We start from the raw sequence: 203,635 nt of genomic DNA, 5'->3' as shown, positions 1-203,635 counted from the left end.
CAGCAGCAGTGTCCCCATCTGGGATTGAACCCACATCCCTCCATTCAAGAGTCCAGAGCACTAACCATTACTCCACACTGCTGCCCTACTACTGTTCTGAAGTGAAGTGAAGTAGTGATAAAACTTCCATGTTGTATGATTGGTCCTAACTCAGGAGATAAAGCTATTTTTTTAAACCAATAAATAAACAAATAAACCACTCAGTGTGCCTCAAGACACTCTCGCGATGACAAGTCACTTTTGAAAAGACTGAATAAACCATTTTAATTTAAGTTTGATGATGGTGAGTTGTCAGGTTACAAACCAGTACAGGCTGTTCTCTTAGGTGGAGTTCTGATATGCAGAGGCTACTGTACTAACAAGAGCAGTCATGTAACAAGGTTTTACTTTTATTTTACACCGGTACCCATCTCAGATCTTGGCAAGCTCTACTAATCACGTCATCCTCTCAGATGCTCCTCTTTCCCATTCCTTGCTCCTTCCTGGAACTCTGGGTACTGGAATAACAGTTTTAACCTGAGGGGCAGGGCACCCACTTACATCTGTCCTGTCTGTGAGATTATTACAAAGTGCCTGCATAAAGGTGTAGTGCTAGTGGCACAATGGTGTATTGAATAGGCAGAAAGCTTCAGGCAAGCATCAGGCCAGCAATTGCCCCTTGGCTTCACAGAGCAGGAATGTGAGCTCTTCAAATGCAGAAATATGTGGAAGATGTGCACAGAATTCACATAGCATGTTAAGGTTGTATGTAAACTAAACCATTGAGTGGCGTAACAGAAACGTAATGACAAACATCCATGACTTTCTGACCACAACCAAAGCCAGGATTTTTGCACAACTGAAGTTGGGTGTCACTTTCCTCTTTTCTCAGGATTCTCAAAATCTTTTGTAAGCTTAGTTCCGTTAGAATTAATATGCAGACAAACAAATGACAAAAAACATAAACAGCTGTATGCATACAATTAAAGTGTGAATTGAAAATATGAACTTGTGGGTTTAGTAATAAAAAAGTGTGATTCAGCATGTAGAATCCAGTTGTCCCTCAATTGAACAAAGCAGAGATTTAGAACAGATTCTAAGTCAAGCCATGAAATTTAGAAAGTTTATCTCCAAATTTAATTCTCGGATACACCAATTTCAATAAAGCAAAATAAAAAATGTAATGCAAAGTTCAAACTGAAGAATGCTTGTGTTGTGTCCTGCCATGTCTCCCATGTTGTGATTTTGAATTAAGCGATGCACACTGGTGCGATTTGGTTAGCTCTGGGCAATCCATGGAAAGTGGGAGGTATGTTACAAACCATCATATTAACTTCTTCAGGGAATTTATATATTGTTAAAGCCTATACAATACGATGCATATAGTCTGTATTGCCTTTTTGTTATTAATACAACAGGTAGAATAGGAAACATTGACAAGGGTGCTTAGTTTTATTAAATTGGTATTTGTATTTAAAAAATCTATTCCGAAGTTGATGTTCTTGTCGAGTTGTAGTAGGTAATAATGTCATTAACTTGGACACATTTATTCAAAAGCCTCATATTAAATATGCAGAAATTGAGATTTCAAAGGCAAACTTGGTGGGCCAATAGTTAAAGCAAAGGGCTTTGTACCAGGAGGCCCCCAGTTCAAATCCGTGCTGAACCGCTGACTCAATGTGTGTGACCCTGAGCAAGTCACTTAACCTCCTTGTGCTCTGTCCTTTCCATGAAATGTGAAACCCAGGTCCTATTGTAAGTGACTGTGCAGCAGCAGCAGTTGTTGATGCTTAGCTCACACCCTAGTCTCTGTAAGTTGCTTTGGATAAAAGCGTCTGCTAAATAATTATATTATTTATTATATTATTCTATGTTCAAATATTTAACGGAGAGGATAACTTTTTTCATAATATGGTTGACACCAGAATGTTTTTTTTTTTTTAATTATTTTTGGTTCTAATTCTAATTCTGGAAGGGAAAGGAATAAATCAGGGTAAAATAGATTTTGCTACTACCGGTACCTGTATCTTAAAAATATGACAAGACAATAAATGCAATGGAACAGGTTGTGAAATTTCCTTACAAATACTAGACTGAATTAGTGTCACAAAACCATGAGATGTGTCATTACATCCTGTGCATATTAGAGCCATGTTACACAATTCAATGTTTACTGTAAGCTGTGGCTTTATTTTATAAAACACTAGCTGAAGTACCCGATGTTACCTGGAGAAATTCAATATTTCATGCATGACAAATTGGGGAATGGTAGCCTTATGGTTTCCTATAGGTTACCGATCTTGGGTGTCGCACAATGCGCTCGGACCCCTTTCCCTTTTTTTAACTTTTTTTTTTTTGTTGCCATTTTTAAATTTTTTACAATTTTTGTTCTTTTTATTTATTTATTTTTGGTTTTGTGGGTTTCATTAATGATACATGGCTACTGTAGTGATCCAGCAATGGGGTTACTAAATAAAGTACCCCGGAGGTCAACATTTTTGATCCAAACATAGCTCTCGACCTTCCCCTGGATGAAAGAGGATGCCATGCAAAGTTTGGTTGCACTGGCTCCTGCGGGGTCCGAATGCATAAAGGAACAAAAAGAAAGACCGACAGACAAACTTTCTTCTTTATATATTAAGATATGGTAGGGAATATGTAACAGGGTCAATAATGGCCTGTTATCCTTCACATATTTATTTTGCGATTGCATGTTTCATTATTATAATTTTACATGTTTATGTGATTTGTGCCTTATTGAATACAGACTAATTAAATTATTGATAGTTTTACGCACATGAATATAAATACTGTAGCCCACATTTCTTAGAAACAGGACGGCCATCCTGGGGGTTTGTGTACGTCTGTCTTTTGTCTTGGGGTTTTGTTTGTGCAGGATTGAGAATAGAGAGTAACAGATGAAAGTGAGATCGGCCTGTAAATGGACTTTCCTACCGATTATTTGAAATATTGAACCCGAGCGAATTAAACATTTTTAGCCTGTCGGTAGCCACCCGAAATTGACGGTTCTGTAATTAACGTGAGATTTTGTCATACTGATTTTTCTTTGTGAAGTTCCCTCCCTTGCACAGACATTGTGTGCATGTGTGTGTTAGAAGCCCTTTTCAATGTGAAATATTGCAGTTTACACTTGGTTGATTAAAATAACTATTTTGACTAATTATATTCATGATGACTACCTGTCAATGGAAAATGTGTACTGAGTAATTCCTGGTGAATTGAATAGTTGTGGTCTTCTATAAGGATCTTGAATAATGTGTTGACGCTACTTTTAAACGTGCTGTCCAATCAATTAATTTCCATTGATTTGGTATGCCTGTGTGTTTTTCCTGGTGACACTGTTCACTGTATTTTAGATCTGAATAAAAAGAACCTGATCAATTATTATATAATATTTTGCTCTGAGCTTTCAAAATATGCTCTGATATTCAAAATAACCCCTCTGTGTTTTAAATCTTTTAACCTATGTTTGCACGCCCCTTGTCTGAGGGGGTGTTACAAATGGTTTACAAATAAAACCAAAAAACACTCATAAGAAGTTAAATAATTATAGGTGGTTTTATATTATTAGTAAATCCACCTTTACACAAGAAATACTGGAGCGGTTTGTTCCTCAACTCCATCACCAAGGCAAGTAAAATGGAAGAGAATAGATGAAGAGGCTCATAAGGTAGTGAGTATATAGCTTTTGAAAAAATGGTATCTATATTTGATTTTAACACTTTTTATAATAATGAACAATTAAAAATTTCTATTTTTTGGGTGGAGGGTATACAGGTGATCCATAGTTCTATGGCAATAATTGGTTTAAGACGTACTAACAAGGATATCAGAGTCTATACCAGTAGAAACCCTGCTGGGTCCTATAGCTGTGTCACTGAGTGGCATGTGAAAAAGAATGATGGCCTGACAGAACCTATTGACCACAACAAACCAGGGATGAAAAGGCAATCAAATTAGCTGTACAACTTTGTGTCACTTTCCTCTTTTCTTTGACTTCTCAAAATAATAGATGGGATGTTGTTAGGTTGCCTTTACAGTATCCACACATTAAAAACAGAAACGTGGTTGGTTTTTAGTTTGTTTGTTTTCCAAAAGCTAAACAAAAATACTTCTTCATTGTATGATTAATAGGAAGCTTTTGTATTCCACTTGTCAATAATAACTAGAATTCAGCAATTCTGTAGTTTGTAAATCTTTATTGTGTGCAAGAATTTAACATCTATTTACACATTAATGCTGTGCAGAAAATAACCACTGAACAGAGAAAACAATTCCAAGCACATACACAAATAATAAAATAAATAAATAAATACATATTATTTTAAGAAAGTACATTTATACATTTAATACAAAAATATTTTCCTTTTGATTTACCACAACAAAGTGAATCAAAGTCTTCCCAGCAAAAAGTGCCATGAGTTACAGATTTCACCCAATAACAAGGGAGTCAGTTTTGACAAGACAACAATAAGTGTGCCATTGCTCTTTATATTCTAACTCTCATATTCCACACGTCTTGCTAATTCACTGGAGTTGATTTTTTCATTGAACAGCTCATCAAACCTGGCATTCTGCTTGGAAGTGAAATGATTTTTCCAGTCACCAACAGTACCTGAAAGAAATAAAGTATTTGAATGTATTATTTGCATAAGTCAATGAATACCCTGTTGTTTTGGGCTTATTAATGGTCTCTCTTTTAGCATTACACTGCTTTAGTTTTAGTTCAGTGGTGATGCAACTCTTACCTTTCCTAAATATCAGCTTCTTGTTGGAAGTCAGTACACAGACCGTGTGGTTTGGATTCACTTTCTCCTTCTCTGCCTTTTCCTTCATTTCACTGAAGGAAGATTTCTTTGAAATGTCTTTGACTTGCTCTTCAGTGACATTGATGCCCAAAAATGTGCTGATCTCCTTGACATATTTTGGAAGATCCTGTGAAAAACATACATTTGACAGTTTAGTTTTACATTGAGAGAATGGCTAAATGTATTAGTGTTAATTGATTGAATTAACCCCAGTGGGATAGCATGGAAAAGAAAAAAAATCAGACCATCATGTTCAAAAGAATCTAAATAATGTTTTCTAGAAATTTCCCCAACATGCATCTGCTATAGAATATATAACAGGGATAGTTCCAGTTAATTTGATTCCTCAAAGTGACTTTTTAGTTGTTGATGATTTAGTTCTACCCTAATGTAAGACAATATCAAATGGATGATGACCATGCCTGTGCTCCATTTTGAACTCACCTCCTTTAAGGACTCGTAGTACAGAACAAGGACATTTTCATCAGTTTTACTCTTTTCCCAGCTAAGGACATGGTCAATCCAGGAACCGCACACAACTGCAATACAAATACAGGCAAAGCAAATTATTGTATCGAATTAACATTTTTGCATCATATATCATGTCCGACATAAAAAATAAAATGACATGGTGGTAACTATTTTAACTACATACAGATTTAATTCATGTTCTTCATATTTTTCCATGTCTATCTAAACATTACTCATATTTACCTTCTCCTTTCAAGAACATTTCTAAAAAGGTGGACCATTTCTCAATCTTGGGCAGATTGGGGTTCTGCTTGTAATAATGGTACAATGAAACAGCGGTGTCCTTAGGATTTCTGATCACATAAATCATCTGTAAACAAGAACAAGATAATAGTTTTAGTTTGTGTGATTCAGACACAAGCTCAGAGTTAATCATTTTGCTGTTATACTTTGCATTATTATTATTTTATGGTCGTGTTATTTGATAAAGCAATACACATAATGGCTGTTTTCTGTTACCTTGCATTTTTTCGTTTTGAACTGCACTGGGATCATTTCATAGTTGAGATGTGTTGGGATGAGCCTCTTGTTGGGGAGGTTTCTCAGCTCATCGAACTTGGAGAGATCTCCGAACTCCAGAGGTGATGTCAGTGTCACTTTGCTAACCCCATTGTCTTCATTGTGGCTGTGGTACAGATTCTTCATAATCTCTGTAAGCCAGTGCGTGCCTAGGAAGAGTTTCAAAACACACATCAGTCAAGTAGTCTGTGTATACTGATCTACCCATTTCTGATAGACCAACTTTTAATAGTTTTTCAAAGTACATGGGAAGATATAAAATAATATTCCGAAATGTGTCTTACCTGATTTTGGATAGGAAACTAATAACACGTCGTCTTCTCTGGCTTCAAAGGTGTCCAGGGACTGAAGGAGCTCTTTTGATACTCTTGTAGAAAATGGAATGCCATTGAAGGTGTGAATGAGCTCAGTCTGTTCTGGCATCTTGTGATGAATGTCTTTAGAGTTTGTCAAATGTCTTCAGAAAGAGCTTGATACTGCGTTATCTGGCTCCATGAGAAACATTTCTCTCTTTATATATCAATCTTTCAGCTGGGAACCGGAAACTATCAGTGATGTAAAGGAATGTTTTTAGAAACATACCAGAAGGAAATGGTGTAATCAAGTCTCTGTCGTAAAGATGATGAGGCATTTAATACTACCACTAGATGTGAGGTGGATATTCACAAAACTTTTTGTTTTAAGGAATGTTTTCTAAAGTACTTTTTTTTAAAGAGCCCATTTTATTTAAATCAGGTTCATGAAATGTTTTTTTTTTCCCGTCTGTTTCAAAGAGTTTTTTCTCTTTGTTATTTCTGTCACAGATTGGCTTGGTGGGTGATGTTTGGCCAGAAAGGACATAGACACAGAATGATGAGTGAAGAGCTGATGCGCTGATTTATTAAATAAACTAACAGTTTGAACAAAACGAAACACTGAACAAACAAACTGGCACGTTGGCCAAAATAGACAGACATTAACCTCAGAACAGTAAACAAACAAACAAGTATCGCGTGGCAGAAATCCAACAAGAGTAGCAATTGTTTAGTTTTTAAAGTTCTACCTCCATCTCTCTCACATTCTCCACTCTGAACACCAACCCTGTGTGTGTGAAACACTGACTCTTTTATGCAGCTGTACCGAGACTTGATTGCTAATCAATCAATCAATTGAATATCGGCACAGTTTGCACATGAACTACTTTTTATATCCACCAACAATAACATAAAACACAAAAACTACGCACAGGGGTGAAGCACCCCACCACATCTTCATATAATTGTTGTTTAAATGTACAGTTTAATCTATGATGTTTTAATTACAAATACTATCCTTAAAAAAAACAATCATAAAACTGTAACCAAAAAAAGTGCAAATCCAGGGCTGAGTTAAAGTCCCTTCTGTGTTTTATACCCACACCTAAAATTATAATTCCATCTATTCAAATAATATCTTACTTGTTATTATTATTTTCTAAGCAGATGCCCTTATCCAGGGTGACTTACAATTGTTACAAGTTATCACGTTATTTTTACATACAATTTCACATTTATATAGTTGGGTTTTTACTGGAGCAATCTAGGTAAAGTACCTTGCTCAAGGGTACAGCAGCAGTGTCCCCATCTGGGATTGAACCCACATCCCTCCATTCAAGAGTCCAGAGCACTAACCATTACTCCACACTGCTGCCCTACTACTGTTCTGAAGTGAAGTGAAGTAGTGATAAAACTTCCATGTTGTATGATTGGTCCTAACTCAGGAGATAAAGCTATTTTTTTAAACCAATAAATAAACAAATAAACCACTCAGTGTGCCTCAAGACACTCTCGCGATGACAAGTCACTTTTGAAAAGACTGAATAAACCATTTTAATTTAAGTTTGATGATGGTGAGTTGTCAGGTTACAAACCAGTACAGGCTGTTCTCTTAGGTGGAGTTCTGATATGCAGAGGCTACTGTACTAACAAGAGCAGTCATGTAACAAGGTTTTACTTTTATTTTACACCGGTACCCATCTCAGATCTTGGCAAGCTCTACTAATCACGTCATCCTCTCAGATGCTCCTCTTTCCCATTCCTTGCTCCTTCCTGGAACTCTGGGTACTGGAATAACAGTTTTAACCTGAGGGGCAGGGCACCCACTTACATCTGTCCTGTCTGTGAGATTATTACAAAGTGCCTGCATAAAGGTGTAGTGCTAGTGGCACAATGGTGTATTGAATAGGCAGAAAGCTTCAGGCAAGCATCAGGCCAGCAATTGCCCCTTGGCTTCACAGAGCAGGAATGTGAGCTCTTCAAATGCAGAAATATGTGGAAGATGTGCACAGAATTCACATAGCATGTTAAGGTTGTATGTAAACTAAACCATTGAGTGGCGTAACAGAAACGTAATGACAAACATCCATGACTTTCTGACCACAACCAAAGCCAGGATTTTTGCACAACTGAAGTTGGGTGTCACTTTCCTCTTTTCTCAGGATTCTCAAAATCTTTTGTAAGCTTAGTTCCGTTAGAATTAATATGCAGACAAACAAATGACAAAAAACATAAACAGCTGTATGCATACAATTAAAGTGTGAATTGAAAATATGAACTTGTGGGTTTAGTAATAAAAAAGTGTGATTCAGCATGTAGAATCCAGTTGTCCCTCAATTGAACAAAGCAGAGATTTAGAACAGATTCTAAGTCAAGCCATGAAATTTAGAAAGTTTATCTCCAAATTTAATTCTCGGATACACCAATTTCAATAAAGCAAAATAAAAAATGTAATGCAAAGTTCAAACTGAAGAATGCTTGTGTTGTGTCCTGCCATGTCTCCCATGTTGTGATTTTGAATTAAGCGATGCACACTGGTGCGATTTGGTTAGCTCTGGGCAATCCATGGAAAGTGGGAGGTATGTTACAAACCATCATATTAACTTCTTCAGGGAATTTATATATTGTTAAAGCCTATACAATACGATGCATATAGTCTGTATTGCCTTTTTGTTATTAATACAACAGGTAGAATAGGAAACATTGACAAGGGTGCTTAGTTTTATTAAATTGGTATTTGTATTTAAAAAATCTATTCCGAAGTTGATGTTCTTGTCGAGTTGTAGTAGGTAATAATGTCATTAACTTGGACACATTTATTCAAAAGCCTCATATTAAATATGCAGAAATTGAGATTTCAAAGGCAAACTTGGTGGGCCAATAGTTAAAGCAAAGGGCTTTGTACCAGGAGGCCCCCAGTTCAAATCCGTGCTGAACCGCTGACTCAATGTGTGTGACCCTGAGCAAGTCACTTAACCTCCTTGTGCTCTGTCCTTTCCATGAAATGTGAAACCCAGGTCCTATTGTAAGTGACTGTGCAGCAGCAGCAGCAGTTGTTGATGCTTAGCTCACACCCTAGTCTCTGTAAGTTGCTTTGGATAAAAGCGTCTGCTAAATAATTATATTATTTATTATATTATTCTATGTTCAAATATTTAACGGAGAGGATAACTTTTTTCATAATATGGTTGACACCAGAATGTTTTTTTTTTTTAAATTATTTTTGGTTCTAATTCTAATTCTGGAAGGGAAAGGAATAAATCAGGGTAAAATAGATTTTGCTACTACCGGTACCTGTATCTTAAAAATATGACAAGACAATAAATGCAATGGAACAGGTTGTGAAATTTCCTTACAAATACTAGACTGAATTAGTGTCACAAAACCATGAGATGTGTCATTACATCCTGTGCATATTAGAGCCATGTTACACAATTCAATGTTTACTGTAAGCTGTGGCTTTATTTTATAAAACACTAGCTGAAGTACCCGATGTTACCTGGAGAAATTCAATATTTCATGCATGACAAATTGGGGAATGGTAGCCTTATGGTTTCCTATAGGTTACCGATCTTGGGTGTCGCACAATGCGCTCGGACCCCTTTCCCTTTTTTTAACTTTTTTTTTTTTGTTGCCATTTTTAAATTTTTTACAATTTTTGTTCTTTTTATTTATTTATTTTTGGTTTTGTGGGTTTCATTAATGATACATGGCTACTGTAGTGATCCAGCAATGGGGTTACTAAATAAAGTACCCCGGAGGTCAACATTTTTGATCCAAACATAGCTCTCGACCTTCCCCTGGATGAAAGAGGATGCCATGCAAAGTTTGGTTGCACTGGCTCCTGCGGGGTCCGAATGCATAAAGGAACAAAAAGAAAGACCGACAGACAAACTTTCTTCTTTATATATTAAGATATGGTAGGGAATATGTAACAGGGTCAATAATGGCCTGTTATCCTTCACATATTTATTTTGCGATTGCATGTTTCATTATTATAATTTTACATGTTTATGTGATTTGTGCCTTATTGAATACAGACTAATTAAATTATTGATAGTTTTACGCACATGAATATAAATACTGTAGCCCACATTTCTTAGAAACAGGACGGCCATCCTGGGGGTTTGTGTACGTCTGTCTTTTGTCTTGGGGTTTTGTTTGTGCAGGATTGAGAATAGAGAGTAACAGATGAAAGTGAGATCGGCCTGTAAATGGACTTTCCTACCGATTATTTGAAATATTGAACCCGAGCGAATTAAACATTTTTAGCCTGTCGGTAGCCACCCGAAATTGACGGTTCTGTAATTAACGTGAGATTTTGTCATACTGATTTTTCTTTGTGAAGTTCCCTCCCTTGCACAGACATTGTGTGCATGTGTGTGTTAGAAGCCCTTTTCAATGTGAAATATTGCAGTTTACACTTGGTTGATTAAAATAACTATTTTGACTAATTATATTCATGATGACTACCTGTCAATGGAAAATGTGTACTGAGTAATTCCTGGTGAATTGAATAGTTGTGGTCTTCTATAAGGATCTTGAATAATGTGTTGACGCTACTTTTAAACGTGCTGTCCAATCAATTAATTTCCATTGATTTGGTATGCCTGTGTGTTTTTCCTGGTGACACTGTTCACTGTATTTTAGATCTGAATAAAAAGAACCTGATCAATTATTATATAATATTTTGCTCTGAGCTTTCAAAATATGCTCTGATATTCAAAATAACCCCTCTGTGTTTTAAATCTTTTAACCTATGTTTGCACGCCCCTTGTCTGAGGGGGTGTTACAAATGGTTTACAAATAAAACCAAAAAACACTCATAAGAAGTTAAATAATTATAGGTGGTTTTATATTATTAGTAAATCCACCTTTACACAAGAAATACTGGAGCGGTTTGTTCCTCAACTCCATCACCAAGGCAAGTAAAATGGAAGAGAATAGATGAAGAGGCTCATAAGGTAGTGAGTATATAGCTTTTGAAAAAATGGTATCTATATTTGATTTTAACACTTTTTATAATAATGAACAATTAAAAATTTCTATTTTTTGGGTGGAGGGTATACAGGTGATCCATAGTTCTATGGCAATAATTGGTTTAAGACGTACTAACAAGGATATCAGAGTCTATACCAGTAGAAACCCTGCTGGGTCCTATAGCTGTGTCACTGAGTGGCATGTGAAAAAGAATGATGGCCTGACAGAACCTATTGACCACAACAAACCAGGGATGAAAAGGCAATCAAATTAGCTGTACAACTTTGTGTCACTTTCCTCTTTTCTTTGACTTCTCAAAATAATAGATGGGATGTTGTTAGGTTGCCTTTACAGTATCCACACATTAAAAACAGAAACGTGGTTGGTTTTTAGTTTGTTTGTTTTCCAAAAGCTAAACAAAAATACTTCTTCATTGTATGATTAATAGGAAGCTTTTGTATTCCACTTGTCAATAATAACTAGAATTCAGCAATTCTGTAGTTTGTAAATCTTTATTGTGTGCAAGAATTTAACATCTATTTACACATTAATGCTGTGCAGAAAATAACCACTGAACAGAGAAAACAATTCCAAGCACATACACAAATAATAAAATAAATAAATAAATACATATTATTTTAAGAAAGTACATTTATACATTTAATACAAAAATATTTTCCTTTTGATTTACCACAACAAAGTGAATCAAAGTCTTCCCAGCAAAAAGTGCCATGAGTTACAGATTTCACCCAATAACAAGGGAGTCAGTTTTGACAAGACAACAATAAGTGTGCCATTGCTCTTTATATTCTAACTCTCATATTCCACACGTCTTGCTAATTCACTGGAGTTGATTTTTTCATTGAACAGCTCATCAAACCTGGCATTCTGCTTGGAAGTGAAATGATTTTTCCAGTCACCAACAGTACCTGAAAGAAATAAAGTATTTGAATGTATTATTTGCATAAGTCAATGAATACCCTGTTGTTTTGGGCTTATTAATGGTCTCTCTTTTAGCATTACACTGCTTTAGTTTTAGTTCAGTGGTGATGCAACTCTTACCTTTCCTAAATATCAGCTTCTTGTTGGAAGTCAGTACACAGACCGTGTGGTTTGGATTCACTTTCTCCTTCTCTGCCTTTTCCTTCATTTCACTGAAGGAAGATTTCTTTGAAATGTCTTTGACTTGCTCTTCAGTGACATTGATGCCCAAAAATGTGCTGATCTCCTTGACATATTTTGGAAGATCCTGTGAAAAACATACATTTGACAGTTTAGTTTTACATTGAGAGAATGGCTAAATGTATTAGTGTTAATTGATTGAATTAACCCCAGTGGGATAGCATGGAAAAGAAAAAAAATCAGACCATCATGTTCAAAAGAATCTAAATAATGTTTTCTAGAAATTTCCCCAACATGCATCTGCTATAGAATATATAACAGGGATAGTTCCAGTTAATTTGATTCCTCAAAGTGACTTTTTAGTTGTTGATGATTTAGTTCTACCCTAATGTAAGACAATATCAAATGGATGATGACCATGCCTGTGCTCCATTTTGAACTCACCTCCTTTAAGGACTCGTAGTACAGAACAAGGACATTTTCATCAGTTTTACTCTTTTCCCAGCTAAGGACATGGTCAATCCAGGAACCGCACACAACTGCAATACAAATACAGGCAAAGCAAATTATTGTATCGAATTAACATTTTTGCATCATATATCATGTCCGACATAAAAAATAAAATGACATGGTGGTAACTATTTTAACTACATACAGATTTAATTCATGTTCTTCATATTTTTCCATGTCTATCTAAACATTACTCATATTTACCTTCTCCTTTCAAGAACATTTCTAAAAAGGTGGACCATTTCTCAATCTTGGGCAGATTGGGGTTCTGCTTGTAATAATGGTACAATGAAACAGCGGTGTCCTTAGGATTTCTGATCACATAAATCATCTGTAAACAAGAACAAGATAATAGTTTTAGTTTGTGTGATTCAGACACAAGCTCAGAGTTAATCATTTTGCTGTTATACTTTGCATTATTATTATTTTATGGTCGTGTTATTTGATAAAGCAATACACATAATGGCTGTTTTCTGTTACCTTGCATTTTTTCGTTTTGAACTGCACTGGGATCATTTCATAGTTGAGGTGTGTTGGGATGAGCCTCTTGTTGGGGAGGTTTCTCAGCTCATCGAACTTGGAGAGATCTCCGAACTCCAGAGGTGATGTCAGTGTCACTTTGCTAACCCCATTGTCTTCATTGTGGCTGTGGTACAGATTCTTCATAATCTCTGTAAGCCAGTGCGTGCCTAGGAAGAGTTTCAAAACACACATCAGTCAAGTAGTCTGTGTATACTGATCTACCCATTTCTGATAGACCAACTTTTAATAGTTTTTCAAAGTACATGGGAAGATATAAAATAATATTCCGAAATGTGTCTTACCTGATTTTGGATAGGAAACTAATAACACGTCGTCTTCTCTGGCTTCAAAGGTGTCCAGGGACTGAAGGAGCTCTTTTGATACTCTTGTAGAAAATGGAATGCCATTGAAGGTGTGAATGAGCTCAGTCTGTTCTGGCATCTTGTGATGAATGTCTTTAGAGTTTGTCAAATGTCTTCAGAAAGAGCTTGATACTGCGTTATCTGGCTCCATGAGAAACATTTCTCTCTTTATATATCAATCTTTCAGCTGGGAACCGGAAACTATCAGTGATGTAAAGGAATGTTTTTAGAAACATACCAGAAGGAAATGGTGTAATCAAGTCTCTGTCGTAAAGATGATGAGGCATTTAATACTACCACTAGATGTGAGGTGGATATTCACAAAACTTTTTGTTTTAAGGAATGTTTTCTAAAGTACTTTTTTTTAAAGAGCCCATTTTATTTAAATCAGGTTCATGAAATGTTTTTTTTTTCCCGTCTGTTTCAAAGAGTTTTTTCTCTTTGTTATTTCTGTCACAGATTGGCTTGGTGGGTGATGTTTGGCCAGAAAGGACATAGACACAGAATGATGAGTGAAGAGCTGATGCGCTGATTTATTAAATAAACTAACAGTTTGAACAAAACGAAACACTGAACAAACAAACTGGCACGTTGGCCAAAATAGACAGACATTAACCTCAGAACAGTAAACAAACAAACAAGTATCGCGTGGCAGAAATCCAACAAGAGTAGCAATTGTTTAGTTTTTAAAGTTCTACCTCCATCTCTCTCACATTCTCCACTCTGAACACCAACCCTGTGTGTGTGAAACACTGACTCTTTTATGCAGCTGTACCGAGACTTGATTGCTAATCAATCAATCAATTGAATATCGGTACAGTTTGCACATGGACTACTTTTTATATCCTCCAACAATAACATAAAACACAAAAACTACGCACAGGGGTGAAGCACCCCACCACATCTTCATATAATTGTTGTTTAAATGTACAGTTTAATCTATGATGTTTTAATTACAAATACTATCCTTAAAAAAAACAATCATAAAACTGTAACCAAAAAAAGTGCAAATCCAGGGCTGAGTTAAAGTCCCTTCTGTGTTTTATACCCACACCTAAAATTATAATTCCATCTATTCAAATAATATCTTACTTGTTATTATTATTTTCTAAGCAGATGCCCTTATCCAGGGTGACTTACAATTGTTACAAGTTATCACGTTATTTTTACATACAATTTCACATTTATATAGTTGGGTTTTTACTGGAGCAATCTAGGTAAAGTACCTTGCTCAAGGGTACAGCAGCAGTGTCCCCATCTGGGATTGAACCCACATCCCTCCATTCAAGAGTCCAGAGCACTAACCATTACTCCACACTGCTGCCCTACTACTGTTCTGAAGTGAAGTGAAGTAGTGATAAAACTTCCATGTTGTATGATTGGTCCTAACTCAGGAGATAAAGCTATTTTTTTAAACCAATAAATAAACAAATAAACCACTCAGTGTGCCTCAAGACACTCTCGCGATGACAAGTCACTTTTGAAAAGACTGAATAAACCATTTTAATTTAAGTTTGATGATGGTGAGTTGTCAGGTTACAAACCAGTACAGGCTGTTCTCTTAGGTGGAGTTCTGATATGCAGAGGCTACTGTACTAACAAGAGCAGTCATGTAACAAGGTTTTACTTTTATTTTACACCGGTACCCATCTCAGATCTTGGCAAGCTCTACTAATCACGTCATCCTCTCAGATGCTCCTCTTTCCCATTCCTTGCTCCTTCCTGGAACTCTGGGTACTGGAATAACAGTTTTAACCTGAGGGGCAGGGCACCCACTTACATCTGTCCTGTCTGTGAGATTATTACAAAGTGCCTGCATAAAGGTGTAGTGCTAGTGGCACAATGGTGTATTGAATAGGCAGAAAGCTTCAGGCAAGCATCAGGCCAGCAATTGCCCCTTGGCTTCACAGAGCAGGAATGTGAGCTCTTCAAATGCAGAAATATGTGGAAGATGTGCACAGAATTCACATAGCATGTTAAGGTTGTATGTAAACTAAACCATTGAGTGGCGTAACAGAAACGTAATGACAAACATCCATGACTTTCTGACCACAACCAAAGCCAGGATTTTTGCACAACTGAAGTTGGGTGTCACTTTCCTCTTTTCTCAGGATTCTCAAAATCTTTTGTAAGCTTAGTTCCGTTAGAATTAATATGCAGACAAACAAATGACAAAAAACATAAACAGCTGTATGCATACAATTAAAGTGTGAATTGAAAATATGAACTTGTGGGTTTAGTAATAAAAAAGTGTGATTCAGCATGTAGAATCCAGTTGTCCCTCAATTGAACAAAGCAGAGATTTAGAACAGATTCTAAGTCAAGCCATGAAATTTAGAAAGTTTATCTCCAAATTTAATTCTCGGATACACCAATTTCAATAAAGCAAAATAAAAAATGTAATGCAAAGTTCAAACTGAAGAATGCTTGTGTTGTGTCCTGCCATGTCTCCCATGTTGTGATTTTGAATTAAGCGATGCACACTGGTGCGATTTGGTTAGCTCTGGGCAATCCATGGAAAGTGGGAGGTATGTTACAAACCATCATATTAACTTCTTCAGGGAATTTATATATTGTTAAAGCCTATACAATACGATGCATATAGTCTGTATTGCCTTTTTGTTATTAATACAACAGGTAGAATAGGAAACATTGACAAGGGTGCTTAGTTTTATTAAATTGGTATTTGTATTTAAAAAATCTATTCCGAAGTTGATGTTCTTGTCGAGTTGTAGTAGGTAATAATGTCATTAACTTGGACACATTTATTCAAAAGCCTCATATTAAATATGCAGAAATTGAGATTTCAAAGGCAAACTTGGTGGGCCAATAGTTAAAGCAAAGGGCTTTGTACCAGGAGGCCCCCAGTTCAAATCCGTGCTGAACCGCTGACTCAATGTGTGTGACCCTGAGCAAGTCACTTAACCTCCTTGTGCTCTGTCCTTTCCATGAAATGTGAAACCCAGGTCCTATTGTAAGTGACTGTGCAGCAGCAGCAGCAGTTGTTGATGCTTAGCTCACACCCTAGTCTCTGTAAGTTGCTTTGGATAAAAGCGTCTGCTAAATAATTATATTATTTATTATATTATTCTATGTTCAAATATTTAACGGAGAGGATAACTTTTTTCATAATATGGTTGACACCAGAATGTTTTTTTTTTTTTAATTATTTTTGGTTCTAATTCTAATTCTGGAAGGGAAAGGAATAAATCAGGGTAAAATAGATTTTGCTACTACCGGTACCTGTATCTTAAAAATATGACAAGACAATAAATGCAATGGAACAGGTTGTGAAATTTCCTTACAAATACTAGACTGAATTAGTGTCACAAAACCATGAGATGTGTCATTACATCCTGTGCATATTAGAGCCATGTTACACAATTCAATGTTTACTGTAAGCTGTGGCTTTATTTTATAAAACACTAGCTGAAGTACCCGATGTTACCTGGAGAAATTCAATATTTCATGCATGACAAATTGGGGAATGGTAGCCTTATGGTTTCCTATAGGTTACCGATCTTGGGTGTCGCACAATGCGCTCGGACCCCTTTCCCTTTTTTTAACTTTTTTTTTTTTGTTGCCATTTTTAAATTTTTTACAATTTTTGTTCTTTTTATTTATTTATTTTTGGTTTTGTGGGTTTCATTAATGATACATGGCTACTGTAGTGATCCAGCAATGGGGTTACTAAATAAAGTACCCCGGAGGTCAACATTTTTGATCCAAACATAGCTCTCGACCTTCCCCTGGATGAAAGAGGATGCCATGCAAAGTTTGGTTGCACTGGCTCCTGCGGGGTCCGAATGCATAAAGGAACAAAAAGAAAGACCGACAGACAAACTTTCTTCTTTATATATTAAGATATGGTAGGGAATATGTAACAGGGTCAATAATGGCCTGTTATCCTTCACATATTTATTTTGCGATTGCATGTTTCATTATTATAATTTTACATGTTTATGTGATTTGTGCCTTATTGAATACAGACTAATTAAATTATTGATAGTTTTACGCACATGAATATAAATACTGTAGCCCACATTTCTTAGAAACAGGACGGCCATCCTGGGGGTTTGTGTACGTCTGTCTTTTGTCTTGGGGTTTTGTTTGTGCAGGATTGAGAATAGAGAGTAACAGATGAAAGTGAGATCGGCCTGTAAATGGACTTTCCTACCGATTATTTGAAATATTGAACCCGAGCGAATTAAACATTTTTAGCCTGTCGGTAGCCACCCGAAATTGACGGTTCTGTAATTAACGTGAGATTTTGTCATACTGATTTTTCTTTGTGAAGTTCCCTCCCTTGCACAGACATTGTGTGCATGTGTGTGTTAGAAGCCCTTTTCAATGTGAAATATTGCAGTTTACACTTGGTTGATTAAAATAACTATTTTGACTAATTATATTCATGATGACTACCTGTCAATGGAAAATGTGTACTGAGTAATTCCTGGTGAATTGAATAGTTGTGGTCTTCTATAAGGATCTTGAATAATGTGTTGACGCTACTTTTAAACGTGCTGTCCAATCAATTAATTTCCATTGATTTGGTATGCCTGTGTGTTTTTCCTGGTGACACTGTTCACTGTATTTTAGATCTGAATAAAAAGAACCTGATCAATTATTATATAATATTTTGCTCTGAGCTTTCAAAATATGCTCTGATATTCAAAATAACCCCTCTGTGTTTTAAATCTTTTAACCTATGTTTGCACGCCCCTTGTCTGAGGGGGTGTTACAAATGGTTTACAAATAAAACCAAAAAACACTCATAAGAAGTTAAATAATTATAGGTGGTTTTATATTATTAGTAAATCCACCTTTACACAAGAAATACTGGAGCGGTTTGTTCCTCAACTCCATCACCAAGGCAAGTAAAATGGAAGAGAATAGATGAAGAGGCTCATAAGGTAGTGAGTATATAGCTTTTGAAAAAATGGTATCTATATTTGATTTTAACACTTTTTATAATAATGAACAATTAAAAATTTCTATTTTTTGGGTGGAGGGTATACAGGTGATCCATAGTTCTATGGCAATAATTGGTTTAAGACGTACTAACAAGGATATCAGAGTCTATACCAGTAGAAACCCTGCTGGGTCCTATAGCTGTGTCACTGAGTGGCATGTGAAAAAGAATGATGGCCTGACAGAACCTATTGACCACAACAAACCAGGGATGAAAAGGCAATCAAATTAGCTGTACAACTTTGTGTCACTTTCCTCTTTTCTTTGACTTCTCAAAATAATAGATGGGATGTTGTTAGGTTGCCTTTACAGTATCCACACATTAAAAACAGAAACGTGGTTGGTTTTTAGTTTGTTTGTTTTCCAAAAGCTAAACAAAAATACTTCTTCATTGTATGATTAATAGGAAGCTTTTGTATTCCACTTGTCAATAATAACTAGAATTCAGCAATTCTGTAGTTTGTAAATCTTTATTGTGTGCAAGAATTTAACATCTATTTACACATTAATGCTGTGCAGAAAATAACCACTGAACAGAGAAAACAATTCCAAGCACATACACAAATAATAAAATAAATAAATAAATACATATTATTTTAAGAAAGTACATTTATACATTTAATACAAAAATATTTTCCTTTTGATTTACCACAACAAAGTGAATCAAAGTCTTCCCAGCAAAAAGTGCCATGAGTTACAGATTTCACCCAATAACAAGGGAGTCAGTTTTGACAAGACAACAATAAGTGTGCCATTGCTCTTTATATTCTAACTCTCATATTCCACACGTCTTGCTAATTCACTGGAGTTGATTTTTTCATTGAACAGCTCATCAAACCTGGCATTCTGCTTGGAAGTGAAATGATTTTTCCAGTCACCAACAGTACCTGAAAGAAATAAAGTATTTGAATGTATTATTTGCATAAGTCAATGAATACCCTGTTGTTTTGGGCTTATTAATGGTCTCTCTTTTAGCATTACACTGCTTTAGTTTTAGTTCAGTGGTGATGCAACTCTTACCTTTCCTAAATATCAGCTTCTTGTTGGAAGTCAGTACACAGACCGTGTGGTTTGGATTCACTTTCTCCTTCTCTGCCTTTTCCTTCATTTCACTGAAGGAAGATTTCTTTGAAATGTCTTTGACTTGCTCTTCAGTGACATTGATGCCCAAAAATGTGCTGATCTCCTTGACATATTTTGGAAGATCCTGTGAAAAACATACATTTGACAGTTTAGTTTTACATTGAGAGAATGGCTAAATGTATTAGTGTTAATTGATTGAATTAACCCCAGTGGGATAGCATGGAAAAGAAAAAAAATCAGACCATCATGTTCAAAAGAATCTAAATAATGTTTTCTAGAAATTTCCCCAACATGCATCTGCTATAGAATATATAACAGGGATAGTTCCAGTTAATTTGATTCCTCAAAGTGACTTTTTAGTTGTTGATGATTTAGTTCTACCCTAATGTAAGACAATATCAAATGGATGATGACCATGCCTGTGCTCCATTTTGAACTCACCTCCTTTAAGGACTCGTAGTACAGAACAAGGACATTTTCATCAGTTTTACTCTTTTCCCAGCTAAGGACATGGTCAATCCAGGAACCGCACACAACTGCAATACAAATACAGGCAAAGCAAATTATTGTATCGAATTAACATTTTTGCATCATATATCATGTCCGACATAAAAAATAAAATGACATGGTGGTAACTATTTTAACTACATACAGATTTAATTCATGTTCTTCATATTTTTCCATGTCTATCTAAACATTACTCATATTTACCTTCTCCTTTCAAGAACATTTCTAAAAAGGTGGACCATTTCTCAATCTTGGGCAGATTGGGGTTCTGCTTGTAATAATGGTACAATGAAACAGCGGTGTCCTTAGGATTTCTGATCACATAAATCATCTGTAAACAAGAACAAGATAATAGTTTTAGTTTGTGTGATTCAGACACAAGCTCAGAGTTAATCATTTTGCTGTTATACTTTGCATTATTATTATTTTATGGTCGTGTTATTTGATAAAGCAATACACATAATGGCTGTTTTCTGTTACCTTGCATTTTTTCGTTTTGAACTGCACTGGGATCATTTCATAGTTGAGGTGTGTTGGGATGAGCCTCTTGTTGGGGAGGTTTCTCAGCTCATCGAACTTGGAGAGCTCTCCGAACTCCAGAGGTGATGTCAGTGTCACTTTGCTAACCCCATTGTCTTCATTGTGGCTGTGGTACAGATTCTTCATAATCTCTGTAAGCCAGTGCGTGCCTAGGAAGAGTTTCAAAACACACATCAGTCAAGTAGTCTGTGTATACTGATCTACCCATTTCTGATAGACCAACTTTTAATAGTTTTTCAAAGTACATGGGAAGATATAAAATAATATTCCGAAATGTGTCTTACCTGATTTTGGATAGGAAACTAATAACACGTCGTCTTCTCTGGCTTCAAAGGTGTCCAGGGACTGAAGGAGCTCTTTTGATACTCTTGTAGAAAATGGAATGCCATTGAAGGTGTGAATGAGCTCAGTCTGTTCTGGCATCTTGTGATGAATGTCTTTAGAGTTTGTCAAATGTCTTCAGAAAGAGCTTGATACTGCGTTATCTGGCTCCATGAGAAACATTTCTCTCTTTATATATCAATCTTTCAGCTGGGAACCGGAAACTATCAGTGATGTAAAGGAATGTTTTTAGAAACATACCAGAAGGAAATGGTGTAATCAAGTCTCTGTCGTAAAGATGATGAGGCATTTAATACTACCACTAGATGTGAGGTGGATATTCACAAAACTTTTTGTTTTAAGGAATGTTTTCTAAAGTACTTTTTTTTAAAGAGCCCATTTTATTTAAATCAGGTTCATGAAATGTTTTTTTTTTCCCGTCTGTTTCAAAGAGTTTTTTCTCTTTGTTATTTCTGTCACAGATTGGCTTGGTGGGTGATGTTTGGCCAGAAAGGACATAGACACAGAATGATGAGTGAAGAGCTGATGCGCTGATTTATTAAATAAACTAACAGTTTGAACAAAACGAAACACTGAACAAACAAACTGGCACGTTGGCCAAAATAGACAGACATTAACCTCAGAACAGTAAACAAACAAACAAGTATCGCGTGGCAGAAATCCAACAAGAGTAGCAATTGTTTAGTTTTTAAAGTTCTACCTCCATCTCTCTCACATTCTCCACTCTGAACACCAACCCTGTGTGTGTGAAACACTGACTCTTTTATGCAGCTGTACCGAGACTTGATTGCTAATCAATCAATCAATTGAATATCGGTACAGTTTGCACATGGACTACTTTTTATATCCTCCAACAATAACATAAAACACAAAAACTACGCACAGGGGTGAAGCACCCCACCACATCTTCATATAATTGTTGTTTAAATGTACAGTTTAATCTATGATGTTTTAATTACAAATACTATCCTTAAAAAAAACAATCATAAAACTGTAACCAAAAAAAGTGCAAATCCAGGGCTGAGTTAAAGTCCCTTCTGTGTTTTATACCCACACCTAAAATTATAATTCCATCTATTCAAATAATATCTTACTTGTTATTATTATTTTCTAAGCAGATGCCCTTATCCAGGGTGACTTACAATTGTTACAAGTTATCACGTTATTTTTACATACAATTTCACATTTATATAGTTGGGTTTTTACTGGAGCAATCTAGGTAAAGTACCTTGCTCAAGGGTACAGCAGCAGTGTCCCCATCTGGGATTGAACCCACATCCCTCCATTCAAGAGTCCAGAGCACTAACCATTACTCCACACTGCTGCCCTACTACTGTTCTGAAGTGAAGTGAAGTAGTGATAAAACTTCCATGTTGTATGATTGGTCCTAACTCAGGAGATAAAGCTATTTTTTTAAACCAATAAATAAACAAATAAACCACTCAGTGTGCCTCAAGACACTCTCGCGATGACAAGTCACTTTTGAAAAGACTGAATAAACCATTTTAATTTAAGTTTGATGATGGTGAGTTGTCAGGTTACAAACCAGTACAGGCTGTTCTCTTAGGTGGAGTTCTGATATGCAGAGGCTACTGTACTAACAAGAGCAGTCATGTAACAAGGTTTTACTTTTATTTTACACCGGTACCCATCTCAGATCTTGGCAAGCTCTACTAATCACGTCATCCTCTCAGATGCTCCTCTTTCCCATTCCTTGCTCCTTCCTGGAACTCTGGGTACTGGAATAACAGTTTTAACCTGAGGGGCAGGGCACCCACTTACATCTGTCCTGTCTGTGAGATTATTACAAAGTGCCTGCATAAAGGTGTAGTGCTAGTGGCACAATGGTGTATTGAATAGGCAGAAAGCTTCAGGCAAGCATCAGGCCAGCAATTGCCCCTTGGCTTCACAGAGCAGGAATGTGAGCTCTTCAAATGCAGAAATATGTGGAAGATGTGCACAGAATTCACATAGCATGTTAAGGTTGTATGTAAACTAAACCATTGAGTGGCGTAACAGAAACGTAATGACAAACATCCATGACTTTCTGACCACAACCAAAGCCAGGATTTTTGCACAACTGAAGTTGGGTGTCACTTTCCTCTTTTCTCAGGATTCTCAAAATCTTTTGTAAGCTTAGTTCCGTTAGAATTAATATGCAGACAAACAAATGACAAAAAACATAAACAGCTGTATGCATACAATTAAAGTGTGAATTGAAAATATGAACTTGTGGGTTTAGTAATAAAAAAGTGTGATTCAGCATGTAGAATCCAGTTGTCCCTCAATTGAACAAAGCAGAGATTTAGAACAGATTCTAAGTCAAGCCATGAAATTTAGAAAGTTTATCTCCAAATTTAATTCTCGGATACACCAATTTCAATAAAGCAAAATAAAAAATGTAATGCAAAGTTCAAACTGAAGAATGCTTGTGTTGTGTCCTGCCATGTCTCCCATGTTGTGATTTTGAATTAAGCGATGCACACTGGTGCGATTTGGTTAGCTCTGGGCAATCCATGGAAAGTGGGAGGTATGTTACAAACCATCATATTAACTTCTTCAGGGAATTTATATATTGTTAAAGCCTATACAATACGATGCATATAGTCTGTATTGCCTTTTTGTTATTAATACAACAGGTAGAATAGGAAACATTGACAAGGGTGCTTAGTTTTATTAAATTGGTATTTGTATTTAAAAAATCTATTCCGAAGTTGATGTTCTTGTCGAGTTGTAGTAGGTAATAATGTCATTAACTTGGACACATTTATTCAAAAGCCTCATATTAAATATGCAGAAATTGAGATTTCAAAGGCAAACTTGGTGGGCCAATAGTTAAAGCAAAGGGCTTTGTACCAGGAGGCCCCCAGTTCAAATCCGTGCTGAACCGCTGACTCAATGTGTGTGACCCTGAGCAAGTCACTTAACCTCCTTGTGCTCTGTCCTTTCCATGAAATGTGAAACCCAGGTCCTATTGTAAGTGACTGTGCAGCAGCAGCAGCAGTTGTTGATGCTTAGCTCACACCCTAGTCTCTGTAAGTTGCTTTGGATAAAAGCGTCTGCTAAATAATTATATTATTTATTATATTATTCTATGTTCAAATATTTAACGGAGAGGATAACTTTTTTCATAATATGGTTGACACCAGAATGTTTTTTTTTTTTTAATTATTTTTGGTTCTAATTCTAATTCTGGAAGGGAAAGGAATAAATCAGGGTAAAATAGATTTTGCTACTACCGGTACCTGTATCTTAAAAATATGACAAGACAATAAATGCAATGGAACAGGTTGTGAAATTTCCTTACAAATACTAGACTGAATTAGTGTCACAAAACCATGAGATGTGTCATTACATCCTGTGCATATTAGAGCCATGTTACACAATTCAATGTTTACTGTAAGCTGTGGCTTTATTTTATAAAACACTAGCTGAAGTACCCGATGTTACCTGGAGAAATTCAATATTTCATGCATGACAAATTGGGGAATGGTAGCCTTATGGTTTCCTATAGGTTACCGATCTTGGGTGTCGCACAATGCGCTCGGACCCCTTTCCCTTTTTTTAACTTTTTTTTTTTTGTTGCCATTTTTAAATTTTTTACAATTTTTGTTCTTTTTATTTATTTATTTTTGGTTTTGTGGGTTTCATTAATGATACATGGCTACTGTAGTGATCCAGCAATGGGGTTACTAAATAAAGTACCCCGGAGGTCAACATTTTTGATCCAAACATAGCTCTCGACCTTCCCCTGGATGAAAGAGGATGCCATGCAAAGTTTGGTTGCACTGGCTCCTGCGGGGTCCGAATGCATAAAGGAACAAAAAGAAAGACCGACAGACAAACTTTCTTCTTTATATATTAAGATATGGTAGGGAATATGTAACAGGGTCAATAATGGCCTGTTATCCTTCACATATTTATTTTGCGATTGCATGTTTCATTATTATAATTTTACATGTTTATGTGATTTGTGCCTTATTGAATACAGACTAATTAAATTATTGATAGTTTTACGCACATGAATATAAATACTGTAGCCCACATTTCTTAGAAACAGGACGGCCATCCTGGGGGTTTGTGTACGTCTGTCTTTTGTCTTGGGGTTTTGTTTGTGCAGGATTGAGAATAGAGAGTAACAGATGAAAGTGAGATCGGCCTGTAAATGGACTTTCCTACCGATTATTTGAAATATTGAACCCGAGCGAATTAAACATTTTTAGCCTGTCGGTAGCCACCCGAAATTGACGGTTCTGTAATTAACGTGAGATTTTGTCATACTGATTTTTCTTTGTGAAGTTCCCTCCCTTGCACAGACATTGTGTGCATGTGTGTGTTAGAAGCCCTTTTCAATGTGAAATATTGCAGTTTACACTTGGTTGATTAAAATAACTATTTTGACTAATTATATTCATGATGACTACCTGTCAATGGAAAATGTGTACTGAGTAATTCCTGGTGAATTGAATAGTTGTGGTCTTCTATAAGGATCTTGAATAATGTGTTGACGCTACTTTTAAACGTGCTGTCCAATCAATTAATTTCCATTGATTTGGTATGCCTGTGTGTTTTTCCTGGTGACACTGTTCACTGTATTTTAGATCTGAATAAAAAGAACCTGATCAATTATTATATAATATTTTGCTCTGAGCTTTCAAAATATGCTCTGATATTCAAAATAACCCCTCTGTGTTTTAAATCTTTTAACCTATGTTTGCACGCCCCTTGTCTGAGGGGGTGTTACAAATGGTTTACAAATAAAACCAAAAAACACTCATAAGAAGTTAAATAATTATAGGTGGTTTTATATTATTAGTAAATCCACCTTTACACAAGAAATACTGGAGCGGTTTGTTCCTCAACTCCATCACCAAGGCAAGTAAAATGGAAGAGAATAGATGAAGAGGCTCATAAGGTAGTGAGTATATAGCTTTTGAAAAAATGGTATCTATATTTGATTTTAACACTTTTTATAATAATGAACAATTAAAAATTTCTATTTTTTGGGTGGAGGGTATACAGGTGATCCATAGTTCTATGGCAATAATTGGTTTAAGACGTACTAACAAGGATATCAGAGTCTATACCAGTAGAAACCCTGCTGGGTCCTATAGCTGTGTCACTGAGTGGCATGTGAAAAAGAATGATGGCCTGACAGAACCTATTGACCACAACAAACCAGGGATGAAAAGGCAATCAAATTAGCTGTACAACTTTGTGTCACTTTCCTCTTTTCTTTGACTTCTCAAAATAATAGATGGGATGTTGTTAGGTTGCCTTTACAGTATCCACACATTAAAAACAGAAACGTGGTTGGTTTTTAGTTTGTTTGTTTTCCAAAAGCTAAACAAAAATACTTCTTCATTGTATGATTAATAGGAAGCTTTTGTATTCCACTTGTCAATAATAACTAGAATTCAGCAATTCTGTAGTTTGTAAATCTTTATTGTGTGCAAGAATTTAACATCTATTTACACATTAATGCTGTGCAGAAAATAACCACTGAACAGAGAAAACAATTCCAAGCACATACACAAATAATAAAATAAATAAATAAATACATATTATTTTAAGAAAGTACATTTATACATTTAATACAAAAATATTTTCCTTTTGATTTACCACAACAAAGTGAATCAAAGTCTTCCCAGCAAAAAGTGCCATGAGTTACAGATTTCACCCAATAACAAGGGAGTCAGTTTGACAAGACAACAATAAGTGTGCCATTGCTCTTTATATTCTAACTCTCATATTCCACACGTCTTGCTAATTCACTGGAGTTGATTTTTTCATTGAACAGCTCATCAAACCTGGCATTCTGCTTGGAAGTGAAATGATTTTTCCAGTCACCAACAGTACCTGAAAGAAATAAAGTATTTGAATGTATTATTTGCATAAGTCAATGAATACCCTGTTGTTTTGGGCTTATTAATGGTCTCTCTTTTAGCATTACACTGCTTTAGTTTTAGTTCAGTGGTGATGCAACTCTTACCTTTCCTAAATATCAGCTTCTTGTTGGAAGTCAGTACACAGACCGTGTGGTTTGGATTCACTTTCTCCTTCTCTGCCTTTTCCTTCATTTCACTGAAGGAAGATTTCTTTGAAATGTCTTTGACTTGCTCTTCAGTGACATTGATGCCCAAAAATGTGCTGATCTCCTTGACATATTTTGGAAGATCCTGTGAAAAACAATACATTTGACAGTTTAGTTTTACATTGAGAGAATGGCTAAATGTATTAGTGTTAATTGATTGAATTAACCCCAGTGGGATAGCATGGAAAAGAAAAAAAATCAGACCATCATGTTCAAAAGAATCTAAATAATGTTTTCTAGAAATTTCCCCAACATGCATCTGCTATAGAATATATAACAGGGATAGTTCCAGTTAATTTGATTCCTCAAAGTGACTTTTTAGTTGTTGATGATTTAGTTCTACCCTAATGTAAGACAATATCAAATGGATGATGACCATGCCTGTGCTCCATTTTGAACTCACCTCCTTTAAGGACTCGTAGTACAGAACAAGGACATTTTCATCAGTTTTACTCTTTTCCCAGCTAAGGACATGGTCAATCCAGGAACCGCACACAACTGCAATACAAATACAGGCAAAGCAAATTATTGTATCGAATTAACATTTTTGCATCATATATCATGTCCGACATAAAAAATAAAATGACATGGTGGTAACTATTTTAACTACATACAGATTTAATTCATGTTCTTCATATTTTTCCATGTCTATCTAAACATTACTCATATTTACCTTCTCCTTTCAAGAACATTTCTAAAAAGGTGGACCATTTCTCAATCTTGGGCAGATTGGGGTTCTGCTTGTAATAATGGTACAATGAAACAGCGGTGTCCTTAGGATTTCTGATCACATAAATCATCTGTAAACAAGAACAAGATAATAGTTTTAGTTTGTGTGATTCAGACACAAGCTCAGAGTTAATCATTTTGCTGTTATACTTTGCATTATTATTATTTTATGGTCGTGTTATTTGATAAAGCAATACACATAATGGCTGTTTTCTGTTACCTTGCATTTTTTCGTTTTGAACTGCACTGGGATCATTTCATAGTTGAGGTGTGTTGGGATGAGCCTCTTGTTGGGGAGGTTTCTCAGCTCATCGAACTTGGAGAGATCTCCGAACTCCAGAGGTGATGTCAGTGTCACTTTGCTAACCCCATTGTCTTCATTGTGGCTGTGGTACAGATTCTTCATAATCTCTGTAAGCCAGTGCGTGCCTAGGAAGAGTTTCAAAACACACATCAGTCAAGTAGTCTGTGTATACTGATCTACCCATTTCTGATAGACCAACTTTTAATAGTTTTTCAAAGTACATGGGAAGATATAAAATAATATTCCGAAATGTGTCTTACCTGATTTTGGATAGGAAACTAATAACACGTCGTCTTCTCTGGCTTCAAAGGTGTCCAGGGACTGAAGGAGCTCTTTTGATACTCTTGTAGAAAATGGAATGCCATTGAAGGTGTGAATGAGCTCAGTCTGTTCTGGCATCTTGTGATGAATGTCTTTAGAGTTTGTCAAATGTCTTCAGAAAGAGCTTGATACTGCGTTATCTGGCTCCATGAGAAACATTTCTCTCTTTATATATCAATCTTTCAGCTGGGAACCGGAAACTATCAGTGATGTAAAGGAATGTTTTTAGAAACATACCAGAAGGAAATGGTGTAATCAAGTCTCTGTCGTAAAGATGATGAGGCATTTAATACTACCACTAGATGTGAGGTGGATATTCACAAAACTTTTTGTTTTAAGGAATGTTTTCTAAAGTACTTTTTTTTAAAGAGCCCATTTTATTTAAATCAGGTTCATGAAATGTTTTTTTTTTCCCGTCTGTTTCAAAGAGTTTTTTCTCTTTGTTATTTCTGTCACAGATTGGCTTGGTGGGTGATGTTTGGCCAGAAAGGACATAGACACAGAATGATGAGTGAAGAGCTGATGCGCTGATTTATTAAATAAACTAACAGTTTGAACAAAACGAAACACTGAACAAACAAACTGGCACGTTGGCCAAAATAGACAGACATTAACCTCAGAACAGTAAACAAACAAACAAGTATCGCGTGGCAGAAATCCAACAAGAGTAGCAATTGTTTAGTTTTTAAAGTTCTACCTCCATCTCTCTCACATTCTCCACTCTGAACACCAACCCTGTGTGTGTGAAACACTGACTCTTTTATGCAGCTGTACCGAGACTTGATTGCTAATCAATCAATCAATTGAATATCGGCACAGTTTGCACATGAACTACTTTTTATATCCACCAACAATAACATAAAACACAAAAACTACGCACAGGGGTGAAGCACCCCACCACATCTTCATATAATTGTTGTTTAAATGTACAGTTTAATCTATGATGTTTTAATTACAAATACTATCCTTAAAAAAAACAATCATAAAACTGTAACCAAAAAAAGTGCAAATCCAGGGCTGAGTTAAAGTCCCTTCTGTGTTTTATACCCACACCTAAAATTATAATTCCATCTATTCAAATAATATCTTACTTGTTATTATTATTTTCTAAGCAGATGCCCTTATCCAGGGTGACTTACAATTGTTACAAGTTATCACGTTATTTTTACATACAATTTCACATTTATATAGTTGGGTTTTTACTGGAGCAATCTAGGTAAAGTACCTTGCTCAAGGGTACAGCAGCAGTGTCCCCATCTGGGATTGAACCCACATCCCTCCATTCAAGAGTCCAGAGCACTAACCATTACTCCACACTGCTGCCCTACTACTGTTCTGAAGTGAAGTGAAGTAGTGATAAAACTTCCATGTTGTATGATTGGTCCTAACTCAGGAGATAAAGCTATTTTTTTAAACCAATAAATAAACAAATAAACCACTCAGTGTGCCTCAAGACACTCTCGCGATGACAAGTCACTTTTGAAAAGACTGAATAAACCATTTTAATTTAAGTTTGATGATGGTGAGTTGTCAGGTTACAAACCAGTACAGGCTGTTCTCTTAGGTGGAGTTCTGATATGCAGAGGCTACTGTACTAACAAGAGCAGTCATGTAACAAGGTTTTACTTTTATTTTATACCGGTACCCATCTCAGATCTTGGCAAGCTCTACTAATCACGTCATCCTCTCAGATGCTCCTCTTTCCCATTCCTTGCTCCTTCCTGGAACTCTGGGTACTGGAATAACAGTTTTAACCTGAGGGGCAGGGCACCCACTTACATCTGTCCTGTCTGTGAGATTATTACAAAGTGCCTGCATAAAGGTGTAGTGCTAGTGGCACAATGGTGTATTGAATAGGCAGAAAGCTTCAGGCAAGCATCAGGCCAGCAATTGCCCCTTGGCTTCACAGAGCAGGAATGTGAGCTCTTCAAATGCAGAAATATGTGGAAGATGTGCACAGAATTCACATAGCATGTTAAGGTTGTATGTAAACTAAACCATTGAGTGGCGTAACAGAAACGTAATGACAAACATCCATGACTTTCTGACCACAACCAAAGCCAGGATTTTTGCACAACTGAAGTTGGGTGTCACTTTCCTCTTTTCTCAGGATTCTCAAAATCTTTTGTAAGCTTAGTTCCGTTAGAATTAATATGCAGACAAACAAATGACAAAAAACATAAACAGCTGTATGCATACAATTAAAGTGTGAATTGAAAATATGAACTTGTGGGTTTAGTAATAAAAAAGTGTGATTCAGCATGTAGAATCCAGTTGTCCCTCAATTGAACAAAGCAGAGATTTAGAACAGATTCTAAGTCAAGCCATGAAATTTAGAAAGTTTATCTCCAAATTTAATTCTCGGATACACCAATTTCAATAAAGCAAAATAAAAAATGTAATGCAAAGTTCAAACTGAAGAATGCTTGTGTTGTGTCCTGCCATGTCTCCCATGTTGTGATTTTGAATTAAGCGATGCACACTGGTGCGATTTGGTTAGCTCTGGGCAATCCATGGAAAGTGGGAGGTATGTTACAAACCATCATATTAACTTCTTCAGGGAATTTATATATTGTTAAAGCCTATACAATACGATGCATATAGTCTGTATTGCCTTTTTGTTATTAATTGGCCTAATGGATTGAAGGTAATACAACAGGTAGAATAGGAAACATTGACAAGGGTGCTTAGTTTTATTAAATTGGTATTTGTACTTGTCGAGTTGTAGTTGGTAATAATGTCATTAACTTGGACACATTTATTCAAAAGCCTCATATTAAATATGCAGAAATTGAGATTTCAAAAGCAAACTTGGTGGGCCAATAGTTAAAGCAAAGGGCTTTGTACCAGGAGGCCCCCAGTTCAAATCCGTGCTGAACCGCTGACTCAATGTGTGTGACCCTGAGCAAGTCACTTAACCTCCTTGTGCTCTGTCCTTTCCATGAGATGTAAAACCCAGGTCCTATTGTAAGTGACTGTGCAGCAGCAGCAGCAGCAGCAGTTGTTGATGCTTAGCTCACACCCTAGTCCCTGTAAGTTGCTTTGGATGAAAGCGTCTGCTAAATAAATATATTATTTATTATATTATTCTATGTTCAAATATTTAACAAAGAGGATAACTTTTTTCATAATATGGTTGACACCAAAATGTTTTTTTTTTTAATTATTTTTGGTTCTAATTCTAATTCTGGAAGGGAAAGGAATAAATCAGGGTAAAATAGATTTTGCTACTACCGGTACCTGTATCTTAAGTATGACAAGACAATAGATGCAATGGAACAGGTTGTGACATTTCCTTACAAATACTAGACTGAATTAGTGTCACAAAACCATGAGATGTGTCATTACATCCTGTGCATATTAGAGCCATGTTACACAATTCAATGTTTACTGTAAGCTGTGGCTTTATTTTATAAAACACTAGCTGAAGTACCCGATGTTACCTGGAGAAATTCAATATTTCATGCATGACAAATTGGGGAATGGTAGCCTTATGGTTTCCTATAGGTTACCGATCTTGGGTGTCGCACAATGCGCTCGGACCCCTTTCCCTTTTTTTAACTTTTTTTTTTTTGTTGCCATTTTTAAATTTTTTACAATTTTTGTTCTTTTTATTTATTTGTTTTTGGTTTTGTGGGTTTCATTAATGATACATGGCTACTGTAGTGATCCAGCAATGGGGTTACTAAATAAAGTACCCCGGAGGTCAACATTTTTGATCCAAACATAGCTCTCGACCTTCCCCTGGATGAAAGAGGATGCCATGCAAAGTTTGGTTGCACTGGCTCCTGCGGGGTCCGAATGCATAAAGGAACAAAAAGAAAGACCGACAGACAAACTTTCTTCTTTATATATTAAGATATGGTAGGGAATATGTAACAGGGTCAATAATGGCCTGTTATCCTTCACATATTTATTTTGCGATTGCATGTTTCATTATTATAATTTTACATGTTTATGTGATTTGTGCCTTATTGAATACAGACTAATTGAATTATTGATAGTTTTACGCACATGAATATAAATACTGTAGCCCACATTTCTTAGAAACAGGACGGCCATCCTGGGGGTTTGTGTATGTCTGAGAATAGAAAGTAACAGAGGAAAGTGAGATAGGCCTGTAATTGGACTTTCCTGCCGATAAGTATCGGGCTGATTGTATGCCGGTTTAAATAATGAACGTGAGTGAAATTTTGCAATTTAGCCTGTCGATAACTACAAGATATTTTTTTCATCATTTACACTTACTTTTGTTATCTTCGTGATCAGATGCAATTCATTATACACTAGCTTTAAGCAGCATCTATCAGGGTTACCTACCAAGGAAGTTCCAGAAAGTCCTGGTGGATTACACTACTAATAAATCTGTTGCACTCCTGTGGACTAAGATTTTGACTGGATCATTTTTATATCATCAACCTAAAGTGCTGGTATTTTAGCTCTGTTCGTAAAAGGATTAGATTTGCTGAAGCTACGGTTATGTAAGAAAACTTGCAAATAGAAAACATATAGTTTTCTTATATGTCAAACATAAAATGCACTGCTGGTTGAAAATGCAGGCAAAACTGAAAAAACAAAATATATATTACATTGTGAAGCACTTATTTGAATTGTGAAAACACATTGCACAGGAATTTAAAATCATTGTGGCACTGGTGGCACTGGTGACAGCAGACTTGCAATTTGTTGGACTAACAAAGGCTGTTCTAGGAAGAGCTTGCCTCAGTTTAATTAGGTGGCACATTGAAGGTTTTAAGTAAGTGTTGGGTACTAATATCTGTACGTGATATTAGTAACAACAAAAAGCACATTTCCAAGTAAATAAAGTAATGCCGAATAATTTTTGTGTCATTTGTTTATTAAATACAAGAAAAAAATAACTACTTTTTTAGTGCTTTCAGTTTACTAGTGTTATTGATTATAATTGAGCAGACTGGGTCAACAGTCAGAGATGAGGCATTTTTCAGTAATCAGATATCATAGGCAAGCCAGGTTGTCAAAAGAACAGGATTATAACAACAAACTAGGAGGCATGTAGGCCTACTGTACATTGGAGCAATTAACCACCTCAGGTTTAACAGGTAAAATGATATAATTACCTACTTAAAGGTCTGGCTGGATGTATAATTGGCTCAATTACACAATTTAGAACAGGGTTGGAACAAAGACCAGGCGTGGAAAGTCCAACTTTGGCAACTCTTGGTCTACCCAGTGGTTCTCAACCCTGGTCCTGGGGCGCTCATGTGTCTTCTGGTTTTCATTCCAACTGAGCTCTCAGTTACTTAACTAGACCCTTAATTGAAATAATATTTTGCTTAATTCAACCTTTTTAGTTTGTAGCTCCTAAGAAGTTGCAGATTTCAAGTTACTTATTAAAAATGCTATAGCTAACTTGAAATCCACAACTGTTTAAGAATGAAAACAAGTAAAAAAGGTCTAAATAAGCAAACTATTAAAAATTGGTCTATCAGAAATGGGATTGATCAGTATACACAGACTACTTGACTGATGTGTGTTTTGAAACTCTTTCTAGGCACGCACTGGCTTACAGAGATTATGAAGAATCTGTACCACAGCCACAGTGAAGACAATGGGGTTAGCAAAGTGACACTGACATCACCTCTGGAGTTCGGAGATCTCTTCAAGTTCGATGAGCTGAGAAACCTCCCAAACAAGAGGCTCATCCCAACACACCTCAACTATTTAATGGTATTTTAGCTTAGTTCGTAAAATGATTAGATATAGTTCACTCCTAGTCTCTGGGTAAGTTGCTTTGAATAAAAGCATCTGCTAAATGACTAATTAAACTAATTATTATTAATAATAATAATAATAATAATAATAATAATAATAATAATAATAATAACAACAACAAAAAGTGTAAAGTATTGCATGCAGGCAATAAAAATGTGCATTATAAATAGCATATGGGAGATAGTGAAATTGAAGAAGGAATCTATGAAAAAGACCTAGGAGTTTAAGTTGACTCAGAAATGTCTTCATCTAGACAATGTGGGGAAGCTATAAAAAAGGCTAACAAGATGCTCGGATATATTGTGAGAAGTGTTGAATTTAAATCAAGGGAAGTAATGTTAAAACTCTACAATGCATTAGTAAGACCTCACCTAGAATATTGTGTTCAGTTCTGGTCACCTCGTTACAAAAAGGATATTGCTGCTCTAGAAAGAGTGCAAAGAAGAGCAACCAGAATTATCCCGGGTTTAAAAGGCATGTCTTACGCAGACAGGCTAAAATAATTGAATCTATTCAGTCTTGAACAAAGAAGACTACGCGGCGATCTGATTCAAACATTCAAAATCCTAAAAGGCATAGACAATGTCAACCCAGGGGACTTCTTTGACCTGAAAAAAGAAACAAGGACCAGGGGTCACAAATGGAGATTAGATAAAGGGGCATTCAGAACAGAAAATAGGAGGCACTTTTTTACACAGAGAATTGTGAGGGTCTGGAACCAACTCCCCAGTAATGTTGTTGAAGCTGACACCCTGGGATCCTTCAAGAAGCTGCTTGATGAGATTCTGGGATCAATAAACTACTAACAACCAAACGAGCAAGATGGGCTCCTCTCGTTTGTAAACTTTCTTATGTTCTTAATGTGTATAATAGATTGATAATAAATATATATGCAGTCAAAAATGTTTAGCAAATAATACAAGGATAGTACACAGCGCTTTCTATGGAATGCTTTTTTAAAATTATTATTTGTGTAACGCTATGTCTGGGGGCATTTTGTTCTTTTTTATTAATTTTTTTGACGGCCAAATGAGGCAGGCCGCACTTGTAGTGCTCTAACAAATCCTGACATGTTTTAGTAGTCACTAAAAGGCCTAATTGGAAGTCAGACAGAAACATTTAAATATACCCTCCCATATTTTAATATTAATTAAGTTATTACTACCAGAAAGTACTACCATGGAAACTACCCTATGGATGACTTTCTAAGCTGCATGGAAACTCAGCCAGTGTTACACAATTCAGTGTTAATGTAAGCTGTGGCTTTATTTTATAAAATATATGGTAAGGCATAGTTTACAAATAAAACAACAAAATACTGTTAAGAAGTTAAATAAATATTGGTAATTTATGTTATACTGTTTGTAAGATATTTTGCAGAAACACAGACACACACTCACACACTTTGACACAGTTTGACACATTTAAGGAAGTCCAGACATTCCACACGTTATAGGAAGTGCACGTCTAAAACATTGTACGACTTTAAAGGGTGGCTAAATCACCTTCTCACGCTAAAAAGCTGTACAATTGACCATGCATGGCAGTGAAAAGGTGTTATTTATAGGGATTTAAGCATTTATTTTATGATTCTAAACCAGGGGTCTCCAATCCTGGTCATGGAGGGCTGGTGACCCTCCTGGTTTTTGTACCCGAAATGCTTATTAGAAGCTTAATTACACCTGTTTTAAATAATCCTGATCTTAGCCTTGTGAATGTGTTTGCTGTCGGTGACACATCAGAGTTGTTGCAAGATCATGGCTGTGTTGAGACTTGAAATAAGTAGGAATTGGGTGACTGTTAGAAAAAACAGGACGGGAAGGCGGAGTGGTCAAGATACTATTACTAATGCGATAGACTTATCAAATAGATATCAAGTACTGGGCCCTGTTCTGCCCTCTCTCCGCTGCTGCTCCTCCAACCCCTCTAACCTCATCCCTCTGCCTCTCCCCCCTCCCGCACACTCTCTGGTGCACTCTGGAACTGTCACTCTTCTACTAACAAAGCTGATTTCATCTCTGCCTTTGCCTCCCACCTCTCTCTTGATTTCCTTGCTCTCACTGAAACCTGGCTGTCCCCGGATAACACTGTAACTCCTGCTGCCCTGTCCTCTCTCTACGTCCTGTCCCATATCCCGCGTCCCACTGGACGGGGAGGTGGGACTGGTCTTCTCCTTTCTCCCTCCTTACTCTTTTCTGTCGCCTCTATCACTTCCCTCCTCAAAAAACCTACCCTCGACCCCACCTCCCTCCAGAGCTACTGTCCTGTCTCCCTCCTACCCTTCCTCTCCAAAACCCTCGAGCGGACTGTACACCGCCAGCTCTCTGCTCGACCCTCTCCAATCTGGCTTCCGCTCTGCTCACTCCACTGAAACCGACCCTCCTATCTGTCACCAATTCACTAAAGTCTGCCCGAGCTGCCTCTCTCTCCTCTGTCCTAATTCTCCTCGACCTCTCTGCTGCCTTTGACACTGTTGATCACTCTATTCTACTACAATCTCTCGCTGACCAGGGGATCTCTGGCACTGCTCAGGCCTGGTTCTCCTCCTACCTCTCCAACCGCACTTACCAGGTAGCCTGGCGTGGAGCAACCTCCACACCTCGCCCTCTCTTAACAGGAGTCCCCCAAGGGTCAGTCTTGGGTCCTCTCCTGTTCTCTCTCTACACCCGCTCCCTGGGCCCCCTCATCGCATCCTATGGTTTCTCATACCATTTCTATGCTGATGATGCTCAGATTTTCCTCTCCTTCCCCACCTCTGACTCCACCATCCCCTCCCGTATCTCTACCTGTCTGTCTGCTATTTCCTCCTGGATGCCCTCGCATCACCTCAAACTCAACCTCTCTAAATCTGACCTCCTTTTCTTTCCCTCCTCCTCCTCCCCCTCCTCTGATCTCTCTATCTCTGTTCCTCTGGAATCTACCACACTCTCTCCCTCTTCCTCCACTACGAACCTCGGAGTCACCCTGGACCCCTGCCTCTCTTATTCCCAGCACATCTCCACTCTGGCACGCAATTGCCGATTCTTCCTGAGCAACATCCGAAGAATCCGACCCTTCCTCACCAACTACGCCACCCAGCTCCTGGTCCAGGCCTTGGTACTCTTCTGCCTAGACTACTGCAACTCCCTCCTGGCTGGCCTCCCTGCGTCCGCCACCCGTCCGCTCTAGCTCATCAGAACTACGCTGCCCGCCTGGTGTTCTCTCTGCCTCGCTTCTCCCACGCAACTCCACTACTCCACTCACTCCACTGGCTCCCGATCACCGCTCGCACCGAGTTCAAGACTCTTGTACTAGCCTGCAGATGCCTTGACCAGACTGCACCCAGCTACCTCCAGACCCTCATCTCTCCCTACACCCCCACTCGACCTCTCTGCTCCGCCTGCACTAGAAGACTGGCTCTACCTCCTCTACGCTCCCCTGCCTCCAGAGCCCGCTCCTTCTCCACCCTCGCTCCGCAGTGGTGGAATGACCTTCCTACAGATGTCATGACTGCCCAGTCCCTGACCACATTCCGGCACCTCCTTAAGACTCACCTGTAGAACTCCTCTGTTTTTCCCCTGGGACACTCATCACCCTTCCTTAAATGCGCTTTACTTGCTCTTATCTGCCCCCTATTTTACTGCATTTAATCCTGTACTTCAGAGTACTGTAATCTGCCAAGTGTTTAATCTGTAGTATTTTGTATTTAATCATATCCTGATGTAACTATCACTGACACTGTTATCTGCTGTATTATTGAATTGTATTTTGTCACACTTGTACTTACTTGAACCAAAATCATTGTATTTATCTTGCTCTTAATTGTATTATTACTTGTACTGTGATACTTGAAATGTATTTGCTTACGATTATAAGTCGCCCTGGATAAGGGTGTCTGCTAAGAAATAAATAAATAAAATTAAAAAAAAAAAAAAAAAAACAGAGAACTGTGAGGACTGTGAAACAAGTGAAATTAGAAGGGAGTTGCTGCTCGTGGGTGACTCTGTATTAAAATGTGTCGATAGTGATTTCTGTCGTAAAGATCCCCTACACAGGGTTGTTACTTGCCTCCCTGGTGCTAAAGTCAGGGACATTGAGTCGAGAATATCCAGTTTATTAAAAGTTAATAAAACAGAGCCTGTGGTAATTGTACACGCTGGAACAAATGATATATGGGACAGAAAATCAGAGGTATTGAAAGAGAATTACAAAGCACTAAGAAACTGAAAGAATCGGGAAGCGGAATCATGCTGTCGAGTATATTACAGAGGTAGTGTGGTCCAGTGGTTAAAGAAACAGCCTTGTAACCAGGAGGTCCCCGGTTCAAATCCCACCTCAGCCACTGACTCATTGTGTGACCCTGAGCAAGTCACTTTATCTCCTTGTGTTCTGTGTTTCGGGTGAGACATAATTTTAAGTGACTCTGCAGCTGATGCATAGTTCACACAACCTAGTCTCTGTAAGTCGGCTTGGATAAAGGAGTCTGCTAAATAAACAAATAATATTACCTGTTAGTGATAAGGGGGATGAACACTTTAGTAGAATTAAGGCTATAAATACTTGGCTGGCTAACTGGTGTGCAAAAGAAGGGTTGGGGTTTATCAATAACTATGACTGCTTTTATGGGAGGTCTAAGTACTACAAGAAAGATGGACTACAGCTAAATACGTCAGAGGCAAGTAGATTAGCTGCTGATATTGAAAATAATTTAGTAAATTATTTAAATTGTAACTGGGGAGGGGAGGTTGTTTACAGAGGACTGCTATGAAACAAAACAGAAAAGAATCTAATATCTAACTGGGTTTATTACCCACTGCTTTTATCACTCAGCAGGTTCAGAGGTGTATGTTCTAGTAATTTGTTCCATATCCCTGTGTCACAAAGACGGCCAGAGTGGGTGGCGTCAGACCAGAAAGGAATTCAAACAGACAGACGGTGGTGATGATGAGCTGAGTGCAATGGCTGCACTCAGCGTTTATTAACAAATAAAAGGTTTTAACACAAAACAAAACAGGACACGGCACTATACGCCAAAATAAAGAGACAAACAAAAACGGACTATACAGTAAACAGACGGACAGACACACAAACAAACACGGTGAGTTTTAAATAAACAAGTATCGTGCTGGTCCTACCAGCACGTAATAGCAATTGATATTTAAACTTTTATTTCTCCTTCTCTCTCACCCGTTCTCCACTCTCGAACACCCAACCCTGACTGACTAAAAATGTGCCTATTTATACTGTTGTGCTGGGATTCAATTACTAATTAATTATTCACTTGAATCCCAGCACGTGAATTAATTCTGTGCAACCCCGTGCTCACATATTACATTTAACCAGCACGTGAAGTGATTTGTGCCCTCCTCGTGCCTAAATATAATTATACACTTTTTAAATACACGTGAAACACAGACCCGTTTATATCCCGTGTACCAATCTATACACCAACATTAACACACGCACGCAACATACAACACAGAACACAGAACACACAAATGCACACAGGGGCGGGGCACTTTGCCACATATACCCCCCCTTGTGCGCAGCACACATGGCCTCAACGGCCACCTCCCCCCTTAAATACCCAGCAGTCCAGGCCAAAGTCTTGGGCTGGGAAGGGAGGCTTCAGTGGGCCCATGTCTGGAAATGCTGTCAGCTCCCCTGCCGGTAGTGGCACGGCTGACAGCATGCTGGTCCCGTCCTGCAGCGAAAAAGCTGCGGGGGCAGGTGGTCCCCCGACCTCCCCCTTCTTCGTAGCCGGCAGCTCCCTCCTGTGGGGCTCCGGCCACAAGAACTCCTGCAGCGAAACTACTGCTGGGGAAAGTGGTCTCCAGACCTCGTCCCCCTTCTTCGTGGCCGGCAGCTTCCCTTTCTGGGGCTCCGGCCACCGTACTCCCTGTGGAGGTACGGGCAGCAGAGGCAGCTCCAGCTCCTCTGCTCCTGGCGGTGGTGGAGGCAGAGGCAGCTCCAGCTCCTCTGCTCCTGGCGGTGGTGGAGGCAGAGGCAGCTCCAGCTCCTCTGCTCCTGGCGGTGGTGGAGGCAGAGGCAGCTCCAGCTCCTCTGCTCCTGGAAGTGGCAGAGGCAGCTCCTGCTCCTCTGCTCCTGGAAGTGGTGGTGGCGGAGGCAGAGGCAGCTCCTGCTGCTCTGCTCCTGCCGGTGAAGATGGTGGAGGCAGAGGCAGCTCCTGCTGCTCTGCTCCTGGCGGTGGTGGAGGCAGAGGCAGCTCCTGCTCCTCTGCTCCTAGTGGAGGAAGCGGTGGAGGTGGCGGAGGCAGAGGCAGCTCCTCTGCTCCTGGCGGCGCTGGCTCCCTCCGCTGTGGCGGCTGGGCTGGTGCGCGCCGTGCTGCCTTCAGCCGCATGAATAGAGGCTGCTGGGGGACACCAGCCTCCTGCCCCTCTCCCCCCAAAAAATTTTCAGGGGGTTGGGCCTGTAACTCCTCCCCTTTCGGCTCTTGGGGCTGAACCAGCAGGCATTTTCCCTCTGCTGGTGGCTTGGGTCCCAGAGCTGTGGAAGCCCCGACTTGCCTCCCTTTGGGCTGTGGACGCACCGACTCCTCCCTTTTGGGCTGTGGACGCACCGACTCCTCCCTTTTGGGCTGTGGACGCACCGACTCCCCCCTCTTGGGCTGTGGACGTTCGGGCTCCCCCCACTCAGGTGTAGGACGTTCGGGCTCCTCCCACTCAGGCGTAGGACGTTCGGGCTCCTCGCACTCAGGCGTAGGACGTTCGGGCTCCTCCCACTCAGGCGTAGGATGTTCGGGCTCCTTCCACTCAGGCGTAGGACGTTCAGGCTCCTTCCGCTTGGGCTGTGGACGCTCAACCAGCAGGCATTCACCCTCTGCTGGTGGAGATGGGGACAGCAGGTACTCACCCTCTGCTGGTGGAGATGGGGACAGCAGGTACTCCTCTGCTGGTGGTCCTGCTACCTGGGCTGCTGTTCCATTTATGGTTGCCTCCAGGTAGCTGAGGACAAACTCCACACCTTCCTCCAAGGTGTTTGGGGTGTGGTCCTGCTGATATGCCTCCCATCTCTCACTGTCCATCATCCACAGGGCCCGGACGACTATGGGCAGAGACTGGGCCTCCAGCCCAGCATTCTCCAGGAACCAGCCCCGCAGTTTGATGGCGTCTTCTGCCATTGACTTTTTTTTTTTTTTTTTTTTTTTTTAAATCCAGACCCCTCCTGGTCTGATGCTTGGAGGCGCGGCTATCCCACGAAGACACCACGTGTCACAAAGACGGCCAGAGTGGGTGGCGTCAGACCAGAAAGGAATTCAAACAGACAGACGGTGGTGATGATGAGCTGAGTGCAATGGCTGCACTCAGCGTTTATTAACAAATAAAAGGTTTTAACACAAAACAAAACAGGACACGGCACTATACGCCAAAATAAAGAGACAAACAAAAACGGACTATACAGTAAACAGACGGACAGACACACAAACAAACACGGTGAGTTTTAAATAAACAAGTATCGTGCTGGTCCTACCAGCACGTAATAGCAATTGATATTTAAACTTTTATTTCTCCTTCTCTCTCACCCGTTCTCCACTCTCGAACACCCAACCCTGACTGACTAAAAATGTGCCTATTTATACTGTTGTGCTGAGATTCAATTACTAATTAATTATTCACTTGAATCCCAGCACGTGAATTAATTCTGTGCAACCCCGTGCTCACATATTACATTTAACCAGCACGTGAAGTGATTTGTGCCCTCCTTGTGCCTAAATATAATTATACACTTTTTAAATACACGTGAAACACAGACCCGTTTATATCCCGTGTACCAATCTATACACCAACATTAACACACACACGCAACATACAACACAGAACACACAAATGCACACAGGGGCGGGGCACTTTGCCACACCCTGTCACCTCCGTTAAACCACATGCTCCTGAAAATATTATTTTACGTCTGGCTTTTTTTAATGTTAGCTCTCTGTCAAATAAAGCACCCCTGATCAGTGAATTTATCATGGATTATTGATATTTTATCTTTAACCGAAACTTGACACTGAGTTGATGACATGTTTCTTTGATCGAGACTTCTCCTCTAAATTACTCTTTTCTTCAGAGTGCTCATCTGACTGGTCGGGTAGGTGGACTTGCCACATTCTTCCACACTGAACTTAAAATAAAACAAGAAATCTTGAAGGGATATTCATCCGTTGAATTATTAATGCTAATTATTGATAACAAATTACCTGTTCTTATTGTAATTGTATATCATCCACCCAAGTCTAATTTACTTTTTATTTTTACTGAATTTGGTGATTTTTTTTTTTTTTTATCCATACTGTCTAACTATGATAGGGTTCTTTTATTAGGTGACTTTAATATCCATGTGGACATTGATACTGATTCTAATGGTTCAGAATTTTTGAAGCTATTGGATTCTCTAAATTATGTACAGCATGTTAGAGGTCCTACTTAGAATTGTGGGCATACTTTAGATCTAGTGATTTCTCGTGGTTTGGATGTTCAAAATATAGTATCTTCTGACCTTTCTATTTCTGATCATCTTGCAATTTATTTTGAGATTAAACTACCCTTAATTGTAAAGAGCCAGGCTTATGTAATTAAAACTCGGGTAGTTAACTCATTAACAGCAACAACGTTTTGTGAGGCTTTAATTTATTGCCAGTTGCTCAGGCTGTATCATTAAATGAGTTAGTTGACATCTATAACACCTCCATGACTAACATGTTTGATACTATAGCCCCAGTTAAAACACAGAGGGTGTTTTCCAAAAGAAGCACTTCATTGTTTAATGATTTTACTCGGAAACTGAAATGTGATGGTCGTAAATTGGAATGCAAATGGAAGAATTCCAAACTGCATGTTCATTATCTTGCGTGGAAAAGCCACCAAGTTAAATATAAGAAGGCTTTGTCCCAGGCTAGATCTTTATACTATTCTAACGTGATTGAAAAAAAAAAAAATCTATAGATAAATGAGTAAATCCACCTTCTATTACTTCTACCTCTAATATTGGTTACATTTTTAGTTGCACTGAGTTTTTAAAATTCTTTCAAAATCAAATTCTTGACATTAGAGATCAGATTTTACAGACTCCTTCTATTATGGACCTTTCCTCCTACTTTGAATTAACTAGACCTGTTAAAGTTATGATGGAGGCTTTCTCGTTGGTTACTTTGCAAGAGCTGACAGTGTTACTTAGCCATGAGACCAACCACTTGTGCCCTTGATCCTATTTCTACTAAACTATTAAAATATGTATTTAGTGTTGCTAATATAAGCATTTTAATTATAAATGAATCAAATTCATTTGGTATAGTTCCCTCTGCACTTAAGGTGGCAGTGGTTAAAACCCTGCTTAACAACTATAGGCCAATTTCCAATCTTCCAATTTTAGCCAAGGTCTTGGAGAAAGTTGTTGCCAATCAATTACTCAAATTTTTAGCTTGTAATGCTTTATCTTAGAAATTTCAGTCTGGATTTGAATCTGCACATAGCACTGAGACGGCTCTTGTTAGGGTATTAAATTATCTTTTGATAAGCTCTGACTCTGGCTTTCCTTCAATTTTAATTCCTCTTGATCTTAGTGCTGCCTTTAACACCGTGGACCATTCCATTCTATTAAATCTGCTTGGGAGTTTAGTGGGTTTGGCAGGCGGTGTCCCTTCTTGGTTTAGGTCTTATATTTCCAATAGGTTTCAGTATGTTTCTGTCGGGGAGATGAAGTCTGATTTGTCAGAGGTTGACTGTGGTGTTCCTCAGGGTTCTGTTTTAGATCCTGTTGTTTTCATTATATATGTTACCATTAGGTGATATTATCTGCAAACATGGAGTGAATTTCCATTGTTACGCAGATGATACTCAGCTGTACTTGTCTTTCAATCCAGACAATCTCTCTACTGGGGCGCTATTAGCTGCTTGCTTTTCAGACATGAAGTGTTGGATGTCACAGAAAAAGCATCTTTTCATCATTTGAGAAATATAGCTAAACTTCATTCTATTATTTCTGTATCTGATGCTGAGAGGCTAATGCATGCCTTTGTTTCATCGAGAATCGACTATTGTAATGCACTTTTTTCTGGGATTCCAAAATATTTGGTGTCTCACTTGCAGCTTATTCAGAATTCTGCTGCAAGAATTTTAACTAAAACCAGAAAAGGTGAACATATTACTCCTGTCTTGGCCTCCTTACACTGGCTTCCTGTGCAGTTTCGAACTGATTTTAAGATTTTAATTTATAAAGCCCTTAATGGATTAGCACCCAGTTACTTACAAGAGCTGTTGATCCCATACATTCCTAAACTGAATTTTAGATCTCAGGATGCAGGGCTCGTGGTTATTCCGAGGGTAAATACAAATAGTATCGGAGGAAAGGCCTTTTCTTATGAGGCTCCTACATTATGGAACGCTCTGCCTGAAGCTAGGAATCTTGCTGTTTTTAAGTCAAGATTAAAGACTTATTTATATACACAGGCCTTTTTATTATTAGTTTTTTTTTTGTTTGTTTTTAAATATACATGATTGGAAATGTATTTACTTTTATTTAAAATAGTCTTTTTATTATAATCTTTTTTATGCTATTTTGATGTTTTATTGTGCAGTGTGTATTATGTTTTCTGTAAAACACCTTGGGGTCTATGACGTAAGGTGCTATATAAATTAAATTAAATTAATTAAATAAATAATTGGTCCAGTTAATTAATTTACGGTACAGTTGGAACAAAAACCAGGACATCAGCCCTCCAGAACCAGAATTGGAGACCCCTGTTCTAAACTGTAGACTCTTAGAGTTTAACAGCAATTATAATATTTAAACAGTTATTTTTGGTTGATTTGACATTAGTTTAAATGTATTTCTCTGTACAATAATAGTGGAAAAAATCTAACGTAAACAATTATTTTATGGAAAAACTTGTACATTTTCAGTAAATTGCAGTTACTTTTACTGAAGGGACCGTAAATTGGTTTACAGTATTCAATTTCATTTTAACCGCATAATAACAGTGACATTTTTTTACCGTACACAACAAAAAGTCAGCGATGAAAATGCCATAAAACTGTATCTTCTTATATTCTTTGACTTCTCAGAATAATATATGGGCTGTGCATCAAACTTGGGTCCCTCAAAAAGTGTTGACAGATTTCACCCAATAACAAGGTAGACAGTTTTGACAAGAGATAAAATAGAAAAACACAATGCTACAGTATTGCAGCAGTATATTTACAGGATTGATAAGCAAGAAAATAGTATTCACTACTTTGAACATTACTGAACTGAATGTCATATTAACAGAAAACTTCTCTTTGTGTGCTATAAAACATTAGGTTACGCATGTAACCATGGTTCCCTGAAAGAGAAGATGACCACCAACCAATACTTTTGGGATATGCCTGCTACAGGTCAGATATTTACTGAGCATTTTATATCAGAGCTACCGATAGGCCCCTCCGGGGAGTGACGTCCTCAGTCCCATCTCCCGAGGGAACAAACAGTCACTTCACCGGGCTGACAACCTCTTTTGGATTGAACCCGCGGAAGCGAATGATGCGACCACGCAAGGTTTGGTGGTCGTCTTCTCTTTTAGGGAACCAGGGTTACATCCGTAACCTAATGTTCCCTTTCAATTCGAAGACGACCACAAACCAATACTTTTGGGAAAAGTATACCAAAGCCATAGCAAGGGAGCGTGAGCGGAGACAGCAGACAAGGGACGTCTCTCTACCACAAAACTAGACTTTGTGGTGCGAGCGTGTAACCTCAAGGTCACTTGTGTCTAATGAAGTCATAGAGGGATCTATCATATTAAGTCGGTAGAACCTGGTGAAAGTATGTGGAGTAGCCCAGCTAGCTGCAGTACATATATCAGTCAATGAGGCTCCTCTAAAGAGGGCCCATGATGTAGCCACTCCTCGGTTAGAGTGCGCAGCCACCTGCCCAGGAGGGGGTAGGCCGGCATTAGTACATGCAGTCGAATCTGTGTCCACAATCCAGTGAGACAGCCGCTGCTTCAAGAGGGCTTGACCCAGGGTGCTTACACCATGACAGACAAAGAGCTGCTCAGACTGACGCAGAGCTTTTTTTCTGCTACATAACATCTCAATGCCCAAACCGGGCAGAGGGAGTTTAGTCTCCGATCCTCCTCTGAAGAAAACGGAGGGGAATGGAAAGCCTCTAGTTCTACTGACTGATTTAAGCGGAGAGCCGTAACCACCTAAAGGAGGAAAACGGGGTCCGTATGTAGCGACACCCTGTTTCCATCGTCCCAAACATGCATACAGGAGCTGTACACCGAAAGAGCCTGTAGCTCACTGACTTGCTTTACGGAGGAGATGGCTAACAAAAAAGCTGTCTGCATAGAGATACTTCAACTCTATGGAATGCATAGGTTCAAACTGGGCCTTAGTGAGAGCCTCCAATACCACATCCAGGTTCCACTCGTGGAGGACGTAACCGTCAAGCACCCTGAGAAAATAGGTCACCAGGACATGGTTAACATTCTGGATAACATTAAAACAACACTACATCACATTCAACATCGAAGTAACACATATTAACTTAAAAGTGTTTTTTTTTTATTCTATAAAAACTAAGAATTTGATAACAGTGTTGCCAGCACCAAAGTGAAACAGTCATTGCTAAATAGTTTTTTGTTTTTACACCTCTCATCAAAAACATTAACACAGCATTTCATTTTTGGTTCAGTTGCTGTTATAAGGTTACTGAAATGGACCTGGGGCTGATAACAGAAGTACTTGGAGCTCACAATCATTGTCACAATGAACTTGCAGCTGCTTCTAGTCTCTCTTAACGTGCGTTTCCCAAAACCCCAGATGAAAGTGTAGCTTGTTCGTGATGTTCACGTGCATCGGTACACTTTAAATCGCTTCTTCTGGTCTTTGTTGGGAAACACATTTAAAACTAATTAATGGAGTAGCCTATATATAAATAATACAAGTTTTCTTGTAAGTCAAACAGAAAATGCACTGCTGGTTGAAAATGCAGGCAAAACTGAAAAAAACAAAATATATATTACCCAAAATGAGGTAGAAATATTAATTAATGAATTAGAAATAAACAAGCATATATTACTCTAGAAACTAAAAAATAACATAACGAATCAAACAAAAAATAATTAGTGGGAAGACATTTCAATGAAAGTAAATACTTCAAACACTGGTCCTCCGTGAGATGGCAAAGAGGTTTGCAATAAATGGCAGGATTTCGCTTATGTGAAAGTTTACTGTAACGAGCCAACTATGTGGACGTCTGCAGTGTTGCTGACGTATCAACTCAACTATCCTCTGAATACCAGCCTGTGGCAGGGTGGAAGCCCTGTCGGTGTAATGTGTGGCTGTGTGTGGGGAATATTGGGTTGGCAGGGAGGGGTTAAATTCCTCCCTGCCAGAACACACGTGGGAATGTGTCTGGGGCCATGTGGCAAAGTGGTTAATAGTGCACAGGTGTAGAGGTGATGCAGTGCTCAAACAACGACAATAACAGTGTTCATGGTCCAAACAGTTCTTTTAATTGTTGTCACGGTTTGGCACCGTCAAATAATAATGTTGGCAACTACACAGCAATGTGTAATCGCACAGCTAAGCAAAACAGCGTTTCAGTCCTGAGATAATAATACAATAATACAAGCACAGCTCTGCGTCCTTTCTCGCGGTGCTCCAGTGCTGGTGGTGAATACACAATTATTTTGAATCCGGGTTTAATGCGGCTGGAACAGTGACAGCTCCCGGTTGTTAGCCGTCTTCTAAATACAAATAAACAGTGGTTAACAAAACAAATACAAACACTCACAGTTTTGTTTTACAGGGTTTCCTTTACAGGTCCTTGCAGTAACCAAAACAGGAACAGATTGCATCATCGCATTCCATAAAATACCCTTAGTTACGTCCCCTCCGATAGCTAGTTCGATCACGTCTCCTCCAATCCATGACTGACACATCGCTTACCATACTAGGGCGATGACTTCTGGTATTGTGACTCCGCCCCCTTCCTGGATGTCCAGCTTCTGACTGACCCTGGAATAAACTGCTGAACCATCCGGTAAGAGGCACACTGTTACTGTTATACAGCGCCCTCACAGGTCAGGAGGGAGATTGTTCACTAGGTTTCATTCACTCGCTGTCACAGGCCATAACGGAATAATTGATGATTAATCAGGCTCCAGCCACAGGTGTATAAAAAGAGGAAAATCAGTGGTGTTAATGTTAATGTTGGTGTTAAGGTTGGTGAAGGTGTGTTTTTCAAGTGTTTTATCTAAACCTTTTATTTTAGCCCTTGTGCCTGTTTATTTGTTAGTGTGTTATTAAAAGTGCGCAATAGCGTTTGAACTGCAGCTTCCTGAGTCTCTCTCCCTGATGGAAACATGCCTTGCCAGTGACGCTACCCTGTCACACTCCCACACTCTCATGCTCCCACAGTGCATTACAACCTCCACGAAGATGTCAAGATTACACCAGATCACTCGTGAACTCAAGTAGTAGTTCAAGAGTGACTGGAGTTACGATGGTGTTCAGGGAACACTGCAGTTTGCAAACATTGCACTTACGACGGTCTTACGATGCTGGTTAGGTTAAAGTTGCTTTTTCAAACGGGCCCCTGTTCTAGTATTACTTTCCTCCTGCCAACAATTCACATTTGGAGTACAAATGTCTGGCAAACTAACATTTTCCAGCTTCAATGCAACTAAAATAATGGATGCTGCATTCCTCCATACTGCTGCTCAAAATGATAGAAAGCCACACACCTAACATTGCTTACCTTGTATTCAGCCAAGAACCTTTTCAACACCAACCTCTCAATTACTTAACAATCAAGAAGCAACAAATTACCCTATCAACAAGAAATATTTAAAATATTAGACAAAAAAATAATGTACTCTGTAAAAATGCAATCAATTCTATCAATTTTGTATTGGTATTTTGTTTCAAAACGAAAATTCATACAGAAATTCAAATCTATTTTATAATATCGATTTGGTTTTCAGGGAACAGCAATACATCTGATTAACCATTAAACATGGTTACAACAATAGTTCAATGGTAAAGCTTATCTATACAAAGGAACTTTGAATGTTTTATTACTTCATTTCCAGGGATTTTGCATAATGTAATAAACTACTTAAATCAATATTTCATAAGCTATTACAAAAAAAAAACAAAAAAACAGAATTGTAAACTTTGTGACAGAACAAGGTCTATATTAAGAAATCAAAGCAGTGGAAAGCCAGGAAATAGATCATGAAATTAAATAATTTGTCCAAAAGCCTTAAAAAAACAACTGAATTTGGAATTATAGACGTTTTAGTAATAAATGAATTACTCAATCAATAAATTAATCAATCAATCAGTTAATATACAAAAAAGTAAGCATTAATAATTAATGAACAGTTTAATTTAGAACAATTTGTTGGGTTGAGACAAACATATCCATGAGTTATGCATGGCTTGTGATCAGTTTAGCAGTTTAAACTTATCTTATACATTTGTTACAAGGTGTCTTTTTTGTCTATTTGTCATTCTTGAATTTTGGCTGTATTGATAGAACAATGTATCACATATGTTTTCTAAACAAATCTAAATCTAAGGTCTGAGGACAAATTCCTCAGACCTTGGATACCTTACATTGTGAAGCACTTATTTAAATTGTAATCAGAAATCGCAGGCAAGCCAGGCTGTCAAAAGAACAGGATTTTCACAACAAACTAAAATCATGTGGGAGGCATGTAGGCCTACTGTACATTGGAGCAATTAACCACCCCAGGTTTAACAGGTAAAATGATATAATTACCTACTTAAAAGGTCTGGCTGGAAGTATAATTGGCTCAATTACACAATTTAGACCAGGCTTGGAAAGACCAACTTTGGCAACCCTTGGTCTACCCAGTGGTTCCCAACCCTGGTCCTGGGGAGCTCATGTGTCTTCTGGTTTTCATTCCAACTGAGCTCTCAGTTACTTAACTAGACCCTTAATTGAACTAATAATTTGCTTTATTCAACCTTTTTAGTTTTTAGCTCCTAAAAAGTTGCAGATTTCAAGTTACTTATAAAATGTTATAGCTAACTTGAAATCTACAACTGTTTAAGAGCTAAAAACAAGTAAAAAATGTCTAATTAAGCAAATTATTAGTTCAATTAAGGGTTTAGTTAAGTAATTGAGAGCTCAGTAGGAATGAAAAACAAAAGACATATGGGGTCTCCAGGACCATGGTTGGGAAGTCCTGGTCTAACCAGTGAGTAGATCTCACTGGCATGCTCAAGACAAATCGTAATACTATATTAAGGAATGTGACCAGTATTAAGGTTTATGAAGTTCACATGAGACCTGGTATTATTAATTATCAATTACACTGACCTATGGTCAAGGACATGTAAATAAAAATGACAAAGCAAACATTTTATTATCATGTATATTCATAAACCTTTTCACAGTCGAGCCAATAAAAACACCAAACTGTTACTGATATTTCTGATTAAAGTTTGGATGACTCAGATGCTGTGACGTGCAAAGCAATCTGTCTTCATTTATGACCGAGGATATGAGAATCTATATATACTATATCAGAAGTGTCATGATTATGTTGGCACAGCTTGTAGCAATAGTAAGTAGTAGGCTTTGTGTTAAAGTTAATTGTTTTGCATGTTTAGTTACACAGCAATTTAGGAATGCAAACTGTAAATTAAATTAAAATGTATTGAGTTTATTCTTGTCCTATCCTAACCCCTAAAACATTTTATGTTGTATTTTTAAATTATTATTTAAAACAGAGCTTTTATTTCCAAATGTTTTCCATTGTGCCTCATCATCTTTACTGTAGTGTTGATAACACCACTTTCTTCTGGTACCAGGTAACGTAAGAGTTAAGCTTATTCTGGAAACATCAGAACATTCATCACAACATGACAGAGCAGACTGAGCTCATTCACACCTTCAATGGTATTCCATTTTCTACAAGAGTATCAAAGGAGCTCCTTCAGTCCCTGGACACCTTTGAAGCCAGAGAAGACGACGTGTTATTAGTTTCCTATCCAAAATCAGGTAAGACACATTTCAGAATATTATTTTATATCTTCCCATGTACTTTAATAACTATTAAAAGTTGGTCTATCAGAAATGGGTAGATCAGTATACACAGACTACTTGACTGATGTGTGTTTTGAAACTCTTCCTAGGCACGCACTGGCTTACAGAGATTATGAGGAATCTGTACCACAGCCACAATGAAGACAATGGGGTTAGCAAAGTGACACTGACATCACCTCTGGAGTTCGGAGATCTCTCCAAGTTCGATGAGCTGAGAAACCTCCCCAACAAGAGGCTCATCCCAACACACCTCAACTATGAAATGATCCCAGTGCAGTTCAAAACGAAAAAATGCAAGGTGAACTTTGAAAAGTTATAGTCATTAGGTTTGAATTATATTACAAAAACAAAAATAACAAAGCAGAGAATAGTTACTGTATGTTAAGAATGTATTTTTCTAATGTATCACTGTTCATATTAGAACTTCAAAATAGTTAGATTGTTTTGTATTTCTTTACAGATGATTTATGTGATCAGAAATCCTAAGGACACCGCTGTTTCATTGTACCATTATTACAAGCAGAACCCCAATCTGCCCAAGATTGAGAAGTGGTCCACCTTTTTAGAAATGTTCTTGAAAGGAGAAGGTGAAGTTCATCTTTTATACTACTGTAGTAATATATTATATTGTGAAACACATATAAATGTTGTCATTCACAATTCTGTCTTATATTTGGATTATATAATAATGTACTGTATCTTTCTTTTGCAGTTGTGTGTGGTTCTTGGATTGATCATGTCCTTAGCTGGGAAAAGAATAAAATTGATGAAAATGTCCTTGTTTTGTACTATGAGTCCATGAAGAAGGAGAGTTCAAAATTACATTTCATTTGGTTATTCTGAATTGTTTATTCCACAAAGAGTTAAAATACCAATAGTTTCAATAATTCTGTTCATTGTACAAAAAAAAAAATCCCGGAAATGGATCACTGTGTAACAAATTTTTTATTTTTTTTTGTTCCTGGGTAGTAAGTATTATTTCCTAATTGCTTATGCCTCAAAAGTATAGAAAATGGTTATTATTCCCCACAAACTTTGCTTTTGTGACCAGGACAGTGATATTTTGAAATGTACCTATTTTCCAGAACATTCCAGATAGATTCAGTGCTGAGTAAACTTGGAGTAACTTCTAGAACTTTCCAGTAATATAAATAGTAGTATAAATACAGGGGCCTTAAGCCCATCAGTTCAGTTTAGTTCCAGCTGCCTAAGTGGATACATATCTGCATTTTTCTGAGATGGCAAAAAGGTCATAGGAGACTTCAAAATGGTGGCGTTCCTGATGAGTCTCCAAGGCAGTTTTACCAAGTTTCCCTGCTATCTTTGCCTTTGGGACAGCAGGGACACCAAGGCGCACTACCACAGGCGGGACTGGCCACAGCGGACTGAGTTCTCTGTGGGGAGGAACAACGTCAAGTGGGAGCCACTGGTGGACCCCCGGAAGGTGCTGATGCCACCACTGCACATCAAATTTGGCCTTATGAAACAATTTGTCAGAGCTCTAGATAAGGAGTCGGCAGCCTTCAAGTACCTTCAAGACTTCTTCCCTAAGCTGTCTGAGGCAAAGGTCAAAGCCGGTGTCTTCGTTGGACCACAGATAAAGAAGATCCTGGAGTGCAATGAATTCCCCAAGAAGCTCACTAGTAAGGAGAAAGCGGCTTGGAACAGCTTTGTCGCAGTGGTTTGGGGCTTCCTGGGCAATCACAAGGTCAAAAACGTGGAGCTGGTTGAGACTCTGGTGAAGAACTACGGCACAATGGGCTGTAGGATGTCCCTCAAAGTCCATATCCTTGATGCTCATCTTGATAAATTCAAGGAGAACATGGGAGCGTACTCGGAGGAGCAAGGCGAGTGCTTCCACCAGGATATACTGGACTTTGAACGCCGCTACCAAGGACAGTATAACGAGAACATGATGGGAGACTACATTTGGGGGCTGATTCATGAAAGTGATTTACAGTATAATCGTAAATCTCGAAAAACTACTCACTTCTAAATCTTCTGTAGTCATTTTTGTATTACTTTAGTATAAATACATGTTAATTTGGATTCATATGTTGTTTTTTCTGACGAAAAGACACAAATTCGCCCGTTTTCTCATTGAAAATAGATACATTTCAAAATATCACTGTCCTGGTCACAAAAGCAAAGTTTGTGGGGAATAATAGCCATTTTCTATACTTTTGAGGCATAAGTTAGGAAATAACACTTACTACCCAGGAACAAAAATTGTGTTACATAGTGTAATTCATCTTAAGCAGAAAATGTACTGATAAGAACAGAAGCTTGTGTTTCAGTTGGCCAGCAGGTGCTAGTATGCAGTGCTAGTATGCAGTGCATTCAGTTCAAGGGAATTGCCAATAAACAACTTACCAGAATTTAACAAATATATATTTTTATAGGATCTTCCAAAACACGTCAAGGAGATCAGCACATTTTTGGGCATCAGCATCACTGAAGAGCAAGTCAAAGACATTTCAAAGAAATCTTCCTTCAGTGAAATGAAGGAAAAGGCAGAGAAGGAGAAAGTGAATCCAAACCACACGGTCTGTGTACTGACTTCCAACAAGAAGCTGATATTTAGGAAAGGTAAGAGTTTCTTAATCAATGTGTTTATAATTATATCATTAATAATAAAAAAAAAAATGATATGGTAAAAATTACATTTTGGCTTGTATCTTTGTATTCTGTATACTTAGGCCCAAATTTATAAAGGGAAAACACAGACCGCAAAAAGCCACGTAATGTGCGTGTTCAGTATGGCCACACTCAGCGTCAAAATAACAACCTATTTTATAAGACTGATTATGTTAAACAGATGATTCCACAATCAACCAATTTAAATACCCCCCTAGTGTGGAAGATACTATGTCCGACTCTTACAATTGATTTGTCTTTCAGGAACTGTTGGAGACTGGAAAAAACATTTTACCAATGCGCAGAATGTCCGGTTTGATGAGCTGTTCAAGGAAAAGATGAACTCCAGCATCTTAGCAAGGAGGGTGGAATATGAGAGAGAATAGAAAGAGAAAAGTGATACAATTCCATATGACATCCACCATTGTCATTTTTCGTATTTTATGTTTGCCTTTGCTGACACTACTTTATTATTGTGATTCAGGGTCCATATCAGGCTATGCACTTTACTATACAGTAGAGAGTCAATTATCTGAACTAATTGGGTCCAATACTAGTTTGCATACTCGATTTGTATGGATAATCGAACAGGTATTAATAACAATTACTGTACCTTTAATAATGTATAGAATAAAGTTAACATACACAAGTACCTACTGATGATATATAGCTAGTAACCTATTCTATCACATTAATCCTACAAAATTACAAAGCTTTACAAATCATTAAATTAATGCAATTCAGTAAAACTTTAACACCTACAGTTAAGGTAATGAAATACTGTAATTGAACGTACCGTATACCAAACTTTGAAATTAAAGAATACAATTCAGTACAACTTTGACACATTAGGAATCATTCAACTTAAATTCAGTAAAGTATTACTTTGATACTTGCTGTTAAGGCATTGTAATAACGTGCAATTGAAATGAATAAAAGTTCTTAGCTGCTCAATAACATAGACAGGATCTCCAGCCCTTACTGTCGAAATAGAAGAAAAATCAAGAACGAGGTGACTGTTTTAATTTGCTTAACTGCAGAAATTTGAAGCACACAATGCTCCATCTAAGGTTTTGGTGGTCTGAATAATTCTGTAACTCTTCATTTGCATTAGTCTGCTGGTCCTTTTTTTGGCTCCTAAATCTTGTCGCCGTTTTAGCAGCAAAACTGTGTGCGCAACACACCAACGTAATTCATCACATGATCACAGGTGCGTTCGGTTGATTAGACAGTATGGTTGATCAAAGATACGATGTACAGCTCTGGAAAAAATTAAGAGACCACTGCAAAATTATCAGTTTCTCTGGTTTTACTATTTATAGGTATGTGTTTGGGTAAAATGAACATTTTTGTTTTATTCTATAAACTACTGACAACATTTCTCCCAAATTCCAAATAAAAATATTGTCATTTAGAGCATTTATTTGCAGAAAATGACAACTGGTCAAAATAACAAAAAAGATGCAGTGTTGTCAGACCTCGAATAATGCAAAGAAAATAAGTTCATATTCATTTTTAAACAACACAATACTAATGTTTTAACTTAGGAAGAGTTCAGAAATCAATATTTGGTGGAATAACCCTGATTTTCAAGCACAGCTTTCATGCGTCTTGGCATGCTCTCCACCAGTCTTTCACATTGATGTTGGGTGACTTTATGCCACTCCTGGCGCAAAAATTCAAGCAGCTCGGCTTTGTTTGATGGCTTGTGACCATCCATCTTCCTCTTGATCACATTCCAGAGGTTTTCAATGGGGTTCAGGTCTGGAGATTGGGCTGGCCATGACAGGGTCTTGATCTGGTGGTCCTCCATCCACACCTTGATTGACCTGGCTGTGTGGCATGGAGCATTGTCCTGCTGGAAAAACCAATCCTCAGAGTTGGGGAACATTGTCAGAGCAGAAGGAAGCTGTTAAGTGAATGAGGCCCCTGTGTAAATCAAACTACTCTACTTTTTTCTGTATCAACACCAGATGGCACTCTCCATTCCTGTCTGACCACTGCTGGGCCCTTATTTCAGGAATTCTGTTTACAATTGTAAGATTTTTAAGTAATAGAAAACCAAACTTGAATTTTTTTTTTTTTTTTTTTAAGAACTTTTGTGTTGAAATAAAAAAAAATAAAAAATCTTGAACTCTTTCAACACAGCATACCTATTAAAATGTAATAACTACATAGCATATTTTGTATGACTTTTTCAATACAAGTTACTGAAACTATGTATTTGGTTTTAGTGTTTCCTTTTTGCTAAAATGTTTGTTTAATGAGTTAAAACTAAGTAATCATAAGTGCTGGTATGTGCCTTGGTACAGTATATACTGTATATTGTTAGGCACTATTGACTTTTAATAAGTGTTCACAAACCTTTTTTTAATAATAACTAGAAGTCGCAGCAACTTTACTACTTCCAAGAAGTTATTGTTAAATTTAAGAATTTTGATTGGTTGCCATTCAGTCAGTTGTAGACACCACTTTCCATAGGCCTTTTTTATTATTTATTTTTTTTATTTACAAACTTGACATTAACAACACGTTTGACCTTAAGGAGAGGTCAAAGGTCACGATCAAGGTAATTTAAGTAGCACCCATATGGGCTCCTATCTGTGTTCCACAGTAACCATGACTATCTACACTCTGTAATGAGGTATATACTAGTTTTACATTTGACCTAAAGGAGAGGTCAAAGGTCACAATCAAGGTAATTTTTGAATAAAGCATTGTGACAGAGAGCGAATTAATCCTAGTCAACAATCTCCCTCCCGATCTGTGGAAAGAAAAAGAATAATAATAATCTGAACAGCAGCAATAGGCTTCCCAGCCATGGGCTTGGAAGCTTAATAAACTGTTTCAAATATATAAAAAGTTTTGACCGCTCTTAGCTGCAAGATATCGTGCATCTCTATAGGACAAAAACCTAACTCCGTTTTGGAGCATTGACTACAAACTTGTCAGGAACTTAACTAATAAACAGGACAGCTAAGCTGTTTAGCTGTTAAAATATAAACACACAGTTCATCCACACAACAAAAGGCTTTCCACACAGTATCTTATTACTTAAGATTGAGCACATTTATCAACCGGGCTCGCCACACAGCAGCCCTGAGCAGACTGATTGCTCTCTTTAAATATCCTGTGGCACCTGGCTCTAATTTACAATAATAGCCAGGTGCATGTGATAATTAACAAATAAATGATAATTAAACAATAAAACAAATACACGTTTTTAGGCAGGGAGGATATTAACCCCCGCCCTAAAAAAGATAACGTTAATTCATCTTCAGTCAGTCATCTTCACACAAACTGCATCCAGGCAATGGGCGTGACAATCTATGGTGGATAGTTTTTTTCAAGAGAAAGATCATGTAATTACTGTATTCACTTTTGGAAAATGGAGGAACTAAACGTAATTTCGGTGAGGAAGAAGTAAGAAGACGGTACAGATTAACACCGGGTACCATAATTAAATTAACAAATTTACCAACGCTGTTAAAAGTCTGTTTAACATTGAGATTTTTCGCAACGAGCAGCTATCAACAAGTAGTCGAAGACATAACTGGGGTTGATAAATCAACCGCCAGCCGAGCGATACACTCCGAGCATAAAAATGGTGGGTGGTGATCGTGCGTGCACCAAAATTGCAGTGTACTTACAGTAGATATGTATGAAAATGTAATATTTGGTGGAAGCTTGGTTTAGTTGATTCTCTGCAGATAATGTAAACATAGATTATACTTTTACAGATGCCTTTATAATCTATTTTTTGATGTTTCATATTGGAAAAACAGTTCACTGACACACAATAATTTCCAGAGGCCAAAATTATTCAGAACATTTATTTGAATGCTTGTTGAATCTACCTACAATGTCCAGCTGGTGGTGCCAAACAGCTTATACTGTATATACAGCTACGGCCAAGAGTTTAGCATCACCTAGAAATTTGGGATTGAGGCATAATTTGAAAAAAATAAAATAAAAAGAAAAATCTATATGAACATAATTTAGATATTTTATTTAATGTAATTAAAGAAACTACCAAATGATATTGCAAAAGTCTACCGGAAGCCATAATAGTAGTATAGTATTTCATGTTAGATTTTCAAATGTCACATTTTTCAATATTTGTCAGTTTTTTGTTAAGTATCTGGAAAACTACAAAGCGATATGTAATTCAATATGTTAACGTAACATTATCCAGCAAAATGTGTTAATTGTATAGGGTGATGCAAAATGTTTGGCCATAACTGTACATTGCCAGCAGTTTAAAAGGCAAGAGCGTTCTGTAATACTGGTGGTTTACAGTTGTTTGTGTTTGTTGTGGAAAAGCCTACTGTACATGTGCTCTTATCTGTGATTTATTTAGCAATATTCAAATTCTATTGTGATAATACAATACATACACACTGAATTTCATATACTGTGCAAAAGGCTGGATTAGGATATTGGTTGCACACAGAGCACCTTTCACAGGTATTTGTCATCTTCAAAGTACCCAGGAACAATGGTGTCTTTAAAAAAGGGGCACACTGCATTATTGTAAAACTTTCTCATTTTTTTTCTTGAACGTGCCGATTTATTTATTTTCAAAGCACTGAAAAGATAAGTTTGTCAGCAGAAACAACAGAGCATATCATTAATGCTCACATGATGAATGGGCCCACGTTCTTTCACTTGCCATCATAAAGGATGTTATAGATCATAAAGTGCTGAGTGGAAGTGCACCTACTTCACAGGTTTGATACTTCATCTAATAATGTCAAATTCAGTACCTGCAACTGCTATTGTTGTTTTATTAACAGTGGTCTGGTATCACATTACAGAAGTCCCAATGCTCAATACTTGTAATTCTAAAATATTTTTTGTATCAGCTCACATGTTCACTTGGAAATGTATTGCTGTGTGTACCCAGAAGTCTCAAATTATATATTATCATTACCTGCATCATGATCAAAAATGCAAATAATGTAGTCCACAGTTGAGCAATAGGGGACGTACTAAGAATGTATTAAAATGTAAATAGTTTGAACGTGATCTTACTTTATTTTTATCTATTTATTTCCCTTATATTTTTATTCTGAGTGGTCCTGATTTGAGTTGCTCTGATATTACGTTTTTCCTCTGAATCTGTTTGCCTGGTTTTGAGTTTGCTTGGCTAATCCTTCTAGTTGCATGCACATTGCATCTGCTTATGGGTTCCATTCAAATAATGTGACAATGTGACCTTTATTCTTGCCCTGCCTCCTCTAAATTCACTACAGAGGCAGTGGAGAAAATAAAGAAAAAAACACAGGCAACTAGAAAGATAATCCAAGCACGCTCAAGGCTAGATAAAAGCAGATGTACTGTAGAGTAAAATGATGACAACACAATATAGGACAAACACAAATCAGAATCACTAAAAGGTAAGAAATAAACAACAATGTAATTAACCTATAAAATGTACACAAGCATACACAAATAATGTGCATACAGGCATAATGGAATTAATATTCTAAAATAGAATCAGTACTCATGAATCAAAAAGCAACAGAGTCAGCAGGTCTCAAAAAACTTAATGGCCCATATGTCATCATCAATACTACTGCACACCAGTGCTCAGAAAAAATACTAGCAACCTAAAAAGATAAACCTAAAGTAATCTTCAATTCATGGCACAATGTTTGATTAATCTCAGGCAAATGGGAAGGCCTGAGGTTAGATGGACCTCTTACTTGAAAAGCTGGGCAATATTGACCAGGATGGATATTGCTCAAGAGAGGGGTTGGGCCTGGTCTGAATAACACAGAAGGGGCTTCACACAATTGTTTAAGCTTGCCAAATTTATGGATTGCAATCCAACTGCGGCCCTATGGAGTCAGCTTGAAGCAGATCTAATAGTTGGCTGAGCAGTATAACAATGAAAAAAGCTGTTGATGAATTATTTATGCCATGGCTGCACAATACCTGATTTATGACTTTTACATAGTTAAACCAAGTTAATTTGATAGGGGTTGGATAAGGGTTACATGTGTAGGTTTGGAAGAGCTTAATGTGAGACACAGAGTAGAACGCGAGTGAAAAGGAAGGCGAAAGTAAGATTAGAACAAAAGGTAGGAAGCATTTACAAAGAGAATTGTAAATGCATGGAACACCCTACTAGGTAGTAGTATCTACAACACTGGGAACATAGGCCTTGATGGGCAGAACTGCCTCTTCTCATACTCAAACATCATCATGACTGTCACCATCCACATGACTACAGCATGTGTGATGTATTGATATTGTTCTTCAAATCCTTATACCTCAGTCTACTAAATAATTCACAAGTTTTATCTTTGAAGACCACATTTTAATTTAGCATGATTTAATTTAGCATCACGGCCCAAGCTGTTACTGGCAGGATGGAGACTCAGAAGCTGGAAAGCTGCAGTTTAAGTGCTAGAGCACACATTTAGTAACAAACACAAATAAAACAGGAACAAACCAACAGGGCACAAGGGTCAAAATAAAGATTTTAAAACAAAAACACAACAAGGATACAACACAAGAATGCCAGGCTGCACTGCACCTTCACTGACTTTCCTCCTCAAAACACCACCCCCTAAACAAAGGGTTTTCTCTCCCTTTATGTACACATGTGGCCATTCCACAATTAGCACTAAATTACCTAATTAGGGAATGGCCACATTCCACCTGTGATTGTTAGCAGGGATGGATTTAACCCCATCCCTGCCAAATGTACATTTACATTTTGCACTTTCGCCCTGCCACACTACCTTATTACATATGCACTTGAACATTAAGGATAGACACCTTCAGATGCCTTTTTTTTCAACAGAACACAACCTTTTCATAAGATTCATCCATCCTGACAAATAAATAGCTACTCATTATTCGACAAGGCATGCCTCACCATCTGCCAAACATAATTATTCAGAAATGGTAGATGTTGACCCTGAAGGGCAGATCCTTTTTTCCAGATTTAATTAAAACTGGAGGACTGATTTTGTAATCATTCTTTTGTTCAGCATGCCTCTTTAAAAATAAAGCTGGATAATCTATATATTATATATATATATATAGACATTCACATTGGAAAACTGAATACAAATGTCTTTACCTACATTGCAGGTCAAATACGTTTTACAATTACAAGTCTGATATTCAGTAGCATGGTTCATTTAACCTGTAAAGTAAAAATGTAATGGTGTAAAAGGTTATTTTTGGGGGAGTTAGCAATCAGTAAATGTGTAAGAATTTAACATAATATAAACACATTTTAGTGTTTATTTGAATTATTTGAAACTATACTTGAGGCACAAAAAGCTGTGTTTGAAAGTTGGTATAATATTTTTTAAATAATTAAAAAATAATTTATGCAGGACGTTGCGGACGAAAGCCCTTCTCCAGACTACACAGCTGATGAAGAGCTTTTATCTGAAATGTCCTGAAATATATTAATTTTTAATCAATTAAACCTTCTATGTACATCCATTTTTTAAAAAATGCATTGATTTAACTTCATTTAAAACAATATAATCTTTGCAGGAGAGCTAATCTTTTGCATTTAACAATTAATGGATCCCAGACATGCAATAAGGAAGCAGTCTTAATAGGAGTGTCTCCCTGTGTTGCCCATCTGTTTCTATAGCTACCTAGGTTTGTATAAATATGTCTGTTTGATAATACGGCATATATCATGATATCGCTATTGCATCAGTGTCATGTAAAGGATTAATAATAATCTATATAATAATCCTTATATTATTTCTCTTTAGACACCTTGCTCTTATTGACCTGACATGTACTTCAAACACAAATAGAAGCTGTACTGTACATGATTTCTGAAAATATTTAATCAATGGGGATGGGTCGATTTACTTTTAGCCAGGAAAAATGCCTTTTAGGACGGGGCTGGCTGATTTAAATCAAGTCGATTTAAATCACTGATTTAAATAACTTGATTTTTAAAAAAAAAAAATAATTGATTTAAATTATTGTTTCATTTACTACCTACTTTATATAGTTTAAGGAAAAGACATGTATGTTTTAAAAACCCTTTATTAACACAAACATTTAAAACTTTTACCGTATGTAAACTAACACACTTCAGGCTGTATTTTGACCACAGCACAGGAACTTTAATAACTGAACACACTATAAAAAGCAAAGTAGTCCTAAGCAACAACTGCGTGTGTTTGGACTGACACAGAAAGAGGAAATCAAAGAAAGAAAAGTAAAAGAAAAGAATGGCTGTGATGAGTGAGGGGGATTTTCTCTGGCGTACTCTCCACCGGTAAATTATTGTAGTTCACATTTAGAGGATGCCACAATGATAAATAATTTGCTTTATTTATGTATTCATTTAAGATTGAGTAATTTAGTTTGGTATGTAATTATTCACAAACCACCATTTCCAACATCCTTAAATTTACAGTTTGGAGCTACTGTAGAGCTACAACTACGGTACTACAAAAAAACATAATTAAAAAATAATAATAATCAAAAATATCGAAATAAAAAAAAATTCAAATATATATATTTTTTAATCTAAATAATCGGCAACCCTGTTTTAGGGAAATATATGTTCATGCATTACACAAAGTGGCGGTCTATTTTTTTTTAAAAATCTATTTTTTCATACACCCTGTTTTATATTTTCTGAAACGGTTCGTGTTATTGGTAGATAATAACTTTTTTTTATGTTGAACTGACAGTAACTTGACCATTCGATTACATGTAAGTCCAAAGTACATGTTTTTTTTATTATTTTCCTTTTTGCTATATAGAAAGGTCAAGGTTTCTATGGTCGCACCAGAATTAAAGGAGCAACAATAGGTGTGTTTACACTAGCACATATACTCCGCAACGACAGGCCAAGAGTTACGATTCTACAACATTTCGTTTGTGTGAACGCTACCGAGCACGTTCCGGAATCGTAACTCTTAACCCCTCAAAAGTTGAGTTCGTATTCCGCAACGAGAGGACAAGCGCTACGATTCTGAAGCATTTTGTTTCTGCAAACGCGCTGAGGACATATTCTGGTAAGATTGGAGAAAACCCCCAGCGTGCACTGCACGCCTACCAACAACGTCATTACAGTGCTGCTTTTGAATCAGAAGAGGGAATACAACAACATTTTCGACTCAAACCAACTAAATAAAGTAAGTGCAACTTATTCTCACATATATATATATATATATATATATATATATATATATATATATATATATATATATATATATATATATATAAATAAATAAATAAATATATATATATATATATATATATATATATATATATATATATATATATATATATATATATATATATATCTCATTATTATTATTATTATTATTTTTTCAATTGTATTGTTGCTCACCTTTCCAAAAGTTCTTCAAATGGTCACCCAGCGTCCGTGGCTTTCATTGAAGACATTCAAAATATGGCGCTTGATGATGTCGTCATTACGGCTTAACGTCACCTACGCATGCTTACACTTCGGACCTGGGAGAAGTGCCATGCGCTATTTCAGAATATTTTGTACCGGGTAAGTATAGTATGCTCACCTCAAACAGGATTCCCTTTTAAACACCTTCAAACATCATGGCAGCACAGACCATGACAGTTCCATTGGCAAGAAAAGACACTTGAAAGTTCCTGAGTGATATCTGTACTGTGACACTACAGTATTTTCTGAAACACAACTAAAGAATGTAACTAGAATTACATACTGTTATAAGTAACTTAATGAACCTTGATAAGTAACTGAAAGTTAGAAAGATATTTACATGAAGAGCTTTTTAAATAAACTTGCTATTTGTAGACAATTTGTTGATACTATACATAGTACATGTTTAAGATTTATTTCTGACTTTAAGATTTCTGCTCTTTGCTATAACTGTATCCAATAAATTGCTGCTATTAGTTGAACTTTCCATTTGTCCAGTGTGGGTGTTCATAGTAAGTTGATCGATCTTTCTAAACTTAAATAATATTTCCTCAATTGTTCCTACAGTCTTCACCCTGCAGGGTCCTGTTATGTCTACAGAAAAGACAAGTCAAGACATGCCTCATAAACAAAGGAAATGAGCCCTTTAATAACATTACATATTTTTTTTCCACAGATTCAATAAGCTAAAATGTCAGTCTTTACTTGAAAACCTGAAACATGCAGCTCAATCATAAACACTTATTTTTTTTATATTAAACAATATAAGCCCAGCAATAAAAAGTTTAAAGGAAGCCGGTTAATTTAGTGTTCTATTCTGCTAGTTTTTATTTTTTATTTTTATATATTCAATCATCACTAGATCAAAGTAGCACATACTGTAATTGTAAAATGGTTTACAGCAGCTGTAGTGGAAAGCCAGCATACTGTGGACACACAGGAAGCAGGTTATTGCTAATTACAGGATGTCTTTCTCTGCGATATTAAACTCGGGAAATGATGTCAAATGTATTTTAATTTGAATACAGTAATGCAAAGATTATTTGAAGCATGTTATAGTACCTTTTAAATGTTCATTTTATGCTTACTTTGTCAGTCCTGTGGATGGGCACTACTTCAATGGTGATAATACACTCATTATTTGAGAAGGGGTGGGTGGTATATTTCCAAGTGGTGACGACAGTGGGTCTAATGGAAGCTAACCCAAAGTGCATGTGTATGCCCAGATGCCATGGAAACTGTCCAACTAGCAGTAATAATTCAGGACAAAACTGATGCTGTAAGTGAAGCTGGTCCAGGTGGTACCTTATGTGGCCGTATTAGTTGCCTTATTAAAACGTGTCTGCTAACACACAAGATGATTGCAGCAGGTTGACACTGTGGGATCGGATGGCTTCATTTCAAGTGGATCAGCATTATTTAAGCATTTGCCAAATGCTGTTAAGCTTCGTTTAGACTGCTTAGAATATAAGAAGTGTTTGGGAATTGTACGTTTCCTCCTTTTCTTTTTAGTCGCAGAAGTTGCAGTATAAGCAATACAGTTTACATCATTTTGCTGTGCTGTTTCCTATCTTCACTTGGAATCATTTTCAGTACTTTTTTGGCACTATGAACTGCTGAATTATGAAGTCTGATCTACCCTGATGCGTGGTGGTACTGTATATTTACATTTTTGGCTGCAATCCCGGAATAGGGTCTACATTCATCTTATTAAAATATAAACAACTCTGAAAAACGTCACTATCTTTTTGTATATTGTAGCAGCAAGAAATCAAACAGAACAGCATTTCACTTGTTTTTGTTAAATGTGTATTGTTATTATTTTTAGGATTACAACTTTATAATAACTGTCGCCTTGACTAGTGTGTAGATTACATTATATTTGATATTTTTATTTATCTTTTTATTCTTGACTGTGGTCAGGCCCATGGGTCTTTAAAACTCATCTCTCAATACATAATTTGCAAATGTTTCTAATAAACATGATTCTAAGAACTTAACGTTATTAACCATTTTAGAAAAAAAGCTAACCTGAGTGTCATTCTTCTCCATTGACAAGGTGGCAGTATTTGATTGACAGGTTCTATTGCAGTGAGCAGGTAAATCATGATTCCTGCAGTTTTTTAAAATGAGTTGCACTTTTATTTCCAGTATGTAAATTATGTATGGAAAACAAAGAGTGGCAAAACTTAAGGCAAGGTAAAACATTGTATTATTGAAAAAGAGTGCATGTACAACATCATGAAGGTTAAATTGTGCTACAGGATATTTAATGCTTAAATGATTAACAAAACACCCTGAGTTATTTAAATCATTAAGCATTTACATTTACTACAAAGCAATTAACCAATCTTAGTTCTCCACCTGTTGAAAACACTCAAAGAAAGGTAAAAGAAAGAACAGCAACTTTTAAATGTTCCTGTGACAGGATTGACAGAGGTTTGAGACTCAGAGACAGTTTGAAGTTCAAAATAAAGCTTTTTAATAAATAAAAAATACAAAATAAACCAGCACAAGGGCCAAACAAAAAGGTTTTAAACACAAAATAGACACCAAACAAAACTTACAAATAAAGGTTTCCAGGCTGGGCGTTGCCTTCACTGGATTCAATAACTAACACAACACAAACAAAAACACTCTTCTTCTCCTTCCAGAACTCTCCTCCTAACTGGGAGGCTGAGGCCTCCTTTTATGCCAGGTGGCTAAGTCCATAATTGAATAATTAATTGACTGATTGCTCCCACCTAAAGCAATCAATCTGGGCAGGGAGGAGAATTTAACTCCTTCCCTGCCAGTATTTCTAAGGGCAGAGCCCTGCTCTGCCACAGTTCCATTAAATGACACTGAACTGAAGTGTTCATACTGTAGGCAATGTAGGGCAGTAATAGTAAAGTTTTTGACTGGATATAAATATCAACATTTCACACATTCTTTCTGAAAAGAAATGAACTAGCTTAAAGTGCAGACTAGTTATGTGACCCAAGTACAAAACAAATGTGACCCAAGCTGATTATTGGCTCAAATATTAATCACAGTAAAATCTAATGAGATTCACAGGTCCGGCAAAAAAATCATCCCTGCGCTAATATTCTCAATAAACATATTAGATGACTGAAATAAGAGTGTTGGTGGAAAGATGAAATTGAAAACTAAGCGGGTGGTGTTGAAATATTATATCTTTGGAACTGCCTCCAACATATTACTTAATTTGTGAGCTGTTCCTTATAATCTAGTTCATAACATCCAACCTGGAGCACAGCTGAAAGCAAAGGTTTCTTAAGCAGCAGTGTCAGTATCTGGGTCCTTTAGACTTTCTCATTCAGAAATACCTCAAGGTTCTCCTTATTAATGGCACTTCTTTAAAATCACCATAATGATCAAATGGCAGTAAATATAGAAATGATACATCCTGATTGAAACATATTTGCCTGTGGGCAGGGTAGGAAATGTATAGTGATTCATGTAAGCTGTTGTCTTGCTGTCTCATGTGCAGGGCAGGATAGATGGACTAAATTAAGCAGAAAACAAATAAAGTACATCATTATACTACACATAGTATGTCTGGGTTATTGTCTGCCAGAGGGGGTAGAAATGCCATAAAGTGGCTAAGATAAAATATGTGAGTATGTATTTCTAGGTAGGAAGAATTATGGGCATGGTTTGGAAAATATAATTCTTTAAGACATAATGTTATATTTCCTTAATACAAGAGGAGACAATGTAAAGAGGTACCAGTTATACAATTATCTGCATATTCCAAAAGATTATTAAGAGAAGAAAGGGGGTGGGGGAGGCTAGTTTATGCTGCTAGTAGTAACAAGAGATTAGAAACATGTAAAAAGTATATACTGCACTTTGCATAACATGACTATCCAACACTGCATGCATTAGTCTATGTTGTATGTTTATTGCGAGTGGAGAATGCTTGGATATGTTTTGCGTGCCTTAATCATCCCAGTAATTGGATCAATAAGCTATAAATTAAATCTAGGTCAGCCATCCTCTATACTCAAAGACGGTCCTCTATACGGTCAAAGGAACTTATCACAGTGAAATACTGGTGGTCCAGTGGTTAAAGAAAAGGGTTTGTAACCAGAAGGTCCCCGGTTCAAATCCCACCTCAGCCACTGACTCATTGTGTGACCCTAAGCAAGTCACTTAACCTCCTTGTGCTCTGTCTTTCGGGTGAGACGTAATTGTAAGTGACTCTGCAACTGATGCATAGTTCACACACCCTAGTCTCTGTAAGTCACCTTGGATAAAGGCGTCTGCTAAATAAATAAATAAATATTGCACACTGCCAGTCTGTGCATTACTTAGAGGGCACAACCTAGTCTGGCAGGCACTCAGAATATTAGGGCTGCAGAGCTCTGATTAGTAGTGAGATATAAGATACGTGTGATTTAATCTACAAATGCAATTATGTTATTGAAGTTTTAGGTTATTGAAGTTTTAGAACAGTTCAAAGGGATACTGTTGGTCTTCAACAAATGCTATAGAACAGTTTATGAACGCATCTTTTGTTTTGTTTTAACAGTCTTCATTTTTCATTAAGGGGCAGTCAAGTTTAATTACAACTGGGCAAACAGTTCTCAATTGTGACATACAGGCATACATTGGGAAGGACAGAAAGACAGCCTCTATTAACCCTATATTCTGATAATATCAATAATTGGTGAAAGAAAGTACTTAGCAAAATTCACCACATTTCAATATTAGGCTAGATATATAAAAATATAAGTATGACATACAGTCAAACTGACAGACAAGCTCTTCTATATACCTCAAGATAATGGTACACATGATAACCTGTGCTTAAGAAAGTCCTGAGCAAGTTTCAACACATTAGGATAAGAGTTGTTCTAGATATTTGTAAAATTGTAAAGCGTATATATATTGTATGTCTTTAAGTACAGTGGCATGCAAGTCCACATGCCTCCACTATATTCCATATCTGGATATGCAAACCACGGAGGATGTAATACAATAGTATTTTGGGGTAAATTATATTGTGCTTCCAGGCCTTTTTTTAAATATGATGTTTACTAGTGAGTATGTTAAGAATCATTTATGTTACAGCTAAAAGTACTATAATGGATTACATTTATAAAGACCGAAATTAATCACTTTTCACTGCTGCGTAATGTCATCTGGCTGGCACGGAAGGGAACAAATTAGATGATTGAAAATGACTGATGTCTGCAAAACTGAAAACCTCATTAAGTGGAAGCCATATATCATATTTAATTGAAAAGGAGTGTGTGTGTGTGGGGGGGGTCTTACTGCCAAACTATTTAAAATGATTATTTTATGCTTTCTGTCTATGCTATATTTTTTACCTTCTTTTAGACAAGACATTTGGTATGTTTGCTTTTCCCATGCTTAGAATGCAATGTTTTGAATATGCTGCAGCATGCTTTTACATGCTTGCCTGTGCATTACTATGTAATCACTATGCTTTTACTATAATATTTAATGAAGCTTCATCACTGTACAACATAATTCACACGGACACTACTATCACTGAATAGATAGTTTAAAAGGTTAACAGTGTGTATAGTAAGAAAAGGAAATGACAAGAAATGTTTAATGCTTTAATTACTCTTTTGGATCTTATCGGTATTCTTTATATTCTCGGTACACTATGGGTTTACTCTGGTATTCTGTATTACATTTTAAATAAAGATATGTTGAAAAAAAATATTCCTTAGGGAAATAATAATTTGTATGTAATATAAAAATCATTAAATATAAAAGCTTCAAAAATATGAATGATGAATTTCATATTGGTCTCCAAGGCACTCAAAAAAAAATACTTTTAATCATAGGCAAGCACAGTAAAGCTCGTAAAGGCATAATAAAGCATATTAAAGACTGTGGTAAACCATGGTACATTATGGTAAAAGCATATACTCTTGGGAAAAGCATTGGGAAACTGCAGAATTACCACGGTACACTTTTACTGTATATACTAGATATGTTTTGATGAGAGTATTTGTCACTAGCAGGTTTATTTCAGTGGATTTGTTTTAAATAGTTGGTCTCAGAGATCTGAACGTTTACAGCCCTATGGTAGAGCAACAGATGTACTGTATGTGACTGCTTATCATCTGTCCCAAACAAAGCTTAAGGAGGGACACTTTCCAAATCTATATTTAGGAGGTGCCCTGACCTTAAAACATGCATACCTTTGTGGCTATGCCTTCAGCTACATTAACATGTTGTCACAGCATCTGCCTTTTTAAGGTCTGGTAGTGGTGGGGTAGTGGTTTCTTTTCCCATTCAATGTCCCATTTGTAGGTATGGTGAAAATCAATCCATAAAATACCAGTCTTGCTGTAGGTTTTACAAGTTTATACCTTTTCAGCTCTGAAAATCCACAATGAATGAATAATTGCAATTACAGATGATTTAATGAACTGTGATGGGCGCTCAGGGCCGGAGTTGGCCGGAGACTACATTTGGGGGCTGATTCGTGAAAGTGATTTACAGTATAATCGTAAACCTCGAAAAACTACTCACTTCTAAATCTTTTGTAGTCATTTTTGTATTACTTTAGTATAAATACATTTTAATTTGGATTCATATGTTGTTTTTTTCTGACTTTATGTGAACGAAAAGACACAAATTCACCCGTTTTCTCATTGGAAATAGGTAAATTTCAAAATATCACTCCTGGTCACAAAAGCAAAGTTTGTGGGGAATAATAGCCATTTTCTATACTTTTGAGGCATAAGCAATTAGGAAATAACACTACTACCCAGGATCAAAAATTGTGTTACATAGTGATTAATTAGTAATTGAATCCCTGCACAGCTGTATAAATAGTTGCACAATTCAATCACTCAGGCTTGTGTGTTCGGGAGTGGAGAACGGGAGAGAGAAGGAGAAAATAATTAAAAACTAAAAGCAAAACAAATGCACATGATACTTGTTTTGGGGTTCATCCACCATTTGTTAGTCTGTCTATTTGTTTTGGCCACCGCGCCGTTTGTTTTGTTCAGTGTTTGTGTTTTGTTAAACCTTTTTATTTTACAATAAACCGTTGCATCAGAGAAGTTTCATCACTCACCAGTCCTGTCTGTATCCATTACTTCCTGGGCTGATGTCACCACTACAGCCTGTTGTCAAATGTCTCTTGATTACATTTGTAGCATGTAGAAAATCTAGGTCATGTCACGTTGAAATGAAATATAACAAGACATGTTACCAAGCTGGAATAGTTATTCATATGCAATTTAAATACAAAGGTTGTATCAACTGTAGTTATTGTTTGAAAATATTACCAAATAATATATGGCTGGATTCACATTTAACTTTGAGATGTTTTAACTGTGACTAGAGTGACACACACCACACCAGGATTGTCTGTTTTATTTTATTTTATTCCAAGTATACTAAAAGTTGGTTCATACTACAATAGTGCAACCATCCCTGAGGATTTCTAATCTCTTGATGTGCAACTGTCTGGCTACCCAAGGGAGACTGTCACCTCCTAGTTCAGTCAGGCATGATCATGTGTGATGAAAAGCATGGTCAACCAGGGTCAAGCCCAGTAAATTCTTAGTATAAGCTAAATATAGTGACATAACAGAAACGTTTCAAAATATAAATTTGGCTGCCATTATAATACCCAATTAAAAAACATTGAAAAGAAAACTTTACCCATTACCCAATATTTAAATATCCATTACCTTGGAGTTATTTACAGAGGCAATGGTTTCAGTAACTGTTTTGACAGTTACACAATAATAACTAAAGTTCTGTTAAAAGGTGCAATTGATACTGATATTAGATAAAGTATCAAGGGTCCCTGAGTGGCTTACATGGTGAAAGCACAGCTGTGCCGTGTGCAGGGAGAGTCACACATTTGCATCCTGGCTGTGCGAAGTCGGCGGTCTTCTCTGGGGATTCCAAAGGCAGCGTCAGATTGGCTGTGGTGCTCCCGTGGGTTAGGGAGGCAAAACCAGCAGGGACTGTTTCCCCTCATTGCGCTACAGCAAACCCTGCTGGCTAAACACCTAGTTGCTCAGGCAGAAACCTGCAGGGCTGGCCCTTGTCTTCCAGAGGCCGGTAGCTCGCCCCACATACGCTCTCGAGTTCCTGGTTGTAAAAGAGGAAGCTGGCTTGGTCGTGGGATTGGACGACACAGATCAGTTCTCCTGAGCTGTGTGGGGAATTGCTGCAGTTATGTAAAAAATAACTGGACATCCCAAATTGCAATCAACCACTGTCTACATTCAAATAAACAACAATAAAACAATAAATCATTTTAAAAAGCAGGAGATATTGCAATTTGCAGTAGCGACAGGAGATTTGCACACACAATGCCTTAATAGAGGGCATTCTCTCGATGTATTCCTGTATCAACACGGTACACCAAACTTTGGCTTAACAAATCAGTATAAATTACACTGCACTATAACCAGCCGCAGGCTATTTACACACTGCCCTTGCTGCACAAAAGGACTTTGCTGCTCTTCCTCTGACATTTTTTTGTGAGGTTTGATTTTCGTGCTCCACAAATCTCATACAGCGCCTACTGCTCTCTGTAGTAACTCACCTCACCTCTGAGCTGTAAGTGCAGCCGCTAAATACCCCGATGCACAGACGGCTCTCATTGCGACCCTCATTATCATGATTGCAGCTCATTATTTGTGTGTGTTGAGTAATTTGTATTGCTCTTAAGCTTACATAGGCCGCAGTGCAGAAATCAACCAGAAGACATAACCTCCGTCGGTTTGTTGAGTGATGGATCAAAAAAGTTGTTGAATAACTAATGTCCCAAAAAAAGCAAATGTCTGAAACGTATGGATAAAAATGACTTCAAAACAAATTCTGATTCTTTCAATGAATACAATATGACTGACTGTAAACTGTGAAGCTAGAGCAATATTAATTATACTGTACATGATGAGTGACAATGAATACATTTGAGTAATGGACTGTGATTCGTTTTTCAGCCAGAGAATTAATGATGACAAATAATGAACATGTAAAAAAATGAAGGCATGAAAAAGGGCTTTGTAAATAATCATGGCAAATACAAGGAAAACAATTTTGCAGGAAAGCAAATGAAAAATATGCACGACAGCACATGATTTCCATTACATGAGAGTAGATGTTAAAACTTCATGCTGATTTGAACTCGGCTATCGCCAAGATAAGCACCAACTAAGATGTAGCTTTACAGTAAACTAATGTGATCCATTTGCATCTCCATCCATCTGATGATGTAGCCTGGTGTTGATGGCTGAAGTGTAATGTTGGCTCCAGAGATCAGCTTATTTTGCCTCCCCAGCGCATCAGCACACACAACGGCTGTGATGCTGGCTCCGGGGATCAACCACAGAGCAGTCTCCCCAGCGCATCAGCATGACAACCGTCTGGATTGAGCCAAGTTGGGTACATCTCTGGGGTCTTCAAGTGGGGCACCTTCCGTCCTCTGTGTTTCATCGACAAGAGGGCTCGACATTGATTCTGGCGCCCCAGCGTCACCCCCCTCCGTCCCCCACTCAACTCAGCCCAGCTTACTTACACGTACATCAGCGTTGCTTTCTTTCTATTGTGCTTGAGATCCCCAGCCAGAATCTTTCCGTCTCAACCAGAGCCAGTTGCTGCTCTTCTCTGCTGCTTCAGATAAGTTCTTCACTGTGCGATGCAACTCTTGGCCACCAAACCCAACATCTCTGAGAAACCGGGTTGTAGAGTGTGCCACAATCCTCGACAACCCACCTCCACTGGGTAAACCTAGACTCTCCATCCTCGCTGTTCCACTTCAGCAGCTAGTTGAGCATACCAAAGTTTCTTCCTCTCATACGCCTCATCCACAGCATCCTCCCACGGCACAGTTAACTCTACCAGGTGAACAAGGCGTGCTTCATTTTCCAGTCTCGAGCAGCTTCCAGTTGTCCTGGGCGAGGCTTGGTTTTAACACCTTTTCTTGGTGGTTGCTCTCCTGGACGGAGGAATATTGTCTTTTGTGTGTAATGTCTTGATGGAACTGGTGGCAACTTATTGGTCGTGTTACCCTTGTCTTCCAATGCTAAGGCCAAACATTGCAGCACCTGGTCTGGCACCAAGTAAACCGTCCTTGGCTAAGACCCACCTTGCATCCTGTCAAAATGTGCTTTAACGTTGCAGGTGATGAACACAAAGGACACGAGGGATCCTCACCCACCCAGAGGTTTAGGTTCTGTGGTGATGGGAGAACATCATATGTTGATCTGATGAGGAAACTGATCCTGCTCTGTTCCATTATCCATAGGTCTTGCCAGCCAATCTTGCGTTGTTCCACACTCTCCCATCTCATCCATTCTCCCTGCTTGGCCTGGGAAACAGCCTTTACACACCTCATCCTGTCTTCCTGCTTTTGCTCCCCGTTGCCTACCAGCTTCCTCTGTTGAGCTGGGGTTACCTTGTGCCATGTAGGAGGAGCTGAACTGAGACCCTCTCTTCCATGCTGAACTTGCCCCATAATATCACTGATTCTAAGGGCAGCCTTTGCATCTTCCACGGCTCTCTTTGCCACCCACTTTCTTCCAGTTTTCAACACAGGTGCTGCCTCCCTTACGCATTTGTCACGTGAATCTACTAATGTCATTTCCAGTTGAACCTTGGCGCACTTAAACTCCTCGGTTAGAACAGAGACTGGTAGCTGCAGTATTTCCTTTACCATAAAGTCACACTCTGCTGAGGCAGCGTGGAACTCCCAACCATTTCCTGACTTATGAACTAATTAAAGCTTCCTGCTTCGTAACTGTTGTCAAAGAAACCTTGTACACAGTCTGTGGCCACAGCAGCCTTGGCAGTAGACCAAACTGAAAGCACCAGAGTTTCAGTTTGCCTGGTAAAGTGCTGCTGCCTATGCCCTTCAACCCTTCCATTGCTTGTTGTCTAACTTCTCCCACACGAACTGTGTCCTTTAGATCCCCATCGTATCTCCCAAGACTTTTCACTGGCTTCTCAGACACTGTTGGTATTGCCTCACCATTAATGTAGAACCTTTGATTCAGAATATTAAGCAAATGACAGTGTGATTTTATACCTAAACTCCTGGGATCAACAGAACATGAATTGATCATATTTTGTATCTGTATCACACTGTGTAACCCAACCACAAGCTGTTGTGGGAAAGCATATACTGTAATTTATCTCTTAATAATAACAGTTATAATAATCATAATTTAGTTTTTGTTACTTTATATTGCTGTAGAGACTCTACCTTCACTGTATATAATTTTTAAAACATTTTTTTTTTCTTTTTATTAATTTTTTGGTTTTGTTGGTTTTTTGCTGAAGTGATCCAGCAATGGAGTTACTAAATAAAGTACCCTGGGGGTCAAAATTTTTGATCCAAACATAGCCCTTGAACTTCCCCTGGATGAAAGAGGAAGCCATGCAAAGTTTGGTTGCACTGGCTCCTGCGGGGTCCGAATGCATAAAGGACCAGACAGACAGACAAACTTTCTTCTTATACATACATGCACATTTATATATATATATATATATATATATATATATATATATATATATATATATATATATATATAATGGAAGCACTGTAGGATTGTGTACATTGTAAAGGAGGTATCCTTAACTGTAAATTCTTACCTGTTTTAATAACACAGTAAAGCAATGAGATTTTTAGGAGTTCAGTTTAGAGTTTACTAGTACTCAAGAACATATTATTTATTTAAATGGAATAAGAAGAGCATGTGCTCATGTGGAGAAAGCAAGGCTGGCACAACAGTTTAATTAGAAAGGTAGTCGTTCAGCTTGATGTGTAAATGCCACAAAGAATGATCTCTTACTGAAAATCTGTTTGCCTTCACAACATGAATAACAAGTGCAATTCATCCTGGTTTCATTTTGGATTCACGCTACATTAACCAGACTGAAATGCAACTAGCATTTTAGCAATTAAATAATAATAAAAAAATGTTATAATTAAAGAATACAGCTGTTCCAGATTGGACCAACTCTGCATAGGAGAGTGAATGTGGTACCCTGCAGTACCCAGTGGAAATCCACCATCTTTATCAAATTATTTATGTTTGGCACAGTGCCCAAATATGAAGTTGATTTTTTGTCAGCTTCCAGTGTTGTTACAGGTTATTATTACACATCTAGAATTTGTACAAAAAATATTTCTCCACTTACCTAAAATGTTTTGAAAATTGGAAGTAACTAAGTTGAAACAAACCCACTTTGAGAATAAGTAGGCTCACTTGTATTCTGTGTCACTGAAAGAGTCCTCCAAAATCATTATCATTACAGTAATTAGTTTACACATAATAAAAGAAACTAACTGTATTACATGTAATACAGCTATTAACAAGATGGTAAGGGGTCCGATCCTGGATCCAGGCTCTGATCTGAGAGGAGCGTCAGTGCTCTTCGAAGACTAAAGTCATGGCTTTGTAATTCATTGAATAATATAGCTATTTGCCACAGTCATCGTTCATGACAACATTGTGCCAACAATTTATTGTTATGAATGATTGCCGCAAGAATGTCTTTGGATCTTTTAATTAGACGTACAAGAGATACAATGTTTTGCTATATTTGTTTGTTAAAAAAAATATTGTATTTCAGATAGAATAATCTTCATGCATGCCACAGCTATTAAACTCTTAAACTCTCCTCCCACCCTCTTTTGAAACCAAAGCTATGCCACTGGACCAAGCCCACCTTTCACTAAATTTTCTTCAAGTAACTGTATCTCCCTTCTGCGGTGTTGGTGGTCCTCCATCACCTGGCCTTGGTTAACCTCTGACCAACGTCGGAGGTCGCACCTTAATTGAGAGCGGCTCCTGCTATACCAGAAGGCGAGATCCTGGGCCAAACAGTTTAATCAATGCAATTTCAGAACGCTATAAGGAGTGTGGCACAATGCAGATTTAATGAGAGGGATGAGAATTGCCCTTGAAATATATTTCTAGAAATGTTGAGGTTTCCCCACAATTTAAATACTTAAGATAAATACAGCACGTGGTAGAAGCACAGCTTTACATGAATCACTACCTCTTACACCAATGAGGACCATGACTCAGCTACTGAGCAACACACATGTGGTCCGTACTTTTTGCTGCACAGTGGCTCAGTATAATTTGGGGTTTTCCATGTGTCAGTGTTATTTATTTTTTATACACTGTCTTTATTTAAGTGTCTGGTCTCGCCAACATATAGACCAATCAGGAACACCCTGCGCCATACTGTAATGATTTTGCTATAAAGTGCAGGAATACTACTATAAGCTTCCTTTAGCCATTTCCTGTATCCCACTTATAATTCAGCAAAAGGGTTCACCAGATGGTTAATATAGCAAACAGACAGGGCTGGATGAATTTGTCCCTTGATTTGTGTGTGCAACAGTAGTTATATTTTCATATTTTCAACTGTTGATGTTTGAACTGTTGAACAGAATATGCATAATGCTATACTGTACATAAACAATAATAATAATTAAAAAAAAAAACTTTCATTTTCCATTATGCAGTGCAGAACTGTGCATATGCCCCCCAATCTGACCTCTATTGTTTAATTGTTAAACTCAATTGACGGTTTAATGTGTGTGTGTGTGTGTGTGTGATTTCCAGAAGAGAGGACTGGAAAACAAAAAAGCTCATTATGCTTAAATTAATACACTTATTTTAATAGATATTTTCTACAGTCTTTTTTGTTTCTTACAAAAATCAAACCTTACTATTAATGTGATTTGTACCCTGTCACGAAATCCGCGTGTTCAGATTCCTTTACGTACTCTTTTTTATTTGCTCAGCACACACTCTTATCTCAGGGGAGACGTTAGGAGACAGAGATGTTATTACTCCTAGTGGGATATAGTTCGTGCTCTGGACCCACAGTATATCCAGATGACTAATATAGAACTCAAGAAATTGACAGACTCATGTATTTAAAGTTTTTTACGAAATCGGAGTATGATTAGTACTCGCTCGGTTTATTAACGGTTAAATATTGGATAGAGTAGCTACAGGCTACGTCGTATCCCCAGCTGACAGACACACTGGGCTGTCCAGTGTCTTAACAGATATCAACATTAACACTTTAATACATGTATATATGTGTTAATCAAGGCCGACAAGCAGGCCAAGAACACGTCACCTAAAGTACCCAATGGTCTATTTCAGCACATTCAACAAAACTCTCTCTTATTTCTAAAACACAGCGTGAGTCCCTTATAGCAATACATGCAATACATGTGAGATAAAATAATAATAATTGCTTAATGCTTACCCTTTAATATAAATCGTAAAAGGATATGGCTGTCTTCACCAGGCAAATGAAACTGAATTCAATCAGCTCAATTGTGTCGGTTTGCAAAAGATGGACCATCTTGCCCTGTCTGGGATGAGTGTGGTACTCCATTGAAATTACTCTGGAGTTAAATAGGTTTTTCGTCTCATTGGAATACATGGGACGCCTCAGTTAAATCCAATCATTTATCAGGTGGGACAGTTCTTATCCATTTTACAAATAATAGTTTTCAAAAGATCCGGACTAACTTTTCAGAATTAATAGGTGTCATGTACTCAATAAATTCAATATCTCATTTCTTGTCTAACTCCAAACCTATGATCTCATTTCTTTGCTTTCCTCTGAGCCCCTCCTTTATCTGAAAAGTTAAGTGAACCAAGGTTCCCAGGATCTTGGTTTATAATATAATATAAAAACACTACTGCATGCAAAACACTATTTTTATATGTGTTATTGTCACAAAGACGGCCGGAGTGGGTGGCGTCAGACCAGAAGCAGGAAGTAAACAGACAGAGATTTGGGGTTTTGGTGAGGCTGAGCGCGTGATCGCGCTCAGCATTTAATAAACAGAACAGAAAATAAAAGGTTTGAACAGACAAAAAACACTGGACACGGCACTATACGCCAAAATAAAAAGACAAACAAAACGAACTAAACAGTGCACAGACAGACGAACAAAACACGGTGAGCAGATTTAACTATTTACGCTTTTACAATACACAATTACCTCCGTCTCCAATCCCGTTCTCCACTCACCGAACACCTAACCCCGAGTGACTAAAAATGTGCCTATTTATACTGTTGTGCTGGGATTCAATTACTAATTAATTATTCACTTGAATCTCAGCACGTGAATTAATTCTGTGCAACCCCGTGCTCACATATTACATTTAACCAGCACGTGAAGTGATTTGTGCCCTCCTCGTGCCTAAATACAAATCTACCTTTTTAAATCACACGTGAAACACAGACCCGTTTATATCCCGTGTACCAATGACTATACACCAACATTAACACACGCAACATACAACACATAACATGCACACAGGGGCGGGGCACATTGCCACATATACCCCCCCCTGTGCAACGCACACATGGCCTCAACGGCCACCTCCCCCCTTAAAAATCCAGCAGTCCAGGACAAAGTCTCAGGCTGGGAAGGGAGGCTTCAGTGGGCCCATGGCTGGCCATGCTGTCAGCACCCCTGCCGGTAGTGGCACGGCTGACAGCCTGTTGGTTTGCTCCTGCAGCGAAACTGCTGCTGGGGAAAGTGGTCTCCTGACCTCTCCCCCTGTCTTTGTAGCCGGTAGCTCCCTTTGGTGGGGCTCCGACCACAGTACTGCCGGCAGCGAAGAAGCTGCAGTGGGAGCAGGTCTCCGGACCTCCCCCACGATCTCCGGCAGCGAAACTGCTGCAGTGGGAGCAGGTCTCCAGACCTCCCCCACGATCTCCGGCAGCGAAACTGCTGCAGTGGGAGCAGGTCTCCTGACCTCCCCCACGATCTCCGGCAGCGAAACTGCTGCTGGGGTTGGTGGTCTCCAGACCTCCTCCCCCTTCTTCGTGGCCGACAGCTCCCCTTGGTGGGGTTCCGGCCACAGTACTTCCTGCTGCGATGCGGAGCAACTAGCAGCCCCAGGCGATGCGGCGCGGCTGGCAGCCCCAGGCGAGGGTGAAGCATGGCAGGGAGTCAGGACCAGCCGGGGTGCGGGTGTTGGCCCTCTTCTCGGCCTCTGCGACCAGGCGATTCTTCCCCATACTTCCCTCAGCAGCCTATGCAAGGGCTGCGGAGGGCCACCAGCTTCACGTCCTGGTCTTTCTGGTGAAGGGAGAGGCAGATCCTGCTTCTCTCCTCCTGATGGTGATGGAGGCAGAGGCAGCTCCCGCTCCTCTCCACGTGATGGTGGGGAAAGTGATACCAGCAGGCATTCATCCTCTGCTGGTGGGGGAAGTGATACCAGCAGGCATTCACCCTCTGCTGGTGGACATGGCGGAGGCAGAGGCAGCTCCTGCTGCTCTGCTCCTGCCGGTGGAGGTGGCGGAGGCAGAGGCAGCTCCTGCTCCTCTGCTCCTGCCGGTGAAGGTGGCGGAGGCAGAGACAGCTCCGGCTGCTCTGCTCCTGCCTGTGAAGGTGGGAGCAGCGTGTAGTCTCCTGGCGACGGAGGTGGGAGCAGCGTGTAGTCTCCCCCTTTTTCAGGGGACTGGTGCTGCTCTGCCTCTCTTGCAGGGGACTGGTGCGGCTCTGCCTCGGAAGGGGAAACCAGCAGGCATTCTTCCTCTGCTGGTTGTGCTGGGGAAACCAGCAGGCATTCTTCCTCTGCTGGTTGTGCTGGGGAAACCAACAGGCATTCTTTCTCTGCTGGTTGTGCTGGGGAAACCAGCAGGCATTCTTCCTCTGCTGGTTGTGCTGGGGAAACCAGCAGGCATTCTTCCTCTGCTGGTTGTGCTGGGGAAACCAGCAGGCATTCTTCCTCTGCTGGTTGTGATGGGGAAACCAGCAGGCATTCTTCCTCTGCTGGTGAAGGTGGGTCCAGCAGGCATTCTCCCTCTGCTGGCAGCTTGGTTCCCAGGGTTATGGAAGCCCCGACTTTCCTCTCTTTGGGCTGTGGACGCACCGACTCCTCCCTTTTGGGCTGTGGACGCACCGACTCCTCCCTTTTGGGCTGTGGACGCACCGACTCCCCCCTCTTGGGCTGTGGACGTTCGGGCTCCCCCCACTCAGGCGTAGGACGTTCGGGCTCCTCCCACTCAGGCGTAGGACGCTCGGGCTCCTCCCACTTGGGCTGTGGACGCTCAGGCTCCTCCCACTTGGGCTGTGGACGCTCAGGCTCCTCCTCATAACTGCGGAAGGGACAGTTGGCGAACAGATGATCCTGGTCGCAGAGGAGGCACCCCGGCATTGGCTTGTTAGATCGCCGTGGATGTCTGGCCCTTAGGCGGCACTCCTCCTCCCTGTCCTTCACCTCTTTATCCTCCTTCCATCCCATTTTATTTATTTATATATATATATATTTTTTTTTGTAATCCAACACTTTTTTTTTTTTTTCCTCAAAAAATGCGGTTCCTGCTCTGGCCTGAGTCCTGGAGGCGCTGTCGATCCCACGCAGGACACCACGTGTCACAAAGACGGCCGGAGTGGGTGGCGTCAGACCAGAAGCAGGAAGTAAACAGACAGAGATTTGGGGTTTTGGTGAGGCTGAGCGCGTGATCGCGCTCAGCATTTAATAAACAGAACAGAAAATAAAAGGTTTGAACAGACAAAAAACACTGGACACGGCACTATACGCCAAAATAAAAAGACAAACAAAACGAACTAAACAGTGCACAGACAGACGAACAAAACACGGTGAGCAGATTTAACTATTTACGCTTTTACAATACACAATTACCTCCGTCTCCAATCCCGTTCTCCACTCACCGAACACCTAACCCCGAGTGACTAAAAATGTGCCTATTTATACTGTTGTGCTGGGATTCAATTACTAATTAATTATTCACTTGAATCCCAGCACGTGAATTAATTCTGTGCAACCCCGTGCTCACATATTACATTTAACCAGCACGTGAAGTGATTTGTGCCCTCCTCGTGCCTAAATACAAATCTACCTTTTTAAATCACACGTGAAACACAGACCCGTTTATATCCCGTGTACCAATGACTATACACCAACATTAACACACGCAACATACAACACATAACATGCACACAGGGGCGGGGCACATTGCCACAGTTATATATGAGAGATGTTCTTAATATATGACATCATCTTCTAATTGATTATATTATGCTAAATTAAAGGTATGTGTTTCCTTAAACCTCATGTTGTTTCATCATTTTGTTAATGAGTCAGTTTTGATTCCATATACCACTGTCTAACAGAGTATTTGACAAAAGTTTGTCTCATACAATATTCAAGTCATTTAGTTTCACTAAGTTTAAGTGGTAATAGTTTTCATTACAATTATTTATCCCTTAAGAGATGCACTGACCAGGCTCTGTCCTGTACCTGACTCTGGGAATATGTTACTGCTAGCAGTTTCCACAGTCTCTTGTTTTTTTCCAAGGTCAGAGTCTGTGCAAACACTTTTTAGATTTATGACCTATAAAGGTCTGTTAAGCCATAATTTTTGCATATTATTTCAAGATATATTCTTATCTGTGCTAAACCACTAATTCCATAAACCTTAACACTCCATCTCTACGAGGCTTGCAGCTCTGTTGAAGTGGAACCCAAGGACATTCCTTCTTTCTAGATAAGAAGACAGGTCCTGTTTTCACTGCAGCAGTTTCAAATCACCACATTATAAGGAATCCGTCTGCCATCATTAGACAATAGTATAATGGATCAATAACAAGGTACATTATAGTATATTATTACAAACTTAACACAAAAACACAACACAACACCTTTTACATTCTATAATTCAATGGATATCATAATGTCTAGAGGTCTTATTGTTCAATAGAATGAGAAATAAACTTGTACCATTTTCCCATTTAAGTAAATCGAATACTGCTCCAGGTTTTAATCTTCTTATCAATACAGCAAAGTCATGAACAAGCAATACTACTTGTCAGTTTTAAATAATATGTTTTCTCATTATAGCAAATACTTAAAACATATTATTAATCTTATGAAATAACTGTTATGAACTATAAACAGTGTCAATTAGCACTGAACCTGTTTCATTATAAGATAATCTTTCAATTAATTTACCTCTGTTTATCAGTTGCTATAATATTACTTTGGTGAATCCCTCTTAAGATTTAAATCCAAATATAGGCCAGTATAACTGCATTCAACTAGGCTTGACCCTTCTCTTTGTTCATACAAAATCCAGCCGAGACAGGATTTTTTTCTCAAGACCTCTGGCTTGTTAGTTAATCTTTTGGTCATAAAGAGTCTCTTCTTATCTTGTGTTTTTAGGGCATAAATTTGTAGATTAACGTTCATTTTTAGCCGGAATGGTGCTTTTTATCAAGCGTCATGCTTTCTGAAGATAAGATATACTAGTGGTAAATCGTTCATTATATATATATATATATATATATATATATATATATATATATATATATATATATATATTTAAAAATTCTCAGATTACTAAATGTTCAATTAGAACCATATGTAGACTGACCTATTTTATGGAGCAAGAGAGCCATCCACTGGTGGTACAAGGATACTTTCTTTATCCTTCCTAATATCTTTGACACTTCATTTTATAATACATTCCATATTTAAAATCGCCTAGTACATATTCAGCATATCCATATGTTCTCAGCAGGATTCAGCTTCTGTACCAGGTTTCGCTCTTAGTTGTTTCCACAAGAAGTCCCTTGATCCAATGTTTCTCCATCACAGGTGTGGATTTCCATGGCCTGACTTCATTCCTATAAGATACTTGGACACGTTTAGCTGTAAATATTATTTCTATATATTTCCTTTTGTTCGCACAGAGTCACTTTGCGAGGTACGCCTTCCATCCAGAACACTGAAGGAGGCCAAAACTCACTGTTATTCATATTTTCTGGTATCCAATTACTGTTCTGCCTCACATCATCAGTTGGCAGACACAATACAACTGAATCTGATTCAATTGATGAACCAACAGCTGTAGCTACTGAGATCCTCCATGCAAAAGGAGTCAATATTTTACTATATGGAATAACTAGTTCAGCGTCACCTGCGACAACCCCAGTAGTGCTGCATGTAACAATTATTGAGCTCTCCAGAGAAATCTGGTGCTGACAGTCGGGTGAGGGTCGTTGTTGCTGATTCAACTAATTTACCATTTAAAATAAAACAAGTGATGAAGCAGCTGCTTGGATTTGTGATGACTGCTGCTTTTCTTAGACTCTGTGAAGAACAGCAGTCATCACTCCAAGCTGCTGTCTCTTCAGTTGTTTCACTTGGAATGGTAAATCAACGCCAATGACCCTCTCTCGTGATGAGCTTCTTCAAATAAGTGCTAGCCATTATGTTAGCTATTCTGTGATGACCATACAGAAATCTTTGTGTTAAAACTTACATACAGTGGCTCTCAAAAGTATTCACCCCCCTTGGACTTTTCCACATTTTATTGTGTTACAACATGGAATCAAAATGGATTTAATTAGGAGTTTTTGCCACTGATCAACACAAAAAAGTCCATAATGTCAAAGTGAAAAATAAAATCTACAAATCTTACAGATTTCCAAAAAACACTGAAATGACGTGTTCATCCCGGTGAACAGAAATGATTAGGCAAAGGAGCATTGTTTCCCCCCCAGTGAGGTGGTGGTGGTAATTCGAAAGCACAGCAAGACTGAGTTTGCGAAATAGGTGTGTGTATATATATATATACACAGTATATATAATGTATGGTAATAGGTTTGTAGATTAACCAATGAATGTACCAGGCACTTGTACTATAGATTTCCTGCCTGAAACCTCGCAAGCTTTCTATAAATATTTACACATTGATTAAATAGCTTATTTTTCTGTTTCGTTTTATGAAGTCCTTAAATACCGGTACATTATTAGCATTGGGTAAGTGACTTGAAGATTGAACAATCAAAGAAGTATTAAAAAATAAATAAAACACACCAGTATCCAAAATATTATAAAACTAGCACAAAGAAAAATAATAATAATAATAATTAAGCAACTAATGACGAAGAACATATCCAAAGGAGCAGTGCTCAGGTTTTACTAAGAGCTTCAACAAGACCTACTGACCTCCTGGCCAATGGTTTTCTCCAATGGTTTTGTGTGTTAAAAATAAACTTTTTGCCCTGCAGTACTTTTTTGTTTTCCTTCCAGCATTCTGGCCTCACAGCTGAGCAGATGGAACAGTAGTCTTTTGTTAAGGGCATGGTATAGACAAACTGGAGGGTTTGATTGACTGCAACGAATCTCATCATGTGACTACCACCAGAACTGTTCATGCTATTCACCTCTGTGTTTAACATAATTTACTTCCTGAACACAGGATTCTGTTTTCAAGCTCTTCAAGATCTTTTACATGAAACAATAACTTTAAATGGTTTTGTCAGCAGAAGCGTAAAAGCCAGGGACCTTCGGATCTTGAACACAAGAACTTAGTACCAAAGTAAAGCAACTTCATTTTAAAGGCTAACATGGGCTTATGCTTATGTGAGCCTGATACTACTTTGAATGTCTCACCAAGCTTGGCAGTGTTACCTCCATCCCATAGTACACTTCCCTATATACAAGGTTGGACAAATGACTTCAAGGTTTTCCGGAAATATTTTCAGTTTTTGTATAGAGAAGCACAGCTCAGTGTGACTGCATGTTTCCTTTTTGTTATTTGTCATTTATTTGTGGTCTGTTTCTCTTTTAGAGGATGGTGGGTCCTTCCTGTCCTACATAAAAAGTTGCTAATTGTGTTGTGATGCACTATAACAATGGTATTAAAGTCACAGTATTTGAAAAAAAACAAAAAAAACACATATACTCAGCAACTATGGAAAAGACCAAGCTTTAAAAGTAATACCACAAGCCATTTATCACAGCAAACTTAATGCCAAGGACCCAGACAATCATGCATAATGTAAAACAGAAATGTACATGCGATTTCAGAACAACAAGTAGACCACTCAGAATTAAACACACAAGGCTTTCTCCTCATTTTCATTCAACTTCTCCCATATAAAATGGGAAAACCCGGTGGGGAGCATGACGGACGAAATTGAAATGGTGGACATGACAAATGACTGCTTCCTAATGCAATTTGTCAAGGCGCCAACTAGAGGGGAGGCATGCCTTGATTTAGTCTTTTCAAATAACGAAGACAGAATAACTAAAGCACAGGTCAGATAGCCATTGGCAAACTCAGACGACAACATGGTCTCATTTGAAGTGCTTTTTAAAACCCCAAAAGATGACTAAAGCTAAGGTTTACAATTTTAGAAAAGCAAACTATGAAGGCATGAAAAAGAGAATAACAAGTAGATTGGTGTAAAATAGAGAAAACATCCACAGAAAAAGGATGTTTTTTAATTACATCCCAAAAGTTGACAAATCTAAATCTAAAACAAAATGGCCAAAATGGTTTAATAGATCAATTAAAAAAAATATTCAGCGAAAAAAGGCACTTTACAGAGCGTTTAAAAAGGGACCAAAAACAAAGTACACAGAAAGAGTACTTGGAACTGCAAACGCAAGTCAAAAAGGAAGTTAGAAAGGCCAAGAGAGGGGCTCCCGAGTGGCACATCCAGTAAAAGCACTCGCTAGAGTGCAGTATGCGCTCTATAGCCTGGACGTCGCGAGTTCGAGTCCAGGCTATTCCACAGCCGACCGTGGACAGGAGCTTCAAGGGGGCGGCGCTCAATTGGCCGAGCGTCGCCCGGGGGGAGGGAGGGTTAGGTCGGCCAGGGTGTCCTTGGCTCACCGCGCACCAGCAACCCCTGTAGTCTGGCCAGGCGCCTGCGGGCTTGCCTGTAAGCTGCCCAGAGCTGCGTTGTCCTCCGACGCTGTAGCTCTGAGGCGGCTGCACGGTGAGTTCGCAGTGTGTAAAGAAGCGGGCGGCTGATGGCACACGCTTCGGAGGACAGCGTGTGTTCATCTTCGCCCCTCCCGAGTCAGCGCAGGGGTGGTAGCGGTGAGCTGAGCCTAAAAAAAATAATTGGGCATTTCAAATTGGGGAGAAAATAATAAAAACTAATTGGCAACGACTAAATTTATAAAAAAAAAAAAATAAAAAAAGAAAGGCCAAGAGAGAGATAGAGATGAACATTGCTAAGGGGGCTAAAACCAAAATATTTTTCCAATATTATAACAGCAAGAGAACATTCAAAGAGGAGGTTAAATGTCTAAGAGATACAAATGGCAAAATCATAGACGAAGAAAAAAAAATAGCAAATATATTAAATGATTACTTTTCACAAGTTTTTACAAAGGAGGATATGGACAACATGCCTGTGGCGGAGTGTCCCGCCCCTCTGTATTTATTATTATTTATATTTTTGTTTGCGGCGCAGATAAAAGCGCCGCGTATTTGTTATTTGTTATTTATAATTTAAAACCCTGTGAGGATGCGTGGCTGATCAGCTACTGATTATTTAACTAGCTGACAGTCATGCATCCTTACTAAACTCGTGCAGACTGTGGCCGAGGGGTAATAAGATAATTAACAGCTAGTTAACCCCTCGGCCAGAGTATAAGAACCTGCAGCTGTCCGTGCTGCGGGGGTGAGTGTACAGAGGAGAGTACGGGAGAACACGGGAGAGCGAGCGAAAAACAATTGCTATATTTGGCCATCACACCTTTTTGTTTTATGTTTTGTTGTTTTGTTCAAATCTTTTGTTTTGTTTATTTAGTTAATAAAAATCAGCTGAATGCTGTTGCGTTCAGTTTCACCCGCCCATCCATTGTTTTGGTTCAGTTACTTCCTGGTCCGTGACGTCACCACACCTCACCACTGCAAGCCATCCTGCCACAATGCCCCACATGTCAACCTCTTCCTATCCAGTTTTAAATAACTTTAGCATAACAGAGACAGAAGTGTTAAAGGGACTAGGAGCTCTTAAAATAAACAAATCCCCTGGGCCGGATGAGATCCTCCCAATAGTACTCAAAGAAATTAAAGAAGTTATTTACAAACCGCTAACCAAGATCACAAATGACATTTAATAGAGAAAAGTGTAAGGTGCTGCAAGCAGGCAATAAAAATCTGCATTATAAATATCATATGGGAGATACTGAAATTGAAGAAGGAAACTATGAAAAAGATCTAGGAGTCTATGTTGACTCAGAAATGTCTTCATCTAGGCAATGTAGGGAAGCTATAAAAAAAGGCTAACAAGATGCTCGGATATATTGTGAAAAGTGTTGAATTTAAATCAAGGGAAGTAATGTTAAAACTTTACAATGCATTAGAAGACCTCGTCTAGAATATTGTGTTCAGTTCTGGTCAGCTCATTACAAAAAGGATATTGCTGCTCTAGAAAGAGTGCAAAGAAGAGCGACCAGAATTATCCCAGGTTTAAAAGGCATGTCGTATGCAGACAGGCTAAAAGAATTGAATCTACTCAGTCGTGAACAAAGAAGACTACGCGGTGATCTGATTCAAGCATTCAAAATCCTAAAAGACAATAGACAATCCTATAGACAATGTCAACCCAGGGGACTTCTTTGACCTGAAAAAAGAAACAAGGACCAGGGGTCACAAATGGTAGATAAAGGGGCATTCAGAACAAAAAAATAGAAGGCACTTTTTTACACAGAGAATTGTGAGGGTCTGAAACCAACTCCCCAGTAATGTTGTTGAAGCTGACACCCTGGGATCCTTCAAGAAGCTGCTTGATGAGATTCTAGGATCAATAAGCTACTAACAACCAAACGAGCAAGATTGGCCGAATGGTCTCCTCTCGTTTGTAAACTTTCTTATGTTCTTATATTCCTCTTCCTCCCCTCCTCCATCTCTACAGCAGAAGCAGCCTCCCTTTCCCAAGGAGGGGAGGGGTCACCATCTGGCTTATCTTAAGAGAAGAGACCATGCACTAAATAGATGGAATCCATTGATGACTATAAAGCTAATTTTCTTTTTATTTACGCAGCTAAACTTGCAATAAAAATGATCAAACTTGTCTTAATCTTTGATGTGTCTGAAAAAAATGAATACTTTTTACAGTCTTAAGTGTCTGAAGAGGGCAAAGAACTTTCGTATAGACCAAAAGTAACAAAATAAAACCTTAAATATTATGAAATCCACCCTAGAATATGTCTTGTAAATGAAATGGAAAAATTAGAGCTCTAGCTTATTCTGCCTTTTCTAACTTAACCAATGTTTTCATGTCATATGGTATTAGATGTAGTCACAGCCAAGTTTAGTTTCTTACTTCTTTTTATTCAAATGTTCCACAAGAAAAATAAATACAAGTGAAAACAATACTAATAATAATTTACAGTTTATTTAAAAATACAACCATTACCGTTCTCAAAATAAATAAATACATGCTTATTCTTTATTTATATTGGTCTGTTGCTGCACACATGTCACATGCTTGCATAGTTAGTATGTCAGAGCTCCATGAAGCATGGTACCAAGAATTTCACATTTCCAGAAACATATTCAAATTGAATATTACAAAATGAAAACCAAAAAGAGTAAATTATAAAGTCCTTTTACAATACAGTAAACTTCTATAAGGGTCAGTAACTAGAAAACAAAATTGGACTGTAGCAAGCATGGCTAAGAAACTAAACATAAAGAGTACAGACAATGTTCTCTTAAGCATGAACAAAAACGTTAGTTTACTTACCGTAACCCTGGTTCCCTGAAAGAGAAGACGACCACCAACCAATATTTTAGGAATATGCCTGCCTTAGGTAGGTATTCCCTGAGCATTTTATGTCAGAGCTGCCGATAGACCCCTCCTTGGAATGACGTCCCCGGTTCCACCTGCCGAGGGAATAAGTAGTCATTCCGCAGAGCTCACTTCCTCTTTTGCATCAAACCCGCAAATGCGAGTGATGCGACCTCGCAAAGTTTGGTGGTTGTCTTCTCTTTCAGGGAACCAGGTTTATGGTAAGCAACCTCATGTTCCCTTTCAATTCGAAGACGACCACCAACCAATACTTTTGGGACAGTATACCGGAGCCATTGTGAGGGAGCATGAGCGGACAGCATATGAGGGACGCCTCGCTACTGCCAACTAGTGTTGGTGGTGTGCGCGTACAACCTCAAGGAACCTTGTGCCTAATGAAGGCTTAGAGAGATCTACCACATTAAGTCGGTAGAACCTGGTGAATGTTTGCGGCGTAGCCCAGCTAGCCATAGTACAAATGTCAATGAGGCACCTCGAAAGAGAGCCCATGACACAGCCATACCTCTTGTAGAGTGCGCGACCTCCCTCCTAGGTGGTGGGGCTGGCATTTTTGTACGCAGTCGATACTGTGTTCACAAACCAGTGGGCCAGTCGCTGCTTTGAGAGGGCTTGACCCAGGATCCTTTCACCATAACAAACAAAGAGCTGGACAGAGTGACGCAGCGCTTTTGTCCTATCCACATAACCTCTCAATGCCCTCACTGGGCAGAGGGAATTTAGTTTCCTATCATCCTCTGAATCAAAGGGAGGGGGATGGAAGGGCCAAAGTGGAGAAACTTCCTGTGCGCGGGACAAATAGAGACGTGGAAATTTGCATCCTTTTGGTTCACTGTTGTAAACCAGTCGCCTGGCCGGACAGACTGGAGAATGTGACGGTGTGCATAACTGTTGTGTACGGTGGCGAGCACCCAAGTGGGGGCTGCCTGGGGCGGCGTTGGGACTACCTCCGAGATTGCTGCTCTGTTGGAATCCCACGTCCGGCTCCCTCCCGTCGTTGTGGGTAGGTCCGGTTGTTAGCTGCTGCGGAAGCCTGAAGGCGGTGCCTCAGTCATCATACGGGGCAGTGGGGATCGGAACCATCAGAGTCACCGTGCGAGTACGGCGGACGCCAGCATCTCGTTCTCTATCCTACCGCAGCCACTTCAGCCGGGTAGATACACAGGCTTGAGTGGCTGCGGTAGGCAATCAGGAGAGCAGTACAGGGAAGCGCACAGTGCTACACCAGGGTGCAGCGTGGCGATAACCTGGTTCTAGACCGCGTGCAGTCACACAACGGGGCAGCACGTAGCATATACTGGAGTGGAGCACAAGCTCAAGGAGCTGTGGCGCAGAGCCGTAACTAGTGCGGGGCAAGCTGTGGTGGGCGGAAAAATGACTTAGTTTAAAAAATAAAAATAAATTTAAAAAAGGCCAGATTTATTAACCCTGTGCTCACTCTAATTTCATGACTAAAGTCATGATGATGTTCCTTGTCATATCTCAGCTTTCCAATCACCAATCTTGGGTCATAGCCATGACTACGGTGAATGTCCCAATGTAACTGGTTTAGGCCCGCGGTGGGTGGGACTCGCCTCCATTACAGCCGCGTTCAATGAGGAATGGTATTGGGACTTAAGGCTGGCAGGGGAGAGTGTAGCATCCATGGGGGAAGGCAGCAGCAGGGTTGGTAGGTGACGTAATCACGCACGAAGACATAAGCCTGATATATGCCCCTTGCAAAAGAGCTGGCTCTTTTGTACAGCGGTATCTGCGCTATGCTTTAGTGTGAGAGGTCCCGGGTTCACGCCCGCCATCCGCCTGTGTGTGGATTGCCTCGTCCTGTGTGATGCACTTGCCTGCATTAAACAAGATCTCTGCAATATAAAGCATAAATTTTTTTACTTTATTAATCTTAATTTCCATTGAAAAAAGTGACACAAATACCAAAGATAATTTTAATTTTGGCATCATACCTCCCTGTAGTATATGACAACATCATGATGTTTTAAGAATACAGGTATGCTCATGTTTAGCAACACAAAATTGGATCAAAGAAAGTTATTTTGCTCTAATGTTTTTCATAAATTAAACCTCAATGTTAAATACTATGTTACTTTTTTGCAGATAAACATGAATATCAACCAAAAAATAAACTATGGTTTGACCCGGATGGCTTAAGGGTCACGTCAGACCAGGAAGTAAATGAGAACAGTACTGGGGTATGGAAATGCTGATGCGCGAGTTTAATAATAAATAAACAGTTTGTGCAAAACAAAATGGCACGGTGGCCAAAACAGATTAACACAACAGATACAGAACCAACAGGTATCATACTGGTATAAAACTAGCACGGGTACCAATTGCTTTCTAGATGTATTATTTTTTTCTCACATCTCTCGTTCCGCCTCTGAACACACTAACTCTGATGAGCGGCTGATCTGCTCTTTATATATACGTGAAGGTATCATTTTTCATTCATTTGGAGATGGTCACATTATGCATGTGTTTTAGCTGGATGGGGGATCACAGCAAAATGACAAGAGATATACTGTAATAGAAGTTCCATTTTCAAAAGAGGAAGTGGCTACTTCTTCAGTGACTGGGAGGAAGTCAAACATTAAAGAAAATGCAGTTATGAAACCTCCTTTGTGCAAAAACAGTTTCTGCCAATATTGGTGAGTGAAGCATTTACAAATTCAATGAGGAATGGTATTGGGACTTAAGGCTGGCAGGGGAGAGTGTAGCATCCATGGGGGAAGGCAGCAGCAGGGTTGGTAGGTGACGTAATCACGCACGAAGACATAAGCCTGATATATGCCCCTTGCAAAAGAGCTGGCTCTTTTGTACAGCGGTATCTGCGCTATGCTTTAGTGTGAGAGGTCCCGGGTTCACGCCCGCCATCCGCCTGTGTGTGGATTGCCTCGTCCTGTGTGATGCACTTGCCTGCATTAAACAAGATCTCTGCAATATAAAGCATAAATTTTTTTACTTTATTAATCTTAATTTCCATTGAAAAAAGTGACACAAATACCAAAGATAATTTTAATTTTGGCATCATACCTCCCTGTAGTATATGACAACATCATGATGTTTTAAGAATACAGGTATGCTCATGTTTAGCAACACAAAATTGGATCAAAGAAAGTTATTTTGCTCTAATGTTTTTCATAAATTAAACCTCAATGTTAAATACTATGTTACTTTTTTGCAGATAAACATGAATATCAACCAAAAAATTAAACCATGGTTTGACCTGGATGGCTTAAGGGTCACGTCAGACCAGGAAGTAAATGAGAACAGTACTGGGGTATGGAAATGCTGATGCGCGAGTTTAATAATAAATAAACAGTTTGTGCAAAACAAAATGGCACGGTGGCCAAAACAGATTAACACAACAGATACAGAACCAACAGGTATCATACTGGTATAAAACTAGCACGGGTACCAATTGCTTTCTAGATGTATTATTTTTTTCTCACATCTCTCGTTCCGCCTCTGAACACACTAACTCTGATGAGCGGCTGATCTGCTCTTTATATATACGTGAAGGTATCATTTTTCATTCATTTGGAGATGGTCACATTATGCATGTGTTTTAGCTGGATGGGGGATCACAGCAAAATGACAAGAGATATACTGTAATAGAAGTTCCATTTTCAAAAGAGGAAGTGGCTACTTCTTCAGTGACTGGGAGGAAGTCAAACATTAAAGAAAATGCAGTTATGAAACCTCCTTTGTGCAAAAACAGTTTCTGCCAATATTGGTGAGTGAAGCATTTACAAATTCAAATGACTATTTTCTATTTTTTTACATACTAAGTATTTTTACTTTGTTGAACAAATAAAACAGTGCTGTTGTTGTACAAAAAACAACACTACCTGCCCCACTATAGCTATTCAAGCAAATCAAACCCTGAAACAAATACCTGTAGAATTAAGACAATGGCCATCTTATCTACTTCATGCCATTTTGGCCAGGAACTTTATTAAAACTGACATGGAGCATTCAAATAGTAAAAGAACATTGAAATAAAATGAAATAGCCATTAATAGGAAATGTGGACCATTCAACCTTATTCTTACCATTTCTTTTTTTATTTTTATTTCAGCAAAAGTGCAGCAACAGTTTCTAATTGTGGAGAAAACTGCCATAAAGACCACAGTGGTATTCACACTAAAAGATGTGGCCATTCACTGCAATGCTAGATTCCAGTAATCTTGTACATATAAATGTAATAATCACTTGTATATTTACAGATTAAAACATATCTTAAATACATTCTGTTTTTATGTTTACTTATTTTATTAAAATATTATTTAAATTGATGTTAATTTTGCATTTAAATCTAATCAAACTGAAAGACATACAAACCTGGAATGAGTATATTTTCTTATTGTATATATTAGGTGTTTTTTTTTTTATTAAGTTTATAAGTAAGAAACCAACATGAAGCCCATTAAAGTCCAAAGATGAACCCCATTAGAATCCCATGGGAACCTCATCAAAATCCCACGAGATTCTCATGGGAACTCCATCACAATCCCATTGGGTTACCAGAATTTTCTTTACCCATGGGAATTTTCCATAAGGGATGACCAGAAGTTCAAACAAAGAAAGCTGAAATTCTCCACTCAAGAACTTATTACTCAAAGAGAAGAGGGTGTGGAAAAGTCAGATAAATTATTTGGAGTGTAAACCGTATCTGTAAATCATAGAAGAAAAAATGTGGGCACAGATAACTGACCATGTAAATGATGCGTCTGCTGTAAAACGAAGCGTCTTGGACTATCAAAAGAGATGGCAGGACGAAAGACGCGAAGTAAAAAAAAAAAAAAGCAAAAAAAAAGTCTGCTAAGAAATAAGTAATAATAATCTACCTCGAGAAGCTATTGGTACTGGCGGTGGCTGTTACACTGGGGTTTTAACAGCAGCAGAGGAGGCTGTACTACATTTATATGGTCTTTTACTGTTGTGTTTGTGTATATCTTTCTATGTGTCTATATATCTACCCATCTGAATTATCATGAAGTGACTAGATCGTGGTGGCAGAATTACATTCATATGCAAGCAAAGATTTTTTTTTTCTAAATAACCACAAATCATTTCCGATTAACATTCAGCTGGAAAAAGGAATACGTAAATTAAAGCCCCCAAAATTAAAAAATTAAAAAAACCTCAGTGTTATTATAAATATGTGCTGTACATGATATCTCGTGTAACCTACAATACTGGGCTACTGTACTACAGTATCATGTTTCTTTAATGAGAGAGTCTGCTGTGTATAAAAACAAAATACAATTAAAAATGTTTTAAAAGATTTCTCATTTGTTTTTATTATAATGAAAATGACATCAAACAGTATATTCCTTTTATTTATTTGTCACTTATGTTTTTTTTTTATTATTATTGACAGCTTTAAATTATATCTAACCAACCCATAATTCTTCTATGGTTGCCAATACTGTCTTATAAGGGACATCCATTATTTAAATAAAAATGTTCCTGTCTTATGCAAACTAATACATATCACTTCACATTTCATGGATCTAAGGCTTCAGAAGTCACGTAATGCAATGCAGAATCAGTTCTGTGATGCTTTTGTTGACACAGCGACAAACACTAGCAGTTGCACTATTCCCTTTCACACAGAAAGCATTTAAAGTTGTTTCTAGACTGCATTAACACAATTGTAAAGCTCTAGACAGTGACACAATATAATAAAGAGAAGCCTAAATTACTCTAAATTCTTCACATTTGAAAACCTTGGGGGAAATTCACTGTTCGATGGTTATTACGTCTATGACATGCATGTTGGCTCTGTATTCCCCTCACGGTTACGTTTCTTGCACATCTGGTTAAACTAGCCTCCATTTTGTCTATTTACCTATCACATGTGCAGTGTGTTGACTGTACTTCTGTACTCCACTTTGACCACAACAGAAAAGAAAAGGTGGACTCAGGTACCAACTTTATAACCAAACTGCTTTAGAATAAAGATGTGTGCCAGATTTAAAGAGCAAGATACAGTGTATGCATGACACTTGCCAAATCACTCCCATAATTTCCCATTCCACCTCTGACAGTACTTGCACAATAGGCTCCATAAATTTGAAAGAACTGGGTTACTGTATTTGCCTTGGTGCCACTGTAATTATTCTATGAAATGTCATGAACTATCAATACTGTATCATATCTGTGCACTATATATTCACCTACTAAATAATGTATCAAAAGCAACTGAATCCATCAATATCACCTGTAATATTGACAGGCATTTTAAAATATAAAGTTGGGCATGATTTTCTAGAATAAGATTGACTCATTTCAAAATCAAACCTTAAAACAGATAAAAGAAAACATGAAGAGAAACAACAAGGTGATGAGTGGATCTGACGTAAAACCATCAGCTGCCCTGGAAAAACACCAAGAACCACATTTCCAATTATAGAATCATTTAAATGATGTGTAAGGGTTCCTTCAGTTCAATACAGCCTGGATATAACATTGAATGAAAAACCTCTTTCCTTGACTCAACTTCTTGTACAAAATCACATGCATTTGTCAAAAGCCTTATTCACATGCCATAAATACAATTCCCATGATCTCATACAGTACCAACCACAGACCTTATTTTATTTTTATTTTTTTTTACAAGAAATTCACTTTTTTTAAAAAAATTGTACCCTTGTTGGTGTACATAATCATTTTCCTGTATTGTCGTTCCAAAAATAAAATTCCAAAAAAAGGAAATAATATAAAACACACTATTACAATACTTAAATATAAAAAACAACAACAAAATATGCTACTTTACAATTTCAGAGACAGCAAAGGTGTATATGTGCTTAACAGTATTCGTTCTGCTTATTATCCATTAAGGCTTCCAAGTCCCTTTGAATGCACTTTCTCTTAATTCCTGGCCACTGAAATGGTTGCTTTGAAGAACACTTGCCAGAGAGTTAGCTCTACATTGGTTTCTAAAGTTGTTTTTTTTTTAATGTCAAATACAGTAAATCTGTCTGGTTTACATATACACTTGTGGAGGCTCAGTGCAAAGTCAGTATCAAGATTTTCCCATCCCAGCATTTTAACCTCTGCACAGAGTTGTGCAAACAGTCACTACTGTATGTATCAATCATTACTTTTTTTTTTATCTATTACAAAGGTTTTTTTGCACTCAAGTAACATATACATTCAGATTTACACAAGAAGAACAAAAATATTGTGAATGGGGCAGGAGGGCTAATTTGACCTTTTGCCTTGCAGTAATTGAGTTTTCACCCTCTAGTTGGGAAGACTACTGGAAAAGGGATAGTCACTGTGACATTTCTGACTGCAATCCAAGTAACAAAACACATACTGGTTTTAAGCACTGTGTTCTACAAGACTTATATTTAGTTTATAGAACATTCTGTAAATTGTACATCGTTTCCTATTAGCGGGAACAGGATTTTCACAACTTCAGAAACTGATATTTACTATACACATGAGGTAGGCAAAGTTTTTTTTTTTTTTTTTTTTACCTGAAATGTCACCTTTTTCTTATTTTTGGTATAGTAGCATCTACCAGCTAAAGTAAGTGTTTTCCCAGCCAACAAGAAGCACATAAGCACATGTACACCTTCAAATTGAACAGAAATGATTACATACTGGAAATCATACAGAAAACACAGTACCTCAGAACACTTTCTGACAATATGCTGAAGTGCTGGTTGGTATTATAACTGAATGTATTTGTATTTGCTTGCGATTGTAAGTCGCCCTGGATAAGGGCGTCTGCTAAGAAATAAATAATAATAATAATAATAATAATAATTCTGGCACTAGCCTGAACACTGCTGGAATGGCCTAGTTCCTGGCAACATTATTATCTCAACGGGCCGAAGCCCAACATCTGTTTATTAGCCTTCAGAGTGTTTACTGGAACTGGAAAAATACATAAACAAGATATCTTTAATAACTCCTTAATTGTAACATTTTACATTTTGAGTATCACTTAATTTCACTTTTAACATATACCAAATCTGTCTGTTCTGTGTCAACACAGAACATGGGATTGTGACATACAGAGTCGGTTTGTTTCAGCAGGCAACCCAGTTTAATGGTATTGCTTAATGCTCAATTACTGTAGTTTAAGTAAAATAATTTTAAGACAAGATTTTACCCACACATTACAGTATTTGCCTATTTATGTGTTTCAAGACATGTTGAAATGGTATGGTGGCTCATTGAGGACATAAAAAAACTAAAAAGTGTTATGTCGAGATCACAAGCTAATTTATCTTGTGATCTCGACATACCGGTTTGAAATATCGAGATATAATTTATCTTGTCATCTCGACATACCATATTTCTATTTTTTTTCCTACTGTCTTTAATGAGCCACTGTAAAATAGTAACAGATTTTATTAAATTATTATTTTTCGCTTGTCATAGTTACTTGCTTACTAGTTGGTTTTAGAACCCCAGATGACCAGTATCTGGATGCACTACATTTGCTTACCTAAAACTGACAATCAATGAATGACTGTTCAGCTACTACATGTGTGTACTGAAGCAACTCAGAAATTAAGCAATACATAGTAGCACTACGTAAATGTACTGTCATTTTTGACCATGTAATCCAGCTTCCCAGCTTCAAGCTGACCAAAGTGCAAAGAAGTAGAAAAGCCTAACTTTTGAGTTCAAATGGATTTCATTAATCCTATTCTATATAATACACTTTACATAATTTTTTAAACTGTTTAAGTCTTGTTCTGTCAAGCCTTGCGCTTGTAAGTATGAGCTATGTTGTTACCATAAAGTAAAAACGACAAACTGAACAGTCTCCACATTTTTAAATTTCTGAAATCAATGTTCCTGTATTTTTCTAGATTTCTTTCGATTTGTTTTATTCCTTTGTTTTTTGTTAGCCAAGAAGAGTACAGAAAGTGTTTTTCTTTTTAATGTGATCATTGCCCCTCCATTCAAATTAATTTATTTCTAAAAAACTTTCCTTGGATATTATTGCAGTTATGACAGACAATGACGTAATGCAAAGTTCAATACTGGTTATTGGCACACGTTTGCTGAACTGGTAATCCTGTCTGTGAAGCATTTTCTAAGCTTGGATCCTTCTATCAAATCAGAGAAAAAAAAAACCCCAAAACAATCCATGTAACATTAATGCAGAATTAGAAAAATATATTGGTACTGTAGATATAGGCCTATACGCCACAAAAAGCACCTATAGTATGTAGTAAGGCATTTGCAAACAAACAAATCAAAAAAAAGAATACACACATTTTTGGCAGAGAACTGAATGCGGATATGTTACAAGAACCAACTCTAAAATGAATGTTGTCTATAGAGCACAAATCTGTTACAGTTACTACTGCTGGTCATAGAATATGGTGATCCTGTTTACCAATCAGCTACTAAATTACTTCTATTTTACAAAAGCTTGACATGTTATTTAATATGCAGATTCGTGCATTAGTGGTAGTACTTCACACACCATTGTAATGTGTATTCTACTTTAACCTGGCTTTCTCAGGTTGCCAGATGAAAGCACTAGTGGGTATTTATGATATTTAAGTCTTTGAACAGTCAATCTCCACAATATCTGTTTCTTGCCATATGACAGTTCCAGAAGGACTGGTCCAGTGGTTAAAGAAAGGCTTGTAACCAGGAGGTCCCCGGTTCAAATCCCACCTCAGCCACTGACTCATTGTGTGACTCTGAGTAAGTCACTTAACCTCCTTCTGTTCCGTCTTTTGGGTGAGATGTAGTTGTTAGTGACTCTGTAGCTGATGCATAGTTCACACACCCTAGTCTCTAAGTTGCCTTGGATAAAGGCATCTGCTAAATAAACAAATAATAATAATACTTATGCTGTCACTCGATATAAAATGGACATTGGTACTTACTTATTTGCATATCTTTCCCCCCCATTTCTGACTATGAGTATAAGCTTTCAGATTTAACAATTTTAAAACGAAGCTTTCAAGATTCTTTATTAGTTTACTTTGCTTGTTCAGATTGATGTCTCTGGGGCAATCTTGGAAAGAGTTGTTACAACTAAAGAGTTTATGCTGGAGTGAAAATAAAATAAAAAAAATTACTTACAGTAAGCTGTCCTTACCCTGACCCGTCAGCAATAACATAATGTACTAGCTAAAATTAGTCCTTGCACAGTGAAGGCCAAGCTATTTTCTCAGTAGTTAATTTTTTTTACAGGATCCCAAAACTGGCATTCACAGTTAAAAAAAGGAATTTTAAAGTCACACTCTCACTCATTAAAATGACCTTCCCTTATCAACTGAAGAAATATGTCCAAAGGAAAGGCCAATGCTTGTCATCCATGATAAAATGCAATGAAAAGTCTAGCCCACTTCTTCATCGCACCGGCCAACTTGCAGTCGTAAAGTGCCGCTTTGGTGGAGATGCCAAAGCTGAAGAAACTCCTCTGGCATGGCGTGGAATCCAGAAAAAGGCATAACGTTATCATAGTAGTGATGGCTTATAAACCTCTCCTGCAAGTCCAACGAGAAAGGCCAGAAGCCATAGAGTGTCACTTCATCACAAAGTCCGAGAGCCAAGCTGACAAGGAACATGCCAGTGGATAGACGCTTGGCATGGATCCCTCTGCTCTTCCAGAACTTCCCCACATTCCTCAAGAAGTCTGGGTTGGCAAAAAGGACGGTTTGGTTGGCACTGACATCAGACAGAGTGTGGTAAACTCGTATAGAGGGGTCAGTTCCAGGCTTCATGGAAAAAGCAGGCATGTAGATGAAGCTTGAATCATAGGCTTTGACATATTCCACAAACGCTTTCCTGGACCAAAGCAGGTTCCGAAATCTGTAATAAGTTAATAAGGAAAAGGAAATGAGTCAGGTTGTATTAATTACAATTGTGAAATGTTCCAATGTGACCATTTAAATATAACTAAACACTGCAGTCATGTATATGGAGCTGATTCATTATGGAAATGTCAATGTAGGTGTAGCACAATACAAATCGATAAATTGTGCTATGGAACAGAAAAAAAAATAAAAATCGCTGCATTTGCCTCTGACCGTGTTTCATTTAAATTGGGCCCACAGGGTTAAACACTAATTGCAAACCATAGTTCATCAGCAATGCCAGCAGCTGCTAATCCTCTAGCTTCATTTCTTTTCCTTTTAGAAATTCAGTGTCCAGAGTTTAAACAGTCACACTGTTATTTTATATTGCACCATAATGAATCCTCTCAAGGTCTTCAAAGTGCACTGTCATTACTCTGTCATTTTAGCAAATTAAACTGTCACAAGAACACAAGGTGGTCATATGCTTTTGAGGAGAAAATAAAAGCTATGCTTGAACACATCACATTTATACAGCTACGCAGATACGCAGCCCCAGGTACCACTGAATTCATTTGTTTGTCTTTCTAATACAGGCACAATTGCGCCTTGCCGTGTTATTAATGCAAAATGACTGGCATCATGATGTCAAACAGACCAAATTTGAATACAGGTGGTGTTTTGCTTCCTAAGCTATACTGTAACAACAGGGGCCAATGAAAGCTTTCCATAAGAGTCAAGCTTCAGGTAATGCAAGGTAATGCAAGATATCACTACAAATTGGGAAAATAATTCTCCACTTGAACCAGGAGATCTTCATTTTCTTATTCCCTCTTCCCCCTCCCATCTCCAACATGCAAATGTCTTGAATATCTACATATATATTTCTTCTATTGCTCTGAATCAGGAAAGAAATATTTTACTTTCTGTATCGAGCAAGTTGGAGTATTAAATAGAAGCAGTACACTGGCCCGAATTACATGTACCAACCAAGCATGAAAACATGTTTTCCAAATCAAACAACACTGTCCGTGACTGCCAATCTACTTTCTACTTTAGAACATAGTTTTTGCCTATAAGACAGTAGAGATTCTTTGAATATGTGTCTGTAGAACATCTGTAGTGATCATGTAGCTTCAATGTGTTTCCCTGAATTTATATGAAGAAGCATGAAAGTTTTCTGCAGTCCTTATTTATTGTATTACCATATTTTAAAAAGGGCAAAATAACTTAAAAATCAATGTAAAAAAATATGCATGTCTGACATTTATCCCCACCACAGCTGTAAATACACAAGAAATTTTACAAATGAGAGGAGGCCATTCCGCCCATCTAAACGCGTCCGGTTCCTAGTAGCAGATTGATCTCAAAACTTTGTCAAATTTAGGTTTTAAAGCATAAAACCATTTCTCCCTGTGACAAAATGTCTCCTTTCCTTCTGTCCTAAGACTATCTTGACTTAATTCAGGTCCTGGTTTCTGTACTGTGCTTGAAGTATTGGTTAGGGTTAACTCTCTCAACTCCTTTTAAGATTGTAAACACTTCAATCATGCCCCCCCCCCCCCATTATTCTTTTTACTAGGCTAAATAAAGTAAATTCTTTAAGACTATCTTCATAGCTCATTCCTTTAAGCCCTGGGATTAGTCTGGTTGTTCTTCGTTGGACTCTCTCCAGGACCATAATGTCCCTTTGGTCTTGTCTGCAGTACCCTGTCCCCTTCGATCATAGTTTTAAAAAATGTAGCTATTAGAAATATGAAAAAAGGAGATTGCCTTGACCTTCAGCAACTGTATGCAAATGTGGAAATGTCAATCTGACATACAGATAGACAGATAGGTGCCTTCATAAAAACAGTAAAGAAAATTCACAGCGCTATATTTGTAATACTGAGCAATTTGGCGTGGATATGCTTATTTAGCAGACGCCTTTATCCAAGGTGACTTACAGAGACTAGGGTGTGTGAACTACGCATCAGCTGCAGAGTCACTTACAATTACAGCTCACCCAAAAGACGGAGCACAAGGAGGTTAAGTGACTTGCTCAGGATCACACAATGAGTCAGTGGCTGAGGTGGGATTTGAACTAGGGACCTTCTGGTTACAAGCCCATTTCTTTAACCACTAAACCACACAGCTTCCTATATATGGAATCATTTTCTGTATCAGTCATGTTTTCAGTCACGTTCTGGTAACATTTTAAAGCTCACAAACATGTCTCTCTCCCAGTACAACTGGCACACCAGAGTGTAACAATTAACCAGCCCCCTGCAACACCTAGCTGTCAGTGGATGTAGCGGGTTATTAATTTGTGGTCTAGAAACAGATTACATTTAAGGAACTCAACACGTATATGTTTATAGGATTCCAGCTTCCTACTGAAAATGCAATTCAGTACGCCATCTGAAACAGACTATTGTAAACAACCAGGTCGTATTTTCTTTGGAAGGCAGACGCTTTTTTTGGAACATGCAATGAATACGAGTCCATAGTTTAATACGAATGGGAATAAACAAAAAAGCAATAGTTAATAGCTACAATACTACGAGGATACTGTACTTAGGCTCTATTAGATCCTCAAAAGAGAAGAACTGCTTCTCCAATTGGTTCTTTTTTGGGGGATCCAATTTGAGTGCAATGTAAGTGTCGTCCTCACTACATAGAAAATTGACCTCTATTACGGCAGAATTTACAAGCATTCAATTATAGCCATAAATGATTTTGCGAGTCATATACGAATACTTAATTAATCAACAGTTTGATAATCAAGCCCAAAGTACTCAAATTTGAAGAACATATAACTGAATTCAACCCAATCATCTATTAGCTGAATTCAGGCCTAAATCATATTTATAGCTGAATTCAGCCCAATCATACTATTAGCTGAATTCAGGCCCAAATCATATTTATAGCTGAATTCAGTCCTATCATATTTCAAGAACATAAAAAAACACAAGACACAAGATCTGCTTTCTACAGTGGAGAGAAGGGAAAACTATGGACAAATATTATTAACTGCTGTCACCCAGGAATCAGATTATAAAATTAAACATAAGCAAATGACCTTTGTCTGTATTTCACATGACATCCCTATGTCATGTGAAGCAGTCTAATTCAGAAACAAGTCTTGCTTTCTTGAAATCCCCAAAATATACCAGACATCTAAAGAAAAGTTGAATAAGTGGTATTTTAACTGAATGTGCTGCTCTTACGTCCAGGCCTTCCACATGTTTTTACTTGAAATCCTCATGCACGCACGTTCACAGTTTCTCAAGCACACAGCTGAAGAGATGCATGCTGCAGTATAAGCTTAAGAAGGTCACAGGAATGAGAATGCAGGGTAAGGAAATTTAAGATATGTGTTATTGAGATTTACCGCAGTCCCACACAGACCTTGGTTTGTCTGGAGCACAATTAAAATGCTAATTTCCATTTAATTAAAAAGAAACAAATAGTTGCAAACTCAATAAAATACAATGGCTCAAATTGTGTGACAAGGAGTCATAGTATTTAGTCCACATTCTTAAAAAACACAGGCAAGTATTCCTGTAGAATGAACACAGGTACACATATACTGTAGGACACTTATCTATTATCTATTATCTTCTATGAAGACCCTCAAGCAGACAGCATTGCAAAGCTTTCCAAATGTTTGTCTACCTGTAATCAAGGACAGTCAGTGTCCTTTATTTAGCATCAAGAAGCTGAGAGGGTTGCAGGGGGTTGAAATACCACACCACTTGTATTACTTGTATTGTATGTTTCTGAGAATAGGCTACTGTTCTACTGACAGCAGTGAATTTGATCCCCCCCCCCCCCCCCCCCCCTTAAGCTTGATGAAGGGACCGATTGTTTCTCATGGCAGTCTACTTATAGGTGAACTACTTCACTGCAATGTCCGCACTTTCAGAGATTGACTGTTGGTAGGTAGATAATAAATACTTCAAGCATTTATACTTTCTTAGTAACTTTTATTCACAAAGAGCTAAAATGTATTTCTCATATTCCAGAAAAATTCAATGAAATGATGGCAGGGCTATTACAATGCTAAAACATTTAATATGCTTTAAAAGTACACCATCTGCACTCGCTGGCACAGTTATTCAAATCTAAATGAAAATGCAGAGTAAAGACGACACTAATCAAGGCATTAGTCAAATTGTTTTTCTACTTGCCTAGCTCAGAACTAATGAACATTACTTTGGTTTTGTATTAATGGCCATCAAAATGACCAATCCAGATACTGGGACTGCGTTCCTGAGTAGCACAGTCTGTTCTGCAGACCACGAGTGAACGAGCACCTGATGTAAAACACAAACAATACCTTACCGCTGAGCCTCAGGAAGGGGTTCAGAATATACATTACATGATTTTGCTTGTTTTGCAAAATTGACCCCAAATCAGCCATAAAGTTTCTTAGGTCTGTGTTCGGTGAATAAGAATAAAGGTGATCTTTACCTCTTTTCAATAATGCTGGGGTTGGCTGTCACCAAGTGTGCCTTGGTCCCAACATCCTCTGTGTACTGCTTGGAGAGTGGAGGGAGATTGCACCTGTATAAACACAAGACAGAACTTAGAGAAGGCAGAAAAAACATTCTTAGAATATTTGGGAAGCATAGTAACTTTTAGCCATAACTGGGTGATGGTTTAACACCCCAAAGGTTGTAAGAATTCTGCTTTAGGCATTTCACAGAGACTCCTTATAAAAGTTTACCATAGTGAAAGCACTGCAAACTGTGTAAAAGCATAGTGAAACCATGGTAAACCATATACTTAGGATCATTTGTGAAGTTTTTTGTCTTTTGTCTTACCATGCATGGAAATATTGGTACACTGTGGGTACTATGGTAGGAATTAAGTGTTAATAACTGACTTGGAGAGCCTTAACTGGCACATAATGATAATGATAATTGTCATTATCTGCCAATTAAGGAATGACACTGAGGTCATTAACACTATCATAAACCATATAACTGCCTTTTTTAGTTATAAAATATACTTACTTACTAGATTTAACATCAAAAGTCTGAAACAATCGTGATTAGTCAGAAATCAATGCCGAAAGAATTGGTAATTTAGAAAAAAGGATTATTTTATTTGTTTAATATTAATAATTAGTAATTCAAAAGAGAAATGTTATTTAGCCTATAAAGAAATTATTACGTTAAAATGTTGTTTTAAGTAACAACCCTTTTGTTGGCCAGGGGCCGTTTTCTGCTTTGTGGGCTTGTTTTGTACCTGCTGCAGCAAGTAACCCAGACAACTGTTGTTTTTTTTCACTTCAATGAGATACCCTGTCCAGATGCTTGTTTGATTAATTTTTATGATATACAGATACTATTTTGTGAGTTTTTATCTCAGCACTGGAGAGGATTTGTAATGCAGTTACATTAATTGAATAATTTGTAACTTACTGTAGTTCACTCAGCTTTTCTTCCTTACTTATTTTTTCCCCCTGAGGCCCATTTTTCAAATTTCAACCAAGTAGGTGTGCAGGGATGTTTGGGGTTTTAAGTAAAAACAATGTAATGTACAGTGTTTACAGTATTTAAACAATGTAATGTATTTTTAGGTCTGTAGTGGGGCAGACCTGTTTACACGGTGAGTTGTGTATAATTCCTGAGTGTTTATTTGAGTGTGTCCTGTTATTATAGCTAACCTAGTTTAATGTAAGCTCCTGAAATGTTATTGGGAGACCCATCCAGCTTAATTATTATACTGGTCAATGCAGGGTGCATGAATGTAATTCAGGGAGGTGAAGTGACCTGCATTCAAGATGGGTCTAGGATGATTTACTTTGTACTAGTAGTATTACAAACAGAGCTGTCAAGCCCCTATATGTTAACTTTTAATACACCAAACATCCTGTTTCCTCGTTTGTTTACACAGGGATGAGGTTTTATGTTTATACTAGCAGGCCTTTGATGGTGAGGATCTGAAGACTAATCAACTCTAGTAGATGGCAGTGCTGGACCTTCATTCAACTATGCAAACATTGGTGAATATTGGTGAAAATAAAAAATAAAAATCACTGAACTGAGACCCACCCCCTATTGAGATAATAACAGAAATTGGATTTTAACTTTTGTAAAGTTGTCAATAGTACAGTGTCTGTATGTATGTGTTATTCAGTTGCTAGTTTTATTGGGTTATATTAACCACGGTATCCATACTGTATGACTGTGATAAGTTGTGATAAGTTGTGGATAATAAAGTACTAATAACAGACTTTTCAGGTGGCAGAAGTTCTATTACAGTATCCGAGATCTGCTGATAAACAAATACGTGCTTTTATCATGGTTTCATATTTTATAGAAAAGAGCTTATCTGCTTCCTGAGCTTAAAGAAACGCTATAATGAATGCTAAATTATGACGATGTCAAACAGGAGTGCCCTTCATACTACCATCAAAAAAAAAATTTTTGGAAGAATAAAATGGATGGAACAGAACAGACTGATATTATCAGTAAGGCTGTATTTTTTCATGGAGTTTTGGGTAAATTTGGGTGAAATTTACCCATTGCCGTGTAATGTGTAGTTCCCACATTTCTGAAAGAATAGTGTACATTAAAATAAATACAGCAAACGTTTGCTTTATTGATACACTACCTGTAGCCGGTTTAGTTTGCTTCCGGTACGTGATTAAACACATACAACGGCAAGATTTATTTACATTTTTTTAATTTTGTTTGATAATTCGCTGGTGGTAAAAATAGAATGTCTTTGAAATATTCTGCAGTTTAGCATTTAATGTTGTTCAGGTAAGTATTTAAATATTTAGGAACATTTACTGTTTAATAACTGTAGAAAAAAAATAGTGATGTATTGTGAAATAAGCCATTTTTTACCATGAAAAAAATACAGCCCAGATTTTCAGCTTCACAAAATTAACATTTCCTAATTTCCTTACTATACAGAAGGGACCAGCATGTTAGTATATCTAATTAGTATAATGGGGTTAATAACATCTAATTATAAAGTCTGTTTACCGCATGATGAAATCTGTTTGATCAATGTGTTTACCGCAGCCACTGTTCTTCAGGATCCCACCGTTGCCGACTACAGAGCACCTCTTCAAGGGCAACTGCAATGGACTCTCCTATCAACACAAAGCAGGCCCTTTTATTAAGAAACACCCCTGCTTCTCAGTAACAGCAGAAGGAGGCCATTTAAATCAACACTACTTAGGATGCATGGGTCTTTTAATAAATTGTAAACCACACACTCACTCTTCTCTTTTCCGAGAGCATGGGCCCTATTCACAAAACTTGTGGTTCCAGTGCTGTTAAAAGCTCACGGCTATATTTAATTGACATAGTCTTAAGTGATCAATTAATGTAGCTTACACAACATGACATAATTCTTTGATCATCATTGATTCAGTTTTAAATTCAACAGAAATCTTTTGAATTCTCAACCATGCAGGTGAGAAATGACAATACAGTTTGTGCAAACGCACCTGCTTTTGAACCTTGCTTACTGTGTGCATAATCATAGAACTAACAAAAGAAACTTAATGAATTAAATGACAAACATTTAAACCAAATTTTGTTCAATGTTTTTTGTGTGCAGAATTGCTGTTTTGTGCCGAACTCTACCCAGTTACAGCAAGACATACGAATGAAAATACAATTAGAAAACAATTGAAATTGTGGTTAATACAAATACAGAGGCAGCATGCTATGGTAGTAGCGCTGTTATTCCTGAAAAAACCCACTTGACCCTGTCCTTTTTTTTTTGGACATGGGTTCAAAGTGCCGCACCACTGGGTGTTATCTTGTAGTAATTAGGAGGGGCTATGCTAATATTTCAGATGTCATGCACCATAAGAACCTCATGAAACATGCATTGCAGTAAAAAAAAAGTTGTTTACAATTATTCTGTAAGATCTTAGAATGCTACTACAAAAACATGGATTTAGTTACCTAATTGTGGCCCACCCAGGTTTACAACTGATTCCCTCATAGCACACATAGATTTGTTAATGTGCTGTGCAGAAGTTGTGCCAATACAGTATGCTACTGCTACTGTGATACTACCAAATGCATTGAAGTTTATTTGTTTAGCTATGTACTATCAATATATGTTTTATGCGGTTCCCCCTCTTCACTCAGCAATGTGACCATCAGTATCAATACTTTCAATGTAATATGAATTTCAAGTTAAAACAATCCTCTTTGCCCTTTCCCTGGTTGGCATTGTTTTTTTTTCCCCTTGATACTGAAGTTCATTGCGTTATTTCTTCTGAATTGATTCTTCAATTTGTCCCTGCAATTTGATGCATTTTGACCCCTGGAATATTGTTAATCTAGAAAAGTAATGTGTCCTAGAAAAATAATTGTCTATTCTATGTACCAAAAGTCATTGTAAAAATATGCTACACAGACGGTAGCATTGTAGTAGTCATTTTGCCACAGGGTTAACTTCTATCCTTTAATGTCTATCCTTATTGTGTAAACTTTTAAACTACTGTTTCCTGAATGTCACTTCTTTAAATAAAGTATGTAAAACAGAATGAGTTACAAATCTGCCATCTCATTAAGTGTGCATCTGCTTTGCAGCTAAAAAGTGTTTGATATTCTCTGACACTAACTATACTAACTTATACTTATACTAACTCAAAGGAATGTCTCTGTGATACACTGTATTTCAAAAAACAAGGTATGAATATTGCCCCCTGCTCAATACAAGTTGAAAATATGTAGGCTATAATGTATAAAACAGATTTCATTGTCATTGGTTACAAATTACTGTCCTGGGCTCTGGGCCTCAGTTCTGGTCACCTTGAGAAAGTACAGCAAAGAACAATGAGGCTAATTCCACTACTAAATGGTAAAAGCGATATTGACAATTTTCTAATTCTATACATTATTTTTTTTTACACAAATGTTTCTGAATTAAGGCAAACAAGTTTGAATTGTGCCAGGGTACATCTAAAAAAGAAATATATAAATAAATTAAACATAAAATGCATTTGTCCCGTACCTTTATGAAGAGAGAGTAGGTGTCATTGTTGACTGTGAGTGAGTGGAATAACTCTCCATCATACCAAAGGTTCTTTCCCAGCGGAGTGTTCTGCTTTGTCACTGCAAAGAGGTTCCTGGGGTCACAGCACTCCTCCACTAGCTTCCTAAAAAGGGGAGAAACAAAAGAGGAAATTACCTTTGGAAATTCATTAGCAAAAGTTTAGCTAACACCCCAACATTGTAATGCAAATTGCTCCCTGAAGAGGAATGGCACAAAGTGAAATTTGTTGTTTTTCTGCTAGATTCCACCATCTGTCACTAATACACTAAAAAGATACACTTGCAAGTGCTACTCAAAAATTACCAGAACAGAAATTATTATTATTATTATTATTATTATTTATTTCTTAGCAGACACCCTTATCCAGGGCGACTTACAATCGTAAGCAAATACATTTCAAGTGTTACAATACAAGTAATACAATAAGAGCAAGAAATACAATAACTTTTGTTCAAGCAAAGTACAAGTGTGACAAACAACAATTCAATAATACAGCAGATAATAGTGATAGTTACATCAGGATATGATTAAATACAAAATACTACAGGTTAAACACTTGGCAGATTACAGTATTCTGAAGTACAGGATTAAATGCAGTAAAATAGGGGGCAGATAAGAGCAAAATAAAGCACATTTAAATGAAGGGTGATGGTGTCCCAGGATACAAACAGAGGAGGTCTACAGGTGCTGTTTGAAGAGGTGAGTCTTAAGGAGGCGCCGGAATGTGGTCAGGGACTGGGCAGTCATGACATCTGTAGGAAAGTCATTCCACCACTGCGGAGCAAGGGTGGAGAAGGAGCGGGCTCTGGAGGCAGGGGAGCATAGAGTAGGTAGAGCCAGTTCTAGTGCAGGCGGAGCGGAGAGGTCAAGTGGGGGTGTAGGGAGAGATGAGGGTCTGGAGGTAGCTTGGTGCAGTCTGGTCAAGGCATCTGTAGGCTGGTACAAGAGTCTTGAACTGGATGCGAGCGGTGATCGGGAGCCAGTGGAGTGAGCAGAGTAGTGGAGTAACGTGGGCGAAGCGAGGCAGAGAGAACACCAGGCGGGCAGCAGAGTTCTGGATGAGCTGGAGCGGACGGGTGGCGGACGCAGGGAGGCCAGCCAGGAGGGAGTTGCAGTAGTCTAGGCGGGAGAGTACCAGGGCCTGGACCAGGAGCTGGGTAGCGTAGTTGGTGAGGAAGGGTCGGATTCTTCGGATGTTGCTCAGGAAGAATCGGCAATTGCGTGCCAGAGTGGAGATGTGCTGGGAATAAGAGATGCAGGGGTCCAGGGTGACTCCGAGGTTCTTAGCGGAGGAAGAGGGAGAGAGTGTGGTAGATTCCAGAGGAACAGAGACAGAGAGATCAGAGGAGGGGGAGGAGGAGGGAAAGAAAAGGAGGTCAGATTTAGAGAGGTTGAGTTTGAGGTGATGCGAGTGCATCCAGGAGGAAATAGCAGACAGACAGGTAGAGATATGGGAGGGGATGGTGGAGTCAGAGGTGGGGAAGGAGAGGAAAATCTGAGCATCATCAGCATAGAAATGGTATGAGAAACCATAGGATGCGATGAGGGGGCCCAGGGAGCGGGTGTAGAGAGAGAACAGGAGAGGACCCAAGACTGACCCTTGGGGGACTCCAGTTAAGAGAGGGTGAGGTGTGGAGGTTGCTCCACGCCAGGTTACCTGGTAAGTGCGGTTGGAGAGGTAGGAGGAGAACCAGGCCAGAGCAGTGCCAGAGATCCCCAGGTCAGCGAGAGATGATAGTAGAATAGAGTGATCAACAGTGTCAAAGGCAGCAGAGAGGTCGAGGAGAATTAGGACAGAGGAGAGAGAGGCAGCTCGGGCACACTTAAGTGAGTTGGTGACAGACAGGAGGGCGGTTTCAGTGGAGTGAGCAGAGCGGAAGCCAGATTGGTGAGGGTCAAGCAGAGAGTGGTTGGACAGGAAAGCAGAGAGCTGGCGGTGTACAGTCCGCTCGAGGGTTTTGGAGAGGAAGGGTAGGAGGGAGACAGGACGGTAGTTCTGAAGGGAGGTGGGGTCGAGGGTAGGTTTTTTGAGGAGGGGAGTGATAGAGGCTTTTTTGAAGGCAGAGGGAAAGATACCAGAAAGTAGAGAGGTGTTGAGGAGGGAGGAGAAGAAGGGCGAGTAGAGCAGGAGCAGCAGCTTGAAAGAGGTAAGTGGGGAGGGGGTCCAAGGCACACGTGGTGGGTTTGTGACCCTGGAGCAGGGAGGAGAGGTCAGAGTCTGAGAGGGGCAAGAAGGTGGAGAAGGACGGCGAGTTAGTAGGGGATGTAGTGGGTGTAGGGGTTGGAGCAGGAGGGGGTGCGGGGGAGAGAGAATATAAATGTTAGATGCATGCATTACATTCACAATTTTAAAGTCAATCACATTAAAACCTCACCTAATTGACATATTATTCTATCTTCTCTTACAATTCAATAGGGGTACCCCCGTATAAAGAACAACAGGATTAAGATTGGGGCTTCTGATGTTCTGTGTTTTCCGCTGACTTAAATGGCCTTTTAAATCGTAAGTCTTTTTCATTTCAAAGCAGAAGTGACTCCTCTTTATTAATGTAAATACAGTCCCGCAGAACGATTGCAATAAACTGTGTCCAGCATAAAACACTTTATTTTCATTATAGCTTAACTAAAGATTAGTAGCTTATTAACATGTTGCTATCTTGTTTGTACGTCCTGCTTGTAAATGAAAAATGAAGGCTTGGACGATGTAAAAGCCAATTTAGTTGTTTCAAGCCCTTTTCTTATGCATATTGTCAGGTTTGCACATACTCTTTATTTTTATATATACTCTAAGCCCACTCAAACTCAGGGGAGACGTTCAGGAGGACATTAAGATGTTTCGGACTCCTGTAAGTAGATTGTTCGTGCAATGGGCTTGCAACGTATCCAGATGACTTTTAATAATCAAGAAATTCACACAGACTCATTTGATTTGAAGTTTTAACGAATCAGAGCAATATTAGTACTCTGTCGGTTTATTAACTACTAAAAATGGATCGAGTAGTTACAGACGACGTCGAATCCCAGCTGACAGACAATCTGGGCAGTCCAGTGCCTTAACAGTTGTTAGCATTACTCTAAGGCTACGCATGCATAAAACTAAAGACGCCCACTGCTAAGTCCTAAAACATCCATTATAACACTCTCACAGACTATAACAGAAGTCATATACCTTATAGCAATGCATCAATATAGGAGAGATATAGATTCCAAATAGTTGTTACCTCCCAAATTATATATGGAAGTATAGGGTATAAGGTAAGAACAGTAACTGTCTTCAAAGGCAAAGACTTTAGAACACGACACCAACAGCAATCAGCTCGATCAGAGATCTTCAGAGCATGGATCACACAACTTGTAGTTAGCAAGTTGGTGATACTTGACTAGGATTTTACCTCGGTTTTTTGTCTCGCTTCTTAAGTCAGAAGTTTTAATTAAGTCTTAAACATTAATCAGCCTTAACAGCTCCCGTCCCTCAAGTCAACAACATTCTCAAAACACCCGGCAACTCCCTCCATAAAATTAATTAGCCATCATCCCCTAGTCCATCTCTCCTTCATCTCCAAAATATGTAAGGTGAACTTTTGAACTTGTGTGTTTTTTCTTAGTACCAGAGAGTTCCTGAACACAGCATACATGTGAATACAGTATAAGTATATCAAAATACATAGAAAGATGTGATTATTTAATATATAATATATATCGGTGTAATTATTCCAATCCTAAGTCAAAAAATATATAGATGTCCCTTTTTACATGCATAGATGTGGTTTAACAGTTAACTAAAATATATTGGATAGGGGCTGGTAGAAGGCTTATAGCAAACTTCTTAAGCAGGCAACTATATATTCAAGCATTCTCACTTAAATGCAGTCTATCAGGAACATAATCAAAATATAACAATCTCATTTTAGCTATTCAGTGCTTTAAACTAAAAGTGACCTCTCTCTGTTTTTTACAAAAATCCTGCTCAAGCAAGTTCTGAACCACCAGCTTCTCTATCAAGGTCATCCATCACTGATAGAAGACTCTTTTGTAAGCATCTTCTGAGACGTATGGCATTCCATGGTCCTATGCTATAGTCCCCTCATTTTTTCCAATAGATATTTCTTATATGTAATAGATCACTCATTATATAAACCTTGGATTCCCGACTCCCAAACTTTACCTTCCGCCTGGTACGATAAACGAGTAAGGATTGTCAAGATTAATTACCTTCTCTTTTGCAATCTTGCGGTATGCCTGACACAGACTGGTACCACTCTATTTTGACTAACATTCTTACTTTAAGTTAATTTCTGCACAATATTATCTTAGTTTCAAACTCTTACAAACTTTCGGCTAATACACTTCATATTGTTCTACCTTACAGTAAAATCACAAACCATTATTTCTTTTAATTCAATTCTAAATATCCCTACACTTTTTGCTATTTTTATAGAGTTTGCTCTCCTTTGCTCCACTGGTTCGGAATGCAAAAGAGGCTTTATGTTTATTTTAGAGATCCTACCTCTCGATAAGAGACAGGCTCAAAGCTTTCAGTATGCTAGCATGATTTTCCAGTAATGAACCTTCTACACAGATTCCATCCAGTTCCACTAATAACATTGTTACTGGTTACAAAGAATATTTTAAACAACAATACAGTAGATTAATAACAAGGTACATCATAGTATATTATTGTAAACTAACACAAAGAATATAGCATAATATAATTATAAGTAGGGTACTTCAGCATCTTAGATTCTCCCATTGATGTCAAGCAAGTCAGCTCTGCTCCAGCAGGATTCAACTTCTCTCTCTGGTTCAGCTCTGAGTGGTTCTGTGAAGGCCACAACAGAATAAGGTAGCCATCTTTTCACATCACAGGTATGAGGGACAATAGCCTCCACTTGATACCTGCAAAATACCTGGATACGTCTAGCAGGAATACCTTCATCGCATTCCAGTTTACCCAAATGTGCCCATCTTACAGTATGATCAGTTTCTGCTCTCAGTGAGTTTGTCAAAGCCACCACAAGTGTGTCTTTAAAAGACTGATACCTACAAAAACTTAAATCTTGTTAGCAGAGCTCCCATCTCTACATTCTCATTCCCTTCATCAGTGGGACGTTCAAATAAATTAAACTGTTTCTATCAAAGAGACACCTTTCTCTCAAAAAAGGTGATCGTACCTTGTACAAGGGAAGACAGGTTTTAGATTTATTTGTGACTATATATATATATATATATATATATATATATATATATATATATATATATATATATATATATATAAGGTATAAACGATGACGGGCCATGCGGTTCCCATGATATATACCATGCCTGGGGTGGTGGCCTTTAACCACCCCAGAAGTGGTATATATCATCGGAACCACATGGCCCAAAGTGGTTTATACCACTTATAACATGGCTAACTATCATTTGGGGGATGAAAAATAATTAAAATAAGTAAAACACATTTTAAATTAAGACAAAACCAGAAACTTTTATTGTGTAGTCATCCGCAGTGTAATATAGTTTTATTTAATTTAATTTATTGTTTGCTTATTAAAAATAAATTGCTCATGTCCGTTTATTGTGAATTTCTGCATCGAAAGTGGCATCTCACTAGAAACTAGAGGACTGAACACACGCTGGTGATGGGCGGAATTTCAAATTAACACAGAGGAAGTAAGGGGAAAAGCTGCCATGGATGCTGAAGTTGTATCTGCAGGTGAGTTTGTGTACTCGTTGTATGCGAAGCACACATATTCAAGTCCATTTTCATCCTTTCGGATCTCAAAAGATGTTTTTGTTAGTTGTCGGACACCCTTGCGTCCAAATTGTGCCAGATTAAGTTGACGATCAAACCAGACTTTATGCGTCAATCCGGCTGGTAGTGGTGTCTGGCCTTGTCTTTACCTACTTTTCTAAAAGTTTTCATGACTGACAGGAATACGTTCTTGTTGGTTTTAAACTCGCTGTCAGCAGAGATGTTAAAACTTCTATTGTTAAAATATCTATTTAGTCCAGCTCAGCGTTATAAAACTGTTATAAATCTTTGTTTTCTTCTATTTAATTTAGCTGTTCCTCGTCTACTGCTATGTGTCTACTCTTGCTGGTGCACTTATTTTATTTATATATTTTTTTCAGATGGACTGCTGTCTTCACTCAGAAAGCTGGTGTTGCACCAGTCATCCGGAGTTTCAACCCCAAATATATTAAAGGAAATAGGTGGAATGTCACTCATTTTTGGCAGTGGTTTTGGAATTAATAACATTTAGAATGCAGTGGTGCAAAGTGATTTATTCAGTGTGAAGCGGCTCATTAGTATGCAAGCCACGGTATATGCGATATATACACACAGTCATGTGATGCTGTTTAACCAATCAGAGGTTGAAGGCAGTCTGCAACTCCGATTTCTCAAACTGTACATTTTAAGCAGTAATTTTACAATGTATTTTATACAGTCCTATGCCTTTTAATTTGTTATCTCTGTTTATATACTGCCATTTTTACATAAATATCTATCCAGAATTTAACCAACCCATCTTAGCAAGTCTTCCTTGTAGATCAATGAAGCCTGGTCTCCCCAGACACACCGGTTTACTATTTCTGTTTCTTATAGCGTTTAACTGCCTTGAAACTGCCTTTGCAGTCCAATGATGCTTTTATTCAGTGTTTTATTAAGTGTTTTTTTTTTCTTTTAAACATACACTTGTATTGCATCAATACAGACTTCATCATTGCCGAATATGCATTTAAAAAATCTGCTTTATATCCTTATCCTTGGTAAGAATCTTGAATAAGTAATAATTATTGAATCCTGCAATAATGCATGAATGTTTGGTGTTTTGATAACTTAGGCTAGTCTCGAGTAGACTATGGCATTTACGAAGCACTGGAGTAAAACATAACAAAATAAAAGTGACGTCTTTTTTGGTACATTAATTATATAGTAAATATAATAAAGAGCTGCCTATCTCGGCTTGACATTGCATTTCAGAATCTGCTCTATACAGTAAAAAAAAACGGATAAAAATAAACGGATATTTTACATAGCTTTATAACCAGCCTGAGAGAGACAAATCTCAAAATGAGGCCGTGGCAAACAGCACTGACAACATACCAAAAGCGTAACCAAGTATAGAAATGCGGATGGATTGAAAACAAAATACAGCAGCCTGGAACCCTACATTTCAAGCCGTCGGGGGCTAGTTGTAACAAAATCACTGTTATGATTTAAATGGAACAAAGTACCTGTATATTGAGATTCCTGTTTGGTTTTTCTTCCACAGTTTTCTCTGCCGCAATACTTCATTCACAATCTCCTTGTCGCTGGGAAGCCTGAAAACTGGGAATATATACAGCCAGCAGATCACGAATACACACAGGGCAACCCCCACAGGCAACTTGGTTCTGGGGCATTTTGGAATCATTTTTATCATCATATTTGCAATACTGTTTTTTTTTTTTTTTTTTAAGCATCCGATCTTTACTGCAGAGTAACCTAAGCTGTTTTACTATCTCAACTGAACGAGAAAATTTCTCATGTTTATGGCAATCAGTGGTGACGGTCCAGATGATATATCCTTTTTTGGCGTAAAATTAAATGAGGAAATTCAGTGGAATTTCCCAGTTCTTGGTCTCATCGATGCTCTTGCTTTGCTCAGCCTAGCTGCGAATACATTTAAAGGACAAAACGGTTTCCAGTTTAATCAGATTCATCTGTACTGCTTCATTAACAGATACGCTTCCCTGGCTGTGCAAAACCACTGCAGTCTTCTTCATCAGCCTCAAGAGTTATTGGAACATGTTACCATAGACTCAGCTGCCCAATCGCTTTCATGAAAATATGTCTGATATTTTTTAACACTGCTGTGTTATCTCCCTTTATTCACAAGCCGGCCCAAGTTTTCTGTGAAATACAGAGATAGTGAAAATGACGGGAGCGGGAGCTGGAGCAACCCTTTCCTCAGAACAAAGCGTTTTTGCCAGCGCGACCGGCTACACCTCAGTCTAATGAGATGCATCTTACTGTCTGGGGGTGTGTGTAACTGAGGTCGGAGCTTCCTTCAAAATAGTGTTTTCCCCATTTACTACAGCCTTGATTGAAATATAAAGGAAATACTTTCCTGATAATGTATCAGAGGACGACAATAAAGATAGCAATTACAATATATTATTACAATAGTAACTAATAATAATATGAATGTGTCTTATTTTCAATTGCAAATGTACAGTGCATCGAAACAGCAATATAATGCATAATGAGCAATTGTCCACAACATTACATAATAATAATAATAATAATAATAATAATAATAATAATAATAATAATAATAATAATACTATTATATATATATATATATATATATATATATATATATATATATATATATATATGTGTGTGTGTGTGTGTATATATATATATATATATATGTACAAATCCGTTTTTTGATTAGCTATCATAGTTGCAAAACTTCATATCACTATCAAAAGTAGTCTGCAAGGAGCCCCTTTTTTATTATCTGAGCATGTGGTGCAATAGTGGGAGCTCAATACATTGGGGATATAGTAAAAGAAATCTGTTTGCATTTCATTATTCTTAAACTAGCCATTATTATCAGACTTTAATATAAGGTTATACTGTGGATTCATTGACAGCTGCATGTATATACCAGTTTCATAATAATAAACTTACACCTAGGAATGTTAAGTCTTTGGTTTTTGCTTCACATCAGCTCCTAGGAACAGAGAAAAAGACCCTGAACATTTTAAATTTACTGTAATATTTATTTTTATTTTTTATTATTAACCTGTGCAAATCAACATTACTACTGTGTTGAGTGTAGCTTTAAAATGTTATCTTTCAAAACAACTGCAGCAGCAAACAGCTCATCTATATTCCTGCACAGAGCATTGACCTAGCATTTAAACCTTGAAAGATTACAATACATATGCAAAAAAAATAAATAAATAAAATGTATAAGCTATCACTAATAATTAAGGGACATTCTCCTACCAAATCGCTAAAGGCATTGTCCTTAACTGACCTACAGCCTGGACTGTGCCCTGTGTGTTAACTTGTTAGTGTTCATTACATTCTTAATGCCTTCCAATGTACCTAAATTAGGTTAAAAGACTAGGAATGTCACAGATATGTGTTGGGGGTTTACCTGAATAACAATTATTTTGATGACCTTCCACGATGTGCTCTTTACTTTCCTGAGTTAAATATTAAACAGCTCTTTGGATATGAGACTGCACTTATTACATACACACAGAACTACATGTATAATCTGTGAAAATCAAATCTCTTTTGGGAAGGTTTTAACGGCATTAGCCACTATAAAGTTGAGAATCACTACTCCCCAAACCCTGTGCTAAGTAAATTATGTAAACAGATGAAAAATATTATATAGATCTTTTGTACATTATAATTTAGTTACATAAGGTTTTTAAATTCTGTTGGCATGCCTGTGCTTACTGTATGCATTCAGACTAATTTTAGTGGTATGTGTTGAATTTTAATTTGCCCACTGTAGCCTAGTCATATAGTGCATTTGTAAGGACTATTTAAATATTAAGTATAATGCTATCCACTGTAGATGTAAATAATTAGAATTATTGGTAACATGAAAAATGAGATCACCATGCTTGACTCCACTGTATGAACATGTACAATTTTAAGTTTGAAATACAGACAGATGCTTTCAAATATAGAAGCTGTTCTCTCTATACAGTACCTGTAAGCTGTAACTGTGACTAACAGATGGTCAGACAGGCAGCCTAGACCTATCACCAGATAATTATATACTCAGTAAAGGTGTTTTGACATGAAATCGCTCCACAAACTGTAGAACATTAAGTCTTTCAGTGCACACCCTCGCCTAGACGAAAAAAAAAACAAAACTCTGGTTTCCATACACAAGTTCCACGGTACAGCCCTAGATGAGGTAAATGTTAATGCAGTGCACCTAGCGCGAATAACAGTGTAGCGAACCGTGGTTCCCAGAGGCAGGGGTTTCTCACAGGCGGAGGTGGGACGTGAACCCGGGACCTCCTGCTCTGAAGCATAGCTGCAATACCGCTATACAAAAGAGCTGGTGTGAGATTAATTTTTGCTACCTTGTCAAATTTTGCTACTGGTTGTAAAATATGACGTGTATAACTGTCAGATTTTGCTACCTCATCAAATTTTACTACCTGCACCAAAATGTTGTATAAACATTCAAAAGAGTAAAAATTGTATGGCTGTTCACCTTGTGTCAAAATGTGATGACCTCTCCTGAGCTGCAAGGGAATAAAAGCATTGGGCATGCACAGTACACAAGGTAGGAAAAATTGACAGGGTAGAAAAAATGATGTTTTACACCAGCTCCTTTGAAGAAGCATATATCGGGTGTATGTCTTTTAGATTGCGTCACCTACCAGCCCTGACCCCTCCCCCCGCGCACGCTGCAATATGTTTAAATATTTTTCTGAACTGCATCAACTACGGTTTTTGTAAATAATAATAATAATAATGACTATTAACTTGTAACACAAATGTTATACCTGCTGTTTTCTGTGATATATAAATGCTGAATCTCCCTGTTGCAAGTCAGTTTCATTCACAGATATGACAGACTTTGATAGTGAGCGTCTGTATCCAAGACTGCACAAATGAAAGACATGTCACGATCATTCTGGAGAAAGCACTCGTAACATCATGATTCCTGTGGCCCGACTTCCCTATTTATTGTTAACTAGATATGTATGAGCAGGGTCCACTATGTATTGGCTTATTCTTTGGTTTCTATAGCCCCCCTAGTGGTCAGGTTACTACATTACATTACACTTGAACAATAATTACATTTTCTGGCTTTAAGATGCCCCCTAATTTAAAAGCTTGGCCTGGGAGTCATTGACATAGGTAATAGTCCAGTGAGTGACTCCATTTCTTTGACTGCAGTTACAATATTCCCTGACGGAAAAATAAAGCCATTTTAATTTGATGAAATGTATACCATGGGGAAAGTTAATCGGAGGAGCGTATGTCCCCTGCAACCTATTTAAAGCACGAACATCCAAGATATGTTTTTGACCAGTGTTCTGCATTCTCTGCTTTGTTATTCACCACCACTGCCAGACTTTCTATCCCTGGATATACAAAGCAAAAAGTAGAGGAATACATTTCTGTACATTTAAGGCTATTCAAGTATAGAAAATTATTAAGAATTAGTTTTGTCAGAATTTTGTTTATTTTGTGCATACTATATTTTAATCAGCTGCATGTGTAAACAACTTCCTTTGCAAAAAGTAGCCTGAGTGAAAAGCTGTATGTGGTTATTATATCTGAGTTATCATATTCAAGTTTTAATATTTAATAATTTAAACGTTTAGGGAACTACGCTAAATTCATCTACATTTGGGGATGCACAATTAAATACAATTTTCAATTTAATAAAGGTCACTTGAAGACTAAATTAAAGGTTTAAAAACAAAACCTCATGAGCGGCTGCCCATTCCTGTTACACAAGGTTATATTATTTTCATCCTCAAAAACAACTTTTAATTGTGTCAACCAAATAAACAAGCCATTAAATGTTATATGCAGACAAGCAATATTTAAGTGGTTATTACACAATGGGTTGTAAAAAGGAAACATTATACCGTTATATTGTAAGTTTACTGCCCTTTAACCGTTTCCACTCGTATAATATTATACTGGGCCTGACATTCTCGAGAGAATATCTCCTGAAAATAGATACTTGCTGGAAAGTACAGTTTTACAGCTTTCCGATGATGTCTAACGTGTCCATATAAGACGTTCCAAAGCAAAACTACTGCAAAGCTCGACTCAGGCTTGAATCATGTGACATGTGTCAGATCCATGTGACATGTTTCGTTTCTTACCTATTACTCGGTGGCTTCAAAAGATGGCGTTCTGATTTCAACGTCATTCAAAAACGCAGGCTTTGGGCTTTCCACAGACGCCACACATGCCCGGATGTGATGGTTCTACAGAAACTCACCATCCTATACATTCGATAGTGCAATGCTGTATTGCGAATCAAATCGGTAGGTGTGTTAGTGCCTCGAACTAAAAAAACTGTAATAGGTAGAAACACATCCAATATACCACAAGAAAGCAGAGGATTTGTGCTTTCCAATGACACCACATATTGTTCCTACTTCTGGTTATTTTCATAAATTGTTGTTTTTGTTTGTAAACAATAAAAAAAAAAAAAAAAACGAAAATGTGTCAAGATTCCCAATGCCACAGCTTCGTTATTGTTTGTGTTTCATAGCAAATTTGGCACTTATGCTCAGAAGCAATAAAAGTTTCATTTTGCACTGTAATTCTGACCTTTGAGGTATTTTGTTCTCAGTGAGGAACAAAATAAATGATATTGTTTTGTTATGCGTTTTTGTCTGGGGGGTAGTTTTTATAATATATATCGACAACTTTGCTAGCAAGAAAGATAATTTTGTGGCCTTTCATTTGGTGTGTGTTACATGTTTGTAATCCTTACGGAACAGGAGTTAGAAGGGATAAAATACAAATAGGCAAAACAAGGCAAACTTACCTTTAAAAGATTATGTTTATTGTTTTGGCTGATGTATTTGTCATTGTTGTCTAATCATATATTATCATCGTATACAGTGCCTTGCGAAAGTATTCGGCCCCCTTGAACTTTGCGACCTTTTGCCACATTTCAGGCTTCAAACATAAAGATATGAAACTGTAATTTTTTGTGAAGAATCAACAACAAGTGGGACACAATCATGAAGTGGAACGAAATTTATTGGATATTTCAAACTTTTTTAACAAATAAAAAACTGAAAAATTGGGCGTGCAAAATTATTCAGCCCCTTTACTTTCAGTGCAGCAAACTCTCTCCAGAAGTTCAGTGAGGATCTCTGAATGATCCAATGTTGACCTAAATGACTAATGATGATAAATAGAATCCACCTGTGTGTAATCAAGTCTCCGTATAAATGCACCTGCACTGTGATAGTCTCAGAGGTCCGTTTAAAGCGCAGAGAGCATCATGAAGAACAAGGAACACACCAGGCAGGTCCGAGATACTGTTTTGGAGAAGTTTAAAGCCGGATTTGGATACAAAAAGATTTCCCAAGCTTTAAACATCCCAAGGAGCACTGTGCAAGCGATAATATTGAAATGGAAGGAGTATCAGACCACTGCAAATCTACCAAGACCTGGCCGTCCCTCTAAACTTTCAGCTCATACAAGGAGAAGACTGATCAGAGATGCAGCCAAGAGGCCCATGATCACTCTGGATGAACTGCAGAGATCTACAGCTGAGGTGGGAGACTCTGTCCATAGGACAACAATCAGTCGTATACTGCACAAATCTGGCCTTTATGGAAGAGTGGCAAGAAGAAAGCCATTTCTTAAAGATATCCATAAAAAGTGTCGTTTACAGTTTGCCACAACCCACCTGGGAGACACACCAAACATGTGGAAGAAGGTGCTCTGGTCAGATGAAACCAAAACCGAACTTTTTGGCAACAATGCAAAACGTTATGTTTGGCGTAAAAGCAACACAGCTCATCACCCTGAACACACCATCCCCACTGTCAAACATGGTGGTGGCAGCATCATGGTTTGGGCCTGCTTTTCTTCAGCAGGGACAGGGAAGATGGTTAAAATTGATGGGAAGATGGATGGAGCCAAATACAGGACCATTCTGGAAGAAAACCTGATGGAGTCTGCAAAAGACCTGAGACTGGGACGGAGATTTGTCTTCCAACAAGACAATGATCCAAAACATAAAGCAAAATCTACAATAGAATGGTTCACAAATAAATATATCCAGGTGTTAGAATGGCCAAGTCAAAGTCCAGACCTGAATCCAATCGAGAATCTGTGGAAAGAACTGAAAACTGCTGTTCACAAATGCTCTCCATCCAACCTCACTGAGCTCGAGCTGTTTTGCAAGGAGGAATGGGCAAAAATTTCAGTCTCTCGATGTGCAAAACTGATAGAGACATACCCCAAGCGACTTACAGCTGTAATCGCAGCAAAAGGTGGCGCTACAAAGTATTAACTTAAGGGGGCTGAATAATTTTGCACGCCCAATTTTTCAGTTTTTTATTTGTTAAAAAAGTTTGAAATATCCAATAAATTTTGTTCCACTTCATGATTGTGTCCCACTTGTTGTTGATTCTTCACAAAAAATTACAGTTTCATATCTTTATGTTTGAAGCCTGAAATGTGGCAAAAGGTCGCAAAGTTCAAGGGGGCCGAATACTTTCGCAAGGCACTGTATTTCTGACAAAGCATGTTTGAGAAGCATTTATGTACCTGCAAATCGAACACTATAACATTACACACTTCTTGAATAGCAGTTTTAATTTTATTGTGCAAGATCAAATCTTCCAGCTAATGTCAAAGATAATTGCAGTTTAAATGAAAGGCAAGCATGCTGCTAATTAAAGCAAGCAACAAATGCAGTGCTCTATATACATTCAAGTCTTAAATGGATTAAACCTGCATTACAATTACCACAAAAATGGTTTGCTGTATAGCACAGTCCATTTCAGTAATCAAATCAAACCTAGGTTTTAAATTTGACATAAACACGCACAATATCTACTGTATACTTAAATACTTCAATATTACAAAAATACCATTCTGATTTTCGTACACATTTACACTAATGGGTTTTGTGGCATCTACAACAAAATATTACTGTCACTACATTTATAATTTCGAACATTTAACAAAAAGTACATACAAGTTCAGTAGTACACACGTTTATGAAACTCAATTTTATGAAAGCACAGCTGTCAGATTAACATTGTGTTTCCAATTTAAAGCTATTATACCAAATCAAAAGCTGTTTCTACACGGTTTAGCAGTTATGAGAAAGCAATTTAACTAAACACGTATATTAGCACACTAGTCTAGCGAAATGTTACACAAATATAAGCTTGAAAAAAAACTTGCCACTAGATTTAGCTGCAAAAAGTTATAACACAGTCACTGTCCATGTGGATGCAGCTGATGAAGGTAATAGTGAATTTATTACTACTAATTTGGTACACACTGAACATGATTGTAGCATTCATTAAATGGCATATACTGCCTTATTCTTCCAGTTTACCTGTAAAGTACTTGAATTTTTATCGTACCATTCTGCCTTGTAAAACATATTGGGGCCTTTCAATCATTCTAAATGTTGGTGGATCTTAATACCACTGTCCTTTAAATCACTAAATAAGACTCAATTTATGTATTTTTACAGACAGAAACACACTAAAGAAATGTTAATAACATCTGAACACACATTCTAATTATCTCAGTAGTGGTAAATACACTTGCCACGGTTTTGATCAATTGAAAAGACCCCACTATGTGTATTTTTAGGTGCTACAATAAATTAACTGGAAGTGTTTAAATAAAACACTGAGTAAAGCTGCCTGAATTCTGACATGTGTAAGGTCCAGTCTTATCTAAAACCAGTGGACAGATTTTTTTTAATGGAGTTACAGAGAACACCATGTTACATGGAAGTTTAAACAGTTTGTGCTTTGGAAATCATGGTTTCTGTCCCTGTGAGCCCAGGCTACTGAATGTACATTTATTTTTATTTTGTACATCACTTCACTCCTGATCATCCCATTACAGGTTGTAGAGAATACTAGAGAGAAAGACTGAATCTGGAAGTAACATGGATTTAAGGCTCCCAGTTCAGAAATGAGCATGTTTGCTCTGAGAACAGTCTTTTAAGTTGTCTTCAGGTAGTAACATCAGCGCCACTATTGGAAGCTTGTGATGAAGTTGTCTGGGGCTGTACAGGTATAGCTTCTAATTCAGACTCACGGACAAAGATTACTGCATCACCACTTACATTGATAAGACACTGAGCCTGCCAAAAAAAAAACAAAAAACACAGCAACATTTTATTATTATTTGACAAACCACTGAATAACAATACAAATACCTTCGAGAAAGTACTCCCTGACTAAGAACTGTGCAAAGCCCTTGCCTCGACCCTTTAAAAACACTGATCCAGACAAAGAAACTGCAATTTTAGCGTGGTTGCGCACGGTTATTTTTACAAACAAACAAAATAAACAAAACAAAAACCTAACTCCCGACAGAGTGCAGACTAAACTTTTCAGTTTTCCTAGCTACAGGTTTGGGACGGCTGAGCCGTTTCCCCAACAAAACCTTTCTTTATTTGAACCAGGCTGGGCAAAAGCCTTCCCTGGTTTTCTTTTCTATTCAGCTCCAACTGCTTTTTTTTATATAATGTGGCTGCTCCCACTTAGCACCAATTATTCCAGTTTGGAACAGCCACAGTCTCACATGGTTTTGACAGGGACAGGAATTAACCCCATCCCTGCCAACCACTAGCAAAACATCCAGACTACAGAACGTTAAGCAATTTTTTTACTTCAAAGTGTAAATTAAGGGCCAAACTTTTTTTGTATTTTGATTCTATTAAAAATGTCTCCACATCCACTTTGTTTAATGTATGAAGCTATTTTCTTTAACCCTTTTACAGCCAAGCATTTTTATCATAGATGTCACCACAAAGCCAAGCATTTTATGACCATTGTTACCACACGTCTTTAAAGCGCTATAAAAAACACTTAACTGAGACAGTAGAGTGATAAACATTGTATTTTTTTTTTTTTTTTTTTTTTATTATTTCCAGACCCTTGCCAGAACACAGTACAACATTTTAATTCTAACAAAACATGTATTGCTTTATAAGATCAAATATATATAAAAAAATGTTTTTAAATTAAATAAGGTACCCTGGAGTAAACCTAAAGGGATTTTTTTTCACAATTTAACATAATTATAGAAACTATAGTTATTTTACTTTAACATAACCAACTTCATCACATGGTAAAATAATGAACAACTGCAATAAATATGCCAATGGACTGCATAACAATACAAACATTAACTAATAATAAAATAAATATAAAATTGAGCTTATATAAACAAATTAGCTTATATAAAAAAAATACTGTCACCACCTAATGGTGGCTGCAAAGGAGTTAATTGCTTTTTTTTCCCCAGCTAAGGTAACTGATTGGGCCCGAAGTTTCTTTGAAGTTATACAATAAGAAAAAAAGCAACCAAGCCATTTTTAAATGGCCTTCAATTCAATACGTGATGTGTTTATTTCTAGTATAACTTTAACAAGTGGCTACTTGGTTTAATTTATATTTGGGTTAAAAAGATTTGAAAAGAACCCCCATTGTATTAAATGTTAAAAACTCTGCAGTGAAACTTAAACAATCCTCACAATACCTTTGACAGACCACAACAGAACTTATAAGAAAAATATAAGCAGCACTATTTATAGGAATGGATAGGGGAAAACAGTTATTCATTACCTGATTTTTATTTGGATTCTCCATAAAAACACATTCTTTCATTATATAAGAGACAACTGCATTTCCTCCCAAAGCTGCAACGTGAGCTCTCACCATGGCAAACACCTCTGCAATGAAAGCATGGAGAAACCCACTGACACCACCTTCCTGTGTGAAACAACAAAAAAGAAAGCTCTTCATGACACAATTGATACACACTTAAAGAAATGTGCAACTATAATCAGTCAGTGGATTATAATGTTTATAGACAAAAGTAGCACCATTTGTTTTATCCTGATAATTAAATTTTGAATACTTAATGAAAGCCAAATGAAAGTATGAAATTGACATACATTTAAATATTATTTAAATACATACTGAAGTATAATAAAAAAATAAAAAAAAAACCTGTTGACCTGACCTATAAAGTATAGAAGCAAGTATAGTCAACAGAATTGAATGCTTACAATGTTACATTATTTCTCTAGTCCAGGATGCAAAAAACACATGCGAAACCCACAAAGGCTTGCAAGCAATATGTCAGCCAGTTAGACTGAGCAACAGTGAAATATGATTAAAAAAATCTCATATTAAAAGCAGCAGAACTTGGAACCATCAGCATGAACTTGATACCATTCGGGAATGAAAACATCATAAAAAGTTAATGGAAGGGTAAAGAATTAAAGAAACATTAATTTGTAGCTTTATATCCTTTCACTGATAAGTACAGTTCTTAAGTTTGTCTTAAACGTTTGGTTTGATTGCTCACCTCACGTAGAGACGTGGTCTCTCGAATGAAGAACATGTTGATGATGCCGACATATTTGATTATTTTTGCTCCAGGGATGAAAGACAGTGGAGTCATCTTGACGACTGTAATGGTAGAGCCTGTGTATGCTGTAGTAGAACGTACACGCGCATGACCTTCAGCCTGCGGACTGGCTTTTTCAAGAGAAGATGCTAAAAAATAAGGGTGAAAGAAGAAACAGAATATTTAGTATGGGGAGTTGTAACCTACAAAGTCTATGTGAATTAAAATGATTGTTTTCAGTGTATCAAAATACAGAAGCTGTGTGACGGCATTCAGCAATCTCTGAAGCTTCAGCGATGTAACATCAAGCATTGCCTGCCATGAAGAAAGAGGTAATCATGCAAAGCATGCAGTAAGAAGACATATAAAAATAGGCTGAAATAAAATGTTAATTGACATAAAAGAGGCGTAAGGCAAATTTATGGTCATGACGTAACCAACAATAAATCAGAGAACATGACAAGAAAGAAAGGCAAAAACAGGTAGTCTGCTAAAAGAAGATTCTTGGCGTAAGAGTGTGAAAGATGTTACATTTTTGTAATGTAACTTCTGGTTTATTTTATCTTCTTGAAACTATAATTTTGCCAATATTCAAAGATTTTTGTCTTTTATAATCTAAAGAAAGTGGAATTTCATCTCTCATCAGTACAGAGTAATGCTACCAAATCATGTTGATTCCATTGCTCCACTGAAGTCTTTAGGCTATAATTTTGCAGCTTTCACACTCTGAAATCAGCTGTGCTTGATCTGCAATGCCAACGCTGGGTAGGATAGTCCCCCCCGTCACTACTGGAGGATCTGTCATTGCTCAGATTATCACCATAGTGCGCTAGAAACAACGTCCTCCTACTTGTCTTAATTGATCCTCGTCTTATGGTCAGAGCTTTCACTTTAACGAGCTCTATCCAGCTGTTGCATCTGTTTGCAAAGGAACTGTACTCAACTGAGGTGGCTGAAAACACACAGAGAAAAAAACAAAGAAAAAAACAGAAAAAAATATGGATGACGTTGGTTGCCTCAATGCTCCTCTGATGAAGCAATTATCTGTCTGATAGAAGATCATAAAAACACCCTCTTTTCATTAATTACAACGTGCGGAAATCACGATAACGCACCTCTCTGAGCTCCTGGTATTGCCTGTGCGCTCGCACTCTCCAGTAGCCCTAATGAGACAGAGAAAATTCAAATTAGGAAAAAGTGCAGACTTCAACAATTACAACAGATACTGGTACATGTCTATCACACTGAATGCAGGCCTCCTCACTGAAATAATAATTATTAAATTCATTTCCGGTTTAGCACACATTTTTAGTTTGTGATAATCTCAGCTATTTTAAAAACTACAATTGCCGATTAAGGATTTGTTTAGCAAGAAATCTAGCGTACACACAGTAGCACATAGACCATAAAGCCATTGAAATGAATTTAAACCAGGTTTACCTGTACCTTTCCTGGGTGAGAAGAGCTGTGCACCTGGCGAGTCAGAGCACAGTTCTAATGGGAACTGGAGCTGTTCCTCATTTTCTGCAATGACTAGAAAAAAAGAGAAAGAAAATTACAACCCAGAAGGTGATATGGTCCATAGCTATAGGAAAACCAAACTGTTCTGTAAGAACACTAGCTAGCAAACAAATCTATAGCGTATTTTTCTTCTTACATTCAGCCTCCTATTTCTGTGATCATTTAAGAGCATTGAGATACATGATAATAAAAGTTGTATTTTTATATTTCTATGATCTGTAAAATCAGCAGCATTTGCAATTAACGTAAATTATCCTCACTATATATATTTCTCAATAATGATGGGCAATTTATAACTAGGGCTTCTGTTTTTCTGTTTTTATTTTTATATGTATAGTAGTAATTCGATAGTACTTGCACACTTAAGTTGTATCTTCTTTCCTTCACTGTCTTCTTCACCGGCACATTCTTCTGGGGTTTTTGTGTGTAGGCATTTTTTTTACATTTCACCACAATTTGCAATTCTGTTTTAAATCCTCTGTATCTTAATTGTAATACAGCTTCAAATCCTGCAAACAAGCCTCCATTCCTACTTGTAATCTTGTTTTAAATCTTGCAAGCGCAGTCTCCAATTGAAATGTAGGAATGTGCTGCCACTCAGTGGGGTGGGTTTGAAGTATTCAGAATTAATCAAGAATAGATATAGATAATAGTCAGGAAGGAGGGACATTGCCTGGCTGCACTGGGAAAGGTAGTATTTTTTTTTTTTTAATGGGAAAGGGGAGGTCAACGTGAATTGAGTAACCTTTTCCACAGTTTTCCCTGTGTTTTCGATGTTTATTGGCTATACGCGGATTTCATTTTTTTACAGTGGAGGTGTTTGATCGGTTTTTAATCGATTAAAACTGAAAATCAGAAGTCTTACTTGTAATGTAATGCTTCACTAATGTGTATGGTTGGTTTGCTTTGTAGTATAATCTCTGTAATTCTTGTCAAGTGCTCCCTCATCCCCCGGGAACTCAATGTAAATCATACATACACCTTATTGAGTAATTATACATGGTTTCTAACTAAACTAAAATTGGCCACTTACCTTCTAAAACTTTTCACACACTGCTTCCGAGACAGTAACTTACAACACATAATTCTTAAACAATCGATTATTATTATATATATTTACCTTTCATGAGTGCCTTATCGACACTAGCTTTCCAACTCTCTTGAGCTTGGTCTTTGTCAAAAGTCATTGCCACTGCTGTAACAGCCACCTTTAACATCCAACAAATAACTTGTGTCAGTGAACATCCAACACAAGGTGAACATATAAGCCTCGCCACGACTGTAAATACTAAATTAGAGGTATCCGAATAACAGTATATAAATCACTATAAATCATTGCATGCACACGTAAAAATGAAATGTGCCATACATGACGGACGCACGGATAAACAAACAGATTTCCCTCTATATATATATTCCTAGATTCCAATATTGTCAAAACCTTGTGGCAAAGAATGTCTTGTGGGTTCATCACAATTGGATACGCAACACTTTATACTTTCCCAGACAGACATTTCCACAGTATCCTTGTAACACTTAAAATCATACTAATAAAATGTGTTTTAAAATACTCATGTTGTGTATTAATTTCCCAAAAGACATATTTTGAACACACCTGAATTAATTCATCCTCTGGCACAGCAACTGTAAAGTTCACATGACAGAGGCAGCACGGGATCATGGAACGCAATTTAAAATACAGACTCTGTATGGTTTAAAAAAAAAAAAAAAAAAAAAAGGTTAAATACTCAAATATTTTTGAGTACAACTGAAGTGACAGTAATACATCATTATTGTATACTGTTGAAACTGTATCAGACTACAGGAAGTAGAAATGTTACCTTTAACAGATTCTCACAGAGATCATTAAAAATCTTGTTGAGTCCTTGGTTTGTCAGATTGACATTGTTTAACCTGAATACTCTCACAGAGGTAAACATCTAGGATAAAAAGAGAATTTGAGAAGCATTCATAATGTGATTGAGATCAGCTATAACCTCAATTAATATTCAATACATGCCTTGGCAAGATTCCATATTTTCATACCTGTAAACCAGTTGTCCAGTTGTAAATCCCTGGCATGATCTCTGTATTGCAGCTGTAAAAGCCTATTTAAAAAAGTTAATAAAGAAGTGATGAGACACCAGGAAGCAGCAGTTTAATCTTATAAATCTAAAGTGTGTGGCATGTGAACAATATAAATACTGTGTCAAATTAAAGTTAAAACAAACAAACAGATAAATGAAGAACACTCTTCAGCACAATTAAAAGGGGAGCAGTGACACTATTACTAACGCGAATACACATTTTAAATCCTTGATTCACTCCTAGAATGGTTGTATATCCTTTCTTAGAATTCATTTAGGATGGCTTGATATAAATCCACCACAGCAATTTTACTGGTGATGGGACCAAGAATGCATGATGTCTCCACCTATTTTTTGGTATCAATGTGACTGGACAAGTGAAAAAAACAGTAAATTAGAAGTTTTAGCCTAAAAAATACTTTTCATGAAAAATAAAATCCTCCCACCTGCAGGTAGTGGGGCATCTATTAGTAAAGAATGGATATCTTCTACAGCATCAGCATCATCAATCTGAAACAAGAATGAGATTACTACTCATGCAACTGTCTTGCTTTTGAGTAGGGCTAGAACAGAACATTCTGATGTATGTTGTTCATATAATGTAACTAAAAATGTGTAACATATGGCCCCAATTATCTAAACTGTTATATAATCCATACAACAAGTGCAATGTTACTACAAACTGATAAGCTTTGGGAGGTCCCTTACTATTTCAGAAGGATAAAGCATAATAACCATGCATTTGGAGCATTTAGATTGTTACTATTATGCATAATATTATTAGATCATAGTGCTGGGGAATATAAAATATAGGTTCATTAGATTGACTTACCTCAAGAACAAAGGCATCCTTCTTTCCATGCGACAGGTCCAGCTCTGAAATCTCATCAGAGCTTTCTGAGTGGGACCTGAAGATTCTGGAACGCTGCCTAGGTTCTGGAATTGGTGATCCGATAACTTCCTCACTTATCTCCTACAGTAAGCAAATTACAGGTATAAGTTCTCCATTTTAAGAAAGGTTCAAATAACTTACATAGGGCTAACAGTTAGGTTGTACAGTAATGGCTATACAAGTTTGGAGGCAAAAGAGCAAAGACTTTCTCTTCCCTGGTGGCAATTCACATATACTGTAGAGAAGAGGGGCTCTGGGGGTGCAATATAGTCAAGAAATGTACTATGCTGTATGAACAGACATGGACTCGTAATTAGAACAAAAGCAATCCTTCAAATACTTCAAGGTACAATACCTAGTTCCCAATCACCAGTAACTGTTTATCTTTCTTCACTGCTTAAGCTTAACTAACCATATACATGTTACAGTTAAGGATACACGTAGCAGATGATGGAGAAACGGTCATGTGCGTGCAAAAGAAGAGCTATGTAACACACCACATGGTGAGAAAGTAAGCCCTCAAACATCCCCAGTTAATGTGCTAAAAGCAAAATATCTGGAAAATAAAATCACCAGCATTCACATTCTATATGAGAAAAAGCAGTTTTTGGTCAGAGCATATGACTGAATGCGAAGGGGGAGCGTGAAACAGGATACCATTTTACACATCCAACATACCTGTTAAAAACATAAACAGGTGAAATATATACTTTTTATTGAAGAGAAATCATATTTTTTCATTACTAGTGCCCCACCTTTATAACGCTGTGATCGGGAGCCATAGTTAAGAGACCGTGCTGTTTGTGTTCCGCTTTATAAAGAGAATACTAGTGTTAGTGTAATGGCATTATGGGGCAAATGGGAGCCATGACCGTACCGCCTTATAACCTGTTCCGCAGTATAAAGGGCCGCCTTATAAAGGAGGAGCACTGTACTTACTTCAACATAAACAGATTCCGTTAATGCCAAACAATTATTTCTAACAAAACCCATTACATGATGGGTAATTGTAATGTCTTAATGTGCCAGAAGACACCAATTATCACCAATACAAATAACAAAAAAACATGCATTATATCGATACCACAAAACAGCTACCGTATTTTGGCCTTTGAAGGTTGACACTTCTGGATCCAGGGTAAACAATTTCTTGAAAAAAAATGGAAAAATCTTATTAGAAATAACATAAATTTGAAAAATTGTGTAAAACAATACATGCATTTACATATAAAGAAATATGCTACATACAAAAACAGTCAGCTCTCAGTAATACAAATGTCAAGGGACCAGCAAATAAAAATGTGCCAAGCAATTATTTTTATCAGGAGTTTAAGCCAGCATGCTGTCAGTTTTTATTGAAAATACAGTAACACTGAAATCGAATTTCAATTACAGTACAATGAAAAGTATTACACATTTAAAAGTACTGTGCATTTTATTGAAAATGTAAATTGCAAATGAACTGCACTTGAAATCTCCATATCCCATTCTTATCACAGGCATTTTTAAACCACATTTCTTGTTTTTATCATTCTTTACCATTTTGTCATGCATTTAATTCCCAGATAACACATGTTGGTATAACCTGTTCCTTTTCATACTTTAATCCAGTTGATTCTGCTTATAGAGGAGTGGTGGCCTGTGACAGTGTGGCAGGGTGAAAGCCCTGCCGGTGAACAGGTTTGTGGGAAATACTGGGTGGCAGGGAGGGGGTTAAATTCCTCCCTGCAAAACCCAGTGGGAATGTGACTGGAGCCACACAGGTGTATAAAAAGGGTGATCATAGGTGTTAGTTTAGAATTGTGATGGTAAAGGTAAGGTGTGGTGCTGGTTGGTTGTTTATTTATTGTTGTATATAAAATGTGCTTAAACTGCAGCATTCTGGTATCTGAGTCTCACTGCTAACGCTACCCAGTCCCATTTTTTTTTTTAATGATGTATTTTTGGTAAACACAAAAATGTATTTATATTTACAAAAAATGCTGTTTTGAGTGAAAAAGAAAAAAATGGTCCCAGCACTAAAAAGTTGGACTTTATGATTTTACTTACAGGAGGGGTAATCTCATAAAGCTCTTTGTTTTTAGCGATGGTGTCATTGATCTTCTTCTGCATGTTTGATATATGTTGCTCATATGTCATATCACTTGGTGTCTTCCCAGCAATCTGAATACCACCAGGAGTTGGCAATGCAGTGAGATAGACACCTGTAGCAGACTACAGAGAGGAACGCAGAAAATAAAAGAAGGACAAAAGGTTAGTGCTCAAATTTCTTATTTTGTACCAAAACAGCAGCAAACCATATACTTTTTTTCTGGTAACATTTTTTTTTTTTCTACTATGGTATTTCACTTCCAGATAATTTGTTACGTATGCAGGTCAAATAAACACGGGGAAAACTACATTAAGCACCTGAAGCAATTTATTAAATATTAATTGTAGGTGAACAACTTACCACTGGTGTAAATATATCAACATTTACAAGTGGAAATGTATAAATACGTGTTAAATGATGAATTTGGAAATACACGTGTTCCATTAAAAAAGGTACCTGTCTCTGTAAATACTTTGCATTTAAATAATGCCAATAATTAACTCAAATAAATAACTTACTGCCAGCCCAACCAGCATGTTTTCCCCCACACTGATCTGAATTCGGAGTCCGAAGAGGGCATTCATTCCTCTTAGTTTCAGCTTGTTCATTAGCTGGGTGTGCAGCTCGTATTCCATGAATGGCAGCAAGTTACTGATGGCTGTTGCATTTGCCTCTCCCTGAGCCTTTTTCTTAAGACGGCATAATCTGTAAAAAAAGGAAGTTCACTGACAGACTGATATCATTTGATCTACACTCTATTCTTGCTTTTGTCACTAAGAAATACTGTAGTCACTTGAACCCAACAGGAAATAATTGATGCCAATAAAATTCTATTTAATCTAACTATCATTTTGAATTGTATATCTCTCATGTTAAAATGCGAGTTGGTCGGAGTATAAAAACACAGCTTTCTATTTACCAGCTTGTTCTGTTTCTGATATTTTTTGTTTCAATGTTCACATTACATCACACCTATAAAGATGTCTCATGAAGACTCATTAGTACTGTGCAGTTGTGACTAGCATGTTTGACTGTATTGAACTGCAATGCTTCTTTTTCTCTGTTACAGAATATATTTTTATTCAGGGAATCTTAAATGACGGAGTTTGTCTAAGCACTGTGGACTATAACATTTAACCAGACATTAATTTAAAGTTTAGTTATACCTAGGGCTTCTGATTTTCAGTTTAAACCAATTAAAAACAATAAAAAACACCCGATACAAAAAAAAGTAATAATAATTTGGTGTATATCCAATAAACACTGGAAAAACACTGGACAAGGTTATTCAATTCACGTTGACCTGACCCCTTTCCCCATGAAAAACATTAATAAAATAATCTACAAAATTTCCCAGTGCAGTTGGGCAATGTCCCTCCTTCCTGACTTGTATCTTGCATCCGTTCTGAAATACTTTAAACCCACCCCAACTACCGAGAGGCAGCAAATTCCTACATTTCTATTGGAGGACTGTAACACGCTTGTAAGATTTAAAACCAGATTACAATTAGAAACAGAGCATTGTTCTTGCTCACGAGATTTTAAGCTATATTGCAGTTCGATAGGGAGTACTGACACACTCGTGAAATTTAAAACAGAATTGCAAATTGTGGCAAAATGTAAAAAAAAATGCCTAAACACAAAAACCTCAGAAGAATGGGCTCGTGACCATAAGGATTCTGTTGTGGAAGACAGCAAAGGAAAAAAGGTACAACTGAAGTGTGCAAGTACTGTCGAGTTACTATACATATTGGTGACAGAAAAAAAACGCCCAAGAATTTTGGAAAGTAACCGAAAACAATAATTTTATACAGTATATAAAAAGCGAAAGCCCCGAAAAAAAACGATTGACATAAACAATAGCTAAAAAGTTATACCCTTACCTGGCCTGGATGAGGCATCCTTTTCCAGTTACTGCTGCTTCTACAGGCAAATCTATTGTTGTGAAAAGTACATCTGGGACTTTCTGCTTCCGGCAGTTATAGCAGTAGGTGAGATGTGCTGGGAAAGGCATGTTGAGCTCATCATAGGGAATATGGCAAAACCCACAACTGGGAGGAGAAGGCTCTTCTAATCTGAAATTATACCAGGTATTCATGTCACTGGAATACGGATACATTTACTGTTCAAAACCTTACTATTTTTTATTAGCTCAATACATACCAATACAACAGACTTATATTACATGTACAGTAATTAAACACAACAATAACAAAAAAGAAATCGTTTTGGTTAATCTGAGATGTTTGACAGTCCCAGTCAGTCCACAAAAAAATTAACACACACTCACATGTATTCTGTGAACTTCAACAGCAATAGAGGGCCCTATTAACAAAGACCTCCAACCCATAACCTATGAAAGTTTTATAATCATGACACTTTAAGGCTCTTGGTAAAAAAGACAACAACTGCCAAACACAGTTTCATGAACACCAAACTCTATATATAACCTTCATCTGTAACTCTCTTAAGACCAAATCTTAAAAGTTTCTGTCTGAAGAGATGAAGTAAAAGACAATCAACTGCTTATTATTACAATTCATTTCCACATAAACAGTATTATTTATTATTCAGTATTATTTTGTTAGTAATTAAAAGTTACATTTTTAATAGAATTCAATCAAAATGTAAGACCAGGCAAACATACCAAAGTGTATTAGTAGAGTTAAGTATCCGATCCTGTGGCCTGCACTGTAACTCTGTAACCTACCCTAACACGGAAGAACTATCCTTGCTCAGAGGAAAAAAATCAAACTCTCCCTTCTCTGACCCTGTGGAAAAGTAGGTAGGCTGCCTTGACAACCTGTGTTCACTGTAGTTATCCAAGCTGCCGTCTTGGAGGAACTTGGGATTAAGTACTGCTGCTGTGCCAGATGCAGATAGGATGCAGACTTCTTCACTAAAAAAAGAAAACAGAAATCAAGGCATCTCACATTTCTGGACTCAAGTTACTAGAAAACAAATGTAGGGGTTAATCAGGAAGAAAATGTAAACCACCAGAGGTGATACTAGCATACTACTATATAAGGAAGCAATGGTCACAGTACTACAAGAAGAATATAATTGCATTGCAGTACAGTCAATAACACTATGTATATATGTGTGGAAGAACAACAATCTGGTTGTTTTTTTTGTTATTTTTGCCCTAGAAGGACTGGTAAGTATTATGCATTACTGAAATGAAACTGATCCTTTTTAACACAACCTGCCAGTAATTAGAATGATCATGCTTCTGACATACCAGATGCTGGTTGATTCACTGTAACCAATCACAGCGTGACATCCTAGTGCTTTGGCGTGAGATTTGATCTCTTGTCTGATTTCTTCCCACCAGGCATCACGGGTTTCAGGTTCATCTGAAAGATAAAGGGAAAAACATTACTACCTTGTATTGTGAAACATCTAGATTATAATTATTTGTGATTTATATTGTAATTTGCAAAAATGTAACCATGCTACATTTATGAACAATGTATTAAGAACCTCTGTATGTCATTTTCTAATGGTTGAATTAAATAAGCCCATTCAAAATATAATAACATACATATAGAATTAATGCAGTGCATTAACCGTACTCAAGACTTTGCCAAAAAAATTAAAAACTTGATTATGGCAAAAGATATCCACAACAGCAGTTTCACAGGGGCATTTCATTGTCACATTGGCTGTGGGATAAAAGGGCCATATTCATAGATCACTTACCCAGATTCTCATCAAGAAGAGATGAAAATCTCTAAAAGGAAAGGGGGAATGTGTGTAACACAATTTACTGATGTGGCTTTTCAACATGTTGACAACCAGCCCAGACACAACGTTTATGGCTTTAACAAACACGTTTTGACTAACTGTGAAAAAAGCCGCTAAATGCCTGTTTTAAATTTAGCCACCTTTAGACACCTTCTGACATGTTTAAGTCTCACAAAGGGTGCAAAGAATTCAATTCAACACTTTTCTTAGTGCACAGCAAATAAACAATGTTTAATGTGACCTCAACAGTTCGATAAACATGTCTATTTCTTGTCAATACACACAGTGCAACATGCTACAAGTGAAATTTTACAGTGTTGACATTTTTTTAAATTTAATATTTTATTATTTCATCAAACAAAACATATACTCCAGTATTACAGAATGTCAAGTTCTAGTTAATAAATAATATTATTATATAAAAAATGTTATATATAGACCAAGCTTTATTTTAAGGGCCGTTTTTTTTGTTTTGTTTATTAACTGTTAACAAACAGCTAATAAACATGTTAATGTACATTATTTATTTTCTATTAACTGTTAGTAAATAATATATAATGGGCCAGCTGAAACTGCAAACACCAGAGCCCTATGGATGATCAATACCCAGTCGATCATATGCTTGAAATCGGTTCAAACTGTTACTATAGTAATGTTTAGCAGATTAAATCAGGTTTTTATTAACCCTAACCCATAGCTAACAATGTTTATTAACAGTTAATAAGCCAACAAAAATAGCCCTTAAAATAAAGCGTGACCAATATATATATATATATATATATATATATATATATTAAAACAAAAGAAAGTCTGTTTGGGCTTACGCTCACTTCTCAAATCAATCCACCAACCTTGATTTATAGATTGAAGTCCAAAAGACCAATTGGTCGCACACTCAAAATAAGGACAAGATTTACTGTACTTTTAAAAAAGATGTTCTTCATTTTATTAGTTAAAACGTTTTTTACTAAACCGAGCAAACTAACAAAGGTAGAACAAACAGAAAGGTAGTAGAACTACGCGTTATGACACAACAGGTCTTCGTCAGGCCTCTTGATCAAAAACGGTTCTGCATGTCTTTAGCTTGAATTTCATAATCAGACTCATTGCTACATATTCTTTTTAGACGTATAAACTGGCCATATGGAATGTTTTTAATCATATGTTTAGGATGGTCACTATTTGTATGCAGAATCGTGTTTCTATCCGTGGGTTTACAAAAGGTGTGCAAATGGGATGAGAACATTGAGTTTTGACGTAGAAACACTCGTACTCAAAGTATACAGCAAGTTTTCCTCCTTGGCAAAGAAGACAGAGTCTCTTATGTCCTTTTTCGAGTTTGTTGAAATGGAATACAAAGATGTGCTTTGGCACGTACCAACAAGGTGGCTGTCACTTCTGCACGCTATTGAACGAGTACTACAAAGCTGGCCAACATTGAGGGCATACTTCTTGTCAGTTCTTAAAAAAGAACCTGGAGTTGCTTAGAGCAGCAAGAGGCCAGCTGAAATACAGATTTAAAAGGAAGGAAGCCGAGAGTAACGACATTCCGCAGGCGACCCAGCTTTAAGGTAAAAACAACATAACATTTAATTACAGTTAATTAAGTATTTAAGTATGAAGGTTTAAAGTTTAAAGCTATTCATTGTTGTTTTATCTGTAGTTAGTAAACTAATACTCAAAAAGATGGGTAAACATGTAGAAATAAAATTATCATATCGATAGTAACACAGTATAATTAATGACATTATGTCATGTTGGGGAAAAAAAAATCTCCCGGAATAGCTTCAATCAGAGTTGGCAACCCTACATGTAACCAGGGGGGTTATGGCAACATACTACCGCAAAGCACTAGGGGATATCGGAGCACATGGTTCACATCCAGATTACAGTTAAACCGGTTTATCTAACCCAGTTATGTCGACAACCGAGTTCGAGACTACCTCCTGAGTAGGTTTCAAACTCGGTTGTTGAACTCAGTTATGAACTGTGTTCAGTGTGGATACAAATCGATTTAAGCACTTTTAAACAGGTTTTGAACCCTTAACTCACTTCTAAATGTGGCCAGGGCCTAAAAGACTTCTTAAACTAGCGTACAGGCAATGATTGTTGTACTGTATCTGAACCGACAGTTTGTATGGTAACGTTGATTGACTTGTATATTATTTTTATTATTATTATCAGTTTTATTTCTATAATTTATTATTACTGTACTGTATTTTTTTTATTAATTCGTTTATTTTACTAATTACAGTACAGTATTATTCAGTACATTAATTACATGTTTTTGTTATTTTTTTCTAATTGATTTAGCTGACCATCTTTATCCAAGGCAACATAGAATTACTGTATTAAATAATTAAAATACAGAATGTTACATACTGTATAGTAATGTACAGTACTAGTTACATGTTAGATTGTTTTATATTGATTCATACATTGTATATGTACATTAATCAATTAGTACTGTACTAGGTTTTGATTTTTGTGCTGATTTGGCAGGTATGTGCATGTTCCTGGTTATTACATACTGTTTTTACAGTCCCAAGGCAGTACGTTGTATCAGAGTTTCACTATATATATATATATATATATATATATATATATATATATAAATGATTTGTTTTTGTAAAATACCAGTTCAAGTTTCACTATATATCTATAAAGGTACAAGTTTAAATATATATATAAGGTACTAGTTTAAAAACAAACAAAAAAATAATAATAATAAAGTAGCAGTTTGCACTGTGTTATGAACAATAAGACTATGAAAACTGTGAACCAGACTGAATTTACTTTTGAAAGTGGAATAAAGCTACTGATCGACCAGTGTTACACTTGCTTTCTCTTACACGTTACAATATCCCATAACAATATAATCTAAACATTATGTTGGAATTTTTCATTTTCTAATGTAAAGAAATAAAACTAGAATACGGAAGAATCATAAATGTTAAACATGTCACACATGCCTTTGTAATTCACCAAGTAGTAAACGTGTAGCACCCTGTATGCTGTGCTAAGCAATAGGTTTCTATTCCATGAAGCTACAGACAGACATTCAGCTGCATATTATATAGAGTAGCCACAATTTAGGAACAGTGTATATATTTTAAAATCAAATTTGCAATCTGTTAACTTAAGCAACCGTAACAGTCACTGACCAGATTGCCATGAACTGAGGTTTCTGGTAAACTGTGAAAAGAGACAGATGAGAATAAACATTCCTTATGTATCTGGATTTTATCTGAAGTAACTTGCAACTATGACAAGTTACCATCAGTTTATGAATACGGCCCTTGGGATGCGGGAATGCACATGCCCGATTGTCTCTGGTGGGTTTCTTCCAGGAGTTTTTGTTTGGAAAAAGCAGTAAGCTTTGAGTGCAATGGAAAGGCCAAAGCGGATTCAGCAGACAGTAGGCACACATGGTGGGTTATCTTGGCGCATGCTTGAGTCACGTGACAGAACAGACTGAAAAGTATGGCAGCTCTCTGAAATGGTTGCAGAAGTCATGGCCCTGAAAATATATGCAGAACAATGGCATGCACTTTTGGCTTCCAAATGTATCTATAGACTGGTATCAAACAGAAATATTTTGAACTAAGTTATTTTTTCACTAACAAAATCTATTTAGCAAATCTTGTCAATATTTTTTTTTTCAATCCCAATCTTATTTAAAAATATTATAAATGTAATGTTCAGAATTATATTTAGATCAATAGATATCATTAGACTTCAACATACTGCATAGAGTATATGCACAACTTTGATTGACACATTAGTAAAACAAGAAATACAGAAAGTCGAACTGCTGTTAATTACAATCTGTCACATTATCTACATTGCCATTAGCTGGTTTACCATGGATTTAATCAAGAAGTAGATTATACTAATTATTCCTCATTAAATGATTTAATCAACAATTAATTTCTAAAATATTGTATTTATGTTTCTAGGTAGAACACAAATAATAATAATAATTTCAGTGTTAGTTCCAGGTGCCTTAAAGTGACATTGAATATAGAAATATTTAATTTACAAGACATTATTAGATGATTAGAAAAAGAGTGTAAAGATATGTTTATTTATCAAAACGTGTGGAAATGCTGTACTGTATATTTACAATTGTTCACCCCAAATTTAAAAACAAAAACAACATAGAAGTATAATATAATCAAAGCAGAAGAAAATGCCTCTAATCTAAGTGTGAAATGAACAAGTGCATTAGAAAAAAAGCAAATGCAGTCAGTCATACAAACTGTAGTGAGAATTAATCATACCAATGTCCTGATAAGTCATTATTTTGTTGCTGTACCTTCAGCTGTATGGTACAGTCACTTTTCCAATTTCTCTTAGGGTAATGCACTTCTAAATTAAACATTCCTGCTTATTAAACTTTCATTCCGTGTATTAAATAAAGATTGACTTGGTTCATACACAATACTGTTCTTTCTGTGGGGAATAACAAAAGCCTAATTGAAGCATCCATCAAAAGCATGCACCATAACAATGAACCTTTTTTGTATGTAAATTAACCAAATGGCAAACACTAAAGAAATAGCACATGCTGCAAAATACTATAATTCAGATGCTTAATATTAAGGTGATGGGGCATACATTATTTTGTTATTTCTATCTGGGCTTTAACAAACCAGTTTAATTCTTTGCCTGGTGATGGGCAACATAAGTTTAACTGATGTCACAGGTTTCACTTCTAATGACTCCTTAAGTAGGAATGTTATTAGCTTATATTAAATATAAATATATTCATTATGTGAAATTATTTGAATATGTACACCTACTCATTACAAAATGTAGCAAGTGGGTTAATTTGATTAAACCCACATATTGCTCTATTTATACAGATAATTACTGTGCAAATATAATAGCTATACAAGGAGGAAATTAGAACTCCCACTTTGGACATGTTTTTATAATATAGAGGGTAGGGTAGGGTAAAATAATTAATTACAAAAACGTTTCCATAAGGAAAAATGAACATACAACTTTAAATAAAAAGGCCACTGCAAGTCTTTAGATTAAGCAAAGCACATCGGATTCCAGGACTCTATCAACCTTCACTGAGATATAAGGTCACATAGTTTTGGACAAAAAATGCAACCTTGAGCAACTTTTAATTAAGATCTGTTTTTCTAACTTACTTCTTGCTGAAACCTCCTATAATTGTATTACCAAGTTTTTTTTTTTGTTTTTTTTTTTGTAGTGCAAATGATTTACATACTTTATGTGGTGACTTGTTTGAAACATGTATACTTTGGCCACCTAAATGTGTCTATTTTTAGTGATGACCTTAAAATACAAATCATTACATATACATTTTACATTAAAAGGTTAATTAATGACTTGACTAACACAATAACATACCCCTGATCGACTGAACCATGTCCCGCCACATAATGTACTAAGTTACTGCAGCTAATAACATGTCTGCTATTTAAAAAAAAAAAAGAGTCCTCTGCAATTCAACATGTGGCCTCTCATATGGCAAACCCTGATTTTTACATGCGCCTTGATGGAATCGGTGCAGGCCCATAACTTGATGTCTGAAGATAAACTCCTATTACTGAAATTATAAATGTGACATTCTTTTGTAGAAACTTAATAAAGCCCATCACCACCTCAAATAACAACAAACATCGTTATTTCTGCATTCCTCACAGTTTTATGTCAAAAATGCAAGAACTTCATTGAGCTGCCATAATTTCTGTCAGTATGTGCAATACTGAAGGAGTAGTAAAATACCTGCAGAGAAACTATTCCAGTCTAGCAGTTTGTATGATCTTGTGTTACCCATTATTCCGACAAAGGCTGAGTTCAAAACAGCAAATTAGTAGATCAGTTATAGGAGCAGAACAGAGAAAAATAACACACACTACAAACAGGCACACAACACTAGGCAACAACACTCCACAGGAACTGGAAAGACACAGACAACAGAGTTAATCAGAGGTTTATTAAGAGAAGGCAGAGAGAAAGGAGCATGCAGCAGGTATCTGTGACTGGGCTTTAGCTCAGTATGGCTTATTTGTTTGATGCAAAGTTGTAACAGATCTGCAGACTGAACTGTTTACAGGTTTAATTAAGGGTACAAGCTTGTTAATCCAAGACAAACATCTGTGTTTGAAAGAGACTTTGCAGGGCATATAGTAGTCCAGTACATTGAATAAACACGGATTGCACAGGTTAAATAACAGAACAGTAGCAATGATGTTGTGTACGTATACATTTCTGTAAACAAAGCCTGCATGAGCTTCTGTTGACGGTGTAGAAGAAAACAGGCAGTCACTTAACACTGCATATTCCTTGTGTGTGCACCAAACGTTAACTTGTTTTATTGAATGACAATGGTAATAAACATGGGCATTAGAAACCAGTTTAGTTACCATATTTAGGTCAAATAAATGTGCAATTAGAAAGGTAATAAATGTAACAATTAATAACTTGTATTATATTGTTTGAAACAAAATGTATTTAGACAGCTGCAATTTAATATAGTGCTGTTTCAAAGGCAGATATATTGACCTGTCTTTAGGTTTACATTTATATACATTTCACAAGAAAATGTAGTACAAATAACAAATCGAATGCCTCACTTCTACCTCTTCAATAGATAATATTCCAGTGTTTAATATGCACTTCAGAAATGTGTAGAAACTAGATGTCTATGGGAAGATATTATTTCCAATGTGCATGCTGAAAAACAATCAAATCAGGTTGTGAATTTGAAAAAATTACCCAATGTATATAAAAAGTACAGTACACATTTTAATCAAGCAAATTTAATTTTAATGAATCAGGCCCCAAGTCTGGGTTTTCCTTTGAACAAAACTGTCAATAAATAACAGTGATAAACCCAACACTCTAAAAGTAGAGTTTTAAAGTCAGTTCTAAAATAAAATGTAGAGTTCTTTAACTTAATGATTATCAAAATAAAAGCCTAGATGTGAATCCCAGCCAAGTTTAAATTAGAACCTGCGTTTCTCGATGTATAATGTTTGCCAATTAATGTGTTATATGGACAAAAAATAAACCTGCTATCAAACATCCAAAAGGCTGCAATGCTAGACTCCAAATGACCTACCAGGATTGTGGATACGATCCAGAAGCTTCACTGACCGTGCACTGACTACACCACCAACATGGACAAGGAAACCCGGAGGAAAACATGTCAGGGTGAAAAATGGGAATTCCTGAAAGAAAGATCAAAGTGTTAATGTTGTTTTCTTTATTCCGCTCACTTTCACATTAGACTACAATACTTTAACTCCAGCAAATAAAACAAATGAAAACCAGTAATCATGGGATACCTATTATGATAAAGAATATATCATGCCAGGAAAGGATAATAGAAAAATAAAAGTAATGTGAAGAAAATAATGCATTTTTGAGTAAATAAGTGAGAGAATGTAGAAAAAAAGATTACCAAAGCAGTGAAGTACATTGTTAGAACTTCAATTTAAATGTAAGTACATTCATATTTTAAAAAAACACATGTTGAACCTACTGACCTAGGGACATTAATATATTTACATTTTTATTTATATATATATATATATATATATATATATATATATATATATAATTTTATTATTATTTTTAATTATCAGAGGTGTTACGCAACAAATAACTTTTTACTTAAACCTATTTCTCTTATAAACTGCACCAGGGTTCTAAAACTGTCACATATTAAAAGCACTTCATACTTTGGAAATGAAGAACACTATTGAAAAATAATAATAATACCATAATAATAGGAATTTTAGCTCCTACTCCTGAGTCAACTGTCCTGAACTTTACAAGCAGTAGACAAAACATGCACACCTGCACATCCCACACAATCAAATAAGAACCCAATCTCTTTCCCTTTAAGAGATATTTGGGATTGTGTTAATCTTAAATTGTATACATGCACACAATTAAAGGAAGTTCCTCATGCAAAAACACATCATATATTGGTAGTCTTCGAGGAGAGATTACAATAATGATAATTAAGGCAGGCAGATTTTGATTTTAATTCCCACTTCAAAACCAACAAGCATGTACCCTTTTGTCATTATTGTGTATTTAAAGTATCTATAAATGATAATTTTGGAAAGGTTTGCCTTCCAATAGGAATATTTTGAGGTACATTCTCCATTTTACAGATCATTGCAAACACAAACGGCAGTACTGAAACAAAAAAGAATTGTGGAGCAAAAATAGTCAGGTCTTGAGTTTGATTTATTTATTCTTATGATTGAAGTAGTTAGTTCATGCAACATTGGCATTTCATTAATTAGCTAGATATATTTAATCAGTGTGGCTCCAAAGCATGAAAAAAGAAAAATGTCAATGCTTGCTTTATGAAATATATTAATCTGATCAAAATAATTTTACAACCAGAACAAAAAGGAAAGTATCTTACAATGTAACCTGACAGTTACAGTCGGACCATGCCAAATTCTAATTGACATGCTCAGAACAATATGAGGCGTGAAGTTACTGAATCCAAAACAATTGTTCTTTTTTTTATTTTTTAAGCACATTTCAAAAGCAAAACATACTAAAAAACAAACAAACAAGTACTTCTACAATACAGAAATAATGTATCTACATTTCTCAAAACATTAATAAAAGGTCACAGTTTATACATTGATTATCAAACAGCTTCAAATCAACCTACCTTCATATTTTTGAAGCCTATTTTTCAGACTAATTAAATTCTCTGCCTGAATTTTCCAATGTGTATTTTATATTTTATGGTAAACCGTAACTAGCACCTACTGAACATTTCTGGTAGGGCATTATGGTTCCATTGTCATTATGGTTCCATTGTCAACTGATACCAGCACTGACACATTCTACTGATATTTATGTTGCGGGTTTTGCTCCAGTATTGGGTTTTGGTCCTGATCTTACTCTGGAGTTCAATTATTTGAATGCATGACAATACAGCTGTCATTGCACTGCTCAGCCTGATATTTTGTGCAGACATACACATCAGAGTGCTAGATAAAGGCTGAATCCTTTAAATGCAGTGTATGCCAGGCTCTTCCAGAAAGGCGTCACTCATCTCAGATGCAAACAACTGCAACATTACATTATATACATCTATCCCCGTAATCATTATAAATCCATGGCTAGATCACTTTTTTTTTCATTGACAGTACTGTTGGAATCTGCAGTTAACTGCCTTTTATCAATGCACAGGCTTATGTTGTTATGTAAAAGTGAATATAAAATGAGTGGGATATTTCAGTGTACATGTGTTAGCAAGTTTATATTTACTTGGTGTCTGATAGATGAAGTACCGTACTGTGTGCTATGTATTCTGGCAAATAACATCTTCCATCTACCTGCTGGGCTACAACATATACTGTAATGAGAGACAGATAGTTATAGCAAGCTTAGAAAATATGTCAAGAATACACCTAAGACAGGAAAGAACAGTATTTTGAAATACTCTATAGAGACATCAAGGTTTAAAGATTTAAACAAACCAAAACCCTTTTCTCCTCTGGACTCAAAAAAAGTACATTATTTTGGATCCAACTTTAAAAAGGAAAAAAGATCAGATAATTTAGGGGGAAAAAAAAAATTCACACAATGTTTTTCAAAACATACCCGCCTCCTGAACATACGAGGCGATCCTCCCTTAGCCACAAAGTAAACAAGAATAAACAGGAATGAAAAGAGAACGTCATTCACTGAAATAAAGGTTGGTTTAAAAAATAAATAACAGTAATTCCCACAAACGTGTTTCCACTATTGTCTCTGTAGTGTGAATGCAGTGCGCTGCTGTTGAATTCAGTCATTTCCATTTTTTTCATTTGTTGTAACTACAAACAGGGGTTTCTAGAACAAATGCTAGAATTTGAAACCCTCTATAGATTATAGTAGGTAGGAATTCTAAATAAAACAGAAACTGTAAATGCTAATGCCTAGCAGCGTGGAGTAATGGTTAGGGCTCTGGACTCTTGACCGGAGGGTCGTGGGTTCAATCCCAGGTGGGGGACACTGCTGCTGTACCCTTGAGCAAGGTACTTTACCTAGATTGCTCCAGTAAAAACCCAACTGTATAAATGAGTAATTGTATGTAAAAATAATGTGATATCTTGTAACAATTGTAAGTCGCCCTGGATAAGGGCGTCTGCTAAGAAATAAATAATAATAATAATAATATGTTATCTGAAATTTTAAGAGTGCCAAAGACAATGTCAGAAGTGACCAGGTTTCGTGGCTGTAATTCTACTTTACTGGAATAATGTAGATCTCCTTCACAAATAAAAAGTCCTCACCCTCTGCTCAAGCGCTGTCTGGGTTTGTTGCCTTAAAAGGGTTTTTGGTGGTCCTCCTTCCTTCCCAGCACTCCCACCACTTCCCATTCCTACACAACAAACGACAATATATATTGAAAAGAAAAATGTGAAACAGCACAAACATCCCATAGGCCAGCAATTAAACTGGGTTCCAAACATGCAGTGATTTATCTAGGCGACAGAGTGACAGTCCTAATTGTTTTTATACAGGCACAGAACAAGCCATGGAGAACACAATGATGAAAGAAAAACAATGCCAATGTTCTCACTTGTGTTACTCTAACTTATTACATAAAACTCTTCTCATATAAATAATTAAAAACACGAGATCCATGTAAACACTGACTAGTTCACCATAAAATAGTTTTAACGTTATTTATTTTTCAGTTTACACTAAAAAGAAAATTGGCAATCGATTTAAACTTTATTTGTATGCCCGAGATGCATGCTCCTTTTTCTGATGCTCTTCCATGAAACGTTCTTCCCCATCTCCCACCCATCTATGTGAACCCTTGACAGCTGATAGGTTAATCATAACATCTCCAAAAATAAGCCAAATTAAATAATTTACATATAATACTTGTGGCATCAGTGGGTTAGCTGATTCCAAGATATTAGGTACAATATTTATCTAATTTGTTCTCTTTTCGCTGGTATACCCCTAAGTCGTAGGGTATCTCTGCTGATGTCACTTCATAAATATTGTGCCCAATAGCCTGGCTGGTTAATTAAATATGAGTAGCTATAGAACTGTGTGTTTGAGGCATCAGCTAATTCATTAAGTGTCATAACACTCATAGCTCATGTGATATGGGCTTCAACAGTGACAACTATGGGCATTTTTGTTTTTTATAGTGTCACTGTGTTCTCCATGTTCTATGCAAGTACCAAAATCCACCACTCTGTGTTGGCGACACAGCATGTGTGGATATACACCATGTGACTTAATACCAGCTCTGTATTACACATCCAAAGTTTGGCATCTGCTACATGGACATGAAGTACACTCAGTTAACAATACTTTTAAAAACTGGTTTGAATAAAGTTCTGGTTTTCATTCCATGATTAATTTTGGTTCATAATATTAAATCAAGATTACTAAAAGCATCACTTCCAAATGCGAACTGCAGTCAAAAGGGTTCTATAAATACTGATATTTTTAGCTGTGCACTAAATAAGGAAACCATGTAATCATAAATCTTTTTTTAATTGACACCAGTATAGCTATACCTAATTGAATGATATAAGACCTGCACTGTAACAAATACAGGTACACAAAACACTCCACAGGCAACTTAAAATAAAAATAAAGGAAAAAGACCTGACAAGGAAATGAATAATGTATGCATGGTGAACATGGCATGATCCACACTTGTTATTGTTACTGTAGGTAGTATAGTTGTTGTATGCATGCATGGTATGGATAAAGAGCAATTTCATTCATAAAATTAATATAAAGGGACCTACTTTGGTCACTATTACTGTACCTGGTGGACAATTGTTATATTTCACGTAAACCTCATAGGATATTGCCAGCACAGAAAATAATTTTGTTTAATCATGCGATTAAAAGTTTCTGTATCTGTATAATGGTCAATACATGATATACACAAATGTTAAAGTAATAACAGTGTACTGGTAAACTAAGTATTTTAGAGGGTGCAAGCCACCAACACATTGTCTTAAACTGTGCAATTAACAAAAAAAAAGTTATAGGTTAGAATCACAAAGTCACTATAGTCAAAGTGAAATTAAAAGCTAAAAGAGGTGTTTGTTAAACTGGAGAGGTGAATCTTTACTGTATATACAGTAGCCAAAGCACTTGTCGATCAATTAGTCCTACCAGAGGCAGCCAGAAGCAAATCCTCACTGAAAGAGACAGTTTTCCTCAGACCAACTGGGTTTGCATGGCCAGAGTGAGGAGTAAGACTAGTCCCAGACCCCATGGGAAGTTGAAAAGTGTTTGTAAGAGTTAGGAAATCAGAGGACAGAGTAGGGGAGCTGGGACTCAGGCAAATCCTAGGCCCCTTGGGGGAAGTGGCTGCAGGAGGAAAAGTGGTAGAGAAGAAAGATGAAGAGTCACAAGATAATGGGTATGACAGACAAACTGGAAGGAAAGCATGCTTAAGGCTTAGAACAAGTATCAGTTGGCAACTACAAAAAATGGACAACAAAAAAAAGGCACGATGCAGTGCTATACCATTGTTCATGGCAAGCAAAAGTCATTATACTGTATTGGCTCACTAACAGCTATCACACTCTGTGACATGGAATACATATAGACTATACATAGGGTAATTCTCAGAACAATCTTAAATTTAATTTGACATTCATTCCTCTCATGCAGTGGCTCATTGAGGGCATGGAAAAAAAATGCTTTTGTAGAGATTTCACACCGTTATATGAAAAACCCGAGATAATTAATCTTGTGATCTCGACATGACAGTTTGAAAATGTCGAGTTCCTTAGATAATTTAATAACATGTTATTACCCTGTCCTTACTGAGCCACCGTACTCCAATGTTTAGTTCTTTTTGTTAAATAATTACTTTTGAACAGGAAATGTATAATAATGGTTAAATGAAATATACTGTACAGTCAACTCTCATTAACATGAATTTGAAGAGCCCAGCAAATAAAATTGTCTTAAGTAATTCTTATTATCAGGAGTCTATGCCAAATACATACTGTCAGTTTTATTGAAGTTACTGTAACACTGAAATCACATTTAAATGACAGTACAATAAAAAGTATTACAAATGTAAAAGTCCTGTGCATGTTATTGAAAATACAGTTGTAAGTGAACTTTTAAAAAGTATACATTGCAAATAAACTGCACTTGAAATTGGCATGTCCCATTCTGATCAAGGGCATTTTTAAATCACAAAAGCAAGGCCTCCTCAAAATCAGGGTATTGAGCAAATCAGAAACACAGATGACTTGCATCCAGTTTGGGGTTCATAGGCCAGTATTACTGCATCCCAGTTTTTTAGAATGGCTGACAAAAGTGTTCATGGGAATGTTGAAATCTGAAGCAATATCTTTCTTTTTCTTGTATGGTGGTGCATTATCCACCGTTTTCAACACCTCCACTTTTGTCTGCAAGGATGATGCATGTTTTTTGAGCGGCTTCATGGAAATAGCATTGATGTGTGAGCACTACGGTAACTTGAAAACTGTGTCTATGGTAACTCGAAATGCATGATAGGATCAAAACGGCACAAAAATAAAGCACAAAGACGATAATGTGGATGCAAGTTATTACATTTCCCAATATCCTTTTCAAAATAATTTGCACAAACAGGAAATTTGTGTTAAATGAATTTATATTACAAGATTGAATTTACAATAAGCGACTGCTAAATTAGTTCGCGATCATGTAGAAAACTCGTAGCATTATAAATTATTTTAATTCAAGTTCATATTAATGAGAATTGACTGTATATAATGGCATTATCGGGCAAATGGGTGCCACCTAGTGCAGTAAAAGAAGCAGATGACATGTGGTTTATTTCTATAACATTATTACTATCAGTTTCTTTGATAAAGAAAAAATAACTCTACACCTTGGCACTTATCTGGACTTTCAGAGTGACTTTCCAGTATCCAATTTTAATGCTACTTTACACACAAAGGGAATTATTTTTCTCCATTTAGAGTTTATTTGCTTCTGTTATTATTTAAACATGAATTACGGCTAGGATGAATAATGATTTTAAAGTTATGTATTTATTTATTTTTTAAAACATTGTTTTCTTCCACCTTTAAAAACTAAATAAATACAAAAATAAATAAATCACACAATTTAATTCACTGCGCATATACAGTACTGCTAAATATGGGCACTGCTAGTTATGGGCACAGTCATCTCCAAAGAGGTCAAGATGTATAAAGCATATAAACATTAGCCTTTGGTCAAAAAGCATTAAATGCACTAAAAACACATAACTAACCTAAAATGACACCAACTTAAGGATTTATATGATTTAAAAATATGCCATAAATGTGTTTTTAATGTTAAATTTATAGTGATTTACAATCTACAGTCTAAATGGATACTTCTTAAATAAATGAACAGTTATTCACTGAAGCTAAAAACATATAAATTTTGTCAAACTTGTTCATATGATTTACATATATGGAATTGCTATTAGTTTTTATATATATATATATATGACTCACTTACTATAAGTGTTCATTTACTAAGCATCAAAAGAAACTTATCACTATTATAACACATTTATTTTCGAATAAATAAGGTATATAAATGATAGACATTGACAAAATGTTTTTGGCTTCTATTTAATCACTTGATCATTCATCCTTGACAATGACACGCTTCACTGACTATGACTGAAGCATATGCACTTAATCGCCTAATTAGTGAGACAGTTGATTGGACACTGGATATGGAGTGATTTCAGCTGTTGAATTGCAAGCTTGAATAAAAGCAATAAAAAAAAAATCACATAAAAACACCAATATGCCACGTCTGTCAAGACAGCAGCGCCTTCATGCAATCAGCATGTTGGAGGCTGGACTAGGGCAGCGTACTGTGGCTTGCCGTCTTGGGTGCTCACAGCCAGCAATTTCAAACCTGGCGAGATGGTTAAACCAGACACACTCTGTCAATGACAGACCACGAACTGGGAAACATGTGGCTTCTAGGGATTGGAGACCACTGAACAGGCAGATGCTTATCCAGGCACTACAAGAGGAATGGGCCAGGATTCCACAAGACAACATCTGAAACCTGGTGCAAAGCATGCGTTGCAGATGTACTGCTTGTATTGCTTCCAACGGTGGCCACACACGCTACTAGCCTGACTTTCACAGTATCCCCCATCCCCCCATAACTTCAGACAGTAAAATGTTAATTGTTAATCAGCACAATAAAAAGTCACTGCACCTGCTCTAAAACAGAGGTGATTTTTCGCTCACCTCTAGTGAATAGTATCCAAACATAAAAGATAAGTTTCTTCTGATGCTCAAATATAAGTGATAAGTTTCTTTTGATGCTCAAATATAAGCGATAAGTTTCTTTTTATGCTCAGTATATGTCTCAAGTTTGCGTGTCAGAATTTTCATTATTAAAAATATTTTATGGCCCAGTAAATTACTACAGGAGCTCGACTAACAAGTTTTTTTTGGTTCAAAATGGAAGAAAGCAAGTGGTAGGGGAGAAATGTGGTACAAAAGTACAACACAAAATAAATAAATATAAAAATAAAATAAAACCCCTGACAAAAACAACAAAATAAAAACAACATAAAGCGGGTGGCAGTGCCTTACCAGTTTTAGGTGTCAAACTCAAATCTGTGTCAGAAGAAGAGGACTGTCGACTGTAGGACTTGGAAGGTGAAAAGGAATAAGTTTGGTTTTTCAGTGGGGTGGAGGGTCCTGATGAATGAGTATTAGGGTTGGGATCTTCACTGAAGGGAGTCCTGCCAGAAGAAGGTGGAAACACATTCAGTACCCAAGTGCTAAAGGACACTAGCAACAGTGGAATGACCCAGACTTGGGAAAGGTGGTGAAGTGGAGAGGGGGTGGGAGGGTGGAGGCAGGGGCAACCAATTGCTGTATGCGTGCAGGCTGGGGAGGAGGCGGACGAAAGTTGCCGGTTGCCTTCTTAGGGTGCTGGCCAGGGAAAATGGCTGACAGTCAGAAAGATGTGTGACAGAAAGTAAAGCAAGCTTATGGATATAAACACACGACTTCAGTAAGATATGAATTGCATTAAAAAAAAAAAAATAACGAAAATAACTGTGAAGCACGACACTGTACAGTGATTTTTTCAGCTAACCACAGCACAACTTGGAACTGAAATGAGTCATGTTTCCTTATTCCAGCAACTAATAACAGCATGTCACAGCTAAAAATGGAAAATAAAGAAAGAAATAAAAGTCGCCGAATGTTTTGATGTAATTGTGTTCCATCTTTTTTTTTTTTTTTTAAGTATATATATATTATTAATACTTGGCTTGGAAAATCCTTTATTTTTTTTCTTTAGCTAATGGTATCAGTATGAGCTGCTCTGATCAGTTTTTGAGGGGAGGGAATGCTTTGGAAGCTGAAGAGTTGGTATTAACACTCCCTGGCTAGTGGGGAGTACAGACGCATGGTACCTGCCTACACTGCCTGCCTGGCTTTAGATTCTGACCCCTGTGCTCATGGCCCGTCTCTCCCCAGCTCCTGAGCCTATGCAGTCTCATACCAGTGTAGATGAGAGTAGGAACAGACACAGAGAAGTTCTGAGTTAGTCGTGAGCCGGAAGCAGTGTGAATTGGGCTGTTGTGGGTCGAGCGACATCCATGGCTTGGCGGGTGAACCAGTGGAGACCTGAGACAATTGGCAGCCAAGGGAGAAGAAAGAAAGAAAAACAACACATACAACAAATTGCAGCGAAATAGTGCTTTCCTTTCCCTTGAATAATTACGCCTCCAGAAAGCTTTCTCTAATTAGCAGCAAGTAGTGAGCCGTATAATTTGGTTATTTTTAGTAGACAAACACATAAGCAGCATGCTGGGTCTACAGAACAAGCTTTAAGCATAATGTGAAGTTATGTTAAATTTTGAGTAGTTAACAAGTGAATTATCCATATACTATTATTACATTAAATAACTGAAATAGCTTATTTACTCTGTGTGTTTGCAGAGTATAGGCCTAATACAAAAAATAAAAATAAATAAATATATGTATTAGCATTGTACAGTACATGTGCACGTGTACAAAACTGTATGTGATATCTTATATAATACAATACATTTCTTCTGTTATTTAAAATATTAAAGACTAAGACTTGTGTTAATCCTATATGACATAACTCCTAAGTGAAATGTATACCTCATCATGCAAATGAAAGATGTAAGAATCATGCAAGCATACATTTTCTGCATGCAAACTACACACAGTGCAAGGAAACACAAAAAATGTAGGTTTGTGTTTATCTTACCCAATTTAAATTTGTTTCAGATATAAAAGAGAAATAAATTGTGTTCACATCTTATACACAGGTATGTATTCAGTTGGTCTTAATTGTGGTGTATTTATGCATGTCTACTTTTAAACACAGAATTGCACTTAATAGATTTGCAAGCACTGTTAAATGTGCTGGTTTTCATGACCTTGGTACACAACCCTGCCTATTTTAATGACATACAGTAAATGGTGTCGGAATTTAAAGTATGATGCTTTTTTTTTAAACTGCAGAAGGGAACTAGAACTGAAAGATACATGACAAAACACAAAGGCTTTAGAAAGCTACTTGTGTGTTGTTTAAAATGAATCATACAAAATACTCACTTATCCAGTTAAATCAGGTAATTAATTTAAGGCATATAGACAGTTATTCTTGTAACTTAAAATATATTTATATTTTTTTATTAAGCGCCATTGCACACTGAATAAGTTCCATAATTTACCATCTATAATCTGTAAATAGTGTGCGGAAACCGATTGCATACCAATTTCAGAGATGACTCTGCTATTGCCTGAAGGTCAGGTGTCTCCCATTCAGTAAATACTGATGATCTATTGTTGTCATTTTTAATATATGGGAAAATTTATCAAATTCTAAATCTAAATTATTTCGATTCCACTATTCAACGCATCAACCTTGTATGACAATTACGTACTCGGTGTGCAAGGAACAATAAGAAATGCAAATGTTTGTTAAATATTAGCTATGTTCAATTTAGATAACGAAAAATATCTGGTATGCAACGGCCTTTACTGTATAATTACTGTGTTAATAATATGCGCTTATGTTTGGGGGTGCACCTATTGTATACACAAGGTAAGCATATTTGCTTGTATGCAGGAGTATCAGTAGAGTGAAAGAAATAGAAGATAGTGAAAGTCTGTTGTAAACACACCTTCGAGGCTCTGTTTAAAAGGGTATGCATTTTACAGATAAAGTACTCGCCAAAGTCAACTAAACATTCATGCAAAAGCTCAAATCCCCTCTGCTTTATACTTACTCTTTTATTTCTTTGGATGGGGAATTGCATGCAGGTAGGAGTGCTGCAGAAGGGTTACTTAGTTTATCCAGGGTACAGGCTGTTCCAATAGCTCGCACTACTAGCCCAGACTCTCCCTCTAGATCGAAGCATTGAAGGTAGCCCACAACTGCATTGCCTCCCATTTCCAGAACCTTTAAGCCAATTTTCCTTTGAAGCTCACCTAGAAAATAACATATTTTATACACTACCGTTCAACAAGTATTAGCAAAAAAGTTTCCAATCCAAAGGCTGGAATGTATTTTCCTGATGTTGAAGGGGAAGATCAGGGTCATGATCATGAACAAAAAGCTGTCCTTAGCACAAACATATACATACTGTAATTCAACATAAAAGTTAGATAATTAAAATATTAAAGTGATATTCTGTAGTTCATTTGTCACCTGCAGTCACTACATTTTTCAAAGCATAAACTTAGCCATTGAACCTTTCTACATTTTATATTAACAAATATAATTTGCATCGGTGCTGTTCATATTGAGATAACAATTGTAACTACAATACCAGACATCAGAGAGATGAGTCTCTGTCGTGCTTCATTGGATGCCCGGGGTGTTCTGATTCTGTCAATCCACTGGTACTCTGGGTCTTCATTCACCACCAATTCCTCTACGAATCCATGGACTGTAACTACCTTATAGCACTTGGGAATGGATGTAGCTGGCAAAAAAAAAAAGAAAAAAGTTATTCCATGTATCCATCTGTATACAATATTGCGGATATGACGCAAATGGCACAGCACAAAGGGAGTTAAAAAAAACAATTCTGGGGTTTACTGTCTGTTAAAAAAAGAAAAACTCAGTTCAACTTACTGCAAAAGAACTTGACTCCACACGATGACTGTCTAAAACGGTTTAAGTCATTAAACAGGTCCACCTTAACAACAACATTTATTTCCCCTCGTATACCTACAGAAGAAAGAAAATAAATATATGTGAGATCAGAACAAGTATCTTGTTTGCCTTTTGCAGTTTATGTTTGGGAGGAACTGTAGTCATGTGGTTTAGAAATATAGATTAAACCTCCAGGAGACTGATTTACCCTGGCTTGGCTTCTTTTTAATCAGATGAAAGTTAGGTGTATAATCTAGTGTGGGGTATCCAGAGAAATATATTCGAATTTAACTGTACAACAAACTGTTTAGAGGACTCAAATCAATAAACCAATGTTTTCAGAAATGACTTTCAGTGTTTGTATTTAATGACCACTATAAACATCAAATTCAGACCAAAAGTGTATAAAACTTTATTTTGCAATGTTACTTACAGGGTTCCATATCAGACAACTAAACAAACTCACCATTGGTAGTTGTTATGTGTTTCATTTTTCATGTCACAACTATATGTACATATTTCAGCTTTCCTATTAATACAAAAGACTAAATAGGGCATTCATGTTTAAGGCTTCAGCAAGGGAGCTGGGTTGTCTGCTGTGTAAAACCGTACCATGTATAGTGTCATAAATTGGAAACCACCCAGAGATTACAGTGGCAGCTTCGCTGGACAGCAGAGGATCAATATCTATATAAACTTTGCCAATAGCATCATTGGCACTGTAGGTATCATGGTCAAGAACTGTGATTTGCAGTGGCTCGTCTTGTAAGTCTTCATCATCCACCTATTTTTCAATAAAGAAGGAAATCATTATTATCATAATTTATTACTAACTATCAATACAATTAATAAAACACTGTACAATAATGGAACGCTCAATAATATAGAAACATTAAAAAAAAAGTTTTATATATATTGCATTATACCCCTTTGTACTTGTACTGTATGTAGGCAAAGAAAATGTTAAATTTTGTGACTAGTACCATATGGTACTATATATGATCATTCACATATGGGCCCTATTCAATACGAGTAGAACGAGGTGCTAGACATGATGGTAGCATCTAAATTAAACCCAGGGTGATTTTTCTGGTCAAGGTCCGTTTCTCACTTTAGGTTGACCTTTGCAAGGTCACAGGTTGAAGGGGAAATTAAAAAAAATAAAATAATGGCTATCATTTCTGAACTCAGCATGTCAGAAAACCCCCAGGTGAATTTTTCTAGGAAAATCTGAGACGGACGGGCAACGAAATGTCCCTTTTCTGGTTGAGTTGGCGTGGAATGACCCATATTCATAAAACCCTCCAAACAGCAGCCATCAGTGACTGATCAAAAAATATTTATAGAAGGTTTGGTTGAAGCGCCTAATCACTTAACATTGAGCTGATAAATGAGTTTTAGGAAAATACAAATGAATTAAATAAACCATGCAAATGAGCTGAGCAATTTTTGGGGGGATTATTCATTGATGATATTTAAGAGCCAGTATCACATCCCTATATGTTGTAAGAATACCTGTAAGATGTACTTGACCTTACTGTACTGTTTTCAGTACTTTTTTTGTCATTATGAACTGCTTCGTGGAACCATGATCTATACCAAAGCTTGGTGTTATTGTTTACATTTTGACTGCAGTAGTGGAATTAGCGTCTTCACTCTTTTTGGCACGATGAACCCCAATAAAAGTCAATAGAAGCACCTATTGTTCTCACTTGAGAGTTCCCCCGAGCTAACTTTTACACACATTAGCTGCTCAGGTTGCCAGGTGTCACGTTCAGCAGTGTCATCTGGCCTATCGATTTTCAAATTAAAAAAAAAAAACAAACACATTTTGACACTATTAAAACGGCAATGTTTGTATTGTCATAAAAAGCGTTCTGCAACAGTAAATGTATACAATAAATTAAATACCAAGACCACTCTGGTTGTGAGCTGAGGTCTGAACCAATGTTTGGTTGTCATCTCGTGTCGTTTGAGATGATTAACCCGAAACCTGGTCAATCTGAACTGTCATTCTGGCATTTTTCATTGGCTATTTATTAATTCACTCATTTTTTATATTACGTTAACGTTTCTGTAATAGAAAAAACACTTACAAGCATGCATTTGCATTTTTTAAATATCAACCAACTGTGAAAAACATCCCTAAAAAGTACCTTTGTGCATTGTGGCAGCAAGAAATAAAACAGGACTGCATTTCACTCCATTATTACCTCGTAACACATCACAGCAATGCAATTAACCCCTAAATATAATATATGTGTAACTTCCAACATCTTTTTTTTTTTTTTTTTTTTTTTTTAAATTTAGTCGTCGCCAATTATTTTTACCCCGGTTTTCACCCCAATTTAGCATGCCCAATTATTATCTGTATCCCCGGCTCACCGCTCGCAACCCCCCCGCCGACTCAGGAAACGGAGGCTGAAACACGCGTCCTCCGAAACGTGCTCCTTCCAAGCCGTCATTTTTCGCACTGCAGATCCACAGCAATGCTACCAGACCTATAGTGCCGGAGGACAACACAGATCTGGCGGCTCCGCTGCAGAGCCACAGGCGCCCTATCGGCCACAGGGGTCGCTGATGCGCGGTGAGCCGTGGATTCCCCTGCCGACCTAAGCCCTCCCTACCCGGGCAGCGCTCAGCCAATTGTGCGCCGCACCCTAGGAACTCTCAGTCACGGTCAGCTGTGACATAGCCTGGATTCGAACCAGCGATCTCCAGGCTATAGGGCACATCCTGCGAGGAGCGCCTTTACTGGATGCGCCACTCGGGAGCCCTAACTTCCAACATCTAATATCTTTAGGTATGCCTACACTCAGTTATACATTTCAATATTTGCTTTTGTAATCTGTATGTTGGGTTAAAGAATAAACTTACCTCAAATTTAAACCACTCTGAGTTCCATTGGGGATTTAGAGATTTGGGAAATACATCGGTCTTAAATGTTGTGTTTCCAAATTTAACCTGAAAAAGATATCAATAACAAAAATAAATAATAAAAAGTGAATAATAAAATTAGATGAAAAATGCTGTCTCTGGTCTGCTTAAATAAATAAATAAATAAATAAATAAATAAAATGGACAAATAATATACTGATTTCAGTATTTAAGGAGCATTATACAAACCTCTACAAAAGCATCAGTTAGGTCGCTGGCCCTGTCCATAACAGGCAGATGTCGTCCAGCAACAATTCTAACCTTTAGCTTTCCTGGCATGGTTACACCTTCCTGTAAAGAAATACACAGTACATTTACATGATCTTTTAATAGTGAATTGTGTGACAGGTCATTTCTAGTGAGACCAATCCTGTACAGTGCATTGTAAAAACAAGGGTGGTTACACAGCTGTGTTTGACAGCAAGTTTATTTATTAAAAAAAAAAAAAAAAAATCAAGAACATAAATAGCAATCTTCCTTCTGCCACATTTGGCATCCTTGACACTGATAATGTACAAGAACATAAACAGACAAGACTACAAATGGAGCATACTAACATAAATAATAATAATAATAATAATAATAATAATAATAATAATAATAATAATAATAATAATATCAGGTACCAATGCACATTATTTTCCATCTACTACTGTCCAAAAGCATTAGTTTTAATTATTGCATTACAGATTTAAATAACATCTAACCCTCGCGATAATTTCTTCAATAGTTCACCAATAACACCCCCCCCCCCCCCATTAAAATAACGAACAACCTTGAGATAAACAAATCATGACAAATCAACGCCTGCCTTGATGACAAATTTGAAACAGACAAACGTGAGCAGCACTATTTTAAGCATCCAAATACCTAAATAAAAAGTAAATTAGAGTACAATTAGACAACAATTTAATATCAATCTGCAATGCCTTCATCCCATGTAAAAAGAAAATGTTGAATGCAGGCCATGCACGTTATCACTGTGAAAACGGTATCTTTGCTTGTAACCTATTTGTATAATTTGACAATACTATTAATATACATGTATTCGTATTAAATATACAAACCTGATACTATGTTACGTACACCTGCTTAAAGAAAGACATTTAAATCTGACAACATTGACCGTCCAGCACCAGCACAAACTCCTCTTCTTGCCCATAACATGAAACTGGGAAGTGGATCTTGCAATAGACTTACAAAATATTGTTGTGTTTTTGTTAACTGTATTTTAAGATCAAAGCAAGCATCTATTTCGTTTTTACACGATTTTAAGAACCATACAATGGCTCGTTGTTTTACAAACACGTCTATATTGATGTATCTCTTGTAAACAGTTTACCAATCCGTTTGTCATACGGGGGACGGTGAAAGTCACTCAGTGCACAGACAATTCACTTCCAGTAGTGAGCAACAAACACTTCCGGGTACATACAGCGGGTGACAGGGTTATGACGAATGACTCTCGGGTTTGGTTTTGTATGTGCATGTATAGTTCACACCTCGTTCTTTAAATTGTTACAGTCGCCTATTTAGTCCTGCACTTGTTAGCAGTTAGCAGTTAGCAGTACATACATATTCTTGTATAAGTCAGTTTGATTCCGTTTAAAAATAAAAATGATTACATTTACTGTACTATTAATAACAAAGTTTTCTATACAATATTCATATTTTACTTTCTCGAACTTATGATGTTTTTGATGTTTTGTACTCCCAGAAAAGCATATATTGCGCAATGTATGCTTCCCTGGCTGCGAAGTTGCGCACTTTTTAAGATTTTAGGCAACGTTTTAAAGATAAAATGCAATACAATATTTTTATGTTCCAACTCCAAGGTGTGTTAACCATTGTTGTATTTCTTAATACGTCGTATGGTTGTATTTTAGTGATGTTTATACGTTTAAATTTGCTTTTTATTTAATTGCGAGTAATATATCTATTATATCTCATCTTTAACGTTACACATTTTATAATACTGTACAGTGATTCTCCATCCACTTTAACAACGAGTTTGAAGTAACTGGTGGAGTAAGGGTATGTGGATAAATGTCTTCTATTGTAAACCAAGCAGAGATTATGTAAGCAATAAGACGACAGGGTGTTGGTTGTGCAATAACAGCACACCCAGGGGCGGAGTAAGGTACAAGGACGTAGGCCGAGTGCCTCTAGCCCCTGGAAGTGCGACGCGGCTGAAGTTGGCTTCTTATTTGCCAGCTTCTTATTCGCAGGCTTTTAGTGCATGAATGTATTTGTCTACGTTGAAGAACTGGCCTTGAGTTTAACTGGTTAAATCACGTTGGGCCACCGATTTCTCTACAGGTACCTAGCGAGGGGCCCCCCTCTGCAAGCGACACCTGTATTTAGCCCGGCTCAACGTGGTTTACTGGGGCAGAACAGCAGGCAAACATGCCACATATACCAATCGCTCAGCTTCTTATTCGCTCTTTATGTATCTATGTTGAATAAGTAGCCTTGCATTTAATGGGTTAAATCATGTTGGGCCGCCGATTTCTCTGCAGGTACCTGGCGAGGGGCAACCCCTCTGCAAGCTACACCTGTATTTAGCCCGGCCCAACGTGGTTTATTGGGGCAGAACAGCGAGTACACTTGCCACATATGCCAATCGCTCAGCTTCTTATTTGCTTTATGTATCTATGTTGAATAGGTAGCCTTGCATTTAACGGGTTAAACCACGTTGGGCCAGGCCAAATACAGGTGTAGCTTCTCTTCGCTCTGATTTGCTAATTGGTCCACCAATACGACCTAGCTATGGTTTATTTTTCAAATCTCAGTAAATTAGACGGCGCCTATATATATTTTTTACTGTCAGCTATTAAGTGGGCTCAGAAAAAAACAGAAATGGACTCAGAGCTCAGTCCCCCCCCCCCCCCCCCCCCCCAAAGGCTGGGCCCGTGTGCAGTTGCATCCTTGCACCGCCCCCTTTTTAAAGGTATCACAAAATAAATTAATAAATTAATACAAAGAAATGAGTACGTCTTGTTCACACTACTGTAATGTTGGAATTGTAGTATTTGTGCGAACACCTTTGCTATAAAATAATGTGTTTCCCATAAATCCAAAAGGTTAGAACTTTGTATTATTATTATTATTATTATTATTATTATTATTATTATTATTATTATTATTATTATTAACTTATGGTAAAAAAAAATTATATTGTCTTTAAAGGTTATGAAATCTGACACTTGACTGTACATTTCAGGCTGAATTGTTAATGTTGACAGGTAAGTTGTCCCATCTGCTTGTAGCTCTGTTGGTAAGGGGGACATTGAAGGGATTACATCTTTGAATTAAAGCAGCATTCCCAACAGATTAAGCTGCAGATAAAAAAAAAAAAAAAAACTAAAATTATTTTTAACACAGTTATTCAAATTAAACAGGTAAAACAGGTGCTTTTGAGTGTCATCTGCAAACTTCGTTGTGAAGTTAATTGTGAAGCAAAAAACTATTTTTTCTACATGCTGCTTGTTTTATAGGGCCTTCAGATAAAAATGTATATTCAGTATATCAAATGTAAGTAGATGTTAGTATTGAAATCATTTTTACAAACCATGAATATTGGAGCTGACGAGTATATTTTCATTGACTTCTAGTTAAATGAACCAGTAACTATTTACAAACTTAAACTTTTTCAGATATACCACTGTATCATATGATTTTAAGCATACAGCTCAACCTTTAGTGAATGTACAAAAGCTACAGCAACAAAGTTGGCTTTCTAATAAACTGGAATAATGTACCTCTAAACTACATGGTGTAGCTCAAACAACAGGTAGAGAAAAACGCTAGCACAACACACACACACACAACACAACACACGCACTCGCACATACACACACAATGAAGCAAGGAGTCAGAAAGGTTTAATCACACAAATTGTAAAACAAATACCAAACAAATATTCCTAAAAAAGGAGCAATACATTATTAACCATTGTGTTGGATCAACCACAAAAAAATGCAAACAATCAGTACTAGGTACATTATTTTAAATAGCAAAAAGGGATTACTAGTAGGCTTTGTAGATAGCAAATAGACAATTACAATGTTTTAGTGACTGGAAAGCGTTTTCACTGGTAATTTCTGAACCCCACCCCCCGCCCCCCACACACATTTTGGAACCAAATCCCGCCTATTGTAAGGGACATACTGCATCTGAATGATATGCTTAACAGCAGCTTTGTATAATAATCTTTTTTCATAGTACAGTATAAATAATTAGTAAAGAGCAGTAGAAACGTAAATATGTGATATTATTCTTTTTTTACAGAACACAATTAACAAAATCTTTAGAATTTACAAATAGTGGAAAAAGGCTATCCATTTTTTTTTCTTATTGAACATTTAAATTATGTTGGAAAGAAGTTTGTCTGCAACATGTTTTTTTTTTTTTTTTTTTTTTTATTGAGCATGAGAAGCCTACTGCAATACATTGGAACACCTGCCAACCAAGCTACAGCATGCATTACATTTATATTTCCTCCTGAAAAGCCACGTTTTGCAGCTAAAAAATTCAATGTAACTGGTTCAGGTTAAAACACAAAGTTGAAATTATAAACATGGGTTAACTTAATACAAATTATTATCATTTATTTCTTAGCAGACACCCTTATCCAGGGTGACTTACAATTGTTACAAGATATCACATTATTTTGACATACAATTACCCATTTATACAGTTGGGTTTTTACTGGAGCAATCTAGGTAAAGTACCTTGCTCAAGGGTACAGCAGCAGTGTCCCCCACGTGGGATTGAACCCACGACCCTCCGGTCAAGAGTCCAGAGCCCTAACCACTACTCTACACTGCTGCCCTGATACTTTTTTTTTAAAGAATATTTTTGAATTACAAAACGAACATTGTTGGAGAAATGATGTAACAAGAATATCATAGAGTAAAAAAAAAAAAAAAAAGACTTTGCCACCAACTGTTGATGTCAAAGCCAAACCCCTATGACTCCTTGCCTCATAATACTGTAACACCCCCAGTACCACAATGCATTGCGTTCAATTTGCATAGAGGGAGGGGTGGAATTTTCCAAGAGGCATAAATACCCAAAGTAGGACGTGCTGCTTAAGCATCCAGATAGAGCACATAGAAACGCATACTGGAACCAAATTTGTCTTATAGAATGGCTAACTATATCCACGTACCCGCCTGTGCCCCTGCTGTTCCCAAATTAGATATTACCGTAGATGATAAAGATATCAGTGCAGGAGCAATGAAACTGATCAAGGAACTGAGACCCAATTGGGATCCGTCAGAGGTCAAAATGAAGGTACCTATTTCTTTCAATTTTCTATTAAACAGATCTCTTTAAAAAAAAGAAGAAAAAAAACATTACATTTAGTGTATTCTTCTACAGACATGTCGCATCTAGAATTTTGAAGACCTCGAAAAATGAAAGTCTTTATGAATTGTATAATTTAAGTGGCTACGCAGTACCCTTTACTGTACTACGTGGTGCAAAGCAGGAAGGACAGCTTTAATGAGGCCCAAAAGGATACTTGCACTTTTTAGTAACCATTTGCCGATATAAATGAATGAAAATGGAAAACAGAACGCTTTAAAAAATCAAGAAACATTGCAGAACTGTCATACTTAACCCTAATTCTATTTAGCTAGCCGTGGTTTGTACAGCCAAACATATTTTGCATTACATGTCGTTCGTAATACCGGGATATAGTCACTAACTTGGCACTGTATACACTAGTACAGTTATTGTTTTTCGTGAAGATGCAATTAATCTTTAAATAATTGTATTCAGATAACAGGAAGGAACTAGTTGCAACAGCTGGAGGATATGCATTGCATTTTGAAATGTTGATACAATGCATCCACGAGGTTAAATATTTAAATAGCCATAAAAATGGAAATACCCTCGATTTTACTACGGTACTATAGCTAAACTAAAAGGAAACACATACCTTATTGCAAGGATGTATGAAAACATATAATGTGCTGGTTTATTGTACTGTGTGCGAGATTTAAAACAAGTATACTTTTTTTTTCTTAAAGTATGTATTAAAGACTACTTGTATCTTAATGTCAATTACATATATTCCAGATCATTTGTAACCCGGTGTAGTGTCTATATTTTCATTCGATGACAGCGTCGTGAGAGGCGTGACTGTTTAACTTACCCTATGCTCAGCTTGACTTTCTAGAACATTTCCTCTCAACTCTCAGTGGGTTGTGCATTTTTGGAATAGACTGGTTTCATCAGACTCTAACCCGTATGACTTTACTGTAGAAACAGGTTTATTTATGTTAGTTATTAGGGTTTGTCTTTAGTTAATTTTAAGGTACTGTACAGTTGGTCTTGGTGATCAGTTCTCTAGCTCTCTACAGCTATCTTATCAATAACGGAGCTATGTGTCACTGGCTACCACCCTTAACTACATATTGCTTTAAGAACTGGATTGTGTATGGGTCAAAATAAACTGTCCTGCTAAAGGCTGTAGAACACTTGTGGGAAACCTGTGGGTGCAGGCAGATTCCCCCCTGCCTTTGGCATTTACACTAAAGCCAAGATACCAGGGCCGTGATAACATCGCCAAAGTCCTTAAATATAATGTGAGAATGGAAAAAGGCCCACACATTACATAGCCATTCCAGGTTTGATTATCCCCTTGCTGGAGATGTATAGTGTTTGTGTGTCACGTATATTGTAGGATTACATATATTTAGAGAGCCACTTATCCAATTGTGATCAAACCTGACTGTGTCAGAATCTGGTGCCTGTATATACATGCCTGTCCTCCAGTCTTTGCATACATACATACGTCACCTTTATATTTTTTACTTTATTAGTTACCTAGAGCAGTGTTTTTCAACCTTACGTGGTACCATAGTTGCAATAAAAGGCAGGAAAATCTGATTAACAAACAACATTTTCCCTGTTTATTTAATATGTAATCTATGTCACAACAGTTAAGGACAGAATTCATTCATTCAATTCATTAAAACCTTTATTTAAACAGGTAAAGACATTGAGAACAAGTTCTCATTTAAAATGCCCACCTGACCAAGAGGCAACATAAATACAACAAACAACAATACATAGACACTACAGCAATACGAAAAATAAATAAATAAATAAACTAATAAAATCAGTGTCTGCTCTGACAAGCACATGAAACGGGAAAGAGCTTCAAGTCTAGAAAAGAAAGCACCCTCTGAGATAAAACCAGGGAGTTTAAGCCTTGATTGTAACTCATTCCAATCGTGAGCAGCTGCATATTGGAATGCGTTACGCCCAACAGCAATAAAAACACGAGGGACAATTAAACTAATCAAATTGCTGAATCGAAGGTTGCAATAGGAGACCGATATAGTCAACAATTTGCTTAAATAGAGGGGTGATTTCCCAATTAGGGTTTTATAAGTGAGTCTGTACCAATGACATAAATCAGGACTAAACCAAGGGCAGTTACGATTCTTAATCCTGACTCTCTTCAGAGGAGCATGTTTATTAATAATAGTAAGAAAACTATCCTTAAAAAAAGGCCCATGAATCTTCGACAGAATACCAAACAGTAATTATTAAAACTTTAATTACAAGTCTTTGGATGCACAGAATCACAAGACAGTACTTAGGAATCTCTTTGGAAACACATGTATTCACTTTCTTTTCTGTAAAATTATTATAAATAATCCAAAATAGTCTGCACTGTAAATGTTTTATCATGTTACCATTTACTTCCCATCTCAGCATGATTATGTGTGCCATTTAAAATGTTTACAACATCAAGAACATTAATCTCAAGAAAAAAACTATTGTAACTAATAATGATAAACTTTTTATTGAAGCCAACATTAAAATCATCCAAAGGGACTCGGTATAACTTTCCGTGGCTACGCTTTCTGTAAACTCGTTTTGTGTTTTTTTCTTTGTTTTTCTTTTGCAAGAATGATACACAGGATAATCTGGATGTTCAGTAATCTGGATGTGCAGTACCAAACACTGAAAACAAATTCAACCAGCCGCTGTTGCTATTGCTACTAAAATGCAACCACGCCTAATAAATAGAGCAAAAACCATTAACGTATGAGTATTGTGATTATTATTTATGTTTACTGGAGAATTTAAACTTTTAAGAAATGCAGACAGATGCAATTATTCAATTATACGATTAGATGCAAACTGCAAAGTTCATGAGCAACACAGAGCACTCTGAGCAGAGCTCTCCATTGACAGTCGCCAGATGTCTGCTTCACCGACCCTAATATCAGAGTAGAAATCTGCTCAGTCAAAATCATGCATGTGTACAGGTGGATGGTAATTTTAATTGTAACCTTTGAGCTGCTAAAGAAAAATGAAATATTTATGGACAATGGCTTGGAGCCAATATATAATAGAGTTAAAAATATATATATGTGTGTGTGTGTGTGTGTATATATATATAATTCGCTCAAAGAGCCAGCTGCCCTTTTATATGCGTTTCTGAGCGTACCCCAGGTTGCAAACCCCTGACCTAAAAAAACATTAATTCAATTGAGAGAAAACTAGGTTACAACCTTTGGAAGGAGTAAACTAATCCATTTTGAACATCTTAACATCTGTATGTTAAACAGTAAAATGAAAAGTGCAACGCATGGTGCTACTTTCCAGCGAGACTGTGTTTTGCATGAATATTATATGCTGCTTTCTATAGCTTGTTTACTTTAACATGGGGGGAAGTTTGATTGTTTCCAGGTGATGATATGCTGATTCTAGCACAACGTCAGATGGCCGTTGCAGGAGGATGAGGAAGTGAATGTAGGAAATGCAACCCACAAAAATATCTGCTTATAGTGCAGACTTCAATATCTCAACATTGTTTGCCTTAGGAAGGAGACAACATTAAATTCCTGACCAGGCAAGGAAGATCTGTGCAAGAATCAAAAGAAAATAGTTATATTACTTTTAATGTAATAGTACCTACTGTTAACCATCTCACTTATGCAAGTGTTATTTTGTAGAGTGAATCCAATATATCTGCTCACTAAAATAATTTAGTTAACACATCTTTATTAACAGCATGCAATACAGAAAATGTCTATTGCCTATTCTGGAGAGCCAGGCCAGCAGTTTTTAGTTCATTCTTCCTACTCAAGCACAACAGTTCTAACTTGCCTCTATTTATACAGCGGTGGTTTCAGAACCACTTCTTTGCAGGGGTATATGCAGCTGAATTGATAAACCAACTGGGCACTTGTTGTTAAAGCTATTTTCAGAATTTTACCACATTTTATAGTGTGTGTGTTTCAAATCGCTTTGCAGCTGAGCATGCTAACATTTTTCAAATTGGCACAGTTGTTGCATCAAAACAAATCTGAATTATTACTAAATTACTAAAATCAAGAACAGAGCTGTCAAAAATAAGTATGGTAATTAATAAAATATAAAAAACTGATCACAGCCAATGTCTACCAGTATACAGTATATTCAAATATATTAAATGACAGTAATTACAGTGACTTGACTACATAAATTACACTACAGTTCAAACAGGGATGTGTGATTTTTTTTAAGCTATCAAGAATGTAATGCACAGTTCTATAAACAAACTAAATAGTGGATTGGAATATGGAGATTAACCAAATGCTAATAGTTAAGTCTTTATAGTTACAGCTAGCTTCCCCAGTTTCGGATCAAAACCATCAAACAGATCTTCTCAGGCCTCTCATCTGCTGGCTGCTGAGACAAGTGCCCACCTGCTAATGAGACGTCTCCCATAATTTTCAAAATGTGTTTGTTTGTTTTCACTTGAATGCTACCCTTCTCTCCCAGCCTCTGCCCCCCTTGCCCCATTCCATCTTCCCTGAAAACTATGATTTAGCATTTAATATATACACGTTATTTATACGTTTATTATTATTTGCCCAATAGAAGAAGTTAGCACAAGGTTATATTTTTTCAACTCCAAGAAAAATAAATAAATAAATAAATAAGAAATATGTGAAGTTTTCTAATCGGATTTTGTAATGAAAGTCAGTAGTTTTAAAATACAGTAAAACAAATATAAACACCATTTTCTGACAATTGACAGTATTTTCATTTAATGTTAAGTGGTACAGTATCCACCACTTACACTGTCCAGGGTTATTGTGGGCAACTGTTTATATCGGGCAAACAGCATTTGCCATTTGTCATTCCCAGTCATCTCAATAACAAGGCATAATTTATACCCGATCTTTTGGGCAAAGTCATCTCTTTGGATCTCTTTACGTGCCATACACATGGGCACTGCTTATTCTGTAGTAAGTGCTCTGACAGATTGATCAATCAGCTGTTTGCACCTCATTACTGAGCGATTACCTGTATAATTTACCTTGGCTATTTAATCCCTGTATGCAGTGTCGGGTTTACAGTTTGAATGGTTTATAGAGAGAGAGTTCTTAAAGTATGACTCTAATGTAGAACTCAGTGCAGTGCAGTGCGTAAAAAAAAATATCTGTGTTAGATGCTGTGAGCCTCCTGAAGTACGCTTGGGACTCTGTCAGTCAGCAAACAACGCAGCGTTGCTTCAAGAAAGATGGGTTTTCTGTAGTTGGGGAGGAGAGTGCTAACGAAAATATGACAGAAACTGACACTAACAACACCAGACGGGGTGTCAGAGGAAGAATTCTCTCAGCTGTGTCACCTTGGCAACCACTACGCTTTGTCTGAAACTGAGCGCATACACGCTTGTTTGTTTTGTTGACTTTACTGATGAAGACACACTGGGCAGGACTTTCAGCAGTTCATAAATGATAACGCCAGTGTTAATCAACAAATTGTTATATAGCATTGATTTTGGCATTTTCAAGAGGTCGTTATGCCTATCTCGTTATTAAATAATTATGCTAACGTGAGTTCTGAAATTGTTGATTTACGAAATAATGTTAATATCTTAACGAGCAGTGCTTCTTGTAACTATTTCTTTTGTTTGCCTGAGAATTTAAAATCAAATCTTTGTTAATTGTCATAATTTATTAGGAGTTAATTTGCACTTGGAAAAGCAGGGTTTTAGTTAACGAAAAACTACAACTCACCTTGAAACAGAAATTTAGCAGACCATGGCTGTGACGCCGACGATACAGAGACTACCTAGATAATTCAATATTTGTAGTTATGGAAAAATTTTAGACTTTTATATACTCTGGGTTATGAATAAGATTTATTCACTTGTTTTAACAATTTGTAGCCTTAACCCTTTGCAGTCCATTTATTCTGCGGCTGTCAGGCTGGTCAGGTTCAATAAATTTTTGTGAACAAAATAAAGACCACGTGCTGTTCAAATTGAAATAAAGTGACTTTGCTATTTGCTTAAAACAAGTAGCAAAGCAGTGTAAGTCCAAAAGGGTACCCTATACAAAGACAACGGTACCAAGATTTTGAACAAAAAACATGTTATATATATATATATATATATATATATATATATATATATATATATATATATATATATAAAATCAGCCAAACATTAAAAAAGTAACAAAATTTCACAAAATTTTAGTTTCTGCTTGATTATATTACCTTTAGAATAATCAGACAGGTACAAAACTTTTTACAAATCAATTACACACTACTAACAAACAAAAAGCAAAAAAAAGGAACTAAAAACTATTTTTCATCAATGTTATAACTATTTATATCAGGCGAGGTTTGCAAACAAACATTTACACTGACAGAAATGATCTGTATGTGTCCATGGTATGGTACCTTTCAAAACAGTCACCTGGGTGTAACCCTGGCTGCCTTGAACAGGTTTTGCAGAACCATACAGTCTCTCCTCCCCCCTTTTGTCTTTCTGTCACTGCACACTACAATGTTTCACACAGGTGAAGAACAATTCTTGATGAAGACGGCATGTCAGGTCTCAGCAGGGAGTCTGTTGTTGGGCTGCCAAAGTAAGGAACAATAGCAGAAACATAACCAGTTTCACAGTCAGCTAAAACAATAGCAGAAACATAACCAGTTTCACAGTCAGCTAAAACAAACACACGCATCCCCCACTTGGTAGGCTTCTGAGGATTGTAGCACTTGAAGATAATCCTTCCTTTGAAGCCAAACAGCGCTCTCATCAATGCAAATGTATCTACCTGGGATGAATCGCTCACAACATTTTGTGTCTATGTAGCTGACCACATTCCTGACCTTTTGTCCTCTTCTAAAAAAAAGCAGCCTGAGGCACCTGGTGGGGGAGGGTAAAGGTGCAGTATCCAAAAGATCCGCAAGAAACATGATCTCTTGAATACATCTTTGAAAAACGGTATACTGTCGGCCCATTCATCTGAGAAATATTCTTTTATGTCTTTTACATTCAGTCCCATGTTCAGCAGAACACTAAAAAATGCCTTCATCTCTGGTAATGTGACAGGTTTCCAGGAGTTCCAAATAGAATTATGACGCAGCGGTCCTGTTAGTTTTACACTCGCATGTCTCTTGGTTTCAGTTACAATTTCAGTAAACACAGCGTTCGTGAAACAAAGTTGAAAAAACTCCAGTGCAGTTCTCAAAGTAGTACTCCCTTGAAATCCCTTATTTATCACAGTAAATGGGAGTTTTGTGAAAGCATCCACACTTACCGATGCGCGTCTCCATTCGCCCTCCAGCTGCACGTCTGGTTCATGGTCACTTTCCTCAGATTCCTCAGAGTCCTCAGTTAGTGAAAAATTTACTTCCTCGTTACTAGATTAATCAAAATCATCATCCAAACTGCTTTCGTCTCTACTTTCTGCCTCATCCATCATCTGTGCAAGTTCTTCAGGCTGCATTGACTTTCTCTGCCTGCTCTGTGCCATTTTTACTCTGTGCGTCTCAGTCTCCGTCTGTTCAATTCGGCTTTGCTCAGCTTGTTTATGGTCTATTCGGTTGTGTCCACCTTCTTTCCGATCAGAGATGATTAGGGAATGACCTGTCTTGGCTTTCTTCGGCCTAAACGCAACACAGGCTGTGTTAGATCATGGTTTTCGGCAATGTGGGACGGAGTCCGACAATGGACAGGAAAGGTATTTTCGCGATGTCGGACCAGGTCCGACATAGGAATGCAAAGGTTTAAGCCCGGGAGACACTGCCAATGATATCTCAGGAAGGGATGCATGGATGCATAAAGTACAGTGGCAATGGGACAAATCAATATGTGAAAAGATAAGGCTATGGCAGTAATAAATATCTACAATTTTGGCAAGAACTTAAGGCGACGTGATTGTGAAAAACACATATGACTAGAGACATGCATGTATACTCTGTCACATACACACACACACACACATACATGCCTACCTACCTACCTATATACATACACACACATTATTCCATTGGTTTGTATATAATGTCCGTCCTAATATTTTTGGAAAAAAGACCCAACAGCCCCACATTGTACCATTTAACTATTAGACGAAATATTTACAGAATACTTAAAAACTGCTGCTATAATTATGATTCATTTATTATTAATAGCATTATCATTAATTATTATACCAAATTACTTTTTTTTATGTACAATGAAGGTAACCTATACTGTGCCACCCAAATGCTTATAAAGTCAGCAAAAACATGTTTTCTCTTTGTTGTAAATAAAAACGTGATTTGGTATAGTTTAATTTATAAGGCTACTAATAATAAACAAATCATGCAGCATGGTCCTAATAGCAGTTGTTAAGTATTCTGTAAACATTTCTTCTAATAATTAAAAAGTGCAATACAGGGCTTGCTTTCAAAAGATATCGTCACAGACATGAATGGAATACCTAATGTGATCGACATCATTGACATGGATTTTGCATAACGTATTGGTAATATTGTCAGACTCCCCCCACACTGTATGTACAGTGTACACTCTCACCTTCACACGTCTGTATGCACATATTATAACATCTTCTTATAATACTGTAAGTGCTCGGTGGCTACTTCTATTCATGTTGAGTTTATTTATCACGGAGGCAAGCAAAGAGTAACAGAGAAAATGCATGATTAGAGGAATTCACCGAACAATAACTATAAACAAATTGTGTACTGGGTTGGGGAGTTCTGTCTTAATTTTAAAAGCTTAATAAATGTATAATGAAGTGTTACATACATGATATACATAATAACTAATAATAACTAACAACTACAAACACAAATGACACTTCAAATGTATTTATTTATAGCTAGGGGTCTAATTAAATTGCGGTAAATATACATATTTTTCATGGGTAGGTTGCGGAATAAAATTATGATTTCGCGGACCTGCTTAAACATTAAATAAACCTAAGTAGACAGTATTTCAGAACACTATAAAGCCTAAAAATAGTGGTACTTGCTTCCTTAGTAAAACAGAGTGCTGTCATTTGTTAAAGGCAGGCATGCAGCATCCCCCTGCAGTTGACTTGCCCATATATTGAGACTGCACGTTCTGCATCCACTGAATTGGTTGGAAGTTAAGGCAAAGTTTTGCCAAGTTATACAGATGTGGAAATCGATTAGAAACAGCCCCAAGGGCATCTGGCACACTTTAATAAAGGCAATATATGCAGCATGTTCGCTGTCATGTTGTTTGTCCCATCCAGTAATTTATTTTATCAGTACTGAGTCAAAACGAAGAAAACGTGGCTATTCGTGTCTAAAATTCCAACTGCGAAAAAGTAAGCAGCAGGTTGAAGCGAGGTGGCTGTGCTAGATCGTTGCAGTACTGGTTTAACTTACCGACAGGAATACTTTTTGTCTGGCCTGACTTTCCAGTTTGGTTTCTGAAAGGTGTTTATTTTAAGTTCTGTTCAGCAGCCTCTGTAGTAGCCTTTTGGTTAATGTGTGGTTCTGAAGCTAAATAGCGATCGATCTTATTTTCTCTAAAGACACATTAAGTTTCTTTGGGAAATATCTTGACACGATCAATCACCGAAATGTACTTTGCTTTTTTCTTTTGTCGTCCATTTCTACTATTTTACGTCCAATGCTGAAAACTAGATTTTAGCAACCTAAATCAAAACAATGCAGCACTGACTTTGTCCCACCCCCTACTGCACAGTACACGTCACAGAAAAGCAGTACAAGAGATAGGCTGATTAAAACTTTGTTGTCATTTGAATAGTAAACAAGAACGTTAATCATTTTGGATATTTTTTTTTTTGTAAATGTTATTTGTGGACGTTTTTTGTTTGTTTATTTTTTGCTTAAGTGCAATGCACACGGGACGGCGAAGGAATAAAAAGGGGCTGCTACAGAAGGAAGATACATAGTTTGCATCACTTGTGTTGTGCAGTAGTTCATTTAAACAAGGTTTCTTTTTTTTCCTCTCCGTACATGTTTGGTATGCATTGGCCCCTAAAAGAGGTGAATTTCGTGGTGACCCCTCAATTTCACGATTTCCACGAAATCGCGATTTAGGTAGACCCCTATTTATAGCCTACAATCATACATACTAAAATGCAGACAAAAGTAGATGTCAACATAAGAAAATAAATTTCAACCAATATACATAGATGGCTTACAGTATTTTTTTCTTTTTAACCAAAAAAATATTGCAGAATGCAAATTAAAAGAGTTGCATATAGTAAGCTGTGGCAATATATCCCCCTGAGGGTAAATGACTAGTGGTGTTTATTTTTTTATTTTTTTTATTATTATTTTTTTAATTCATGCCGTCCGATAATCGTAAATCAGCATTTTATATGCGAAGCATTCTAAATAAATGTACATTCTGCATGACACAATTATATACAACATTGATATTCCCATTATTTTTTTATTTCCATCTGGCTGCTGCTTGCTGGTGGGAGAGCCATCTCCCTGTACGCTAGTAGTTTCCATAACAGCAAATTATGCTTCCATTAATTTTTCTTGATCTCGTTAACATGCATTTTGATTAACGAGTTCCCCTTAGATGGTCATTGAGATAGGAAGTGATGTAGGTGACAATTGAGCTTTTTAACAAGAAATGTGATCATTATGTTTGTTGGTTGCTCTCAATAAAGGCTTTTTTCTGGCAACCCTTCCAAATAGCCTATTGGCATGGAGGTGGTGTCTAATTGTAGATTTGGAGACTTGGTGACCCCAAGATGCAACCAAGTTCTGTAATTCTCCAACTGTGGCCATTGGATTTCCCTTTGCCTCCCGAACCATCTGCCTCACTGTGCGTGGGGACAAGATACACTTGCGTCCTCTACCAGGCAAGTTTACCACTGTTCCAGTGGTTTGGAACTTCTTAATTATTGCCTTAATAGTGGTGTGGTATATTTAGTTTTTTAGCTATTGTTTTGTACCCATTGCCTGATTTTATGAAGGTCAACAACCATTTGTCTCTTTTTATTTGTGAGTTCTTTGCCTCTCCTCATGGTGATGGATGACAAATGGATTTCATATGCGTGTTACCTCATTTTTATACCCCAGTGAAACAGGAAGCCATGGAAGGCGACAATACAGTTCGTTAAGACTGAGATGAACTTAAAGAAGTAGAATGTTAATGCAGATTTAATTTTGTTTGATTTTATTTATAAGAATCTTTAGGGGTGCCAATAATTCTGACACCTATCTGTTTGAGAATTTTTTTATTACTTGTTAATAAAAATAAAAAAATAAAAATAAATATATATATATATATATATATATATATATATATATATATATATATATATATATATATATATATATATATATATATATATATATAATGTATATGTTAATTAAAAAATAATTATAAATGTCCATATCTGTAGCTGCTGGGTTAGAATATAGAACTGGATAGCAAAAATCATAGTAGTAGTTAACACTAATTTATTTATTCTGTCTTACGTGGTATAGCTAAGGGTGTTTGTGGTACACTATTGAGGCGACCTGTCCTGTTTGAACTAGATATCGTTGAACTGATCATGTTTGTATCTCACCTTTTTGGGTATTTGGGTATTTATTTTTTGATAAGAGCATATTCAAGGTGAAAGTTAGGAACTCTGTCGTTTACTCTGGGCTTAAATCATGTTTGTCTGGTCCCCTCCCTTTATATCCTGTTCTTTTTGTTATCAACTAATGGGGATTTCTACAGTATCTACGGTACAAGTGGAGGTAGCTTTGTCCATCAATGCTTGTCGCATACAACATACAAAAATAAATTTTTGGTCCAAATATTGTACATGAAGATTCTTTCTTTAAATAATTCTTAATTCCAATACTGTATAGCGGTTCTTGGTGTTGGATAGTACAGTATAATAAAGATGTTCTAAATTTGAAATGGGATTACCATTGAATCCAAAGCCTCAACATTGCAGTTTCCTGCTTTCTGATGACATGCTTGTGACCTCTTGTAAGACTATGAATTTGGATATTGCCTTATTTATCAAGCCTGAATCAACACCCACTTAGAGGGTGGAGAAAAATATGATACTTCCTTTTAGCAAATTTGTATTTCACCACGTTTTGTTTGTTTGTTTTTTTTTTCACAATTGTTCACATATCTACCAGATCCTGTCTCATACTGTAGATTGCAGCTTGTGAACACCTGTGCTGGTGCTGTGCTTCAATATTTAAGCACATTGAAGTACTCCTATGTAATTGCGATGAAACATGATATGCACTGTGTTTAGCACAAGTAGTTATTGAGAGTAACAGAATACTTAAATCTGTATGTGTACAATACACTCCTTGTTTGTCAGTCAAAGTGATCTAAATTTCCATGGAGTAGGCCGGGGTGTACTGCACAGTATGTCTGTGACCTACTTATTTTATGGATTGAGGGTTGCCCATCAACAGACACTGCAATGTTTCTGCTAGTGATGGCCTGAAGTAAAGATAAGAGGGGTTTTCACCCAATTACTGTAATTTAATGGCTGCATTATTTGTATTCCTAGTTTGCAGCAAAGTCTGAAGATTTAATTTGAATCATGACAACTATATTTGAAAAGACTGCACACCTTTTCATATTTTAGAAAACTGATCTGCAAATTCACCATGATCTGCAAAGCATTGTCTTGTGCAGGTTTGATTTCACTTTTCCCTTTCTCTTCTTTTGTCTTCTGTTTTGTTCTATGATAGAGAGGCAGTAATGTTATTTTTTTATGTAGTTCGGTCAGCATGATGGCTTTATTTAAGCTTGATTAGCTAAAGAAGAGCTGAACTGTGTTGTCTCTCAATAGGTATCTGTTTCCTGTACTCGTATTTGTGGCAATAACATTCCAGCCATTTTTTCTTGCTCACATGTGATACCCAAATAAACAAGTTTCAGAGTTACGTTGTACAGATGGGCTACAAATTCCACATAATGCTGATTCCTCTATATGCAAATGCAATTTCGTTTCTCTCAAACCCGGGATAAAGAAAGTTTTACACGTAGCTTAATTGCTTCATTCATCAATGATTAGAAAACACAGTGATCAGCAAATATTTGAAACAGTTGGCATGAACAAAATAAAATTCCTAACAATCTTCCGACCCACAGTCAGTTGTAAATTCAACAGTAGATTAGAACTGGAATGTTGCCCACAACCCTTTTAGTTGTAGTAAATGTAGCGAGAGTAGGGAAGAGTGTGTTTAATGTAATCAACACAGCAGTTTTTTTTAAGTACAGTTTTAGGACTATATTGATATTACTTATTTGACCAGTACAGAGCTACTACTGTATTTGCTACTTTACCTGCCTTGTGGAGGTAGACAATACCTGTCATTCTGCTTTTAAATGTAAAGACAGAAAACAAAGCAATACATGTAAAGTAAAAATCTTTGGTTAAAGTATTGTAGCCTTTCAGCAGGAGGCAGAAAACAGGAGAAGAACCGCTTTGTTCCTGGTTCCAAAAAGTATTTTTATTTTCTCTTCTCTGGACGCTCTGTCAGCAACCAAGCCAGAGTCACTACTCTGTCCGCTTCACAGATATCTAACTCTCGGACACTATTTCAGCGCCCGACAGAGACCACTGCTCTGTCTGCTTCACAGCATACAACTTTACACACAGGAACCAGGTTAACCCGAACAGCAACACAAAATGGTGGCGCAGCACCTCTTTATTCAAATAGGGTACCGGAACTTAAACACATCCCATTGTTCCTTGGCCACACACTAGGACCAGTGAGCACAGACAAACAACAGCCAATCACAGGGGAGACACAAAAGGCACCACACGCAGGCTAGGACTACACAGACACAGATGGAGGCAAACACCCCAGTGACGGGAAATAGAGAGAGGGGGATTACAATTACAAACAACGGGAACGACATAGACACGCACAGCACGTAAACACACATACACAGCAGAATTACAGTACACAGGAAACACAGCGGAAATCTAGCATAAAAACACAAACACACGGATCGCTACACTATCTATCTGCTGAACTTTTATGATACACTAATACTTGCAGGCAGCCTTATTTATATCCAGTACTGTGTCATGATTTATAATTCTGTGGACAGTTAATTTAACATAAATACAGTACCTGCTTTTAAAATGTCTGATACGTTATTGACTATATTTGTGCTTGTCCATAGCTTTTCACAGATGGCATTACTAACAAGCTCATTGGCTGTTACGTTGGCAAGGGGATGGAGGACGTAGTCCTGGTAAGGATCTATGGCAACAAGACTGAGCTTTTTGTGGATCGTAAGAATGAAGTGAAGAGCTTTCGTGTGTTGCATGCTCACAACTGTGCACCCCCTCTCTACTGCACTTTCAACAATGGCCTGTGCTATGAGTTCATGCATGGGACTGCCCTTGACCCAGAAGACATCCGCCAACCAGAGCTTTTCAGGTACAGTACTTCAAATCACTACCACGCTGTGTTGCTCATACATGTAATGTGCTTTCACAAACCACCCTGTAGGCCAGTATGCAGTACTCATGATTTCAGAATTCACAGTTAAGCCATTTTGACTGTAAATTCAACATGTATTTTACTATTTAAGGGACCTTCACTTGCTGTTGATCCCTTGTAATTAAAAACAATGTTTGTTTGAAACTCTGGAGTTTAGTTATTATAAAATCCTTTATAATCAAAAAAGCTTAAGACAGTGAATTCTGTTTTTTAGACTTCATTAACCAAGTCCATTAGATCTAGAAGATGTCCTATCTGTTTTTTAATCAGGCTGCCTGATATGTATAAATGTAATACAATGTGAATTGAGGGGTGTTTGCATATATATTTATAGTTAGATGAATACTCCTAGCTGAGCATGAACCCACTGGCACTGTAATGGCGTGACAAGGTTATTATTACATGAAGGGTAAAAAAACAAATTCACACAACCCAGTAAAACTACCACAAACGTAATGATTCCATTAAAAAAGAAAAGAAAAACTGTTTCAGCTTGAGTTTGATTGGTTTTCCTACTCACAAGGGGTTTTGGGACCCATTAGACCCCCAGTGGGGTCCAGGGGCAAAGCCCTTGGGGAATTCACATTTACAGTGCCAGTGCAGTCAATTTTACACCTAAAAAAAGACTCCCAGGTCATTGAAAAACCGTACTGTTAGTTGGATGGGAAAATGTTTATTTGCAGTAAAATCATTATATTATGTGAAGATTGGCTGAATGGAGTGGTGTGTTCAGAGGTGGAACGAGAGCCGTGAGTTACAGAGAATTAAAACATAAAATAATAACAATTGCTGCCCATACTGGGTTTACACCAGCACGCTACTTGTTGATTTATTTGACCTGTTTGTTTTGGCCATCGTGCCGTTTTCTTTGTATCAGTGTTCTGTTTTGTTCAAACCTTTGTTTTGTTTGTTTATTATTAAAACACGTAAGCAGCCCATTCATCCCCCAGTGCTAACTGTGTCTGTCTACTTCTGGGTCTGTGATGTCACACCACCCAGCCAACCTGCCACAAGAAAAATATATTTTGTCCACAAAATAGAAAAATCTTGGTATCAACACATTGCAGGACATCAAAATGGTACACTGTTCTCCTTTGACAGAGCACAGTCAGTCAAATATAGCAAAGAAACTCTTTCAGTTCTTTCAAATACGACAAGTATTCAAAATGACCACACTATAGCCTACACACTAATAGCATAAGTACAATCGAATAAAAATGATTGCTGCATGCTAAGCCATGAAAAAAAGACCATGAAACTGCAGGTCGCAAATAAAAACGAAAGCATAAAAACAGACAATATTAGCCAAACACGTGTGCCCTTTTTACATACAAAATAGTATCCCAATGCTCTTTTTCAATAAAAAATATAAAGCCCATACAGACATCACAGATCACAGAAATAAGAAACAAGCCAAGAGAATGCATAAAATTAAAAAAAGAAAGAACAAAAAAAACCATAAAAAATCGGACAAAATAGCAGGTCACAAATAAAAAATAAACACGACAAAATGTATGCAATAAAAGAAAGAACTGAAGGCTTTATATTATAGCGTAGTAAAAACAGGTGTGTGGTGTCTTTGTAAACACTGATATGATATTAAACAACTTTCGCTTTTGTATTATAAGCTTTCACAATTATTTTCAGCAAATCAAGAGATCTTGCTAGGAATGCAGGATGGATAAGGGAGGCAGTGCCTCTTATGTCCTGTTTTTCATCGAGTGTCAGATAATTTTTAGTTTGTCAGTTTTGAAAGGAAAAAAAAACAAGGCCAGCTATTATAGTAATTTTCACTTAGTTTATTTTAGAAATGTCTTAACTGAATAATCAAGTTATGTGATAACATTCTTTTAAAAAAACTAAAATGCAATCATCCTCTAAAAACCTGTGCCACAACAATGCCGCTTGTCAATTTCAGTACTGTTGAGCCAGAGAGCACATGCAGACGCAATAACGGGAACAGTTGCGCTTGGAACATTAAAGATTAAGTATTGGGGAGAAATAAAATAGGCTACTATTCAAGATAAATAACAATAAAGGGTGTGAAAAATGGTGTTTCACCAAAAATAGTGGGTAGTTGGCGTCCACCTTTCCAAAAAAGTGAGTGGTTGCCGTCCACCCGCTTCCACCCCTGAATCTAACACTGCTTGAAACTTGATCTTTGACAAGGATGTTGCAAAGGGTGCGGTGAAATAACAATATGCAAGACACCAGTGCTGTAAAAAAAAAAGGTTTTCTGGTGGCATACAATACAGCTGTATGTCTCCTGGTAACATTTTAAAAGAAAAGAGAGTTAGCTAAATATGCTTTGATTTTAGTTAAATTAAAGGTGGACAGGAGGTATTCTCAGTGCTTGTTGTGTTAAAAAAATAACATGGACAGGGCAACATACTACAGACCTGACGTCTGTTTCACCACTACCCAGGCCTTGCTGTGGAAATTATTCAACCAAGCTTTTATTATATCAGAAGTTACAGTACAATATTGCAGCATCTGACTTCAAAATAATAATGAATATGTTTTTATATTGCCAGTACTCCATATGCTGTTTAGGCAAGCAAAGATATGTGACAAGTAATATGGCCTGTATGGCAGCATGCCAACTGAGAAACTCTTAAGTTGTTATGGCAACATTCCTGAATGTCCAGTTTCATAGTGGATGTATTGTTTTGTTTTTCTCACACAAGGGATCACATTCTTGGATAAAAATATCTTTACAGCAGTCTAAAAATGTTTTATAACCAATGTATGATGATGCACTGCAGACAAGTACCCATGAGAAGGACGTGGTTTGGACAAAAGCCACAGACGCTTTAGAATGAGGAAGATGCCTTGCTGTCTTTCATTTAATTTATATGTAACATTATGTGGCATTGGATTCTAACAAATTCTGAAATAAACTGGTTTAACTTGTATGACAGAAAGACAATGATTCAATCAATCAATCAATCAATCAATCAATCAATCTTTATTTTATATATTATTTTCATAGTGGACCACCATCACAAAGCGCTTTACAAGATGCAGTAACAACAAGAAAATCCATAATACTTTAAATACAGAGAAATGCATAATACATGATATACAGTAAAAAAAAAAAAAAAAAAAAAAAAAAACAGGAGAGTTTTGAAAATAATCCTGAACTCTACAGGTAGCCAGTGCAGCAGATTTGTTAAACATTTGTTTTGAGATAGTATATAAATGGGAAAAACAGTCAGATGACATTTATTTTTTCACTCATTTACTCTTATAAATCATTCATTCAAAATGTATGATCCAGTTAACGGTACAGATTTGCGTTCTCATGTTTTTTATTGATTTTATTTTTGTAGGCTAATAGCCAGACAATTGGCAAAATTCCACGCTATTCATGCTCACAATGGCTGGGTCCCAAAGTCCAACCTGTGGATGAAGATGGGGAAGTATTTTTCCCTTGCCCCTACAGAGTTTGAGGACAAGGCAGTAAACCATAGGTAAGGATTTATATAATTGCACTATCATTGTAGCTGCAAAGCTAATGATAAGAAAATCACAGATTATTAACTAGTATTTATAAAAAGAATTCCACCAGCATGTTGCATTTGTACTGGTACTGTATGATTTCTAGGAATTTTGGCATTAGGGTAGAAAGATGGGCCACTCTTTGCAGCGACAGGGCCAGCTGAGAGATATACTGTATACTGAGCTTAAGATTTAAATCATCCTAACCCTAACCATAACCCTAATCAAAAGAATTTAGTACAGTTTTACACTGGCCTGTCTTTCTGCACCAGGTAAAGAGCGTGGCCTGTCTTTCTGCACCTATGCTGGAATTTGTCTTTTTATAATAAAGATTATTTTTTGCCAGCTTCAAAATCGTGTTCAGTCAGCAGCTGGGATTTATAATGGATTCAATACTAGCACCTTGGTTGTACTGATCAATCAACACAAGTATGTCACAATTGGAGTGACTATGGTTTCAATTTGATTGAAATAGATTGCAAATGTTTGAAGCCTGAATGGCGTAGTGGAAATATTTCTGCCCAGGACACTGTCATTAACCTGGGACCTTGTTGGAAGCCGGCCCATTTACCTGTTTTTATAAAAACCACCAGCACAACTAGAATCCTACTCATTGCCAGCAGTGTCTATGACATTGAGCTGCATACTGGTTAACCATGGTAGTTTACTAACCAAGTAAAGATTGACCTGATTTCCAGTAAGGTTTCTAGCCTGAGGATTATAATCTTGAACTCTTATTATTTAATCTTGAGCTATTATCCTACCTGCCCACAGGCTCATTTGTTCACCGGTATTGATTGGTAACAGTCAAATATTTTGCAGCTTTTTCATTACTTTAAAAGTGGTCGCTAACAAATCTGGGAGTGTTGGCTGTATGGTACAGTCTAATACAACAAACAAAAAAAGGGCGTTGGTCCATCAAAGTAAGCATACTACGGTTGTACAGTAAAGACTTGGTTTGAATGAAGACGACCCTTAATCTGGCCCCGGCAACAGAATGTTTTTAGCTTTTCCACTAATCAGTTTAGTAGCAAGTCAGTTATGTAACTGGTTATTATTTGATGTTTGTTGCGCAGTGTGAATGGGTGCGAGTGGTTTAGGGAACAAAGTGATAACGGTAAATTAAGAACAAAAAAAAAAATTCAACCCCACTGTCCACAGGAGAAAAAAACAAGGTTTGAAAACTACGTTAACATTCTGGCCTATTCACATGGAAATAATTTGATCTCTCATTTTTTTAAAATGTACTGTTGGTTACAAATGAATTACGTGGCCTAGCTTCTGCTAACGAAAGCAGCAGTCCCTTCCAATGTGCTGTGGCTGCAGAGGTGTATTTCACCTTTTGCTGTCATATTTTAATCAAAACTTTACATGACTTTGCATAGCCACTTAGTCTAGATGACATAGTCTGCATGCGACAGCAGCTCACACACATACAGACACACACCAACACTACCGAAACTAGTGGTATGGTCCCACCCTGGAACAATACAGATAACGTGAATGCACAGGACCAGATGAAACAAAGGTCTGCCAACCTGAACTGACCGTGTCGCTACAATATATTGAACTTACATTCATGAAGAGATATTATTTAAATTTTTTCGAGTAAAAAATGAGTGCTCGAGTAATTATAATTATTTCGAGTACTCTAACCCACCCCTAGTACTTTCACCCTGCACTTAAATCCAATTAAGTTATGTGTATAGGTCCAGGTTCCTGATGTGATTATAAGCTTGTTTCAATTTGAAAAAAAGACTGGACAGGATTTATTGATTGACACTTAAGAGCAGCCAATAACCACTCTGGGCTCTCCTCACTGATTGGTAGATATGGGCATCCGGGGTTTAGTATCCTAGGCGATCTCAACTGATATTGTTAAGTGAGTGAACATTTTGCGACAGTTCTTGACAATAAATTAATATATACAAGACATGTTTTTAATTTCATGGACTATTCGATTTCATTAAAATATTATCGATTTGTTATTGTGGGGTCCCAATCAATAAATAATTTGATTATTATCGTTACTAGCCTAGTAACTACATTATGAGACAGACGCATATACAGTAGTATGAAAACTAAGCAAGTACTGTATGATAATTCTAAAATCCTCCACCAATATGGTTCCATAATCTGAAGAAATGACAACTGGAAAATGTTAGCAGAATTAGCAGAAGTTACTGATTTGTAGTTTCAGTGTCTAATACAGAAAAATGAATAAAAGTGACTATGCCTAAAATAATTCAGCAGTAAATAATGCTGGGAGGCAATGAGGTTGGAGCTCAAGCACCAAGGTAATTGGATGTTTACTGTAAAGTGTTGCCATGTAACAAATCAAAATTTAAGCTCCAAGGACAAATTACTTCTTGCTGATTGGTTATTTTAAGGGGTGGTGTAAACTGGAGCCACTGTGTCTAAAACAAGGGACCATGTTTTGACAAACAATGACTTTCAAGAAACTTTTTGAACATTCTTTTCAACTATAAAGTTCAGTATCATGAATATTAACCATTGCAGTGACTGTGTAAATCATCAAATGTAAACCTGTAACTTTTTTATTGAACAATAAAGACAAGTGGACCAGTGAAATGTGTGCTAGGACCTTTACAAACCATTTACAAACCATGTGTGATTTACAGCAACATTGGCAACATATTTGAAGCCTAGTTACTTTTTTTTTTTTGAGGTGCAGGCCAAATTATGATTTTTGGGGACCAATGTACCCTGCAGGCTAAAGAGAAACATTCTCGTCTCACCCTCATGTTTGATTTCCTAACAGATTCCTAAAAGAAGTCCCTAGTTCTCAAGAGTTGCAGCAGGAGATGGCCTGGATGAAGGAACGTCTCTCAGGTCTGGGTTCCCCTGTGGTTTTCTGTCACAATGACCTCTTGTGCAAAAACATTATCTTCAATGAGAAAGGTGAGTGTCTTACATAGAACGGCACAACTGCTGTTGTATTGTGTACTATTTGAGCGCAGGTCTTAAGTAATTCGAACACAGGTGAGCAATAGCTAAATTAACATGATTAACATGGTTTGCTATTCAGATTTGGGATGAGTTTTTTTTTGTAATTAATAGTAAACCTATACTGTGGTAATCGATTAAATTATGCTTTTAAAAACTACAACATATATGTTGTTTAGAAGCCTATGCTTATTAATTAATTGGAACGTTGTTATGGTATTCCACTCCTTGTATGGACATGTTGCCCTCCAGCATAATAGAAATGTTTTAATAGAAAGAATTACAAGATAGACATTCTGTTGTAACTGTAAACTTTATTTAATAGTAAGATTGTTAGCATGGTTGGGCCAAAAATTACATAACACGAATGGCCAAATGCCAAGAGACCACGACTTAGTTCTGTTTAAAAAAAAAAAAAAAAGTATAATACTGCAGTAAATCTGCGCCCTTGGTATGTTAAATCACAATGTTGATTTTTAATTACATAAAAGGAATTCAACAAAAAGTACCACATTTAAAGTTGTCACCTTTCCTTTTTATTTTATTGTACAATTAAAAAAATACAATAACATTTTATTGCAAATTGTGTGGATGTATATATTTTAAATATGCATTACATATACATTATAAGTAGACCCCTGTGGTTAACCATGTGTTTAACACCAAAAAGTCCTTGTCCTGTGCAGAATTAAGCTGCGCCATTTGATTGTTCCCAAGATGGAAAATCCACACCAAGTAGTAGCTCCCATTGGGAGCATTTTCACAGCTCCTTCTGTCTAGATTTTCTCTCCTAGGATCGACAGGAGAAAACAAGAGTCCAGTGAGACAGCTGTAAAATCCAGGTGCTGGAGTCTCCCTGCTATTACTGGAGACTAAGTAGAACTGACTTGTTCTCCTAAAGTCATTACTGAGTGATTGTAATGATTCTTTCACTGGCATTTTGAAACTGCACAACGGGAGTTGAAAACCTGGGATCCAGGAGCTTTTTAAGGTGGTCCAGGAACAGGTCCAGTACTCTAACTGGTTTTATCTGATTTTTAATACAGAACATATTTCACAGAGACATAGTAAATGAGCACATGCAGTATAACACATTTTAGGAGCATGAGTGGTGGTATATAAAGTATACCCAAAAAGGTACAGAAGGTTGTTTCAGGGTGTGTTGTTGAATGGTATCCTTTTTTTACGCTTGTATATGTTTCTGAGGTTTGGTTACTGGATTTTGTAGTCAAACCTTTTATAATGTTGTTTCTGAATTAATTGAACACACGAAGAGCTGCCACTCTCTGTGTGCCTTGTAAAACTATATAATATTTTGCAGTTAGAATAATACAAAAAAACAGCGTCTCTGCATTTTACCATATTCATTTTCGATGTTTTACAGTAGAATACAATATAAAGAATAAACAATGTGGTTGCAGGGATGAACAGTTGGTTTATTGTCCTGAGTAGTTTTTCATAGTTCAAGTTTTTTTTTATTTATTTGTCTTTTAAATCGGCTTCATAGTAGAGCTTGAAATGAATTTCTGCATTACAGACCCAAATAGCAAACTCATTAAAAAAAAAAAAAAAACTATCCTTGTTTTGAAGATTTTATTTAAGTTGTATGCTGGGGTGGGAGGAATACATCAACACTTAAAGACATGAATTTGAATCAGCGCACAGTTATACATTACTGTTTTTATCACCATAGTTACTAGGGGCTTTAATCGATTAATCACACCTGTGGGCTTTGATCGATTAAAAAAATTATTGATCGATTCACATTGTCTACCTGTATCAAAAAATGGTGCTAAAGACCTTCGCAAAAGGGCAGATAGTCGCAAGTAAGTTTTTATTATTTTTATGTATTCAACGTATTTCTTTCAATGGTATCAGAAAATGAATAGCTATATTGTACTTTTTCTTCATCTAACTAACATAAAATAGCACTCAGTAAGTTACCTTTGTTAGTCCGAAAATTGAATGCTTAGGGTATGTTGTCCATGTATCAGGATATTTCTCTGACTTGAACACTTTGCTGCTAGAATTAGCCATTACTGTTGTCATTCTCCTCATCTGCCTAAATGTAAATCTCGTTTAATTGGATGTTGTATAACGTAGTGCAGCAAGTGATCTATATAATTTCATATCACAAGCAAACAGGTGTGATTAATAGATCAGATGATTAGTCGATCAAAAGAAAATGTCAAGATTAAAATCCCTAATAATGACAACATAAAACCCATGTACTAGTAGTGAAAGAATGCAGGCCTTTTGTGGACTGTTGGCTTCTAAGCCCATACACTAGACTATCCTCATGACGCAGGCTTCTGGGAAATATAGTTGGCAAGAAATAGTAACACAGAGGCTTTTATTACTTACTTCTCTCATGAATTTCAGTCGGGTCTGAAGCAAAACCATGAAGACTGTGGGTTATATATTTTATAAACAAGGTGACATGTTTTATTAGCCACACAATCTGCATACACTGCTGATACACTACAGGAAAATAAACTTACCAGAAGGAACTTTATATTAAGGGGAATTAATGGCCTCTTTATGGTTAACATGGTGTTCTATCTTTTGTAAGTTACAAATTGAAATATCATTAAAATAAAACAATCTGCCTTGGAATATAGTAAAACGGGGTCCCTCAAAGATCAGTCCTTAAAGAAGGAGCTTTTCAAAGTTTTCTGTAGTAGTCTGTAGCATATACATTTATTTAATCTACCTAGCAAAAGTTTAGATCACAGAAGTGCTACCGTATCACTGTGTTCTCCAATATGTACTGCAATTCAGTTACCAAACCTCAACACTCAGATATGCAAAATAAAAAAAAATGTTGGACTGATTTGTGGTAGTTACTGTAGCAAACCTTTTTTTTATTGTTTATGAAAGTTTCTGGATGTTTAGTTTTAATAGAGTCTCAACCTTAAATGTAAATATCTGCATTGAGAACAGTTTTTGATGGTAATGTTAGGATTTACATAGTGACCTATTAAATCTATTGCTGTAGGATAAAACAATTGCAAAACTCCAGGAAGTAAAGTTTATTTTATTTTATTTTTTACATCATTACAGTATGTAAAACAAGGAACAAGTCTTTGTTCAGAGGAACACGTATAGCTATGTCCCAGATATAGGTGGCCATTTTTTGGTATCTATAGTACTCGACACAGCAGACTATTTAACCAGTCACAGTACTGGCTATGCCCCAATGCAATTTTTGTAAAATTAATTTCCATAGAAGGCACTGAAACTATTTAATTTATGCATTTTACATTACCTAGTGCTGAAAGAGCAGGGAGATTTTAAATTTAAGGTTGAGATTTAAACAATGACTCTAGTTTATCATATGTATGAAAATGAAGTCGTACACTTGAATCCGCTAGAGACTATATATTTAAATAGTTATGAACAGGAGTTTTATGCTTCTGTACCAATGTTAAAATGTATATTTTAATTTTGCAGTACAATATGATAACCAAAAATGGGAGCTTTAAAATGATACCAAAAAATAAAAAATAAAAAAAATAACATGGTTGAGTTTTGCATACAGTATGTGAATACTACTACTAACTATATTAGCCAGACGGTCATGGCAGAATAGTAAACTACATTGTGCTCAAGGTAAACCCAGTCGTAAACCAGGGCCCATCCTGTACTGCTGGAAATAATTTAATAGAAGGTTGGGATCAGAGAGAGACTGGTGGTAACCATAAAGTAATGTACAGAATGTTAAAGTGAAGCTTTTTGTTTTTTGAGATGCGAGTTTGCCGAATTCTCTTCGTCTGCTGCACATTAGGTTTGACTTTGCTGCCCCACGGTGGCTGCTGCCGTGCTGCTTTAGCACACTGACTGGAGGTCTTTGGCACCACTTGTTCACATGTACCTCCCCCCTAGGACAGCACGCAGCCTGGTAACCCTAATCAGTATCTTGTTAGCTTCATTTTGTTTTGTTTTTTTTAAATAATGTTAACTGTAATGGGATTCTGCTTGAAAGCGCATACTGTGTACAGTACCTACTAACTTACAGTAATGCCACTGGAAGAAAGTTCATTGATTAAAGATGCTAATTGTGATAGCTTTTCTCTAATTTTGTTTTGCACCTGCTTTATTTAGTTCACACAATACAGTTATACATAAGAAAATGAATGTCATATTTTCGGCGCAATGCTGATTGGGGTAAGGCTTTGTATTTTGTGTCTTATGTTCATGCAGCTGGTTAAACAGTATGCAGAGTAAACAGGATCTTTATTTTTTCCTTTAATACTTGTATAGAAAATCTTCAAGCTGTTTGGACACTTCTCATACAATTGCTCACAGTGAACCACAAGAGGGCATTCAAAGCTCTCGTAACAGTGACTTACTATAATGTATGAAACCTTCCTGTACTCAACTCCCCCTTGTGGTAATGAATAGAAAAGTGTTTGTGTCTTCACCTAAAATCGCAAATTAATTATGTAATACGCATTTATGACCATATGTGACACTTTTTGCCTTTTAAATGTACAAACCTTTTATATAAAGCATAAGTGATATTTTCATGATTTATTTAAGTTCTAAGTACACTGCATCAACAAGATATTTGCTGATTCATATAGAGTGCACCATGCTTTTCATAACCCTGTATACATTTAAAGTATTTTATGAACTTTTTGTTTTTTTGTTCATAGCGTGTAAACTTGAACCACATTTTTAGTACTTTGTATAGAAATGTAATGGACACTATGCATACGACATTCATCAGTGTCGTTTTTTTTCAAAATGCACAGCCTTACCCTGGAACACTAAAGTGCATGCACACTACACAAAAGCTTCAATGTGGGGGATATAATGCAGGTTACATCCATTGAAACATATGAAAGTCTAGGGTTGGAACTTTGATTTGCCAAAGTTCTGTTTTTAAATTATCTTTTTTTTTATGTCCTACACAGGTAATGTAAAGTTCATTGACTATGAATATGCTGGCTACAACTACCAGGGCTTTGATATTGGGAACCATTTTAATGAGTTTGCAGGTAAGACAAACCTCCCTAAAGAAAGACTTGTGGCATAACCCGTTTAAAGGACTTCCGATACCATGGTAACATTGAATTAAACCAATTAATTCCCATTGTCCTGGGTTTCAGCTATGCTGATACTCACAACGATTTGATGTTTAAATTCAAAATTAGCACAAAGGTCAATTTAAACTTCTGAGTCAGACTCCTGTAATAGTACATTCAATAGCGTCTAGTCTGTACACATACCTACCAGGATTAACAAAGATTTGTTCTTTTGTCAGGGCTAAAAATTGTAGTCGTTTTTGGAACACAGGGTTAGTCTCTTGAGTATTTTCAGTTATACCTTGTACAGTCATCTATTTTCACACTGTGGGTAAGCATTTCTTTGAACCATGGTGAAGATAATTCATTTTCTTAACTTTGAAGCTTCTACTAAGCTGATACTGAATATATCATGCAAATGTACAATACCCTTATTAAGAACTCTTTACAACTGACACTGTTTGCACTACACTATCAGGTTGTTTCATCTTGTCTATTAATTGTGTTCTAAAATGTAGACATTCCATGCTAATTACTTGAGGTCATCATACATGTTTGATTAAGCTTTTTTTAAAGTTTTACATGCACTGTGTTAAATGTTTCACAAAGCAAAATCTGACAACACACATTCAACATTTAATTTGTTCAGTGTGTGGAAACTAATGCACTCGTTACTTACTCATTAGACTTTGTATTTAATTACACGGTAAAGACCCATTAGCCTGATTATTATTATTATTATTATTATTATTATTATTATTATTATTATTGTCAGAGATGTAAAATCTCCACTAAATGGCGGAATTCTGCTTTTACTCAGTCCCCCGGGGGAGGGAGGAATTCCTGAATTTCTTTTTTTTTTTTAGCTATCAACACATTTATGACAGTTGGTGTGAAGTGTTTTTACAGTGTAACACCGCTAAATTATTATATAAATCGATCTCGGCAAAGTAACAAAACAAACTAAACTGAAAAAATAAGGCAGTTGTTTTTACATTGCGTACCCTATTGCATTGGTGTTTGCAGACGGCTGTCTTGGCAAGTTGCTATTTGATTGAAGTACGGTACTGTGAATTAAACAGTTATGGTGCAGTTCTACAGTTCACATTGCAGAAAATTTGGAAAAATAATGTAACGGAAGGATGGTGATGGCGAAAAATTTCTGTTTCATTTGTGGAGTGAGGGTTGATCACGGACATTGTTGACAAACCCTGTAACCCCCACTCTCCTGGAATAATGAATAAATTAGGCATGTATAGATCACCTTCAAACACTGAGCACCATCTCTGCCTTTTATTATAAATGCATTTCTGTTAAAAATATATGGAAAGCCATATTCTCTGCAGAAAAAGCATGTAGACATAAGTACTCGTTGCAGTAACTACAGCTTTTTCTTTGTGACCTGATGTTGATGAAGACAAACATGGTGATCCAGCGAATTATAAAATACACCCCATGTTTAAACAAGCATCTTTTGAAAGACATTTGATTCCCATAGAAGATTGAAAAATCAAGAGGTCATTTTAAACTTTTATTAACAGAACATTAAGATTTGTTTTAAGTTGTACACGGACGCTTTTTAAGTTTAAACATTTTTTTTGTATTATTAAACTTACTTCACATAAGCAATTAGTATTTGTTTTTATTAACATTATATTTTCTTACATTTTTTTCCATGGTAACATAAAATGAAGCAGAAAATGTCAACTTTGTGCTTAAAATAAACATTTCCAATATTAAATGCTTAGTATTGCAAATAAAACCCAAAACGAGTGGATGATTAGCTCAAGTTCAAGAGCTTTGCCTTGTGTGTGCCGCACTGAAAGAATTTTGTGTGGCTTCTTCTGCAGGTTCAATGTTTAGGCTATTATTATTATTATTATTATTATTATTATTATTATTATTATTATTATTATTATTATTATTAATAAAGCTCAAACAACAGGGGGAAAGGAAGGTGCCACAAAAATAGAAATTAACAATTGAAAGTGTACATAGTTCTTTTTTGCCCTTTAACAATTAAAAGGGAGTGACTTTCTGATGTAAACAAGGTGCATTTGAGATCCAAATGAAGAAGAACATTAAAAGAAAAGACATGCTGTACAGCATTTATTTAAGAAAAAAGATTTTACCTCAACTTTATTTGACTTAATACTTGCATCAAGTTTCAAAGACCCTATTTCACTGTCCTGAAAGTTAAAGTTCACGTATTATTTGGTATACATTCTAGTTTCAGGTGTAATCTGAATCTTAACTTCAATTTGGGTTCCCGAGCAAAAAATCCAACTCGGCCGTGGATCCCAGATTCCTGCCAGTTTTCAGCTTTTTTTTTTTTATTATTATTATTTTTTACTTCTCCTCACTTTCATCTCTGTATTATTTTAAATATATTTTATAAATGTGTGTTTGTAGTGTATGTTGGTGCATGCATTCCTATCTAACATATTTTCAAACTGAAAAACAACGCAGGGCATTTACAGCATTTTATGACTGTTTTCTATGGATACAACAGAGGTTTGGACTTGATTAAAAGTCACCCTCAGAAGTCCCTTAAGGCCTTTGTCCTTTAGTTACCGGTACTTAACATTTATGGCTCTTCATAAACATTGAAGTAAACCAGAGTAGATTGAACCAGTTCCATTAATAGACACATATTTGCTTTGTAGTCGTACTTCGTTTTCTCTAAATGCCTGATGGTTGTACTTACTGTTTTATCAATGTCTTACCTGCTGAAACCGCCTGTGTATAATGTACACAATTTAAATCTTTTGTTGGCATTCTGGATGACATAATCAGATACATAATATATATTGTCTGTTTGTCAGTGATTTAACTTTAGACCCATTCTCCAGCTACGCTAAGTTATCACTAACATGCTTTTAACAGTGCCTTAATTTTTTTCAGGTATAAATGAGGTGGACTACAGCCGCTACCCCAGCAAAGAGCTGCAAATGCAGTGGCTGAAAGCCTACCTTGAAAGTTACAAAGAATACAAAGGCCAGGGTTCTCAGGTCTCAGAGAAAGAAGTGGAGGTTCTCTATGTTCAAGTCAATCAGTTTGCTCTTGTAAGTTGACTAAAGAAACTGCAATACATCTATGTATATCTTTTATCTTTCTTCTTCTCGTCGTACTGTAACTGTTTTTAGCTACCAGGAACCCCAAACAACAAACAAAAACTTCATGCTAGTGTAAAGTATGAAAAAAGAGTTACAAAAAAAAGCACATTACAATTTAAATTTGCTCTAAACTGAAAAGACTGAATGAATCTGTGTATTTATTTCTCAATTCTATTAAACTACTTTGTTTTGGGTTTATGGTGTGTCAAAGAACACAGCGTGGTGGTTAAACAATACTTTTTAAACAATACTTTTTAAACTAAGATGGGCCAGTGAACAGTGAAAACATACTGCAGTTTGCATTTTCGTTGCGACAATTCGCAAAATATGTTAACGAAGAGACCCACAATATACTAATTTAAATAGGTTTTGCGTAATCTTAGTGAGATCTCTAACATTGCGAGAGTCGTGCAACATTTTTTCGAATAAATAATGAAAGGCAGTTTAATCCCATCAGATTCTATAGTGGGGCCCCCACCTTCACCCCCAAATAAAAAATGTGTTTCTGTCAAAAAGTTTTTTATAATCATACAGTAGCCCCTCGCTAAACGGACATGTTTGTCCGACATAAGGAGGTGTCGGGTTTAAAAAAATACAATAAAGTTGCACACATATGCATTTATAGTGCTCAATGTATTTTAAGTGTATAAATCATTGCGCTGAAATAACACTAATGTGTTTTGGGTAGGCTACACATTACATTATGTAAAAATATAAATCTGTACAGTAGACCTATACAGTTATAGTACAGTAGTAAAATTAAATGAATACCTAGCGCACTTTCTTTTTTTTTTACTTTAGCCTGTAGGCTACCGGTAACACAAAATAAATCATGCTGCTGCATTGTACACATTGATGTAACTATGCAAATAAAAGATTTTTAATAGAAACTAAATTATTTTAGTGCTTTTTTAAAAATTATTATTTTTAACTATTCCTATACAGATGCTCACAATGAGCGGGAGGGGTTAGCAGCACATGTGTGCAGTCTATTGCTCCCAACACGTTGGGCAAACCAGAAGTATGAGTACACCCTGCTTTTAGGGAAAAATAGGTATTTGGGTGTTGGCCTCAAAAATGCATTGAGCACAACTGGCAACGCACGAGAAAAAGCGGACTGAGAAATGCCAACAACAGCTGCCACAGTCCCCTGAAAGGACCCAGAGGCAAGATAATGCAGGGTGGACTACAGTTTGAGCACTGCAGGGATAGCATGGCTTCTCTGGGTGACAGGCTCCAGGTCATCTTTTAAATCAGACAGCAGCTCAAGAGTTATGTGGCTGCCAAGCCTGTACCTGTGCTTAATTTGGTCTTCATTTAAATCGAAGATGGTAATGCGGGTATGAAATACCCTTTCTCTTCTCATCCTACAAATCACTCGTTCTTGCTTAAGACAATGTCTCCTTCTTGCTGTAATCACAGTGGCCATGGTTAGGGGATAATGTTTTTCATACTGCCTTTTAAAGGTTTGCTAATTTCGACTGTTTAAAACATGCTTTCAAAAGTTCTTAACAAATTGATGCAATTGTAAGTGTCGCAATTGCCGGCAGCTTTAGTACATCTCATTATAATGTTTGAGAACCCTCATTTGCACTCATTTGTGAATTTATGCTGGAAAACCCATAATAACATATTCATCTAAAAACTGCTGCCGCAAAGCATTCCTTAAAAAGTTGCTAACAGTATTGCTCTGGATTAGTACATTTCCAGCTTGTTTGTGACTATTGCGACAGCTACAATGATTTAGTACAGCTACCCCTCAGTCTGTATATAAAGGACTGTCACTGGTGTAACTCAATAAACAAGTACATCAACATAATATTTTGGTGAAATATGTTTCTATTTGAATGACATTTTATTTTGTTCTAGAAATGTCCATTTAAAGTTCTGAATAATATTCTCAACAGAGCTCTTTTTTTTTTTTTTTACGATATTGAGATCTGTACCCATGCTAAAACACTATGTGCATCTAAACTGTGGTAGAAGCTTCAGTCATGGCCAGGAAGCCAGCATCCTCCTCTCCCCAAGATTGGACTAGTGTTTTTTCTCAATGCATCAGTGGCTGTTTTTAATTACAATTACTTTCAGATGCCAAAGCACATTGCTTACATAATTTTATTTTGTCATCTGGTACACAGTCAGGCTTCTGTTGAAATGTTGGTGAAAGAATTAAATAAACGGCTGAACTGCAGTTTAAATCTATTTGTCTGCATTGCTGTAATTAAAAAGCTTACCTTTGGAAATAAAAGCTGTACAGTTGGAGGACAACAAAGATGCTAGAATGTGTAACTTGGATGGCAGAAGTTATCATTATGGATTGCTACTGGGGGCCATATTTATTTATTTATTTAGCAGACGCCTTTATCCAAGGTGACTTACAGAGACTAGGGTGTGTGAACTAAGCATTAGCTGCAGAGTCACTTACAACTACGTCTCACCCGAAAGACGGAGCACAAGGAGGTTAAGTGACTTGCTCAGGGTCACACAATGAGTCAGTGGCTGAGGTGGGATTTGAACCGGGGACCTCCTGGTTATAAGCCAGTTTCTTTAACCACTGGACCACACAGCCTCATAGTTGATAAACTGTGGATGGGTTGTATGCCAGGGCATTTGTTGCCAGATGCGTTTTCTTCATTTATAACGGACCTGTATCATTATTCTATTTTCTTATTGCGATTTGAATCATTTTCTATTTTGAAGAATGGTTATTAAAAACCGCAACAATAATCTTTTATACTAGACAGTAATTCAATTAAATTGATGCATGTAGAATTTTTAGTAAGTTATAAATGTATTATATCATTTCCATTTAATTAACAGTTTGTGCATTGTGATCCATTGTATTGAATCTTTTTTACTTGCAAATTAAGACCCCATTAATAAAAATAAATTCAACCAAAACAAACTTTTAAATCAAAGTACTTTAATCTTCTCTGTTCTGTTGTGAATGGTCTGTGAAAGAAGCAGCTCAACACAGTGACATTACAATTGTAAGTCTCTTAATTGAATGTGACAATAGCTTTGTGGCTGTAGAAAACTCACTTCCTCATTTTCCCAATTAAAATTAATTGAAACAGCAAAGAACATATTAGAACATACCAGCATAAAACAGGCAATGTTGGTGGTGCAAAATGCAATGCTGGCCAGTGGTATGCCAGTTATCTTATTATCTCTCCCCACAAGGCTGGTTTAAGATACCAAGTTTGTATTGTTATTCTGAATGCACTGCTAAATGGAAATTTGAATACAAATGTAGGCAGTCTTCTCCTGTTTTTAGTAAAGCATGGGACTATACGGTAATTATATAAAATCGTAAATTTACGACAATATAGGTTTTCTGTGTATAATGCAGTTTATTGAATGTTTTATTTGCAATAGTTTGCCAATCTGTAGAGTTTCAGCCAAAATAAATGTAAAGATAGCTGACCAATCATTAGTGAGCAACCCCAAAACATGAATATTCCTTGGTTAGCACTGCAGTTAGGACAATAGTTGTATTCCGCACGATATTGTTTATAAATATACATTGATAAATACAAATACCTTTACAACATCTAATTATTTAGAATTTTATTTTACCCTAAAATACAAAAAAAGTGAGAAAACGAATCCTTTTTCAAGGAGAACTTTCTCTGAAAAATTGGAGATTGTTAAAAAAAGGGAAGGGAAAAGATATATTCAGCACTTTCAGAATTCAAATTATGAAAGTTATCTGTGGCTTACAGGTAGGTGCCACTTAAAAAAAAGAGGTGGGTCGGCGGGGGGGGGGGGGGGGGGGGGGTTTAGTTGTATGATGATGGCAATTTTGCTCAATAGATTGTATTCATGGTTACAATACAAATCACTGGGTTCCGGAGTAGGATGCTGCTTGCATCCCTGAAATAGTATGTTATAAAAGTGGCCAAGGTTAATGTTTTAATGTTGTGATCTGTCTCCCAAACCCAATGGGTAAATGGGATACAAAAGACCCTCTCTATTGGGAGTTGGCTTAATACCAAATTATCTCAGAGAACAAAGAATATTATTGTTTGAACAATACCAATAATTTTGATTTAATAAAACCTTTTTTTTTTAGGCTTCTCACTTCTTCTGGGGACTGTGGGCTTTGATCCAAGCTAAATACTCAACTATCGACTTTGATTTCCTTGGGTAAGTTTCTATTTTGTCCCACTAATTAACAATTGTGAAAAAACGTATTATGGAATGCATATTATTGCAATAATACCTTTTTTTTGACTTGTTAATGTTGGTGTTTGCACAATTGCAGGCTTTGCTAATGTATTAACATGTAGAATGTGCTAAATAATCTTTAATGCTACACTGTATTCTGTTCTCTCTGTTTCAATGTACAAGTGAAATTAGTGAAGAGCACATGAAAAAAAAACATCTAGCCTTTATTGATTTGTTTTCCATTTTATAAAACTGTGCCCTTGTGACAAACTGTAATTTGTTAAAAACCCTGTGTAACACTATCTTTTTGAAATATTTCTATAGCCATATTGTTTGAGCTGTCAAGTTATATCCCTTTCCATTAAGATGGCATTACAGTATAAGAAAAAGCAAATGCCATTACATTGGATTGATTACTGTCTCCATCTGAACTGTTTGAAAATGTAATTTGTGTACTTCAGCAGTCGGAGGGATTTTGATTATAACCAGTTCACAGTTTAAATTAAATATAATTCTACAGGTCACATTTCCAAAATGAAAACTATAAATATAATTACTGTGTCTGTGTTGAGCTCAGATTAAAGGATATTTATGTTTGTGTCATAATTTGACCTCATGGATACTCTCAGTTTTTGTCAAAAGGGCATGTTTTCTTTTTTTTAATTTTTTTTTATTTAGTTATTTATATATTGTATGCATCTGCCTGTAGGTGGCAGATTTACCTTGCACTTTTAAAAGATTCACTGCTATTAGAGTATTTTTTCTACACATTGGAATGCTTATTTAGTTTAATATCTGACATGATTGCAGATTGATTCTTTTATAATATGTATTTCTTCTTCATCTTATTATATATTCTTTTAGGTATGCAATTGTCCGCTTTAATCAGTATATCAAAATGAAGCCAGAAGTGACAGCCTTGAACTTCCCATAATAAACCATCCTCAATCAGAAAGTCATCAAGTGAATCATCACAGAAGAAACAATGGTGTGCATGTTGGCTCTCCGTGGACTCTAGATAAGCAGTTGCTTGACACGACCCATCTTTGCTGAAAACATTAATGCATCAGCTTAGACCTAGCACCATTTTATCTACAAGGTGGAAGGCAGCTTGACATGCTGTAAAATCACCAGGGTGTTTTCGATCACTTCGTCAATATATGTTCTACAGGGAGATGTGGATTATTTATAATTTAAGGCTGTATTTTTTTTTGCGGTTCTCACAGATTTCACGATTTCTGTGAAATTTGTTGTATAATAACTGTAGAGAAAAATGATAAATTTTCAATATAACAACACTATTTTTTCTGCTTTTAAAATATTATGTTTAACCGTGAAATCTATTTTTAGATCTCCAGTGTAAAAGTAGATAAACAGAAGTCCATTTAGTCAGACCCATGAAAACCCAATACATTGAGCTTGCACAAAAATACATTCTTTACATATTCTACTATTTAGGAGCAACTTCTGACAAAGTTTCAGCAATTTGGTATTTGCTGTCTTCCCAGATTACTGTCCAAGTCCAAGATTTTGGGACCAGATGTTTTCTTTGTGTATATGTATTGTTTGATTGTGTGGAAGTGGTGATGGTTCAAATATTGCAATTAACTGTAAACAGAAAACCTGTTAGTTTTCAGAAGGATTAAAAATAAAGGAACTTATTATTATTTTAATATGAATGCTCACTTTGTAATTAGTGATCGGAAAACTGGCTTAAACATTGTCACACTATTAAATTCTTAGTTGGGAACAATTTCACACTGACTTAAGTGCTCACACTCCTGCTTGTATATAGTTTTAAAAGTAATTTCTGCTTTCAAGACACTTTAATTTGTAAGCTTTATTTTATTCAAAATGACGTTTTTTAAAATACCAAATTAAAATGAAAGCTTGTATTAGAGCTATAACTTCTTTTGGGTGCTTCAGGCACTAAGTTTATCAATAAACCTGTTTATCATGGTTTACAAATAAAACTGAATGGAGAAATTTAGCCTTAATGCTTTAATGTACAACATGTCTAGTTTTTCTGATTAAATAAGGCACGTTACTATTTTTCTTATGCACAGGTAGACTCAAGGAAGGTAAACGTGAGGTAATGCGATTTATTTTCCACAGTTTGTGTTTAAATATTTAGGTGTCAAGCAATGGAGGTTGCTTAAAAGCATCACTGACATCAAAGCAACATGGATTCCTATTAATATACTGAAAGTAATATTGCTATTCTGAGATATGCTATTCTGAGCCTAACAAATGGCAGTTATTAAAAAAAAAAAAAAAAAAAAAATCAAGCTGTTTTATGAGCCCCATCACTCTTGCTTTTAGGTGCTTGTAAAATAGCAGTGAATTATTAACCATATTGCTTTTCCTAATGAACAAGATGAAGTAGTTTGGTTTTAAAAATATATATTCTAAAGTACAAGTACTAGCGTCACTTTTTAGGCAGTATACTTAAGGCTACGATTTTATCACAGAGGTCTCAGAAATCATGAAAATCGTGAATTTGAAAAAAAAAATTGTGAAATCTTGGAAATGGATGTAAAAACACTTTTGACTAGGCGCTTACTTTATTTCCTTTAAAACATGCAGTACGTCGTGCACTGAAAATACAAATCTGGGAGTATCTGTATATGTTTGATTCATACAGTACTTCTGTTGCAGATGAATGTGATACGTCAGGCGCAGACAGCTAAAAGCTGGGCAGCTTCACTATTAGCTGTACGAGACGCATCGTGATTGCATATCTCAAGATTGTAGGTGACGTAATTCTGACTTTGCACACAGGGTCGGAGACCCTCGATTCCGACCAGAAATTATGTCGGAGTCTGAAGTATATACTATCAATTTTGTACCCTAAAGTAACACTTAAACATATCAGTAGTCAAAAGCAATTGTCTTTATATTATTGATTTTGGTGTACTATTTAAAATGTCTTGTGTGTGTTGCTGTAGCTAAAACTACATTTGGTGAACTCTCTGTGAATTCTTGTTTTTTTGCCACACCTTGCCCATGAAATATGAAATGCCCAAAATCGTAGCCTTAATTGTAATAAGCAATAAAAAAAGCATCAATATATGTAATGAGTGAATATGAAGTTGAAGAAAAAAAGAATGCGCAAAAATACAAGACAATATTATATCGCCTTAATAAATAGGTAAACTGGTAGGCACCCAATGCCTGAAGTAAGAATATACAGCGCTTGTACCAAAGTGTTCTCCAATCTGATGTTTGTAATGGTGGGGTTGGGGATGTTTGGACTTTATACAAATACTTCTGTACATATATTGTGCATATATAATACACACACACATACGAACATATATATATATATATATATATATATATATATATATATATATATATATATATATATATATATATATAGAAATAACAAGCACTTGTTTTGATGGGGTCTTGAGTTGAGGTTGGAGATCACACGTACTGTAAAATATTCTGCTTCTGCTTGCAGTGCTTATCTTTTCACTGCAGTAACTAGTCTATAGTGGCATGTTTGCTTTTGTAAAGCAGTGCTCTATATAAACGTATCTGACATGTGTAGCATACTGTAAAATGTATAATATTAAAAAAGCAATTGTGTGTTTATGAAAATAATTGTAAAATGTGTTTTCTTATCTTGTGGTATGTATTATGTACTGAAATGCTCCCCTTCTAAAATGAAGTTTGGAAAAAAGAGAGAAGTGAGATAACATACTGTTTTTTTGTTGCAGAATTTTTGTTCCTCAACTGACCAATGCCTTGTTTCCATCTGCCTCTGAAATTGAGTTAAAAGCGATTTGAATAACAATCCTGTTCCATTACATCGGTAGCAGAGGGACATGATTTAGGAATACTTATCAAGAGAATTTTCTCTGATGGAGGAAGCTACTTATTGTGTGTCTAATACGAAGGATGCATTTAATCATCACTAAAATGTGATACATTATACTAAAGGTGAATATAACCAATCTTTGACCTGTTGTATAATTTTCTGTTTCTGATTGGATTGTATACTGCATACTGAACCAGTGGCAGCCTCAGTTTAATACTGGAATAAGATGAAATTATGGCATAATTAAAAATGGAGCCAAGCCAAAATCAGCCTATATAACTCATAATAATTTTATGACAGACTATTAAGCTACTGTAGAACCTCAGAGTTATGAACACCTTGGGAATGGAGGTTGTTGGTAAATCTGAAATGTCCATAAGTCTGAAAATTAGTTTTCAATGGTTTTAATAATTATGCACACATGTGGTCTACAGCCTTCATCTGGTGAATAATACAAGGGTATAGCACAGTAATGCAATACTCATTGTCTTGGTTCTAAAGGCTTTAAAACAGTACTATAAATGGACAAAAGGCTAAATTGAAATTACCATTGAAATCGTAACTGCAAAAACACTTATTTAAATGTCCAGGAAAACCTGGGTTAATGTGGTGCATGTTTCAATTTTTTTTTTTTAATTCAAACAGCTTGCTACTTTGGCTTGAAAAAAAAAAAGACTGTTTAAAACCAAAATGTTACTGGTAATATTGCCTGTAGTTCCTTTGAAATCTGCCTCACCTTTCTGGATACGTTTGTTAGTACAGTAATTTTGCTTTCTCCATGACCAGCATGCCACTTATAGGAGCGCCTATCGGGTTGCATTGCATGAATGGTTGAGTGATTGCATACTTCCGACTGAAAGTGGGGTTATCGGTAGAAGGTCAGTTCATAGGTTAGGTGTTCATAACGCTGACATTCTACTGTAATACTCATTGGATTTCTCAAGTTTGTTTTAATATTTCTACATTTTAAAACTGATACTATACATCTTAAGTGGTTAATAGACTTCTTTAAGAAACGTGGGGCCATATTTAACAAGGTATTTAACACAAATTGGTGCAAAGTCAATTTTGGTGAAAAGAAACTCCTTAGGTACACTTATGAGTAATTACATTATCCTTCTTACAAACTGGCCCATTGTATTTAACTTTTTCCCCCTAAACATTTTGTGGGTTTACCTGTAAAAAATATGCGTAAAATATGTTTTGTGAGGCTATGTCCAGACATGTGAGGGATTTATTGTAATAATTTTGTGAATTTGGCACTTTAAAAAAAAAAAAAAAAAAAAAAGAAAATGTGCTCTTAGCACCCAATGTCTCATCTGAATTTATACCTGTGCTCTTTTTGTGCATATTATTTACTTTTAACATTGTCCCTGTCATATAACAAAATGTGTATTGTATTCTGCATGGAAACACATAATACTTTGTTATATTGTGATCATTAAAAAAAAAACATGCCACCTATATCATAGTTGTGTCTTTGGTGATTTCAGGGATCTTTTTATTTTTTATAAAGGCTTTAAAAAGATAGTTACAGTAAATGATACAGTAAAAAATATAGTCTAAGCATACAAATCTTCAAATGTCATTAAAGTACTTATAGGTAACAAAACAATTCCAGTAAATCTTATCTCCTATGTATTACCATCACTTTGAATATCCCACATTTTCCTATACTGTATGAAGGAGGCACACATGTTAAACTTGTAATTGATTTTTAATGGAATTTTTTTCATAGCATTTATTGTAGCCTTAGGTTCTGGTTCAGGGGGCAGGAGCTAGGGCATTTCCCCCTACTAATGGGCTGGTCTGCCT

At 36.9% G+C, this 203,635-nt stretch overlaps 8 protein-coding genes across 33 annotated transcripts; 2 read left to right on the top strand and 6 right to left on the bottom strand.

Annotated features, from left to right (window-relative positions):
• Positions 1–4,179: 4,179 nt before the first annotated feature.
• Positions 4,180–6,360, bottom strand: LOC131737518 (sulfotransferase 6B1-like). The gene is made up of 6 exons (XM_059027124.1): positions 6,143–6,360; positions 5,799–6,007; positions 5,523–5,649; positions 5,253–5,347; positions 4,749–4,935; positions 4,180–4,615 (listed from the first exon to the last, which is right to left on the bottom strand). Exons 1-6 carry the CDS (start codon positions 6,279–6,281, stop codon positions 4,497–4,499), a joined length of 876 nt encoding a protein of 291 aa, XP_058883107.1. The 5' UTR covers positions 6,282–6,360; the 3' UTR covers positions 4,180–4,496.
• A 5,264-nt stretch (positions 6,361–11,624) lies between these two features.
• On the bottom strand, positions 11,625–13,803 carry LOC131737517 (sulfotransferase 6B1-like). The gene is made up of 6 exons (XM_059027123.1): positions 13,588–13,803; positions 13,244–13,452; positions 12,968–13,094; positions 12,698–12,792; positions 12,194–12,380; positions 11,625–12,060 (listed from the first exon to the last, which is right to left on the bottom strand). Exons 1-6 carry the CDS (start codon positions 13,724–13,726, stop codon positions 11,942–11,944), a joined length of 876 nt encoding a protein of 291 aa, XP_058883106.1. The 5' UTR covers positions 13,727–13,803; the 3' UTR covers positions 11,625–11,941.
• A 5,266-nt stretch (positions 13,804–19,069) lies between these two features.
• LOC131737516 (sulfotransferase 6B1-like) lies at positions 19,070–21,251 on the bottom strand. Its single transcript, XM_059027122.1, has 6 exons — positions 21,033–21,251; positions 20,689–20,897; positions 20,413–20,539; positions 20,143–20,237; positions 19,639–19,825; positions 19,070–19,505 (listed from the first exon to the last, which is right to left on the bottom strand). The coding sequence occupies exons 1-6, from the start codon at positions 21,169–21,171 to the stop codon at positions 19,387–19,389; spliced, it is 876 nt and encodes a 291-aa protein (XP_058883105.1). The 5' UTR covers positions 21,172–21,251; the 3' UTR covers positions 19,070–19,386.
• Positions 21,252–26,795: 5,544 nt separating this feature from the next.
• LOC117416176 (sulfotransferase 6B1-like) lies at positions 26,796–28,693 on the bottom strand. The gene is made up of 6 exons (XM_034921888.2): positions 28,478–28,693; positions 28,134–28,342; positions 27,858–27,984; positions 27,588–27,682; positions 27,083–27,269; positions 26,796–26,949 (listed from the first exon to the last, which is right to left on the bottom strand). The coding sequence occupies exons 1-6, from the start codon at positions 28,614–28,616 to the stop codon at positions 26,831–26,833; spliced, it is 876 nt and encodes a 291-aa protein (XP_034777779.1). The 5' UTR covers positions 28,617–28,693; the 3' UTR covers positions 26,796–26,830.
• Positions 28,694–51,172: 22,479 nt separating this feature from the next.
• Positions 51,173–52,199, top strand: LOC117414638 (sulfotransferase 6B1-like). Its single transcript, XM_034921859.2, has 4 exons — positions 51,173–51,311; positions 51,446–51,654; positions 51,817–51,943; positions 52,069–52,199. Exons 1-4 carry the CDS (start codon positions 51,173–51,175, stop codon positions 52,197–52,199), a joined length of 606 nt encoding a protein of 201 aa, XP_034777750.2.
• Positions 52,200–96,494: 44,295 nt separating this feature from the next.
• On the bottom strand, positions 96,495–117,058 carry LOC117414707 (alpha-N-acetylneuraminide alpha-2,8-sialyltransferase-like). Its single transcript, XM_034024473.3, has 5 exons — positions 116,095–117,058; positions 108,814–108,958; positions 106,818–106,927; positions 104,287–104,379; positions 96,495–99,847 (listed from the first exon to the last, which is right to left on the bottom strand). Exons 1-5 carry the CDS (start codon positions 116,283–116,285, stop codon positions 99,373–99,375), a joined length of 1,014 nt encoding a protein of 337 aa, XP_033880364.2. The 5' UTR covers positions 116,286–117,058; the 3' UTR covers positions 96,495–99,372.
• A 6,000-nt stretch (positions 117,059–123,058) lies between these two features.
• LOC117415459 (C2 domain-containing protein 5-like) lies at positions 123,059–160,871 on the bottom strand. 26 transcript variants are annotated; one of them, XM_059027114.1, is made up of 31 exons: positions 160,514–160,871; positions 159,636–159,737; positions 159,387–159,473; positions 157,122–157,293; positions 156,489–156,584; positions 156,181–156,336; positions 155,638–155,839; positions 153,788–153,997; positions 152,951–153,102; positions 149,502–149,699; positions 147,638–147,726; positions 144,442–144,550; positions 143,103–143,168; positions 136,831–136,945; positions 136,300–136,488; positions 135,473–135,664; positions 134,108–134,294; positions 133,547–133,711; positions 132,596–132,646; positions 131,438–131,578; positions 131,052–131,115; positions 130,565–130,626; positions 130,360–130,458; positions 130,134–130,223; positions 129,639–129,726; positions 128,444–128,530; positions 128,113–128,160; positions 127,848–127,949; positions 126,956–127,146; positions 126,208–126,354; positions 123,059–124,718 (listed from the first exon to the last, which is right to left on the bottom strand). In XM_059027114.1, exons 2-31 carry the CDS (start codon positions 159,723–159,725, stop codon positions 124,587–124,589), a joined length of 3,777 nt encoding a protein of 1,258 aa, XP_058883097.1. In that variant the 5' UTR covers positions 159,726–159,737; positions 160,514–160,871; the 3' UTR covers positions 123,059–124,586. The 26 variants fall into 26 exon arrangements, with proteins under 26 accessions (XP_058883097.1, XP_058883092.1, XP_058883076.1 ...); XM_059027093.1 differs by lacking the exon at positions 153,788–153,997 and having other exon boundaries at positions 123,060–124,718; positions 128,438–128,530; positions 160,514–160,868; XM_059027094.1 differs by lacking the exon at positions 153,788–153,997 and having other exon boundaries at positions 123,060–124,718; positions 160,514–160,868.
• A 3,625-nt stretch (positions 160,872–164,496) lies between these two features.
• Positions 164,497–203,284, top strand: LOC117416098 (ethanolamine kinase 1-like). Its single transcript, XM_059027092.1, has 8 exons — positions 164,497–164,744; positions 178,888–179,147; positions 182,543–182,683; positions 185,494–185,633; positions 190,598–190,681; positions 193,613–193,773; positions 197,900–197,973; positions 198,859–203,284. Exons 1-8 carry the CDS (start codon positions 164,598–164,600, stop codon positions 198,926–198,928), a joined length of 1,077 nt encoding a protein of 358 aa, XP_058883075.1. The 5' UTR covers positions 164,497–164,597; the 3' UTR covers positions 198,929–203,284.
• The last annotated feature ends 351 nt before the right edge of the window (positions 203,285–203,635 follow it).

Source organism: Acipenser ruthenus, chromosome 7, assembly GCF_902713425.1.
Source record: "Acipenser ruthenus chromosome 7, fAciRut3.2 maternal haplotype, whole genome shotgun sequence".
Lineage (NCBI taxonomy): Eukaryota > Metazoa > Chordata > Actinopteri > Acipenseriformes > Acipenseridae > Acipenser > Acipenser ruthenus.
Note: the sequence above shows the minus strand (reverse complement) of the source record. Positions and strands in the feature narration are given on the sequence as shown.

Coding starts and splice junctions, on each gene's coding strand:
- LOC131737518 (XM_059027124.1), bottom strand. CDS start 6,281: ATGCCAGAACAGACTGAGCTCATTCACACCTTCAATGGCATTCCATTT. Junction 5,348..5,522: donor AATGTTCTTGAAAGGAGAAG/GTAAATATGAGT, acceptor TTTGTATTGCAG/TTGTGTGCGGTTCCTGGATT. Junction 4,616..4,748: donor GAAGCTGATATTTAGGAAAG/GTAAGAGTTGCA, acceptor TATTTCTTTCAG/GTACTGTTGGTGACTGGAAA.
- LOC131737517 (XM_059027123.1), bottom strand. CDS start 13,726: ATGCCAGAACAGACTGAGCTCATTCACACCTTCAATGGCATTCCATTT. Junction 13,453..13,587: donor AGTTTCCTATCCAAAATCAG/GTAAGACACATT, acceptor AACTCTTCCTAG/GCACGCACTGGCTTACAGAG. Junction 12,061..12,193: donor GAAGCTGATATTTAGGAAAG/GTAAGAGTTGCA, acceptor TATTTCTTTCAG/GTACTGTTGGTGACTGGAAA.
- LOC131737516 (XM_059027122.1), bottom strand. CDS start 21,171: ATGCCAGAACAGACTGAGCTCATTCACACCTTCAATGGCATTCCATTT. Junction 20,898..21,032: donor AGTTTCCTATCCAAAATCAG/GTAAGACACATT, acceptor AACTCTTCCTAG/GCACGCACTGGCTTACAGAG. Junction 20,540..20,688: donor TCAAAACGAAAAAATGCAAG/GTAACAGAAAAC, acceptor TCTTGTTTACAG/ATGATTTATGTGATCAGAAA.
- LOC117416176 (XM_034921888.2), bottom strand. CDS start 28,616: ATGCCAGAACAGACTGAGCTCATTCACACCTTCAATGGCATTCCATTT. Junction 27,683..27,857: donor AATGTTCTTGAAAGGAGAAG/GTAAATATGAGT, acceptor TTTGTATTGCAG/TTGTGTGCGGTTCCTGGATT. Junction 27,270..27,587: donor ACTACGAGTCCTTAAAGGAG/GTGAGTTCAAAA, acceptor TGTTTTTCACAG/GATCTTCCAAAATATGTCAA.
- LOC117414638 (XM_034921859.2), top strand. CDS start 51,173: ATGACAGAGCAGACTGAGCTCATTCACACCTTCAATGGTATTCCATTT. Junction 51,312..51,445: donor AGTTTCCTATCCAAAATCAG/GTAAGACACATT, acceptor AACTCTTCCTAG/GCACGCACTGGCTTACAGAG. Junction 51,944..52,068: donor AATGTTCTTGAAAGGAGAAG/GTGAAGTTCATC, acceptor TTTCTTTTGCAG/TTGTGTGTGGTTCTTGGATT.
- LOC117414707 (XM_034024473.3), bottom strand. CDS start 116,285: ATGATGATAAAAATGATTCCAAAATGCCCCAGAACCAAGTTGCCTGTG. Junction 106,928..108,813: donor CCTACTCTCTCTTCATAAAG/GTACGGGACAAA, acceptor TTGTGTTGATAG/GAGAGTCCATTGCAGTTGCC. Junction 99,848..104,286: donor CCCAGCATTATTGAAAAGAG/GTAAAGATCACC, acceptor AACTTATTACAG/ATTTCGGAACCTGCTTTGGT.
- LOC117415459 (XM_059027114.1), bottom strand. CDS start 159,725: ATGCCAGGAAAGCTAAAGGTTAGAATTGTTGCTGGACGACATCTGCCT. Junction 149,700..152,950: donor GAGTTTGACACCTAAAACTG/GTAAGGCACTGC, acceptor TTCCTCCTGCAG/CCACTTCCCCCAAGGGGCCT. Junction 136,946..143,102: donor CTGGAATAGTTTCTCTGCAG/GTATTTTACTAC, acceptor TTTATCTTTCAG/ATGAACCTGAAACCCGTGAT.
- LOC117416098 (XM_059027092.1), top strand. CDS start 164,598: ATGGCTAACTATATCCACGTACCCGCCTGTGCCCCTGCTGTTCCCAAA. Junction 164,745..178,887: donor CGTCAGAGGTCAAAATGAAG/GTACCTATTTCT, acceptor GCTTGTCCATAG/CTTTTCACAGATGGCATTAC. Junction 182,684..185,493: donor GACAAGGCAGTAAACCATAG/GTAAGGATTTAT, acceptor ATTTCCTAACAG/ATTCCTAAAAGAAGTCCCTA.